The sequence below is a fragment of the Denticeps clupeoides genome, chromosome 4, assembly GCF_900700375.1.
Source record: "Denticeps clupeoides chromosome 4, fDenClu1.1, whole genome shotgun sequence".
Classification (NCBI taxonomy): Eukaryota; Metazoa; Chordata; class Actinopteri; order Clupeiformes; family Denticipitidae; genus Denticeps; species Denticeps clupeoides.
The window spans coordinates 13,213,873-13,475,769 of NC_041710.1; the positions used below are offsets into that span (position 1 = coordinate 13,213,873).

At 41.5% G+C, this 261,897-nt stretch overlaps 7 protein-coding genes and 1 pseudogene across 14 annotated transcripts in view; 5 read left to right on the forward strand and 3 right to left on the reverse strand.

The window, feature by feature from the left end:
* Positions 1-8,627, forward strand: part of rnf126 (ring finger protein 126) — a 10,377-nt gene extending 1,750 nt beyond the window's left edge. The window contains exons 4-9 of one of the 2 annotated variants that reach the window (XM_028978392.1): positions 1-237; positions 389-457; positions 539-608; positions 2,681-2,774; positions 7,567-7,682; positions 7,830-8,627. The exon at positions 1-237 is cut by the window's left edge and continues 2 nt beyond it. In XM_028978392.1, the coding sequence (XP_028834225.1) occupies positions 1-237; positions 389-457; positions 539-608; positions 2,681-2,774; positions 7,567-7,682; positions 7,830-7,982 (739 nt within the window). In that variant the 3' untranslated portion in view covers positions 7,983-8,627. The remainder of the gene's footprint in view (positions 238-388; positions 458-538; positions 609-2,680; positions 2,775-7,566; positions 7,683-7,829) is intronic. The other variant, XM_028978393.1, reaches the window with a different exon arrangement.
* Positions 8,628-17,108: 8,481 nt separating this feature from the next.
* Positions 17,109-53,111, forward strand: LOC114789206 (potassium/sodium hyperpolarization-activated cyclic nucleotide-gated channel 2). 2 transcript variants are annotated; one of them, XM_028978369.1, is made up of 9 exons: positions 17,109-17,294; positions 18,350-19,435; positions 21,271-21,694; positions 27,949-28,110; positions 38,147-38,365; positions 46,884-47,030; positions 47,749-47,989; positions 49,862-50,026; positions 50,512-53,111. In XM_028978369.1, exons 2-9 carry the CDS (start codon positions 18,384-18,386, stop codon positions 51,450-51,452), a joined length of 3,351 nt encoding a protein of 1,116 aa, XP_028834202.1. In that variant the 5' UTR covers positions 17,109-17,294; positions 18,350-18,383; the 3' UTR covers positions 51,453-53,111. The 2 variants fall into 2 exon arrangements, with proteins under 2 accessions (XP_028834202.1, XP_028834203.1); XM_028978370.1 differs by lacking the exon at positions 38,147-38,365.
* A 23,953-nt stretch (positions 53,112-77,064) lies between these two features.
* On the forward strand, positions 77,065-84,319 carry LOC114789267 (spindlin-W). The gene is made up of 5 exons (XM_028978491.1): positions 77,065-77,181; positions 78,002-78,040; positions 78,215-78,462; positions 79,713-79,946; positions 82,625-84,319. Exons 2-5 carry the CDS (start codon positions 78,021-78,023, stop codon positions 82,828-82,830), a joined length of 708 nt encoding a protein of 235 aa, XP_028834324.1. The 5' UTR covers positions 77,065-77,181; positions 78,002-78,020; the 3' UTR covers positions 82,831-84,319.
* Positions 84,320-87,565: 3,246 nt separating this feature from the next.
* On the forward strand, positions 87,566-92,191 carry LOC114788813 (hydroxysteroid 11-beta-dehydrogenase 1-like protein). Its single transcript, XM_028977723.1, has 7 exons — positions 87,566-87,641; positions 88,378-88,508; positions 90,463-90,574; positions 90,651-90,742; positions 90,833-90,926; positions 91,573-91,738; positions 91,901-92,191. The coding sequence occupies exons 1-7, from the start codon at positions 87,566-87,568 to the stop codon at positions 92,076-92,078; spliced, it is 849 nt and encodes a 282-aa protein (XP_028833556.1). The 3' UTR covers positions 92,079-92,191.
* Positions 92,192-100,011: 7,820 nt separating this feature from the next.
* LOC114789111 (CUGBP Elav-like family member 5) lies at positions 100,012-206,844 on the reverse strand. Of its 6 annotated transcripts, none has more exons than XR_003749619.1 (14): positions 203,444-203,950; positions 195,954-196,036; positions 148,245-148,293; positions 126,088-126,216; positions 122,563-122,642; positions 121,154-121,300; positions 117,007-117,151; positions 108,313-108,333; positions 107,808-108,017; positions 107,306-107,392; positions 106,917-107,060; positions 104,748-104,912; positions 103,785-104,250; positions 100,012-103,603 (listed from the first exon to the last, which is right to left on the reverse strand). XR_003749619.1 is itself a non-coding variant. In XM_028978201.1 (13 exons), the coding sequence occupies exons 1-12, from the start codon at positions 206,842-206,844 to the stop codon at positions 104,785-104,787; spliced, it is 1,233 nt and encodes a 410-aa protein (XP_028834034.1). In that variant the 3' UTR covers positions 100,012-104,250; positions 104,748-104,784. The 6 variants fall into 6 exon arrangements, 4 of the variants coding, with proteins under 4 accessions (XP_028834034.1, XP_028834032.1, XP_028834033.1 ...); XR_003749618.1 differs by having other exon boundaries at positions 100,012-103,666; XM_028978201.1 differs by lacking the exon at positions 203,444-203,950 and adding an exon at positions 206,835-206,844 and having other exon boundaries at positions 100,012-104,250.
* Positions 117,909-118,016, reverse strand: LOC114789448 (uncharacterized; annotated as a pseudogene).
* On the forward strand, positions 205,595-225,696 carry sirt6 (sirtuin 6). The gene is made up of 8 exons (XM_028978203.1): positions 205,595-205,794; positions 206,043-206,170; positions 215,692-215,874; positions 218,571-218,630; positions 219,068-219,163; positions 222,153-222,233; positions 223,455-223,578; positions 224,576-225,696. The coding sequence occupies exons 1-8, from the start codon at positions 205,729-205,731 to the stop codon at positions 225,020-225,022; spliced, it is 1,185 nt and encodes a 394-aa protein (XP_028834036.1). The 5' UTR covers positions 205,595-205,728; the 3' UTR covers positions 225,023-225,696.
* A 26,202-nt stretch (positions 225,697-251,898) lies between these two features.
* Positions 251,899-254,703, reverse strand: rxfp3.2a (relaxin family peptide receptor 3.2a). Its single transcript, XM_028977487.1, has 3 exons — positions 254,655-254,703; positions 253,721-254,391; positions 251,899-253,400 (listed from the first exon to the last, which is right to left on the reverse strand). Exons 2-3 carry the CDS (start codon positions 254,348-254,350, stop codon positions 252,780-252,782), a joined length of 1,251 nt encoding a protein of 416 aa, XP_028833320.1. The 5' UTR covers positions 254,351-254,391; positions 254,655-254,703; the 3' UTR covers positions 251,899-252,779.
* Between the last annotated feature and the right edge of the window lie 7,194 nt (positions 254,704-261,897).

Genomic DNA, 261,897 nt, shown 5'->3' on the forward strand with positions numbered 1-261,897 from the left:
TGTGGAGCAGCACTTATTTACGTTCCCACATGGCTATGGACAGTTTGCCTTAGGCATTTTTGATGAGGGCTTCAACCTCCACACGGGAATGGCAGGAGAGGACAACCGTGATGCAGAGAACCGACGAGAAAGGGAGATGGCTTCCCGACAACGGTATGGTGCCAGGCAACCACGCGGGCGGCATGTCCCCCGCAGACAGGGATCACGTGGGCATGAGGGTGTTCCCACTTTAGAGGGGTGAGTGTTGCTCTATTCCGGGCATCCTCAAAAGTTTTTCATGTTGAAGTTCATATTCAGGTATTTTGTTCCAAATTAGCAACCATGTTGAAATGAACACTAGTTGCCATATTAAACTCTTGTTTTAATGTTTTGTGAAATCCCTCCACAGAATTATTCAACAGCTTGTCAATGGAATTATTGCACCAACAGCAATGCCAAACATTGGCATGGGACCATGGTATATACATATAAAGGCTCCTAACAGATTTTGATATGTCATTTATCATGCCCTGATGTGGATATTTTGTGGTAATTGTAGGGGCATGCTTCACTCTAATCCAATGGACTATGCATGGGGTGCTAATGGACTCGATGCAATTATCACACAAGTGAGTTCAATCATTTGATAAAACAGTGCTAATTTTTATTAAGTACTTCTAGAAATGGTGTCTGCCTGCGTTTCTAGAAGCATATGTATTATAGTTGGATCTCTGTATAGTGAGTGTGTATGATTTTTTTTTTTTTTTTTTTTTAAATACGAAATTGAAAGTTTTTCAGAGTTGTGATTTATATGATGATCTAAAGTGACCCACAAAGATTGCTCAAAGGAAACCAAAATTGCATGGCCAGACGTAGTTGTCAACTAATATTCCATAACACTAGATGGTATTTCAGTTGTAATTTGTAGTCTTTTGTTTCAGTTTGTGAGCAAACGTAACAGTATTGTTTGTATTTTCATCTTTTATATTAGCTCAGTTGCATTCTCACTTGTAGTTGTTCAGGGTTGCATTTGTTTGTCTGAAAGATTGTATTGACAACCATTTTTATTGCTGATATACCACAATACAGTGGGTATGGAAAGTATTCAGACCCCTTTAATTTTTTTGCTAAAATCATTTAAGTTTACACACTCATTCATTAATGTACACACAGCACCCCATGTTGAAAGAAAAACACAGAATTTCAGAAAAACTGAAATCACATGGTCCTAAGTATTCAAACCTTTTGCTCAGTATTTAGTAGAAGCTCCCCTTTGATCACCTTTTTAGAGTTTTGATACCGCTATGAGTTGTTCACACCTGAATTTGGGGATCCTCTGCCATTCTCTGCTGGTTGGATGGTAAACGTTGGTGGACAGACATTTTTTGGTTTCTCCAGAGATTCTCAGTTGGGTTTAAGTCAGGGCTCTGGCTGAGCCATTCAAGAACATTCACTGAGTTGTTGTGAAGTCACTCCTTTGTTATTTTAGCTGTGTGCTTAGAGTCATTGTCTCTTTGGAAAGTAAATCTTCAGCACAGTCTAAGGTCTTGAGCATTCTGGAGAAGGTTTTTGTCCTGGATATCCCTGTACTTGGCCGCATTAATCTGTCCCTTGATTGCAACCAGTTGTCCTGTCCCTGTCCCTGCAGCTGCAAAACACCCTCACAGCATGATGCTGACACCTCATGCTTCAGTGTTGGGACTGTATTGGACATGTGATGAGCAGTGCCTGGTTTTCTCCTCACATACCGCTTAAGGTCTCATCAGGTCTCATAAAACCAGAGAAAACATATCTCACCATTTTTTTATAATGCAAACTCCATGTGGGCTTTCGTGTCTTGCACTAAGGAGAGGCCTCTGCCTTAAAGCTGGTAGAAAGTGATTGTTGACTTTCTACAACTTTCTCCCTTCTCCCGACTGCATCTCTGGAGCTCAGCCACAGTGATCTTTGGGTTCTTCTTTACCTCTCATGCCAAGGCTCTTCTCCCCCGATAGCTCTAGGAAGGGTCCTGGTCGTCCCAAACGTTTTCACTTTAAGGATTATGGAGTCCACTGTGCTCTTATGAACCTTAAGTGCAGCAGCAATTTTTTTGTAATCATTGTCAGATCTGTGCCTTGCCACAATTCTTACTCTGAGCTCTTCAGGCAGTTCCTTTGACCTCATGGTTCTCATTTGCTCTGACCTGCATTGTGGGCTGTAAGGTTTTATATAGACGGGGTGTGGCTTTCCTAATCTAGTCCAATCAGTATAATCAAACACATCTGGATTAAAATGAAGGTGTAGAACCATCTGAAGGATGATCAGAAGAAATGGACAGCACTTGAGTTAAATTTAAAAATATAAGTGTCCCAGCAAAGTGTCTGAAATTAAGGCCATTTAATATTTAAGTTTTTATTTGTTAATAAATCTGCAAAAATGTCAATATGGGGTGCTGTGTGTACATTGAGGAAAATTAACTTAAATGATTTTAGCAATTGGTTGCAATGTAACAAAGAGTGAAAAATGTTAAGGGGGTCTGAATACTTTCCGGACCTACTGTGCATGTGTCTATCATGAAGACCAACCTGGAGAAATGCTACTTAGCCTAGTTGGTGCAGGAATGTAGGAAATGTCAGACTGGGGCAGTAGTTTGAAAATTGTACTTGTCGTGATTTGGCTTTAAATTGTCTTAACTGTATGTTAATGTTTATGTTCCCTGCAGTTATTAAATCAGTTTGAGAATACAGGCCCTCCACCTGCTGACAGGGATAAGATTAAGAGTCTCCCTACTGTCCAGATCACACAGGAACACATGGGTGAGTAAGTCAGTGCTACTGACTGATCTAAAAAAAATATCCACTGAAGAGCTAAACCACATCCAGAACTTCTTTTCTGTTCACTCAAATCTCACTATTGAAAGGAAACTGTTTCAGTTATTTAGTAACTTTTTTTTTGTGTGTGTGAAGAGAAAAGTTAGTCGTTCAACTAGGGCTGAACGACATATCGAAATCGAACCGAAATACCGACAATGTAATAAACACAATTTTATAAATCGCAAAGGCAGACTCTGGTCCATTGGTTAATGTCAGCGTTGCTGTGGGACGCGCAAACATGCTGGGTTGGTTGGAGACTGTCCGTGAGCGAGAAACTGGAGCGTTGTTGATCCCCCCTGGGTGTTGGGGTTGCAGGCAGAAGAGAGGGACAGGGACGCTGCCATGGTGCAAATACAGCCAAATGGGCAGAGCATGGGCAGATAATGCACTGTCAGTCTGAGGAGGCGAGCAGCACAGTAAGAACCACAAGCTGCCTGCTCCAACGCTTTGATTCCGTTGGTCGCGCGAAAATGCGGCACACCATGCAGCATTCAAAGTTCAAAGTGCAAGGCCGCCGAGTGGAAATACAGGATTTCAGAGCAAAGTGCTGCGCTTCCCGTGTCGCTACCCAATTTGGACCGGAAACCCGATTTACACTGCAAACCCTTCACAAATTTCACAGATTACAAGAGGTTCTGGTTGATGATGAACTGACTTTCAATGACTTTTCAGAATGCAGTAACACTTCAAATTGTAAAAACAAGAAGCTTTGAAGGCATTGAAGTTATTTCAACATGTTATGTTATTTCTTTATTGTTATTTGTATATTTTGGTAAATCTTTAATATTTGCAATTACTATGTAATTAAATAAAATCAGGAGCACTCGTGCATGGTCTAAATCAGGTATCCTGGTTGAATGTGGTGGAAAATTTGCAGCAGCCGTAGAGCAGCGTGGTGACCCAATTCAACACGGAAACAACGTATTTTTGCGCATGCGCAGTCCAAATCGTGTTTCCGGTCTAAATCGGGTAGCGACACCGTGTTCGGTCTAAAAACGGCTGTTGCCCCAAGGGCGCACATGTCACCCCCCATGTCCAGTCATGTTGCACTGATGTCCCTGTATGATAGACACTGATGCTCACCAATCAGATTTGTCACATGTTAAAGCCACAGCCACTTAAACACAAGCAAGGATGCTTGCTCTCAACTCGTGGTATGCTAGTTACAGCGCAGTTCATATTTCATAGTACGTTAATCATAGATAAAATACAGTCAACTGTTAGTGGTGTTATCACAAAGTGGAATCCGTGAATGCTAGTAGCACTGTCACTAACTTTCTGCAGAGGCTATAGCTTCAGAGCTATTATATTGGGCAAAGAACCGTCCCCACACACTGCTCCCCGGGCAACTTTCATGGCTGCCCACTACTCACCAAGGGTGATGGGTTAAATGCAGATGACACATTTCACTGTGTGCACCGTGTGCTGTGCTGCTGTGTATCACAATGACAGTCACTTCACTTTATTTCTTCACGTGGTCTTCTGATTAGCAGTACATAGATTAGCAGGGCAGTGCATAGAGAATGGGTGGAATGGGTTTCCATGGATATGGTCTTACAACATCCAAGCCTTACAACATCAAGTTTAATGCAAAGCATCAGATGAGGTGATTTAATTCATGTCGGAACATAACAGCAGAGTGAACATGTCGGAACATAACAGCAACTGGTAAACATCGGCCAGGTAATAATTAAGATACTTGGATTCAAACTGTTTAGTTGCCGGCAGGGATTTTGCTAAGCACTGATTCATTGCCCTCTGTTCACAATAGGGCTGCACGATATATCGGAAAATTATTGTTATTGCGATATTAGTATAGGCGATATCTGTATCGCAAAGAGTTGCGATAAATTAAATTTACGCTGTGTCCGAAATCTCATACTATATACTATTGTGACGAGCCGTCGCCGCGAGGTCAGGAAAGGAGAAATCGGCTCCATCATGAGAGTTTCAGAAAAACTCTTTTTTTAATGGAAGCCAGTAGGTGGCGCCAACAGCCAATACCTACACTGGATTCTACAAAAAGGGAGGCAGCTTTTCTTCTTCTACAGGCCTACACCTCGACTTCACGGTGTAAAGGACCGATACCACGGTCTAAGAAATGTCTCTGCAGCGTGTAAGGGGTTAATCACATCGAGTGCCCGGTGCAGCAAACTCTTGCAAGACGAGAGAAAATAAATGCTGTAAAATGATACATGCTGTAAATGTAAAATGTCCCGAGACAATCCACATGCTTCGAAAATAACACTGGCAATTATCGAGTATATTGCATGGAGTGACCAGCCACTCTCAGAGGTAGAAAATGTGGGATTCCTTCGTCTCCTCCATGTAGTATGCGATTTCGGATGCAGCATTACTTTGGTCAAATTTGAACACACAAATGCTTGGCACACAATCTGATGGGCCCTTACTATCTTTATACCCGACTCCCAAGTAGGTGATATAATGCAATTGGCTATACCGGGCCATGGAATGTTAATATACATTTTTCTTTATGTGGATGTTGGCAATATGTTAGTGTTTCCACTACATACCAATTTTTTTTAGGGCTGCAACTAACGAATATTTTAATAATCGATTAATCAGTCGACATTTTTAATTAATTGTAGAATCGGATAAAAAAAAACAAAAAAAAACAAGAAAAGCATTCTATTCCAACCCTTTATTCAAAAACAGAACCAAAATCTTTAGAAAGTGCACAAACATGTTGCTCCTTGAGCTGTTATAATAATAATAAAATAAAAATGGACTAACACAAAAAACATACACATGTATGCTTTACTTTTTTTTTAAAATAAAGTGCCACCTGAGCTGCCAGAACGATAAATAATTTATAAAAAAAATAAAGAACAATACAAATCAGAAAATTTAACAGGATTTGTTTGAATGTCAGAACTTGTTCTCTACACTACACTGCAGATGCACACACTCACAAACTCTCACACTGACACACACACACACTGCAAAAAATGCTTTTTCAACTTAGTTTTGTCGTGATTTCAGTCCACATCTCTAAAAAATCTTAAATGAAGATACATTACTAGACACATGAAATAGCATAAGAAATGATGTCTTGTTTTCTGATAAAACATCTCAGAATTAAGTGATTGTTTAAAACATGCAAAATTATCTGCCAATGGGGTAAGAAAACTAATCTTAATATAATCTCAAACAGAAGTTTTAAGCATCACTTAATTTTCTCATGCCATTTTTCTTGTCTAGTAATCTTGATTTAAGATTTTTTTTTTAGATATTTGGACTGAAAACGAGACAAAAGTACTAGGTAAGAAAAGCTTTTTTTGCAGTGTAGCTATACATGACAACAGATTGAAAAATGAATGGTCCAAAAAAAAGGCTAGTGAATAAAAACATGTCTTTAATCTTTTAATGCAAAGTAACTATAGCACCCCTGCTTTACTACTGTTATTAACGAGCTAACGCTAACTTGTCATGCCTGTCAAGCTGGACGACGGGTAAACATTTACATTTACAGCATTTATCAGACGCCCTTATCCAGAGCGACAATCAGTAGTTACAGGGACAGTTCCCCTGGAGCAACTTAGGGTTAAGTGTCTTGCTCAGGGACACAATAGGTGAGTCATCCACGCGGAGACGCAGAGAACAGTCCGAACGCTGTTTCATCCCCCCTCCACACCTGTAGGTGGCGCTGTAAGTCCCCGTCTAGTTCTCATTCCCGCGGCGAGTTAAATACCAGCACCAGGGACATTACGTTCCTCACTTCAAAATGGAACAAAAGTAGGATTCTGTAGCGACTTACCCTGCTGCTGAAATCCCTTCTTCCTCCTCAAACACTCCAACATGTTTGCGTTTCAGGTGCAGGATCATTGCCGCGGTGCTCCCGTGCCGTGCCATGTCGCTTTTGCATATTTTCGCCCAGATTTCTCTGCCTCCGCCATGTATCTTTCCTCTAACTTTTTTTTTTTTTTGTTGCTCCGTGTTGTCTATGAGGCGCCAAACTCTGCTAGTATCTGTGCGCGAGAGAGACCGAGTGTGTTCACTCCGCTCTGCGCTCAAATAAATTATTATTTTTTTTAATAATCAAACGTCTCCGCATCGCGCGACATAACGAATCGATTAGGAAATTCGTTGCCAACTCTTTTAGTAATCGATTTTTAGCGATTCAATCGATTCAACCTTGCATACGTGTGTGTGTGTGTGTGTGTGTGTGTGTGTGTGTGTATATATATATATATATCAACAGGCAAGGCAAGGAAATATTTGGTTTAAAAGATGCTCTTGTTTTAGGACACTCTTGATGAGTGTATGGTTACATGTAAATATAAAATAATCTTTGAAAGCAATTCATATTGTGTTGGCAGGTCTATGGTAACAGCAAAAAAAAATCATAATGTCATTCATAATGTTTTGAAGTCTAAATATTTGCAACTTCCTTGACATATTGTTTCTTTTTAGCCTGAATTAGATTTAATAAGATCAGACGAATATATATTACCTGTTTAATTTTAGTATGATCATTACATATATAAATGTTTTTTAAATAGATAATAATACTAATTTAAAAAGCATTTCTCTGGGGAAATGTTATATCGCAAGAAATATTGTTATCGCAATATTCAACAACAATATCGCATATTTTCCCAATATCGTGCAGCCCTAGTTCACAATACCAAGCATTTTAAAAAGTCTTATTGTAATTTTTTTTCACACCTGCATCAATAAGTAAAATTTAAGTACATTTTTCTGCTTTTATTAGGTGCTGGCTTGGAGTGTCCTGTGTGCAAAGAAGATTACAGTGAAGGGGAGAGTGTTCGGCAACTTCCATGCAATCATCTTTTTCACAATGATTGCATAGTGCCCTGGCTGGAACAGGTGAGTTAAATCAGTCTGTATCTCTTATTTTTAACTTTTTTCAATCATCCATATTCAAAAATTTATCAGGTTGTGATTTTATTGTTATGTGTATTTGAAATGTCTCCTGTTTACTTGATCTTAATCTTTACATTATCTCATTCTTAGCATGACACATGTCCAGTGTGCAGGAAAAGCCTGAGTGGTCAGAACACAGCCACAGATCCCCCAGGGTTATCAGGCACGAACTTCACTCCTTCCTCCTCCTCCTCCTCCTCCTCCAGCTCCCCCAGCAATGAGAACACTGCTAACAACTCATAAAACCTCCCTCCAGCCTCCACACAGACACACACTCAGAAACACATAAGCAAACACCCGTAAGTGGAGGCCTGGGCCCGTAGACATATTTTACCAGTCATGTGCCAACTGGAAATCCCACTGGCATGACCACGGACAAAGCAGGAGCCAATAAACAGTGAACACAGCCATGGACGACATTCGTTCATTTAAGTTTTCCACCATTTTTTTCCCTTTCTGTCACTTTGTCTCCTTCCATCCCATATTGATTTTATCATTGAACTCTGAGAGTCCTCATTCCTCAACTCCAAGTGGACCGGAGCATGCTACGCTCAGTTTAAAGCGAGGACAAATGTGAAGTGAAATGCAGCGTGTGAGCTGCAGAAGAGCCTCCACCCCCCCACAAGGGGGAGCTGTTGTGCTGGGGTTTGCGCCAGGAGACAGAAACGAACTGTGTTTTTCTTCTCTTACAAAAAGTGCGTGCACACGATTTAATAAAGAGGACAAAAAGTGTTTTTTAGGTTTTCATTCTTTCATTTGGGAAGAGATGTATGGGAACATGCACAAATCCATCTTTATTTATAAAAGAATATGGCTTCTGAGATTGATTCATTAAGTGTCTGTGTGAAAGGAGCTGAGATTGCATGTCATTAAATATTTATTTGACCAATTTTTTTATTCCTATTACTTAGAATTGAGTGATTGAAAAGTGGATGTTATTGATCGCATTGGTCAAGAGAAATCGCCTTGTAGATCAGGCTCACCAAATTTTTACTAGAAAACCAATAGAGTGCTTTCTTGTCATTTTGTTGGTGTGTTTCTAATAGCATTTTAAATATTCATTACTCTGAACAAAAATGTGTGCAAAATAAAACTATTCCATAAAATGTGGAATATAAGGCCAGTGGTTAAAACACTCGCATTTTGTCTTGAGGGTTAAAAGAGACCTCACCCAGAGTCTTAGAAATTAGAATCTTGCTTTCATGTTGCTTATTGGAGTGAAAGATGGACCTCTCTAGCACCTGCTATTTAGCATCAATGAATGAACAGCATTTCTCTAATGCAGAGATACCACACATTAGAAAAAACACTAACAAAATGTGAATGCTGGTTTAAAATGTGTATTTTTTAATGATCACTTTTTTTCTGGAGGCCAGCAGGTGTAAAAACATGCAAACAAGCTGCCTGCAAAGTTACATCAGAGGCTCTCTGTGTGAAATTTGGTCACTTTTACCTTCTTGCTCCCAGACTGATTTTTTTCCAGTTCTGTTTTTTTTTTTTTTTTTTTTTTTAACTTATTCAAAGTTGACATTCTGTTATGTAAATCAGAATAAAATGATTTTAAAAGTGTCCTGAGTGAGTAGGGCTGAATAGGATTGTCCAATTTCATACAGAAAATAAAACATTGGTTAAGATGGTTTTCCCAATGTTTTTTTCTTTTTAGCTAGTCTGTGGCCGAGAGAGATGCACATTCATGGGTATTCTCTTCCACATACTGGGTCAAATGGGGTGAAAATGTGCCCTGGAGTATATGTAGTCCTCATGGAGGGAATCCTTGCCAATGTGAAAGCACAATGTGTGCTTAGCCTGACACAGCATATAAATAGTCGCTGGCTCAAGCAAAAAGCCTGAGAATGACTCATTTAGGCCTGCAATCCACAAACAATGCAAACATGTGGCACCACTTATTAATTGCCCCACTGATTAAATAGATAATAAGTTCAGTTCACGGGGTATATTTCACATTAGGCTTAAATGAACCCTTAAAGTGCAAGAGTGCAAAACGATTAAAATGTGGTTGAACGGGGAGATCCCGGAGGTAAGAGCGGTTTTCTAATTGAAGTACAATGCAACACACTAAGCATGGGTCATATTCATTACTGATACTGGCATCTATGACATACTGTAAATCATCTGGGTCCTTTCATTCAAAGCTCGGTTTATAAAAACAAAACCAAGAGCATTTGTTTTTTTGGCCCAAAATAGTATGTTTTGACTGGCTTTGACAGGACCTTGCAGTTGACAACCCCAAAACTCAACTAAAGTAAAAACCTCCGTGAAGATAAAAAGTAAAGAAACTTGGGGAAGGAGTAAGTCAGAAAGGGATCTCCTTCCAGGTTTCAGTGAGCATGCAATAGGTAAGAGTAGGGATGGCGTTAAGTAGACCAACGTGGTGCACTGTGTTTGTCCACGAGGATATTGGACAGTGCAGATTAGGTTTTAACTAGTCCAGTGGAAACTAGGTCCACAGTGAATGTCCATTATGGTGATGCTGGTCCATCTCGGTGGCAGCTTGGTGTCAGGACCCGGAGTAGCAGTGGTGCAGTGGTGTCCTAGCGGTTAAGGAAGTGGCCCAATAATCAGAAGGTTGCAGGTTCAAATCCCGATCCGCCAAGGTGCCACTGAGGTGCCACTGAGCAAAGCACTGTCCCCACACACTGCTCCCCGGCCGGCTGTCATGGCTGCCCACTGTTCACTCAAGATGATGGGTTAAATGTAGAGGACAAATTTCACTGTGTGCACCGTGTGCTGTGCTGTTGTGTATCACATGTGACAATCACTTCACTTTCTTCTTTCTTCATAGCTCACAGAGATTCAATAAGGGCTGCTAAAACTGAGTGGTTGTGGTAGGACGTCTGAACATATGTCCCTGGCAGTCTACTTAGGACAGCCTAGCTGACGTACATCATGATATCTGTGCATTTTGTAGTCAATGCCAGATTTTACGGGTAACCAGTGCATTGAACACAGTACAGTAGGGTCAGTAGTGGTCAGATGTTCTTCTAACAGAAGCATTTTGGACATGCTGGAGTTTATTCAGTAGTTTCAGTAGGCGATTTATATCTAGTCCGTGTTTATATTGGCTTAGCAATATTGCATATGTGAAAGATAGCAGTCTCACAAACTTAATTAAGTGTCAAAGGATAGATCACTGTCGATTCCTTCAGCCAGCTTTAAGACCAAGCAACAGTATTTTTAATTTCTTTTTATTTAACATGAGGATGTTGCTGTTCATCCAAGTTTTATGTTTTTTTCATATCATCTGGTTTAGATGTACAGTTGTGTGTCATCTGCATGTCAGTGAAAATGCTTGCAATATATTTACTTTACTTTAATTTATTTTGCAGACGCTTTTATCCAAAGCGACTTACAGGAGGAAGACACCAGCAATTCTTATTTACATTTACATTTACATATACAGCATTTATCAGACGCCCTTATCCAGAGCGACAATCAGTAGTTACAGGGACAGTCCCCCCTGGGGCAACTTAGGGTTTAGTGTCTTGCTCAGGGACACAATGGTAGTTTGAACCTGGGTCTTCTGGTTCATAGGCGATTGTGTTACCCACTAGGCTACTACCACCCCAACAATTCTCGTTCCATTTCTATAGATTTTGAGTTTACAAAAACTAAGAGCCCTGATAAGGCCTAACTTGTCAGCAAAGAGCATGCTTGGAGATTGTTAAGTGCTAGATGAAGAAAAATATGTGTGTGTGTGTGTGTGTGTGTGTGTGTGTGTGTGTGTGTGTGTGTGTGTATATATATATATATATATATATTTTGTATTATTTTTGAATAAGTGGGTTTTCAACTGCTTCTTAAAGGTGGTGGTAGTCTCGGCAAGTCAAATGGAGTTGTTCCACCAGCCAGGGACTACAACGGAGATGATTGGAATCGGAGACCCCGTGAAGAGGGAATTTTCAGTCTCATTTCATTTGCCAATCTGAGAGGGCATGCAGGAGTGTAGCTAGGTAGTATTGTGTTGATATAGAAGGGTGCAGTTCCATTTACAGCCCTGTAGGCAAGCATCAAGGATTTGAACTCAATGCGAGCAGCTACCGGGAGCCAGTGGAGAAAGGTAAGAAGAGGTGTAACATGGGTGTATTTTGGCTGATTGAAGATGAGACGGGCTGCCATGTTTTGGATCATCTGGAGGGGTTTTATGGTGATTGCAGAGGCTCCAGCCAGTCCAAGCTAGACCAGTGTGAATTTTACCAGAGTGTCCCCAAAGCCACCCATGCAATCAGTGCCTAATGAAGGTCAAAATGGACCAATGAGCAGTGGGCAGCCATGACAGGCACCCAGGGAGCAGTGTGTGGGGACGGTACTTTGCTCAGTGGCACCTTGCCAGATCGGGATTCAAACTGGCAACCTTCTGATTGCGGGGCCAATTCCACAACCGCTAGGCCACCACTTCATAGTGGACAGTCAATGCAGATCATTACACTGGACCAGTTGGGGTTTGTAGTTCGTGATTTACCAATGGTTTTGCAGAACATGGCCAATTAATATTTTAAAAAAATTAAATAAATACAAATAAAAAAATAAAATACAAAAAATAAAATAAAAAGACGCGTGTGTGCTGCCAAAAAATCTTCCAATTATGTATGACTCGGGAATGACAGTCTGGTTTTGACAAGAGTTTCTAACCTCATTAAGGACTGTGTTCTAGGTGAGAGAAATAATTACAAACACACAAAAAGAGTAGTTTCTCTCCTTGAAGAAACTTTTTGAATAAGCAAGAGAGATTTGACCTTTTCATTGGAAGATCTGATCGATGAACTTCTGTTACTTTGAGGGCCACTCAATTAATACCAAATTTAGCCTGGTTTTCAGAATCAGAAGGATCTGAAATTCTGAAACGAGGCAACTGAGCTGAGTGGCTGAGCCACGCTCACATGAAATTGGCAAACGTGCTCTGGCTGTGCAGGAAGTATGAATGTAGGTGAGAGTGGGAATGCCACCAATGTCCTGATTGTGACCCTGAGCTACCAATCACAGAAAAGCAAATCAGGGCTGCATTTCCCAAAAGCATTTAAAGACAATGTAGTTTTGTCAAATCTTCTCTTACCAATCTTCTAAGACTTTTTGAGAACATCGTAGCTATTACATGATAATGTACATGTGAGAAGTCGTAAATTGCATTCACCTGCTGGAAGTAAAGTGAAGTGTAGCGATTGTCACATGTGATACACAGCAGCACAGCACACAGTGCACACAGTGAAATTTGTCCTCTGTATTTAACCCATCACCCTGAGTGAGCAGTGGGCAGCCATGACAGGCGCCCAGGGAGCAGTGTGTGGGGACGGTACTTTGCTCAGTGCCACCTCAGTGGCACCTTGGCAGATTGGGATTTGAACCGGCAACCTTCTGATTACGGGGGCACAAGTCACATGCCACAGAATGTTTTTTGCCATTGTCATTTTCAAGAGAACAGGTGCACACAGTATTAGAATCACATAGGCACTGTGTTTTTATTCTGGAGGGGTTTACTAATAATAATTTACAATATAATACTCGTATGTTAAAGAATCTGTTAAATCTGCTTTAGAAAAATATACATATACATAATCAACACTGTCTATTATTTATGGAGGCATTTAATGTTTTGAAAAGACTGGTTTATTTGGTGGTCATGTGCTCCTGCATCTTAATTAAGGTTGATGTCAATGAAAATCTGTGCGTCATTAAGTGTTTGAAAAAGAGCACAATGTTTTTCTCAAAAATTAAATAATGTCAATCTCATGTCATAAATGAAAAAGAGTTTAATAAAAATAGTTCTGAGAAAGAATAATACATTGATGCCAGTGGCTTGGATGCAAGTCATTCCCGTCCAATACTGAAAAGGATGCCATGAGTCTGTGCTGCCATGAAAATGGATGGTTACTTTGGGTAAGCTTAAGCATACACCAACAATGTACATTAAGGCGAGACGTTTTAAAGAAACAGCTACATGAATGCCGCAGAGCATTGTCCAAAAGTCAAGCTTCTTTTACTGGCATGCCTTCTCAGTTCATAGTTCTCCCTGGCAAGTGATACATGTGCCCGGCCAGCCACATGATGTAGTGTAAGAATGGACATCACGGGAGCCTGCTTTTGCCTTGCATAACAGATGTCTGCAGGGGGAGGTGTGACATTCCTGTGTCGATGGTCGTGCGTGAAGATTCGGCACCTCTGTTTTACATGCCTTTTGTCTGACGGCAACGTGTGAAGTATCAGCCGTCAGGACCGCCCACCCTCTTTGTCTTCCCCAAATGGGAGGCACCGGGGGCATGACATCAGAAACAACAGGTTCTGATTGGTCAGTGACAACTTCCTGTAGGCCAGTGACAACTTCCTGTAGGCCAGGGGTATAAAGGTCTGCTCACATGTGGAAAAAAGGACCTCTGAGCTTTCTTGCTCAGGGGGTTTTCCATCGGATTTTTAGATTACCGGTATTGCATTGAACATCATAAACCATGTCCCACAGTGAACAATTTGATAATAACTGATCAGGGATTGGAAATTGCACTGTTAAAATTCATTGTTTACATTTTAAATTCTTGTTCAGTATGATCAACATGTTTAGGATCAGAATTTATATTTATGTGAAACTGTTTTTCTCTCTGAACACCTCAACAACGGCATAATCTCAAATAATAGCTTTTAGTGATAAAGGTGTAATTCTCTAATCACATGGCAACAAGCGGGATTTTTAATTTGTATTCATTTTTCCGGCCACTGTTGTTGATTGAGCTTCGTCAGTCGGTGCAAATTCGCAGAGTTATGAATTCCCTAATAAAGGTGTAATTCTCCAATCACATAGCAACAAGCGGGACTTTTTATTTGTATTTATTTTTCCGGCCACTGTTGTTGATTAGACTTAATAAGCTGATGCAAATTCGCAGAGTTATGAATTCCCTGATATCATTTTAAGCCTCCCACTATATTTACATGTTTTTTGCATTACAGTATCTGATCATTGTTGTCGTTTGTTTTTCTGGTTTGGTTTTAATGTACAATGAACACTGTTTTTCTACATGCACAATCTGTATGCAAACCTACAACCTTTTAAATTCATCACACTCCAGACAAAGAACCCAACCAAGTGTGAAAAGCCCTGGATCAAGTTGAATATTCTATGTATGCTGCTGTGTTTGATCTATGTCAAGAAGGCAGGTTTCCCTACAAGGGTGATCTCAGATGCCTGAAGATCGCAAAGGACACAGAACCACAACTATTGGCTACATTTGAATTCCCGACTGACCAGGAAGCAAGCAGATACACAACCATGACCCAATTGTGATCCCCATGGACCCTGAATACTCGAGTGCCCCAGGGGATCAACCGGCCATCTGTAAGAATGGACATCACGGGAGCCTGCTTTTGCCTTGCATAACAGATGTCTGCAGGGGGAGGTGTGACATTCCTGTGTCGATGGTCGTGCGTGAAGATTCGGCACCTCTGTTTTACATGCCTTTTGTCTGACGGCAACGTGTGAAGTGTCAGCCGTCAGGACCGCCCACCCTCTTTGTCTTCCCCAAATGGGAGGCACCGGGGGCATGACATCAGAAACAACAGGTTCTGATTGGTCAGTGACAACTTCCTGTAGGCCAGTGACAACTTCTTGTAGGCCAGTGACAACTTCTTGTAGGCCAGGGGTATAAAGGTCTGCTCACATGTGGAAAAAGGGACCTCTGAGCTTTCTTGCTCAGGGGGTTTTCCATCGGAAGCCCCTCTCTTTCTCTTCTCCCCCTTTACTCTTTCTTCTCATTTTTATTTTCTCTGTAACCTTGGTACCTTTTTACATTCAATATTCACATGTAACTACAATAATTATTTACCGGTGTTAATAAATTAGAAACTGTTCATTTTTAACCTCTACTGTGCCATGCCTCTTTCTGCCAGGTAACATCAAATTGGAGTGGTTGAATACAGTGCTTTGTGTGGAGGGAGAAAGAGTTTTTCTACACACTCTATTCTCTTCTCCCACACCACATGGTCTTCATTGTTTTTACAGTAGAAAACATAAAAACTTGACTCATCAAACCCAGCACCCTTCTTCTGCTACGCGTGTAGCGTAATATTGTATGTAATGTAATGTTACATTTACAGCATTTATCAGACGCCCTTATCCAGAGCGACTTACAATCAGTAGTTACAGGGACAGTCTCCCTGGAGACACTCAGGGTTAAGTGTCTTGCTCAGGGACACAATGGTAGTAAGTGGGATTCGAACCCGGGTCTTCTGGTTCATAGGCGAGTGTGTTACCCACTAGTCTACTACCACCCTGTAATGTTCTTTGTCAATATTTTTTTCTTTAACAATTTTTATTGAACTCTTTTTCATTTATGACATGAGATTGGTCCTTTTTGTCGGGGTAGTGGGTCAACATGGACATCCTGCCTGGTTGGCTGTGGCTACACAACCTTTGCTACTAATGAGCTTTGGCCACCCATGACCCAAGGAGCTATGTACCCAGTCATCCAGTGTGTTTGCGTTCTGGAAATGATTGTCCCCTGACTGTCTCTTGCAGTCCTGAGTTTAAAGTGAGTACCTGTGGCAGCGATGTGTAGGTGCAGCGGTGAGTTTCAGTGATCGGTTGCGGGCTGAGAGAGCCTTGCAGCTTCTCTCTGGGTTCCATTTCCTTGCAAGGCTGCTTTTCATGCCCAAGGAACTTCACTGTGCTGCCACGGCAACAGAGGCGGGTCACACCAGATCAGACAGGAAGTGTGACTCGAATACCCATGATGCCACTAAATTTTAAAATAGGCTTTGCAGTCAAACTTGGAATAGCTATCATACACAGACACTAATGTTCCTGAGTTTGATATAAATACACTACATGTACATGTTTGTGTACATCTCAGCTTCAGCATTATCACAAGGTTAACACTCTGTCATCATTATTTCCAACTCTTTCGTCTGAAGATGTGTATACATATGGTTGTGGTACATGGGCTCTTGTGACTGCTGAGGACCAGATTGCTTCTGTTTTTAATATGACATCGGCCGCAGTATTGTGGTGCAGTGGACACTTCATGCTCAGACCTTACAAATCAAATGCAAAACCTGCTCAAGGTTACAGCCAAACCCATGAAGACAGGCTATACGGTGGTCACCGAGGTGCAATCAGAATGAAAGAACACTGTGCTACCTGCTTTTTTCCTTGGTTTTTTTTTGTGTGTGAGAGCTGGCATTTTGCCAAATTCAATTAGACCTGCCGTCTATTTCCTGGAACTCTGCCTTTTATGCAAACGAGGTCGAGTGCATCATCATACTCCAGCAGCGTGTCATACCAGGAAGTGATAGCCGGCAAACCAGCCACTGCAGAGAGGGTGAGGGAGAGAGAGAGAGAGAGAGAGAGTGACTCCATCTGGCACAGTGTGCCCTCCCCAGCTCTCCCAGTCAAAGGTGAGGAGCTGAGAGGCGCAGGGACACTCCAAATCGGGGGGATGTTGAGCCCCTCCATCCACTTAGGACGGAGCGAGGGGCTACTGCATGGCGGCACAAGACGAGTTCCCTGAAATCAGACAACCTTTCAATGTCATTAATGCGGGCTGCCTCTATCTCAAGGTATGTTTGGCCGCCTGGATGGACACTAGATGCCACCAAGATTCATCACAGGGTGGAAATGCTAAAGGAAATGTGTGAAGGGCGAAGTGCCAGACTTTGACCTTTCAGTAACCCATCAGTTCATTCATTTGTTCACCCCTACATTACTTCATGCAGCCTTTTGAAAAGATGTGAAAAGATGTGTAGTTTATTTGAAATGTGCAGTAGACCGTTAAACCATTGAATGAGAATTCATTGAATTGCTTTATGCATGATTTTATCTCTAATCCATTTTTTGTAGCTATAGGTAGGTTCATGAAAAAGGAACTACATTGGTGATGGCCTTTTTTAAGTAAGCCACGGCCTGTGACAATCATTTTGTGTCTTTGTCTTGCTGGAAAAAAGTAACATTCAAGCAGCATCCATTGCTCCAGCACTTCTGAACATTTTTGGTGGGGAAACCAGACAATTTCACGAACCTGGAGATCAGCCGCACAAAAGTTTATCAGGACGCACACAGGAGTGAATGAGTGAATGAGTTTAGGTCCTCCGCCACGGGTGTGCGCTGCCCGCGCGTATTCAGAGCAACAGGTTCTGGGTGACGGGTCACTCCGCGCCGGTTAGCGCGGTAGACGGGCCGGCCGCTAGATGGCGCCGTTTCGTCGCCGCCGCCGCCCGTGACGGGCGCAGAGGAGAAATTGTCATTGAAAACACCCTCTGTGAAATGACATCATTGTGGCGCTACACTAACTGCGCATATGCTTATTGTTCTGCGGCGCGTTAAAAAAGAAAAGAAAAGAAAAGAAAAGAAAAAGACGCGTGTGTGCTGCCAAATAAACTAGTTTAAATCGAGGAAAGGTCAGGGTGGGTAAGTGGGTGGGGGACCGTGTCGGCTATTTTTGCCCACCGGTGAGTGAATATTACGGCGAACGGCCAGGCTGTTGTCGTGCGGAGCATCCTTTGCAAGGAAGTCACGTCGCCTCTCTCCTTTCTCTCTCTCCCTCTTCATCCCCTGCTCCCCTGCCCTCCTCTCCCATCCTCTCCGGCTCGCCCTCCCCGGCCGGCGCTCCGCGCAGCTAATTGGAGGCGAAATTCGATCCGCTCAATGTCATGGACGGGAGTGAGCCCACGTCCGCGTCCGGGGCTCCCGTGAAGCAGGGGGCGGCTGGCGGCGGACGCTCCGTCCTCGGTAGCGGCGCGGGGAAGAAGCGCGCCGCCATGGACGAGGCGGACGACGTCGAGGAGGAGCCCAAGTTCCAGAACCCGCGACTGCGCCGCGCCGGTGGCAGCAGCGGTGGAGGAGGAGGAGGAGGAGGAGGAGGAGGAGGAAGCATACGGATGAAAAACTTTTCGCCAGCGGGGGGCGCTGCGTCTACGGCGTGCAAGACGCCCAGCAACAGCGAGCTGCTCTCGGCGCCGGGGGAGCAGCAGCCACACCAGCCCACCTCCGGCGACGCCGCCGCCGCCGCCCGAACTTGCCTCGGAAATGCTGGCGCCCGGGATGAAGAAGCCTTCCGCGGCGGGGGAGGGAAATCTCCCACGACCGTAGTGGCGGTGACGGTAGAGGCGACAAACGCTCCAGGCGACGGCGGTTCGGCTCCGGTCTCCAGCATGAAGTGCAACAAAAACGGGGAGTGCAGGAGGGACTCCGGGACCACCGGGAGCCTCCGCTCCATCATCTCCAAGCCGGAGAAGACCGGCGGCGCGACGCGGGCCGAGGACGCCAGCAAACGGGCCGCCTGCAACTCGACCACCGCCAGCATGGACGGCTCCATCACCCCCATCGGCTCCCTGGCGCTGGGACAGGGCGGCGACACCCCCGTCTCCGGCGGGGTCCCCGAGAAAAAGGACTCCCGGGTGTCCTTCTCCAACGCGCCCAGCAGAAAAGCGTCTTCCTCCGTCCACGGCTCCCAGCAGCCCAGGAATTCCGGGAACTCCGTCACCTTCCAGAAGTCGGAAGATGGAGCCCAGATCGTGTCCGAGGACGCGGAGCAGCGCGGCAGCCAGGCGAGCTTCATGCAGCGCCAGTTCAGCAGCATGCTCCAGCCGGGAGTGAACAAATTCTCCCTACGCATGTACGGCAGCCAGAAGGCGGTGGAGAAGGAGCAGGAGCGCGTCAAGTCCGCGGGGAACTGGATTATTCACCCCTACAGCGACTTCAGGTGAGAGGCGGAGTACCACGATTTAGAACGGTTCATGCGAAGAGTCCCCAATGAGTCCCCTTTTTGCCAGAATATGTATTCGGAATTCCGATATAAAACCTCGGCTGTATGGCCAGTGTCAACAAGTCCCGGGTCCAACTCTGTGTTGTGTTCGTAGGTATAATAAAGAAAAAAAATGCATACAACAAACGGACTTTCATACCAATTCATACGTTCATGGCCCATATTTAATCTAAAAAAATAATTATACATCCACATACAATTAATGGATGAAAAAGCTTTATTTCCAATAAAGAGTCATCTTCTCGCTCTCTCTGCGTATGCGATGGTGAGATTAGCACACACACACACACACACACACACACACACATCTATATACATACATGTATATTCTGTCTGTAGCGTGATTAGTGTTCTCATCCGACTTTTTAAGATGCAGACATAACAGCATCCATCTACAGGACAGTCCCGGCCTCGGTACAGTCAGATCAATATAGAAATTCCCAGCCCGCACATCAGCTCATTATATGGCCTGTGCCTTTAAGTAAACTGGGAGGCAAAAAAAAAAAGCCCCTTAAAAAGCGATTTGCTAGTGTTTTACGGTCGATTCTCTTTTGCAGCCTGAAAACCGTAATCCCTTAAGCATCCACGCGCTAATGCACACCACATCATCCCATCAATACAGTTTCATTGTGCAGTAGACGTCCAGCCCCCTGTCAAATGGGGGGTACGGGTCCTCACTGTGTCTGAAGTCACCTTGAAACCACCCGAAAAAGATCCAGGCCTGTCCTAGAAATGTTGGATCCCGAAAGGCGCTTGCCTGCTTTTCATCTCCAGGCGTTTAAGTGGGTGAGCTGGTCTGACCATGGCAATGTTTAATAACCGCAGGGAGCCGTTGTTTGTGATAAATATAATTATTTCAGTTTGTGCTGTTTCTTAGGTTCGGCTCAGTAAACGCCCACGAAACGATCCAAGTACAGTTCAGATAATCATTGAGTAATAAAAAAAAAACTCAGATGAGCTGTCCGTGGTGCTGAAACTTATTACTTATTACCAGTGACCCACAGGTATTTTTTTTGCATTGCCAGGGTAGAACAAACGCTCGGTCGGCGTTGCCAGATGATGGCACAGAAACAAGCAAGTAGGAATATAGCCATTACAAAGCCGCCAGACCCAGTCGGAACGAACACTCGAACAAACGAAATACTGACGTAAGGTCGCAACTTTCGTTGCGTTTATTAAAGAGTTTCTTGAGGAAAGGCAAGCCCCGAAAGCCGCGTGTTAAAGGCGGACGTGGCAACACGGTCCATACCGGGCGGCACGCGCGCGCCGCTCGTCACCGTGACGTCTCCGAAACGGCTCGGCCGCGTGGTCCGAGTCACACGCACCCGAAATTAAACCAGACATTTCCCCCCCCCGGAGCCGTGCGTCGTGTCCGCCGGGCGCACAATCCGTCCGCGGGCGAGTTGCATCAGTCACAGTTATGACTCAGCAATGCACCCAGGGGACGGAGACGTGACCTTGAGTCCTACCTGCGTACTCTGCGAAAAAAAGCCCATCGGGTTGGATCATAGCGGCCGGGGTCAGTCGGGGTTTATATCCGTTTCAGACGTTTAAATGGGAGCAGATTTCCCTGGAAAATGACACAATTAAATAAAAAATGCATTCAGCATCCTGTCAGTTGCGGCCTCAGATCCGCAGTACAGCAGAGCCTGACGTGGACGTGCCATTTATTATGGTCGTGCCTTGAATGTGACTGAGGAATATTTATAACCTCAGGTGAAGACATTTTAAGAAATGTAAGAAATTCAAATCGCTGTTGATCTCCTTCTCAGGTTCTACTGGGACTTCACAATGCTGCTCTTCATGGTTGGCAACCTGATCATTATCCCTGTGGGCATCACCTTCTTCAAGGACGAGACCACAACACCATGGATTATCTTCAATGTGGTGTCAGACACCTTCTTCCTCATGGACTTGGTGCTCAACTTTCGAACTGGAATCATCATTGAGGACAACTCCGATATCATCCTCGATCCCAAGACCATCAAGAAGAAGTACCTGAAGACCTGGTTTGTGGTGGACTTTGTTTCCTCCATCCCGGTGGATTATATATTTCTCATAGTGGAGAAGGGCATTGACTCTGAGGTGTATAAAACGGCCCGCGCCCTACGGATTGTGCGCTTCACCAAGATTCTTAGCTTGCTTCGGCTCCTCCGCCTTTCCAGGCTCATAAGATACATACATCAGTGGGAAGAGGTAAGAACCCAACCAGTTCACAAGTAAAAAAAAAAACTAAATTAAATGTGAGCAGTGAGAGCATGTGGGGTAGTGGTGGCCTAGCGGTTAAGGAAGCGCCCCCTAATCAGAAGGTTGTCGGTTCGAATCCCGATCAGCCAAGGTGCCACTGAGGTGCCACTGAGCAAAGCACCGTCCCCACACACTGCTCCCCGGGCGCCTGTCATGGCTGCCCACAGCTCACTCAGGCCGATGGGTTAAATGCAAAGGACAAATTTCACTGTATGCACTGTGTGCTGTGCTGCTGTCAATCACAATGACAGTCACTTCACTTTAATGTGTACCAGAAGCGCTGTCCCCCGTGAAACAAAGTACGTTTTTCTGTTAAAGCCAAGCATGTCCTGTCACTCTGTGCTTTATTATTGGTTGGGGTCAATAGCACATCATCCACCCTCCACAGCTGCTTGCTTGTTGATGCTTTATTTCTCCAAATCCCCCCCACTGGCATCATATTTTAGTCTGGCGTGATTCATTGGCTTTGAAATGGATCGGCACAGGTCCTGTGTGGAATGTCACCCCCTCCAGCAGCAGGGTCCTGTCCAATAAACGTAAAAGATGGGAGCAGCAATGTCTGCCTGCTGATTAGATGGGGAGGAATGGCATGTGCGTTTGACATGCGGTCAACTGATGCTAAAAGAAAGGTTGGACAAGGGCAGACAGAGGTGGGACTTGAAATGCACCTAATTGGCAGCTGGATCACTCAAGTCAACAAGGTTTTTGATTGGTTCAAAATGGATGATTCATGGCATCGCCATTGACAGTGCTTTGGTTTACGATTCAGAGATTAGCTTTAGTGCAAAGCAAATCCCAGCGAGACACATGCAACGCTGACAACATGCAGATTCGTTTAGCATGCTTGAATATTTTAAGAGAGGATGAAATTTCATCAGTGTCTATTTATGTGATTCTACAGCATTTGAAGTGACTAATGTCCCACCTCAAATTAGAGAGAGTCTTAAGAGATCTTATCAGAAAGAATTTGCTAGAATGCACATATTACACATATTTACACATATCTCATGCTTACAACCCTCTTGAAGATAACAATATTAGTTTTTAATAGTGGTTGTTAAAGACATAAATTGTCAGTGCTGAATGGTCCATGGTTACTGACTCTTGACCATCTTTTCAAATGTGTTCCATTGTGAACTCTCTAATAGGAATATCAGTTGCACATTATTAGATGAAAGACAATATCAGTCAAGTTGGAGAGATGGGCCTTAAAGAATTGTTCACAATGTAATTTTGCCAACATTCAAATGCTCTCTCTTTTTCATGGTGGTCATTATTGTAAAAGCACCATAACCCCTTTTCATAATTAAGAACTTTCCTACAGTCTTCAGGGTGTCAGTGGTGTTGTGTTGACCTCTTTTTCAGAGCACTTAAATCTGAGGCGATTAGATAAAAAAAAAAAAGATATGTCTTGTCATTAATGCATACACATCCATATACTCAATACAACGTCCCATCCCACTAAAGCAATGAGGTCAGGATGGGTTTCTGTGAATTAAGATGACTTTCTGTCCGGGATGAAATGCAGTCATAGCTACAGAATTTGACAATTCTGCCTGAAGACTGGGTTTCACACAGCCATTTACCATATTTTTAATTTATCATATTTTTAGCTCATTAGCTCTCTGTTGGATTTTAAGCAGTCAGTCTGCATAGCTGTCTCTGTATAGCTGACAGCAGAAACTCTTTCAGAATATTTTTTTTTTTTTTCAAAAATTTGTAACAAAAATATACAAATTTGCCTGGTTCCAAAGTTGTGAAAGGCTGAAACATGATACCAAGTCTCAAGAGCTCTGTGGTTGGAAAGTCACTGTGTCCCTTTGCTCCTATGTTGTAAATCGCTAAAATGTCATCAATATGTAATTTTTCCTTTCATTATCAGAGCAGCAAAAGATTTACCCAGCATGCCTCTGTGCTTCCTGCTGCTGTAATTGCCTGAGCCTGGTTAATCTGCTGTTCTTATATTTCCATGCTCTGCTCAACCCTCCACGTCAATCTGAGCTTCATTTAGAGAGGTGTAGATTAGTGCGCGACACTATTGTCCTCTTGGCAGCCAGCCATACCATATCACTCCCAACCAGAGTTCGGCTTCTTAATCTGCTGAGCCCACCCTCAGAGCAAAATTAATAAAGACAAAGTTGAGTGAAGGAAACCACATTAAAAGAAAGAACACATTTTCAGACTTTGGAGTACAAAGAAAGGTATGAATGGGCTATGATATCTTCGAATGCATTAATTATGAATTATTACTTTCAAAATCACTTTTATTACTTACCATCTCAGGATTTCCCATGAAAAAATTGATATTGCAATGTGGTTTAACATTAACCATTCCAAAAGCAGCTTTTTGTATTGCATCTGACCATCCATTTCCTTAAAGCGAAGGGTCTTGTAGGCAAATGACTATAGCTCCAAATGACCTGTACCTGTGAGTGTGTTGTTGAATGGATAATCATAGAATTTGAATTTGTTTAGAAAGATTTTATTAATTTGGATAGTTCAAAACTGCCAAACAAACCCTTTCAATGGCAATAAAGTAAAGCCTTCAGCAAGAACTTGAAAGTGAAGTGATTCTCACACGTGATACACAGCAGCACAGCAACTTTACATTACATTACATTAGGTTAAAAACATGCCTTGTGTCACGACTTGGGGTCTTAGGGAGAGGGAAGCGCAGAAGCAGGAATTTATCATAAAGGCAACTTGAAAAGGTTCGAGGGCCGACAAAGGAAACAGGAAAGAACTAAATCTGACTCAAAAGCATGTGAAAGCTGTCAGGTACAGAAGAAAACACAAGTAACATTCAAAGTTCCACATAATTTTGCAGCACCCACTGGGTGCCACCTAACTGCCCTTATGGAGTCCTGAACAGTCGAGCCAAATTGGTTTCAGCTTGGATTGATTAGGACTTTGTGATTGGCACATTCATTCAGAATGATGATTAAACATGGTTTAAATGCATTCCTACCATCCAACGAGAAATATGTATTAATCTAGACTGCACTATGATATAAAATTCATTCGTCATTGCTTACATATTTATGAGGTTTTGTGAATGTCATGGGGCCACGTTTTTTTCTTTTTTTCAGCCGGTGTTTTGCATTATGTAGCTTAAAGGTGACTCACGGGGCCCTGCTGGGTGCTGCTGAGGAGGCCGTCACTTGTGCTTGTTTCTCCCGCAGACTGACTGATTTAACCACACTCACATTTAACTCAATTACCATCCTCTGGAATGCCTGCACATTCGGCTGCATGGGTCCTGACACCTAATTACTTTACTGTCTCCCAGCAGCAACCTGAGGCTTAGCATGGGGCCCATGCAAGGTCCAACAATCATAGCAAAAAAGATCATGATTTAATGTCAGCGTCCAGGCTGAAGTAATCACATGAAAGAGGTTCCAGTGATATATTGTTTGTATGACAGATCTTTAATTTGTTGGAGGACACGTGCGGTAAGCATGCCGATAATCAGAAATTGTCATGAAGAGAGAGTAAAAATTTAGACCACTGCTCAACTGGTTGATGGCAATCAAATCCTGGTTTCATTCTGACCCCTGATTTACCTCTGCTTCTTCTAATGAATTTGGTTACAGGAAAATAGGCACCTTTTTGATTAGTGGACAGGTCTGTTTCAGGCCTCTGAAAGAAAAAGAAGAGGTCGTTTGTGGGGGAAACTCTGATTGATGAGACCTGTCTCTCTGTTACAAATGTCCCACGTCAGACAGGATCAGTGTTGTCTGACCTGCATCATTAATCAGGACCTGTTCCTGCTGTGGTTGGTTATTGGCAGCTTGATATTATAAAACAGTAAATAGGTCACAAAACAACACATGCTGATAATGCCCATAATGGCACAAGTGTAATACAACCTCGGAGCTAATACAACCCCCCCATCGAAAATAAATGAATTAAAATTTAACATCGTCTGCTGGTATTGCATAATTTCTGTTATTTGCTATTGGTATATGTTCTTAAGCAGCTATTTGTATATTAAGCCTAGACTTAGACTAAGAGAAAATGTCAGGGAAGTTCTCCATTCTCCAATCCATGAACAGAAAACTGACCCTAACAATACAAATATAATGAACAGAATAAATGTAAACCTAAAACCTCTGATTTGTTCACTCTGAGCTTGTCTGTCTGTAACCAAATAAATTAGTCACAACCAGCAAATTAACTAAGCAGTTTGAATCATGTACTGTTTATGTACTAATTCTACATGCTTATATTTTCACATAGTGGCTAAGACAATATGGCTGCCAGGGATGCAGCTGAACTTTTCACCACTCTGAGTAAACACTATGCTGACCAGTGACTATAAGTTCAAATACTTTCAATGCCAGCAGAGCTCTCATGAATCAATGCAAAGGTCAGCCTGTGACTCAAGAGTTTTCCCTTTGGAGTCATCCAGGCTCTTCTCCACCCCTTTATATCAGTATCCAGATGCCCTCAGCAGACAGCTGACAGACCTCACCACTGCAGACCGACTTTGTTCAGTGCGTTTACTGGACCTGCAAGAGGAGCTGTCTGTGGTGTGATCCCGGGAGACACACAGGCAGACGCCCATCCCGCCTAGTCACTGGTATATTGCAATAAAATAGCTCAATACCATTGTGACATATTTAGTGTGGTAACAATGTCAAAGACATCCAGTAACAAGACTGGCTTAGCTGACTTTATATTTATGTTTTGAATAACTTAAGTCATCCAGTGACAATGAAATATATTTTGGCTGTAGAATAGTTAGCATTCATCTGTTAGGTTCATCTGTTGCTTCTGGTCTTGAAAGAAAACCAAGCGGTAATAGGGTGTTCCTTGTGCTCGTTTGAATGCACTTTAAGTGGTTGCATAACTTTTATATCAATAATGGTCCTGCAGTAAAAGTTAAATTTGATGGGCAATTGAAATTATGAAATTATGATTTAAAAGTATTGTAAGATATTTTTGGCCAATTTGGTGCTTTTGATAATCTGGACATTATACTCAGAGTACATGGTGGTCAGCTGGCCGGTTTTGTAGGAATCAGCCTCAAGCTACACCAATTAGCCATAACATTATAACCTAATATTCAGTAGGTTGTGCCTCCAATAAGCGGATCCAGCACGAATGCTTGCTTGGAAATAGTTTTGGATAATTTTGATGACAACACCTTGGATCCATTGTTGAGTTCCTTAAATTTTTCCTTGTGCTGTGTCGGGGGTTAGATGTTAGATTTGTCCAATTAACATAATGCACAACACAAGATTTGCCAGCAAACCATTGCCCAACGAATCACACTGCCTCAATTGGTTTGCCTCCTGGCCATACTGTGTCCTGATGTGAGCTACAGTACCTGGATCAGCAGTTGGATCAGACAACACGGTCCAGCCTTCACTCCCCAAAGCATCAGTGGCCACCCATGACCCTGTTGCCTATTCACCAGTTTTCCTTCCATTGACACTTTTGTAAAGTTTTCTGTTTCCATCACATCAACCTCAAGGACAAAAGGCTCACATGCTGCCTTATATAACTCACCCTCTGCCAAGAGCCACTGTAAGAAGATAATCGATAATGTTCACTTAATAATGTTATGGCTGATTAGTGGTAAATTAACATGATCAATTTATGAAATGTATACCGTGTTGTCATATAGGCCACTATATGTAGTGGAAGGGCTGTTTATTATGTTTAGTGTTCTAAACAGAAGAAGCCACAAAAACTGTTGCCATATGGGTGCTTCGCTCACATTGTCTGTTTGCTGTGGGTTTTAACAGCTTTTCATGATTTTGTCTAGTGCAGAAATACATTTTATGTGTTTTTTTTTTCAATCACTAGGGCACCACCACTGTAAAATGCCAACTGTGGGTATAATCTGCTATATCCCAGCCTCCTTCTCCCCAGTGAAGCGTTTGCCCACCTGTGCACACAGTGGCTCTGAACCCCTCTCACATGCATTAATAATATATAAATCAGGCAGTGCTGTCTGGGAGAAAATTGTATGCATTGCATTGCATTATGTCAGAGGATGCTATTCTTCCATTTTAGCCCACATGTTTCTAAAATCAGCAGCCTCTGCCCTAACTTCCACATGTGTTCTATAAAACTTTTGACGTAGAAGACTGAAGGCTCCCATTGTGAAGCCTGGATTCATACCCACTTGCCTTCTCTCATTTTGATTTTAGCTCCACTGCTGACCTCTCGCCCTCTTCTCAATTCCATGGCAGATATTCCACATGACCTATGACCTGGCCAGTGCTGTGATGCGGATCTTTAACCTCATTGCCATGATGCTGTTGCTATGCCACTGGGATGGCTGTCTGCAGTTCCTGGTTCCTATGCTGCAGGACTTCCCCTCTGACTGCTGGGTGTCCCTGAACAAGATGGTGGTAGGTCATACTGTACTACATTTCATACCCTACTGTCATGTAAATGTGTGTAAGAGATACTGCCAAACAGAAAATGGAGGGCATGTTTCATAGAATGCAGTGATATATACATCAGATGCACATCATTTTTTGATGGACTGCTATCGACTAGGGATGCACTGTTATCCATTACACAAAAAGTCCAGTCATTTAGATTAATGTTGGTTTCTTATTTTGTTATTCTAGAATCAAAATGAAATAACTTTAGAATGAGAGAAGCTTAAAACTTGGAAACATCACCAACCATGTGCCCTTAGTATGTCCATAAAATGAGCTTTAGATGATGTTATGTGCTCTGCCACTTAATCAGTTTTTGCACTGTTTAGTTTATGTCCATACAAAGTCTCAAAAATGGTCTTAATAACCAAACGATCTTTGCTTTGTAGTTTGAAAAAATCTCAAAGGCACATTCCTGGACTGATACAAGTCTGTATTGAACTGAATTCACTGGGTGAAAGTGACAGTCATAGACAAACTCTCTCCCGCTCGTCTTTATTTATAATGTCTCAGCGAATAGGGAAGATCATTGCTGAGATTTGGAATTAGTCTCATTGATGATTACGCCTGGACTGAGTATAAGCAATGCTATAAACAGACGTGTGAGAGGAGGTTCGTAAGTGGCCGGAATGAATAGGACCAGATCTGTTGAATCCACTTGACTCGACGCTGCTGAGTGGATATGCAAACGAACGTCTCCAGGAGCGCACTCAGAAGCTAATTGCCTGCGCCGCACATGCTGCCGTGTCTCATATTGGTGGCGAGGTGCAGCTCGCCATGGTGACTGGCTGTGCTGTTAACTTAATTGAAAATTGCTGTATAATTCCCTTATCAAGCTAAAAGGCCAGCAAGACAACAGCGGATGCTGTCATTATCCCAGCGGTAGGTGGCTGAGACCAAAGTTAATACAAAGGCTTTAAATGAGGGGATGACTGAGGTAGCCTATTGGATTATTGAGCTGGCACTTTGAATTTCCTGGTACTTATTCATTCCGCCTCTCTTCTTTTCCGTTCCAGTTTGACTTTATCGTCCCAACCCACACCCTTTCTGCCTTTCTCATGCCATCGTTCTTCCATTCTCCCAATCCTTGCCTCACCCTTTCTCTGTTGCTCCTCCCTTTCCCTTTCTCGGCTTCTGTGATGACGACGAACAAGGGTAGATTTATGCACACCTACAGGATGTCTCACACAGGAGAAAGACATGATAGGGGAGATAAAAGTGCAGACAGAGAAAAGAGGGGCAGGGGGATTGGGGAACACCATGGCACAGCTGTCCTCTTTGTTCCTACTTCAACTGCAGATAAAAGCAGATGCAGCACTGTTTATAGGCTCGACCCGGCTGTCTCCCACTCATTTCTGAAACGAATGAAGCCCCAGTCATCCGTAGCCTCTCCCTTTTCATGATTCACGCACCACACCCTGTGTTTGGTCTTGGAGCGCCTAGCAGCCCACCCACATAAAGACACAACAAATGGACTCAATAAAAGACCCTAAATAAATATGTTACCTTTAACCTAGACCCTTTTCATAGATCCCTGCATGAAAATAATGAACTGAGTATATCTCAGCAACCATAATGCCTATTAGTATATTCTTGTATCATTATAAAGATAACACTTCTAGAATTACTAGGAATCATATACATAATTGGGTCAGAGAAAATAAAGACAATAAATTCTTCATCTGAATTCAATCAATCTATCCAGTGGTCATAGTTGCAAAACCTGAAGCAATCTAAAGTACAATAGCTTTACCAAGACATTGCCAGAAATGGAAACAGAGAGATATTAGTAGAGAAATATATAGGTGGACTTTACAAATGATACATCAGGCACAATTTGACACCATGTGTGACATCTGAGATTTTTCCGGACCGAAACTATAAAACTCATTTGCTTCAAAAAACAATACCCTCTGCAGTGCTCTCTGCTTCTTGTGTTTGTTCCACAGTTAATAACTCTCCATTACGCATGCAGATTACTGGCCACTGTATTGGTCAGTTTGGATGATTGATACTTTGTTCGAGTCGTCAGAGCCAGTACTACTGAGAAGCCAGTCAGCATGATGATTCAGTGTCTAGTGCTGCTGCCTCCCAGTGAGCAGAGTCCAAAGATGCAGTTATGTAAATTTGGCATGATCAAGTGGCTGTGTGTGTGTATGTGTGTGTGTCAGAGTGTATTTAAACCCTGAGAAAAGCTTCTGCCCTGTCAAAATGATGTAATGAAAAAATTATCTGGGCTATAAATGTGGGTTTCATATAAACATTCAGACAACCAGCAGTAATTTTCAACTATCATCAAAATGTGAAGTAATTACCTGATTATTGACATTCAGAATTAAGTAGAACACCATGATTATTCATGATTTTAGTCACTTCCACCATGCATGCAGCCCTTTCCAATTTAGAGGAGAAATGAAATCCCTCAACTGTCCCTTGAGGCTACAGTTAATGAAGAAATGTTATCAGAGACATCTTTTGGAGAAATCCCTCATGGAAGCAGGAAACCTGGACAGTCATTACAGAAGAGATTCCCCATTCTAGAAACATTGGTGAAAACCCATGTGGGTTATTTAACCTTTTGAACTCTATGGGATATGCACCACAGAAAGCTCTCCCAGAGTAACTTCAGTCAATTCAGGCAATGTGACACAGCTACGCAGAACTTTGAGTACTTTTTCTGACTGTTTTATTGTATAAAAAGTAGGTAGATTATATGCTAGGTAGATTGTCTGTAGGAATGGGCGAGCCAGCAAATGGTTTGTAAGTGTGTGTGCCCTATGGTGGACTGGTCCCCACCCTGCAACCAGTGTCCAGCGATGGGTTCTGGCAACAGTGACCCTGAGTAAAGAAGCAGTAATGGAAAGGAAGAGTGAGTGGTTGAACACCGAATATTTTACTCAAAAAATGAAATAACACAAATCATGTAGGAAACAAACAAAATACTCACACACTCATTTTTGCTAAATAAACCAAAATATTGATATTTTGAGGTATTTTTTACTTATTGCAACCACCCTGTCAGTCAATGGGGGACTGTTCACTAGTTGCTGCTTTTGATTTGATGTAAATGATCAAATTATTATCAAATGATCAGATGAGATAAAATACAGACGAAGTTACAGAAGAAGTGGACCATCAGAAGAATTAAGAACATCAGAAACAATAGGGCAGTGATGGCCTAGCAGGTAAGGAAGCGGATCCGTAATCAGAAGGTGGTAGACGCCTAGACCTAGGTTCAAATCCCACTTACTGTCCTTGTGCTAGACACTTAACCCTAAATTGCTCCAGGGGGACTGTCCATGTAACTCTGGATAAGGGCGTCTGATAAATGCTGTAAAAAAAAAAGAAAAAAGAAGGTTGTCGGTTTAAGTCCCAAACCGCTAAGCAAAGTACCATTCCTACACAATGACAATAACTTGACTTTCACTTTCAGAATAGGACCCTCCTCCCCCCGAAGTTTCATGTATTAGAATGTTCAGAACAGCATCCATCACAAGCTCCATTGCCTCAATAGAGTAGGTGTGTCAGTGTAGAGTATGAATGGAGTGTTTAACATCAAACGATCATGAGAAGGTAATTTAGGAAGGTGTTCTTCCATTTGTCTCATGTGGCAGGTTGTCTATAGGTTCATTTATTGCACATAATCCATTCAGTTTAAAGGCCCAGCGAAGACATGTGTAATGTTCTACCTTACTAGTAAATACAGGAAGGCAGCAGAAAGAAGGGGACAAGAGAACGAGACTGGTCAATAAAGTACACTTTTGATGAAAAACAGAAAAAGGACAGCGATGTAAGTGATTCATCCTTTCGCACCCTGGAGAAGCACCTTCATTAAGTAGATCCTTACCCTGGTAGGATAAGCTGTCAGTCAGTATGAACAAGAGCTCAGAGTAGTTGTGAGGCATTGCTTCCTGTTACATAGAGACCTTTACAGCATTTAGCAGACAGTATTAACCAGAGCAACTTACAACCAGTAGTTAGAGGGACAGTTACCCTGGAGACACTCAAGTGTCTTGCTCAGGGACACAATGGCAATAAGTGGGGTTCTGGTTCACAGGCGAGTGTGTTACCCACTAGGCTACTACCACCCTACACAGTAAATTGGTGCAGCTCAGCGTTTATGTATGAGTAGGAACAATGTCCTCCCAGGTATTAATATACAGATGAACTGCCCAAGTGGCACAGTAAATCAGTATGGCAATATATCACCATCTTTCTTCTTGTGATGCCTTATGGGTATGCTGGTGTCTATTATTGATGTATTGAGGACTCTTGTTGAATGCTTAAAATTCAGCTTCAGCTATAGATCAGAATTATGGATTTGTCTGTTGGGGAGTTATTCATAATAAAAAAAACCCTGCAGAGAGACTTTAGAGTTTATATAGAGCCCCACATACATCCATTAAAATGTAGCGGGCTCTTGGGGAATCTGTGGAAAAAAATAAATAGGTTTTACTCAGGCCATCGTGCTAAATGGAGTTAATTGCCACAGTAAATAGGGCTTCATTTACAGTCACCAATCGTAGGTGAATTGTAGGTTTATGGTGTGTAAAGGCAGCAAGCCTGACATTTCCCCTTAATCATTGCATTTCACTGTTAATTAGAGTAATTGTGTGGTACACACAGGCAAGCATGACCAATTACTGACAGGCACCTCTTACCTCAAATTACACATATAATAAAGACTCACCTCGCTGATTAAATCCATCAGCTCCACACAGTCAGACATGAATCAAGTTGGATGTAACACATGTGCGCCCTGCTTCAATACTCGTTCAGGACTGCGGAATGCCTGATTAAATGGAAAAACTACACAATATTTTGTGTCAGTTGGATGAGTGTCATTTTATGATTTAAGTTCAATTAAAATAGTTAATCCCTTCCCTTCCTTCTGCGTCTTTAGCTGTCACACACCTGCATATGTTGTGTTATCTGTTTTCACTTGTATCTTGTCCTTTATGTAGATGAGGAAGCGTTAAACCTGTTGGTTTTAGACATTTTACTAATTGGTATGTTTTTTTTTTAATGAACCGTATGTGTTTGTACTGCTCAGTTTGCGTACCTTTAAAAGCGCTCTATAAATGAAATGTCTCATTATTGTTATTATAAATCCAGGTGAATATGGTTGTCAGCTGTTGTCCTTGGTGGAGGCCTACACTCTCACAGCACTTTTCTAGTTAATTTAGTAAATGGAGAGAGAGACCCCGGGTGAGTGAAACCGATAACAGCAAAATGGCAAAGGGTGTGTCTTCAGACTGTAAATCAAGCTTCTCGTTATTAACACAATTCATTCAGAGACAGATACTTTCAAAGCCTCACACAGTGATACTGTATATAGTGATGCTGTGAATATAAAAGGTAGCTAAGATTTCTTGGTATTTCAGACTATTAATGTTGCCTTCCACCCTGCAGATCTCTCGCACCCCCCCATACTGGATGTAACCCCAGACCATGATATTTCCGCCACCAAACTTCACGGTTTTCTCCAGTAGGTCTCCTGCAATATTTGCGGCGACTGTGGTGTAATTCAACAGAAGATTCATCTGAAAAATCCACCTTCTGCCACTTTTCCAGCATCCATCCTTTTAGCAGGCTGTGGGCCTTGGCAAATGCCACACGGTTTTTAAATTGTCTTTTGTTCGGTGCTGGATTCTGGGCACTGATTCCACCATGGAGGCCATTTCAAGACAGAATCCGACAAACTGTTCTGGTTGACACAGGGACATCAGGTGACCAGGTCTCGTGGCGCTCTGCTGCAGTGGAAAATGTACTGGCTTTGATTTTCAAGCCAACAAACGGTCCTCTCAAGCAGTTGTCTGGCGCGGTCTGCCTGACTTGGGCTTGTCAAAAACGTCTCCAGTCTCTTCAAATCTTTTTTTTATCCTCTGTACTTGACGCTGAGACACATTGAAGGTGTCTGCCACATCAGCAGTGGATCTGGTCTTCAGCCTCTTGATAATCAACACTTTAGTCTCAGGGTGAATCTTAGGCACCTCTTAGGCAGAGGTCTAGTTACTTTTGTCAGGGACTGTACTGTGAATTACAAATAAAATTCAATAAGTACATGCTGATGGGTCATCATTTGAGGGAGAGATTTGCAGGGGCAACCCACAGATAAAGGTATTGCCCAGACCTCCTTAAAGGCAAAAAGGATTAAGTGGGCTTCAGAGCTCCCACAAATTCCTAACACCGGGGGACCATCTTGCCTTCAGCCAATGGTGGTCCAGATCCACTGCTACATTCACACTGCCTTTATTCAAACTTGTGGCCAGTTGCTTGTGCTTACTGAATCTATTCAGTCTTGCCCAAAAACATTTTAAACCTGTTCTAAGCATGTAATAAATTTGTCATATGGGAAATTCTACAGAACATATGGAGATGATTTACTTTAATACGTAATACTTTTAATAATTCAATGTCATTTACTTTTGTATTTCTACCCATTGCTTTAGTTTTGGTATAAAATATATGGGTGTCATGACATCAAGGAACGGGAACACCCAGGAATAGGTGCTTTGTACAAAAACCAGTTTATTGAGTTATGGGACAAACAAACATGTAGGACTCTACTTTGGGGAAGCGGACCGCATGGGGTCTGCCCTGCGGTCAGGCCGCCTCCCGACTCAGACATACTACACGCACTCTCTCTCACACTCCCTTCACACTCATACCACACACACACACACAGTGACAGTGACAGACAAATAAGCCCGGAGCTGGAACACTGGTGCAGGTACTCCTTTAAAGAAGGGAAAACAGGTGTAGGGAATCAGGAAGGGGCGGGGCCTGCACTCAGTCCCCCGGGATCGGCAATCGTGTCCAGGTGACGCTGGACGCCGGGGAGAATCGTTACACTGGGACTGTTTTTTTTTCCCTGGTGATGTTAAAATCGCAGAACACAGTTATTTCAAAGGTCAAATGTAAAACGTGATTGTGTCCATGTGATTCTGCATAAATGCTCGTAGTGATGTCATATATGTGCTAAATATATTCCTGCATCTGTTCCAGGGTTTAAACAGGCATACATTACAGTGCAGCTCTGTGTGTGTGTGTGTGTGTGTGTGTGTGTGAGAGTATGTGTGTCCTACAGCCAGTGTGTTGGAGCATAAAAGCTGGACAGGCACTGCAGGCCTAGATAAGCATTTCCAAAGTGGTGTTGATGGGGGCAGAAACAATCTTCATTACAGCAAGCATGGCGGCAGAGTATATTTCAGCCTATCGCCCCCCCTCCACAGAGATGCTCCTGAGCGCTATCACTCAGAGGCAGAGCTGTGCTCTTTCTTTTCTCAACAGAGAGGGGAGGATGCACGGAGGAATTGGACGGGACGGAAGCTGCCCGAAGCCTGATAGCGTTTCACTCTCGCCTCTCCTGTCATATTCATCAATTCCTCTCATGCTTTCAGCCACACACACTCTGCCTGTCTTCTTCTTCGTCTTACTTTCTATTCCCCTGCGCCACTTCAGAGTCATCCTTTACTGTCACATGCATACAGGAGAAAGACTGCGGGACACGGGACAAGGCTGCTTAGGTGTGTGTGTGTGTGTGTGTGTGTGTGTGTGTGTGTGTTTTAGTCATGCTTTACTGAGCGGAAGTGACGGATAATTGGGTGTCGCTCATCATACAGACAGAGGAGGACCGATAATTGTCAGAATGTTATAATGTATGCTGTCTTTTCACTCTTCTCGTGTACTGTGTCTGTATGATTAGAATTGATGAAATGATGAAAATGCACTTTATGAATCATGTCATTTAAACACACAGATATCTTATTTTATTACCTTGGGTAAAACATCTGTCGAAACACTATTACTAAACCTTTATTTATTTCATGAATGTATTTTTTTCATTTTTTATTTAATTGCCTATGTGTGGCCATTTTGTCACAATAAATACAAACAAGCAGGATAAACAACTGAGCGCTGAGACTCACAGACACACACAGACACCATGCTGACAAACACGGTATCACATACACACACATACACACGCTTTTGCCTCTCAGCTGCTATTTCTGAGATAAAGTGCTTGTGTTTCATCCATAATTCATTCACTTCACTAACTGTGGCTCACAGAGGAGCCCTATTCCTTCCTCACCCATCACTCCATCTCTCCTCTTCTCTCTCATTTTGATGGGGTAGCTACTATCATGTGACCAGGTTCTGATTGGACGAGACATGCTGTGTGACTAGAATGAACAGAAACTATTAAAGGACCCATTTTGGAAAATGCAGAACACAGCCTGCCAAACTGGCCCTGATGCCAGTGTGTGTATTCACCATGACCCTAATGTGCTTCAGATGATTATGCCAGGTTTGTCACATGATGTTGATGATATAACTACAGCATTAATACATGATAAATAGAAATATTTCCCATTAATTACATTATTTTTCACTGTTTCCACAATGCATCCATACATTTAAATTGGTTTTATTCAACTCAAAGATGCATTTCATCATTTGACCTTCCTCTGTGTCTTCTGTGTCATTGGAGGAACGTTATTGTGTGGTTTTCTAATCCTGGTTGGTCACACAAAGAAACTCTGAGTGAATGTGTGCTTAACGCGCACATACACATCAGTTTGTGCTGACAGATAAACAGAGAAGGGGTGAATGAGAAAAGATGTATAGGAAGAGAGAGACAGCAGAGTGAAGACACGGTTTATCCTCACCGTGCAGACTTCCTTTTTAGGGCGACAGCCCTTGTAATTGATCTGCCTGGGGAATTAGTCAACTGTCACTGCATATCCAATCCATGCGCATTTTAAAAAGGGCAGACTTAATAGCCCCTTGCTTGAGCTCCTCGCTGGCAATGACTCCTCAGCACTGCAGGATGGCCACATGCTGGTCGGCTCGCGCTGGGGGAACGGCCGCACCGGCTTGTCTCGGTGCGGAGAAGCATTCTGTCACGAAACTTCGAGGGGCCGGACAGAGCCGCAGCCTGCTGGCAGGAACGTTTTTTTTTTCTTTTCTCTTCGTCCCTATCCAACTTAAAACGATTCTCAAAGACATTAAAAACTGAGCCGAGGGGGAGGGGTGTATCTTTATAGAAAACCCGGCATTGTGTCTGTGCACTCTACGCTGTTCCAAGCATCAGGAGTGATATTTGCCGTGGCTGGTGACAGGGCTGCTTATGTGTGGTAATGGCTGTGAAGGATATTGCTCTTGAAATGTTGCCTTCCAGGCAGAATTTCGCTGATTACCAGCCAATCGTTCTCCAGACGTACACTTCATGTAACCTCTGGGTAACCTTAAGCCCCGTGGAACTTATTCACACATTTGACGGGTTTTAGCATTTCTGATTTTTGTCACTTTTTGTCACTGTTTGCAAAAATTCCTCACATCTGTATATTGCCATAATGATCTTCACAATGATCTTTTTAAACCTATAAGGCTGATGGAACAAAGACCTGATCTTTGTTCTGATCTTAACGAGTTCAATCTGTTTTAGATATTATAATATTCTCAAAGTTGCATCAAAGCTTTTGTGTGCACTGATACTTGGTCTCCTTAAGCTGGAAGTAAAGATAGAAGTGAGTCGTTACAATTACATGAGAATTAATTCTGAACTGGCACCATGATTGGTTGAGAAGAATCTTGGGATCCTGCTGATGTTGTGAAACGGCACATCTATGAAAAAGTTTACTCTCTTACTTACTTTTCAAACATCTACTGCCTATCTCATAGAACCATTGCTGTGGAAGTTAAACCTCAAAATCCTCAGCAAGGTTTTTTTCAACTGGTAACTGGTATCTGTGACTGCAGAACACCAACAATAATATCAAACTGATGTCCCTCCAGGGCACCATTGCTGATTTCATATTATATTCAGTTCTGTTCACACACTCGCCAACACAAACACACAAACATGGCTGCAGAAAAAAAAACGATGGTATCAAAACCGGCGTTCACGCTGCAGAGTTGACAGGGCGTAACTAAAGGTCCGTGAATTGACGTGCAGCAGAATTCAAATGCTCTCCTTCTCTCCTCCTCTGTTTAGAATGACACGTGGAGTGAGCTCTACTCCTTTGCGGTGTTTAAAGCGATGAGCCACATGCTGTGTATTGGCTACGGTCGGCAAGCACCAGAGAGCCTGTCGGATATCTGGCTGACCATGTTGAGCATGATTGTGGGGGCCACCTGCTACGCCGTTTTCATTGGGCATGCCACCGCTCTCATCCAGTCGCTCGACTCGTCCCGCCGACAGTACCAGGAGAAGGTAAGTGGCTGAGTCACAGACTGCCTCTTTGTGCTTTGCTGTGTAATTGCTTCCATTGCTTTCATGATTCCGTTTAGAGGCCCATCAGAATTTTTTGATAAGTATGTGGATGGAGAGGCGGGCCCCATGTGATAAGTTATCCCCCTTCCCATGGGTAGAAGAGAGCTGAATTGAGTAAATCGTGATGATAGGCTGTATAATAGGCATCATTGATTTTAGGTACCAACAATTGCTTTGACTACAGGGCTCTGCAAACCTCAGCAAACGCAGAGCTATACCACGGGCCCCCTGAGGACTGGGCTGGGAACCAATGCACTCAAACCAAACTCAATTAGATTTGATGTAGGGAGCAGATGACCACTGTATGGAACCGGTAACCCCTGCAAGTCACACTGGAACACAACTGAAAAGCATGCATTTTCAGGCCTGCTATGACTATTGAACACTTTTTAAGATTAAGCATTATTATAAGCTTGTTATAAGTTTATAAGCTTGTTTTAATAGGCTGAAATTGTATTTTGCATTGTGACTTTGTGGGTTTACTTATCCATGGGTAATGACTTTCCAATATTGGAATTCACTAATATATCTAATCCAATCTACAACAATGGAATTCATTGTGTGTGTGTGTCTGTTGAATTATGTGAATGTCTTTAATTAATTCATGTTACCTGAACTGACGAATTGCAACAATGAGCTACTACTGCTTTGGTTGCTGTTTTACTCCTGCAACTGCTACTACTGCTGCTACTACTCCTGTTACTACTGTACTGCTGCCACAACTGCTGTTATTACTCCTACTACTGCTACTTCCACAGGGCTGTTTGTACTGTGCACGCTGCCCATGAGCCCATTAGGGGTAATAATAGCTGTCTGTCCCTCAGCGCTTGGGCTGTGTGGAGATGATGTATTACAGTAGTGGTGTTACCATGCAGACAGGGCAGGCACATTTTCGCCCTCTTATTTGCTGTAGCCATATTAGAGGCGTGGTCATCCTGTCAGCAGCCAATGAGGTTTTGAAGGGCGTGTTTTCACCCAGGTGAAGGATAGAGGATAGATGCCAAGGGCCTTTGTGTGCTTGTGTGTGTACTCATCAGTGAACACTTTCATATGGTTGTGTGTATTTGGATGTGTGTGTGTCTGAGTGTGTAAGCGTGGGATATGATGTCCCTCTGTAGCTGGGAAAATTGATGAGGCAGCAGCAGCAGCGTGTCCTGGTAGGGCTGGAGCAGCAGCAGCAAAGTCTGGGTGTCCTTGAGCCCAGCTCAGCCAAGCCAGCCGAGTGGACAGGAGAGCCTTGGAGTGGGGGAGGAGACCGGAGTGAATAATCCGGTTCTCCGTCCGCTTTCAGCGTTTTGGAACATAGAAACACCTGGGTGTCCAGCTGTGTTCAGTCTGTAAGTGGTTCTGGTTCTGTTTCTGGAACGATGTGACAAAATGTGCTTGGTGGTGATGGAGTGTGAATTGTCCAGTTGTTTGCAAACCCGGCCTTAATAGTACATAAAAGCAGTCTACACATCAGCTAGAAATGAACAGTCAGCACCTGATGACCTACAGTGTTAAAGCATCTGATATTGTGCATTTTAGCAGAACCCTGAATGTCACAAGATCTTCTGTATAAACCTGATATTGAATCAATGGCAACCTGAGTAAATACATGACATCCTCTGATACCGAACGGAATATGGATATCTTCCAGGCAGGATCTGGCAGATGGGTTAAGTCCCAATGCAGCAAAGAATAACCAGATACATGACATCTCTGTGACATTAAATGATGAGATTGTGAGGTGGCCTCACTATTCAATAAGATCACCACTTAAAAGATCTGGAGCAGTGCTCACAATGTTAAAGGAGGATTAATTCAAACATTTTTTCTGATGCAAGAAAAGATATTGGGGATAGTGATTTCCCGAAATAAGGCAACAAGATTTAAAGAATATAACAGGAAAGGACTGCTAGTTAATTATCATTATATTGAAAAGGCGCAAGCAAGCAACCATCCAGCCCATTCTGTTGGTTTGTAATAATTTAGAAGATGCCCATGGTTATGAGGTGCCCCCTAGTAGAGTGCATCATCGCTTTGTATGAGGTGCCCTATAGGCCATATATCAAGCTTGCACATACACTATTGCACAAACTCGCACATACACTATCTTTCCTCACGCATCTATATACAAACCTTGTGCATACACAATATATTCTTCATATGGCGTATGTGTGAGGTTTGTATGTAGATGCGTGATGAATATATAGTGTACATGTGAGGTTTATATGTAGATGCGTGAGGAATATATGGCATAGGTGCAAGCTTTGTATGTTGATGCGTGAGAACAGATAGTGTATGTGCGAGCTTTTTTTGATATATGGCCTAGGGGGCGCCTCATACATAGCGATGATTAGCAAATTTCATGCACTCTACTTCCTGATTCTAGATGCTGTAAATCCTTTACAGGCAATGTATCAAATGCACTGGTGTAGTGCAAGGTCCCGTCTCCTCCCTTCTTCCTCTGTTACCCTCCATCCTCTTTGCTTGTAATACCTCATACACATGTCAGGACCACACACACTACCAAACGAAACATACAGATACATTATATGTGTTCTAATTCAAGAATTCTGATGAATGAACTAGTAAATGTGAACATACACCATTTACCAGGCCAAAAATGAGGATGCTTTTCTCCTGTTTTTTACAGTTTTAGTTCTGTGTCAGGCCCAGGGTGAGTTCTCCTCAAGGCTCCTTCAAGGGCACTGTGTTTTTAGGGCAGCGCTGGTCAGTGTGTGTCCAGTTCACTAAGATTAATGGTTAGTTGAAATAAGGGTCAATAATTTTTATTAAATGTAATATGAACAATAATGTGAGTTGGTTTCTGGACAGGAACCAGGGGCTTTTTAAATTTACACTATAATCATAAAACATCAGCATAAACAGCATCATAATTCGTTGTTTTTTCTCATCTGATATTAAACATTTTAATTCAGACTTGACTGATTGTTGGCTGAGGATTTAATAAGCTTGTTGTACAGAGATGAATTAAGAAAGCAAAATAGCAGCCCTTTGAAGTCTACACATAATAAATTAAATGTAATTTATTCTATATTTACCTTTCCATCACACTTGTCTAGGTGGCCTAGCGGTTAAGGAAGCGGCCCCGTAATCAGAAGGTTGCCGGTTCGAATCCCGATCCGCCAAGGTGCCACTGAGGTGCCACTGAGCAAAGCACCGTCCCCACACACTGCTCCCCGGGCGCCTGTCATGGCTGCCCACTGCTCACTCAGGGTGATGGGTTAAATGCAGAGGACAAATTTCACTGTGTGCACCGTGTGCTGTGTTGCTGTGTATCACATGTGACAATCACTTCACTTTACTTTAGGTATATTTCCAGAGCTCTCATCTACTTCCCTTCTTCCTCTGTAGCCTTCCATTCTCTTTGTGTCAGTGGACTCAGTCCAAACCAAACACTTGAGAGTTTGAAGCTTGAATCCTTTAAAATACACGTTTCACATGCATTATATACTGCCACCTTTTTTTCTCGAGTGGTTTGCAGTCTCCTTAATCTTAATTTTGGCACTAAATGGAACTGTTCTTTGTAATGTAACATATCATAAACAAATCATGCATTAACTAAAGTATTTAAGTTTATTTTCCTGGGGTTTTAGCATTTTGCCACAGGTAATGCCACAGAATCTCAATAGTATGCAGGTCAGGACTAGGCCACTACGAAGTCTTCATTCTGTTTATCTTCAGCCAATCAGAGGTGGACTTGCTGATGCATTTTGTCCATATAGGTCACTGCAAAACTAAAACGCGACACATGCCATTTCAAGGCTGTGATGGTGCTTTGTGTCTCTGTGTGTAAGTGAGAGAGTGTGTGTATGCTTTACTACTGTAATAAACCTCTCATGATGACAGACAGACTTGAAGAACAGTGAAGGACGGGGAAACCTGCCTTGCCAATGAGGTGGAGAAGGATACATACATCCTTTTAATAGCCTGTTTCATGGGCCCCTGTACAGATGTGGACCCCTGGAAATATTACAATCTTTCACCTCACCAACGATGGCCCTGGATCTGAAGGCAGCCAGAGAGTAGGACTATAATTGATTATTTATGGCAGTGTATTGTGGAATGTAATGGAGTACAAATGAGCCATAAGCTGCTGAGTTATTAGTGGTGAATTCTGTCAATTGGCTGAATATTTGGCTGCCATGTGTCTCACAGCCTTCAGCTCCTTCTTTGCCTCCATCTTCCGCTTGTGCACACTGTAGAGTGCAAATCACCCCAAGATGCCTTAAGCAAAGAATTGGAGAGAGTTTCTACCTCTCTCCTACCCAGAGCACCCAGAGGGGTAATTTGTCTTCTCGGTGCAGCCAGGCTCCTTATCGCTTATCGTCTCCATTTCTCTGTCTTAAGCTGTTTATTCATCACACCTCCTGGCCATTATTGTTCAAGTTACCAAAAAAATAAGCAATATCTGAAATCTAAAAATTTAAATACAGCTTAATTCTCCCTTCAGCAGAACAATAACGTGAACTGAAAGAGTCCCATAGAAGCAAAACGTTTGTCTTTCAATTTAACTCTCGGGACTTGAATGACTTGCAAATAATCTTTTCACATAGATTACAGTATAATAGCAGACTGTTTCAAATATACAGTATAATAGCAGACTATTCTCTCTCTCTCCCTCTTTTTTTCTCTCTCTCGCTCACTCACTCGCTATATATATGGTTTTACACATGCTGCTGGCATTATTTAGTCTATAAGGCACCATATAACCACACTCACTTATGTCACTCATACTATGAATAATCACTTGTATTTGAATGTGGTTTTGCTTCTCCAGCAGAGAGATAGAAAGGGCTGCTCTCACCCTCACTGCATCTGGAGTTCATTACTGTGTCACATTCAGCAGTCTGAGCGGATGCCTGCCAAAATTCAGAGATTCTCCACTTTTTCCTCAAATCCCTCCACTTTGCTGCCAGCTCCACAAACCTCCATGCAGGAGAGCCCCTGTCTCCTGAATGTTTGAAGAAACCTGGACTGCCCGTCTGGATAATACTTTGCTCTGCTTGTATCTGTCTGCTCAGTAGATGCCTGCATAATAAATTGGGCAATGTTTTGTGAAGGTGAATGTGATGCAAACATTCTGAATATAATTTAATCCTCAAAGATCAAATGTATGTTTGTGTTAAAAGTGAATTTCGTTGTCTTTATTTTTGACCTCTTTGTGCTTTTCAAATAAATTAGAGCATGTTCACAAATGTCACATTGCATCAGAAAATGAGGGCTGGAGGGGTGGTCAGTTGTGGCTTACTTTTCATTTTCTTCCAGCTATGTCCCATAATTAGTGTAAATTCACAGAAACCTACATGACATGAATTTGGTCACTTTCCCTCAAAAAAACTAAGATGTTCATGGAACCCAAAAATAATCCCTTGAACTGCTGCACATGTGTCATATAGTTGCCGTACCTCACTTGCAGTTCCTTTTAATGGGGTGAATAGGTCCATCTGTGTGGTGCTCCGATGTGTAAAGCAGGATTAGAGCTCATTGTTCCGTTAAATGGTGCAAAGGCCCCAGCAGTGGACTGAAACAAAGTGACACATGGAAAGCTGAGTCATGGCCGCGGGGCCTGGGCGTACTTTGTCTCTTTCTGAAATGTGCCATGACTTTTCTTAACAAAACAAAATGAGAGTTTTAAATATAAAAATCGATTTGAACGCCTGAGGAAGGAGGAGTAGAGAAGAGTGGATTCTTGAGGGATTTAGGCCAGGTATAATGGTTGTTTGCTATGAGGTTCTTTGTCTTGCAAGTTGACAGCCAAACCCCTGGAGGAAACTCGGGAGACAGCGCCCCTTCCTGCCTAATTTGCTCTTCTTTCCCCATGGTGGCTCACAGAACACCGAGCTATGTTAAGATCAATTAGAATTCCTTTCAGAAATACACACAGAAAATAGAGTGTTAGTACATTGTTGTGATAAAAGTGGTGTTTTAATTTAGTGATCCAAGGTAGAAATGTGTTTTGGACCTGAAAAACCAGTCATGGTCTAGCAGTGGGGGCTGGAGTATGGTGTGACAACACACCTCAAAAAGTTAAAGCAGGATGCCCCCTCCAGGTCTATGGCATGGTGATCTGAAAGCATGCTGGCATTAGCACCCTCATCAAAAGCAGTAAGGCAGACCAACAAAAAAGGCAGGACCTGGGGAGAATGACAGAGACAAAGGGGGGAGCCAGATGGGGAGAAATAAATAGGTTTAGATACCTGGAGAGTAAGAGCAAGGAGTTGGACCAGGAGAAAATGAGAAGTGACTTTTCATCTCAGAACTTTGTGAAAAGGAACTAGCTCGTATGTTGTTTGTTGCTGCAGGCGCTTTCGTATCTGCTTTGCCAGGATGTATCCAAATTTTTCACAATGGATATGTTACAATAAGAGTGATGTATGCAGCAGAACTGCTTGTAGAAATGAACAAATTATTATATAATTCAAATTACGGTCTAGAGGGAAAATACAGAAGGTGCCAACTAATATGAAGTGTTTTAACGTGCATAAAAAGAGGCTCTTATATTATGGCTCTTATATTAGATATACACACACAACAAATCATTCTATTTAATGTGTGTTATTGGTCTACATTATATTATGAGTCACCAATCTGTTATGATTCATGTATTATCATTTCCCAGTTACATCATCTGCCTTCTGAATGATGATGTACTTCTTTCTATATTTACAGTTACGTTTACAGCATCAGACACCTTTATCAGAGTGACATGCAATGAGTAGTTACAGGGACAGTCCCCCTAGAGCATCTTAAAGATAAGTGTCTTGCTCATTGACACGTTGGTACTATGTTGGGTTTGAACCTATGACTTTGTGTGTTACCCACTAGGCTACTAGAAGGACAGGGCCACACATTACATTTACATTTATGGCATTTGACAGACGTCCTTATCCAGAGCAACTTACAACGTGCTTCCATCTAAGGGTGTAAGAAATAAATGAGTGTCAATATATTTTATATTTTGCAATTCATGAAAGTAGGATCACAAAAGAATGTCAACTTTGTAAGGACTTATTATAGTATGTATCTCCGTAAAGTATCTCTTTTGCTCTAATCTGTATGAACATGGTATTTTTCATATTCTTCATATCCCTACTCGCATCATATGTGGTTCCAAGAACAGGACTCACCTCCTGAGCTGCTGTCCGACTCCAAGCATTTTGAGCTTCCGCTGTTCGCTTGACAGCAATCTCTTACTTTTGAAAGCAAGAGGTCCTTCATCAACAAGCTATTTGTTATACTGTGGCCCTCTCCTTGGGCAACAAGCTCCTCTGCTTCGAGTCATGGGCCCATTTAGCAGCAGGCGGCTTGTACGTGACTGAGATGTCTATTTATGTAACATCACTCCTGGAGATGAGAGGTCTGATTCAGGGCCCCCAGGGACTCTGTTTTGTTCTGAATTATTCAGCTAAACATGTTTGGTGCTGACACCTGCCCGTTTCTCCCTTTCTTTTATGGCGGAGGGGTTGGTGAGGGGTGGGGGTGTTTTATGAAGGTCAGCCAGGGCGATCTCTCTGAAGCTGGCTAGCCCTCTTTTCATCCTGGAGGTCAGCTTCTCATGCTATTTTGCCTCTCGCTTCAGTCTCTTCCCCTGTGGGTGCTTTATCTGACGATTTATCTGAAGGCCATTTTGTTTATCTTATATCAGAATCATCACAGTCGTTCCTCTGTGATCTTTGTTCTTTAATTTTTTTTTTTTTTAAAGTGCTTAAGTGCTGTTATAATTCAATGATAACGTCAAGCAAAAGGTTGTAGGGGTTAGTGTTGCTGTTAATGTTTAGGGCAGTGAGTGTCCAGTTCAGCCCAGTTCAAATGTGAAGGACAGAATTTCTCTTACACCCATAGTATTGTTCTTGGCAAATGTATTTCCTGTTTCATTATTATTTGCTGTAACGGATCGGTTACATGATGACTAAATATACGTGTGTGTGTGTGTGTGTGTGTGTGAGAGTGAGGGAATGAAACTATGTGCCAGCAGGTTTCTTTTTTGGGAATGGGCAATTTAATCTCATCGGATGAATTGTATTACATTGCACAGTGAGTGGACTGCAGTATTTTGCAACAGCATCATTTTGCTCATCAGCAGAATAGCGCTGATAAGCACAGAAAAAAAGCTTGCAATCTTGTAACATATGACAAAGGAAAAATCACCACAGCTCCTTCTTGTACTGATTTGTAAAAGGATTTAGTTCATCTGATCAACCTGCAGCCATGGGCTGGTTCATGAAAACTAAGATGGAACCCAGCTTGTACCAATGATCCCTTGAACCGCTGCACATGTGTCACATGGTTGTCGGACCTCACTTGCAGTTCCTGTGCCTTTTAATGGGGTGAATAGATCCTGTTACTTTTCTTCGCAATCTGTCAATTTGTAGTGCCAGAGTCTCTGCACAGAGTTCTAGTCCTTTTATCACATTGCATGTCCTTCTCTTTCTCCATCTCTTTTCCCCAGTACAAGCAAGTCGAGCAGTACATGTCCTTCCACAAGTTGCCAGCAGACTTCCGACAGAAAATCCATGACTATTACGAGCACCGGTACCAGGGAAAGATGTTCGACGAAGAGAGCATTCTGGAAGAGCTGAATGAGCCTCTGAGAGAGGTGAGGCACTCACTGGGACTTAATGTCTAGGGGACTACACGGGAACAAACATGACAAAACAACTGCCATACAAACCCCTTTCTTTTTTTAATTCATTAAGCGACACAAAAATAGTTTGAGCTTAAAGGGAAAGAAGACAACACAAATGGATGTGCTCATGGATGTACTAAGTGTCTTTCAGTTTATTTGGTGTGATGTGGTAATAAATAGGTGTATACATATCCAGACTAAGATTTTTTTTGTCAGCCAGCCAATTGAATGGTTCAACTGCCCAACTGCATGGTTAAACCATTCTGCTCTGGATTTGCAGTTCCTGAGATGTCTATAAAGTATTTTAACAAGATGTAATTAACCCTTAAAAGCAATCAATATTTCGTGACTGTCTTGTGGTGACAGCTGAATGACTCTGAAGTGAAATGTGTGATGCCCTTTAGAGAGCCTAACTGCAATTCAACCATTACTGATCCACAGAATGCCAGACTGGGCTAATCTCCATTTAATCAAACTGAATATCGTAGGTGAATAAAAATCCTTAATTAATAATTAATCCAATACATTTTAAACAATTCCTGCAAGTCTAAGCAGCTGAGCAAGGACCAGATGAGTAAAAGTTGTACCACCAGGAGTCATTCCGATCCCAAAACAGAAAATATTAGAGAACAGAAGAGAGAAAGCAATACATGTATCATCTGTAATTTCCCACTTTGGCCTCTTGCAGGAAATCGTTAACTTTAATTGCCGTAAGCTGGTGGCCTCCATGCCCCTGTTTGCCAATGCCGAGCCCAATTTTGTGACTGCTATGCTGACCAAGCTACGCTTCGAGGTTTTCCAGCCAGGAGACTACATAATCCGTGAGGGTACCATTGGCAAGAAGATGTACTTCATCCAGCATGGGGTTGTGAATGTGATAACCAAGGGAACTGTGGGAATGAAGCTGACGGATGGGTCCTACTTTGGCGGTATGAATCCCTTTTAATACTCTTAATTTGTTGAATAAAAGTGGGTATTTAATGCTTTAAATGGATGCTGCAATTGACAATGACTAAAACAACCCTTTTATCTTTTAAAATACCATCCAGCTGACAGAGAGCTGCTAAAGCATCACTGATTGTGAATCATTAAGCTCAGCATGACTATCTTATCTTTTCCCAAATGAAATGGTCGATTTGGTTTTATTCACAAGTGTATGCACAGTCCAGCATGTATTTGTAAATAACAACTCAGCATTCACGAAAGATAGATTTTTTATGTGATTTATATAAAGAGCTGCATACATCACAAAAAGGATTTTTGACCAAAAAAAACAAAAAATTCACCTTAATCTGCAAAGTAGCCCAGGTTCAAAGAAGGTGAACAAGCTGCCATTTGAGGAGTGAGCCATAATGACCTTTGTGACATCAGCAGTCTCCTTTAGCTAAGCCACTTCAGTTACAGAGGATGAGATTGCAGGGCCTGTATTCATGAAACATTTCACATTATGAGTTCTGACCTAGAGCCAGAATTCTCCTTGTCCATCTTGAATGGAAATGGCAAAGAAATTCCTGTCCCAGACCTTATTTAGTGTCATATGCTTCATGAATATGGACCCAGCCTTGCTTCCTTCCCGAGGATCTTCAGTGCTTCTGAGCCATGTGCAAATTAGGGATGCCGTTCAGATCAAGTGTCACTTGTGCTGCCTCTTTCCGGCACATACCAGATTGCATTGTCCTCCCTGCTGCAGTCTGTGCTCTACCCTGTAGCTGTGATTAGAGAAGCAGCATTGCACCTCTGCATCAACAAGAAACCTTTAACCTGTGAAAACAGCTTGTTTTTAAAGGTTTATATGCAGATGGGTCATTTCAGGACTGCTGGTTAGTGCTTTTGGTAAAGTCTGTGTTATAATAATATAATAATTAAGTCTGTGTTTCAATACTGTGTGCACTCTCTAGTAAAAATAACCTTGTGAAGGTCACTGAAAATTGAATTATCACATGATTCCTTTAAACCAAGAATAACAATTTGTGGGGCCCCCATTTGGCAAAAAGATTTTCTGAGTCATTATAATAGAATTTCCTTTTTATTAGGAAGTGTGCATGGACTCCAGGGTATTACAGAGAGCATAATAGAGGGGTCTGCTGGGTCTCTGAAATAAGCTCAGGCAAAACCTATTTGCACTGGCCATTTACTTGATACATCCTTATTTGTTAATTGTTGGTTCATTGTTCATCATTCTTTATTCATTACAATTAGTTATTCATTGTTCATTAATGGAACTTGTGAAATATTGTTGAGAATTGCTGTTGTATATTCAATGGACAAGGTAATGTAAACCTTGGAATGTAAAACAGAGAAATTGTCTATTTTTAGTTTTATTTCGCTCTTCCGTCCCACTTTACTTTAGGGGATTGGAATGCATGAAAAGAATCTATTCAAATAATGAAAGGTTTTTGCCTTAATTGGGAGACTTTTGATGAATGAATCATGCTCAGATTCTCCCAAATTATGGCATTGTCTAAAATTAGATACCGGCTTTCCCACTGTGACAATACTTGGCAACACTTCAACCTTTTGAACAGGACTTGAAAAATGGACCAAACATGGTAGCGTAAAAAGAAAAAGACAATGCAGGCCATCATTTCTGAGCAGACACTGTCCCCAGAGAACAGTGTGGAAAATGGACTGAACACAAAGCTATAATTCTGTTTGTGTAATGATTTAGTGGGCCATTTCTCCTCTGAAACTATAAACAGGGAGGCTCATCCATTCTGTAATGGCAGCAGGTTTGGACAGTACTGTCATAAAATGTTTTAGTAACATACATATACCATTCCTTATCTTCCTCTTCCCCTCAGAGATCTGCTTGCTGACGAGAGGCCGACGGACAGCGAGTGTTCGGGCAGAGACGTACTGTCGTCTGTACTCGCTCTCAGTTGATCACTTTAATGAGGTCTTGGAGGAATATCCCATGATGAGGAGGGCCTTTGAGACTGTGGCCATAGACAGACTTGACCGACTAGGTACAGCACAACACCACAACATTCATAAACATATTTTTCAAACTGGCAAGAAACACAGTGCTATTTAGTAAGTACAAAGCATCGGTCTAGTAGTATCTGCTAGTATAAGGTAAGGCATCCAAAGGGTGCCGGTTGGTGGTTATCATCTGTATCCTGAAGAAGAGAAATATTTTTTTTTGTTGGTGTGTTATTATTTTGTTGCTCAAATTCTGATCTTTAGTTATGTTTTATGTGAACAGAGTTTAAAAGGAGAAGAGGCTGACTGATTATCTCATTCTTGATGTTTTAAAGCCTCTCCCATTAATACGCCACATTTGTCATAATTAAAGATCATGCCTCTGTTGTTTTATTTAAGTAAATTTAGGAATTCTTACATTAGCAAACAATTCATGCGTAGCCCGTAGTGCCCATACTGTTCAGTACAGTCATCCATTGTTGTAGCATCTTATGGATTCTATAATCTCTCAATGGGATTTGTCCTGCAGGCAAGAAGAACTCCATTCTGATGAATAAAGTTCAGCATGATCTTAACGCTGGCACCTTCAACAACCAGGAGAATGAGATGATCCAGGAGATTGTCAAGTACGATCGTGAGATGGTCAAGCTGGTTGACCTGCAGAGGCCCCGTGCTATGTCCATGACCCCTACAACTGGGGGCTTTTTCGCCCCGCCAGGTCACTCCCAGGGGGGCGCTTCAGCCATTGCAACCCTACAGCAGGCTGTGGCCATGAGCTTCTGCCCCCAGATGGCAAGTCCTATGGTGGGTCCCAGTGCACTTCAATCACCCCGCATGGTACGGCGCTTCCAAGTTATCCAGAACCTCTCCAGCCCGGTCTCAGTATCCCCCCTACAAGCGCATCCTTCTGCCCAGATCCCTGGAGGAAGTGGCAGTGGTGGGGCTTTCGCTTCGGCCATCTCCTCTCCCCCAGTTCAGAGCCCTTTGGCAGCTCGGACCTTCCAGTACAGCGGCAGCCCCATGGGTTTGCCCTCGGGCTCCCAACTCTCCTTGGTCCAGCAACACACAGCAGGAAGTCCTACCCAGCGCAGCCCGGCACACAAGAGCACCCACTCTCTACACATGGGCGGCCTGAGCCAGGAAGCACGTGGTTTGTCGGCCTCCCAGCCGTCCTTGCCCCAGGATGCCAGTGTCCCCGTGGTCCCCAGTCCTCCTCCGTCCACTCGGGTCTCGTCCACCTCCATAGGGCCTCCCCCTCAGACACTCCCAGCTGTGCCTGGGCCATCAGGGGTGCGGGGTGTCGTTCCTCAGCGGGTCCAGACCTCGTCAGGTGCATTCACACCCCCAACACCTACGAGTGGACCCCCACACGCCAGCGGACACCTGGACTCAGGGGTACATAAGAAGGATTCCATAGCAAGCCTCCCTGACACGGACATGCCCAGATCCCGTCTCTCTTCCAACCTCTGACCCCAACCTTCAAGCTCCTCAACAACAGCAGAGATTCCTCACCGTGTCTCCAACCTTTGTGAGTCCCAGTTGTGGATGGATTCAACTCATTCTGCCTCCACCGGTTTAAAGACGATCTTAGTCTCAGTGAGGACTAAGACGGCGTCGGAAACAAAGGAGGAGGAAAATGATTAAATGATTTGTGCTATTGAGTGAACACAAACACCTATAATATAGTATTAATACAGAACGAGTGGGCAGAGTCCACTCGTTTCTCTCATGTAGTTGTAGTGTTATCCACAACCAGACTCCATCTTATATTGCTGTTAAATTGCTGTTTCGGAAAAGAGAACCGTATCTAATGTTACCGTTGCATACTCTGTAGAATTCACTCAGTGCAATCTAGCCTGAAATAAGGGTAAATCAGGGACTTGCATCAGATGACAATGATGACATTTTATGCTTCTAGATGTGTCTTTTGTGTGTTCTTCTTTCTGTATAAGCTATTGTAGCAAACTAATGAATCATTAATCATATTGTTGTAAAATAACAATTAAAATAGCATTATAGACCGCTGGTCGATCTTAAATCGATATATGTACATATGTTTAAGAAAAAGATGAGGAAACAGTAGCGAGAAAAATAAATATCTTCATTGTATCTACTCAAAACCAAAGTTGAGCTCGAACACAAAGTTTGGTTGTGTCTATGTCAACTGATGAAATCTGAAAAAAAAAATGCCATTTACATATGTGACTGCCTTGATTCAAAGTTTAGAAGCCATATCTATGGTTTGTCTGTATGTGGGTGTGTGCGTTTTTGTGTATGGCTGTCTATGCGTGAGCCCATTATTGTTTTGTTGAGAGTTGACTGCATTGTGCACATTTGGACACTGCTTTGGTTGGCCTTTTAGTTTTGACTTGTCGACAAATGCAAAGGCAATATTCCACTGCTTCTTGGTTGCACTGAATGTGTCTTTGGAAATAGACCAATGGTACCAGCGGCCACTGGTAAAGGACAACCTGGGGACTTATCTATACCTTATCAAAAGCTTTCAACTGTAAAGATGTGTTTTTTAATGTTTGACTGATCCACAACTGCTGCATAGCTCTTTCGTTTACTATTTTAGAGGTTTTTTGGCAGCCAGCAGCAAATCCTTTTGTAGATTTTGTTGAATGGATTACTTTGTCGCACTTTCGACAGCTGAAAACAAGAGGATGGAGGCAGGGACCCTGAGCTGATTGTTTTTGAAAGATTGCAGATAAAATTGTTCCCCCAGACTCCAAAACCTGATATTTGCTCTGCTGCACACATTTGCCAGTTTATGGCAGGAAATTATAGCAAACTCAGCGAGGCCTTGCTGAGTTTGCCTGGATATAGAGCTTTAACGTTTGCCGGGACTCAGGCAACGGGCACAGCTGGTGGTCATATCATATCACTGGGTGAAATCAACAGACAACCATTTGGCTAATTCTAAGACGCGTCAGCGTTACAGAATGTAGTTGTTTATTTAATGTCAACTGCTGCAATTTTTCACTTGAAGTGATATTGTAAATATGAAACTGTAGATCACTTATTCTTATTATAGCATCACAAGGAGAGGTGAAATTGAAAAAAAAAAATACGAACAACAATACAGACTGAAAGGATTATGTGTGTAATTGTGTTGAATGTATGCTTCACACATTGGAAGAGAATAAAGTTAACTGACAAACTGCCATGTATATAGGAGAAGAGTAAGAAATGCAAACTTGGAGGTGAAAATCTTGCTTTGGATCTGTTTGAATGTTTTTTTTCTCCAGTGTCCTGTAATGTTGAACTAGACCGTTCATGTTCTCTGTGCTTTGTTTTACTTGTCTGTGTGTATGTGTGCATGCGTGGGGACAGATGGAGCCAGTCAACTCGCCAGAAAGCACAGCGTCACGTCACAACTCTCTCTGACCTACAGTACAACATCACAGGCCCCGTCACTAACTCCACCTGACCACAACTGGGCTAAATCGAAACGTCCAGATGTTTTGGGGTACAGATAGGCAGCTTAATTAAATGTGTGAGTTATAAATCATTGGTTCACGTCCAAGGAGAATTATTGATTAATCTGTGTTAATTCTGTAACCTATTGTGTGTTTACCCCTAATGTCCCGTCTTTTTCTTCAGGTTATTTTGTACACCATATTTCATCTATATTTTCTCCATGGCATAAAAGTCTGTTGGGAAGTGAAGGAAAATAAAAAAACAATGCATAATTTCGGTTTAATACCACATTTTATACTTCATCTTGGTGTAATTATATATATTTTGTATTTTGCTGATTGCCTGTATTTCAAGTGGAGCGGACATGAGACTTTTCTTCAATTTATGCTTTATGTGAAACATTACTGAGCTAATCATATTGCTCCCTTGCTTTACTGTAAACACTTCAAAAAACAATTGAATGAAGGGTGAACCTTTGTTTTATGTGCATTAGTGCTGTGCAAACGCGACCTGCTGCTCCTTTCGTTCCGTAGTATTGCAGACGCATATTGTGTATCAGAGTTCGCCCTGCGTAAGCTGCTATGTGCTGTATGCTGTTTTGGATGAGGGGTCTGGTGGGTGTGGATGGGTGTGGGTGTGGGCAGGGATGACGTCTGCTGTCCATGTTCTGAGTACCCAGAAGAATTCTCTCTGCGTTTAAGGCAATACCCCTGACTGCTCTGTCTCTTTATACAATGCATTTTTTTATTGTTCAGTTTGCTGCGGTGACTCCAGATTTCCCTGCAGTGATGCTCACAGTGAAAGGCAACATTTGCAATCCCTGCACATGCTTTACCAGACTGGCAGTTTCTGAGAGCATCTGCTGTTTGGAGTTGGTTTATAATGGTTGCCGGGTGTTACCGGTGCTACATGCCTTGATGATTTCTTTGTTAGTATAAATCAGGGTATTTTGTGTTCTTATTGTTTGTTCAGTCAGATGGTTTTTCTGAGATGTTTTTGTTCATTATTTTCAATTTTTTGTTTGTTCTACAGTGTGCCCCAAATGCACAATGTACTGTATATACCTAGTGCCTAGTATATCTAGTTTCCACATAGTCTATTTTAGTGTTATGTGGCTATAAGATGCAAATATGTGTTCTTTTATACCTTGCAATATATGTATCATAGCTGATAATTAGTGTAGTCAAACTTGGGGAAAAAATAAACTTGCAATGTAACTCCTCCCAGTTGGGAAAACACAAAATTGCACATTTTTGTTTGGGCCTTGGAGCAGTATGGGCTGTGCCTGTTTGTTTATGGTTGACACACCAATTTTGTGGGGGCACTTTGATGAATTTCAACCAAAACCTGACTTCACCCAAACATTATCTGCAATGAATGGCTGAAGTCAGCAAACCTGGACTCTGATGGAACCATGCACATATATCAGTTTGGATGCAGCAAAAGACCAGTGATTCATAAATGACCCTAATTATGGTGGTGGAATGCACAGATGAAGTGCAACGTTGAGAAGATTCAGAATCAGTTTGAAAATGCTTCCATTAAAATGTAACAGGCTCAATGGTTATGGTAACGCTGCTTTAGTTAGCTATTTGCGTGGGACCTACCTATACCCAATATACTGTATGCACCAAAATACTTGTGGAAAAATGCAAATATATGCCTTGTTGTGTGAGTAATGTAGTTGTCAGGTCATTGTAGTCTCCTGTAGTTTACGTGTGTGCTCCTTGTGTTTTGCTGTTTAGTGTAAGCAATCACCCCAACCTTCTCGATGGTCCCACTGGAAAAACCTAACTAGGTCTTCTGTTCCAAATCTGGGAGACTTTTTCTTTTATGGAGAAATTCATATACTAATTGGTGCCAGGAAGATCCATTGATCTTTCAGACTGTCCGCTAGAACCAGTAAAGGTAGACCCATTTTTAGGATGACACAGTTTTGTCCCAAAAAACTTTTTTTTTTTTCAAAGACCCAAGTACATCACAGTTAGGATTTCTCACTGTTACTGCAGGCACTGATACATAGACCTCTATGACTGCACTGCTACAGATCTTCGAGCTAAAACCAAGTAAGGCAGCTCTAATTTCAAAGCTTTTATTCCAGTTTCTGTCACACTATGACCAAGCAACTTGGATCGGTGTGCCACCCCGTGATGAATCATTCGTCCCCTGAGGAGGTTGGATCGGATGAACTGTGCTAAGATGGCCTGTGCCCAGGTTGTAGTCTTCATAGTGCAGAGGGACTGAGCTGAGCAGGGATCGGACTCATTAGGTTTCCTTCAAAGTGAACACTGTGCCAGGCACAGTGTGCTAAAAAAATTTATGCAAGTTTTGAATTTCAGATAAATCTGCTTTCGTTTTTGTTTGAAAAGTGACAATACTCCTCGGTATTCTTGAGTGCATCCTTGATTTAGAAAATTTACACCACATAAATAGTTTATGTGAAGCCAGATTTGTAGTGTGTGTGGTGAACACAGGGCCGAGTGTCTTCATGGTGAAAAACGAGAGGGATCATGGAGCCAGAAAGGATCCGGTGGACACCTTTATACGTCTTTTGACAGTTTAACTTTTAATGGTGAATGGATTGGTCTGCATATCTATGACTTGATCCTGTGATTACAAAGATGTTTAAATCTCCTGAAAGACAGATGATGTGGAGAGTGAATGTGAATAGTAAATATACTTCATGCACCATAAATCATGAAGAAAAGCTTGAAGTGGATGTTTCCACAGTTGCAAGTGTATTAAGGTGTGGCCTTGCCCTGAGAAAGGAATTCTGTGTCCGTGTAGCACTTGCATGGATAAACTGACAGATTCCCACAGGCTGGCGCACATAAAACTCTTCCGGATTGAGTTGATCATGGAAAGATTTCTTAGTTTTGGTTGGTTGGCGTTCGGGTAACAGCTATTATTAACACACCAAGGCTGTCTAAACTGATGTCTGTGTCAGAGCTCCTCAGAGTCTAACAGAGCATAAAATAATGTCAGTGGCAATGTTGTTCAAATGTTCCTAACAAATGAATACTTGTTGTGCAATAAACCCATGAGCGCATTGGCTAAGTTGTTTACTGTGTCTCTTTATTTGTTCTTCCTCTTTGTACAGATGAGTATGATTTCTGAGGCAGAATTGAACATAAACAACAAGGTGGGTATAAAAAAATCACTATTTCACTGAGGCTGGTACTGTATCTGCATGTTTGGTTACTGTGGTCCAGAAATTAATTTAACAGAGATTTTGCATTTGTGATGAGCAATGACAACCCATGAAGAAGGGTTATTGCTAACAAAGATGACACAAGGGATCAAGGAGAGTGAAAGGAGCCTAGACCTTGTATTCAGTGTTGCCAGGTTGGGCGGATATGTAGAGCAAAACTAGGTAGAGCAAAACCTAGATTAGGTTTTCAGGAGCCAAATTTCTATTCATGTATAAAAAGTAGTTTTGAGAGTGGAAGTGTTCAGAATGAGGAAATGTACAAGAGGTGTCCATTACAGAAATACTGACACTCAAACAAAAAGAGCTGAGTTCATCCTCTCCAAGATACAGATAGCCAGTAAAGCAGTCATGTCTTGTTATGTCTAGTTATTGAAGACATACTTGATGGGACATTAGTAAACACTCCCCACAGGCTACATCTATTGAAGTGTTCTCACCCACAATACTGTTCAACTTCTAATAATAGCCTGTCTCTTCCAATAATAGCCTGTCTCTTATAATAGCCATTTTGCAGTGTTGATAATAATGGCTTAGAATAATGGTTTATTGGCTTATAATAAAGGATGTGCTGATTATGCAGAGCTGGGACTGACTGGAACAAGAACAAACATTCCTAAGATTAATGATCATATCATTGGGCAGCCTGCTATTGACAAAAACATTCAAAAATAATTCTTTGTCTCCTTTGATTCTCTATGACTGCTGTGAGGTATGAATGCACACAATGTCTAATCTGTACTAAAGTTAATTTGGCGGTCATGAGTACTGAATATCTGCAATGGCCTGAAAAATGCTTTTCATGGATTCATCACAAGGGCACTACAAGGACACACATTAAAAAATGCACTCTTACAGACACACACTACTGCACAATATCCTGAAATAATTTCTGTCTCTTTGCAGCTTTCTCTCACTCACAAAACAGCTACCTCATCTCTCTGTTTCTCTCTCAAATGCACACACACACACCCTAGCTGCTTGATGGCGTGCACCAATGAAAAAGGAATACTAGCATAGCCGTTGGGGAGTAAACCAATCTCAGCAGTCCTCACATTTATCTGTACCTATCCCCTCTCTCTTGTAGCACACAAACTCACATACTCACTCAGACTCTCCTGTCAAATACACCTACACAATTTACATGCACTTATTACTAAAACACAAACATCCCCTCTCTCCAGTCACACACACACACACACACACCTTTTACTCTGAGAATACACACACAATCAGCACTATCTGCTTGCGTCTTCACTGCAGACAGTAGCTGTGCTGCATTAGTGATGAGGTGTCTGTGTCTGGGAGCCTCCCAACAGTGTATGCGTCACTGTGAGACAAGGTCAGTCCAAGGACACACTCCTCTGGCGCAGCCTAGGGACAAACTCACACACACACACACACACACACACACACACACACACACACAGAATGGTTCCTTTGGTGATACCCTGGTGCACTGCTGCAAGGTCCTAGGAACAGGAGAGACAAATACAAACCGCATGTACAAACACTCAGGAACACAGACACACACATAAACACACACCCACATAACATACACACACATATACACTTTTATATCTTTGTAAGGACCTCATACAATAATGCAATCACATGCATGTAACAAGACTGAATCTAGTCCAGCAACTAAAATTGAAATTGTGAAGTGATTGTCACATGTGATACACAGCAGCACAGCACACGGTGCACACAGTGAAATTTGTCCTCTGCATTTAACCCATCACCCTTAGTGAGCAGTGGGCAGCCATGACCAGCGCCCGGGGAGCAGTGTATGGGGACGGTGCTTTGCTCAGTGGCACCTCAGTGGCACCTTGGCGGCTCGGGATTCGAACCGGCAACCTTCTGATTACGGGGTCGCTTCCTTAACCGCTAGGCCACCACTGCCCCTGAACTAAGGCAAATTTACATGAATATCATCTTTCTATACACACAGACCAACCATAAGATTGAAGATAATATTATTATATTACCATGAGAGGTGGCCTAGTGGTTAAGAAAGCGGTCCCGTAATCAGAAGGTGCCTCTAAGGTGCCATTGAGCAAAGCACCGTCCCCACACACTGCTCCCCAGGCGCCCGTCATGGCTACCCACTGCTCACCAAGGGTGATGGTTACATGCAGAGGGCATTTCGTTGTGTGCAATGACAATCACTTTACTTCATTAACATAACAGTTGAAGAGAATATTATTGACTTGTCTTGTGACAGCGGTGAGTGGAATATATTAGGCAGCAAATGAACTTTTGCTTCTTAGAAGTTTATATGTTGAAAGAAAAAAGCAGGGAAGGAAAAGAGTAGGAAAAGAGTAAGGATTTGAGCATCTCTGACAAGGGCAGCATTGTGACCACCAAAAATCTGGGTCATAGCATCGCCAAAACTGCGGCTCTTGTATGCCGCAGTATGTACCAAAGTGGTTTAAGGAAGGAAAACAAGAAAACCACTGACAGTGTAGTCGGTGGCCAAGAATCACTGATGCATAAGGGGAGTGAGGCAGTTTAGGTGACAAAAGGGGGAAAGATTCAACATTAGTTTTATATGGATTTTATGATATGGATGTATAGACATAAATGGTGCATTCATAGTCTGAACCCTCCCTATGTCTGCATCAGTTTTTCTGTTTATTGTTCTTTTGATTTTTGCCTGGATGTTTCCCACAACAACTATCAGATTGGAAAGATATTTTCTCCTGTGGCCTAGATCCATATGTTCACACATTCTCTCTGGCCTCCAACTTCCTCCACCTTTGAAAATGGAGTGACTCCATTTTTTAAAACAATGGAAAATTTATTGAAGCTTTGATGGTGGTAATTTATATTACAGCATCCTTGCCCTTATTACATCTATACCCCATAGCTGTGGTAGCATAGCTGGTAAGGAATTAGACCCATGATCAAAAGGTTGCCTATTCAAATCAAGGTGCCACTGAGCAAAGCACCGTCCCCACACACTGCTTGGCGGGCACTGGTCATGGCTGCCCACTGCTGATGGGTAAAATGCAGAGGACACATTATGTTGTGTGCACAGTGTGCTGTGCAATCACTTCACTTCTTTTAATTTATTGTGTACCATGCACAACTTCATGTATATATGTACGCATAACAAGTTCATGGTATTACTTTTCCACATAAGAACACTAGTCCTCCCTAATGCATTTACCCAAGTTATCTCTGTTTTTCAAAAAATGAAAGCAATATTTTACCATCTCACCAGCAGGAGGAATATCTGATGAAAAGGCCAAGTTTCAAATGTCAGAATTTGCATTTGGTCAGTACTGGTGCAAATCAGTGAGAACTGTGATCAAATGGTCACACAACCTGAGGCTCTGTGTGTGTGTGTTTGTGTGTGTGTGTGAGAGAGAGAGAGAGAGAGAGAGAGAGAGAGCAAGAGCAAGAGGTGAATCCTCAAAATCTGCTGGAAAGGTGTTGACACGTGGTATGCACAATTGGAAAAAAACACTAATAACTATAGAAAAACATCCTGAGTGAAACAGAAGCTTTTCAAGTGTTACGCTGAAACATTGCTAAAAAAAATGGTGATAATCTTATGGCTGATCTGTGTGTGTAAGACAATATGAAATGAAAGTTGGATAACCTGTTATCCTGTTGGATAACCTGTTAACCTGTATATCAATAAATATAAATGAATACTAATCAAGCAGTGCTATCTATGCACTATTAATGGCAAGTGAAAAATTCTGCTAGTTAACTAATAATAAAAAAGTCATAATATTTGCTTTATTATGCTAGTTTTTTTGCTATGTTCATTTAGTAATTTTATTCAAGTTTTATCTACATTTTCATCATTGTTTCTCTTTTGATATCATATGCTTTGTAACTCTTGGAATGACCTCTGTCAAAATGTGCTTTACAACAAATTTGGTTTGAGACTGGTTTGATGTACACAACATGAACAAAACTGATCACCCAGGGGATCTGGGAAATCCCCACACTCTAGACCACCATGCCTGACCTTGGCCTTTGATCTAATCCAAGTGCATGTTGACATAAAAGTACATTCAGTTTGCACAGAGGCAGAAAATTATGTGGCTAAACATGCATATTTCATTGCTTTCATTTTATTGCTATGACCATGATGATTCACAACCCCTGTTGTGAGAAGTACCTTTTTAGTGGAGCGGGAAAAAGGGTTATGACCTCATTGCACCCAGCTGTGTCACACCCTATGTCATGGACATCTGGAAAATGAACATGTGACATGTATGATTTATTCCATGTAATCCACCCTTTGAGTATAAATAATGTTTTTTTGTCCGTCCCATAAAAATGTGAACCATGTCCAGTCTGCAGTAATGGAATAAACTAATTATAGGAGATTTCTCCCGTTCACCATCTCTCTGTACTATCTACATGAGTCTAAATAAGCATCCCTCAATTCAGAGATGGCTGAGGGCAGGGGACAGGAAGAAGCATTTCATATCATGCACACACACACACACACACACACACAGCAGCTAACACCTGCCTCACACTCACCTGCCAACCTCTTCCCATTACTAACACACAGCTGTTAGCCTAGTGTCCTCCTGTTTCAGATCTCCCCCGTCTCTCTCTGTCTCACTTGCTCGCTCACTCAGTCACACTTTTCTCTTGTTGTTTTTCTTTACAGCATGCCCATGTTTGAGTGTTAATGTCCCTCTTTGTTTTAATCTGTGTGCATTGTGTTGACTGTGTGAATGTAAAGCTGCATGAAAGTAAAGCTGTGTATGTATGTGTGTATGCGTGTGTGTGTGTGTGTGTTGTGTGTGTGTGTGTGTGTGTGTGTGTGTGTGTGAGTGTGTTGGGTTTAATTTGTCCGTTGCTGGCTATTGTTCATTTTATGCTTCTTGTCCTGGAGTACTGGTGGTTTCCAGGTTTTGTTGTCAACTACATTAAACTGATGATGAATCATTATAGGCCTGGTTTCAAGTCAGGGACAAGTCAGAGATCCTGACACTGAAAAAAACTAAGTAATCTGTCACACCTAATATTTAAGCATTTATGTAATGTGAATAAACCAAACAAACCTGCTGTCAGTAGAATTATAGCAAATCCAAAAAAAATAAGTAATCGATCAAACCTGCTGTAAGCTTTTTGTTTATGTCAATGCTAAAATATTAGGTGGGACAGATTACTATCAATTTTTATGATGAGCCTTTTAATCAATCTTATCTTCTTTCTAGACCCCCCACTTCTTTCTCTGTCAGTCCTTTTATGTCCACGTGTATATCAGAACTCTTGCTGTCATTAGAATAGCAAACTTCTGGTCTATTAAAGAACTGTTGTTGTCTCTGATGGCCCATTTGTGTGTGTGTGTGTGTGTGTGTGTGTGTGTGTGTGTGTGTGTGTGTGTGTGTGTGTGTGTGTGTGTGTGTGTGTACTTTGTGTGTACTTCCCGGTGCAGAGGTAGAGGACAGGTGGATGGGTGAGTGGGATGTAGTACTGAAAAAAAAGCTGTGAGTGTCTGATGCCTTCTATAAGTTTTTTGTATATAAGTATTTAAGTGTGTGAGTTGTTTTTTTTTTTGTTTGATCTTGTGACATCTGTCTACAATGTCAGGGTCCACCAGTCTGAGCCTGTCTCTGTTCACGGTTAGAGTTGTCCTGTACGTTTCTGTCTTGATGTAAAGACACAGTTAAAAGGAGAGGAGCTCAAGGAATGATAAGACACAGAAGAAACTCCATCATAATGTTGAACTATGTTAATATACAATATATTAATAAGACAGGACGCTTTCAATGACTATTTTAACACGTTAATTTGCAGATGCTTTTATCTAAATCGTCTCTTCCAAGAGCCAGTGTGAGCTGCAGAAGGTTGGTTTCCTGGAAATGACATAGCCAAGGGCTTTCAATGCCTTTTCAAATGAAAACACACTGTTCTGGTTTTCACATTAGGCAGGTGCTTCATTGCAGAATGTGAGCTGCTGGCCCAAGTCCACAAACAGACAGGCTTTAAACAACAAAGTATTCTTTTGTTTCCTGGAGGGAGGATGTGAGGAAGCAATCATCTAGGCGTTGTGTGCAAAAATCATCTGTAATGAACTCACAGGCTTTTCTAAGTGGCACATTGGTTGCAATTATGAAATTATGGCGATTTAAATATAAAACATTATGATGTTTTTAATTTGGGTATTTATAGTATACTGTAGTGTACTGTACAGTATTTTGAATACAGATGTAAGAACGATTTCAGGGTTGAGCATCCCAGCGTGGAGCCATGTTAAGAAAGATGGCTTTCTAGAAGACAGGCACACAAAAAATTTAAAGTTTCATTTAATCATGTGATTTAGTCTTATGTGGAAAATGTACATACATTTTTATCCATTCAATTTGTATAGCTGTGATACACAAATGAGACTATGTGTGGATCTACCATCAAGGAGAATAGAGCACTGTCCTGGAAACCCTATAATGGAAACAGTAGCCACGCTATCTGCTAATGTCATTTGATATTATCGACAATCTAAATTTAATGTGGAAATAATCACTACTGAAGTACTCATCGGCCCAACCTGACTGCAGTAACTGTAGTTTTTGTAATCATAAACACATTTATCTTCACTCTTACTCAACCGTCTTAGAAATAACTCAGATGCAATTTTATTTCCTTTGGGACAGCGAAGGAGGAGGACTGCAGAAACACCCGACTCATCAGGGCTACCCACCCTCGACGATGGCATTTTAAACAGCGACACCTGGACTGCTGCATTAAACAAATTTGCAATCCAGAACATTCCGTCCTGTTTCGAAATGAGCAATGTGAGACTGAGCAGAAACGTGACGCTGGTGGTTCATGGAAACACTTACATTCGAAAGGTTCGTTTTGCGGATCAAGGCTCCGTGTCATTTCAAACAAATTCTAAAAAAAACTTTTTCCCAAAGAGGTCATGTGCTCTGCATTTTCCCTTTCTAATAATTTTTAATCTGTCCCTGAGTGCTGTGTCACTTTAATTGGACTCAAGAAACGGAAAATAAATCACATTTGGTTTAAAAGATCTGCATGTTCATATTCTCAGCAAATTATGAGTGAACCTGACTGCAGAAGCAAAATCGTAACACAGAGCAACGGCATCAGAGTCTTGCCCTCCCCTTGCCCTCCCCTAATTTCACTTTGATTTCCACTCTCAAGATATTCACTACAGGCTTCACTTTGTTAATCTTTTTTATAATAATGTACTGAATGATAGAGTTTAATGAAAAACCCCTATAGGTGAGGTCAGAAAATGTAACGTAAATGCCTCCAGGCTTGATACAATAAAGTAGTCTTTATAAATCCCATTCAGAGACCCCAGTCTCCAGGTCAAGGTGCCCTGAACCTGTGACGTGTGGTGTTCAGCACCTTGGAGTCCAGATCTTGTGTAAAACACAGAAAACACCTTGTCGTCCCTGCAGTGGAGATATGTTGTGTATACTCTGCCACTGCACAAGTGTAATATCTGTGAGCTCCTCAACCTCTGGGACTTCCTAGCATTCCTTCCCTCCTGACAATGTTCACTTATTTTTCAGTCACAGAAAGTCTTGACACTCTCAGTGTATATCTTGCTAAGGTAACCAAGACCAGACCACAGTGCAAATGAAGGTTGAGAGAGTTATAGCTGTACATTTCAATGGCCACAAGGTCATGAACATGGCCTGTGCAACATGCATCACCATTCATCAGGACACATGCAGCATATAGTGAAGATTTAAACGCCCACAGGTTATATTTCCTCTATGCATGTACAAGGTTTCACTACACCGGCTTTATTTACAGCTCACGTCAGAGCCGCATCACATGGCGTCATCAGCTTTGTGGGGGAACATTCAGTGTCATTGCATTCTGATAGTCTTGTCACTACACCCCGTCTACTTTTCTGGCCACCTTCCTTCTCAGGCAAGGCCAGACAGGCAATCAGTAACAACCCACTGCTCAATTTATTGCTCCCACTGCTCTTTTTTTTTTTTTTTTTTTTGGAAATGGACCACTCTGATTCCCATTTTTATCCACTGAGTCATAACACAGCCGTGAAACTGTTCATCTATGTGGATTGGCTCTGTTCTTCTCAGTGTCCTGTGAAAGACTGAAGAGAAAAGCAAAAGTGTCTAATCCTGTCCCATCAGTTATAAATGTGCCGCTCATCTCAGACGTCCACGCTGAGCCACAGTAAGTTATAAACATCTGCTCTGGGGAATTAAAGGAGTCTTTTTTTTTTTGTTGCCTATTTCAACACTTACCTGATTATGCTGCTGTGCTCAGTCGATTTAGGCACAATGAAGCCGAAGGCTGCAGTTCTGAGAAATGTTGACATCTTTTAATAAAAGAAGAAAATTAGCAGTTTGCTCAAGAAATGAACGCCAAGATCCAGTTTTTCCAAGAACACACTTTTACCCATCAACACCTCTACACTCCTCATGATAGCATGTGCTTGCTGAGTAATACGGAGAGCATCTAATAGTTCAAATGGGCTTTAAATGGGCTAAATGATTGACTTAAATTAGTTGCTGTCAGCGATGAAGTGCGCCGATGCTGACGCAAAGACGTACGCGATACGAGTGAACCCAATTGCAGAATGGCGCTAAGGAGCAGGGGTGTATCGCAGTATTGATCTGAACACAAATCAACGTAAACTGCAGTACCCACCAGCACTGGTGTTCACTCGGAGAAACAGGGAAGAAACAGACAACGGACACGTTTGAAGGGGGAGAGTAGGATCGGGCTTACTCGAATCGAACTTCTGATAAGTTGAACTGGATGACTGAGCAAGGACTGTCAGGTCAGGGCTGATTATATGAAATGGGAGTCACCAGGAGTCCCTGGCTTCCCAGGTGCGGTGTGGTAAAAACTGTTGCCCTTTTTCCCTTTCCATTGGCTCTAACTGCTGCATCTAGATATTTCCTTTCCCAGACCCTTGGAAAATTCAGGAGGAAAGTGCCAGAGGATACAGCTGGAAAAAAAATGAAATTACTACTTTGCTATGGATTTACATGCTTGTCCATTGAGTTACTTTAAAATATTGCATCCAGTGATGGGACTTCGGAAGAGTTGACATGTGGACAGTACTCATGCATCTTATTTAGGGCACTTGTTTAGTCCCGAGTTACAGTATTGAAGTCCCATCTCAGTAGTCTCATCTTATCAGTCTGGGAAAGGAAATGTTGTACTTTAAACAATATGTCTGTTTTGATAAAAATGCATTTTTTTTGCTCGTTTGATAAAAAGAGCAAAAAGGTCATTGAGACAAGGTAATTAATCTCATTAATTTTACACACAAATTATTTCATTCTTTCTTGCAGGCAGCTCTAACATGTTCTCCAGGTATTACAGGGCTCTAGTAGTCCAGGCCGCAGGAGAACCATGGCATAACTCGGCTCCCATAACACGATGAGATGAATGACCAGGGGTTTGTTCAGATTAAAAACACAAACAATTATGAGGAGAGGCGTTGATGAGTGATGAGATTTCAGAGATACCATTAACAAATGACTGCAAAGGGAGAAGTGATGGCATTACCGCAGCAGGATGCTTTACATCCCTTCCACCTCTCTCTCTCTCTCTCTCTCTCTCTCTCTCTCCTTCTCGCCTCACTCGCTCTCTGCTTTTAGAGAGAGTAGAACGCCTTTTAAAGTCCCACCTGTCCTCTGTGGTTTTACTTCAAACAGAAAAGCAAACTGTTGAAACATTTTGTACTGAACTCACCAGGAGCCCAAAAGTCACGCAGATGAATCAGAGCAGGGAGAGGGGTACTATTCTAAAGGCCTTTTTTTTTCAAACTCCAAGAATTTATTCTAGACCCTCCACTTTATTCATTGTAGAAGTTACAAAACTATTGTAGAAAGAGTGGTGAAGATGGCCACACCTTTGTCATCATATCCACTGGTTTTAGAGCAGTTTAGAGCAGTGTTTCCCAAACCTGGTCCTGGAGGAACATCTTCACAGTCTACCCCAACTCATTATTAGGCCATTAAACAACACCCGAGCCTAATTAAGGTAGGGCTGGAGTGAAGACTGTTTGGCAGACCGGGGATCAGGGGCCAGGGATGGGAAACGCTGCTGAAGAGATGCCAATAACAGAGGTTTCCCCCCAGCACAGGGGGATTTTACTGAGATCAGGGAAGGCTTTGTGCCATCGTCTGTCAGCGGCTTGTTCCTGTTCTACTGCTCACAGGCGCTCTGCACTTACGACTGATACATCTGTCCCGAACCGGGTCAGCACCCTGAGAATCAATCAGCACCTCATATATCATGTCACAGACATCTGTGGTGCAAGAGTGCCTAAAGTAAAAAAAAAAACTTTTATAAAAAAAAACTATTATTAAATGTATTTTGTATCAACGTCAGCCTGTGTGGCCTTCGAACATTGAGCTATTTTTCTGCCTTGGAGATCATCTGCACAAAGCAATTAAGATTTTCTGCTTCTGCACACTGAGGAAAATTCATTCCCTCTGGGGCTAGAGCTCAGTCCATCTTGTGGAGACTGATCTATTCATGGTTGATTAAGAACTTTTCCATCAAACAGCACTGATCTGGCAAGTTGTGCAACAACTCAGAATCCATCTATTACTGTAAGCTGTTTCTGACCCAGAGAAGGGCAAAGTTCTACTTAGAAGTTGTAATTATGTTTTAACTTCTTGATACTGCTTGTGGATGGTTATTATTACACCATTTAAAATGTTCTGCTACATGAACAAGAAACTGAGGCCCACGTGTCTAACACCAGTTTTGGGAAGCTGGTACGTCCTCTTTTTGTGGAAATGAACACGTGGTCAAGGCTATGGAGTTGCTGACCTGTCCAGCCCTGGGTAGAGGAAGGGCTATAAAGTTAATGAAGACAATAACATCTATCATTTCTTTTTTGATTCTTTGTAGTTGTGTTCTAAACACCCCCCTGCCAGCCTCAGTCTTCGTCAGACCATTAATGAGCCTCATTAAGGTGGAGCGGAGACACTCTGACTGCGGGTGCTGCAGATGCATTGATTAGACGCCCAGAGCTTGAGACGTATCCAATCTGGTAGTTTTTATTTATTTACCCCCCTCCTACTGTTCAGGCAACTACTCCAGCCTAGTTCTCGACTCCCCACTGAACCGGGCCTTCAGACCTGTTTCTGTTGACGGGTCGACCTGCCGGTTAACGTAACACCTTTCCTGCCAGAGAGCGTAATAATGCATTGTATTATTACAACGTCTGGGTGAGCAGAGTTAATGCAAAAGCTCTATTTAGTGCTTGCGGGGAACATGTTAAATCATAGGATGAATGCTTTCATGATACCTGGACCTGAGCGTCACAGAGAGGAATAGTGCCGGGGGGGTGAAGCTAGCTGGTCACTCTTCAGTGATCAAAGCTAGGCAATCTGTCAAAATGTAATATCCTCTGGCCTGGTGTGTGTGGAGAGGATGGGGCTTTCATATGTCATGTTTGTGATATATTTGTGTAATGGACAGTCTTGGGTGACGTCCTTGCCTTCGTCACACGCGTCATTCCGGGACGTGACGCACACGTGAAGGATGTGGGAGGAAGATTTGCTGCTGTCGTGTGTGTTTGGGTGTGTGGAATAAGAGTCCCCAACTAACAAAAAAAAAAAAAAAAAAAAAACATAACACAGTCCCAGTTCAGCTGAGCACTGCCCTCTAGTGGATGAGCACATGGATGCTTTTAGTCCCTGAAGCTCTTGAGTTAGGCAGTATCAGGTATCATATGTTCAAAATTACCAAATAATGAGTGGTCCGGCACAGACAGAGCAGCTGACTGGACTAAGCCGGAAATCACCACTAAACCCAAAAGCATATAACTGCACACTGTACAACTGTATAAACGTTTATACAGTTTAAAAAGAGACGTAGATTTTTTACATAAAGCATAAGTTCTCTGTGTTTTGCAAAAATTACCCTTGTATTACGAAATGTCTATTTGAACCCAAACTATTCTAAAAAAACAAATCAGATATTACTGTCCAATCTGCCCGTAAAAAACATTCTTCCTTTGAAAACGTCCTAAGTTACTAGGCAACCTGAGCAAATAAAAGAGACAAAAGACAGAAACAGTGAGGACAAAAGTCATTCTTATCTCGTTAGGATGTGAAATACTTGTGTCTTTTCAAGGCGGTTTATTCAAGAGTGCATTTTAAGACAAGGTGACGTGACTTTGTTGTACATTTACACACATAATCAGATAGACAAATAGACAGATAGATACAAATATATACTGTAGATAGTTTGTTTTTTCACCTTGCTCATTCTCAAGAGGCCATAAATACCTTTCAGCTTTAAACACACACACACACACACATAAAAAATAATCCTGCTCTCAGTTTAATTAGTTTTTGCACATGGATGGGAGTGGCTGGAGTCAGTAAGGGCAAATAACAAATGTAATCAGTCCCTCTAAATAAAGAACCGAATTGTGTCTGATTCTGTGTAGTGCTGGTAATTACTGAGAAAGAGTAGTCATTTAAAGAACAATGGCTGTGTGGCCAGGATCCAAATGTAGGCCACCTTGTTTGCATAATGAAGGCCTACAAATCAGCTGATCTAAAAGCCCATCGACTGCTGGATCAAATAAATATAGTCAGCATCTCAATTTTTCTTTCCCTCCTTGTTTTAAGACAGAACAGATTTTGCCGGGCAGGATTTCTGTAGTCGTCGTACTCTGTTTTGTTGGAACACCACATGGTCGATATTTCAGTTTATTTAGTGTGTATCAAAACACACTGTGTTTTTAAGGAAGAATGTTAATGCAGAACATCAAACTGCTCATAAAGTATATTCTGTTCCATGTCTGTTGCAATTCACGTGTGTGACAAGAGAAACATTCACTCAAAAACCTTTGACAAATTGTGGTTGTACTGGCATCACAAATAAACAGGCATCACAAATAAAAATGTCACTTGTTCCACCACCAGTTTCAGAATCGTCTGAACAAAAAAACCTGAGATATGTACAAAAATACCTTCAGTTTGCTATTTCATCAGACATGACACAAAAGTGCAACACTGAGCTAAAAGGAGCTGCTCCTAATTAAAGAAGGTGAAAATATCAATCCACACATCCCACTTTAGCAGGAGTGCGACAGACAGGAAGACTTGTCCTTCACAGTGCACACACATTCTGACTCTTACTGTATTGCATTTAATATCCAAAATTCTGGAGCTACCAATCTAAGCAACACAGCATGAGCCTATTTAAAATGGATTCTTAACGTAATAGAAACATTATTTGGCCTCTCTATTTGACCTCTCCTTGTAATCCAGAACGTTCTCCCACACCACCCCATTGATATACTTTGCAACCTCAGAGCACTGTTCACAATCCCACTGAACTGTGCTCTCTCAGGTCCTCCATCTACATATCATTGGGACCACCGTCTCTCAAAATTAAAGAAGACTCCACTCCATTTTGGACTTCTCTGTGGCATATCCCCTACATGTCAGAACAGTTGAGTCACTGATTGTCTTTAAAGTCCTCACGTCTACTAGAAATATTTGGATTGGATTTTCAGTTTTTTTCTAAAACATGAGTGCATTAATAAATGTGTTAATGCTGTCTTACCTGCCAAAACAATATATATGATTATGTCTGTGCTGGCTCCACTACCCATAACATGCTCCCACTTCCCTGAGTATTAGGGTTTTTGTCCGTGTATGCGTGTTGTCTGTAGCCGCTGGTTCCTGGGAAAGTCCCAATCCTGCAGTGTGCACTTGCCATTACCTCACTCACACTTCTGGGTTGTGGGTTTCTGGTCACGTTCCCTTCCTAGGGCCCTCTGGCATGGATAGGTAATGCTTGTTTTGTCTCATCCGCTCACCTACAAAAGCCCAATGTGATCTGGAGTCTACAGAGCTTTCCTACAACACAAACCCTGAGGTGTCCCTGTGTCCTGCGCGTCCCCACACTGGTATGTGCTGAAGTATGTCTTGTGTCAGTCAATGTGCCATTCAGGATTGTGCGTAGTCACCAGGACCTCCTGTGACTATCTCCGAAGCTGTTCCAAGGTGAAACGTTGAACAGGCAACATCACAGACCAATAAGAACCCCCCTTTAGTGCAAGGCGTGGTGGATTGTTTATTCCCTTTTGCTTTTTTCCCATTTGTGTTTTCCCTCAATAAACCCTTGAAGTTCCCCCTCGGGTGTGACATTATATATGTAGCCATTACCTGGGTTCTAGCGATCCCATAATCCAATGCGCAAGTGGCTACACAATAACGTCTTGCTCGATACAACTTGGTTAACGTTTTACTACACCTAAACTGTCACCGTGAGATGGAAAGAAACTGATTAATGAGGATTTGTGTTTCTTTTATGTGCCAGGTTTTTTTATTCGTTTATTAAAAATCACTTCTTTTCAAAATGTCATGCTCCTGTGCCTTGTGCCTCACCCCACTTATTGTATATAATTTAAATATAATATTTAAACTATAACAAAGTTATAGTTTTGGGCAAGGACTGATCACAATGGTCAAGTCATCTTCTTTCATTTTCGGCTTTCATTCCAGTGTTGCCTATTTTGCGTATGTTCTTTCCACTTCCATTCCAGTTAGTCTTTGTGATCTAATTAATCATTTGTATCTGCATTTTTCCCTAGTTGTAGAGTGACAGGGTGGTACAATACTGTGGTATATTACACAATATTATTTTATATAATATAATAATATAGAAGAATATTATATTTTAATCTTAATTTTAATCTTAATATAAAGTACCAGACTCTTCCTTTAATCTCTCTTCAACTCCTTCAAGTATTCATTTATCTGTGTTAAATTTGCAGGGCCTCAAAGATGACATAGATGAAAAATCTGTACAATTAGCAAGCAGCATCACCAGTGTGACCTTGCCATAAGTGACCAGGCCAGAGACTTCCCAGAACAATCCTCCTGTGTGTTATCTGTTGGGGGAGCAGGGTTTGGGGGAAGGGGGAGGTTACTTCATTTCAGTTCCTGATCAATACTCCCTTGCCAGACTTCCATGCATTAAAGGAACCACACTGCGTGCGGTAGGTGGATGATAAACTTTTTTTGAGGGGGGTCTCTAGTGCACAGGGAGCATTCTCAAGAATACAAACAAGGAAGCACTGCATGCTGGATATCTATATCTGGAATGGGAAACGAAGAGTGTTGCACAAATAGCTGAAACCATCATGAATCCAGGCTGGCCAGCACCATGGTAGTGATAAGGCTTTTCTGGATTAATGGGAATGGATTTGTCTCAAGATATTGTCGCCTGGTCTTGTGGTGTCACTAAAATGAACTTGAATCCACCAGTGACCACATGAATCATGGAAAAAGAGCATGGAGACATGTCTTTTCACTGTGTCTGCTGTTAACTGTTGTACCAGTTCACTGAGGACTAGGGGAACAGACAGCCTGAGAAAAACTAGGGCAGAGGCATCACACTGTATTAGGCTGGAGGCTATTTATTTATTTATTTGTCTATATCTTGCGAAAATACATTCCTCTGATAGAGAAAGGCAAATGATTGGCCATCTGGTATGTTGGAGAGTAAATACAGATGATAAATACAGATTACTTGACAGATGATAGAATGACACAAAAAACATTTTGACACAAAAAGATGGATCTTTTCATTATCTAATTTGACATCATAGTTCCAGAGAAGAGTATCTGCAATATATCTCACAGTCCACAACTAACCAAGGCTACAGTTTCTGTATGGAGCAGCCGAGGAAGGCTTAAATCATTGAGGTTATATTCAAGGTGTATACACTATCCTTCTAAAGAAACTGAAAAGCATCGCCCTCCATACTCACTTCAGATAAAAATGGTCATTGATGTTCATATATGGCTGTTCATTAAAATATAAATAATTATAGTGACGCGATCACTCACTTTCCATAATGCTTAGGCTTACTTAGGGTTGTGGCTGCCAGAGCCCATCCTGGGACACTGGGCTCAGGGAACTCACCCAGGGTGGGGCGCACACACATACACACACACACACACACACACCTTTCACTCACACACCCACACATATGGACAATTCAGAGTCGCCAACTGCATCTCATTTGGGTGGTAGTTGTGTAGTAGGTAACACACTCGCCTATTAACCAGAACATCCTGGTTCAAACCCCACCTACTTCCATTGTGTCCCTGAGCAGGACACATAAACCCTGAGAGTCTCCAGGGGGACTGTCTGATACATGTACATTTATTTCCTCCCCAACTCCATCTCTACCCCATCTTTTTTTTTTTATGTCTTCAAATGACACACGGCGGGTGTGGCAGGGCATCCAGACCATCACAGGCTACAAGTCAACACATCAGGCCCGCAGCAGCAACCCCTCCCTGCCAGATGAGCTGAACGACTTCTTTGCACGGTTTGAGGAAGAGATCAGGGAGCCACCGAGGTAAACGTCTCTCTCTCGCAATGACCAGGTCCTCTGTCTTTCCACAGGAGACGTCAGAATGGACCTCTGCAGAGTCAACCCGTGGAAAGCAGCAGGACCAGACAACATTCCTGATGCTACGGGAGTGTGCTGACCAGCTTGCAGAAATCTTCACAGATATCTTCAACACATCGCTGAGTTCAGCCGTAATACATACCTGCCTCAAAACCATCATCCCAGTGCCAAAGTAGTCAACTGTGTCCTCCCTCAATGACTACCAGCCCATAGCACTCACACCCATCATTATGAAATGCTTTGAGAGGCTGGTTGTGAGGCACAGACAGGCCTCAGTCTGTGTCTATAGGAAATAACATCTCCAAGGTCCACAGACTGAGCACAGGTTCCCCACAGAGAGGAGTTAAAACATCTGGTGGATTCGTGCCAGACCAGGCAACCTGTCTCTCAGTGTCACCAAGACCAAAGAGATGGTTGTCAACATCAGGGAGAAACCGACTGTCCCCACTCCACTGCACATCGATGGATCTGCTGTTGAGATTGTCAGCAGCGTGAAGTTCCTGGGTGTGCACATGACAGACGACCTCTACTGGAACCTCAACACTGTTCCACCACCACCAAGAAAGCCCAGCAACGTCTGCACTTCCTCAGGAAGCTGAAGAAGGCCAACCTCCCTCCTCGCATCCTCACATCATTCTACCGAGGGACCGCTGAGAGTGTAGCTCTCCTCAACGCAGACACAGGTTGGCTCTCGAAACGGGCTTTTTTGCGTGGACGTTCTTGTAAAACTTGCACCATGCACCTTGTGCCTGTGTCGAGAGCTGACATGTGTCTGTGTTGTCTTGAAGAGATCTACAGTGAGAACTTGTTGGCCACTTGTCCTGAAAAGAGATAGATCCTTGCAGCTTTGCTCTAACTTATTCCGTTGTTTTAGCTTAGCGGAGCCTCGTGGAAGACATCTGCTCACCTGCAGTCCATGTGAGGGATCTCGTGTCATTTCTCGCGAGACTTAAATCTTTACATTCAAAATGTATATAAATCACATATATTGTACTGTATATATCGAATTTCAAACAAAAATATATTTAATCAATAATCATAAACCATGCAACCCATAATAATTAAATCTTTCATATCATAACTTGGTAACATTGTCCATAGCATTTACAGAGAGTGTTCTCTGCTGCTACATCACTGTCTGTTCTGTGTGTTTTTTGCGTTCACTGCATCCTTGATGGGTCACATTCCCTTTTGTTTTTGTTGTTATGTTTGTTACCATTCTGTGCATATTAATAATTTGTACCATTACGTTTGGCCATCCTCAGTTACATTACATATCACATATCTATGCCGTACTGCCACAATCAGCATGGCATTAGAAACCATGGTGTTTTTAACTCTTGAGTTTGAATAACACCGTGAGAATGAAGCAGTAAGGCAGGCCTCCTCTGAAGCTGGTGGCCTTCCTGAGTGAGAAGAGCACAGAATACCTGCACTCAGCAGGAATGGAGCAGTCTATTTCTGTAGCTTGGCACCCTACTGGGAGTGTGGCCCTCACCGTGTTCCCCCCTCAGATGACACTAACGCTGTGCAACGCATACCAACCTCTCACAGAGAGAACACAACACAGCAGGAATGGCTTAATGCCCGCCTACTGTATGCTCTCCAAACGAATGCCACTGATATAACCATAGACAGACAGCCTAAATGATCTCTACCCTAGCATTCCGAATGTGGAATTTGGTGTGTGTACAGAGTTGCTGGGATGTCCTACACATTGGGCTATATTGGTTTGTCCCATTCAGAACTTCCTGTATACTATGTGTTATCAACTTCTGCATGTTTTGTCAGACCTTTAGGGAGGATTTCAACAGTATTTATTTGGCATTTCAACATTCTATCTTCATTTTTTTTACTTTCTTGATTTCTTTGTAATTGACTCTATGTGCTTGTATGTTTGACAATATGAAAATTATATGAATGTGGGTCATGGCAGAAGATGACATATTACAAAAATAAGAATTTTAGATTATTTTATTCAAATGTATTAAGATCCATATTAATTATGACACCACAGCCACATGCAGTCATAAAATAGATAAACCAAAGTAGTAAACAAAGGTACTTCTTCCCTTTTATGTGTCTCCAGGTTCATGTCAAGATACTATTCTAATGGTATATGATAAAGTGAAAATCACTTTTTAAAAAAATGCCACTTAGAAAATTATTCACTTAACAAAAAAATTACAGTACTATATATGCATTGCCGGTGTATGTGCTCGATCAAAAAACATTGTTTCAAATACCCTTCACAGATGGCAGTGGACTGCAGTCTCAGTCTCTCTAAAGGACACAATGAACTCAGTAAAAGGTCACAGTGTCACTTTTAGAGCACTTAAAGACCGGACTACGGTTACTGCACCTAAGCAAAGATATGCAGAAGCCGTTGTTCCGAGAACTGACTTAAGACAGAGTCATCTGAATGGCTTATGACTTACAGGGATATGCACAATGTTTATACAAGAACACATCGATTGATCATTGAGTGCGCTAATTCGGGACTACATGAAGAGAGAAAGTCTGCCATCTAGGGGTCTGTAAAAACAGTACAAGAGTCACAGCTTTTGTCCTCTGTGCAGTGCTAGCTCACAGATGGCTACATTTGCTAATGCTGTACCATAGCTACGTACACCAGATGTCGCGTGGAATGGGCCGTCTAAGGGAGCGAATGCGTCAACAGAGCAGCCATGTTGGGACGGGGTAGCGCTCCTTTTAAATGAATGAACGTCTATCGGGGCCAAGGTGGAATACGGAATTAAAGAATCATAAACTAAATTGGTTCTAAAACAAGAACCAATTCTGAGAAGCGATTTTTATTGCCTATCAAAAATTGATTGAAAACATAGCATCATGTTCAAAATGTATTCTGCATATAGGCATTTTTCATTCGATATAAACTTATACAACTACATGCAGGATGATGCAAAAAAAAAAAATAAAAAAGCCCAGCAATTTTAGATGAAAGATTCTTGATAAGCGTTACTGCTCATACATTTCTATTTCCGCATTTGTATGGATTTGTACAGAACTCCTGAACTACTACAGAACTATAAACAATACATTCAGACAAGGAATTTTTTTAATATACTTTTATACATTTTATACTTAATATGAAAGAAACAACATCCATTTCCTGCTTACCTCGAAAAAATAACGAAAGACATGGAATGTCCATACACAGAGACATTTTTTATATTTTTTGTCAGGAACTGTAAAATATACAGGAGTCTGAACAAAAGATGTGCTTTTCCTATGGGGTGGTGGTTTGAAGACAGATAAATAACGTTATCTGTTGTGCCTTGATCCTTCGTTGTTACATGCGTACAAATAAAAAATTATCTTCTTCGCTCGTCCCTTCAGATAAGCGTGGTTGAATGAGCTTTGAACCCCGTCCGAATATGGCGGCGGCATTGACGCATGCTGAGAGGCAGAATGCGACATCTGGTGTGTGTGTATATATATACATATATATATGTGTGATATTGTACGGCTTTTACAAGGACAACAAATACGCCTGTAGATACGAGCTGTCAATAAAGCCATGCCGAGAACTGAAACTCAATAGCCAGACCAAAATAATGAGTCCTCTCCAGGGTTGGTGCATTCTTAGTAGGTATATTTGTATAACTTATAATATGTGTTCTTGTAGCAACAATCCTTCTTGAATCCTTCTTGAGACATCAAGGAGCAATGTGAAGTGAAATACCCAGGCCCTTCGGGTCACGTCTTTTCACAAAGGATTGTGGGAAATGTTGTCTGAATTTATGCGGTGATTCTATAGACTTAAAACATAATGCCGTTTATATTGGTGGTGAAAATGGAACAGAAAAAGTGACTTGCACATTTAGAATCCATAAAAATAAAACAGAATCGTAACAAAACGTCCCCACAAAATGCTGCATCACCTTTTTAAAGATCACCCACCGTTTTAACGCTCTACAGCTTTAAATAGTCGGAGGGCTGTATCTGGAACTACTTTTCCCAGACTGAGTTGCGAAATATTTGCCTTGTCCCTTAATACTACTACGTGAGGGTGGCCGCTGGTACTTGTAGTTTATGTGCCAACCTTCTATTTCCTTTATTACGTCTCACAGCGTACAGTGCATGAGCTAGACTATTCTCTGCAGGGGGAAGTACATCATAGACATGAAAATATTATTCAGGTAAATGCCCTTCTTTCAGAGCTGTGGATTGTGTAAACTGTATTGAATTAGAATAATTCGACTGTTTAACGCGACCATTTTTGCCTGTTGCGCTGCTATCGTAGGGCAAGGGCAGCGTTTTTTTTTTTGTTTGTCCGTCTGAAATTGTCCAGAGTGTGGGGGCTGACGACGTATTTCTTTTTTTAAAAAATCCGTTCGATTTCGCATAGAATTCGTCCGAACATTGTCGGCGGACGTTTACGAAGTCGCTGTAGACGGGCGCAAATGCGACAAGAGGCGGCCAGCGACACCCTTTTCGCCCCCGAAACACCTTGATAGCGCAGGAACAGGCCGACGGCGGCGGCAGGACCGCAGCGCCACGCGTGTGTGCGCCACGGGGGGGGACGGGACGGGACGGGACGCGTAATTGACACGCGGGGAAGAGGTCGGGAGACGAGACGGCGTTACACAATGCGTTGTTGTTGACATCCGGCGTTCAGACGCGGGGCTGGATCCTGCGCTACCAATCAGAGACAATAGTGGAGCTCTGGAGGGGCCATTAATCCGGCCCAGCCTCCTGGTCGAAGCACATCCGTCTGCCCGGAGTCGGACTGGCGTGTGGGACACGTGGCTCGTCGGCTCATTCGTGAACGGATGTTTTTGTTGCGTTTTTGTCCGGCATTTTTGTGAGCGGGTCCGTCGTCTCAGTCAAGGACAGCGTTGCCATGACAACGGGCCGTGATTCTTACGTCAGTCGGAAACGTCCAAAGTTGGTTCGGGTCTGCAAAAACATTTCCTTCACCTAACGCATCCATTTCTGTGCTTCTTTTGTCAACAACAGGGACTAAATTGGTGGGAAAATGTCCAAGAAAAGGGGCAGGTTGGTATTTGAAAGTGAAATCAGTTTTATTAACACTAATCAAATGATTTTCATGGGGATGATTGACAGTGCATTATTAATATGGATGACATATGTTCAGTGTCTTAACTGCTGTATAAAATGATTGTTGTAATCCAGCCACATCTTTTATTTTTTTTGCATCTGCTGGAGCAGGAAGCGTAGCAGCGGTGAGCTGAGTGACAGCCTCACCCCGGATCCCAACAACTTGCTGGGCAAGAGGATACAGCATAGCTGGCGGGAGAAGGGGGCGCTGACCAAGTGGAAGGGCACTGTGCTCGACCGCCTCAGCGTCAACTCCTCTCTTTTCATGGTCAAGTATGATGGCTTCGACTGTGTCTACGGCATTGAGCTCTTCAAGGATGAAAGGGTTTCGAACTTGCAGGTTCTTACAGAAAAAGTGGGTGAGTGAGGGGGTGAAGCGGGTTTCCTGTTTCCTGCATGTCCCGGCTGTTTTAAAAGTTTTCAAGTGAAAGTGAAGTGATTGTGAAACACTGCAGCACAGCACACGGTGACACAAGGAAATGTGTCCTCTGCTTTTAACCATCACCGTTGGTGAGCAGTGGGCAGCCATGACAGGCGCCCGGGGAGCAGCGTGTGGGGACGGCGCTTTGCTCAGTGGCATCTCAATGGCACCTTTGAACCTTCTGATTACGGTGCCGCTTCCTTAAACACTAGGCCACCACTGCCCCGTCGGTGGTTTTAGGTGGTAGTCAGGGCACATTATATAAAACCCTGTCTGAAAGGCCATATGAAAAATGGCTTTAACACGTGGCAGTAATCCTGTGCATTGTCCCTTTATTTCGTGAGACGGTAACGCCACAGAATAGTGACACACCACCTGTCAGGAAATAAGGCTGAGACGTGACATGAAGATGATTTTCCACCTGCATAAATATTCAGTGGCACTGAGGGGAAGGTGGTAGCTATTCTAAGAAAGAGAGGGAACAGGTGCCTCCAAGTGGCAGCAAAAAAACAAAAAAAACATTAATTAATGGTATGGAATTATTGAATTCATCACCATGTCCTGTCATGGTTGGTCTCAACGTAATTTCTCCAAGTGTACGCTCGATTTGAGAGCATGTTTGAGAACACCTTACATGTTGTTTCAGCATAGACATTTCACTGTGGCGTCCCGCCTCTGCTGCTGCTCATATGGGAATTTGAATTTTGTGTTGGAAATATGCAAAAGAACCACTGAAACTGAAACCTACTCAAACCTGCTACAGACGCAGATTAGCAATGGCGTCGGTCTGGACAAGTAGAACTTGTGTTAGAAATATTCCTGCTGATTATTCAACAGTATCTTCACAAGCTGTTGTATTATTTTATTTCTGCACCTTAATATCATGTAATTATGTATAATTATATGAGCTTTACCCTAGCTGCATGTATGCAAAGCAGTATTTCTATTAACTAAATGAAATTATTGGACTGGGTGAGTAATCCTTACCCTTTATCATGATAACAAATGTATTACATTGTACTAACTGTACAATGTATATCCTTGTTATGCATTGACAGCATTTATTACAGAAAGAGCTGCCTGTTATTGGCATTCCTGTTTAGAATGAACGTCTTGTAATATTCATGCTTTTTCAGATGCAGCCCTACAGGGATTAACATGACTTTTTTTACTCTTCTTTCGGTTTAGTGAATAACAAGATCAAGGTGCCTCATGATGTGGAGGAGCTGGTGGGGAAGGCAGTAGAGCATCTTTTTGAGAAGGAGGACGGAGAGAAGAATGAGTGGCGGGGCATGGTTCTCTCCCGGGCGCCCATCATGACTAACTGGTATTATATCACCTACGAGAAAGACCCAGTTCTCTACATGTACCAACTGTGGGACGACTACAAAGAAGGAGATCTGCGCATTTTACCTGAAGCTGGTAAGTGGCTCACAAAACATACATATGATAAAATAACTGTCTATGTTTTAACTGGCTTCCCCTTTCTATAACGTTAGTATGAAGATTTTTAAGGTTGAAGTGCGTTTTCATTGTGGCAAATCTTACTTACTATTTAGCTTATCAATTAGCGTATTTTAAAGTCTTTGGCAATTAAAGGTAATTCTTTATAGTTTCTTGAACATATTCATCAGTGTAAATTTTAGGAGTGTATGGAATGCCAGTTAAACTGCTATAAAATATTGTTAAGCAAAGCTTGCTGAGATGTTCAACAATGTTAATGTTCTGTAGCGCAACTGAATCGTTTTGTCTTTAGTTATTTTTTAATCAAGATTATCATTAGAAAGGCTCTTCCAGAGTACTCCAACGGATTAAGTATTGTGCTACTGATTTTTTTTTTAAAAAACCTCAGTGAAGAAGTAGACAACATGAATGTATTCCAGTTGAAGTTTTTACAATGTTTAACTAATCTAAGGGTGAAGGAAACCATGAGTCCACATGTTTACCAAGAACATCCATTTTCAATTTAGCATTTTTTTGCATGCATGAGTATGGCCAGCAGTGTTTGCTCTTAGTGAAAGCAGCTTTAGCTTTAGGGCTCACATGTACTCAGGGTTAGGATTTATTTATTTCACGGTGTCCTGAGATCTTACACACAGCACACTGATATGGTGGTACATTTGATTTCAGTGTTTGATGGCATATAGTCACTCACAATGCCATGTAAAACCTTGCTTATTGCTGTGTGAGATTGTAGAATCAGATGCCAACCTGTCATTCGATTCAAGATTTTTATTTGTCACGTACAGCACAGCATTTGTAGTAGTACAACATGCAGGAAAAATTCTGCACCGCTCTGTTTTTGGTTGTGCATGGTTAAAGATTAAGTTTTAAAGTTATAAAAGTTATAAAATAAGAAAAAAAGTAGAATAAAAGAAGAACAGGGCTAGTAATAAAGTAATGGCTCAGTGGATCAGAATAGTTTTTCTTGTTTGAACTGAGATGTGGAGAATTTGGAGGCCAACTCAACATTGAAAACTGAATTGATCACATTTAGGACCATGGCCATTTCTGATGTATGGGTGCAGGGGGGGGGGGGCTGTTTGGGGTGTTATGTAGAACACTGCTCCAGCATTGCTGTTGGTGACCTTGGTTGATTTGAAGTTACTGGTTATGAAACAGCCCACCAACTCAACATCTAAATCCTCAAACTGTCTTTGCAGCAAATGTGGCAGGGCACAGCGGCATATGCAGCCCGTTTACCAGTTATCCTTTCCAACCACTGCAGACTGGGAACATACCACATGCAGTTTTGGAGACCATATGATCTAATCATGTAGTGCTCACAGTTTGATCTGTCAAAGTCGCTCACATTCTTACGGTTGTCCATTTTTCACTGCTCTACCCCCCCCCCCCCCCCCCCCCCCCCCCATGCTGGTGCCATTGTCTTTTATGTTAAAACTTTTATATTAAAATATGCTGTAATACATGTAAGAGTGCAGTCCTTGCTGCCCTCAGTGGTAATACATTGGGTACGGAAAGTATTCAGACACTCTTAAATTTTTCACTCTTTGTTATATTGCAGCCATTTGCTAAAATCATTTAAGTGTACACACAAAAGTTTTTTAAGTGTACACACAGCACCCAATATTTACAGAAAATCACAGAATTGTTTTTTTGCAGATTTATTAACAAAGAAAACTGAAATATCACCTGGTCCTAAGTATTCAGATCCTTTGCTCAGTATTTAGTAGAAACACCCTTTTGATCAAATACAGTCTTTTTGGGGGAAAAAAAGGTTTTTACACCTGGACTTAGGGATCCTCTGCCATTCCTCCTTGCAGATCCTCTCCAGTTCTGGCAGGTTGGATGGTAAATGTTGGTGGACAGACATTTTTAGGTTTCTCCAGAGATGCTCATTTGGGTTTAAGTCAGGGCTCTGGCTGGGCCATTCAAGAACTGTCACTCCTTTGTTATTTTAGCTGCGTGTTTAGGGTCATTGTCAAGTTGGAAGGTAAACCTTCGACCCAGTCTGAGCACTCTTGAGAAGGTTTTTGTCCACGACATCCCTGTACTTGGCCACATTCATCTTTCCCTTGATTGCATTCTTGATTGCATTCTCCCCCAATAGCTCAGTTTGGTTGGATGGTCAGCTCTAGGAAGGGCCCTGGTTGTCCCAACCGTCTTCACTTTAAGGATTAGGGAGCCCACTGTGTTCTTAGCAACCTTAAATGCAGCAGCAATTTTTTGTAATCATGGTCAGATCTGTGCCTTGCCATAATTTTGTCTCTGAGCTCTTCAGGCAGTTCCTTTGACCTCATGGTTCTCATTTGGCCTGACCTGCATTGTGAGCTGTAAGGTCTTACATATAGACAGGGTGTGGCTTTCCTAATCAAGTCCTATCAGTATAATCAAACACAACTGGACTCAAATGAAGGTGTAGAACGTGAATACTTTCATATCCACTGTACATTGCGATATTTATGACCACATTGCAGTTCCTCCTCCTCTCCGGGTAACCTATGGGCCTATCACCACAGTAGCATTTTAATGCCAGGGCTGTATATAATTTACTTCTGTCATTCCAGCATTGAAATTGTGGTGCAAAAACATTACATTACATTGCAAGCTCGAATACAATAGACCTTTTATTTCCTCAGAGAATAAACACTTGCTCCCAGCGGACAGGAAGCCGGGTGAGGAGACTGAGAGCCTTGTGGGTAAGCAGGTGGAATACGTCACTGACAAAGGAGTGAAGAGAACCGGTTTGGTCATCTACCAGGTCCCCGCCAAGCCATCTGTCTATTACATCAAATACGACGATGACTTCCACATCCATGTTTATGATCTTGTGAAGACCACCTAAACATACAACAAATATATTGGGATTATACAAACTATAACTTTACAACTGCTACCCATCTCATGGCAGGCTTTGTATTTCATAGCACTCAGCTTTAAGATGTTTTTCGGAGGTCATTTTGTTCTTAAGCTCACTCACATGCACACCGTATTTATAAAAAATTGTGAATCCTGACAATTTATAAAACAAAATAACTGGGTTGTGGACAAGCTTTGGAAATAATCAATAATTTGTATCATTACACTGCTAATAACAACACCACAACGTTTGTTCATGGTTTTGTCTAAAAATGTCTAAAGTAACATCAGTTGGGTTTGTTGCTATACACAATGGCTGTACTACATGTATTTGAGGCTTTGCACTTATTGAGACTTGTCATATATATTTTTATTTAAATTATAGGTGTGTATAATGATTGATTAAAGAAGTGTTAATATTGCCTGGGAAGGCCGCATTCAGAATTGCAGTTTTTATGCAGGAGATTTGTTGATGTTTTTGAAAATCTGGTTGCAACAGCTAAAAAGTGAATTGAATTTCTTATGTGTTATAAAAAAAAGTCTGTAATTTAAAGAACAGTAGCTTATGCTATGTGACGATATGTAATAGTACTATGTAACTGTCACAAGAACTTATCCTGTGGAGCTGAAATGAACAGTGATTCTTGTGTAATAGCAACATGCTACTAATTTGAGAATCAGAATGCAGGCAAATTCCACTGTAATTATCCCCACACAACAAAATGTGAAAGCAACCAGACGTTTAAATATGACTAACAAACCACATGCAAAGAAAATGACCCTCCCCTCCCTCATCACATTTAGCCAGTCACTATGTTTGGATCTGATCAAATTTCTCCACTATTCTCTTTGCAATTCTATTTTTTTACTACTTGCTGTATATGTTATGCTTATAAAATGCTATAAAATTCATTGTTGGCTGTAAGGGTCTAATGTGTTGCATTATGGGGACAGTTTATTCTTCGGTAGTTAAGTGTCATATCTATGGCGGCATATGTTGGTTTCTAATGTAAGGAAAAGTGGGTGCGTGGGGGTGGTGTTATTTGTTGCTTGAATGTTTATGAAATTAACAAGGTTAATTTGTACTGCAGGATAAAATCCTTTGACCCCTGATTAATTATATTCTTAATATGCATCGGAAGAATAATGTAGCACAGCATATGCCTGTCTTCTGAAAAAAGTGCACTTTTTAAAAGGATTCTGCTGACTTTAAATTGGTAATAAAATGTACAGTACCCTTTGAGAAGCTTGGTTTGAAAGCAAATGAATGCTACAAGCAGTGCTGGAAAGGAACCCCTCTTTTTTTTTAGCATTACTGTCCAAAGTGAATATATCCCAGCAGGCTGGTTCTGCTTATGGGGCCTGGGTTCAGCCTCTGAAATTGTACATTTCTATATTATGCAGTCTTTCCTTTTAAGTGGCAGGGTGTATTTATGTGTAATCTGAAAACAAATAAAAATGTAATATTAAGCCAAGTTGTCTGATTTAATTTAAAATGTATGTTTTGAAAAGAGCGTGTTGAGGACCATGGCTATTTCTGTTTCACGGGTACAAGTGGGGGGTTGGCTTTTTTTGGGGGGTCATGTAGAACAGCGTTCCAGTATTGCTGTTGTTGAGCTTGCTTCGTTTTGTCTTAGTGCTTGTGCTTTAACGACAGATTACTTCCACTGCCGCTGTTACCGAATGTCCTCCTTGTCAACATGTTGACGTATGTGTTCTTACTAGAAATCAGTTTTTGGCTTCTGGAAATACTGCAGCTCAGCTTCAAATGATTGGTTGTTCCTGTGTTCCTGCTACATCACGTCACGATAATGTGTAACTTGTATTTATTTTATTTTTTTTCACGTGCACAGATAATGTCTGAGCTGCAGTCTTTTTACGGGCTGTAAATATTCTCATGCTGTAATGCTGGTGTTTGTCTCTTGCAGTTCACCTTTACACCATTAGATGCTGTCAGAACCCTTCATCTAACATCTTTAAACAGAACAAAATGCAACATGTTTTAACGTGTTCTGTGTAGTTTCATGTTCCTAGAAAAATATCACTTCTGTAAATGTGTGTGAAATTGCTGCATTTTGAATTGTAAGAATTTGTTTTGGTGGGAAATATGCCACGTTTTTACACCATCTAGACCTCTCCTGACACGATTTAGTATAGGCTGCATGCATATGGGTTGTGTAACTGCACTAGTGCCAATGTGTTGACTTGAAGGCAAGAGATCTGTACACATCTCTGCAGGTACACAACTGAAAGTGGTCCTGAGGAAATCATAAAAATAGAATCTCTTTCCACGAACTGACCACATCCTCTGCGTCTCTCGCCACTTCAGTATGGGTCAGCGCAATAGGGATCCTGTTTGGTAGACTTGTTTTTAGGCCGACCCTTTTCCTGGCTATATGCAGATTCTTTCATGCACTTTTATCATTAAGAGGGAAAAATTACTTATTAAAATTTAATTGACAAATCTGAATTGTTGAATATTTTATGAGGATCTTGAGTTGGTGGAAAACTCACTTTAGATGATTTCTTTTAGATGATTTGCTGGGCTTGTGATTAAGTGATGCTCTCTTCAGCTTCCCTGTGTCGTTGTTTTATTGTGCTGTCTGCAAGTTTCTACAAATGTAAAGCTTTCCACCATCTACTGAATTGTTTTTCCTGTCATTCTGCTGCTTTTTTACCAAAGTTAATGTTTCTGTAGGCAACATTGAAGTAAAAAAATTCCATCTTGTTTTTGTGTAAGAATGCTATCATAAAAAATAAAAGAAGAGATATTTTTTTCACTGGTGATAGTGGCTTGTCCATTTGTGTAAAAGTATGTGGTTTCCAATTAAAAGGTATAACAGGAGCACACATAGCATAAAACCATTGCTTCTCCGTTAACCAATCAATTCAAATTCAAACATAATTGCATCACTTTATTTAAAACAAACTGCAACAGGACATGAGTTTTATCACAGCTTTATGTAAACCTCTCAGCCTCTGGTGCCTCATCAAATTCAGGCAGAACACATGCAGAGATAAGCAATAAATGAATACATTATATACTGTTAAACAATAAAATGCAAGCAATACTCACGTCATCTCAGATTATGCAAGGTTGAATAATTGATCAATTCAAAAGGACATCCCATTTATTCGGTTGCAAGAACAACGGCAGGAGGAGGATAAAACACCTGACAGTAGAGTGGATCAAAACCAGCAAGGTTAATGTTGTGCAGTCCAGACATCAGTCCACTGAGCAACTGTGGAATGGCTGGAGCTCTGTACCCATTTGCAGTGCCAGATTTACAACCTTGGGTGATTGTATTTCTTTTTATTAAATTAAGAACTCCACTTTATGTTGTCCCATAGCAGAAGCACCACTGATCTACAAATGTGTTATAAACTAATTCTAAAAAAAACATTTCAAATAATAAAGCTACTTATTCAGCAGTGTAATTATTTAGCTATATAATTAAAGCTTGACTGCGAGCGTGAGCGTCTGGACTGCTGGTGAAGTCCTGACACTGCCTCCATTACAGGAGACGAACAACCCTCTCCTGTGGAGCATCAGGTGTGGGGGGCCAGAGGTGGAAAAAGTGTCAAACAGAAACAGGGTGAGATGGGAGCAGGTAAGGGCCTGCTCCCATTCCACCACCTAGGGGCCAAGAAAGAGAAGAGTCTTCAGAGAGCAGTACTGGAGGGACCCGGCGAGTGCGGGGTAAAAGTGAAGTGATTGTCACTTGTGAAACACTGCAGCACAGTACACAGTGATACAACGAAATGTGTCCTCTGCTTTTAACCATCACTCTTGGTGAGCAGTGGGCAGCCATGAAAGGCACCCCGGGAACAGTGTGTGGGGACGGTGCTTTGGTGACTTGGGATTCGACCTGGGAACCTTCTGATTACGGGGCCACTTCCTTAACCACTAGGCCACCGCTGCCCCAGTGGTGGGGTGCGGTGCGATGTATAATACAAGCTGAGAGGTAGGGTGGTGCTACCCCATGTTTGGCTTTGTAGGCCAGTATCAGTATTTTGAATCTGATGCGGGCAACTACTGGGAGCCAGTGGAGGGAGCGTAGCAGTCGAGTGGTGTGGGAGAAGGTTGAAAACCAGTCATGCTACTGCATTCTGTATTAGTTTTTGCAGAGGTTTTGCTTATCTGTAGAATGACCTGCTCTGATGCCAGACTGGTTGGGATCTAGGAGGTTGTTCTGAGACAGATTGTAGACACAGCACTCAAGGACTTTAGAAAGAAATGAGAGAATAGACACTGGTCTGATATATCTCCTTGTCCATCATCTTTATGGCCCAAAATATGTTGTGTAATGTATGCTGTCCCCCTTATCCATCCCTCATCACTACTATGGGAAGCCTAACTGGGCTACTTGGCTCAGCTGTTTCCCCAACCAGACCTTACTCCATAGGTAGGTCCTGGTTACTCCATAATGTCTGAACATATTATTTCCTTGCTCAATGCTACTGTAGTATTGTGTGAATAAAAGGATAGTGCTCAGTTCATGATGATCATTATACCACCTGATTGTGCAATACACTTACATAGAACAGAAGATAAGGAAGGAGATTATCACAAACCTGCACTGCTGCGCCACAGGAGATGCATTCAAGAGGCAGCAGAGCGTTGGAGATCCATGTGGCCTACTAACAAATTTGTTCTAGAAAGGTGACGTCGAACAGTGTTATATAATCAAGATTAAGGATTTGTGTCACAAGACAAAATCATGAAAACCTTGCTGAAGTTTTTTGTGATTTGTACTGCCCTGGCAGCATTTTTATGGCACGATACCTTTTATCCAGGTGGGTAAGACTTCTTTTTTATTATTGTGATTAAATATGTTTTTCTCTAGAAGAACAGCTTCAGTCTTCCCAGTCTCATAAACCTATTTCCTGAACTATTAAATCACGATTCCTCTACAAAATTCTAGAATAATGTAGTACTTCTGAAGGAGACCATGTGACAACTATTATCTGATATCTTTATTAACAGAATGTAAAATAATTAGTGTTCCTGATAACCAACAGATAACATAAACTTTGACCTTTGGACTTTTGACTTAGTTAAAATAATAATAGATAAAAAAATAACACGTTTGTTTTGGCTGATATTGTAAGGTATGTACGGGGAATCTGATCAATTAAACTAAAACACGCAATGAATGCATCATGTAAGGGGTCATGCTTTGAATGTGTGAACGTAGGATCAAGAAGAATTTTAAAGACTGAAAGGAGAGTATATAATATATAATATATCCTTTAATTCATCAGTTTTGATGAATTCATAATGTTATGTTCCACTGCCATGCAATTAATAAAAATCCTAATCTGGCACTAGATGTGTACCTGGCACAAAACCTCTCAGCATGAAAACCCTGTAGCACTATGGTATTTACAATATTTTCACAATGCATTTGACTTCCTACTCAAGTAAGGTTTCTTTATTTTATGTAGTTAAACATTATAAAAGATTCTTCTCTACCTTTTAATGAGTAATAAAATACTCATTGCGAATGAAATAATGTTTTTTTATTGATAGAATCCTTGCGTGGTGCCAGGGTGCTGGTTACAGGTGCGAGTACTGGCATTGGTGAGCAGTTGGCGTACCACTATGCACGCCTAGGAGCCCAGCTTATCATCACTGCAAGGAGAGAGAGCATTTTACAGAAAGTGAGTGGAGTATTACATCAATACATGTAGTTGATATAAAAGGGATATGTGAACAGTGAAGAGAGTCATTAAAAAATGAAAAAGATGAAAATTGGTCATGGAGGGTACCAAGAAATCTACAGCAACACTGACTGTAGTACTGTTGTGTACCAAAATCTCCCATATTCCCATAAATCTGAACTATGGGGTTGCAAGACAGAAGCCTTTTCTTACAAAGAAAAAAAATCCAGGTCCGATTAAGATTTGATATTTCTGATGAGACCAAGGCAGATTAAATTGGTCTCAATTTCTATAGGTATGTTTGAAATCACCAAGACCCTCATTTCTCAATACGAGCATACAGGGAGTGCAGAATTATTAGGCAAATGAGTATTTTGTCCACATCATCCTCTTCATGCATGTTGTCTTACTCCAAGCTGTATAGGCTCGAAAGCCTACTACCAATTAAGCATATTAGGTGATGTGCATCTCTGTAATGAGAAGGGGTGTGGTCTAATGACATCAACACCCTATATCAGGTGTGCATAATTATTAGGCAACTTCCTTTCCTTTGACAAAATGGGTCAAAAGAAGGACTTGACAGGCTCAGAAAAGTAAAAAATAGTGAGATATCTTGCAGAGGGATGTAGCACTCTTAAAATTGCAAAGCTTCTGAAGCGTGATCATCTAACAATCAAGCGTTTCATTCAAAATAGTCAACAGGGTCGCAAGAAGCATGTGGAAAAACCAAGGCGCAAAATAACTGCCCATGAATTGAGAAAAGTCAAGCGTGCAGCTGCCAAGATGCCACTTGCCACCAGTTTGGCCATATTTCAGAGCTGCAAAAGCACAAGGTGTGCAATACTCAGAGACATGGCCAAGGTAAGAAAGGCTGAAAGACGACCACCACTGAACAAGACACACAAGCTGAAATATCTCAAGACTGAATTTTCTAAGGTTTTATGGACTGATGAAATGAGAGTGAGTCTTGATGGGCCAGATAGATGGGCCCATGGCTGGATTGGTAAAGGGCAGAGAGCTCCAGTCCGACTCAGACGCCAGCAAGGTGGAGGTGGAGTACTGGTTTGGGCTGGTATCATCAAAGATGAGCTTGTGGGGCCTTTTCGGGTTGAGGATGGAGTCAAGCTCAACTCCCAGTCCTACTGCCAGTTTCTGGAAGACACCTTCTTCAAGCAGTGGTACAGGAAGAAGTCTGCATCCTTCAAGAAAAACGTGATTTTCATGCAGGACAATGCTCCATCACACGCGTCCAAGTACTCCACAGCGTGGCTGGCAAGGTATGGCAAGGTGGCTGGTATAAAAGAAGAAAAACTAATGACATGGCCTCCTTGTTCACCTGATCTGAACCCCATTGAGAACCTGTGGTCCATCATCAAATGTGAGATTTACAAGGAGGGAAAACAGTACACCTCTCTGAACAGTGTCTGGGAGGCTGTGGTTGCTGCTGCACGCAATGTTGATGGTGAACAGATCAAAACACTGACAGAATTCATGGATGGCAGGCTTTTGAGTGTCCTTGCAAAGAAAGGTGGCTATATTGGTCGCTGATTTGTTTTTGAATGTCAGAAATGTATATTTGTGAATGTGGAGATGTTATATATTTTTTTTTGTTAAGTTGCCTAATAATTATGCACAGTAATAGTCACCTGCACACACAGATACCCCCCCTAAAATAGCTAAAAATAAAAACAAACTAAAAACTACTTGCAAAAACATTCAGCTTTAATATTAATGAGTTTTTTGGGTTCATTGAGAACATGGTTGTTGTTCAATAATAAAATTATTCCTCAAAAATACAACTTGCCTAATAATTCTGCACTCCCTGTAGATTTGAGTGTAAAAATCCCTGTAGGACAAGTACCACCATGCACCTGTGCCAATCCATGTGTACATATAAATGTACTGTCTGTATAGGTGGCATATTTTAAAATAAAGCAACATGTTAAACTTACAGGTTGTTGACAAGTGTTTGGAGCTGGGAGCACAGCAAGCCTGGTACATTTCAGCAGATATGTCCCAGTCTGCTGACCCTGAGAGGGTGGTCAAATATGCAGTTGAGAAAATGGGTAAGGTTTCCTTTTCACTTTTCCCCCCTGCAAGACATTTTACCCCTCATTTTGCTTACTTCTTTGTGCTGTACAGAAGGTCTTGACTACCTGGTGCTGAACCACATTGGTAGTAGTCCATTCCAGATGTGGAACCAAGATGCGGAGCATGTCAGGACTCTTATGCAGGTATCAGACATGCAGACAGACAGACATTTCCATCACTCTATTGTGTTTTTGTGAATCACACCTGTATGCTCTCCTTATTGTGCTTTATAGGTCAACTTTCTCAGCTATGTTCAAATGACCTCAGCAGCTTTACCTACTCTGGAAAAGAGTGGTGGCACCATAATCGTGGTGTCATCTATGCTGGGTGAGTGACATTTGGCACTTGCTTAAACAGAGCATGCATAATGTGTCAGAATGTCATCAAGAAGGTGGCTACCATGTGACTACTGCATGTACAAATGAGAAAGGACAGGGCCTTTTTGGTGGCAGCCCCAAAGTTCTGGAACAGCCAAGTGAGGTCTGGTCAGGACCAGATTTTTAATGAACATTTTTAATGTTCATATTCTTAAAACACATCTCTTTAAATTGCCTTTCAGCTATGGTTGAGTAATATACACTGATTTTTTAAATTATTTTCTGTATGACTTCCATATAGTTTCTTTTTGTTCCATGTTTTATGACATCTGGCTTATGTATTTATGTATTTTCATTATTGTCACATTTTTATAAATGAATGAATTAAATTAAATGAGCTAATCTGTCACCATGTGGTAGACTAGTGGGTGAAATCAGAAAGCTGTAATCAGAATTTTGCCATCTTGAATCCTGAACCGCCAAGGTGCCACTGAGGTGCCACTGCCCACACACTGCTCCCCGGGCGCCTTCCACGGCTGCCCACTGATGGGTTAAAAGCAGAGGACACATTTTGTTGTATGCACCGTCTGCTGTGTTTGCTGTGCATCATAATGACAATCACTTCACATTCTTTCTTTCTTTCTTTCTAAATGCAGGGAAACTGGCCACTCCATTTGTGGCACCCTACACAGCTACTAAGTTTGCTGTGAATGGATTCTTTGAGACATTGCAGCATGAGTTCAGTATGAGGAAGAGTAATGTGTCAATCAGCATCCACATTTTGGGTCTCATTGATACTGACAGCGCCATGGAAAAAATAAAGTGAGTTGTGAAAACCGTAATTGTCTTTGCAGTTAATGTCCTGCAGCCAATAGGTGGCCATGTTCTTCACACTTTGCTAGCCAAACAACACAATTGTAGCAGTTTAGTAATCTGGAAATTCTGAAAATGCTGCAGTTGTAATGCCTTTTTATGGCTTTTCAGGGGCTACATCAATGCAACTGCCTACCCTGCCAGTGAAGCTGCCATGCATATCATCAGAGCAGGAACTACGCGCCAGAACTTTTCCTTCTACCCTTGGTATATCTACTTTGTCTGCCTCTTCAGGGACTGGTTCATCTACTTCAGAGATATCTGCATTCAGAATTCTTTTACCTATTGAGATCATTCATTCCCACTTGAGATGATCTTACATATTAAATTAATTTAATAGCACAATTTTTGAATTGCTTTTAAAAGGACAAAAAGCAAAAGGCCCAGTTTTGAGCAAGAAATGGTGGCATGAAATAAACAAATTAACATTGTGAATAGGTATGAGATCCACATGACCCAGTTTTGAATGAAAACCAATGGCCAATGTTTCACCAAACAAGATACAGATTCTTCATATGTTATTAATTTGGTAAACCCTTCAAAAACCTGTCAATTTGAACATTTTAACCTATGCATATTATTGTGACTATATGTTTATATGAGGAACTATAAGAATATAAAATATGAGAATATATAACAATGATAATATGCAATATTTACTTCTGAGCTTTGCTTTCTTTAAGTCCCAGGGTAATTTCATTGTTGCTTTGAACTAACCATGGCAACAATGGTTTTATTGCTGGACAGTCTGCAGATTTGGTGGAAACGTGCATAAGCCTGCCAAACAGCATCTGCAAAACTGGCAGACATCACCCCAAAACAGTGCCAACATCACCCAAGCGTCACTCTGCCAGGATCACTGCCAACAAAATCCAGCTGGCAAAGCCATGGCCATCCCTGGGTGATGAGGGTAGCTGATCCAGGCTCTGATGCCAGGCTGCTTACTGGTGGACCCACACTGCGGCGGGAGAGCTAGCAGGAGCCCTGGAAATATAGACGTATTAAAGGGTTCATTTCAAGGGGTGTTTCTCCTCCAAAACACTTTGTTCACAAACACTCAGTGGTCTGACTGAGTACTTCTCTAACTGCAGAAAGTTGCACCCGTTGCACACAAAGACATTATTGAAAGTGAAGTGATTGTCATTGTGAAGCATAGCACAGCACACAGTGACACGACGAAATGTGTCCTCTGCTTTTAACCATCACCCTTGGTGAGCAGTGGGCAGCCATGACAGGCGCCCGGGGAGCAGCGTGTGGGGACGGTGCTTTGCTATGAACCTGAAGACCCAGGTTCAAATCCCACTTACTACCATTGTGTCCCTGAGCAAGACACTTAACCCTAAATTGCTCCAGGGGGACTGTCCCTGTAACTACTGATTGTAAGTCACTCTGGATAAGGGTGTCTGATAAATGCTGTAAATGTAAATGTTAAAGATGTTAACCGGACCAGGGCAAGTTCATTAAGTTACATTAAGGATGTAAAAGGGTACAAACTAATTAAGTAATTTGACTTCTTTGATTCTTCTTTCATTTGATTCTTTTCCTTTTCATCCCAGCATTCCTTCTGAAATGAGAAATCAGTCTTCTCCAGCCAGGGTCTTCATTTCTCGGGGACATCCAGCTCTTAATGCAGTGCAGACATACTGAATTGTGATTAGGCAGTAGCTACTTTCAGCTCAGAGCAAAAATAACCCCCAGGGTCTAATGTGCAGGAGTGTACCCCACCCCCCCCAGCAAGACCTACAGCACTGAGACATCCAGGGCTAAATGCTCAAGGGTGCTGCTACAGAAAAGGGTTTGTAGATTCTTCTCTGTGACTGTATGAATTTCTCACTGTGGGGGGTGGCTACCATTCTTCTTTTCCAGTGTTAACTTCAGAGGAAGGTATATTTTAAAGGAATATTCCACTCATCTAGCTATTTTCAGCATTTACCTGCTAACAATCATGTAATGCATGTCAGATGGCCAAAAATTGTTAGTCGGGTTTAGCCTAGAAAATCAGCCTTTAATGTCTGACATAAAATACTGACCTACACAGCCCTTTAATCCCCACAATTAATCACTCATTACAAGGGTACAATAAAAATCAAGTCTAGCACTGGGGTCACTTCCATTTGAATAGCAGCCAGCAGATCACTTTAATTGTTTCAGTTAATTGGAAAATCTGTGTAGAAGTGGACAGTTGATTTTTCAATTAACCAAAGGGCCTTTTCAGGTCAGGTCCTGCACTGACTCAACTGGAAGAAAATTGACTCCAACCCTGTGCCTGACCTTTCGTCTGATTAAAAAACACCTTTTGCAGATGATGACCATGTCTCCTTTCATTCATATGGGTTCATGCATGTTTAACAAATGAACCTTTTTTAAATCAGGTTTAGCATATTCAGCATTTCTTTCATTTAAAATATATGCTGCATCCAGTGCTGCATCTGAAATAGACTGCAAGTGCTTTCCTTCATTGTTGTCCCCTTGAGGAAATCCTTACCCACCTTTCTGATTTGTAAAAGTTACCACCAACAGAGAAGTCCTCCTATTCAGAATCGACTACAATTGATTGGCAATGAAGTGAAGTGAAACATGATTCTGGCAGAAATGTGACTTTATTCTTATAAAGACACCAGGTGGAGCCAGAGTCAATACAGCCAGATATGTTCAGAGCTGCTGTAAATCCTGCTCTACCCCCCAAATGTCACTATATACCGTCTGATCATCAGGTGAAACACACACATGGCACCATCATGGCTCCACAAGTAGATATTTGATGTTTCTGTCTGCATCCTCAGCATCTCTTTTTCACGTATGTACCACACACCACCTCATCACACTGTGCATAATTACTTCACTAATTGATAGAAAAACCTCCCTACTTGATTGATTTCCCTCAACGTGGGCTTTAATTCAGAATTGATTGAGTAGTTAGCTAGATGAATCGATAGCAGTTTGCGGGTGTTCTCTGTGACTGATTAGAAGGGCCGGCTGAACGGCTCAGAGACTTAATACGATATTAAATACGAGCTCCCACAGGAGTTCAAGTTAGCAAAACTCCTTTGGGGGCAGGGATCAATGGGAACTATGAATAGAAAACTCAAACAGTTGCCGATTTCCAAGTTTATTTTGCGGTTCGGTGTATTATGTTTCTTCCTTTCCCCTCTGCCAGGCTAATAAAGAATTGAGGAGAATAAGGATCTCACTCACTAGCAGACATGTGACGACGAGGCATTTTACCATGCAAATCCCGTTTTTAACATGAGATTTTTCCCTTTGAAAATCATCTGGCTGACATCCACTGTAACGCAGAACTCCCACATGTTCACTTAAAATAACCTCACCTCATCCTAAAATAACTTCCCCAGTGTGTGTGTGTGTGTGTGTGTGTGTTAATCTCCAGCTCTCCTCCATAAGATCAGACCCATTTAAGCTTTCACTTTATGACTTTGTGGCATGTTTACACCTGGAAACTGTCTTGGGTTGGATTTTGCAGCTATTCTTCTTATAATCGGAGTTTCTGTTCAGAAAGAAATATGCGTTTAAAACACACTGAGATCGTCCACACCCTTTCTCCTGACCTTTTTAAGTAAATCTGCCTTTGATGAAAAGGAACCTGCCCCTGGTAAAACGCTCCTAAGAGTCTAACCTAACAAAATGTCCACTTGGTTTATGATAAGGCATGGAGAGGGGACTGTTTGCCGTGTTTTGCTGCGTAACCCAGATGGAACTTTTAAAAAACTGCACAGCTATCATAACTCCTCTACCCTTGCAGCAATGCGTTTTAAAGGGCAGAGTCATCAGAACATACAGTTGCAGTTTCACCCTGTGCTACTCTTCCACTCCCAATCTTAAAAACTGCCCTGGATGTGAAGCGTGGACGTCATTAGTTTCAGCACAATTTGCTTTATCAACAGTATTTTATGTAATGCAATTTTCTGAGAAATGTAAATTTTGATGTAGAAATTTTCCCTGGAAAGAGACAAATGTTGCCTGCTTCTACAGTCTGACCTTGCAGCTGTGTCAGCCTGTCATACTGACATATAGATGATTGCTTGGAACATTTTTGGAAAAAAGAATGAGAGAAGATAGCAAAGGAAAAGTAACTTTTTTGACAAAAGTCACTTTGAGCTGGGACAGGATTTATAAAATAAAATTTCAATGAGAAGGATTTCAATACAGAGCTTCAACTTATGGCAATGTTCTGAAAGGTCACACTTTTCTGGCCCTGTACATGCCACTGATGTCAATGTAAATAAGCTGCATGAGTCTTTCAATTTAAGAAACAAACAAGAAGCTTTTGTCCCAATTCAGGCATTAAAACCTTAAGTGGAGGCATTTGAAGACCAATTTGAGACCAATGAGTCTTCGAACACAAGGTTGCCAGAAGGTCAGAAGGTTGCCGATTTGAATCTTGATCTGTCAAGGTGCCACTGAGGTGGCACTGAGCAAAGTACCGTCCCCACACACTGCTCCCCGGGCGCCTGTCATGGCTGCCCACTGCTCACTCAGGGTGATGGGACAAATGCAGAGGACAAATTTCACTGTGTGCACCGTGTGCTGTACTGCTGTGTATCATTCACATCACTTCACTTTACAATTAATTCTTCACGATCCATCCTATCCAATAATTACATTTCCATTTTTGAGTACTTCATAATACCTGATGCAGTGTCCTTCCAGATATGCAATATGTAGTCACCCTATTCAAAGTTCTGTTAAAATACCTATATTTGGTCTCTTGTCCTCCATTTTTGTTTACTTTCTTTCTTTTACTGTTTTTGACTTTCGCACTTCAGTCGACACTTTATGTAAATCAGCCTGAAGATTCTGCTAAACCAACAAATCCACAGACGTAGGAGGACCTAGGCGTCGGGCTTTTATCCTTGCCTGTTATGATAAACTGGCTTGTGATGTTTTTCCCTGTCTCCCCACATTTTCATTTCGCCACAAAAAGACGCCCTTTCATGTGGACTAGTGAGATGTTCGCACATTAGCCTTATATGAGAGTCAGCTGTCAGCCTGAGTTTCCAGTGCTGTCCTGACAGGTTATGTAGTGAAGTTCTTCAAACTTCAAAATGTTGTGATATTCTGCCTGTCATGAACTTTTACCACAGCATTGGAGAAAACAAACATGCCCAAGGGTCAGCGTGAGGAGATGAAGCTCACAGTGCATCTGGAAAGTATTCGCAGCGCTTCACTTTTTCATTTTAGTCTTGTTCCACAATACATGCCACATAGTGAAAAAACTTTTGAAACTTTTGCAAATGTATAATAAATAAAGAAAATATGTACATTACTATTCACAGCTCAATACTTTGTTGAAGCACCTTTGGCATCAATTACAGCCTTGAGTCTTTTTGAGGATAATACTACAAGCTCGGCACACCTATTTTTGGCTAGTTTCTCACTTTTACCTTTGCAGAACCTGCCAAAGCTGCTGTAAAACTGCATGATTCTGCCACCACTATGCATCACACTGTTTCATCAGAGCAGGGAATTTTGTTTCTCATGGTCTGAAAGTTTTTCAGGTGCCTTTTGGCAAACTCCAGGCAGGTTGTCATGTGCCTTTTGCTGAGGAGTGGCTTTTGTCTGGCCACTCTTCCAAACATGCCTGATCGGTGGAGTGCTACAGAAATTGTTGACCTTCTGGAACATTCTCCTCTCTTCACAGAGCAATGCTGGAGCTCTGTCAAAGTGGCCACCTCCCTGAGCCCGATCATTCAGATTGGCCAGATGGCCAGCTCTCGGGTTGAGCCCTGGTGGTTCAAATCTTGGAGGCCACCTTCAATGCTGCAGCAATTTTTCTGTACACTTCACCTGTCTCAGATGTCTGTGCCTTGACATACACGATGTGCCTTTCCAAATCATGTAGGGTGGTAGTAGCCTAGTGGGTAGCACACTCAACTATGAACCAGAAGACTCAGGTTCAAATCCCGCTTACTACCATTGTGTCACTGGGCAAGACACTTAACCCTAAGTTGCTCCAGGGGGGGACTGTCCCTGTAACTACTGATTGTAAGTCGCTCTGGATAAGGGAGTCTGATAAATGCTGTAAATGTAAATCATGTATAATCATCTGAATTTACCACAGGTGGACTCCACACAAGTTCTGAAGGATTATCAGTAGAAACAGGATTTGAGTTTTATTTAATATAAATTCACTAAAGCTTTAGGAAATGTTTGTCATTATGGGGTGCGTAGACAAATGAATTTAGAGAAAAAATGTATTTAGTCAACTTTGGAATAATAATATAACAACATGGGGAAAAGGCGAAAAACTGTGAATACTTTCCAGATTCATTGTATATGAAAAGAGCCTGAACATAGCTCAGAGGTTTTGGATATGCCTGTCAAAACATTCAACCACGTTCAAAACATTGAACAACCTTCAACAATCCTTCTCAAAAAACTCCCAGAGAAACTCTACACCAAATGAGATGTGGTGTATATGTTTTCATTTAAATTACGTTTAGGGCATTTATCAGATGCCCTTACCCAGAGCACCTTACAATCAGTAGTTAAGGGACAGTCTCCCTGGAGACCTTTAACCCCCTGGGTTAAAAGTCTTGCTCAGGGACATAGTGATAGTAAGTGGGGTTTGAACTTGGGTCTTCAGGTTCATAGGCAAGTGTGTTACCCACTAGACTACTACCACCCTCCCTATATTGAATAATCATTCTACACTTATGCACAATGCTTCATTCACTCACCGCTGAATCCAAAAGTGGCACATGTAATTCACTCACACACTTTTGTAACACCAATTTAGAGTCACCAATCAACCTAGTGTGCATGCTCTCGGTCAGGTCGATAACCACTGCTTCACTGCTAATGTTCAATAACAAGCCTTTTTGATGGTTTAATCATTATAAAATAGTCAGAAAGTCTTCAAAGCATTTTAATATTTATTGTAAAATTGAAAAAAGGAGAAAGAGAGAAAAAGCCCCAATAAGCATTTTTTGTTCGTTTTACATACATCTTCATGTCGTAAAGAGAAAATCATATACAAACCCATAAATAAATAAATAAATAAATAAATAAAATTAAGTCTGTTTAAATAATGCAATGGATGAAATAAATAACAGATTAATAAATTAAACCTTTAGAAATATTAAATTGTCAAAGCAGCAAGTTCTAGAGGGAGTTGAATGGAGGGACATCTTTTATTTTGCACGTCCTTGAAACTTCGAGTTAAAAGACGGGAACATTTGATGTACGTTTTTTTTCTCCTCCAAAACCCTTCACTTCTGCCACCAATGTGTCAACTCCATCACACAGAGGTGTCCCATCGGCTGAGAAGAGAGGTTTCCCTGACAACCATCACATGATGAAAGTTCCACAGTCAACCCATTGTCCCTTTCGTCCCTCGGCAACAGCTTTACCTAAGTTTCATCATTTAGCTTACTTCTGTTATTTGTGCTAAGAAACCAGAGGTGAAACACAATCTTAAAAAGTAAAACCCTCCATCCCTGCAGTGTGTGTGTCATCACTCAGTCCCCTTTAATAGCTGAACCAGGATCAGTCGCATGGCTCCATGGTTGACAGTCAGGACAGAGAAGGCGTAGGTCAGCTCTTAAAGGCGGACAGTGACTAACAGACACTTCACCCCCACCCCCCACCCCCCATATCCCCCTCTACCTGAACAAGTTTCTGTGCTGACAGTAATTTATCTCCTAAATACAGTATACAGATTTCATTTTTATAATCAACTTCAATCTCTTGCTAGCCCCCACTCCCCACCAACCCCCCCCCCCCACCCCCTCCTGCCCTTCCAGCAGCCCAACATGCTTCCAGAACATTCTATACGCTCTATGAGTGGAACAGTAAGAAAGTGTGGATTTGATGCTTTTATAATGTCAATTCTGTCAAAAGGAAAAAAAGAGCATGAGGTTATGTTTTTTTATGCAGCAATTGTAACAGAGATGAGATACGATTAGAGAACTGAAACAAAAATGTCTTCATTTAGGTAGCAACAGCAGTGATTAAATCTATTCATCAATAAAAATAAATTATCATAAATAAATACAATAAAGTGAATAAAAATGTAAAATGTACCTCCCCCAAACTCTCTATAAGAAACCTGAATATCACTTTCAGCAAGAATGTGTTTCGTTTAATCGTTCATCCTTCAGATTTTTATTATTATTCATTCTGATTAAATACTGTACTTCTAATAGTTGTTTAGTGGAGTGAAGAAGAAGGGCCTTAACCTTTTTGCGAGCAGGCAGCTTTAGTGCACATTTTTGTCCTTTTAGTGTTTTTTTTTTTTTTTAGTGCAACTAGAACTATTGCTGTAATCGAAGGATCAGACAACGTGGTTTACCTGCTTGTGCAGCCTGTCGCCCGAGGTCTGCCACCCGCAACCTCACCCCCTTCCCCTACACGCCTTCAGCTAGAAGGAGGTACCAGATAAAACACAAAAGACTGGCGCACCGTCATGTCTCCACGCACCTTGTTTTTTTTTTTTTTTTTTTTTTTTTTTTAAGCATTTTGTTTCTAGTATCATTTTAATGCACTTCTACGACTCTACGGGCAAATAGCATGCACAAAGAGTGAAACTACTAGGCAGGGCAAGCTATGAGAAAGAATCGTTTGGCAATAAATAGAATTATAAATAGTGTTCATGTATGCATGTGTGTGCTGTATGTGTATGGATTTCTTACAAATAAAATAAAACAACTGTGTTTGTACAGTGTAGTATACATGCTCACAGGACCAGAAGGTCATGAGATTTTTGCATGTGCTGCGGTCTTAGACCAGCCATCCCATGAGCAGGAATGTTAGTGTCCGATTCCACTGGCCTGGGAAATGCTGGCTACTGGCTTTCAAAGGGTCAATCCTCCATCCCCTCTTTTTCCTCTATTTGGTCAGATTCTCGATGCCGAAACATCATCATTGTCTAATCTATCCTCCGCCCATGATAGGGAACTTTGTCACAGGAGTTTTTGTTGTTGTTGTTGCTGCTATTTGATGGAAATGTTTGGCTTGGTTGGGCATGTAAGTGTGCGTATGTTTTATCTTCACTGGTGCTTTAAAATTTTTTTAGAAAAATAAAGAAATGTTGGAAATGGCTGTAGTAGTTGGTCAGTGATGGTGTACAAATGGAGTATTCCATACTCTCTAGCCCACAGAGAATGTCTGGTTGGTCCTTTAGCTGTTTCCCTGTAAGAGGGGCCACAGCAAACAGTATATACGGGGCAGTGTGAAGGAGCAAAGTTCAAAGAGTGTGCATGTGTGTGCGCGCGTGCATGGCCGTGTGTCTGTGTGTGTTTGGCCCAGTTAGTCGAGACTATACCAACAACGTCATGGGTGAACATGGTGATATGATGAAGTGTCCATTCTGCATCTAAAAAATGAAGGCCGATGAGCTGAAACAAGAGGTAAGAGCTGAAATCAGCTGCAGCCAGACCTTATCCAGGACAAAAACCCAACAGTCTTGCAGCATGTGTGTAACCTTCAGAATACCTGCATGAGACTAACAAACGAATCATTATGGCACATAACGTTTTCAAATGTATACTTAATGGCTGCACAGATTAACTGGTGATAAGGGTGGGGCTTGTTTGCTAGTGTAAGATCAGGTGACTTCAGAATTTGCGTAAAAACCTTTTGTTGGCGAGTAATTATCTCTGTCCCCCAGTAAACGATCTTCAATGATGTAAAATGGCAGGGGCCTGATATAAGATGACTTGCAAGCTACTTCCTCATTCTGGATGAATTTTGTGTTTTATGTATTTATTTATATCAATTCCAAGGACCTCACACTAGCGAACTAACCCAACACTTTGCAGGCAGAGCAGCGCTAAGCAGCTGGTTTAGTCATGTAGAGCCTATAACAGCATGATCAAATATTATGATGAATTTATGTCATTAGTCACAAATCCATAAATAGACAGTTTGAGGTTCATATTTGTTTGGATTGCTTCAGGGTTGTCTGAGCCAAAGTCTGTTCTGAAGGTAGATATCATTTTTACCCCTCGAGAGACAAACATTTTTACAGCAAACACATCCAACAGCGAGAGCCCCTGTGTCTTTTTGACCCCAGGTTAACCTCCAGAGCTCTTTTTAAAAACATGGCTTGTCGTGACAAAGCCCCATCTCCCGCTCCCATTTCATCTGAATAAAATATCTGCCATGGGAAGGGAGACGGGAGGCCACTTTAAAAGTCAGTGGGATCAAACCGCTGCCAAAGGACATCAGACTCAAGAGCTTGAGTTTTTCCATCTACCGCACAACAAAGTTTCTCTCTTCCTGACAAAATATTGATAGTGTTGAAAAGGCCCAGAAACGTACACGACTGCCCCGTCCCCCACCGGACCACCCCACCGTGTCTCCTGAACAAAAGTGGTTTAGCGTTTTTTTCCACTCTGGATTACACATTAAAACGCACATTTTTATAGCCTTGCCTCCCACTGCTTTGTGTTGTGCTGTCCCACCATAAATCCCCCGTCCCCACTCCGGCAGGCCGCGAGTCCCTCCCGCCCTGATTAATCGCTGGCTTTACAGTGTGTGCTTTAGATTACATTAGTGTTTATCAACAGCGATTCGACCGACGCCGGGCGTCCGCGCGCACACACACCCTCCGGTACCGCTCAGCACAGCCAATTAAGATAAAATAAAATAAACCGAGAAATGCAGATTTTATCTACTAACAGAATAATGGTCCTCCTGGATGGGTGTTGATAAAAGGGAGTCTCAGAAGCCAGTCCCTGGACTGCTCTCAGCCGGTCACAAATGGGTTTCACTTCGCTGCTGTATGAGCACCATGTGACTCACTTAACTCCTAGAGGCTTTCAGGGTGGTGAGCACAGAAAACCCATGTTGTGGGGGGAAAGGGGTTTGTAAATGTATTTGAGTGAAAGGGATGTGGGTTTCACTAAAGCACTTAGATCTTGCTGTGTGCTCATTGGTCAGATCCCTGAAATGGCACATTCCAGTGTCACTCATACTAAAAGGACCTTGCAAGGCAACAAATGACACATCACGACAACCTTTTCTCTAATCACAAGGCCCCTTTTAAGTCCCCCTGCCATGGATTCTGGGTTCTCCTTATGATTTGTGCTGCACCTGGACTCTGTAGACCCTCAGGATCCTGTCATGCTCAGTTTCAGTGTTGCTTTTGGTTGTGTGTTTGTGTGCTATGTCCTACAGTCAGGTTTCTGGGTGGCCAGGGCACCGAAGTGACTCAGCATTTGTGTGATCCGCTTCTCAATTTATTCCCGCCGCCAGAGCCAGATGGCGCTGCGCTCAACTCGCAGACGCAGAGAGCTGCCGTTCCATCCCATCTGACATCTGACTATACAAATACTATAGTATTCAAATACTAAAGAAATCTGCTGCCTGGCTGCCATTATAACAAAAGAAAGGATTCATTAAGAGTACAACCCTGATTTTCTTTGCTCTAGATGTCTAATGTCTCATATACACAGCAGTCTCCCGGGGGTGAGGATAGCATCATGCTGCAAGCTTGTGTTTAACCTTAAAACAGACCTTTCACCTGGATGAGGTTTCGCCACAGATGACAGATTTAGCTGCAGCCAAACACCTTTATCTTTATCTGTCTTTATATATCCTCATCCATTTCGTTCCATTCAAGCAATCAGTGATAACGTAAATAAATTAAGGGAAAAATCCCCCCTCCCCGTTCATTTTGTATTTACAGTATACACCCTGAAGTATGTTCCTCTAAATCCTATATGTAGCATGGTAAGCAGAAGCCAGTTCAGTAAGATATTGATGAGAGTATAGTACATTAGCTGTAGATGTCGATAAAAACGTTTGGTCCTCTGTTTCCTACTGGGTGAGGGAACTGCAATTACACTGTTGCTATGGAAACGAGAGAGAGAGAGAGAGAGAGAGAAAGAGAGTAAAGTCAGTCATACCGAAGCTCTGTGCTCATCAAAGAAGCACATGATAGAAAGGAGGGGAAAGAGGAAGAAGAGAAAGAAAGAAAAGGTAAATGTTGTGTCCATCAAACGACAGAAGCACTTCCCAGTTTTTTTTTTACCTTGGTACTTCAAGTTTCACCCTCATAAAGTCCACAAAAAGGTAAAAGTCACAAGTGTGTCTGATCTTTTTTTTCTTCGTCTTTTTTGTTTTGTTGCTCTTTTTTCGTTTGGACGTGTACATAGATCTACTTGTTGCTGCTTTGGAGTCTGTCTGTGGCTTCATCAAAATCCTGACTGTCAACAGAAAACTGCATTTTTCAGTCTCACTCTCTTCCTTTTTTCGTTCTGAAGTTTTATGCTTATTTTCAAGTTTTTTTTTTCACTTTTTGTCTCCTTGTGGTTGGTGTCATTCGTAGCTGTCATCGCCCCTCCGTATTACAGTAGACTTTCACCGCCATGGCGCGTTTTACTTAAAGTCAGATCTGATATGTCTCCAGGAATCCCTTATGCGCTTGTTCATGTTTTTTTCATTTTTTTTTGTGTTGTTTCTCAAGAAAAGTTTCCATCCTTCCAAATGTCTATAGCCTATAAGAAAAAACAAAACATTTGGGTTAGACACTTCTGAACCTTTTTTGACGCTGATGAAATTGACTGAAAAATACCAATTTCCACGCCTGGTGGACACATACAAAGCCAACAATGTCGAAAACGGTGGTCTGTAACTGGTGGGCTGTAATGGTGCCTGTAACTGGTCTGGTAGCAATGCTTGCATTTCTTCATTTGTTCCTAATGTTTTTTTCTATAGAAATATTCCTTCACGGTACATTATTTTTGTTTTGTGTCTGGTGTGTAGAGATGACAACACTGTATTAAATTAACTCCACTTCTGTTATAAAAAAAGGATTTGTGTGTGAAATTGATCTCCCATAGTGTCACCGCACATGAAAGCTGTTTTTATTAGGATGTGCGAACCTTTAAAGTTGTTAATGGACCTCATCAACCTTAGGGAGAGATACAGATTCTCAATAGATGACAGTATCAGACTCTTTGCTGAAGATGTGGAAAATGGAGTCCGCTCTGACCTGTGCGGTCTGATGCTGTGCGGGAAGGCCGGATGAGTCAGTAGGGGCGGCTGGCATCCTTCGGTCTCTTCAGCTGGACTTTGAGGCGCTTCATGCCAATCTGGAAACCATTCATGGCCTGGATGGCGGCCTGGGCACTGCCAGGGTTATCAAAGCTCACAAAGCCTGCCAGGCAAAAATACACAAAACTGATGCAGATATATCCACAAACAGAGCATGCAGACAAACTACTTCCCTGCCTGACTGACAGTAAGCAGTGCATTTCACTGATTCTACTGCTTTCACATACTCACACACTTACAGACTGTGACGGAGGAAAAACCCTCCATTCGTGTCCACACTGTGAAAAGCCATCTGCTGTTTGAAAACACCCCATATCCTACATAAATTAATTAAAGAGACCGTATTCATTTTACAAGTCTCATTTTAAAAGATGAATGTAGTCAAGGTTTTTAATGGTCCCAGTGGAGAAGAGATGGGCAAATGGATCAGAGTCCCGAGGTCCTGGAAAGAAAGTGATTTAGACCTGGAAGGACCTAGTAATGGATATAATGTGAGTGCCCTGAGGGGACTTTATATCAGCACTATATTTCATAAGGAATGGGTTACTGTGAGAAACTGACTATAACTATAGTCCTCTTCTCTTCACTGGCTACTCTCAGACAAACCCTGATCTATGATCAGGCCCCATTAATTTTCTAGGCACTAGAATTTTCTAATAGATCCCCAAATAGGAATATAGACAATTTGTATAAAACTTTAATTTCCTGAGTATCTGCTGAATGCACAAAAGCTACTATGTAGGAAAACGCAATGTAGCAAATGCAAGACTGAGATAAAAAACCTTTCCAATAATGCTGTGAACCAACGAACAAACTTGTTCAATGATTAGTTAGAGCCAAGTGGCTAGAGTTTCTTGGGTAAAATATGAAACTTTCCCATTTTTTCCCATTTTATTTCAACTTGAAGAACATATGCATTCATATAAATTAAAAGTGATGAGTTAAAGTGATTTCATGTGGTGGTCTCTGAGAGACTGTTAGAGTTGCTCTGGCCTCATGGACACACATTCATCTTGATCATCTGATTAATTTAATATGCAATTACAAAATATGATTTTTTTCTCTTGCTTCAAGTCTCAAGTTAACTGATAAGTGCAGAGAAAATTTCTCCAGAGATGGACAAACTATACCAGGCCAACCCACAGACAATATACAGATCCATTACTTTCTATTTCTCGTCGGCTGAGCAGTGTGTTTGTGATTGGATATGAGATCGACCAATATGGAGAGAAGGAAAGACTATATGTGGAACGGTGTAAGCAAAGATGTAACACACAGAGAAGTTTGTGTCTATGTGTTTGTGAGTGGGTGTGTGAGAGAAAGAAAAGGAGCAATAAGAAGAGATATTTCTGAGAAATATACAAGAAAAAAGAGGGCTTGTGAACAATGTTGTCTTTAAGGTAGTGCTGAACTGATCTGTGTATTTCTGTGTAGGTGTGTGTGTGTGCAGCTATGAGTGTAGAAAGATATGGTGGACAGGAAGCGGAAAAAAGATAGAGAGTAAACAGGCAGTCACACTCTCAGCGAGAACGCATGCAATTCAGTACAGGAACTGTGCAAGATAGCATCATCACTGCGCGGCAGGAATAATATGCTTTGCAATTCGCTTCCATGGCAATGCAGATAAGGGTTCGGCTGGTCTAGTTAAAATGCAACACCACAATTATGGCCAGGGTTAAAGATTCACAAGTGTTGCACTGATTTAGAAGAATTCTGGGAAATTACACTACAGAGTTCTAGGAAGTTCTAATTAGAATCTAGATCTAAGAAACTTTATCTTAGATCTGCCAAAATTTATTCAGCTCCTATCCCATGTGACTTATCTTCAGTAATTACAGGTTTGGTCCTGTCAAAGCAATATAGTGTTAAGTGTGATGCAATGTCTGACATAAAGGTTATGTATCTGTTGCACCTTATTGCCAAAGGCATGTAAGCTGATTACAAGAGGAACAGTCTGTCTACCCATCACATATTATATGTGGTTCTTTTAATGAATATCCTGCAAAAGTGCAATATGCTTAACGTGAGCTTGTTCTGCTGGAAAGAACCAATTTCCAGATCAATTTCCTGTGAGTACGCTGGTGGTACAAAGATTTTAAAGTCTCACCAAAGCACTTGCTCTGGTTGGTTGCTCGGTCCATGAAGACTTTTGAGGAGATGACCGTTCCAAATGGTAGAAACATCTGCATGAGTTCGTTATCTCCAAACTCCTGAGGCAGATGATAGATGAAGAGATTACAGCCCTCTGGTCCTGCAAAACACCAGAGGCATCACTTAGACAATGCAACATGGATATTCACAGCTTTACTTTATTGCATTATTATTATATAAAATGCATAAAAAAGTGCTAATGCGGTAAAAAAAATATCGCACTTATCAGCAGACACCCATTATTAAATATTAAGGTTGCATATCAGATTACATGTTTGTAAAAACTGCTATATATGCTGACTTTTTAGTTGAAAATTCTAAATGTAAGTATATTTTGAGCCTCACCTTCCCTCTGCTGCTGCTGCTGCATGACCTGAGTCGGTGGTGGCAGTGTCTGACCAATAGGGGTCAGTGTGGTGGCTGGATAAATGGCTGGCGGTCAGCAGAGAGAGCAATGGAAAAAGGAAAGGAATTAGGACAAGAGCAATTAGCATGAACGAGGAAGAGAGGGAAAATGTTGACCTTTATAGTTCAATGCAAACTAAAAGAATCGCAATGAATTCAAAATATGAAATACCAGCTTCAGCAGAATCGACAGTGTGCCCTAATTGCTGATAGCTGTCATTTTGTTTTGAGCTTTCACACAAAAGAAATGATGCTTATGAATGGCCTGGTGAATGATAAAGAATGCATTTCTATTAAACACTCGAAAACACTCAGAAGTGCAATTCAGAAGAAAAAGCACAATTTTTATCATTTCATGCTGAAAACGTGATCTATATGTGCTTGTCTGTATATACTGGTAGACTTGTGTAATGTCGCATGCTGGAGTTCTGTGTGAGTGTACCTGTGTACTGCTGGACTCCGGTGAAGGCCTGCTGTAGGTTGTCGGCAGCAGTGGGACTCTGGGTGGAGTAAGCAGGCAGGCCATTGGTGTAGACGGCCTCCACTGGGTGTCCATTGGTTTGATGCGGGATGCCTGTGAAGCCGTTGACTATGGGTGTGACGATGCTGGGAACTGCTGAAGGGGGTAAGTTAGTGGGCGGTGAACTCAGGCCTAAAACAGCAAAAAAACAAGGAAGGCCAATGTCACTTGATTGTGACCTCATGACCTCCATTTGTGCCAATAAATAAAGTTTCCTCACTTCCACTGCATGAGTGCAAATAAATTTTTTATTTTAACGCACCATTGCACTTAATTCAACATAAACCAAAACCACACCAAGAATACAAGCAACAGCAATAATCTTGTAATATGTAAAGCACAGGCAGCATCACAGAGACCATTAAATAAATAATATAAATATACATATATATAAAAACCTGCACTCCCCAGAGTCATCTACACTTACCAACAGTTGTCCAGCTGCAGTCTGTAATATTTGACAGGCACAACAGAAAAAGTTTCAGAACCACTGGATTAAGCCAATAGTCATATGCAAAAGTGTACAGTCTGAAGTGGCTAAATGTGGCTTAAACAATTGTGCTGGGCAGTGATCATGTGCAATGATCATTTTATGTATTAATAATAATTACAGATGTAAACAATTGTTCTGACAAAATAACTAGGATGTGGTTGACTAGCAACTTCTAATCAAAAGCAACATCTTGTCCTCTTGGTACATTAGTAATAAACACTTGTCCTTTTGCTGCAAAATATACATTGACATGAATATCTGTACTGTTAAAGACGCTTTTATAATATGGTTTATTTTGGCTTCGCTGTTAACAACAACCTGTTGCACTACTGCTCTGTATTATCACCATGCATATGCCACTTTGATCCAAACAACATTTTTTTTCTTTATTATTACATTCAGGGTTAGATTTCAATGGATGTTAAACTGGTAATGACTGGGTTTAAGACTGACTTTTTGTGGTTACAGGTGTGCTAGAATAAAGTATTTTAGTACTTTACAATCATATTTTAGAACTTAATGTTGAGTAAATTCTAAATTCTACTGGGACATTGCGTATTTGCACTAGATATGGGACAGTTTCTCCCATGTCAACATGAGCCCAAAATGGAAAAAAGTTGTAAATACACGTCTTTCAGCGTGAGCGTGAATAGGGTATTCATCGTGGATCGATCTACAGCTGTGGTCCTGATGTAATAACTGTTCTGGCACAAATATTGCCCAATTTATCTTGGCTGCCAGTTGCATTGATCAAACAAATGTAATTTAGACCAGCTTTTTTTCATTATTTTCAATCACATCTCCCAATACTTCCATATTATTCTCCACAGTTACTTTAGCTCCACCCAGCTGAGTTGCCTTTTCTTCTAGGGATGCAGATTCAGCACTGTGATTGGCTGGCACCCAGTGGCAAGCTGTGTCCCACAGAGACGAGAGATATTTTCACCCCCCCCAGCCCCCGCCTACTTCAAACACAGCTGTCAGTCAGCATGAGGAGCAGCAGGTGCTCCAGCGGATAGATAGCCCAAGGCGAGAGCCGACCCACAGGAGACGGGTACCATGTCTCCTTCTCTCCCTCAGCCGCCTCTTTCTACTTTTTATCTTTCTGACCTCTTTTTCGTTCGCTATCATTCTTCATTCTCAACTTCGCCCACAACTCACTCACTTTCCCTGCCTCCGTCTGTGTGCACACGTCGTGATTTGTCTCAAAAACCTCTGCCCTCCTGACCCTCTCTCTGTCTCTCTCGCTCCCCCTTTCCCACTGTCCTTGAACTTTTCCTTTCTTATCACTTTCCTCAATCTTTCGCGCTCCCCCTTTCTTGCTCCTTCTCTCGGTGCCATGATGAAATCGGTGTGCAATCCCAGTGCAGTAGCGCACTGATGGTCTGCTGAAAGATACAGCAATCCTCCTGAGCCTCACGGAGGAGAGGGTTCATTGCATCCAGTTTTGTTCAGCTAAAAAAGGAAGAGCTGCACTAAATAAACGATCCCGATCATGGTTCCGAACCTCAGATGATTTCAGAGTTTTTTAATAAGGATCGCCAAATCGCCTGTCTGTTACGAAGCCCTGAAAACACATCATCTCCATTTCCTTGCTCATGTGCGCATTATTTGTTGCCATATGAATAATTTACAGCATGTCAACTGTCTCTGTTTTGAGGAATAAGAACTTATGCTTTGGAGTTGATTTTGGCTGAGAAAAATACCTGCTGTTATTCATTGCTACTTTGACAAGAGTCTCCCTCAACTTCTCAAGATTCTAGGAGTCTAACCTGCATCGTGGTCATCGACTACCTGCTTTAATCCTCCATTAAAACCACTGGCCTCCAATTTGTGTACCATCTGCAGCATGAAAAGTTATTTCTCTCTTCTTTTACTGGATAGGAGGGGGAAATTGTCGCTTCAGCTCTTTGAAAAGATAAGTGTTGATGGGAAGAGGGTGGAGGTGTGGAGGGATGGAGGAAGAGAGGAAAGAGGAGTGTGACAGCGTGCTGTGGGGTGTTAATGACAGGTTGTCTGTGGAGGATTCTTTTGTGCTGGAGCGCCGACACAGCAGAGGAAAAGATCCCAAAAGACCAGAACTCAGTGAGGGCGGGCGAGCGAGCGAGCAATCGAGAGAATGAGTGAAAATGAGACAATGGCAAAGACAAAAGAGAGAGAGAGAACACAGGAAGAGAATGAAGATAATGAAGAAATGAAGGAACGTGTGAATGAAAGGAGGAAACTAGTGACACCAAGAGTGAGAGAGAGGATGAGAGAGAGAGAGATCAGTTGTCACAGAAAGTCACATGCTTGTCATCTATGCAGTGTGCCGCTCCCAGACCCTATAGAAGAGGTTATGTATGAATATACATGCTCACTCAGGGTTATGCTAATCACAGACCCTGACAAGTGGGCTTAGAAGTGGAGCTCTCCAGGTACGGCAGTCACAAGAGGATCTTATCCTCGTCCAGCAGACGGCGAGGACGCGGGGGAGGGGGAGGGGGAGCCACCCTTCGCTCCGCACTCCCAGGCGCAGGGCTGGAGAATGGTGTCCAGCTGGTGCGTTTTGCTACGCCACGTTCTGCCCAGCAGGCAGCATGCCGCAAACATCGAATCATCTCGGCTTTCAGCAGCACTGTGACACCTATTAAATCACAGCTTTATTACTGAAATAATAGGAAGACGGTATGTTGCATATTTTACAAATCAGAACAGTGAAGGATCAGTGTAAATTTAATGACCTACTACTGTGAATATGATTATTTGATGTCTTAATGCTCATTTATGCACAAAAAAATAGGACGTCAGATTCAACCGACATACGTCTGCGCCTGGTTTACTTTGGTAAAAAAAATTTTACCAGAGGACAAAGTTTTCCACCTTCCAACACTGTCAAACAAGGCAAAGGTGGAGGAGGATGCAATCATTCATTTATGAAGATAAAGGCCTGGACTGCAGTGGTCTGTGTGACCATTAAAGTGACTCGCTTCAGAAAGTTCTGATATTTCTTTGTGAATTTCCAGAACTATTTTCCCCCTATTGCCTCCCCTAGAATTCCCATTCCCGATGAATCCCTATGAAGGATTCTGAAAATGTGATACAAATAAAGAAAAAAATGTATTAACATTAACAGCATCCGGCAGAAAGCGTGTTCAAATGGCTCCCAAGCCTTCATCTGGTTCACATTTTTCTTATGTTCCAGCACAATTTACCCAAGATATTAGAGCTGCACAACCCTGGATAACCAAGCCGAACAACAGCAACCCGCAAGCTGCCCCAAACCTGTACTGTGCTCATGCTGTGTGGCTCTGCCCTGTGCCTGTGCTGCCTCATGATTTGAGGTGTTTGCAGCCTGTGCAGTGTTTTGGTGGGGGGTTTCAGAGTTTCTCTATGACATGGGTCAGGGAAAGATTTGCAGTTTTGCAGTGCTGGTGCGCCCCCCCAGCAGAAGTGATAAATTAGGTTGTCATGCCTGCCTGCTGAAAGTTCCAGAGAGGCTGGTCATGCATGCAACACACAATTTCACCAGGTTCCCTCCACAATGCCTGAATTAGAGCCCTGTTTGGTGCCTGTTGAAAATGCTACCTGGCTGAGGTCCTGGGATGCGATGCCTGCTGACACACACACCGGTGGAAAAATGAGTGTAGAACCACCAGGAGCGTGGGGAAGGAACTGGTTTCATCTAGAGGTAGGATTTTGTACAGATATTGTAGAGGAACAATAATTGTTCATAATTCTTAATAGTTGCTTTGTATTACATGTTCATGTACCCGACATGAAGAAAGGCAACAGTCACTATTCTCAGGAGTCTCACAGGTCTACTTTATTGTGATTCTTGTCCTGTTGTATGCCATGTTGTTACTGTGTGTCCCTGGTTTGTAATGGGTTGCCTATACACAATTAACTAATAATGATTGCTCACGCTTTTATCATACTGTACGAATCGTGAAAAGTACATATTGTGCTAGGTATGAGCTGTGTTGTTTTATCTGTGCTGAGGTGTCTTCATTTTGTTACTGTGTCTGTGCTGAGTTCTATTCTGGTGACTGTATAGTGTATAGGCTGTACTGTGGTATAGTGAGCTGTGTTCAGCTTCTGCCAGGGGTCTCCAATCTCAGGCCAGTTCTGCCACTAGAAATGAGAAGGTTCTTCATCCAGTCAGTGCCCTTACTAAGTAATAATAACATCATTTAGCACCTTCCTCAGACTCAAAGTCACTGATAAACAGAGCATCACAAACAATACAGAAAATAACATTTGAGAAGAACACAGAAAGGAACAGGTTTATGGTTAATGGGAATGCTGTGCGAAGAATTCCTAGATTTCCTGAAGAGTTCAAGCTGCAAAATTCTGTATGTATTATAATTTAGCATGCATCTTAGCTAAAATGGCAGCATAGGTGAATTGGAATAGTCAAGATGGGGGGTGATTAATGTGAGTATTTCTGCACGGTATGGTGTATGGCAATCTTGCAAAGATGGAAAAAGGCCAACTTCTTTATTGTCCTAATGTGCTGAATCAAACCCACATACACACCGGCCTTTTCTGTCTAAGGGGAGCCGAGTTAAGTTGTGTTGTGTCTGTGTTCCATTGTGAGAGATTTATGCTTTGTTTGTGTGGTCTGTCATTTCTGTGTAGTTTATTGTGATGTGTTGCGCTGTGCTGTGCCTGTGAAGTCAACTCTCCTTGCTCAGCTGTGTCTGGACTGTGTTGAACTGTGCTGTGCTGCATCTGTGCCTTGCTGTGATGATGAGGCTATAACAGTTCTCTGTGACTGCGGGAATTAGTGCAGGTCCGAGGAGAGCTCTGCAGTGTTTTGCACTGTTTGGTGGCACTTCTGTCCCCCTGCAGTAATAAATTAGACTGTCGTGCCGGTCTCTGTCAACTGAAGGCTGCAGACAGACACTAACACACATCACACATCTAGAGACCTAGGCAGAGTGTCTCGAAAAAGGTACTGATTCACATGCATCTGTATTCCCAGTGCACACCATAGCAGCATTGTTCATTTTGTGTGTGTTTTGAATGTGTGTGATTGCGCTGGTAACTACTGTATATGCGTTTGTAAGCATGCCAATGGTCACTATGTTCACCCAGCCACTAGACAGACCAGAAAGACCAGACCATCTGGGTCTGAAGCTACAAGAATTTATATAAAATGTGATAGTAGGATTAAAAATGGGTATATATGTATGTAATGGGTTCTGACCCATTCGTCCATTGAACATGTATGGGTATAGTTGTAAACTTGAAGGGATTTCCTGAGGACTGTAACTGTACTGTGTTTTCTCTCAATCATCAGCTCTAAGGGCTTGAGAAATGTAGCATGAATTTGAAGTGAACCAACCATGATGAATTCAGCGGTTGTCTCTGCTTGGCAACATGCGCAAAATCTTTTCAAATATTCCAAATGCTGTGAGGCTGATGCAAAATGGCTTAATTCACACAGAAAAACATTAATGATGAGCTGTCTCCAGGAAAAGCTAGGCTGTTATTCATCTTCAACAGCAAAGAGCTGCCTATGCAACTATGTACACACACACACATACACCAAAACCAATACCTTAGAGTCTTTCATTACTGGAATGAGAGCTCGTATAAATTGCCTCTGCAATGCTTCTTCTCAGCTCTATCTTATTGATTACACAGGATCAATGAAAAATTTCTAATGCACTGGGGTCTATGGTATCGATTGGTTAGCAGTGTTGTGAAAGGTGATGCTCTTTTTCTGCGTTTTTACAGCTTCCACAGCCTGTTGCACTGGGGTTTGATGGTCTCAGCCTTGTACCATATAGATTGAACTACTCATCCAAAATGTGATGCATATAAAATCAAGGCATATGAGTAGGACATAAATACATTTCATAAAAAAAAAAAAAAAAATCACTCTACACCTACTCATCTGGACCACAAACATCCCAGAGCTTCAGTGTCACTGGATTTCCCTAATTGTGTGACCATTAAATATGCAATAGTCAATAAATTACTGTTTTAATTTGCTAAAGGTATTTATCTGATAATGATTGCTCACACTTTTATCATACTGTAGGAATCAAGAAACCTATAACAAGCATATTTTGCTTGTGGATTTTGTGCTAGATATGAGCTGTGTTGTGTTGCTCAGGTGTTTGTTTTATCTATGCTGAGGTGTCTACATTTTGTTACTGTGTCTGTGTTGCATTCTATTTTGGTGACTGTATAGTGTATAGGCTGTACTGTGTGTAGAGTGAGCTGTTTTTGTGCCAGGGGTCTCCAATCTCAGGGCCAGTTCAGACACTAATGAAAAGGTTCAAACACCAGTGAGAAGGTTCTTCACCCAGTCTTCACTTACTCATCAAGAGAGCTTACTCATCCCAGAGAGTCAATGTGACTATTTCCCTAAATGTATGAGCATTAAATATACAACAGTCATTCAATTTCAGTTTTAATTTGCTAAAGGTATTTAATAAAGATATTTGCTGACTTGTGAGATGTGAGGTATGATCACAGAATAAAGAGTAAAACAGCTGGTTACTAATGCTTGTTCATAATCTGCAACAGATGGTGAACTACCATTATTTTTTTTTACGGCTACAACATACGTATATTCCGTACGTATGACATACAATATGTATGCCATCAGGCTTTTCTTTTCCATCAAAAGAATCCAACAGTCTATGTGACTGTTTTTCTTCATGTCTTGAAGCATAAATGAATCAGATTATAGCGATTATATGAATTGCTCACTAAAGTCTGGCTAGAACAGTAATTAATGCACTATTATCAATCCAGACTAATTAGTTTCCTGCTAACCACTAAGATAAATAACAGACCATGATTAGAAAGTCCACCTGTGTGATTTGTAACATAACTTATTACATTTCAATCAGTAGTAGATTAGATTTTACATTTACAGCATTTATCAGACACCCTTATCCAGAGCGACTTACAATCAGTAGTTACAGGGACAGTCCCCCCTGGAGCAACTTAGGGTTAAGTGTCTTGCTCAGGGACACAATGGTAGTAAGCGGGATTTGAACCCGGGTCTTCTGGTTCATAGGCGAGTGTGTTACCCACTAGGAAACCGTGCACCCATTTACAATTCTGCCCATTCATCACAAGCCACACCCCCACAAACACACACTGGTTAATAGGCACAGTCTCCAAACTTACACACGCTGTCACGATGGGCCATTGTGTTTGTTGAGATTGAGATAATGCATTTTCAGGCCTTGTTCACGCTTTTCTTTTGTGTATTTCGAATAAATCAAAATTTCTATACTGCATCTGAGTCCACCCCTTGGTCTCACCTCCCCTGGCAGTACAGCTGCCAGCTCCATCAGTGTAGAATCGTCGGAACTCTCAGATGCCATGCCCCAAGACGGCCTCTGATTGGCTCTCCTGGCCACATCATAATCAAAGCCCATCATGAGTAACCACACCTTGATTGCCTACTTAAAGCACCTTGGGGTGGGGTTTACCCCACTTGATGGACGCAATCATTTTCAGCAAAAGCAGAGCTTGATTATGTTTATGAAATTCAGTATAGAAGTGTATTCTTATAGGTCGCACTTTACAATTACTATGTCTACACATTAATTCATGAAGCACGTTGAATGTTTATTTTCTTGCGTATACTACATGACCCCTAGAGCACACTATAGAACTGCTTTGCATCATTTGTAGAATAAATGGCATAAAGTCTATGTAATGATAATTAAAAAACAAGTATTAATAATAAAAAGCTTTTATGTACAGTGTAAAATTGGTTTATTCTGTCTACTGTGGCTCTTTGATTTGAAGGTTTGACTTAAGCTAAACCTGTCAGTGTATTATTAAAAGAAGGGTGTGCTCATTACATACCCCAGCACAGTGTCAGAGAAGCAGATGAACATGCCCTTGTTAAATCACAATACAGATATTGCAGATACAAATTTATTCTACCGTCAGTAGAAAAGCAGAAATGTGATCTCAGACTACAAAACCCACAGGATTTTTCCTGCTTAGGTAAGTAGCACTTTGGGGGAACAGGAGACAGGTGATGAAATTAATGATCACCCTGCTCAAGCAATTTGCAACCGAAAAAAGAAACCCAGATTGTACAGTTGATGGCTCTGACACTTTGCTTACATCTTCCACTTCATTTATATTCATAATGAAAACCCTACAGGAGATAGATTGGTTAGACTGACCAACAGAGGTCAAGTAATCCATTACCAATTACTAAGTACTAATTACATTTCTCAAACTGGATTGAATTAGACATTACCGCCTGGAAAACATAATCATACTTATTAATCTTACGTCTTCAATTTGGACAATACTGACTTGTCACTGTTTTGGTATTTTATTAAGGAAGGACATTCGCTGTCAATTTCCTAAGTAAGGTAGTACTCAACTAGTACTTCATTCTTTAAACAGAGCTAGTTCTTCATTCTGCCAAATGCTTTTGGTATATTTATACCAACTCATTTTTTCTTATTTTCTTTGACTTTGCATGTAAACATTATATCAACAACACATTAGATCAACAAAATAGGACACAACACATTTTAATAATGAATTCAAGAAGTCAACAAGAGCAGTTTCCTTGCAAAAACATATTTTGCAACCCTGTATCAAGGAAGAAGAACTTGAGTGCAGAAGTGTTGGTCAAAGGCAACTCACCTGACACAGGAGTCATTGGATTGGGAGGCAGACCATTCATGTTGAGCGCCCCCACCTGGTGGATCTGTGTGGCTGGGAAAGGCATGCTGGGAGCCAGATAACCCCCATGAGATGCAGCCATGATGGCAGCCTGCTGCTGCATCAGCTGTAGAGAAGAAGAGTGCACACATACACACACGTATATACTCTGATTAGTTTAGCCTCATAAACCTTGTGCAGCTAAGAAAAAAAACGATAAACTGACAATGACAATTCTGTTTTTATTTCTGGTCTAAAAAATCATTCTGATATTCCCCACAGGACATTAATCTTGAAACATGATTAATTATTTGCAGATGCTGTTGGAGTTTGCATTTGGAGCATTTGCTGGATTGGTACCGGAATGAGTTAAACTGCACTGTGTGCATGAGGGGTTACAACATCACCACTTCTGAGTTTTTTAATATGGTCTTCTGATAAGCATTTAAATCATCCTCTTTCGCATCTGTATGACAATGTTGATTTTACTCTTAATAGGCCCCCTTGAGAAAAAATCCTCTGCACAGATAGCTGCACAGAGATGATATTTATCCCCAACTATTTCCACATACACATAATCCATCCCCACTCCATCTTTGTGGTCAACAAAACATCACCAATAGACCATTAAATATTGTTTGTGTTAAGACAATGTCCGTACTTTATTTCCTGACTTGTTATTTACAGTTACGGCATTTGGCAGACGCCCTTATCCAGAGCGACTTACAACAAGAGTTATGGACTACACTGGCCCCTCTAACTATATGAAAGTGAAGTCACTGTCACTGTGAAACACAGCAAATGGTGCATTGTAGTGAACAGTGGGCGGCCATGACAGGGCCTGGGGGGCGCCTTACCCGCTAGGCTAACCACTGTCCCAAAAAAGCTTACAGCACCTGGTATTCCCAGGTGGTCTCCCATCCAAGTACTAACCAGGCCTGACCCAGCTTAGCTTCCGAGTTCAGACGTTCTCGGGGTGGTATGGCTGTAGCAATATATGTGTGTCATTTGTAAGACTGACATATTTGAGATATGAAAATAAGGCCATATGTGTTTATTACGGTTACTTATATTGGATTACTCCATTTTTAAATGTTGATATTTCTCCACTCATTGAAACATAACCGAAACCCAATCCCAGCAATTGCTGTCTGCATGACAAACGTGTAGGGAGCCCTTTTCATACAGCTTGCTTACTGTTTTATGGTGAGATGTGTTTTGATTATGGTTACTGACTTTGTTCCTCACATATTAAAAACCTGAGAAGAATTTCACTGATACCAGAAACTGAACTGCTTCATGACACTTTCAATTTCACGGTCATTCTTTAAAATAAGGAATGAGTGTCAAGTCATTTCACAACCGAAATGTTAACATGCGTTTTCTTACTGTCCTCATGGGTGTACTCTAAAGGTCATCCCCATTCCCAATGCCCATCCCCATAGCTGCAGACTTTGACTACGCATGCCGTATATCCATTCCAGAGGAGCTCCCGGCTCCCTCTTGATCATTGGGAGTTTCAAGGCTGCTTGATGTAAAAGTTGCAAATACAACTGAGATGAAAGGTCATTTGTCTCTCACAAATGAACACGACACACAAAAGTCATGCAAGTGATTCCAATTGTTTTCCTTACAGCTCTCATCGTGCCGTGGAAGTGCAGAGTGATGTGAGTTTGTATGTGAGTGAGTACTACAAATTGAATTCATTACCCCTTGTTCATATTCCCAACGCTCTCTTAGAAAGGATAAGGGAATATGAGAGCACCCATCACAAGCCACGGATAAATTCATTAAATGTATTTGTGTTCACTTTTTGCGTGGGTGTGGGTGCTTCACTGCTGTCTAATGATTCTGTATTCCCAGGATGCTAAAAGGCAATAACCACTTTATCATATGGCAATTAGCTCAGCACCGCCTTGCTGTCATCACCTCACTCTCTTTCACTCTCTCCCACTCGCTCAATATTTCTCTTATCCTCCAGGTGGAACCTCTCTAAACGCAAACCCACTCCAGACAGCCAGAGAAGGACCAGCAAGAAGATATACGAGATGCAGAAATGGTAGCCGTTCACCATGATCAAGTATTTCCTTATTAGAGGACATCATTGAAAAATATGCTAATCTGGATCACGTTTTCTGTTGGTCAGAGCCACAAGGAAAACCAAGTGTTTTTGTTCACCCACGAAAGGCATGACAGTCAGATTTAATTGTTGTGTCCTCCTCGGATGCAATCAGAACTTCAGCACGAAGTTCTGCACATAGCCATCAGAGGGCGTTGGTGGCCACAGTGGTGAGAGTCTCCCTACACGCCCACTCCGGCACCATCTTTACCGGCACATATTGCCGCACCATCTTTATCGCCACACTTTGCCAGACCCTTTACAGGATCCTTAGTGTTCAGGGAGGACTTCCAGTTGAATAATTGCTCTTAAGAAACCACACACAGCCACAAATGCAGCATGCCCTGCTCTGGGTTATACTTCCCAAGTGCATATCTCTTTCAGATGAGATGCAAAGAGGGGAGGACATGCTGGTTATATAATTAAAGCCAGAGAGGTAGCCTTCACAGTAATAGGAAGATGATCATCTGGTCATCTGAAACCCGGTTGCACTTTCCACATTCTATTTGTGGAATAATAACACAGCAGAATATCACAGAAGCAAGTGGGTCCAACCCCAATACATTTTTTTCATACTCTTTTTTTCTCACACACTCTCTCTGGCTTGTCCTTGTAGTTTACGGTGTCAGGGATGTCTCTTGTCACGCTGCAGAGTTGTTGGAGCTGCTGAGATGTGCAGTGGCTTGTTTACGTGTCAGTGATGCACACCCCCTCCTCCCTCTCTGTCGGCCCTGGTTTGACTAAAATCCAATTTACTGCCGGTCATCTGAAACCCATAAGCCCCCAACTTGGCCTGGTGCTGTGGCACTGGGATCTGGTCAAACCCCTGATTCTTTGGAGGAACTATTTAGTTATTTAACTTGGTACCGGAATGAGTTAAACTGAGTAAATGATCCATCTTCAATTCAAGAGAAGCAATTTATAGTCCAAAAGTCCCTCACCAATGCATGCATGGGAGAAATGGCATGATGGGAAACCCAGGCTGATTTAAGAACTGTGTCACACTGCACAGTCTGCTGTTGTCCCCTTTGTATCTCATGTCATAATCACATGTGAAGGTAAAGGCAAACACAATTATACAAACAACGTTGTGTCCCAACCCACACAGAGCCCAGTTAGCTTTTAACACATGACTGATTTTATTAATGCTGAAGAGGATTAAATCAATTCCACTGCCACAGCATTTGCAAAACAATCGTCATTTCTCTACATCCAAGCAGCCATGACTGTGTATGGCAATGCCATCTTCAATATCACGGTGTCCTCTGATTCACGTGTTTTTGTGCGTGTGCGCACACATGCACACTTGTGTGTGTGTGTGTGTGTGTGTGTGTGTGTACATGAGTAGGTCCCCTGGGGCAGGATTTTACTATTTAGGGCAATGTTTGAAGTATTACCCGATGCAATTTAAATAATCTACACAGAATTTGAATCATTTAGGCTCATTCAGAGCATGCAAACATCATAATGTGAGCACCGGTGTGTGTATGAGTGTGGTGGCAAGCAGTGTGTGTTGATTAGTGCCCTTTATATCATTTATATGGGTTTGTGATAATGAAGCAGTAGGGTTTTTGCATGTCGTTGTGCATGTGTGTGTACATGATTAAGCCAGAATATGTGCATCTGAGGGTTTCCGTCTGTTGCATCCAAGTGTAGAAATGACTCAGGGGGACAATTGTAAATGTATAAATGCAAGCACAGCACATGGTGCACACAATGAAATGTGTCCTCTGTGTTTAATCCATCGCCGTAAAAGGTGCCTGTGGAGCAGCGTTTGGGGATGGTACCTTGATCCAGGGGACATCAGTTGCATCTTTGCAGTTCAGGATTTGAATCCGTAACCTTTCATTATGCGTCCGCTTACCCGCTTGGCCATCAAATCACACAAACATCTCCTGTGTATGTGTTTCAGCACTCACTACGTGGATATGCTGTACGTCGGGTGTGAGTGCTCACTGTGTGTGTGTTTATACTGTAGCTAGTGTCGTGTGTGAGTGTGTGAGTACTCACCGCATGTGTGTATGTGCTGTAGGTGGTGAAGGGAAGGGCCACAGTGGGGTTGAAGATGCCAAACTGTCCCACCATCTGCTGCATGCGGCGGATTGTTCTCTCCTTATCTGTATCTGCAAACTTCACCACCAGACTAGAGGAGGCACCCTGAGAGAGAAAGAGAAGAGAGGAATGTTACAGGAACAGAATATTGTCAATGAGAAAGAGGAAAAAAAGAGAGTCCCCGGGATGAGGTGCAGGTGTGTGTCATCAGAAGAAGGGTGAGCATGAACGAAGAAGTGAGACCGAAGGTGTGACAGCCACCTGAATATACTGAATGACCATGCTTTTCCATCAATTCGTTTTTTCTTTCCTTATGACAGAGCAGCAAAAAGGAGCATGGCATAATATTTACACTCGGGTTGGCCACCATAGATCTTAACCAACCTAAATCTTTGGGATATACTAGTGAAGAATGCACCCTCGTGAGAAGTTAACAGTGAAATAAAGATTGTGGCATTGCATTAGTGTACCCTTGTAATCCAAGCTATGGCAATCCTTTTTTGCAAAGCAAGAACCACGGTCACGATAAAATTATGTATAATGTCAGTTGTTTACACCCAAAATATCAAAATGATTATTTCATTATTTTAAGTCTGACATGTCAGATTGGACGTGTAAGCATGTGAGATCTACTATAAGTCAAGGGGTATTAAAAAAACAGGACAGCAAGAGGCAGAAGAATTAATGCTTCAAGAGGCAGAAGTCTCCTGACACTCTAAAGAGGAAGACTCTTTTAATCATCAATTAATTGTCAATTAATCATTAATTAGGCACGGTTGAGTCAGTGCATTGCTCTAAAGAAGACTGAAGAGGAGCTACAGGCCTGAACGAAATAAAAGAGTGACAAAGAGCAACACAAACGGTCCCCTGGTGAAATTTGTTCTGACTGTTTCCCTTTTTATATTTTTTGTGAGGACCTGCACTGATAAGAAATGAACAAATAAACTATTAACGTGTAACCGTGTAACATTTCACCAAATGTTCTTAATGCTCTAAGGACATAAATACAAAGACAGGAATAACCCAGTGCAGTAATGATGCAGAAAAAAAAGTGGTGTTCACACACACATTGCATGTAATGGACCTGTAGTAATAGACAGCATTGCTTGAACACACACACACACACACACACACACACACACATTCATTAAGGGCCTTGCTGTGATTTAGTGAAACACTTGACCTTCCCTGCAGTCTGGCCTCTCTGGCCCTGAGATCGATCACAGTGGAAAGGCCAAAGAGAATGAGAGAGAGAGGTGGAAAGGAGGGTTTTAAAAGTTAAAGATAGATACAAAGAAAATACCAGGGTAATATGAGAGATGATCAGTGTACCCTGACTATGCAAGTGTGTGTGTGTGTTTACTCACTGGCATGGTCTGACTCCCATGAAGTGCGCCGATGGCTGCCTGGGCTTCTGTGTGTGTAGAGAATTTTACAAATGCACATCCTGCAACACACAAATAAACCAAAGGCAAAACACTTTATTAACCAAACCATAACATCCTCAAATCATTAAACATATTATTTTTATTAACAACAATACAACAGTTTAATGGGTAATATTTGTGTCCAAATATTGGTCCAAATATTAGACAATCCCTATTTTTTTATGACTAATTACAAAACTCATTTCAAAATATCTAATGGTAAGATCTGATGGGGGATGCATTTTTGTGTAAACTGCAAAATGGATGATGATGATGCCTCTATGTATTTTGCCAATCTGGAAATTATCTAGCTATACAAACCATTTAAAAACATTTGGGATAAGCATTTTGCATGCTGCAATCAAATGCACACTGATCTCCAATTAATCATATTAATATTAATCTTATCATATGAGGAAGATTTGATTATAAAAATAATGAAATTTTGATAACCTTGATCACAGTTCCATGGTGCATTAGAGCAGTGTTTAATTAAATAGCTTTTGACCACTGGGAGAAAGAATTTCAGTGGTCCCTGCAGGTGCATTGATCTGAGGGTCGCACTGTTTGAGTAGATTGACAGCGACTGACACGCCTTTGAACTCTCTTCCCCTCGCCGTACACAGGAACTGCTATGCGGCCTGGAAACGGAGGTGTCGGTGCTGCCTGACAACGCGGTGCTGTCTGATTCTGCCTGTCTGGCTGCGCTGCCTCCTCCTGAGCATTTCTCACACACTTCTCCTCCACTTGACTTTCATTTGATCGCATATGACCTTCCAGACATGTGTGTCATCACTTCAAACTCATGCTGAGTTTGTACGCCTCAAACCGTGTTTGGATTCAGAGCTGCTTCGCTCTGCGCGATTTTGTCAGGTGATATTGGCATCCTCTGCTGCCGTGACAACAGGATGGTGAGGGCAAACTTCTGAGGCACACACATCTGTGTATGTGTCAGTGTACGCAGTAAGAGGATGTGTGTGTGTGAAAGCACACCTATCAGAGTAACCGTGCACTGGATTTTCTGCTTGTGGGGTGTCTAAGGACACATTAATGAAACGATTAGTAGGTGTGATTGTATAGCACATGTGTATGTGTGTGTGTGTGTGTGCGCGTGTGTGTGTGCATGCCCAGTAATGTGTGTGTCAAACTGCATATTAGCACCTCGTTGCACTGGATTGTGTGTATGTGAGTGCTGAGCCCTCTGTGTCAGCAGAACTGTGTGTGTGTTTGTGTGTGTGTGTGTGTGTGTGCAAAATTGAATGTGTAAATGACAGGCCTGCTGCAGCGTTTCCTGACAGGTTGCTTTTCTGCTCTGATAGGGGCGAGCGTGAGCTCTGTGTGTGTGTGGGTGAAGTCTGTCTCTCCGGATAGAGAGCTGTCAGGCTGGAGTGTGAGGTATCATGACGTCTGTGACGAGCAGATCAGCTAGATTTACTTTGTCAGAGGCCTCTGTATCCCTTATAATCAATGGACTAGTTCAAACCAAACTGTTTAGCCAACCGCAGTTCTGGGACGTGTCTCTGCTCTGTAAAAATGGACAGGAAATTACAATAAACGGCTGTAAGTAAATGTGCTAGGGTAAAAACAGGCAGAAAGGTCAAGGCTGACAAGGATGCTAACAGAGATGGTGCGAAATACACCATGTGCAATAGCTTGTTAAAGACTGAAGCTATAAAGACCGGCATATTACAGAAGGCTGCATGGTACACATGATGCATGGGTCCACAGGGCATGAGTATCATTGAGTGCTTGATGAGTATGAATTGTGTGTAAATCCTTCTGTCTGGCCTTCTGTCACCAGATCTCGACGCGACTGAGTATCTATGAGAGATTTTTGGACCACTGTCTAAGATATTTGGAAGAGTTCTACTAAAGACTGCAGAATCTGGAGCTGTTTGTGCCGAAATAATTTGTCTTAAATCTGTTGTTTAGCAGTGGAACTGCAAGTGGCGAAACAGCAACCAGCCGACAAATAAAGCAATTACAAGTAGGAGATAATAGACCAAGAGAGTGGATTATGCCACTTAAAGGTTAGTCTGTCCAAAAACAATAAAAATCTACGTTTAGAAATTTGATGGTTGACATAATGAAATACACAATTCTGGAGCCAGATTAGCACTTGCAGCATGTTAGTGAGGGTACATTTATACATTTGATATAATGGGACACACTGAATTCAATTTCAATCAGCTCCATTGCCACACGTGTATAAAATCATGTGCCCAGCCATGAGGCTCCACCTACAAACATTCAGAATGGGTGAAAGAGATCAGTGACTTCAAACATGATGTTGTGAGTGAATGTCATCTTTGCAACAAGAAGGTTTGCAGAATTTCATCCCTGCTGAAATATGACTGAAATATCCCTGGATATTTCAGTCACCTGTAAATTGTATCACAGGCAAGTGGAGGCGTTTAGGTAGCGCAGCAACTCAGCCAGAAAGCAGAATATCTTGTTAAGTCAGAAAAGGGTCCATAATAAAATGCTGATTCCGTAACTGAATATCCATTGAAGCAGGAGCTTCCTGGAATTAATTTCCACTAAAAAGGTAGCACACAAGCCTCATATCACAAAGTCAAATGCTATGCCTTGGATGCAGTTGTGTGGAGCTCTCTGCCATTGTACTGTGGAACAGTGGGAACTTTGTGGAACCCTGACCTCAATCACACTAAACACCTCTGGAATGAACTGGAATGGAGACCTTCAGTGCTTGGCTTCATAGATGCTCTTCAGAAGGACTGGGTACGAATTCCAAGATAGAATGTTATTAAAGTTCATGTTTGTTTTATTGGTCAAAAAGTCCCAATACCTTTGTACACTTAGTGTTAATACACATCAGAGACTGAATAAGACTTGCGCATAATTATATAATAATTTAATAATGATCAAATCAAAATTACATTATATAGGGATGGTAGTAGCCTAGTGGGTAACACACTTGCCTATGAACCAGAAGACTACAGAGTCACAGGTTCAAATCCCACTTACTACCATTGTGTCCCTGAGCAAGACACTTAACCCTAAGTTGCTCCAGGGGGACTGTCCCTGTAACTACTGATTGTAAGTCACTCTGGATAAGAGCGTCTGATAAATGACGTAAATGTAAATGTAAATGTATTGCAACCAGATTTTTTTTGCCTTTTTCAATGAAAGGCAGTAGACCTGACAAACCAATTAAAGTAAAAAAAAAAGTGATTGTAACAGGGATTTAAAATTAATTAAAGTGATTTTAAAAAAATACCATTTCAGAATGAAGACTGATAACAGGTGAAAGGAAGGTGCCATTTCATTTTGTAATAATTTTCACATTTAACATTAACTGCATCTTTGCTTCTATTTAGTTTGCTTCCTAAGGGATTTCCATTTATTTGTTGTTATTATGGCGGATTTTATTTGATGTCTGGGAGATTTCAGGAGAAAATTCATTTCTGTATATGTGTGTATGTCTGTTTTTGCAGTTCCTACCTTTACTGTTTCCATCTGGGCCTCTTAACACAGTACACTCTTCAATGACTCCGTAGGGTTCGAAAAGCCGGTAAACGTCCTCTTCTGTCTGCTGCTTGTTTAGCATCCCAACAAACAGCTTCCGGTCCTCTGAAGAACAATGAGAAAACATGCTGAAATTAGCATTTAGAATTCAGCCCTTAGCACAGAGAACCTTTATGATGTCAAACCGAATTATAACACATTTTATCTAAACTAAAATCCAAGAATAAACAAGTTTTGCAAATAAGCAAAAGTGGGGAACAGCAAAAGGGCCTAAACAAATTGATATACACACCCACACAAACTGAATAAATATCAACAATCAATAGAGCCCGGTACTGGCACTGCATGTACACAAACACATGTTGGTGCATACACACTGTCACGTTCACACCGGCTCCACCCCCTCGTCCCGCTCCTGTGTCTGTGCTGTGTCATGTATGACCACCAACTCTCACTAAGTCTCAATCTGAAAGTGTGAGCAATGGCGGCAACCGTTCTCTCACTTCCGAGTTGTGGGTTCTTGTTCCCTCCATAGGGCCATTCGGCAGGGATAGTGATCCTCGCGGTGTAACGAGTGTCAGGTGCGTGTAATCCAGAGATCTACAGAGCTGTTCTCCAACACGCATCCCGAGGTGTTCCGTGTGTGTCCCTGTTTCACCACAGACTGGCTAATCATCTACCAGGGAACTGGGATGTTTTCATCAACCTGTCCAAGGCTTAGGACTTGTGAAGGTTGGCCAGGGGGTAGCAGTGTCCTGCATCCCTGCCAGACACACACACGAAAGCATCAGATGGGGACATTATTCAGTGTGAGGCACACAGTTATAATAGTTTTGGATTTTTCATTAGTTTTAGTTTTTATTTCGTTTAGATTTTTTTTGTTCAAATTCAGTTAGTTTTAATTAGTTTTTAGAGGCAGATTTACTAGTTTTATTAGTTTTGATATTTTGAAATTGCTTAGTTTTAGTTTAGTTTTTATTAGTTACAGTGTTAGTTTTAGTTTTTTTTTTTTGTAAATTAGGATATGTCAGGTGCATGAATCAAAATCACCAGAATAGCCTTATCCATCTTAGCTCCGATAAGGTTATTGACTCTTGCAGCTCCGGGGTTTTGAATTTTGGTTCGAGTGAAGTGGTGAACTTTTTGAAGGTAATCGAGTCACACAGTCGTGTAGACATTCCAGTCTTAATAAACATATTTACCAATGCTTCTTCTCATTTGTGGTGTTCCTGCGTATTTACTAGCCAGCAGCTACTTGGTCGGCGGTGGAAGCGGTCCATTATGGATGCTGTAGTATCAAGTTCCTTTCCCATGTTACCTGGCCTGGCTACCGCTTCTCTTTCGGGGGAGGGCGGGCGAGAGGCTAGCTTGTTCAGGTTCTCTTGGTGCGCCTTTTTGTGTGAGCTTTTCAAATGGACTTTCAGATTCGTGGGGTTTTTCCCCTTGAGAAGTATTCCACATATTGTATCACCTGCTTCTACAACAAGGCACTTACTTTTATTTTTGCCACTGTCATAATCAAAGAAATCCCAAATAGGACTTTCTTCCGCTTTCTTCCGACTTTCGCTGCAGCCATCACGCTAGCCGACTATGGACACGTGACGTCACAGACCACGTGTTACCATAATGGTCAAAAACCTGGCTTAAAACTGGCAGCGTGAAGTAAATAGATTTTAATTCAACCCAAAAGGCTTATTACAAAGACGAAAACGAAGGACGTTTTTGCTATAATATTAGTTTGTTTAAGTTCGTTTTGTATACACACAAAACAGTTTCAGTTAGATTTCGTTTTTTTTTTTTAACTCTTTATTTCAGTTAACGAAAATGCTTTTTCAATTCTAGTTTTAGTTTTATCGTTCGTTTTCGTTAACTATAATAACCTTGGTGAGGCGGGCTGCCTTATTCCTCTTTTTAGCTGTTTTCACGTTGAATTCTGTTATATTTTTCCCTCGATACTCTTTTGGTACAGGTGGAACCAGTGCTCACTACCCTAATTATATGGGCTAGTAAAAGTAGGCCACAAAACTAACCCAATGTTTACTATGTGTGTAACAACACAAACACTGGATGTACTGCAACTTCCATGAAGTTGATCATAGACAGAAACAAAAGGTTAAAGGAACTTTTAAAATATAGTTTGCTCTGTTAACTTTTTTGTGACTGGATTAAACCCAGAAACTCTCTTATTGATGATTATGTGGGCATTAGTGCCAACACAGTCTGCTATCTGGGGTCTGTAGCACTCTCAAGGGAGACTTGAAGTGAATAATGCATCTGTTTTTGTGTGTGTACATATGTGTGTGTGCAAAAGAGAGAGAATGAGTGTGAGACACTGAGTGATGCAGTATACAGCTCTACTGAGAGTGGGGGTAACGGGTGGGGTGTTTGTGTCTATGTTTGTGAGCATGTCACACTGATGGAAGCTGTGCTACCTTTGGGGAACTGGGGGTGGGGATTTGTATGTGTGTGTGTGTGTGTGTGTGTGTGTGTGTGTGTGTGTATGTGTGTGTGTGTGAGTGTATGAGAGAGAGAGGGACTTGAAAGAAAAGTCATGCTGTGCTTTGTATTTTTCTGATGACTACAGGGATTCACACTATCTGCTCTAAAGACACTGATGTTGTGGCACACACAAGTTAGAGTCAGGGCAACTTACACACACACACACACACACACACACACACACACACATCCATCCCCAACAAATACATCATAATACACCCTGAAGCATGAAAGCAGTCAGCAGCTGTTTACAGCTGATTTTGATATAATGTGAAAGCATCCCAAACAAGATTATTCTGATCTTCAGCGACCGACAACCAGTCACACAAAACAGGGCCAAGTTCTTGCTGCATTCCTTTCAGGAGACTCAGTGGCGGACAAAGTAGAGATAAAGTAGAGATATTCTGTTTAAAATATAACTCCAGATAAGTAGAAATCCTATCAGTCAAACTACAACAAAAAGTATTTGCCTTCAAATGTACTTAAATGCTGTGATATATTATGGATCTAACTTTACAATATAATAAAAAATACTTGCATAATCAATTAATTGTATACTTTATACATTTTATACTTTAATAGAATATCATTTTTAAAGCAAACACTTTCCATTAGATAGTACCAAGTGGTTCAAACTAAGACGTTCAAAAACACTTGTATGTTACATGTTATTTGTCAAATATTTACAGGTTAAATAAATTCACTCCTTTTTATGTTTTATACAATCGTATTAAAAAAGATATAAAAAAGAACAATAGATTTTGCATAATGTAAAAAGAAAAAAAGTAAAGTATTTGAAGTGCAGTTAAAGGAAAAATGTCCCTGAACAGAAATACTTTAGTAGAGAAAAGACTCTGTAAGATGGGACGTTGCGGAGCCATGACATTCCTGCACTTTTGTTGTGCATGGAGATTCAACACCTCCGTTTTTACATGTCTTTGTCAAACGGCATTGCAACATTTGCCGGCCCTCCCCCGAGCCAAAGGTGTGAGGCGCTGGCTGTCGGGACCGCCTGCTCTTTTTGTCTTCCCCAGATGGGAGGCACCACGGGCGTGGCGTCAGAAACAACAGGTTCTGATTGGTCTGTGACAGCTTCCTGTCGGCCAGGTGTATAAAGGGACTTTTTCACTTTCTTTCTCAGCTGCTTTTCCATTGAAAGCCTTCCGCCTTCTCTCTCTCTCTCCCTTACTCTTTCTTTTCATCTTGGTTTTTCTCTGTAACATTGGGACCTTTTTACGTACAATATTCACATGTAACTGCAATAATAATTTACTGGTGTTAATAAATTAGAAACTTCTCATCCTTTTAACCTCTACTGTGCCATGCCTCTTTCTGCCAGGTAACATCAAGTTGGAGTGGTTTGAATACAGTGTTTTTGTGTGTAGAAAGAGAGTTTTTTACTCCATTCTCTCCCTTTTTTTACAACACCAAAAAACTACTTAAGCACAGTAGTGAAATGTTTTGCCTGTCGCTGACACACACGCACACACACAAATTCCACATTCTCTAAGAAGCACTGCAATACTCAGTAACGATGTATGACGAAAGAGGAATCTATAAGGAGCACTAGTGACGAGTGACGATTATCTGCCATTAACACTCCCTGTGTGTGCGTGTGTGTGTGTGTGTATGCGCGTGAGCGTACATGTATTTGTGTGAATTGGGTGTGATTGCATGGTTGGCTGTAATAGGTTGCCAGGCTATTGCAACCTGGAGTGCAACATATGAAATTCTTTTCGAGTGAGTTGGCATGGTAACAGTGGCAAAGGCGAAGATGATGGTCTAATCATTCGTCACCACGACAACAACTACACTCCCTACTAAGGGAACCAATTCTATTGCTGCTATGACAACCATTGTTGCTATTCAGACCCATATTATGATTACTATTACCTTGTGCTTAGTCATTTAGCCAGAGATATTACTCCACTCCAATCTGCCTACTGCTACCCATCTAAAACTCAACACTAGCACCAGTGGGGCCAATGAATTTATCCAAACCATGCAGAAATCTGGCATGAGGTTTTCAATGCTGGATCATTTGTGACAGTTTATGCCATTTCACATATTTATTTTGAACTTAACGTAACTACTTGCAAATTGATTTTTGGATGGCATGTCATGTCTGATCTTTCTGTCTGCCTCACAACATTAACACATGAACACACAAAAAGCAAGGTACTGATATTGCCAGATACTGATACTTTTCTCTACAACTTATCACAACCGCCAAAAAATGCATCAACATTTAATTCAGTAATAATTTTACTTAATAAAATATAATAATATTTAATTTAGATAGTGCCTCTCATAAACCTGAGATTTATTCATAATTAGAAAAATGAAAAATTATCAACAAATAAAAAAAAAATCAACCCAGAGCCTAAAAATTGCTTACAGCGATGCTTTTTCTTTGTCGTGTTTTTCATGACCACATCGTGAGCTGTTAATTTTTATATAAAAAATGATACAGTTAAATGTGGGATGATTCTGACTAATGTATCCATATATGTGCAGAGGAATAAAGTATAAATATAAATCTGTCCGCATTCCAACCCACTCCAGTGTTTCTTGTTTGCTCCTTGTTGTACAGATGAATGTGTGAAGGCACAATCTTATCTTTAACAAAGACAACACTCCTCTGCTCACGCTCTGTTCTGATACACTACCTTCATGCTGCCGTTACAGCGGAACAGAGGTTCAACACACATACACACACACTTCATAACGCAAAGCCACATCAGTTTTTTTGTCTCATCTGAAGATTGCACATTTAATCACCCTTCATCTGAGAAAGCACAGATTAATCAAAGCGATGTAAAAAGAGAGACATGCAGAGAGGGAGTGAATGATGCAAGCACACAGGGAGAGCCAGCGCAAATGGCTATAGGGCCCATTGGCAACAAATTAAAGCCCCTAGATGGTCATAAGAAGGTCATTTTGCATCTATGCTTACATCCAAACGAGCACACATAGTTTTTCAGTGTGTAGACAAGACTGTGTAGTAAACTACAATTCCCTTGCTGAGGAAAGGTGACCCTCCAGCAGGACAACACCAGGCAACAGAAAGCTGCTGTGGTCACAGTTGCTTGGTGTACAGGTGCTGCCTGTTCTCATGACCTTAATTGCACAGAGCACCTCTGAAATGCCTTGGACCACAATGTCCTTTGTTGTGACCATCTACCTATGGCATAAAATTCATGAACTGCAGGTGCACCCTACAGGACTTTCCAGTCACATGCTCTGGCTGTGTGACACACGCATTTCATTCAGTTCACAAGACACATCTTGTCCCCTAAGTCAGTGTCCAAAATTAGCATCCGTCATCACATAAAAACCAACACTGCAATAGGCAATGTGGCCCAGAAGGCTCAACACAAATACAAAAGACCGAGTTCATATATCAAATAGCGTAATATTTTATATATGAATGCAGTGTCCATTATCCATTACAATGAATAAAATTGCTCATCATGACAGGCATTAATAAATGTTTTGTTGCATAACTTTCAGTGTGAGTAACTTCCGTTGTGGATGCAAAAGCCACAATGGACGTTACACAAACTGGAAGTTAGTACAGAGATGACACACACTGGAAAATACAACCCATTACTGTATTATCTACCGCTAGGCTTATTACTGTATTATCTACTGCTAATGCTAGATATCACTTTTGGATAGATATTAAGAAACTGATGTGCACATGCATAATTACATGCATATGATCTGCATTGTTACTCAGTTAATTATTCCTATGGCTTGACTAATAATAAAGGAGTAAATATAATAACATGTGTGCACAGATTTATGAGGCATGATGAATAAGGAATATGGTGTAAAGTGACATAAATAAGTTGGAAAAAAAGAAGAGGAGTGCAAATGGCTGACATAATGATTGATTATACAACATTGTTCCGTTTTGTATTTTTATTTGTTTTATGAGGTTCAGGAGTTTTTTGTATGCATAAACTAGCATATTACACTGCATAACAGACAATGCATGAATCATGTATAGATCTATTATAAATGAGATTTCAGCCACATCACTGTTTTTACATTAGATACATGCACTATGCAGGCACACGCCATCTTATTTTGGTGGTGAGTAACCTCATTTAGATGCAGTGGACAAAAAAAGCCCCACTGTCTGCACCAGCTTCTATTTGCAATTGATAAATCCAATGGCCTCTTTAAGCAATGCTGAAAACACACACAAAGCAGCTCTTAGCCCTGAGAGCAGGGATAAGCTTGCCCGTCCACACTAAGTAGACAAGTGGCGAGGATGCTGCAGCTCACAAAATGCACAGCGAAAGAGAGAGAGAGAGAGAGAGAGAGAGAGCAAGAGGTGAGACACCAGCAGAAAAATGGGATTTCAGGTGCTAAAGCCCTTAATGCCAAACACCCACAGCCACACTCACAATTTAAACCTGCCCCCGAAAAATAAATCAATTCCTAATGGATCAGTAGGGGTAAGACATCGTAAGTGAGTGGGTGTGTCGTTGTCATTCAGGAAAGGGCATATAACTGTTTATCTGTTTACCCATATCCACTTGTGTTTGTGTGTGTGTGTGTGTGTGTGTGTGTGTGAGCAGCAAAAACATAATGTTGAGAAACTTCTAATCTTCCAACAGCTTTGTCAGCGATTTGTTAAGTACAGCATTGTAGATACACACCGAATTCAAATGACTGCCTACATCTACATCTCCCACAGACACACACACAGAGCAATGCACACACAAAAAGCAGAGTGAGCTGAAATAGGATGTTTGGTTGTTACCTAAATAATGGCTTCCTAAGTGGCCTGAACTGAAAAGCTGTTTCAGTCAGTGCATTGCCCAGGTTCAAATTAAAACCATAGTAAGAAAAATTTAATGTGAATTTTCCTAATTTTTTTTCAGTTTTTAAACATGCGAATTAGGCAAGGGGTAATATGTCTCCACATTTAGCATTGTGCAAAATGGATGCCAAAATCTTCACACAATCACCTTAAATCATTATGGCTCATCGACCTGGTTAATTATTGTGGGTCATTACATTTTGTCTGTATTGCCGATATTAAGTAATTAAGTAATGTGCTACTGCAACTCCCCTGCCATCTCGTCCTCTGTACCGCCCACAAAAATTGCCAATCAGCACTAAAGCCCTGCTGTCACTCACACTACAATCACACATGTGCGCATGTGAAGGCACAAACTGGAGAGGAGGAGAGAGAAGAGGTTCAGCCGAGTGAAGACAGTTGGTGAGAACAGAAACACCACGTATTTACGTATTACTCTAGATTCTTTCTAGGGCATCAACAACTTAGCTGTCAATAAAGTCGAAGTTGAGTCGACAAGTCATGTGATGAAGTCATCACACAGACACAGAGGCGGAATGGAGGTGCTAGCACCACCCATGTTAGCTAGGGGACTCGGTTCCAGGTGGCCGTGCATACTTTTAATTTACTTTAACACCGACTTGCAGATAGTTTGTGTTTTTGTGTCTAGCGTGAAATATTTCAATACATGTGATGTGTGTCTATCACCTGCTGCCATGTCAACTTGTTGTGTTTTTGAGTTTAGATTCTCCTATACACCCCAACGCTCCTGCCCTTTTTTATGAGATGACAATAATAATTGGAAGCCAATTGGTTGAGTCAGTATACAAGCACGCACACAGAGAGGGGAAAAATAATCAAAAAGTCCAATATTAGTCAATCTTTAAACCTTTCTTATCAGAATCATCCCACACACACACTTACAAAGTCCACTACAAAATATATTAAACATATCAAAATGAAACAAATAAAGTGAAATTAATATAGTAAAAATATCTCACTGTATTTTGGTTGAATCAGTAAATATAAAATAAGAGATCTTATCTCGAAGTTACATTAGTCATCAGATCCTGTGTATATTTCATCTTGATAATTCATTGCTTTCAACCATTTTCATGCACCACCCTGTAGTAGAGCCCTCCGTATTACAAGATCATCTTCCTGAGCAGGTTTTTTCACGGTTCTTTGAAGTGTTTTGGGGTGTTAAAGTTGATTTTCCTAATCAATATGATTTTTCTTCTTTCTTTTTTCAACCCAGCTCCATTACCTGATTCTGAATTCTGCAGGATAACACTTTCATAGGTGGGCTAAAGCTTCACATAAATGATTGAGTTGAACATGATTATAATATGAGAACTGAACAGCTCAATCTACTGCATTAACACACATGGGACAGACAGGGAGAGGGAGAGAAATGGGGATGAAAGACGGAATAAAAGAAGGAATGGAATTCTCCTGCTCATTATTGTTATTTACTGCTGCACTTCAATTAATTAATTAAATGCTTTACTAGTAAATCCGGCCCAAAGGGGCCTCATTGGGAGGTTTTTGTGTGTGTGTGTGTGTGTGTGTGTGTGTGTGTGTGTGTGTGTGTGTGTGTGTGTGTGTGTGTGCATGTGTGTGTATATGTGAAAGAGAGATAGTGTGAGTGGGTGGGCGGGGTGGAGTCTCTTTTGCCTTCTCTGTCCTAGAAACTAAAAACAGAATCACAAATGCTCCCACACCAAAGCAGCTAACACACACACACACACACACACACACACACACACACACACACACACACACCAAAGCAGCTCACATTAAACCGAGGCCCAGACTCTTCCCGTGAGGGAAGGGGGGGATTGGGATGAAATATTCATACGCCCAATTCAAGTGAGATCATCCCTTCTTCTCTTTCTCTTTCCTTTCCCCTTCCCCCGATCCTTCGCTCCTTCTTTCTCTATCGCTGTCTGCCTCCATCTTTCATTCCAAACCTCAGCCACCATATCTTTCACTCACACACACACACACACACACACACACACACACCGCCAACAGCTTCTTTTTTCATCCTCCCCCGCACCCCGTCACACTTCAGCCTGAGATCGCTCAGCCTCTCACACTCATCTGTTATCATTTCATTTCATCATTCCTTTTTCGCTCTCTTGCTCTCTCTTTCACACAAACTCTTTTTCTCCATGTGGAACAGAACAACTGAAGCGGGATGAGCCTGATTCATGCTGACATAGCTACCAGAGTTTCTGCAGAAGAGCTGCACTGGCAAACTTACAGCGGAGCACACACAACCCACACACACACCTTTAAATCTGAGTGTGCTGACACACACCACTTTTCAAACACATCAACAGTTCACTTTTAAGTGCGTGCGTATATGGGTGTGTGTGTCCATGTGCATTCATGTGTTCCCGTCCACTCACACACGGACCCATGTGCTTTCATCTGCAAACCAGCTTCCCAACCATCTGCTGTCAGAGCAGCGGTCAAAGTCAAAGCCCACTGACTCTCTGTACACACACAAACACACACACACACACACACACACACACACACACACACAGGTTCCATATTGTAAAAGAACGATGGCATGAACATCAAAGACACACTAACAGTTTCATTCCAGATCCTTTGAATTGTAAATGACTCTGCGGGAGTTTTTTCCTGTATGTGCAACAGTCCATCAGGGTCTGTGGGTGAGATGTGAGATGAACGTTGTACAGCTTCTTACCTAAAATATCAACAGAAACGAGCCTGTCTTTCAGCATGGATCATGGGCCTGTTTTTTACAGTGATGAAATAGGTGTTGTGCATGGACAGGACATGCTATGCAACATAGAAATAAACAGCTATAAACACGAAAGGACTGCTTGCTAGTTATCTACATCTAACTACCCACCGAGTCCTTTTTACTGGTGGCAGGTTTGGTAATGACACTTCCTACATCCTCATTCTGGACCGGTTAGTATGCTGGTTAGTACATTTTCGTAACTTTTAATAACCCATGCAGAGGGGCTGTCAGTGGACATGATAAAGACCACATCATCTGCCATTATCAGCACTTTAATTTTAACATTCTGGTTTTTGGACATTGTAGTATTCTGACTGAACACTCCCTAAGCACTTCTTTTAATATTGAACATCCCCTATATTGATCATATCACACGTTAATGTGAAAGGTTATTGTAGGATGATGCAGGTATTGTTAGATGCTGAGACTTTTCTTTATGCCACCATATTCATGGTCTCTATATTCACCATTTTTAGTGTCAACACTGCATCATTTGCAAAACACTCAGCCAGGCCCTGTTCCCCTTATTCACAGTGACCTATGACCTCAGACCCTGTATCGTGTGACTCCAACTGTAAATGTAGAACAATGCTCCTATAAACCAATCTGAAAGTCCCCCCAACAAACACACAGAGCTCGCTGGTACAGTGCTTCTTTAAGAAGCGAGAAACACAGTGTAAGATTTTCTGTGGCAGTGCCATGGTGCTCCACCAACAAAACACTCTGGAACAGAACAATCTTATAAAAATACATGACCGTGTAGACACGGTCCTTGTGCCTGCACCTCAGTAAGGAAAGACAGAAATACATGAAATTTAGGGGAAAGATTTATCAAAGATACAATTTCAAAAAGGTTCTAAAGCCACAGTGTATTGAGGACCTAGTAACATATATATATATATATATTATATATATTATAATGCTAGCTACATAATATATATATATGGTCCTAGGTCCTCAAAACTGAGTGAGTGAGAGTGTGTGTGAGTGCATGTCTGTGCACGTGTGCATGTGAGTTTGTGTGAGGGACATTGGCAGGTGCATTAAAGCAGTATTCCTAATTGGTTTCGATCTCAAAACATGCTTTTTCTTATCTAATTAGAAGCCTTGTATGGATCTTTCACACTGGAGACTTCAGGTTCGTTAACCAAATTCTTTTAATGACAGACTGGCAGAAACAAAGATGAAATCCAGCTGGCTTTTCAAAAAACAAGTGTAACTTCTAACAAAGTGTGTCTGCGGCTGTATGTATGTGTGTGCGTAACCAAGCAAAATAAAGTGCAGCAAATCCAAATTCATGGTAGTAGAATCTCTGAGATGCTTTGAAGTTCATCCTTAACTTGTTTTTATTTATTTACATGATCTCTGACTCTGTCTGTACTTCGAAACAGGCGTTTATGTTGCCTCTCGATGCTGTAGGATGGGATTTTTTTTTAATGTGTTTTTCTGGGCACTGGAGACATCAAAGCGTCTAAAGTGGTCTGGGTTCCTCAGATGTTTTCTCAGCCTCAGGCTGTCTTCTGACTGCGAGGTGAGTGTCCTGCAGTGAGCACTTTGGCTTTCGGCTCGGCCGCTGCTCTCTGCGCGAGAACCAGACATCTCCCAGCTGCCCTGCAGCCTCGAGCAGCCTGTTGCCATGGACAACCTGTTGCCATGGGCTGATGTCAGTGCCCCGTCCACATTTCAGTTTTATCTCAGCCCACAGCGCAGCATCAAAGCTATGAACCCTGCTGGAAGATAGACCCACCTAACACCTCACCTTTAATTACAGTTCTGTTGAACATTCTATATCTATATTACCAGAAACTTCAAACTGCAGAGTGACAATAAAGCAGTTTGCAATGTCCTGTACCATCTGCAAACGTTAAGCCGTCCTTTACTGCATTACTTACCGTAGGACACTAAACTTTAAAAACTATGGTGAATTATTTTATTGAATGATCACTAGCAACCTGATTTGATGAAAATAATTTCACTTTTTTTTTCATTTAGTTAAGTGTGTCAAGAACCAGGCAGTGAAAGTAATGAGAAAATCACTTTGTTCCGTTAGTCATCATGGATAACAATAAAAAGACCGGCTGCCATAACAGAAATGCTAATTTCTACTATTTTCCTCCATCTTGTGAAGAATAATGACTGTAGCCACCAACACCAAGACCAGCTAGATAGATCTGTCAGACATTTAACTTTAAAGTGAATGACAATAATGAAGTGAGGGTTTTGCACAACCAACGTCTGCATTTTATAACATTCTTGTTCAGGTTTTATTGTACAAATTCACTGAATATGGCACTGTGTTCGTGACCATACTTTAATTGCCAATGTCAAGCTTGTCTTTGACAAGCAGACTTAAAGAGACACATCTTATGGTTTGGTCCACCAAACCAAAGAGTAAGGTAATAATAAAATGATAAAAATGAGAATAAGCTGAAGAGATTTTTTTGCATTTCATTGTTTATGGCATCTGTGCAGTTACAGGCTGGCTGCTTTTTATTTTTTATTCTTATATGTGAATGGCTTATCTGTTACTGCTGCCGGCTGCGTAGATCTGGCTCCAAAGATCATTCTCTGGTGTATTTTGACACCTCATGACCCACCACGAGTCATGAGGTGATGAGCACTTCTGAAACGCAAAGCTGCCTGAAATATTCAGCAGTTCTGAGGAGTTTTTGGTCTTGGCCAGCAGAGAGACACTGAAGTGACAAAACAAGCAAGCTCTGACATGGACCAACCCCAGAGACTAAAGAGCACACATCACTAACAGCTCCTTCCGCGTCATCTCCTCCTCGCATAGAGTATAACAGTGTACAAGACAGGAACAGGAAGGAAAAATGGATTAGGAAAATGGTGTTAACACACATACATAGTGCAGTGCAGACTCAAGAACCTAATACTATAATAGGAATATGGGCTACTGGACAAAACCAGTAGTTCCATATTTTCCATATTATTCCATTTTATTCCATACAATGCTGTGGACCACATGGACTGTGTGCTTTAAATATTTTCATCCAGCTGTGCCTGACAATCAGACTTTTTCTAAAAAATATATATTAATGAAGCATCTCACACAATGCTTCTTATAAGCATTATCTGGATATGTTTCACAGAGCATGTACAAACACACACACACACACACACACACACACACACACACACATGCAGAGTCCCTTGATGGACACATATTTCACTGCCCAAACCTCTGTGTGCATCAGTGTGAAACAAATTCAGGCTAATTATAACAAAAATGGTCTGAATGTGCTCTGTGACCATAAAAATCCTCTCCCTGCTTCACTCAGCAGGACAGAGCAGGAGAGAGAGGGAGAGAAACTTTAATGAAGGATTTGGTTGTTGGAGTTGAAGTGGCTTGATGTGTTTAATTAGCGTAACTCTGACTGGGTATGCCATCTGCCTGTGAATAGTGGGGGGGGTGTGATGTCCTAAGCCACTTACTACCGCGATATGGCCCTCACTACTGCACCAAGCGCCTTATTACTCCACCGAAACCCCCTACGCCTCTGAACAGCCCACTGCTCTAGTAAACTAATTCCAAAAAACCACTCACTCCTGCACTACGCTACTAAAATACTCTCCACACCACTCCACTACTGCAGTGAAACCATCCACTGCTAACACAGAACAGTAACAATGAGCACTAGACCAGGGTATATTTATACAGTAATAAAGAATTACTTATATTAATAGCATTTTAAATAGCCTCTGTGTTGGCCTGACATCCCACCCTAACATTCCAGAATGGGCTCTGGCAGCCATGACCCAGACTAGGATTTAGTGGTTATGGATAATGAGTGCGAGTGAGTGAATTAAGTGATTAAATAACAAATATATTGCCAATGCAAGATCAAAACTGTTACAACAATAAAAAGATTTACAGACAGATGCAATGTTGCCTGATCTCCAAGAGAAAAACAAGCAGCAAGGTCTCTTATAACAAGACCCAAGGCTATCAAAAGCAGCACAAATAAGCTCATCTTTCTGTTTTATGGTGCCCAGTAACCTGCCAATATTTAGGCAACTTGGACTATTCAAAAATAACAAAAAAGGCACAAGTTAGAGCACTTGTAAACACTGAGCATGGGCCACATATAAATTACAAAGTCAGAGTGGACATCTTTGTGCACGTTTTGTCTTTTATTGAATCAACTGATTATGCTTTGTTGCTGCTTAAATGCAAGTTATTAAAACAAAAATCTACAAAGTTGACAGATGTGTCTGGAAATATCTAATAACACTAATCAATTACCAATACCCTAAGAACAAATTATACCTCAAGCAAGGCCAATTAGTGAAGGGTTGCGTCTCTATGACAACTGATCGCATATTCACTGTCTTTTTCTCACACATCCTGGTGTCATTTCAGAACACTGTTGCTCAGTCGGTACCACAGCGACCATTCAGAAATCTCCTTAATGAGCTCTCCAAATGAGGAGACTGTCTCGGAGATGCCTTGATGCCTGAAACTTTTGGAGAAGCGGGAATGTTAGGGCACAACCAGGAGAGATCCCACTGAAATGAGTCTCATGTGGCCTTAGCCAGGTCTCTAATGGGGGTGAAATAGAATGCTAGTGACCCCTCAGGGCGCCCAACAGTGCAGATGGATAAAGAGCTGACCTCTGTGCAACCTTGTGCTCCCAGGTGTAATCCCAGGTTTGAACCCACAAAATATTAGCTCAAGGAACACCTCCAGTGGCTCAATATCAGGGAGCAAATTTTCCTCCAATGCTGACATCGTTCTCACCAACCAATAATGTAATGGCACTGCTGTCTGCTCCCCTTCTTAATACACTGACCTTTTAGCCTTGATGGGTTTATTGTGCCAATAATGTTTTTGTTTATATGACAGATTTTAAAATCAGAGGAAAATGATGGGGGGTGTGATTGTGGGGAAGACTTTGGCCTGACAGAGATCTGCTGTGTTCCGGGACGTGTGTGTGTGTGTGTGTGTGTGGTGGTGTTGGGGTGCAAATGTCTGTTGTATTTTTTTTTTCTCCACATTTTGTACTGGTGGGGCAAAACCAGGGCCAAATACAGAAAAAAAAAAAAAAAAAAAAAAAACGAAACCCGTCTGTCAGCATTGTGGCCGCCAGTCCAGTTTCAGTGGCGTGCCAGGATGCTGCTTCAACAAGGTTAATAATGTAGAATGTACACAATCCCTGGCGGAAATGCTTTCTGCACAACTAGACATATGTACATGGCTGAGACAATGGGACAGATTTCGCAGCTGGACGGGCCACTTCCTCCGGGGACGATGGCCATAACGTCCCCAGTTAACCTCTGAAGCTCTCAAAGGTCCAGACCTTTATTCCATTGTTATCTGTACAATATAGACTCTCATTCTACTGTCAAATGATTTTTCAACCATACCTCCTTTCATGCAGTAGCAGATGACCAGAAACCTACTTACTACAACTGTATCCCTGATCAAGATGCTGTCCCCATAACTACTGAGTTTCCCTAAGGCTAGAGGCATCAGCCAAATGTCACCAACATCAATGTGTTCATTTCCCTATTGATTTAGGAAAGTGGCTTATCAGATCATTCTAATATAGAATTCAAACAAATTCTAATATAACTAAAGTCTATCTTTTCTCCCTAATCATATTCTTTTTTTCATTCGTATTAGCTGATTCGCATTTACGTGTATAGTCATGCAACCTAGAACCCAATTAACCTTAGGCCAACATTAAGAAATTACTCACTTCTGGATCCCTATATCCTGTCTTTATATAACGGCATTAATCACATGAGCCACCCTCTCACATTTGATTGAGAAAATTTCAGTAGTCTCCTGTACCGACTTTAATTTCATATAGTTAATGAATAGTAATGAGTTCCCCTCTGTGGTGCTGATCTGGAGGGGGGGTTGTAGTGTAAGGGTTAAACGGATGCTCATCTGCAGGGCCAGCATTCTGGCATTTCATCATTTTATTTGCAAGTGTTGCTGTTGCAGCTCTAGCTCGCGATTGGCTGTAATACAATAGCGGCATCACCTCTGAAACAGCAGGCTGGCGGAACACTGGCAGCCAGATCCGCGTAGCGTAAGTATGATTTATTTTGTTTTGGGGTCACTATTGAAAATCAGTAAGTGCTTCACCGCGGATGACAAAACTTGAGAGATTTTTGCCGCTGTTCAGACGCTGCCAAAGGGAGAAAAACTCATTTCTCTCTTTCTATTCTCTCTCATTTTTTTCGTGGGCTTCATTCTTTCTCCCCCCAACAAAATGAGGTGCCCACTTAGCATTCAGGAGCAATCCTGCTCTCCAGTGGGCTAATGCTACCATGCCGTGCACTGCAAAAGAGGCGGAAAGCATTTCAGAGCTTTTCTCCTGACCAAAAAGAAGTGTCTCCACACCCTGATCCCAGTGACAAATAAACTGTAAAAGCAGAGTAAAAAAACAGATGTTCCAAAGTGAATATTTGGAAGGACATTTTGGGGGTAAAATGGCAGTTTTGACTGTGACATTTAATTAGTCATAAAACTGACTTCTGTGTAGGGGAGGTGAAGGGTGCACATGTTAGGGACAGGGATGCTGGGGAAGGTCAATAATAAAAAGTCCTCACGTTGATGCGAATTCACGATAAGTAAATAAGTAAATAATGACACAGAAGAGCTGTTAATCTAAAAGCACATATCAAAAATGTGCTTTTAGATTAAGAATATTCTGAACATGCAACTTTTTTTTACTGTAATGGTATTCAGCCATCACAAACCTGACTGGCACTGCCCTCAACCTTACACAGCTGTCATCAGCTGATATCAGGGCTGAATGAATAAAATTGTTTAAATTAGGCTATGCTGAAATTTATTAAATTTATTTATCAATTTTCTTTTAAAAAGTGTGAATTTTTGCGACATTTTATGTAAAAATTACACCCATACACTCAGGTTGTGCAATTAATGTGCCACTTTCTTGCGTTTACTTCCAAGCATTCCTCTGGAGGTGGGGTGGAGACAGCTGTGATCTGTGGTGTCAATTTGCCAAAGAGTCCCCGGGGGGGCTGGGAAGGAGAACAGGCCTTGACCATGCCGGCTAAAGTATACTTCACCCCGAGGCAGGTCGTTTGGGGCCGTTTGTAAATCAATAGCAGCGAAAATGAAGGTTTGTTTTATTATGGGCTGTAGCGTGTCAGGTCATCTGTTCGGCCATACACTGGTGACCGCTTTGCTAGGGCCCTGTGCTGCTATTAGTGTCGCTTACAATTCATCACTGTCCAACAAGCAGATCCCAGTCCTGCAGCCCACAAACCATTATCACACCATTATAAAAGCACTAACAAAAATGAAAATCAGAGTACCGTGTCTTCAGTCTCCACACTTTCCTTCTTTATGCAAATGTGTAGTTTGTTGTGCGACCAGACGTGCTCTCCACAAACACACAGAGCTTTTATCAACCTCATTTGTATTCTGCAATTATGGGTATTTTGGTGCAAAAATGAAAACAAACCCAAACCCGAACAGATCTGAGAAGTGCTGGTGGCTTAGACATAAAAACACACTACTTCTCTCTCTCTCTCAGACACACACACACACACACAAGTGAGTGACAGCGCTCACAGGCAGGCCTGATTGAAATGTATTTTGGGCTGGTTGAACTTACCATGAATAATGTATACAGCTGGCCTCAAGGAGAGAGACAGAGTGGAAGTGTGAATGTGTGTGTGTGGATGAGTGTGTATGTGTGAGAGAGGGGGGGGCTGACAAAACTTCAAGGGCTTGGCAACAATGAAAAATCAAAACAGTACTGCCCTTTATAATGTGAACTGAAGGAAAATGATTTACCCCATAAATAAAGATATTTTTGCTGAGACACAGAGCATGTTGCAACAAGAAAGAAAGAAAGAAAGAAAGAAAGAAAAAAAGAAAGGATTTGATGCAAATAATGTTTGAGGTGACACTCAGCACTCTGAATCGACTCACTTCCACCAGTCTTTCTCTCTCGCAGCTGTCTCCTCATCTCCATCCACACAGAGAAAGCAGATCTGACAGAAGATCAGGCCAGCGAGCCCTCTCCAGAGACACAGTCCGGGTAGAAGCTCTACGTAGAGGGGCTCCTGTAATTATTCCTCTAACACTGAGACACGTCGGCTTCACTCAGGCTAAAAGCGTACAGTTCAGCTTAATGCTGTTCCAGCTGGGTAAGAAGATTCAGAATCAATACTGTTTCTATGTTTATTATTGGTGGCAATGATGTGGAACCAATATTGATTTTCAACAGTTTCAAATTACATCTTTAGGTAACATGAGGTGAATTCTTCTAACTTAATTTGGACCATTTCATTACACTACATATATGGCTTGAACACGACGTGTCATTTGTTATGTACTGAGACTTAAAAATGAGTCTAAATAATGAACGCAGTGCATGAACTGGTCATGGCAGTCTTGAACTCTCTGAGTCAGGATGACCTGCTCTCACATAATTACACTTTGGATTCCTGGTAGAACCGGAGTAGGCTTTGAAATACAGTGCTGTCCCAGGTCCTGAAATACAGAGCTGTCCTGGGTGCTCACTTGACGTACCACAATCAGCTATTATATTTCTACAACCAGTCAGTGAACATCCAAACACTTTTACATGTTTTATTATGTACATTTATTAAATATAAATGCTGTTGCAGTAAAATAAAACAGGGCTGATTTCTGGGGTTTAATGGGGTTAATGCACTGGACTTGTGACAGACCCAAATATGCACCACAAATTTCCTGCATTAATGCAACTGAGTAAAATAGTAAGTAATAAAGTGAGTAATAAATGTGTAGACTGTAATGCTTTAAATGTTTGTTTGTACTAACAGAAGATTTTATTACATTTATAGCCTAAACATCTTCAATAAGCCAATAAAATAATTATGTTCAATGCTATTCATGATTGGGCAAGAATGTTTCAGGGTAACCCATGTTGATCATAGATACTGAGGAACTTATTTCTCATTTAAAACAGTTTTGCAAACATTTTGCCAACTTTTTGAATGATTTGTATCAAATCAATCAGGTATCTGACAAGACCATGGCAGGGACAGTAGTTGCTGTAAGTTGTAATGTTTTCGAGTGCCACAAACAACATAGCTTTTTTGGACTCGGTGAATGTTCTCTAACCACAAATAGACTACTCCTAAGTCACAAATTACAGATCCCACATGAAGACAGCAAATAAGTAAAGTGAAATAACTCTTTTACCTGTGTGCTGAACTTAATTCTAAAAAAATAAGTGCATTTACTGTAGCTGCCTCCATCCCAAATTAATAAGCACATTCTTATTACATGGATCTTTACATAGCCTGCACACCCAATTCACCGTTCTTTATTGTATGAAACTATTCTTCTGAATGTGTGGTGTGTGAATGCGATTTTTTTTTCCTGTTGAATCTTTGGTTTGTGAGTCACAAGAGTATCTTTGCTTGTTTGTGTGTTTGCTGCTTTAAAGGTCTTTATTTATTTGGCCATCCAAATCTACAGCAGCTTCAAACCACTGCTTGCTTGAACTCCTTTCATCCCAAACTGTACCTGCTTCAGCATTTTCTGTAACGCTTTGAACCTGACTGTCATCCGTTAGCAGCCCTGCTATCACAGCCGCTTGGTTTTAGGGAGTCGTGCATGAATCCTCACCGGACAGAGCTGGGTACCATACAGGCCATGTCACAAAAGCACAGAAACCTCCCTCACTCTACCGATGTCACACACAACCCACCGGGTTTAAAACACAGTTAAAGGTGCTAAAAGTTAAAAGACCTCATTTAAAAACAGAATACTAAGAGTTCATGTGATCACACATACACATGCCACACACAGTAACTCTTGAAATATTTAAATAGGTGTTATATAAACCAGTACACACACAGAGCAGTTGCCATTCATACTCAAACTAAATGTTAAAAACCCTGATTCAAATATACATTTTCATTTAAACTACTCCACACTGCAGGGAGACAACCATGCAAACCAACACGCACTCTAAAAAAAGTGATGATTTATCACCAATAGGGTGGTAGTAGCTTAGTAGGTAAAACACTCGCCTATGAACCACAAGACCCAGGTTCAAACCCCACTTACTACCGTTGTGTCCCTGAGCAAGACACTTAACGCCAAGCTGCTGCAGGGGGACTGTCCCTGCAACTACTGTTTGTAAGTCACTCTGGATAAGGGCGACTGATAAATGCCATAAATGTCAATATATATACATCTATGAGAGTAAATGTACCCAGAAATATGCACACACACACACACACACACACACACACAGAAAAATGCTGAGAACAGTGCAGATTAACACCAGGTAGAGATCAGAGACCAGAGATGTGGGGCAAGGCAGACCGTAATGGGACTGAAAGGAACAAAATCATTGAGAACTTAAGTCTTCAGAAGGATTTTAAAGGCCATGACTTGGCTCCCAACCCGCACTGAGGAGGAGCTGAACTGGCAGACCTGTCATGACTGCCATACATTACCTTCTCTACTCTGAAATAAAAGGTACTGTGCAACTTTTCCTGACAAGTATTACGGAGTGATATCGGCAGGTACCAAGATAAGATACATAAATAAAATGGCAAAGGAAATGAAATTTTGGAATGAAAACAGGAAAATATTTTCAAATCTAATTAACTGGTCAATAATGGTATTTAATGTTCAACCTTTCAAATATTACTGCTGATAAAAAAAAAGAAGAAAAAGCCCTTGGAAACTGTTGAGGCAACATTAATGACATACCCACCCCATCACTAACACGACTCCTCTTCCATCAAAAGCCCTGCATGCTGAGCAATATTTACACTTAAGTTTCCTTGCGCACACTCCCTTTATTGCCATATTTTGACCTTAATCCCTTGGATGCTGAGAGGGGAGACAACGGGATTCAGAAAACAATATTAGAGACTTTGGACAATCACTTTGGAAGTTGCTGTCATACCGAGACACAAAAACATATCTGACAAGGGGATGGTTTGCCAAACAAGAGCAGATTAACTCAGTTCCACGTGGTGTCAATGGAAAGAGAACTTTTCTTGTTGCCGTGACTGGATTACGTGTGCTGCTCAATTTCCATTGTCATTGTCATGTTTAAATCCCACTAAATAAACTCCTGCTGTTTTGGACTGCAACTGCAGCTCTGAAGAGGAAATCTTTAGTTGATCAAAGATGAACAGCAGGATGGGTTTTGTTGAGTTTTGCTGTGACTCCTTTACCGGCTTCTGCTGACATCTTGACCCGGTTGGGTCTAATTTGATGATAAGATCTTTAGTGTAGCTTGCAGACCTGAGGGATTCGAGTCAGGTGGGCCTGTTCTCTGTTCGCTGTACAACAGAACGGTCTGATTGTATCTCCCCATCAGCTCCATCTAAGATCTTCTTCCCAGTCATACAAGTAAAACAGTATAAGGTTTCGTGTTTTTTTGTTTGTTTGAAGCGCAGCAGGGTATTTTCTCTTCAACAATGAAGTCATGCCTTTGTTTAAGATAAGCAAATTTAAAGCAGCAATGATTGCTTATGATGGGACTGTGCTCATACAGGGAGGTGACACTCAGTGTTATTCAGAGTCCCTGCACTCAGAGAGGCTGAAATCAGGGACAAATCTTCACAGCTGCTCATACAAACCAACACACACAGCTAGTGGAGGAGCTCTCGGGCTTCAGGCAGAAAACTGAATTCAGCCCTGAGGCCCATGAGTTTATTGACGTGTGCTCCCTCTTCCTCTCTCTCGCTCTCTCTCTCTCTCTCTCTCTCTCTCTCTCTCTCATGCTCGTATATTTAACAAAGGCTGTGAGAGCTGTTCGCTTTCGGCCCGTTGTCCAACGCTGGCATCTAATGACTTTTTAATTTACAGTGTAATGCTAATGCAAGCTCCAGGGGCAGGCAGCCAGACACTAAAATACACACATACATGCACACACACACACACACACAAACAGAGATACCTTCCATCTCTTCAGCCTACACACAAGATTCATCATATATGAGGTAAAGAAAACCAGAGGAAGAGATGTGGAGGCGATTACACAGGTAAAATAAATAGATCTCTACCTCCACGGCTCTCGCTGTCTGCCGGCTTCACCTGGATGGGTCGAGTCATCTGTAAAACAGAAGAAGGACACACAGGTTAACACGCCACTCTGTGCCAAAGTGTGTGTTGAGAAAGTAAAGATACGCATGTGTGTGTTTGGGCTCATGTGCTGTGTGTTCATTCAGTTGAAAAACTGTGTGTGTGTGTGTGTGTGTGTGTGTGTGTGTGTGTGTGTGTGTGTGTGTGTGTGTGTCTGTGTGCATATGTGATAGGAAGATAGAACGGCCTGACACTACTGTCCGGTCCCCACAGGTATATGCTTATTTATAAAGGCCTTTTTAAAAGGACTTTATTTTGCTGGGACAATAAAAAAAGAAAATCTTAATTTATATAGGGCCACAAAATCAAGGTCTTGTTAACTTATCGGTAGAAATAACACAGACATAAAATATATATAAAATGTGTGTGTGTGTGTGTGAGAGAGAGAGAGAGAGAGAGAGAGTGTGTGAAAGTCGGTGAGTGAATTTGTGCGTGTGTGTGTGTGTGTGCGTGCATGTGTGATAGTTAGGGAGGAAGCAGCCTAATGAAATGTGGCGTGAGCCGAGGCAAAATCGATGGCCTGCCATTGATCTCTCCAGCATGGATTGAGTGAGTGTGTGTGTGAGTGTGTGTGTGTGTGTGTCAGTCAGAGGGACAGAAAAGAAATATGCGAGATAGACAATTTGCCAGTAATGCCAAGTCACACTTTAAATAAGTAAAAAACATCCAGAAAAATGGCAGCGCTGCTGAGATAAGACTTGTGCTCAGGCTGAAAACACATCTGTGTGTGCCTGTGTGTGCCTGTGTGTGCGAGCTTTTTTCAAATTTAAACTTTCCCACTGCAGTGTGCCAACAAATCAATGGGTCCAGCATGTTTCACAGCCCTGCAACCTGAGCTAACACACACACAACCCATACTCACTCTTTTTCTTTTCTAATTTTATCTTGCTAAGAACTCAGTGGGGGGCAGAAAAACGAATCCCCTTCAGCCCTTACAAAGCGGTTTGAAATATAGTACACTCACATACCTAGTCAGCACTCAGCTTTTTGTTTGCAAAATCTACATAAATCCCATGTGACCTGAGCATCTCTGGACCACAACTGCTCAGCAGTAAATATTACTGTTTTACTTACATTTACTGTTTTTTGGTTGATATGTGGTGGCCTAGCGGTTAAGGAAGCGGCCCTGTAATCAGAAGGTTGCCGGTTCAAATCCCGATCCGCCAAGGTGCCACTGAGGTGCCACTGAGCAAAGCACCGTCCCCACACACTGCTCCCCGGGCGCCTGTCATGGCTGCCCACTGCTCACTCAGGGTGATCGGTTAAATGCAGAGGGCAAATGTCACTGTGTGCATCGTGTGCTGTGCTGCTGTGTATCACATGTGACAATCACTTCACTTTTTATATCAACATTTTATAATATGTGGGGTGGGGTATTGGATGTGGAGCTCATACTAGTAAACCATTCATTATCCCATTTAAACTATTTTGAATGCAAGGAACCAGACACTGAAAATGTGAAACTTGACATGGAACTGCAGCCAGAGCGGAGTCTGCCTGGATCTTGATCTTTACATGTATTACTTATGTACTGGTGTGCTGTTTTCCTCAAAAAGCATGGTCATTGTGTCACTTTGTGACTTTTTCCTTTCCAAATGAAGCATTGCTGTAACACATACATATATATTTAAGTCCTGGGCCTACATTTTATGTTTGTTTATTATTTTCAATCCAAACATATCTGATTATGTTATAATTGATCATTTTTAGAGGTAGGGTTGGGTTCAGGAATATCTTGTTGCATATCAGTAGTTACACATAATCAATATGTAATAATGTATAATATTGTAGACTCAATATCCTCCTATATCAAGCCAGCTGCCCTAACTTATTTCTAACAAATAGAAATAGCATCGTCGGGCTCAGTCATGTTTTATTTGCCAGTGATGCTTCGCTCTTATTGTTTTCTGGTTGAGGCAGAATTTTGTTTTGCTGTTCTGTCTTTCCAGGCCACTAAAGCATGAAGCTCTTTGCGCGCGCATGTTTCCCCCCATCTTCGTTTCATGAATAAAGAGCACAGACGCTGAAGCAGATCGGCAGGGCGCAGGAGCCCCCCGAAGATGCGGCTGAAGATGATTTGTTTACTCCAACGGACAGTGATGAGTCTTGCTCTTTAAGTACTGTTTCTGGCAGCGTCTAATAAATCCACGCAGGCCTGCTGTCTCGGAGGAACAACACTGCCCCCCCACCCTTCTTCCTGAAAATGTAATCTGATAAATGCATGAATGCAAAATGCTGATTGAATTTTGATAAGATTATCAGCCAGTGCAAATCTCATATCTTTCAAGGGCTTTCTCTTCTCCCTGGAGAAGTCTAGGAGTGATGGGAGGGGGGGCAAGCATTCTCTGTAAGTACTAATAAAATGACATTATATACTTAAACACAGCAAAACAAAGAGATACAGAGATGTTCTAGAGTTTTGCTCAAACTCCACCTGGATTACACCAGAACCCCACAACCCCGAAACGTTTTTCTTCCACAAGCTTCATTAAAATCTTAACAATTACCTGATCCTAATTAACACTGGGCTGGAAATAAAGTCATTGTGAAAGAAGTCAGAGCCCCAGTTGTTGACTCCTGCTTTCTTTCCGGTGTTAAATCCATATTTACCGCGCAGAGCGGGTGACTGAAAATAGAGATGGAAATAATGAAATAAAAATAAAAGGAAATAGGGAGAGCGGGATAGAAAGGGGGGTCAGAACAGCAGGTGAACTATGTGGTAGCCCCTGGCAACATCGCTACACCGCTGATAAAAGACTTTCCCAGGCGGTTGTCACGGTGACTGCACGTAGGGCTTTGACTCATGAGTGGAAGCTGGAGGTAGGAAGGGGCCTGAAGCCCTGAAGAGGAGCTCACACCGACTCTAATGAGAACACATCACTCAGGCCTCTGTAGAGCCGGAGAGAAAGCGAGAGGGAGGCAGAGGAAACATCCTCATCCCTCCATAAAAGAAAAGAGGGAGCCGCATTCATCTCTGTGAATTAAAGAGCCACACGCAGACCCAGACAATAAAAATCTGCTGCTGACATCACCAGGCCCTTGTCATCACGCATTACCATAAAAGAATAGTTCATAAAACACACACACAAAAAATAAAAGGAGCGTGTGTACCCAGGTGGGTTCGACAAATCTATGTATGTGATATTTCTTTAGTATAATTACCATTTGCCACAGTTTAAAATCTTTAAAAACAAACCATCATCTTAGCAGATGTGGCATCAGGTAGAAGCTGCCATGTCATGTTCTCATGTAGACGAAAGTACTATACATGAGAGTAAAATATGGTGCTTTGTAACTTCTAACAAAAAAATATGCGGGGGAAAAGGGTTCAAAAGTACAATATAATGTTTCACACTGAATGGTCATTTGGGGTCAAATCCTTTGTCTCACCTTTGTCAAGGTTTTAAAACCTTTTGAAATCCTTTGTCTCACCAAGGTGTAAGATATTTACAGCATATCCAGGAGTCATCAGATGACTCCTTCTTGCTCAGGGAAATAAAGAAGCAGGCCAACTGTGTCACATCCGATAATTAGATGCATCCTCCCTGTTGTCTCTGTACAGTAAACATAGCTAATTAGCAAAATACCAAATAGTTCAAAGGTATTGCTAAGAGAATTCTCTTTATTGTTGTCAGTGGTCGTTTGTACCTCATTTAATTATAGCAGAGGACATGGTGGGTTTTAATGCAAATGGGAAATTCTCCTGTTCCTTGACCATTTTCTGCAGATGGTTGAAGGATGTACCTGTTACGGCAGCAGTGACCCTGGTACTCTGTGGTCCTACAAAGGCTCAAACTGTTACCTAACCTAATGCATCCTGCAGCAGTGTGACCTTTACAGTAATCCGTTTCAGTGGCAGGGGGGCTGCATCTCATTATGGACTTTAAGCCTATTCAGTGAAAGTACGATGCATTGTAAACAATCATAGAAGAATATTGGAATTATTTTCATGTACTGCACTAAGTGCACAGTTTTTGTGATGATTGGTGAGGCTGTATTAATTTTCATATATGTGTGTGTGTGTGTGTGTGTGTATGTGTTTGTTATGTGTTATGTGTATGTGTTTAGGGCAGTGGTGGCCTAGCGGTTAAGGAAGCGGCCCCATAATCAGAAGGTTGCCGGTTCGAATCCCGATCCGCCAAGGTGCCACTGAGGTGCCACTGAGCAAAGCACTGTCCCCACACACTGCTCCCTGGGCACCTTTCATGGCTGCCCACTGCTCACTCAGGGTGATGGGTTAAAGAGGACAAATTTCACTGTGTGCACCGTGTGCTGTGCTGCTGTGTATCACATGTGACAATCACTTCGCTTTCACTTTCATATATGTTATGTATTTATTACCAGTGGTCTTTATTTCAGTGTAAAGAAGATTTTTGTATGTGTGTGCTGATTGTCCATTAGCAGTTCTTAAATTTAGCTCTTTAAACAATAACCAGCTGGGAACAGTTCCTGCTTTTTGACCCATCATACTTGACATTACCACAATCACACACACACACACACACACACACACACACACACGCATGCATCTGTCTAAGGCTTTGCAGATGTCCACAGAGAACAGCTCTCCAGAGCTCCATGATAACCTATTAGCAATACCCTGCAGCTTGCAATTTTCCAGAAGGCACACAAGCACACGAAGGGTGAACACTCCAGCATTTTGTATGGATGAAACTGTAACTACAAATCTTAGATATTTCAAGAATAAAGAAAGACAGAACGCCCCTCCATCTGCCTATGGAAGCTTTCCTGTGGATCTCCTCCACAGATTCACTGACATCCCCCTTAGCCAGTGCCGCACTCACAGCCAGACAGCAAAGTGTCACAGCAGAGACAGATGATGAAAGAGACCAGTCCATACCAAAAAGCAACATAGTCACTTCCTATTTTTGCTTTGGTTCTACAACAGTACTTCCTAGGCTTGATTTAAAAAAAAATATATTACAATCAGGATGTGTGTAAAAGAATTGTAAGTCTATCTAAGTGTATGTGGTCAAAGTTGTCTTTGTCCAAAAGACCCTAACTGATTCTATAACCAGTTTCATGCAATTCTGAATATAGTTTGTTAAAAAATATATATGGACATACAGATATTGTAGAACAACTGGACAACTAGAGGGTGTTTGGCTCCACATCTGTGTCAAGTGGACCAATGGATGCACAAGGCCAGTGACATTTGAAATGTTTTGTATAATAATGTGAATATATGATTCAAGCATAAAGGGGGAATAATTGTGCTTTAATTCTGAATAGGTGTTCTACATCATTCCTGAAAACATCAGTCACAGCAAAAGCAGATCCTATCATGATGAGCACACTGATGTGAGTTGTCCTGAGGTCAATTTTAATTTGTGCCATCTGTGATCCTGAGATCCCTAACCAACCATCTGTTACACCAGACGCCTAACTATCCATCTTCACTCTTAGTGGTTGGTCAGGGATCCGATTTTATGGTACATTCCGACAGTTTAATTGTAATCTGGCTATTTTCCGACTCGAGAATTGCACCCAGTCGTACTTAATGTGTCTCAAAGTGTTACTCTTGGTGAATTTGAGAGCAACACAACTTGCGCAGTATCATTACAAACCTTTCAGATTTTCCTGGTAAAAATAAAGAAAGACATAGTGTGTATTCATTCTTATTAACTATTAATTAACAGTAATAAAATTAAGCAATACAATAGTACATGCAAATCTGCAGTCAGGTTTGCAATTAAATCCACATTTGTCCAACATGGTTCAATCATATTTTATTACCAGAACTAACTTTATAATAATAATACAGTAATTAATGCATAATTGAAACACGTTAATTCCGCTACAGTTCCATCTTTAGAACAACTACCCCCTTGTGAGATATGTCTTCATCACTATTGCACAATTAAGCGTCTTAACACCATTCACTTCCATGGGCCATTTGGCAGTATATTTTTGAGTAAGTGACTTCCACTCCCAGTTGCTGACTGTCCTAACCGTCAGATCAGCTCTGAGCTACACAAAGAGCGCTGTTCTTGCTGGCAAAACCCTAGACCAAATAGTGATATATGTACGGTGAAAGTCCCCTTTTCAGGCAGTCCCACACTGACCTCCATTAACACCTTGGGGTAAATTAATCTGCTGTGTGACATCTCGCAGCAGTGACCTCCAACCTTTGGGAGTGTCTCTTTTGTGTGGTTAAGGGCATCCCGCGTGCTTCAATTCTTTGTCTTGCATGTAATGGCTGAGTTGTTAAGAGGAGTTACGGTCGCACAAAGAAGGGCCAGATTGCCCTGTGATCAATACAACAGCCTTCATTTGTCAAAGCCATAAAAAAGGACAGAAACGCTGCGGTGAACACCGTACAAAGCTGAACCTACAGCCCTCCGAGACCCTATGACATAAAATGGAGTCAATTCTTTGGGTCTCTGGTGAGTGACTTTCTGGAGTCACACACCCATATAATTTAATACAAGAGTGCTCAGTGCTCTTCAAATAAAAACAGAAATGACAGATTTACATAATTTTGCAGAGCAGTAATCATTTGCAGACCAGTAAAAGCACTCATACTCATTAAAAAATATTTGCTGAAGTTATACTTGTAAAGTGTATAAATGTAAAATCCAAGATATTAGTTGCTTGATTTGCTTGTTTATGTCTCTACATTGATTCTGTGGGGTGAAAATTGAAATGCTGGTTCACAGCATGAATAGGCCTGACCTTTCTGGACCATTCCCTCAACTTTTTCACTCAGTGGCCAAAAAGATGCATTTAAAATTACAAAATAAGTTCTTAGAAGGTTCCAAATGTCCTGAAATCCTTCTCATCCCCCTCCAGTCTTACAGTCCATTCTGAAAAGGGTCCTGCTGGAAATCAATGGCAAAGCGAGGCTTCCAAAGGTCAACGACTCGATAGCTGGGGCTGAACCCAGGGTCTGTAGTCTGAAACGACACTCAGTGGAATTAAAGAACATATTGATCGCATTCTCTCCTCACATGGCTCAAATTGAAGCAAACAGAGAATCGTTTTAAAGCAGTAGCTAAGTGTGAGCTGTCCTCAGCTTCAGACCAACGTATCAAGAAGAAGCTGAGAGTCAGTAACAATTTACTCTGTGCTGATCTGGTGTCAGTGTATTCATCCGTAAGTACAGTGCAATATGTCTAATAATAGTCACCACAGAAAAATGTTAATGATGAAAGATCCCTAAATATTCTTTCTATAACAATATGTTTGAATATGTCTTCAGTCATCATCCTAACCTTCCATACAAAATTGCAATTCAGATATTTACAATGCTATCCCTGTAAAAATTGACAGCTGACTACAACAATGTTCAGCAGGCATTGCACCATTAATTTTGTAGCACCAACCTTGCAAAAAAGAGCACTGTCTAGAAGTGATTTGTATTCAAACATATGAATGGGGAAACCCAAAAGATGTGGACAAGCCCATTTGCAAGAAGTGCTTCAAAGTTGTTACTATCAAAGCAAGCAGCACAACAAATTTAGCAAAGCATTTGAAGCACCATCACTCCGAAATATACACACAGTTGCCGTTGTCAAGGAATCGTTTTGAAGTAAGTTAACGATAAGAATGGCTGTGTCTTCGCATCTCTCTCCGTGCTTTACAATTATGTAATTTCACAATGCACATATATCTTTTATAGCATGAGAAGCGAGGAGGGCTTTTTTGTTGGCTCAAAATTTGGTTTAAAATTTTAGTAAGCCTAACTCTTACAAGTATAATTATGTATGCCAATGCAACCATATTCCTTTTTCATTTCAATAGTTACACTATAACATGTTGTTCTATTTAGTTAGTAAACAGGAATACAATACTAATCCTGGTTGCTGGTTTTATTTGGAAAGAAGCACCGATATTTCTATCTGCCTGATTGGGGGTGGGCGTGACACCAAGATGTCTACATAATACTGATACTGAGAGCAGGGTGCTCTGAAAATAAATTAATATTGAGATAAAGATTAGGGGAGGTGAAGCCCCTTTGCTCAGTAAATTCTAAACAAGGTTTATCGGCATTCAGTTTCATACAAGGAAGCACCAGCAGATGGAACTGGCTGACTGTGACTTGTTGTCCTACTTTTGTCCTGTTCTGCTGTTGTGCTGCACCATGGCACCGGAGGAACGTTACTATGTAATGTGTACGTGATATAAATGACTATAAAAACCTGCTACTACTACGTAAAATAAAATCAGCATAGACAAAACAAGCATGTCATGACTGAGAACAAGACAGACAACATTCTAACATTCTTCACAGTACAGATCTAGATTGAGTGTGTGCGTGTGAGAGGCGAAAATAGTGAGAGGTGAAGATTGCAAGAGTGAAAGTGTGAGAATGAATGTGAGAAGAAGAGGAAGTGAGACCCAGAAGGCAAAGGAAAGGACAAAAGTGTGAGGAAGTATGAGAGGAGGAGCAAAAGTACGAAGCCCAGGGGTGCAGCAGGGCGGCTGTTTCTCAATAGTTGGCCTTTTTATGCTGTACCATTTCATACTCATAAATATGAAATCCAGCGCACCAAAATGTCTACATAGCAAAATGTAGAATAGCTCTGGGGAAAACCTTATTCCGCTGTTCAGCGTGTATTGTTTGGACTTTCCCGCTGTTCATTTACACATTCCTGCAGCACAGCCTTCCCATCCTCGGATTCGGAAGTTAAATAAAATTAGCTGCTTTGCGTGGGCATGCATACATTCAAACCACAAAAGAAAATTCAAATGGAAATCAAATATTTGCTTAGCAATATGAGCAAAGTGCAATCCAGCGCAAATACAGCACAGGAGTAATTACTCTGGACTGACAGATTACTCTGAAGTAGATGTGGCCAGGCTTTAAAAGCAGACTGTTACGTATGTAATTCCATAGTCACATTATAAGGTTTATGTTTTCAATAAGTATAAAAGTATAAGACTCAAAAGAGTGTTGTCTTAAGAAAGGTGAATGTGTGTGTGTGAGTTTTTGCATGTGTCATTACTATTACATCACTGTACAATCATTTACATTTACGGCATTTATCAGACTCCCTTATCCAGAGCGACTTACAATCAGTAGTTACAGGGACAGTCCCCCCCTGGAGCAACTTAGGGTTAAGTGTCTTGTTCAGGGACACAATGGTAGTAAGTGGGATTGAACCTGGGTCTTCTGGTTCATAGGCGAGTGTGTTACCCACTAGGCTACTACCACCCTCTAGTACCACCCCTACCATCACATGCTGTGTGTGTTAAATAACCTACTAGAGCACAGTACATAAGATAGGTGAGTTAAGTCGAGTCTAAGAAATACAAATGAACATCATCAGCACATTAGAGCACATACTTCTGTGCTTGTTGTAGCACGTGTTATCTGACACTGAATGGCATGAACATTCATGACACCTTATGGCAGACATTATGAAACTCTTGTGACCTTGTCATGCTGGTAATGACAAAATGTTGGTGAGCTTTTAATTTGATGACAGGTTTTAATTTGAGCAGGAAGCTGTGGTTTTTAATGGAGGTCATCAGATTAGGCGTGATGGCGTGATGATATTTTAATGGAAGGCGACTGACGGAGCTGTCATTTTCAAAGATGAACATTTCTGGACTCCATCACCTCAGCTGCTGTATAACGATTAAAGAAATGAATGTTCAGCATCAGGGCCGTGACTTGTGACTCCAAAATCTAATTTATCATCACACCTGAAAAGAGCAAGCACTGATTATGACATTATTTGTGCACATATTTGCAGATTTGGATTAGAAATTGCATGAATTACTACCCCATCAACTTACGAGTCACACTTACTGACCAGTAAAATAATGAATGCACTACTCCTTACATAATTCTAGATTAGTCCATATTCACATTGCATATACTTATTTCATTCACAGTTACTGAATTAATAACTCAGATATAATAAAACATAAGATGTTTATGGTGCTGATTCCTGGACTGTGCTTGACCATAAGCAATTGCTACTACATGAAGTTAAATATGCCTTTTCATAACAATTCTAAAAAATCAGAAATACATTGAAAAGTAATAGATTTCTACAGAGGAAGCTCTCAAAAGAGTCCATCATCTCTATTGTGTACCTTCTGGCCCAAGGTGATTATAATAAACTGGTGTGTTTTGAAGCAAGCCTAGATGCAATAACACAATGAAAAGGTAGGGTTTAAAAGGTATGTCACATAGCAAATATATTGCTGTTCAGCCTAAATGGAAAAATACTTGATAATGCTGTTCTGTTGACGACTTGGCTCAAACAGCTAATTGAGGTCCAGTTGACTTCATAAAGATGACATCACATGCCATTACTCCATGATTAAGAGCTTAATCTAACAGTCAGGCTTGAGAGATGCTGTTCAGAGAGTGGGTGGGCTACGTTTCACTTGAAGGCAACAAATGCCAAAGTGTGGTCCTCTCTTAACATGCAGGCAGATGTTTAGATAGAAATAAAATGTAATGTCTCTGTAGCCGTGCATTGTTATTGGGAGAGTGGAGCAAATCTTTATTACCATAAACTGACACTTCAAGGGTAAACATAAGCTGACACTTGAAGCTGTTTGTATTGAGAGGGGAACTGAGCATAAACACTTTCACTGGCTCTGATACAGCATAATGGCCCATTTAAGTGCTTTGTTTAGGGCCATCGCGCCCTATCAATATACTGGCATATTTGTCTCTTGGCTCTTTATTTATTTCTTCCTTAAGGCCAGCTTACTACACGGTTTTCAATATAATGTAAAGCCTTCTGATTCGGCAGCCACTGTAAGTTTTCTAAACCCCTCCCACACACACGCGCACACACAGACACACACACACACTGGTTTCTGAACGTTCTTCAGAGTTTTCACCATGTGCTTCTGTATTTCAGGAAAAATTGATCAGTATCTCTTCTCACTGACATGTTTACCAAGATTCCAACTTTTTCTTTTTCCTTGATTGCCAGATATGAGACTCCCCGCTAGGGCCTGTCAGTCCAGCTATCAGATTGGGGTGATAGAGGCGAGAAGTCGGTGGATAACTTTTCAATCACACACACAGATACTTCCACGCTTTCATCAGGAGCGGCTGTTTCCTATCAGTGCCGACATCAACTGCACGCAGCGGAGCTGGAGGAGGATAAAACACATTCGCCTTGATGGGTCTCCTTCAGATGAATTTACCTCCATAGGAGCAGAACATCTGCAGCAGCATGTGCTGACACACACACACACACACACACCCTTAATCTAGATCACACACACACAGCAAACCAAGGCCATACACGTCTATGGCCATGCCCTAAGGGTGGGTATGTGTGTGTGTGTGTGTGTGTTTGTGTGTGTGTGTGTATGTGTGTATGTGTGTGTGTGCGCGCGCGTGTGTCTGAATTTTTGCCAGAGGCTTATGCATATATGTTTGCATTAAAAAGACACAGCTGTCACACCGGATTATAACTTGAAGAAAAAGAGACCCAGAGCTCTCTGCTATGCAAAACAGGACTGACTTTTTTGGGCCCACATACACATCCTTCACATTATGACCACAAAAAATCCCAAAATTCAACATCCATGTTGTTATATAATCCACTAACAGCAGCATCTTTTAAAACCCAAGGGTTTCACTCACATCTTTCTGTAATGTCAAAAAGTCCTCCCTATGGCGACCGCTGTACGCTCATGCAAACACATTACACATTGTCGATTCTCTCCTACACACGGGACATTAATTAAGCAGAAACACACAAGAGTGCTGGAGCGGTACAGAGCAGCTCAGACAACAGAAACAACAAATGCTTATTATGTTCTTTATCTCAGAAACCGCATGCAATACAGATTCCTAAGAAACTCAAGATTAACGGCATCTGAATGCAAAAATTTGGTAGATGTCATCTCCTGACAATTCGGACTGAAATGACTGAAGTTCATTTTTTATCGGATGAATTCATTTTTTTATGTCAACATTGCGTGTGACCTGTAATTACTCTGCCACCAAAACATGTTTAATGTGAATGAAAGATGGTCTGAGGGACACCTTCCACTATTCATTTGTGTTCGTTTATTGCTGGAATATGACTGTTAATGGAGGAAAGTGCTTCATCTGTGTTTAACAGTGGAGAGATTGTACTTCCTGATCTCTAATCATAATCATTTAGCTGGGCAAGTACATTTTAGGCAAATATTTTAAGTCCTATTTTGAATAAGAGCATGGGTGGCTTTTACACCTCGTTTCTGTCTGGAGCACGTCATCTGTTCTTGTGGGATTATAAGCCCATCTTGGTGGTGTGAGGGTGCTGAGAAAAGATATGCAAGAGGGAACAATGTATTGGCACTAAATCAAGTGCTTGTGTGCGTGTGTGTGTGTGTGTGTGTGTGTGTGTATGAATGAGGGAGGTGAATTACACTTGTGTTCCCTGACATGAACACACTCAGATGTTCATGTCAGGGATGTGATACAATATGGAAAGAAAAGTTTCTCCTGTATTTGACTTTGGCTCTGTCCTTCTGTCTCTCTTGCTCTCAAACACACACAAACACATCCACACACCATCTCCTTCACTGGCTGAACTTTATATTTGACAGACTGTAATAATTTCTGGGTAATGTGTTGACAGAAAGGGAGTGAAATGGAGAGAGTGACACACACACACACACACACACACATACACACCCCATTTCACTAGTGTTAATTCGATGTCAGGACAGTGACAAATTCAAAGTGCCAAACCTGTGTCCTTCATTTCCTGTGTGTGAGAGAATACAGGAAACGCATCATCAGAGGGAGCAGCGCCAGCTGCTATTGGCCAAGCGGCGGATGGAAAATAAGCTCATTTGTTATCATCCCAGCCTTCATGCCTGCTGTCTCTCCAATCAGCTCTGACCACTGCTGTAGACCAGGGTCTTGGTCATGTGACCGCCGGCTTTTCATTTAAATGTAAATCAGCCAGCCGACATGCCAAGCGTCTTCCCAGCCCTCCTCCTGCTCATCTGTACTTCGCTCTTCTGAATCTAAAGGAAGATGGATCACGTCCCTGTGTTTGTCACAACTGAATACACACTTTCGGGAAGGAAAATGCATGATGGGACTGTACTGAAGTCCTCTGACTCGGCTGCCGTGTAGTCAGGCTGTGCCTCTCTCACCCGTCAATGTTTAAATACGACCAGCTCAAGGCTTAAAAGTGAAGAGATGCCAGCTTTAGGATCTCAAGTGAAGCTCTGGGAAGCGGTAGAAGGGAGGCGGGCGCCTTGCCATCTCAGCCTATTTCAAAAATGTGCGCAAAAAAGACAAAGAGATTTTACCATCTAATGTGCATACCATTCTAATTTAACTATAAGAAATGCTGAACGTTTTAAAACTGCTTACCATACAGATATTAGCAATGTATTCCAATTCAGCTCACAATCTTATCTAAAGCTATATTCGCTAACCAAACGCCCCCCAAGGAGATTTTCGCAGGGTGTCTTGATTGAACCAGTGACCTTAAGGGTCAGTTGGTTAATGTTTGTTACTGACAAGGCTGCTAGACCCTCAACTCATCCCAAGAGATATTTCCCAATTGCTCAGAGATGTCACCCCAAATTATATATTTATTTTAGCAAAATCGCCACTGACTTCCTGAACTGATTACAGAAAACAAGCAATACAATATTAAAACTGGTTTATAGACTCGTCAGTCAGCCAGATATAAATGCTCAAAATAACAATATTTCATTGAGCAATGCATCACCCAACCCAAAAAAAAACTAATGGCCCGCTGGCAGACAGGCAGGGCCACCAGAGGTAATTCAGTCGGACATTAACAGTGTTGACCTTCTGACAGACAGTTTAGCTCCGTCCGCCGTGTCGGTTTGAGGTCACTTAGTTTCAGGCTTTGGACGCTGCCATACATAAACCCACATCCTTGTCGAGTCTCTGAACTTCTTCTCCTCTTGTGCTGCAGTCAGCATGGCCATCTAAATGTTTATCTGCGCTCGGCCCTGTGAAGGCATCTTCCAGCTTCTAATTCGGTCCCCCGGGCCTCTAAATATTTTTATTTAAGTGGAATAAATAATGAATGCTGGATGATATGCCCATCTGCAGTTCAGCTGGACTTGGCTAAACCACTGGGAGCTCTATTTTTAAAGGATCGTATTAAAGGAGAGCAGAAAAAATCTTGAGACTGAAAACCATTTATATTTTTGACTAAGGCGGAGTATGTACCATTGCAGAGACTTTTATAAATAAATAAAACGGTAAAACCACTGTATTTCCAGCACCTAGATTATGATTAAATATGAAAAAAGGAGGAGGAAATCCCTTCCCCCATAGTTTTTGAATCTGTGTTGTGTTTGAAGGCCCTGTCTCCTGAAGCCAGGGCTGTCGAGGCACACTCCGCAGCAACTGGAGCAGAGAATCGCTCAGCACTTTTCAGATTGAGAGAGAGATGTGAACTTTGACCTCGGCACAAAGTCCCACCAATTATAAAAATGACCCGCCCCATATATTATGACTTTTCAGAACACTTTGTTTGGTCACAGTGGTTGCATTTGGGGATGAAGGTTTTTACGCATTTCCGTATACTACTACTTTTTTTTTTTCTTTAAAGGAAGCACCAAAGTGCAGCTGAAAAAACAAGACGTTCCTAATGCTACTGCTTTAAACTATTAAGCACAGTCTCTGAATGCCTTCATTCGTCATTAACAGCTTTCACAGGAAGAGCTGAGTGCATAAATCAGTGTCTCTTCTATCTCGCACAATACAAACACCTCTGAAAACACTCTGCATGAGCACTCCTATTGTGTATGATGTGTCATATTTCAGTTCCTGTCAGGACACGCTCCATCCAGAAGGTAATACCCACAGGTACGGACGATTAACTCCGTCCCGACATTAAACAAAACCGCAGAGTGTATATATTTATCTCAGAATGGATTATATAATGGGAGCAGCTATAGAATGCAGTCTATGTGAAGCTTCCATTAACGCTAACGTATCAGGGTTTTTATTGTTTGCTGTATTTATTCACTGTATTGAGAGAAATAACAAAGGTCAAACAATTACGTTATTTAAATGCACAAAATAACTGCTGATTTCTCTCAGAACAGCAGCCCCTGTTGTGTAGTACTGCTTAACCATGGTAGTGATTGTAGAACAAGAGTTTTTAACATGGCGTTGATAAGATGCGTTGCTATGTTATGGTCTATGTTGCCTTATAAATCATTCTGTCCACTCAGCATGAATTATGGACACTGTGTTGATTTATTGCACTGTTTTATGCACTGTTTATGAAAAGTGGCGCATATCCGCAGTCACAATGTAGCTGTCATGTCCCCATCATGATGGCACTCTGGGGTTTTTTCCATGCCGCTGTCTCATGTCCCCTCATTATCCTGACTGTGTTGGCTGATCCCAGTGTATATAAATACCCCCCTTTCGTACCCAGTCTTTATCTGTCCACTGTCGCTGTGAACCCACCTAAGCCTGAGTTACCTTTTTTGGTAATTGCTTTTTAGCCGCCGTGTCTGTTTTTGCCTTCTATTTTGCACAAAAATAGATATGACGTTGTGCGCTAGTTCACTATACGCTAATCATCAAAAAGCCACTGAGAACACCGAGGCAGGCCACAGCACACCCAGCTCCCGATCCCAGATAAATCACGGTCTAAATGACCGCAGCACCGCTCAGGCACAAACCAGGACACCTAAGCACAAATTATCCCCAGTGTGGCTGTTTTAGACAAAGCGCCGGGCAGCTCATAAGCACAAAATCATTCACACACAGCGTCTTAAATAAGTCTCAAGCGCCAAGCGGGACACCTAAACACTCAGCTTTCATAATGAGGGTCTTGTGAGGCACAGCGCTGGACAGAACCGCCACAGCGAGAGCCTTAATTACAGCAGCGCTGCAGCAGAGCACCAGTGGTGGCCAAACACAAGTGTGTGTGTGTGTGCCTGTAAGTGTATGTCTCTGTGTTCTTGTATTTAACAGATTAATGAGGAACAAATTAATTGTCACTGAAAGCAGGGTTCCTCACTAAGATTAGGAATTCCAAAAATAAAAAAGCATAAATGAGACAAAATATTTGCCTCTGGGTGTTAAGGTTAAGTTTACTGTAATGTTCAGTCATAGAAAATTATTGCCGAGGAACAGATTTTATTTGTGTCATGGCGAGACCTTTTTGATTGACAGGTCTCAGGCACCCTACTTCTTCATCTAAACTACCTCATGCATGGCATCACATCTCCTCCCTGCTCTTTGCTCTATTCTCCTGCATTGGCAGACATCACAGACACAGTATCTCAGGACAAAGGTCTCTGCCAAGAACTGTCGAAGGTGACATCCATGAACACTCCCCATGCTCTTCAACTTTTAAAGTGCCACAATAATATCCGCAAACGAAATAGCTGCACGATCGTTGTACATTTATTTAACACTTATAATACATATAATTGTAGCATGTACTATTATACAAATGGTTATTAGCATTTGTGACAGAGTGGTGAGGTCTAATGAGATCCAACGCTATACAAATGAGCCTCAGTCTTTAGTATTGCAGTGCAAACCGTAACAAACCCGTAACATAATTTGAATGTGGCTACTATGCTACCAGTCTTCTCAGCGTCTACAGTTTCTCTCTATCGTGAGACCCACCACATTAATGTTAAGATAGGTTGCAAGGCAAACACAAACATCGTGACAACAAACGTTTGGAAGACATTAGACGATAATAATGGAACACTAGAAGATGTGAGCAGTGTGAAACTGTATTAAAGTAGAACAGTAGAACTCGACATGGGAAAAGGTGACGGGGAGGCTAGTGGCACAGCTGGCACAAGGACAAGGCAGGACAAAGAAAGCTACCAACAACAGCTACCAAAGAAAATAGCCGAGCCTTTTTGACCCTTTTGAAATGATGCCATTATAAAAGTGTATCTGGGTACATGTCCGACCCTCTTATTTTTGAGAGACCATTAGTGTGTGCATATTTCTGGATAAATCTGTATTTGTGTATGGATACGTGGGTGGGTGTACATGTGATTAGCAGAGTTGTTGATCTCCAGCACCATTCTCACTCTTAATGTAGCTCAGTAAATGAAGGCTGAAGCGGCAAGCTGTATCGACTTGAACCTGCTGCATTTCTCCACTTCTACGTACAAAAAGAGAGTGAAGGGAATATGAGGAAATGAAGGGGTATTGCGCTGTTCGTCCTGTTCCTGACCTCTGTGAGACATCATCTGCAGATGTCCAGAACATATAAACCAAAACAAACAGACATCAGACCCACCCTTAGGCTGGAAAATGTCATCCCCTTCTCCTCTCCTCTCTTCTCTTCTCCTCTCCTCTCATTTTCTATTCATTCATCTGTCTTCAGTGTCTCTATACCACAAAAATACACCCACACATCTGTGCAATGAAATGCACAGATCAATGGAAAGAAATGCACTTACACATGCAGGTTCATATAAGCACACCCATTTACTCATAAACACACACACAAACACACACAGTGACGAGTCTAGCTCTGAGTGGAGTCTGCAGTCTGGTTGCTCCTGCAGTGTATATGTAAGGCCTTGAATGAGGTAGGAGAAAGGTGGGGAAAACTCAGAGGGGGATATTTGTGAGCCGCTATATGAGATGCGAGTTAGGAGTGTCAGATCCACTAGTTCACAAAAGAGACTACTTGAATTAGTGGCAGTGGTGGCCTAGCGGTTAAGGAAGCGGCCCCGCAATCAGAAGGTTGCCACTCCCCGGGTGCCTGTCATGGCTGCCCACTGCTCACTAAGGGAAGCAAAAGAGGACACATTTCGTTGTGTGCACCATGTGCTGTGCTGTGTATCACAATACAATCCCTTCACTCTCACTAATACACAAGTGATCTGCATGCATGGTATAGTAGCAGACGTGGGTGGTAGTAGCCAAGTGGGTAACACACTCGCCTATGAACCAGGAGATCCAGGTTCAAATCCAACTTACTACCATTGTGTCCCTGAGCAAGACACTTAACCCTAAGTGTCTCCAGGGGGACTGTCCCTGTAACTACTGATTGTAAGTCGCTCTGGATAAGGGCGTCTGATAAATGCTTTAAATGTGGTCCTGAGATGCTGAAAGTGATTGGGTGACCTGTGAGAAATGGGCATCACAAAGTCATACATCACTTAATGAACTTTGTTCATTACATGATGAATCATGTTCATATTCTGGGTAAATAATTTATTGGCTTGGGTGGGTTCTCTCCAACATACGGACAACTAGCAAGCAGACGTTTCATGACTTTTTTTCTGCTTATTTCTGTAATTTCGGAAGAAATCCTTGACATTAGCAAACACTTCCCATGCACTACAAACACTACATCTATATAACTCTGACTGTTATTGCGTGTTACGTTCTTCACAGTATGAATCTTCAGTTTTCATACAATCTTACAAGAACTAAGTCTAAAGAGCCTTAATGAGGTGTGCTTTCCAAGTGGGTGTTTAAACTTTACAGAGACACACACACACACACACACACACCATGTGAAATATCTCCTCCATATTGACCCTGTTGTCAGAGAAAAGCCCCAGACCTCTGTCTCTGTAAAATAAGTGTCTTTGATAAAGTAGGTTAACATTGATTAATCCATGAAAACTTGAGGCTTGGAAGAGGAAATTAATGGGAGCATTCCCTTTTTCCCTGTGCAATCTCGGCACAGCACCCTCTCATTAGATTACAGACAACGGGCAGCCGCACCACAATCAGCGGCAGGTTATTTTTGGGGGGGGAAGTTGTCCAATCGATGGAGCTACAATTTGTCACTGTGAAGAGTATGCAATCTAATTGCCGCTTAATGGTCCTTAGACATGCACGCGCACACACACACCAATGCATACACTACAATTACGGCACTTTTAACAGCCACCACCGAGGACTGATGATCACTGTGTGTGTGTGTTTAAAGAGAAGAAGAATATATAGTGGCTTGCAGCAGTGATGGAGGAATGTCACTCAGAGTAAAAATTTGCTCTTCCCTTCTTCTACCCTCTGTGTTTGTCTATATCGTTCATTCTGTATCCCTCACTCTCTTATCCTCCTACTCCCCTCTAACCTCCTTATGCCCCCCTGCTGTATAATTAAACCCAGCAGGTTTGTAATGGAGGGCAGGAAGAAACTGATGAACAATGATGAAGGGGGACACCAACACAACATTACAGGACAGAGCTACACAGAAATCTCTTCATCAGAACACACATTCATCAGGGTGTTTACATTTACATCATTTGACAGACACTCTTATTCAGGGAAACTGACATGAGGACTTTAAAATATCCATCATTGAAATTCCTCATTTGGTTCTATACTCTATTCTATTCTATACTTTTAAATGTCAAGTACCTCTAACTTTTGGCCCTGACTAAATTATAAGAACAAGAACTCAATCCCACATGGAACTGAAGACTTTTTTTCATGCAGAGACTGAATAAAGTGTTTAAACTCTGCTGTCACTATTACAGTTTCACTCTTGGAGTCTTTCATATTCCCACACGGTAGCAGCAGGTATTAAATCCAATTTTCCTTTTGCTTTCCAGGCTTTAGAGCGCATTTGCCTAATCCCAGTCCTTCCCTGAAGATGGCAGAATATCCTAAGACACACTTAGCATGATAGCAACTAATCAAAGTAAATCCTGCAGGATGTACAGTATAAAGTAATGTTGTAGGGTTCACACTACCAAGAGGGTTTCTAACTTTATTCAACATTCTGGCAACGTTGCTCTTAGTCACACGATAAAGGCCAAGCACATCCTTTCACATTTTAATTATGTTGAATTAAAAATTGTATGTTGTATGCTTAGATAAAGGTAAAATACATGATGCAGTCTTCCGATATCTCTGTAGTGTGCAATATTCTTCTGCAGTGCCAAGAAAAAAACAATTAAACAAGATAATTGAAATAAAATACAAAGAATTTCAGCACCATGCAACATTTTGCAATGAACAATTACATTTTGTAATTTTTGAAAAGCGTAACCTACAATACAGACAGTGTATAAGAATACACTGTATATGCATTGTAATGTATTAGGTGTTAACAAGCATTTCAACCAGATCGGACTTTTAAAACCTACTTTGGTTTATTTTATTGTTTATAATGTAATTGGTTTCCTGAAGACCAGTGATTGAAGTTTAAGTTGGGAGTGAAAACCTAGGTGTGTACACACTCTGTTGGCAATGAGGAGGGATGGGGTGGAGTCTGCGTAAAGATGCTCGGCCCAGCTGATGGTAAGATGGAGCACTGAGTGGTGATGCACGGGGTGAGTGATCTGTTATGCCTACGTCTGAATCTGTGTGTCCAGTGCAGCGACGAGGGGCGTAAATCAATGTGACACTGGCGCTCCTTGTGTCACCTTGGGCTGATAGCAGCGCATCTGTCACCGACTGGTCCAGAAATGTCCACATCCATTCCTCAGTGTATGTGTGTATATGTGTGTGTGTGTGTGTGTGTGTGTGTGTGTGTGTGTGTGTGTGTGTGTATTCACTGTTTACCTCGTTCAATCCCAGATGCTTTAATAGGCCAGATGACCTTGATTGGCTGAGCACATGCAACAGCAGTCATAAGTGCCCAATCAGTAAGCCTCTGGCGTCACCATATGTGTTTGATGTGCTTGATTGGATAAACGTAGTTTAGCGTTCACCTTAATGGCCAATCAGGGGTGTCTTTTGTCAATAAACGAATAAACGAATCATCAAACGTGCTTGATGACCTTGATTGTTTAATTGGATTTGGCAGCAGTTTTAATACCCAATCAGTGAGTCCTTTACTTCAGGGGTGTCTTTCAAATCAACTATTATAGATAAAGAGCAAGCAGAAGTACTGAAAAATGGAAGAGCGAATGAGAGGGGCGGGGGTGTGAGTGAGTGAGTGAGTGAGTGAGTGAGTGAGTGAGTGAGTGAGTGAGTGAGTGAGTGAGTGAGTGAGTGAGTGTGTGAGTGAGGCAGGGGGGAGATTTTAGCTCTTTTTTTGTGCTGGAGAGCAGCTTTACTTTATCAATAGAGAGTATGATGTAACATTCGTGCAACTGCTGCACCACCAGTGTGTGAGCGGGAAAACATTAGAACCTACAGTGGAGTTCAGCTAAGATCTGGAATACAACAAAACCTGGAAATTTATTGCAATGTCTATGTCACTATTATTCATACATTTAAGCATATAATTAAACAGTTTATGCAAGCAATTATATCAAAAAGTCTAACTTCAAAGTGTTTTAATTTCAAACACTGCAACATATTTAGAGAATTCAGAGGTAATGCATCAGAGGTAATGCATCATCACACTCTGCAGAAACAATGTGTCAACGGTGCTTGAGTTTGATATTAAAGGGAACATTTAATAAATGGAATTTATAGGGAATTAGGAACATTTAATAAAGGGAATTAATAAAGATAAATGTCTAGATTTTCTACCTGTCTATACATCCCCATTATCTATATCAGGTGTGTGTATGTGTTCTGTGCACATGTATAATACTGCATGTGTGCACTCAGCATGGTGAGTGGAGAGCGAGTATGGAGAGTCCATTGTGCTGGTCTTAAGGGCAGCTCATCTCTGCAGCTCCCAGCAGGACTGACGCTTAATGGCATTTATTAATAGAGCGGTCTGGCCAGGGCTCAGCTCAGAAGTCCTGAGAGCCTTTCATCTGCTGGCCAGACATATACCTGTGAGTATGTGAGTGTGTGTGTGTGTGTGTGTGTGTGTGTGTGTGTGTGTGTGTGTGTGTGTGTGTGTGTGTGTGTGTGTGAACATCTGTTAAAATTACTAGAATTGCTGGGTATGGCCTGTAACTGGAAAGTTTCAGTTTTCCCCTAAGGCCGACTGGGCTTATTTCTTATGGACTTTCAAGTACAGTGCATTTTTCCCTCTGCTGTACATTTTGCTTAATAAAGTAAACTAAAATAGAATCAAGAATACAAGAGAAGAAAATTCAGCATTGTGGGACTAGGATTAATTGGACAAGTAACACAGATTATATAAGAAATATTTAATATTTAAATAAAAAATTTAAAAAAGAGATGAAAGATTGTTCAGAAGCAACTAAGGAATGTTTGCAGGTAAAAGTTGATGTACAAGGTCAATGTGTGTAAATGTCAAATATGTATACGTACACACATATAAAAATGTATTTCCAACAAACAACCAGAGCTTCTTGATTTATGCAACTATAAACTCTCTTCCTTTTTCTCCTTCTCTCTCCCAGCATTATCAACAAGATGGCAAGCTGAAGCATTTTGCCCGTTATTATTTTGTTGCTTGCAAACACCAGCTGGTGCTGTTGAATCAAGTCACCATCAGAAGCACATATTTTATTTGAATTCGAACCATGCTCCCTGGTGAGCGCTCACAAGAGAAATAAAAGTACTGAAAATCCTGGGTCTTCTGTAGCCCATGTTGCATGTGTAAAAGGGGGCCAGAAGAGTCTATGCTTTCAAGATGTATATTTTAACCTGACTATTTTATACTATTTATTACTCTACCAAATTAACAGGACAAGACCGTTCAGTAAGTGTGCAATATCAGCACTGGTATGCATCAGTTAAAGCAGGTTCATAAAATAAAACTGAACACATCAGCTTTTAAAATCTTAGGAAAATCGATACCTCTCAGGTCCTGTTGCTGATGTTGTTGCTAAGCAGCATGATTCAAGATCACAATCAGAAAGAGAGCAGAGGTCATATAGTGATCGTTAAAACAGGGTAATATTGAAAAAGAGATAAGGTTCAATTATATCAAACCTCGTCAAGAGAAACTTGCTGATTTCATGACAAAATAAATAGTTCAACTTATTTTTTTACTTATGCTGAACAAATATTAAGAAGCACACTATAAAGAGAGCTTGAAGGGGGTTTAGAATACTGCCAGCCAAATGTTAGTCAAAGGTCTGACTACAAATGAAACAGTGGAGCTGTGTACGACACTGTGACTTTAGAAGTTACCCTCTAGAAGAAACTGCATTGTGAGTGGTCTGCTATCTCCTTTTTATGGACTGGGAATTTTATCAGTTCGAGACCTACCTCGTTATCTTCCTCACTCTCAATATCAGCCTTCTCCCTCGTTACCCCTTACCCTCCTTGGCAGTGCCCTTCTCCTTCTGTCTTTTTTTCCTCCTTCCGTTGGCACTTTAATCAGAGCTGAATGCCACGCTCCTGCTTCAGACAAAGGACAATCATGCCTGTGATAATTTGACCTCTCCTTCAATCAGTCATGCTGTAATTGCATCAGTCACAATGCTCCCGCATCTCTGCCATCTTTCCCGGGCATTGACAGCAGCGGAGATGAGGGAGGCCGTCAGCTCTGACCCCGAGACAAACCGATTTGGCTTCATAGTTTAAAAAACCAAAGTGAAGAAAATCTTGTCTTGTTTGGCAGTTAACCCCTTTCTTCTCTGATGGCCCGTTGTCCACCATGAGCTTGAAGAGCCATGGCAGATGGCAGAAGCAATTCTATTCCTGTACATCCAGAGGAGAGCCGTGGGCACCTTGGTGGGTTCAAACTATTTATGTCAATGAATTATTATTCTGTTTTCATCCACTACTGTTTTTCTTTCTTAAAGTTAGCCTTCCAATGAAAATACAAGGGAACACGCTGTGGTACCATGAGCATTATTTGGACCCTCAGATGACTCCTCACCTACCATGCAGAATAGAGTACCTCTTGGTCTTAGGTAGACTCAAAATATTTCTTCCTCAAGCAGGAAAAAACTATGAATGAAAAATAAAGTTTAAGTAAACGTGATTTATTGGAAATAAGAGGGACCTGCAGTCCAACTTTATTGTGTTAAAACTGCTCACTACATTACAGCAGAGTGAAGTACCAACTTTCTGTGCCATAAAACTGATGGGTTTTTTTTTCCAGAAAATCGCTTCCGCGCTCTCTTCATTGTCCTCTCTGTCTGAGTTAGCGGTGGGTGATGATGATACGAGATGCGAGTGATACGAGAAACAAGGCAGGTCAGACGAGTTTGATTGACAGCGCAGTGTGAGCGCGTGAGGTGGAAAACAGGCATTTATTATAAATCAGAGTCGAGGAGGGGGCAGAGGGTAGACACGCAGGAGGAATCGGCACAGGCATCCGGAACGGGGGAATAAATCAATTAATGAAAAAGGAGGAGAAGAGGAAAGGGGAACAAAAGACACAAACTGGAGAGAGAATTCTTAACCATGCCTTTCACGGAAACTGATGAGGGCAACAGGGAGACTCACTAAGGTCTTCGAATGAATGTGCATGCGTGTGTGTGTGTGTGTGTGTGTGTAAAAAAAAAAAAATGGAAAATGAACATGAGTATGGTTATGGATGTTTGTGTTAAGGATGTGTCTGTGCGTGTCTGTGGGTGCAAGAGTATGAAGGGAGAGGACTGAGATTCTGGTGTGTGAGTGTGTGTGTGTGTGTCAGACAGGTGAACACAAACTTTCCTCCTGTTCTGCATGAACTGCTGTTGCCGTCCTTCAGAGCACATGCAGTCTCACACACACAGATCAATTTAAATGATCTATGAAAGATATTAGTGGTGACATTTATGAATATTTGATGGAATGTGTGAAATGTCATCATAAATTTTGATCTGAGGAAATGAGGCCTGGCCCCAGAGCAAACAACATTAAAGTCTGAGCGATTGACACTGAAATAAAGGAGGGAGGAAAAGGAGAGGAGAAGGAGAGGATCCTGGGTTCAGGACAACTGGCCATAACATAGCACTGAGATTAATAAGTATATTTCCCCGACTTAATTAATCTATTTAATCTACAATTTGATAACAATTACAAGAAAATCTACATTATCAAATATTTATATCCATCCAACTGCTCCAGAAGTTGCTCCATCCATATTGCCATCAGAGTAAAGTAGACAACCCAACGTTATACAAGTTTCAACTGTGTGGCAATGAAATGAATGGACAGGACAAATGCAGAATATCTGAGGTTGAAGAAAATTTTAATCCATGGCTGCCCTTTACAATATCCAGTGGAAGCTAAGTGTGCATGACCACACGTTTACTCATGTTCTACTTATCAAAGAATACATTGAAACCATCATATACGCAATAATATGGGATATCTTAATCACAACCCTTTTGATAGTGATTGTCTTCAGATTAATTGCAGTTTTCAATTTTATTGTCTTTTTTTCTCTATTCATTTTTACCATTGTTCTAGAATTAGTATAATAATTGACTATACATGTATAAACAAAGGTCAATTCACATGCATTCTACTCTGTGACATTAAATAAATAAAAGTAATCTTTTCTTTGTGCTTTTTAACAAAAATGTGCAAGGTCACTATCTTGTTCCAGAAGTGTCACTACATTAGTCACCCACACTCTTTCATTGTAAAAATTAAATTTGCATATTTCTGCAAAACCAGTCATTCATGCTTCTTCATCAGCTGTCAAGATGAAAAAGTCTTGTCTTTCAGGCTCAGCATATTGTGTACAGAATGGATCCGCAGGTGGTTTAGTAAATTTATTTTATAATCACCTATGACCTACAAATTGACCTCATAAATTGTGGTGGTTTGGCTTCACTACAAAACTATCCATGATCCACAACACATGCAGTAAGATATAATAAGCAGTGCAAAGATGTACCAGTCATTGTACAGTAAAAACTATGAAACAGTGATACTGTGATAGTATTTCTTCATTTTTTGTACATAATGGCCAGCCAACTTGGATGTGACGTTAGGAGGGAAAAATTAGAGGGCTTTAGGATATATTAAAAGAGTAAAATTTTACAAAATAATCATGGTCAGCAGAAATGATAAAAATCGGGTGATTGTGAAATATTTGCATGTGTCCGGTGACCCATTTCCAGTTCAGTTTGTTTTTAGTTCAGGGAGCTGGAGCCTATCCATGCATTATGCAATATGTGCAAAATGTCTGTTTTTAATACTACAGTAAACCAACTGTTTTTGTGATTTTTTTTCATATAGATTACACTTGGAACAAATGACTTGGAGAAAAAAAAGGAAATCAAATCACCAGGATTGAATGGGTTGTATACCATATGTTATGTTTAAGTATAATGAACCCCATGGTATACATTAATAAATGAAAATAAAAACAGAATATGCAGAAGTGACTATTTTTCCCTGAATGAAAATTCAGGGTCTTAAAAACACGTATGTCTTTGTGCACAGAACCACCTACGGTTTCTCACTGCACTGCTGGTGCTTTTATGTCCGTGTATGACCATTTAAAACTTTTTTTTTTTAACCAGGGCCATGTGCACAGCTACACAAGGGTTCAACTGTTGTTGACCTCTGCAGATGAAATTCATTAATACTACAGGTTTAACAAAAAAAGGATCTAAGCCTGCTTATTTCAGCAATCCTTGTGTGCTAAAACAGGGATATCTGAATGAATATACACACACACTGACTAGCTCCAGTTCAGGGAACCAGACACACAGATAAATAGAGAGAATGTATATGCGAATGGACAAAAAAACACTATAAACAGAACACAGTGAGTATGACTCGACCCTATGTTGCTGCATTAATCATGGCACCAGCACAGACTGCTTAGAAGCCTTTTAGATCATCCACTTCCCTTATAAGGGGAATAAGTGAAGGGAAACACATTTAATTAAACCTTTTAAACGTTTTGTCACATGTGATTACATGGTTCTGGTCATTTGCTGGAAATCTGACATTTTGCTTATCAGAAATTAGCATGCCACACATTACTGAGTTTCCTAACACAAACACAAACTTTCATTTACAACAGATCGCCACGGCAACAGGCAGCCTCCTTCATCAGTCATCCTCCTGTTTTGAAATCACTTTTTTGAACGTGAGAAAGAATATAGAATGGACATTAACTCTGATCTGTGTGTGTAGGTATGTGTGTGTGTGTGTGTGTGTGTGTGTGTGTGTGTGTGGCCAGCCTCACCGTAGTATTGATTTGTGGTAAGCAGAGATGACAAGCACCTGCTACTGTTCTTGAGCCCACAGCTTCAATCTTCATCCCATCTAGCAAGTCTCTTCTATGTGCGTAAATGTGTGTGTGTCTACAAACGATGCTATTTAGCACTCATTAGAGAAGTCCTCTGGGGACCCTGATTGTTTGAGTGTGTGTGTGTGTGTGAGATATTCTGTGTGGCATGTTTGGATGGGGGGAGCAAAGATGATTGGTATTTAAGTTTGCATTGTGCAAAATGAATAATCACCTGTCATTTCAGCCTCAAAGGTATCAAACACACACACACACACACACACACACACACACACACAGCGGTGAATTCAGCAGTTTTTTGGAAAAAATATGTAGAGAAAAGAACAAGGTGAGCTTGGACTAAAACATAAAACATTTTTCTTTGTTTGCTTTGATGTCACCCATAAATAATTAAATGTGTCCAAACTTTGACTTTTGACTGGTAGTCTAGAGATTCTGTATGAATTCCAAAAAAGGGATTCATGTATATATGCATACGTATATGTATATGTATATGTATATGTGTATGTGTGTGTGTGTGTGTGTGTGTGTGTGTGTGTGCGTGTGTGTACGTGTGTGTATGTGTGGCTGTGTGTGTGTGTGTGTGTGTGTGTGTGTGTGTGAGACACAGTGACATGGGCCCCAGAAGGTGAGCAGGAGCAAGGAGAGGTCGATCAATAGTTTAACAGAATTAGCTGAGGAGTCGAGAATCCGCTTGTCAATCACAATTACTGACAGCCCCATTCCCAGCATGCCCAAACCCACAGAGGAAATGGGAATGCCACACACAGGAAATGGAAAAAGATTACACAGATTAACCCTCCCTGTGAGGTAAACCAAGAGAATACCTCAGCTCCATTCTCTCCGTTTACACATCGGCCAAACCAGCAGCAGCATTCAATCAAGCTGTTTAGCTGCCAACTGTCACAGAAATTCAATCAATGAGAAATTTGCCGTTTTATCTGAATTCATTCCCTTCACCTGAAATGAAGAATCTGCCATGGTGTATGTGGTTAATCTTTTCCCTGGATTAATACATTTCAATAGGCCGGCTTTAGCATATATCAGCCAATCAATAAGCTCCTCAGCTACTCATTAATGACACATTGACAAATGGATCCTGCGGCCAGCGCTTCCTATACGCCGTGCAGGGAACAAACAGCCATTTCTCACCCTGATACACAGGCTGTGCTCACAATAACCACACATTTGGCCTCTGGGAAGACCTCTCCCTCTCTCTCTCTCTTTCACTATGCCACAGCTACAATCAAATGCTCCTGCAGGAAAAAAAAAACGCAATAATAAACCCATATGGTTCCTCAGTTTGAAAATAAAGTGCTATTTGGCACCAGGCAGGAACTTTATCATTCCTGTGCCAGGTACAGCTCTTTAGCGCCACGTGGAACCATATGGATAACTACACGAAACCATCTGAGAAACACAAGTTCTAAGGACTGAAAAAGGACAAGTGGCCTTTTGACTAAAGACCTTTTTAAGTGTTGTCATCACAGGGAGTCTGGTCCGAGTTAAATAAAAACCTTAAAGCACTTTCCCAGGGCCTAATTGCATCTACATACTCAATATTAACATCTGAGTACACTTTGAGTGGAACAACACTAACACTGGCACAGTTGCCTTTAACGGGGAATTTGACTGCAAAATTTACATTTCCGGAGCGTTTCCATTATATTTGAATAAAGCGGAAATTTACAAAAATGGATTTTAATTCAAAATTAAACACACACCTGCCTCCATGCCCCTCTGTGTCCCATCTGTCAATATAGGGAGCAAGGAGAATGCACACACACACACACACACTCACACACAAATGATACTTCACACACAGAGCACGGGCGGGCTTTTAATCATGCATTATTGGAAAAGGGGAAAGTCAGCACTTTGATTGACACCTCTGATTATTTTCCCATTCTGTCATAAATTATTCTCATTATCAGACCACTTTCATGCAGAGGCCTGGTAAATAAACTAGCCTGTCATCACTTTTCAAGCCAATTACACAGCACATAATGACAGTGGCTTAATTATTACTCACACCACATTAAAAAAAGAGAAGGGGATGAGCCGAAAAAGAATGGGAAATAAATGAACAGAGGGAGAGAATGGATCGGAAGGAGCCAGGATGGGGGCAGGGGGCAGGAGATGGGGTGAGTGTTACACCCTTCTCTATCAGTCTGCGTGCAGTAATGAGAGAGTGGAGTGGGTGCCTGCTGTTGCCTGTTTCTCTCCTGTCAGCAGTCATGCTTTCCAGCAGGACATCCACGACAGGCTATAGCACAGATGACGCCCCCCGACTATTTTACTGTAACTTGTCTTCCCATTCTGTGTATTCTACTTCTTCAAAGCTCCCACATGGCACTGGTCAAAGGTTGATGCTGTTGCTGTTGGGCAAGTTGGGAGAGATGAGAAAATGAATATATTTTTTCTATTCTATCCTAAATAAGAAGTGTGAAACATATCGTTTGGTTTCATAAATGTAGACTTTTTTTTTTTTACTAAAATCAACCTGTCAAGCTCAAGTATAGGCTAATAGGCTAATGGCAGGGGGTTGAGAACATCCAGAATGACAAAGTACGGTGGGTGAGAGATGTCAACCATCACTGCGGGGTTTTCTATTTTAAAATTAGCTCATAAATGTTCCTATAATGGGTGACAGGAATTAAGACATACTTCTGTATCTGTTTGTTTCTCTATATACTGATGACATGTTTGGTGTGATATTAGTGAGCATGCCCCAAGCACTATGAAAACATATACATTTAATTGAAAAAGGTATATGAAAGGTTTAACTTTCTTAATTAAATGTTTCAGATGCACTAGCATTTATTTTAAACGGAATGGTTGAAGCAAATGTATTGCAAAAATGGTAATATTCTGATATTTGATTGGAAGGAAAGGCACGGGGAGGTGGAAATATGGGCTCTTAAAATTTCAGTGGATTTATGCCCCCCTGCTCAATTACGTTAATGGCAGGCACATACACACTGACTGTGAAAAGAGGCCGGTAACCTTGAAAAGCATAAATTACTGTGAGCTATTAAGATTTGTGATTCATTTATAGAACCTGATCTTTAGAGTCTTTTTGGTTTATTTTTAAAACGCACAGAAAAATAAATCACCATAGAGAGTGCTTCACTTCAATATGAATGATGCATACTGCATTTTAAATGAACTTCTTTAAGCATTACAGGCTTTAAGTAAAGTGTTACTTATAAAAATGCGATGTCTGTGCACAGTACAGACTCTGTCCTGGGAGGCAGCAGGAGCCTTGACTATTTACCTCGTCGTGGCCATCGGGGATGAAAACTCCCTCATCTGCACGCACGCCTGAGTTTTAGTTTCAGCAACACAACCTGTGTTCTCCTCGCTCATGGTAAAAGCAGCCACTTGTTTGGGTAATTTATTATCCTGGCAGGGGCCATCGGTTAGAGCACTGGGCCCATGCGTTCCAGCGCAGAAGAGCATGCAGTGATGGAGGAGTGTGGATCAGCATGTTAGGGGCCAGAGACCAAACAGCCACTAAATCACTGCCAACACCCAGCCTTAGTTAAGAGCGAAAAAGCAGAGCTCCACCATATGTAAATGCCCACTTATGTGCTTTGAAAGATGGAAAGGTTACACTTTCCTTTGTTCTACAAATCTATCAATACATGAATGTCAGGGTCTGAGGTCGGGTGGATGAAAGAGAGTAACAATGAAGGCCTGCAGTAATCATCATACTGTCATAATGGAGGTAAATGCATTAGTGTTCTTAAAGGCAGAGTTTGACAGTATAGAAAATAATAAGTCCTTATTAATGCAAAAGATTAATAAAATGTACTCATGCACCCTTTGTCAATAGGAATATGACTCATCAACACCCAAAACGAATGGACTGAACAACAAAAAAACGTAATGGGTACAATTCCTTTAAACACATATAATGATTCCAAATGATTAAAACCTCTAAACTAAAACAACAAATGCAGTAAAGTATAAAGTATTTTCACAAACTTTACTTGTATCTTAAATTAAGGTGTTTCTCTTGCTGTGGTAAGCAAAAAAAAAAAAAGCTTTTAAGCTACTTGTTGCAAAACAGCAGTGAAATATTAAGTGAAGAGCCTCTGCTACCATTAATTTTCATGAAGAGAAGGCACTAATTGTTGTTTTTAATTATTTATTTCTGCTTCAGTTTTCCAGTGTAAGTGTAAATCCTGGTGAAAATGGGTGCTTTAGTGTGCCGGTTTGTTCTGTAATTCCATCAGAGCCACTCCTGCTCTGCGCCCCGCTGTGAGGAGTTTAGCGTGAAGACAGAGTCATGTGAACGTTAACAGGCACAAAACTGCACGATTAAACTGCAGCTCCTGATGGGGATGCTAATGCGTCTGCCCTCATGCTCTGCAGTGTACTGCTTCTTTCAAACCAATTCACTCTACAGGGTGTGGGGGTTCATTGAAGCAAACTGGCAAACTGAATGTAACAACTACAGCTATGCAGATTCACTGATATCTACACCAAGCGCTCCACTGAGCGTCGCTCATATTCACATATGTTCTATCTATACTCATATCGATCTGTGAAGGCAGTCAATGAATTGGCAACTACATTATTCCCACCAGTTCTTGATTTCATTTCAGATAAATGTGACTAACATCATAGGTATGCTAATCATTGATTGCAACATTATCAACATAACGAAAGTGAGAGTGAAGTGATTGTCATTGTGAAACACTGCAACACACGGTGCACACAACAAAATGTGTCCTCTGCTTTTAACCAGTGTGTGGCGACGGTACTTTGCTCAGTGGCACCTCAGTTTCGGGATTTGAACCCACAGCCTTCCGATTACGGGTCCGCTTCCTCGCCCGCTAGGCCACCACTGCCCCATAATCATAATTATAATACTAATCTTTCATCCAACCAGCACTTCAGCTGATGGGTCCAGCACAGGCAGGCAAATAACCTGTACACATTCTGTATACATTACAGTAATAACCTTCAGCAGGTTTGTATTGTGTTTATCCTCGATGCAGTATCATTTTCTAATGCTGTCGCCTGTCTACTCGCTCTGGTTTCAAGACAGACCTCATCACTTACTGTCACTGGTTCACAGTGCTATTTTAATATGTTATAGCACGTCTTCCTTCTCTCAATTAAACTAGACCAAGGAAGAAACAAAATCTTAAAAAAAAAATTAATTTTTAGGGATGACCTCCGACCTCATCCAAATAAGCACATATCTTGATGGGCGGCACTGAAGTGGGGCTATCAATCACTTTTCCGTCATTTGAGTTTATGCCCACACATACAGCCTCCGTACAGAATAAATGATCCCCATACCGACAAGTTCATAATGAGCCACTGTCTAACTTGCTTGAGTTTCCTCCGGCCTTTTCTTTTAAAGCTCCATTCATCCATAGTGCTTTGCAGTCGCCCGACATTCTCTGGTCCACTCAGTCAATCATTCACTGTAAAATAACATTTCCATGCACATGCATAGACATGGCAACCATGAATGATGATATCTGTTTGGTTTAGAATTCCCTATCGGGTTGAGCTGAGCGACTATTCACTTGACCACTGAAGAGTCTGAAAAAAAGAGTCTGAAGAGTCAACATTGTTGTGCCCACATCAAGTTTCATTTAATTTATTCAAAAATAATTGTCTGTACATTAATGCTGTTGATTGTACATTTGTGACCTTAGTATATGAAAAATATGGACGTGGTAGCGTATCAACAAAATAAAACTATTGCTTATATAAAAAGTATACTTAAAAGAGCAATATGTGATTATGATGATGATGATGACTATTATTATTATTATTATTATGCATAAGACCATTTTGCCTGGTGTGTTGGCAGAGACATCAATAAGGTTACCATGGCAACTGTACTTTGGCATTATGCTGGTGCTGGTGCTCAGACTTGTTGCTTGCTGTTATTTTTGTGCTGGGCTGAAACCGGAGAGCAGGAGGCTGACTGGCTCTTAATGTCCAGATTCATGTGAGATGCCCCAACATGCAGAAAAGCCTCTCACATCAATTAGACTTTGCTTCATCAGCTAATGAACAGTATGCATATACTTATACATGATATGATCCGCATCCATTTAATCTGTCATCTTTCAACTATCTTGCATTTATTACATGAAAATGTTATGTATAAGCATCAGTGATCATAACCTATGTAACCAATGTCATTAATATATAATTCATACTGAAAATGAAGTGATTGGTTTGCTGTACAGCACCACCAAATATGTTACATTTAAGAGTGACATGCCTCCCTCACACCGGCCTTGCGGTGCTCCTGCCCTAATAAAACAGGTTGTGTGTGTGTGTGTGTTCTGTTCAGTGCAGTCCATGCACTGAGCCGTGTGATATCAGCATTGCCAAAACCACAAAGTCTTTTCTTAACTCCGATATGAAACTAGACCAGAAATCAATATGGCTGCCAGCTACATGAGCAACCTGCTCCACACTGGCTTACACACTGTCTTACATCTTCATCCAGCACAACACACACTCATACACACACAATTCCACCTCCTTTACTCTTTCATCCTCACTTTCTCCCACCTCCTCTAACGCGTTCACATGAACGTTGTTTCTTCCGGCTCCTACACAGAACATTGAACATACGGAGAAAAAAAACCCTGATCCGCACACAGAACGGTGCCGCAGCTGCTCTCTGTAGGTGCACCGTGCTGGACTCAGCTTATTGGTACAAAGCTGGCTGAGTATTAGGCCATTAAAGCTGAACATTGTTGGCCGAAATATTCTCTTTTAAATGAAGCTATGAATATATTTGAATATTTCTCAGGCACACGGATGTCTAACAACGTACCTCTTTCCCCCGACAAACAAATGAAGGTAAGTGTGCACACACAGAAACACTCCCCCCACACACACACAGTCATTATCCACCCATCCATGCTGTCTGTGTTCTTTTATTTAAGTGTAAAACATCCTCCCCAGCACCCCCTCTGCTTCACCACCCTATTTCTGTCTTCCATTTCGCTTATATCCCTTGTTCCTTATCATCTTTTGCGCACAGTTTTAGTGTTGTTTTTCACACCTACACTTCACCCACTGAAATGTGCCCCTCTGTGAGCATGCACAGACACACACACATACACACACATACACATCTCAGGAGTGTTGTGCTTATATAACTTCTTTGCATTGGGATATAAATGCCCTGTAACTGCCAGCTCTCCCTATCAGTTATTCCTTCCATCACCAATCTCTCACTCATTCTCTGTCTCTGTCTAACTCTCCCTCTCTCTCTCTCTCTCTCTCTCTCTCTCTCTATCCATCTGTCTCTGTGTCTAAGTTGAGAGTGGATGGGGGATGGGGACAAGCTAAGAAAAGTGAAAATTTCATTTTGGGGAAGCTGAGGAAGAGAAGAGTTGAATCTGAGTGTTTATGGGTGTGTGTGTGTGGGAGTGTGTAAGTGTGTGTGTTTGAGTCCTTCCTGATATCCTGATGTAAAGAAAGTCCAGCTTCAGCCAGGCATGGAGAGATAGAGAGAAAGATGGTGAATAAGACAAAGACAGGCAGTGCAACAGTGAATGTGTCAACAGTGATAGAACCGACACAGACCTGTCAAACCAACGCAGGGGGAAAGGGAAAATCCCCATGTGTCACATTTCATCAGAGACTCAGAATCTTCTTCAAAGAGTGCACACATATCTGTGTGTGGATCTATAGCAAAGAATACATATGTTTGCATGAATATGTATCAGGCTCACTATAACTAACATTGTTCTTTTAAATCTAAGTTTTTTTCCTTATGGGGACCAGCAAAACATCCATATATGTTTCTGCACAGTTGTGCATTTCCCTACATGTGTAAACATAGACAAACAAACACACACACACACACACACACACAGAGTCGCGTCAAGTGCATTGTCACACCTACTTGAGAATATCCTGAGATATCCTAACACTCACCCTGTCTCTCATTTACGTTCCCTCTCCCCCTCCCTCCATGTTCCCTGTCCCTATAGCATGTCTGATTGAGGCAACTGTGCTCCACCATGGTGCATTGGGGCCAATAATGGGAAGTGTCTCCACACACACTGTCTCTCAGCATGGTGAGACGCTCTAACAGACAATTTTCAAGCAAAAGTGTACATCTTTAATATAAATACACATTTTGCACATGTGACATTTATATGTGCCTGCATGTGTTTGTGTGTGTGTGAGAGAGAGAGAGAAAGAGAGAGAGAGCTGAGAGAGGCTGAGCCCCTCATCCCGCTGAGCATTGGCACAAACCTCACACCACCCGCTGGCATGTGTGAGATAAGACTGTGTGTGTGCGCGTGTAGGCATTCATTTATCTTAGTGGTGACCAAATGGTCTCGCAGACAGAAAACCTGTTACTAACATCAGAACGAAAAAGTCCAGCTCACCAGGGCTCTCTATGGGGTACATTATGAACTAGACATCAGTCATGCCCATCTAAAATACACCCTCATCACTTTTGAAGCTGGAGCCCAAACATACTTCAGATCAGCACTCCTGTCCAGCACAGCTTTGTGATTAAGGGCCCAGGAGGAGGAAGTCTGTTAACTGGTAACTATTATCGATGAATGAGCATGCTGCGAGGGACAGAAAAAAATACACGCACTTATTTATTTATTCAAGCGACTTTCCACTGCAGTTTCAGCCAAAGGAGGTGGCCCGGGGCGCGCCCCGTGTTTCCCGCACTGCATGCAAAGACACAGCAACTAAACTCCATCATAAATATGATAATCACCTTCACACATCACGGTGCTCTGGTCCTCCTGAATTATGTAGCACCGCCGAGTGATGGGAACACATTATTAAATGTATGCAGCCTGCTATGCATCTCACAACTTCCTGCGTCCAGGTGGAGCCTCCAGCAGCAACTAAAAACCACCGAGCCTGTTGTATGGGATGTGTGTGATAACTTGGCTTTATAGTGATATAGCAATTGTATCCATTATTGTGGTACACTGTTTAAAGTGATGTTTGTGAATTTAGGTAGAAACAGTTTAACACTCTGCAAAAAAATGCAGACTATACCATTTAAAGCATATTAAAACTTTGGCTAGTCCACACTCCCATTCCACTGCATTAACACCATATTATTGCTGAATAAGAGATGAAAAGAATTTCACTGGAGGTATTTAGAAAATGCTTTTTGATTGTGATCTGATTGTGTCAAAATTGTGTAGCTTTATTACACAATGCATTAAAACAGAAATATTATGAAGCCCATCACCCTTGTAAATTGTGATTTAAACTTTTAAAAATCATGTGTCTCATAATTCCTCATTATTTAAAAAAAAAAAAAAACTATTTCAACTCTTGAAAAAGCCTTTCCCCTACTGGCCCGTCTGTTTCAAACAGAGATCTATTGAATGTAAGCATGCTGTAGATTTAGCTTCCCTGGATTACAAATCCCTGGATTTAAAAAAGTTTCACAACCAGCAGTAAAAGTTTACTCCTCCTGTGGTGACAGACTGGGCTGGACCAGCACTGGAGCTTTTCTGAAGGAAACTGGAGCCCATCTGAGGCCTGTGGAGCTCATACTGCTCCTACCGCCCAGGATCTATCAGATCTGAAAAAAAAGACTAAATAAAATATGACTGGTGGGGGGGCTGGGATACTTGATGAATAAGTGATTCTTGGATGGGGCAGACCACCGCCTCTGAACAAAGCCTGGCCTGCCTGCCTCTCTCTCTGTCCTCTCTTTCTCACTCTCCTGCTGCCCTCAACTTCAGAGGGTATCCAGCCATCCTCCAGTATCTCCACCCTCAGCACAGTGTCAAGGCGGCATGGTGCATTTGCACAGCTTCCCAAACGGTGGGGTTTACTGCAATGAACAAGACTCACAGCTTAAGGACCCAACAGGGAAGCGATACAAGAGGTTGACATTTAAACACTTATAACAGCTGCACACAACCAGGTTAACAAGGTACACAATGAAATTCCGTCCCGAATAACGGAGCCGGACTGCGCCCCCGGAGTCAGTACCTGTCAACACAGGTGGTCAACACTTATACTAGGTCAGCATCAGCTTACACTAAAACTACACATGACGATACGCTTTATTTAATGAATAATTGCCACTGAGTTTCTCTCTTTCACCCTTCTTTTTTCTCGTTCACCCTCTATCTGACATTCACTTCTCCATAAATTAACATCACTGGAGCTCTCACGTCCGCTTGCGAAAAATGTCCAACCTATACAAGGTCCAATGTATTATTAAATGCAATTAATTTTGCATTATAAAATTACAAATGAATAAAACATAACAGAGGAGGAACAGAGACGCGGGCTGGTGCAACTGGCCAATTAATTCAGATTAAGCCGTCAGTCGTCTGGCATGGACTGAACCAGATGAAAAAGAAGAAAAACCACAATTATAAATGATAAAAAAGGGGGTAAGGCACAGGAGGGGGAGGAAGAAGAGGGAGCATAAAGGAGGAGCAGCAGCCTGGTGGAGGCGTCAAACGGGACGCCGGGGCATGTGACATCAGAGGCGTGACGGCCGCCCACGTTTTAACCCAAATCGCGGTGATGACTGCTAACAGCCGTGTTGGCATGTACTGCTGCACAGATGACTCACCCATCTTCAGGGTGGTATTTCGGAAGGACCCCAGCTCCCTATTTCCTCTGATCGCTTCTCACAGTGGGCTTGGCTCAGATGCTACTGTCACATACTCATCAAAACTTGACTACAGGCCAGAGAAAGGAGAAAAGCCACCATCAATGGCCACATGCTCAGCCCTTCATCAGGGCGTTTTATTTTCCAAGGCGGAGACAGACCCATAAGTCTGCAAAGTTGCTGGATGTTATATGAATTGAACGATGCAGTATATAGATAGACTCAACAGGGCTAGTCAGAAAACTGGATTTAAATGCTTTTCAGCTCATACATGATCGTAACCCCTGCTCCCAGTCTCTTTCAGTTTTATTATTCTCTCAGCCTGCTGTCTCGCGCTCTTTCATCTCTCTCGATGTGCCTGTCTTTGCTTTCCATCCGCTTGACCTCCTACAATCCATACATCCATTCAGGGCTGTGCAGCACTGGGGCATAAAGACTTAGAGCTCACATCTATAAGTCATGGATGATTTGTAAAGATCCTGAGACTGTGAGCTGCTTCAGGCGGTCAGTCAAGACCCAGTCTCTCCTCCCACACAGTGTTTTACATGGCATTTGGCAAATACAAGACTGGAGGTGTAATGGCCAAAAAACACATTCTCAGTGAGAGATAATCCATTTTAAATGTCTTTTTTTTGTTGCAGTTTTCTTTTAAAGCAATGTATAGAAGAGAAATATAGCACTGCTTCTGAAAGCTGGCAAAGTCATGAGGCATGTGTGACCTATGACCTTCAGCATGTCCCGTCAATCTGGATTTAGTGCTACAAATCAACATGGTTAAAATGGCTTTAGTAATGAAAAATAAATGGCCTGTTTAATGCCTTTGTGTGTGCCTGTGCATTAGTGTGTGTGTGTGTGTGTGTGTGTGTGTGTGTGTGTGTGTGTGTGTGCATGAGTGTGTGCAGTGACTCGAGTGGAAATGATCCCTCTCCTTGTCCCAACCCAACCAACCAGAGAGATGACATCCAGGACTGGCCTGTTATAACTCATAATCCTAATTGGAAAGGCAAACAGTTCATTTATAGCATTATTCTTCTAATCCTCATTTTATTTATTTATTAATTCTCAACAAACCACTGTGCATCACAGCCCAGGGACCAAATACAGCCATGCAATGCCCGAAACAAAGATGTGCAACCCAAAGCCAATGGGCTGAATTTGTTTTTGCTCTAAAGAAAAACTGTAATAATCAAAAAGCAGTAATAGAACCAACCAAATTCACTTACAGCAGCAATGACTTATGAATTGTAAAAGCCAATGATAAAACAATGATTTCCTTAAGTGATGTTTAAACGGTAAGCAACCCAGAATCAGAATCACATTAATTGAAATGTGAGCGAACACATACAAGGAATTTGATTCCGGTCAACGGTGTCTCTCTCAGTGTTCAATATTTGCCTTGTTACTGACAGACAGATTTACATGTTTGCCTCTTTTGCACAACGCTATACGAATTACGAACAGAATAAATGTCAATAAAGCTATGAGTTATTACCACATAATAATTCCACTGACATGGAGGATCAGACTATGAAGAGATCAGTATGTGACAGCAAAACCTGGTTTAGAGTGTCACATTAGAAACCCAGGTTTTCAGCTCCACAGTGGAATTCACAGCTGAAACAGGCAATTCTGTGTGTGTTTGTATGTGTGTGTGTGTGTGTGTGTGTGTGGGCAGCTGATTTACAGATCTCAGACGTTGTTTGTAGAAATCTGGGACATGGCGCTGCTTTGTTTGTGCTCTGTGCAGTTAGTTCTGACTCTCCTGGCCCCGCACTGTAACACAATAATGGCTCTTTGGTTCGGCCTGTTCAGAATCAGCCTCCCACAGACAAGAGGCTCTAAGAACAGAACTGGGCTGAAGCACCAAGGAGACAGATGGAGGGGGAGAGGCAGGCAAGTAGATAGAAAAAAAGGAATTAAGAAGGAAAGGTGTGATCAGTTCTGAAATGACCCTGAGGTGACTCACTCTAATTTAGGGACAAAGCGGTGGCTGACTTACAGGCAGAAATGTCACAGGGACACAAGCACTATTAGAGGCTATGTTGATCCTTTTTTAATTTCAGTGTGGATAAAAATAAGCTGGAAAAGGCCCAACAGGGAAGGTCTTGTGTATCTGATGCCAGGCAGAAGCTCCTGGCACAGGATTTGGGAAAAAGTCAGGAAAGAGTAGGCCTACACAGTTAAGCGCATGTTACACAATTTTGTGATTTTGCCTATTATATGTTTTACATTACCTATTATAGGGAAAGGCTGCAATTACCACACCATGCTTTTTTTTTTAAATTATACTTGCCATGCACTGATTGGATGCCTTTTTACCACAAGTCTAACAAAAATATCTAAATAATGTAAGACACCACATTAAGAATTGAAATAAATATGTGTCCTCAGAAAACAGTGGAATGGAGGCTGACAAAAGTGAACAGTTGCTAAACTTAATATTTCACACCTAATATTTTAGCACTGATGTATGTAAAGAACAATGTTACAGCAGGTTTGATTGATTTATAATATGCTAAAATGCTTTTTTTCAGTGCAGGTTAGTGGTATTACAGGTGACCTACGACTGTTAAATGGGCTGGGATTAGAGGGAATGACTGACCGGTGAATTTTGAAGCTCGGGGTGGAGATAATGAGGTCTTCACATCATTGTTCAGTCAAAATGCTACATCAGCAGCGGTAATCATCCGTCCGATGCACTCAAAGACACACAGACACGCCAGACCACATACACACACAAACACACAATGCATCAGCTTCACGGAACATGCAAAAATATGTACTGTTCCTATAGTTATTATTGATTTTTGCATCTGGTTACTGTTGACCTACATTTTAGACAACATAACACACATTGCTGGGAAAGGCATGCAAGCTTCAGGGTTCTTCATATTTGTGTGTATGGTCAAATGAAATATTTACCCTTTTAAAGCCTTTTATTAATATCAGCTTCCTTAATCCCAAAGACAACTGTTTATATAAAGACTGCACAAAAAGTACATATTGAAAAATTCTAAGTTCAGAGTTAAAGTTAAAATATGCATTAAGGGGCAGTGGTGGCCTAGCAGTTAAGGAAGCAGCCCCATAATCAGAAGGTTGTGGGTTCGAATCCCAATCCACCAAGGTGCTACTGAGGTGCCAGTATGTCTGTGGCATCTGAGGGGATTTTCAGTCCAGCCACCACACTGAGGAGTGGGTGGCTAGTATTGTCCATGATGAACTGAAGCTTGGACTGGCCATTAACGCATATGTATATTATATAAGAATAAAAAAGAAAAAGAATTAAGCATATTTCATAATGATGGTGATTATGGACTACATTATATATGTCCTAATGCCTTCATCTCTGGAATAAATGTGAAAACTCTTTCAAAAGGCCTACTACTACTGTATTAATGTTACTGTGTTAATGAGGTGGTACTCTTTTCATGTGGCTTCACTGTGGTCATAATCAAATTTTAAATCATAACTGAAACATATATTACAAATGTAAAGGACATACTTCATTATAAATGTGTTTATGGTTACCAATGCAACTGTCAAAGAGGTAGAAATGTCTGTCCCTGGATCCTGCACAGCAGCCCAGCTTCCAAAAAGGATTTTGCCAAAGGGGTAAAGCAATTGGCCCAATAAAACACTGTGACTTGGTGCTTCTGAACGGCAGGGTTTGGTAAAAACAGTTCTAGCTAAGAGTGGCGAGTCACGCAGCGTTTGTTCTCCACAAGCGCCAACATCACTCTCTCTTTTTGATCTTCAGTCACACGGTACCTTTTAAATCTTGTGCTCGTGGACCCGATAAGCTCAATCTTGTCTGCTGTGTTTGGGAGCCGACACTTCCGAAGGCAACTCGTCTTCTAAACACTATTACACAATATCCCACTGAGGGCTACGTTGCCATGACGACTCCGGCAAGCCTGTTATCAGCAGGGTGTGATGTGAAACAGCTCGATTCCACACTTGTACGCACACAAAGGCGTATGCACACAAGCACGGCGCACACACACACACACACAGATACGCTTCACATTTCTCACACACACACAATTCTACACAGCATGGGCAGAGAAATGCAGGATAATATCTGGATGTTTCTGGTGCATAAGCAGCATGTTGATTGTTTTGGAAGACACACAGCTTCATATTTTCATTAAGAGCTGCGGTAGGTGGCTCCGCTCCCCCCGTCCAGAGTCTCCATGAATTATTCATCTGAAATTCCTTGTTGCTGTAAAGGTTAAAACCATTAAGACCCACAACTCCGCAATCACCAGGTGCTGCTTCCCCATTTTTATTTTTATCATTTAGTGCGAGACAGCACCGCACCGGCTGCAATCAGTAAGGTGTTATCCCACCAGCAAAAAGTTTCATATTTCATACACACCATGTATGAAAGTGGTCTGTTTAGCATATTTTCATGTTCCAAAATTCTGGCATAGACAAAGGACATGATCAGATATGATTTCCCACTGCGCAGAACAATTTCCATAATGGCCATTCAGTAATCTGTCTAATTATTTAACGTTCATAATAACCTTTAAGCGTTGTGAAATAACACTAATTGTGTGCAGCGCTATTGCCTTCAAAGAAAGAAGCTAAATCAGGAAGTAGCCTGAATAAGGGATGAAGACAGTGGGACAAGAACTTTGCCACCAGTGACATCAGAAGACCATGAATTCCATTCACATCACAAAATGTACTACTGGCATTATAGGACTGCAACTTTTGTAAGTCATTTTGTCTGCACATGTTGTTCAAAGCAGGCATTCATTTTAGAGCCATACCGAAATCTGACATGTAAGACTTAATTGTTCATCAGCATCTACAAATCAAATCTGAAAATAATTGCTATAATCATCATCAGTGTTGAAGGCTCATGGTGAGCCATTAGAATCGATTACCCTCCGGGTACATATGGCTTAAAAGGTAAAACTGAAATGACTATGGTGTAAGAACTGCTGTCGATTTACTGTAATATTATGCTGATTAGTTCCGGCACCTTCAAAGTTTATCAAAAAACATTAAAGCATTGAACAAACAATAAGTATCCTGGTTCAGATCTTTTAGAGTGAAACATTTTACAATTTTACCAGACTTAAGAGTGAATTACATTTTATTCTGCATCAAGAAATTACCAATTGACATTTGTACAGTAAATGCTGAAGTGAACAGGCAGGGTTGGATCAGAAGACTCAGATCCTTTTAAGCCTGTCAGAAAGTCTGTTGGAGCGGGTCTGCTCTCTCGCAGCACGATGCAACACATCACTGAATCTGCCCCTTTGCCTGCTTTTTTTTATCGGCATCTCTGGGATGGAAGCATCATCGCTTTCTCTTGCGGGATATGAATCCACTCTTTTTGTGCTTTTTGCATGTGCAGTGGGCTGGAAAGCTGCACTTCAGAACGAGGTCTCTTACATAACCACCAAGCAGGGGGAAGCTAATCGACAGACAGAGACATGAAGGAGGAGGAGAGAGGCCGAGAGGGAGGGATGTCATGAGGACGAAAGCAGTAGGGAGATGTTTGGTCTTCCATTATCTCCTCTGCATTGGTTGTAATCTTGTAAACTGCAGATTATCTAGTTTGCACTGATTTTTGTTTTGAGCGATCCGATAAAGCGAAGCCGATGCATGGCTGCTCTTATTTTCATCGCTCTTGGCAGCGGATGAATTATCATGTGGAATAATACTGAATTTGTAAGAGGAAACGCTGTATGTTGCCGTCACTTGGCAATGACCTACAACACAGAGCCAGTCTCACACATCAAAAGGAATAACGATCCAATCTTGTATTCTAGGTCACCACAAACCACCCCCATAGACCCCCCCTCCCTCTCAGATGCACAGTGATGTAGTGTTGACCAAACTAGGCTGGAGGAGGTGGGCCATTTTTGCCCCAGTCAGAGTCCACATCCATCAGGCCACCATCAGAACCCTGGACCCACAGCCCCTCCCCAACATCAGCAGGCAGCTGGAGGGCTGATTTCTGCTGACAAATCCACCATCCTGTCCCCGTCCTGCCAGAGCAAGAGATCTGACTCACACAACAACAGACAAAAAAGGAATCCTGTTCATTCCAGCTACTCTTTATATCAAGAATCCATACCGGCCCTTTTATTTAAATTCAGGTTTTTTTTTTTATAAAAGGATAAGAATTTTTTCAGCACAGTCCTGGGAGTGAACGTCTCTGTTGATCTGTTCTAAAAACCTTAACAGATCATCTGAATATAAGATCCCGGCAGCCCAGCGTGCTTGAACACTTTAATTTCAAGCCAAGGAATGAGAATAATATACGATGTTGTTTCTGTAATATCTCTTAACCTATTAGCCTGTTAGCCCTTTAGGAAAAGCGTTAGCCTCAACACACTTACAAACGAGATCACGGCGTCACGTGACCACTATTCCACCGATACAGAGAGTGCCTCCGGCAAGAACCCAAAATAAACCTCAGACACTAAAAATATGATTAATGACTATTTTTTAGGGTGACCCCGAACCCAGCCCAGCCCGAATGCGCACACACGCGCCCACACATTACTTGAGCAAAGTAGCACACGCCACGTTCCAGAGCTCGCAGCTCGCAGCAATCACCCAGTTTCGGTAATTACACCCTCGGAGAAGGAAAAAAGGCTGCGTCTGAAACAAAAAAAAAAAAAAAAAAAAAGGTGGGAGCTGACACCCTTACACTGATTTAGCTCAGGGAGAAGCAGACCCGGTGAAAGGGATGCACATTAAAAATGGTGCAGCATGCAAACATCTTACCAGTGGGAGAAGGAAGGAATTAAAATGCTGGTAAGATTCCAGTCCATGATGATTTATAGCATTTCAAAGAGGGGAGTCAGCAACAAAAACAAAGACAGAATATATCCAAAACTAGCGCCCTGGGGATCGTATAAAAACCGGCAAGTAATATAAAGTATTTAACTGCCACAACTACTTAACTACTTAACATGAGATTTGGGTTCCTGGTTTCCTATTCATGACGTGCAATATTTCCTAAAATATCAAATACAAAACTGAGCACAAGATCCTGTCTCCTCCCTCCTCCTCTATTTACCTCCAGTTTCTCCCCTAATAATAAAGCACAACATTATCCTGGTCACAATCGTCTCTGGACCACGTCCACTAACAAGCACGCCGTTACATTATCAGTGATTTTATTGAAGGATTCTGTTCGGGGAACTACGGAATTATTCGACATAATATACCCCCTTGTCTGCAAGACACCACCCATCTTGTAACCATATATGGTTGATGACAAGGTTGATGTGGGCATGCCTATAAAATATTGCTTTTGTCACGTTTTTTTTTCTCTCGGAGCCTATCGACGAGTCCCAGGAGGATCCTGCAGTTTCAGCTCCGTCAGCCCCAAGCTGGCCGAGAGTCTGTGTGTGTCTCTGTGTGTGTCTGTTCACTATGGCCCAAACATGCCTTCACATGTAAACACAGGGGACACGCCGTCTCTTTGTCTTTGTTTTTTTGCTCTCCCATGTTTCCCCGCAGGACTACATCTTATCTTCTTCTCACTTTTTTCCCCACCGTCACCAACCATCTCTCACCACACATGATTACTGGCATCATCACATGCTAATTTCAGTCTATTTTTAGCTGGATACCATGCTTATTTACACCCAAAGTGATGTGTCTTTGCAAGGGACAAATCTATGGGCACAAATATCAGGAGAACAACATCAAACAAGACAAGCAAGAAATTAAACACTTCTACGCCATTTTCCTGATCCTTTTGGTCACATGTTTCCATGGTGGTTAAAAAAAGAACATGTCCCTGGTACAATATATAAAATTGGTATTACAAGAATGATTATGAAAAATATCAAATATAGCTTTTATCTTAAAAATCAAAACAGCAATTATCTGCATTAAATGTTGAAGTGTTGTACTAAAATCAAGACTAATTTCATTTTCAGAGACTGACTGATCAGAACAGGATGCTGGTATTGGCATTTACTTTTAATAAACCACAGGCCACAATACAATAGGTATGCACTTCGTACCTTCACTAACAGTACCTTCAGGTTGAGGTCATTCCTACAGTGAAGCACGATGGTGGTGTCATCATGTTGGTGGTCTGACTCTCATCAGTGCACTTTGTTTTCTAGCACAAAGAGTACTCTTCAATATTTAGGTTTCATGTGCACTTCATAAATAATAGATCGTAATGATGCCACAGTAACATGTAGTATGTAGACATTTGAGCTCTGTACTGCACAAAGGCCGCCATAACTCATGACCAAATTTATGTCTGTCTCCTATTTGCACCCTCTTACAATGACACAAACACGATGAGCCGAATGACAAAAGCAGCTCATCACTGGTGTATGCACACACACACACACACACACACCCAAGAAGGCAGAGCAGGACATCGTCAGCTAGCGCACTGAGTCAAAAGCCGCAGACAGACATTGACATAACACGCCTCCCGGGACGAACATGCTCACATCAATTACATCAAACGCTCTGCAGAGAACTGCATATAAGGCATTATTTTACAAACAACTGGCTTTATATTTGCTGTCATTGCCGTCCATTAGGACCAGATTTAGAGGAAGGCAGCCCCAGACAATGTATTGCGCAATCGCAGACATGGCCGTGGCACTAGACTATAATCCCAAGGAGCCTTAATCCAATCCAGCCACTTGTGACAGATTACAAAAGCAGTGGCTGCAACCAGCATGTGATACAGCACTAATTCTCTAATACGTGCATAAGGGCTGCACAATTAAATTAAAACTGAACTAAGATCATTCATGTCTTCACGATTCTTCAAAGCACCAAATTTATAAAGGCATACACATGCAGTATAAACCCCTTAATCACAACTTTTCTGTAATTAGTTATTATAAATACATTGTAAAGGCACAGTCTGATGTGTTTAAAAGAAGAGGGGAATGCTATACTGTTATATATCCTGATATCATGACATTGTGATATAAGGGTTATAGCACATTTTACCCTTAATATTTATGTCTGTTGTGACAAAAAACTTTATATTTCACTTCAGATCCTGCTCGGCTGCTGTTGCTAAGCAACATGCAGCACGCAGCATTTTGCACCATGTTATCTGTGCCTAGACAAGGCTGACAAGCCTTTATTTCAACACCATATAATCAGTATGGCTAATGAATAAAATTGGGTTCAAAGCAAATTTAGCATGTCCAGGAGCCCTGTCCAAAAGAGCTTGGGTTGCTTCTACTTCCTAACAAGATTAAATAGAGTCTGGAGGTCTCTCCGAAAAGCCTTCAAAGTAGTGGTGTGTTAAGGACAACAATGCCACAACAAGGGCCTCAATAAACTCATGTATATATCAGGCTCTTGAAATCTATCTAGAGGCTTTTAAGACAATTGTCCAAAAGGAACTATGTCACTAAGGAAGGATGTCATTTTGCACACATTGCTTCATAATCCAACAGATAAGTACATTCAGAAACACACTCATGCAGCCATGTTGGTCATATGAGTATTGTGAGATGTTATTAGTCCCAGGAATCCTTTCATCAGACTTGAGCACCCATCCACCAGATGCCAACCTCTGGACTGAACATTCCATATTTTATTTGTATAATATTTGCACAGTATTGCATTGCGATATCTATCTATCTAAACAATCAAGATTCAGACTGGCTGTTAAACCGCCTGTCAGGTTTATAGCCATTCTTAAGTGAAATAATTGGTGTACTGAAAGTGCAGAAAATCAAGGTCTAGAGCAGCACAATATGCATTTAAAGCATTTTCAAACATTTCATGTTATTTGTATTTTGTTCAGCTTTTTATGGTAAACCTATTGAATGATGGCAAAGGAACTACAGACTTGTGACTATCCACACTAAAGGGTGTATGTGAAACAACACAATTCATGCAGCACTATTGTGCATGAAATAGTTTTACAATGAAACATTTCATTTACAGCATTTATCAGACTTTCATCAGACTTGAGCACTTGAGCAAATGTGCAATTTCACTGGAGTTTCCCTGAGCTAACAATACAGAATCTAAAATAGGTGTTAAAAATCCACACCATACTACCTTGTTTTGTTTTATCTAAATACTGAGGCATGGAGGGGTAGTGTACGTACCCCTGGCAGCGTCTTCTGTTCATGCAGTGCATTCTGGGCTTTGATGGCTGAGTCACGGGCGCAGTAGGTGAGGAATGCACAGCCTGGAAAAAGAAAGAATGAGATCAATACTGCCGCCACACAAGTAGCATGCACACAATGGCACATATGTTAGTAAACTGCACAACACACGCAGCATAAACACACACACTAACATTCAACACACTTAACACAAAGAAAGAAAAGTATAAAGTCCAGGACAATATATCTGAATGCCAGCAAGGGTCCCTTATGACATTCAGGCACACACACACAGATACAAATAAAGCTCCAACCAGGAGCCATGCCGCCAGCCAAAACAATCTTCCCCATTGTGGACCAGTAGGATTACTGCAAAAAAACAGAGAGTAAAATATGGAGCTGAGCCCTGAGCACCAACCTCTGATGTCCGAACCAATGCCAGTGAACAGTTGTGCAGTTGTCCTTTTAGTATTCAGGAGAAATAGGAAAAACTCAGCCACAAAACTTCCATCCCAGGGATCCCATTTCATTAATCCCATTGCCCTGATGGTAACTGGTGACATCGATAATTGAAGTGGTTGTGTGTGTGAATAGCCAATGAACAGGGCAACACATCAGACTTTAAATGCCTCCCGCCTCCACTAATTAGATCCACGTCTCATTCAGATCTCTGTCTCCAAACCCCCTGGTGCAGATCAGACTAACCCAGAAATGACAGCAAATCTTCCGCTATCGATCCGGCATGTCAATCACTCGCCAGTCATCTTGGGGGTTGCTTCTATGACAAAGGAGGGGATCAGCAGGGACAGAGGAGGGAAAGTGAAAGTGGTGGGAGTATGGGTCTTTTGTGCAAGAGATGTCCCCGGCCTCAGGTTTGTGACCTTTAGGACAACTGGAGGTGTTTTTGCCGTTGGTTTGACCGTAGAATGGTCCCTTCCAAAAGCCGGGCTGCCCGCAGAGCAGTCGCAATGATTTCCAATGGCAACCACACCCATCAGTCAAGCGTGACATTTTTATTCCTTTAGTTCTCAGTGTGAAGGCCGGTCAACCACTGTGCCATATCAGAGCGGGAGCAGAACCAGCAACTCCCTTTACTAATAGAATGAAAAACACATACAAACTAGTTTACGACTTATTTATAGAGGTCATTTTGTCAGCTCCAGCATGGGTATTTCCTTTAATTGCCCACCTTCAACTTTATATCCTAATAACAAACAAGAAGGAATAAACAAGGAATTAATGAAGCTTGTATGGTTTTAGTCAACCAGTATAGAACACAGACTTTATTAAGGTCATAAGTGCACTCGTAAAAAACAGGTTTAAGGGTCCTGTTTAAAGACAATATATAAAACCAACATAACAGCATCATAGAGTGTAAGCCATTATACAGACCTTTATTCATAACCACAAATGTCCGACAGCTAACTACTCTAAGACCAGTTTCAATTGCTGACAGGTTAATTGTGTTAATAGGAGGACCCTATTAACAACCCAAATTATTGTAGTACATTATCCAGTCATAGAGCACTGATAATCTCAATATTTCTAGTTAAGACCATGTGGACAATATACATTCTCTGAAAATAATGAAGGCCAATCTACGGGCATTTTAATGCATCAGCACCGTGCAAAAGATCTAATTGCAAAAAAATAAAAAGATGACAAAATATCACTAAGACAATTGCTCCAAAGCTACGAAAGCAAAGAAGGAACAGTAAAGAAATTGTACATTAGAGAGGCCTGCCAAAATGACTGAAATGCTGCTTTCATCGGAGCTCACTCCTCTCTGCTAAACCCCACCTTGACTGCATTTGATTATCGATTATGGCAGCACCCTTAAACAGAGCCTGTTTATGTATTAAATGCTGACACATTCGCTGAAACACAGACCTTTAGTTTTTTTTCCTTCCCGGGCTGCTAGAAGATAAATTAGACAGGTCCCAGATTTACTGCTGCTTTGTACATGCCATGTACATGCTGTTGTAGCGAGTGCGTGCAGAGATATGAATTTCAGCTGGCTAAGCACACACTGTGAAATTCATCAACGTCACCATGGTAATAATGACGCTAACCTCCGCAGCTAGTGAGCCAGCAGAGCCAGCCGGGGCCGCATTAGTGTTTGTCAGTCAGCTTCAGGGCAGAAGCCCTGACAGAAAGGGGCAGGAAGACTGTCCACGACGGGGGGGTTGGGGCGCGGTGGAGTGTCGCCACATTGCTTCCTTGACAACCCCCATTTGCCGGGGGTACTCGTTCCAGAGAAGTCTTTTTGTTCCTCTTCAGCCACCCGCAGGAGACAAATGTGTATCTCAGCACTTTAGGGTCTAATCTGCAGAGAGTATGTCTGTGTGTGAGTGAGTATGTCTGAATAAATGTATGTGTGTGTGTGTGTGTGTGTGTGTGTGTGTGGTGGGGGGGGGATTCTTGCTGAGTTCAGAAACCCTGAACCCTCGGCATTGTCGGACAGCCTGTTCTTGCCTCTCCTCTGCACTAAAGAAGTGTTTTTGTCCATCAAACTTTCTCCTGTTTAACTCTTTGCTTCTGGGGCTTGTTTCAGGCATCAAGTTCTCCAGCACATGAATGAACAGAAATTTGCAATTCCATCTAAGAGCATACTAGTGTTCGATTTTTTTTTCCTTAATTGACTCCAGGCTTATCCAACATGTCACATGGAACTGTGTCTGTTGTGGTCAACTGGTCACAGCAAATGAGGTGAATGGGTCACTCGGGTATATGTACTCACTTTATGAGTGCAAATGCTGCAGAATCAAGTTAGTGATGTGAATATGCTGTTAATCATGCAGTGCTACATAAAGACAGAATTGGAATCAGGTGAAATGTCTTAGAGCTAAACTACATTTACATTTTACATTTATGGTATTTATCAGATGTCCTTATCCAGAGCGACTTACAACCAGGGTGTTAGTAGCCTAGTGGGTAACACACTCGCCTCAGGTTCAAATCCCACTTACTACCATTATGTCCCTGAGCAAGACACTTAACCCTAAATTGCTTCAGGGGGACTGTCCCTGTAACTACTGATTGTGAGTCGCTCTGGATAAGGGCGTCTGATAAATGCTGTAAATGTAAATGTAAATGTCCAACCAGTAGTTACAGGGACAGTCCCCCTGGAGACACTCTGGCTTAAGTGTCTTGCTCGGGGAGGTAGTACTTCATCTGGTTCGAACCCAAACCAGCAAGCACTACCTACACACGCAGCTCCCCAGGTGCCTGTCATGATTGCCCACTGCTCACTAAGGGTGATGGTTAAAAGCAGAGGACATATTCTGTTGTTTCACCGTGGCTGTGTTGCAGTGTTTCACAATGACAATCACTTCACTTCAAATATGACTTGCTGTATTTGTAGGTGTCTTTGCCAGTGCTTTTCCACTAGTCAGCTACTGGTGCACAACGCAGCATGGCTTTCCAGTCCCTTGATATATAAAAAGCTACATATAAGGCAATAGTAAATGCCTACAAATCCAACTTACTAAGTGGAATATCACCGATAATTCACACATTAACATGCATGCCGCACAAAGGATACTAACTTCTCTCTAAAGGAATAAACACAAATTGTATTCAAATAAGCTACTGTCCTCAGGTGGGCTTCAGTAAGCAGAAGACTCCCATCCTGTTTGATTGCTGCAGCTTCAGTCTGTTTCAGAGCTGCTGTATAATTGGTCCATATTGTGCAGCTACTATGTAAGCTGTACTCCAGCAGCCCAGTCCGCTCGGCCTTCACCTGAAGCTCCCCTCCTGAGCCAAAACGACTCGTGTCAGAGCAGGGATACCGCCAAATCACGACACGGCACAATGCCCGCGTGTCGTGGGGCTGAGCAATTATATGTGTGATCGCAATGAAATTCCAGTCGATTATGATGATTAGCTTTGTCATATTTACGCAACCCACAATTCAGTTCTGTGGTGCATGATCTCACCATGATGACATCTACATATGTAACGCATACATATGAGCACAGCCTGAGTTTCCAGGGAAGGAAAAGCTGAAAAAGCACAGACATCCTATTTTATCACCATAATTTAACATGTTACTGTTCACATGCTTTCAGACACACACAAATAATGTCCAAAACACATAAAACCCGCTCAAACTCACACACCCTGACATATGCAACTAATTCACATGCTCACTTCCATTTTTATTCACACTCATTTTTTCATTCACATACATACACACACATAACATACAAAAAGCACATACTGACCACATGGGCCTGGAAGGAAGGGGGCAGAGACAACCTGACTTTCTAAAGCATGTCACAACATATACAAGACAAAGAGTTAGTTTGCAGTTTTGTTATTCTAACGTTATTAGCCATTTGTAATTGAGTGACCTGGTCCTAATACACTATAGAATTGCAGAAATGTCTGCATTTGTTGGCCTGTTTGCAGTTTTCCAGTCCATTTATTATTCATAGCCCCTTCGAAAACCTCAAGAGGTTGGTGTGTAGATATATATATTTTTTCAAATGTTTCCATTATTGCCACTCATACCTCCCTAGATTTTCTTAGTCCATAACTAGAGTGTTACCGGAAGGAAGTGATTTAAGCGGAGAAAAGGAAATTGAATTCACAGAGAGTATTCTTCATCACACAGCCTCACAGTGTGTGGTATAAGGTCTGTATCAAACCCCGATCAATACGGTATTGTAGGGACAGGAACGATCGTCGGTTTTATCAGCTCCCCTTATCATTTTCCATTAAAAATCCCTTTCTGATAACAGCTTTAATCAGAGATTGCTTGGGCCCAAACTCAAAAACGGCAAGCCCCTCGAAGGCAATGTGCAGAGAAAGGACCCATAGCTGTCTTTTAATACTGCCCAGCCACAAAAGAGGCTTTATCAGAGCCCCCCCCCCCCCGAAACACTTCATAAAACAGGGGGCGAGGATTAAAACCATAAAATGATATTAAAAACTCATCATTGTAGTAATTCCATTTTCACTCCTAAAATAAATCTGCTTGGCGGCATACCAGCAACACAAAGAGGACTTTCCGTAACACGCCTCCCATGTACCCTCTACAAACTATCAGAGGAGATGAAATTAAATTATTCTGATGGAAGTTACTTTTCACACCATTGCTGCCTGTTTGCCCTTCATTTTTATTTTTATATTTTTACCTGCACTTTGGTGTCTGCTGTCAAACGAAGGCCTAGAGGCATGTAAAAGCATGGGGGGGGGGGGGGTTATACACACTTATTTCAATATTATACGTGGCAGGCTGCTTCAGAAAAAAATTCTTATATGCATAATCTATTCAACATATCACGAAATGAAATTATCAATGACTGAGAATAACACGATTTACTAAATGTGAGCATGGGTCGAGTTCGCTAATGTTACATCCACGTTCAGAAAAGACCTCCCTGCTCTCCGCTTGTCTTGATAGCGACTGTGGTGCAGAGTTGTCTACAGCAAAGATCACGCTGGCCATGTCTGCTGAAACAGAGGAGGAAGGGAGGAGACAGAACCTTGCCTGCACTTGAGTGACGAGGAGTGTGTTTAATAGTCCAGAAAGCAGCCAATGCTGCTGCCACCATTCTGCCAAAAAATGTGACTTTCACTACTACCCATGCGCAAGCATACATACGAGCCAAAAGGAAGGGAGTTGGTTTTCACTACCACACCCACAGAGCAATTGGTTAGAGATACAGTTAAACATCCAATTTTCACACAGTGGTGTGGTGATAAGTGCATAAAAAAAGTCCAGGCAATTGCCTACATATGACGTAATAAGGAATTTATGAGCATATAACTCATATTACAGACGTTTATTGGCCTAGACGTCAGTTAAAGTACATCGACCTTAATATCCATGAAGGTGCATCATGGGAAAACACATATGTGTACAAATATGTACACAGGCCTCCTCAGCTTCTTTTATGCTGTAGGCTTCGGCTGGTCACACGCCAGTTTTGAAGCAGCGTGGGAAGATACGTTTCGTGCCAATGTGAAGAGCCTATGGCTCACACAACCAAATCTGTGAGCTTGTGAGCAAACAGGCGCGCACACACTCTCCTCCATGCAGAGATCATGGGATTATTGCTGTCAGCTCTTGCCCAGGTGGTGCATGTTTCATGAGGAAACCCTTTTGCAACATTTACATACAGTCATGTGTTGGGCGGATGGCGGTGCTGTCACGTCATTAATGGAGACTCTCCATCTCTAAACCGCAGGGTGGAGAACCGGGCATATCTCACGATACATGAAAAATACACAGCACACAGCACAGGCCAAACATTCCCATGGGATGTAATTATAGGCAATAAAAATGATTAACTAACCTACGCTGTTTCATGTCTGGAACAGAGAGCTTGAAGGAGAGGGAAGAGAGAGAGAGAGAGAGAGAGAGAGAGAGAGAGAGAGTCCAGGTTCATGAGTTACTATTCAACTGACTGAATGCTCCACCATGTCCACCATGTGTGAAGTCAGGACGCTGACTGAATCATATTTTTAAAAGTGCTTCATCCACTGACCTCCAGAACGGGAAAAAAGTTCACTAAATAGTAACATCCTTCCTTGGGCCCCTGGTGTGAGTGAAACGCTGAAAGTCAGTTCTCGGCTGGAGTAAAAGTGGCCTGAAAGAGTGCCTCTGTTTTAATCCGGGATCTGAAAATCTATGATTTATGCAAAGCTAGATTCAGCATGGGACTCTCTCCCAGTGCCTGCAGAGCCACATGCACAATAACACACATGGAAACCCCTTCTGTTGCTATAAGAAATCTCACATAGTTTCTGTGCATGAAATGCACTCAGCGGATGCTGACTCTTCTAACAAATGATTACGTAACAGCCATATTTATGATATAATAACTGTCACCGGCCTGCAAAGCGCCATGTGAATGAAATGGATTCCATAAAGCCAGGACTAGCCATATAAACCATAAAAAAAAAAAACAGCAACTGTTAAGTCAGTGGATCTTCCGACTCTCTTGTACACGCACACACGCAGATGGCTGTTTCAATGCAAGACATTTCTTTTTATAGTCACCGTCCCCTCTGTGCACCATCCTTCGGGCTCAGGATGGAGGGAACACTCACAGTTAGCAAAATCTGAAAGTGAAGAATGGAGGAGGGGGGATCCTGAACATGCACCCATGTCCTCCTACTTGTGCGGAAAATGAAAAACGTTCCTTATTTTCCCACATTAAGCACTATTATATTTAGGGGGGGAAACCCCGCGCCAAATTTGCAAAGTGAGCGAATTGCTGCAACAACGGAGCGGCGCGACAGGAGCTTTACTATTGTACCCTCGCGAGGGGGGACACTTTTTTTTTTGTTAGTTCGGGGGGGGCAAATGACGATGCCCTAATGGTGCGTCAAAGTGACGGGCACCGTGCGCCCTACGCGTTCCCCAAACATCACGACCGGATCGCCGCCCGCCTCATCGCCGCGCACACACGGTACACACATCGACACGGCTTTCCTTCCTCCTCCACAATCACGACACAAACGATGAAACACAATACCTTTGTGCATGCCGGTGTATCGGTCTTTCAAAACGGTCAATTCGTGGATTTTCCCAAACTGTTCGAAAAGAGGCTTAAGGTCTTTTTCCTCGAGGTTCCGCGGTATTTGTCCGATAAAGAGCTTTATGGCATCTTGGTCTTTCATGGTGCTGCTGTCGGGGTGTATGGAAATGGGTTCGGAGCCGCTCATGGGTTTGGGTAATGGGGTCTGCGGGTACTGGTGCTGGTGCTGGTATGGGATGAGGAGGAGAGGAGGCTGGGTCAGTGCTGCCCCCGGTCCGCAGAGAAGCAGGCTAGTCTGGGGTGGATGGGGCGGCTGCTGTGGAGGCTGCTGCCTTCTCGCTTCAGTCTGGGTGAATCTGGCCATTCTGAGCGGAGCGAGGAGCAGCCAGGATAATAATAACAACATACACACGCGCGCGCCCGGGCGCGCGCACACACACACACACACACACACACACACACACGCTGAGAGAGCAAGCACTCAGCTGGAAACCCGGCCGAGCTCACTTTCTATTCGACACATGTCACGATCGTATACCGTACCTGATGGGAGTGGGCGGGGTGTGTGGCGGGCTCGGTCACGACTCCCATGTGCGGCTATAGGGCGCCCCCTACTGGTTGTGCAGTACAGTCTCCAGAGTTCACATTATTTACCAACATTATTGGAGTTGTTGATATAAATCTGAGGAAATATTTTCACATTTCGACAATATATATTTATATATTTTAAAATGCAATCAAGAATATAGTTTAGCTGCAGGGTGCGATGTGCTATAGTCGTCGGGGACAGAGATGAAGCTAAGCGATAGGGCATTGCTGGCAGTATCTTTATTATCAGTGTAATCCAGTGTAACATGGACCTGCAGCTCAGGCCCAGGAAAAGTGGAGTGTTTCAGTATATTAATGATCTAAATTGAAAATGAGAGTTTGCATGCTCTCCCTGTGGTGGTGCAGGTTGTCTCTGGGTTCTCCGGTTCCCACCTGCCTTCCAAAGACATGCACACTGGGTCAATTGATGACCATAAATTGTCCGTATGTGGGAATGGCGTGTGTGAATGTGCCCTGCGGTGGGGTTGCACCTGCCCTTGGCACCTGCCCTGCCCTTTGATTCCATTTGATGATGTCTATCCAGCACAACAGTGTAACAACAACAATATACAGGTCTAGTGGTTTATACCAAAAAAATACAAAGATTTCAGAAATAATAGAAGTGTGCATTAGGTGCAGTTCAAGATTCAAGATTGGTTTATTGTCAGTACAACAGTACACACAGTATACCGTGTATTGAAATAAAATTTCACACAGACCCCCCATAGTGCAATCATAAAAGATTTAGGATGGTGTGAATAAGCAATTTGAATTGGGATAGCACATGTGGCATCAGAATCAGGTCTATTCACCAAGATTATTAACACACAAGGAATTTGATGCTGACTGCTGGTGTCTCTCAAACAACATAGTACTTTACATAATCTAAAAAACAATATCAAAACAAACAGCACATTTTTAACTATACAAAATACAGTTAAGACCTTATTTATAGACATAGACAATGTACAAAAGTGCAGTAAACAATATCATGTTAAATAACATTAGACTAAATTATATTATGATATGAAATAGGATGTAATATCACAGTAAAAAATTCTATAGTATAATTTCTACACTAATTAATGTTTTCACATTTGCATTTAACGGGTAGTTTTCTTGTGCATTCTGTGTGTAGTTTTATTATTATTATTAGTAGTAGTAGTATTAGTATTATTTTGTTGATTATGTGCATTAGTAGAATTAAAAAGACATTTGTACTCAAAATAGTATCTATTGACACAGAACGCACATAGTCAGCGATTGAAAACAAAACCTCTTACGACAGAGGTGCCCATTCTATCTGTAAATGCTGCGATGAATAGAGAATCCGCCTACACACCCTGATAAATGCTGAAAATGTAAATGCAGACACACCCGTTACACTCCATTTCCCATAAGCACTTTCGCGAAACTAAAGCTAGACGTGTTTGGGACTCGGTCAGTGTTTTTTATATACATCACTGAATTGGTCCTATAAATATATATATAAAATTTGTAATGCAATTATAATAGTATTGACGTATTTGCGAGGGTGTGCTGACTTCTGCGACGACTACATCGAGCGACACGTCGCGGGACACTGACGTCATCAACAAGGGCCATCACCGGCTAGTGTTTCGGCATAGCAGAAATCCCTGTTTTGCGTCTTCTTCTTGTTAGCGGGGTAAAAAGATTGGACGGGAGGAACTGCCATGTCTGTGAACTACGCCGCAGGACTCACTCCTTACGCCAACAAGGGCGTGTGTGGCCTTCCAGAGGTACCGCCGCCGCTCAGCCTTTAAACTCGGCCTCCAGCAGCGTCTGTCGTCCGCAGTCCGTACAAATCTATACGCTTATCTCAGCCTGTTTGGAGGCTAGTCGTAAAATCTCGTCCGTTTTTACTTTGATCATAATTGCATAAGTACATACATAGTAATCTCGGAACAACGTATCGTTATTAAAGAATAAATGCACTGTATTTATTATTTTTTTTATACATGTGTTAAAACTCCTGCTTCTCCTGCAGGCGTTCGACTCTCCGGAGGAGCTGAGGAGTAAAGTGGAGACTCTGGCTCAGCTTGTCGGGGACTCCAAGTATGTGGTGTTTAACACAGGAGCTGGAATCAGCACGTCTGCAGGAATACCTGATTTCAGGTACCCCTACTCATCTTTGGGATCACTTACTCGGCCCAGAACTTTAAATATGTTGCAACTTTGAACTTTTCTTACATTAAATAAAATGACACAGGTCTGGTCAGGTTTTGTCAGAACAATTATGTTGGACAGAGATTTCGCTTTGAAATCTAACCTGTATTTCTCTAGAGAGACAGAGAAAGTCTGGGTTCCGTGACATATTATTCAAGGCAATGCAGACTGCATCACTTTTACAGATGCAGGATGTTGACATCTGACAAATACGCTAAATCAATAGTTTTTTACACAATACAGAAATCTGTTCCTTATTTTCCAATATTAAGCACTATTATATTTAGGGGGGGAAACCCCCACCAGATTTGCAAAGCGAACGAATTGCTGCAACAACGGAGCCGCGCGAACAGAGACAGCCGTCAAAAAGAAAGCAGCTTTACTATTGTACACTCGCGAGGGGGACATTATTTATTTATTTTTTTAAGTTTGGTGGGGCAAATGACGATGCCCTAATGGTGCGTCAAAGTGACGGGCACCGTGCGCCCTACGTGTTCCCAAAACATCACGACCAGATCGCCGACCGCCTCATCACTGTGCACACACGGTACACACATCTACACGGTTTTCCTTCCTCCTCCACAATAACGACACAAATGATGAAACACAATACCTTTGTGCATGCCGGTGTATCAGTCTTTCCAAACGGTCATTTCTTTTTTAAAAACGGGTTTTCCCCAGAGAAGGTCAGTCACCTAACCTAGTGAGTTCTATCAGATATTCTCAGTGAAAACTTTATGGGCCCTCTGCACCATGGTCTCCTTTCTTCTATTATGGACTAATTCTGGGGTTCAAGAATTAGTGCATGCTTCCTCTGCTACATGAGATCAGCAGGCCTCCTATAAACAGTCTAGGGCTGCTCCCTGAACTCCTATGTACAGATTACAGTTAGGTGTCTACTGTAGATTTAAGTCTACAGTCTGGCGTTGCAGTAAAGCGACAACAGGTAGAAACTGCCCCACATAACTTATTGTGCATCACTTTGTATGATTAATAAAAAACTGCAGCACAGCACACGATGACACAACAAAATGTGTCCTCTACTTTTAACCATCACCCTGAGTGAGCAGTGGGCAGCCATGAAAGGTGCCCGGGGAGCAGCGTGTGGGGACCGTAATTGCTCAGTTGCACTGTGGCAGTTTGGGATTTGAACCCGCTTCCTTTCCTGCTAGGCCACCACAGCCCCACTTTTCCCATAACTTTTTGTTTTTCTGTACATTTAATTTGGTAAAATTTAAAATGAAATGGCCATGGACAAAATCACCAAACAGCCAATTGATCGCTGGCTTAACCAAACTGCACACTAATAATACTGTCAAACAAAGAACACTGATAAACTGTACGCTGTAAGTAGGACTGGGCTATTAAATGTTAAAGGTAATTATTGCAAAACAGACCACTTTTTTTTTAGTTTCCACATTTGGCATCACCATTCGATAAAAAAGAAGACACACAGAGAATATCTTATTTAATTGCAGTTGAAAACTAAGCAACTGATTGAAGTTATTGACTCTTGTTTTAAGTTGTCTGGCCAAAAACATTTTTGTCAGGTTGCTGGTTCCCCAGATGTACACTGGAATTTTTTTGCATTTACTTTTATTTTTTACATAGTGTTAAATATCTGTGAAGGTTCTCAGTCATCCAGGTCATTTCAATGGTGACTTGTTTTGGTTCCTTTGCTTAAAGCCCTCTGGAATGGAAGGGTGGAACGTTGTCAAGGAACCAAAACAAGTCCAGTTGCCATTGAAATAACCTTTTATAACGGATTGGGATTCGAATTGCGCATCACAATTTAATGCTTTTTCCTCAGTTCACACAGAAACTGATAGCAGATTTGTCATATCATATCTGCTGTCGTGACATTTTTCCCATAACATACTGAATTCCATTACTTGAATTAGCAGCAATTGATTGCATGAATTTTATTTATTTATTGCTGGTCTTTCACTGTAAGTTGTTTCAATCTCAAGGGCATTTAAAAATAACTTAATTCGGTGCAGTGGGATTTTTTTTTCTTTTCTTCAAGATCCCTCAATTTTACTTTTTATTTTAAATCAAAGGCCTCTTAATATGTAAAAAGGTATTGATGAAGAGAGGATTCTTTTAGTTTGCTTAACTAAGCTTGGTCAATCACCTGTTTTGCATACAGGTACACTTAATTGGCTTTAACTACCATATTGATCCTGTTCTCAGCTTGTCCTACACATGTTTGTCCAGCTAAGTGCCTCTGACCAATCTGATCTGTTTGTTGCGGCCCAGTTGTTTCCTTTCTCGAGGTGTGTGGTTGTATTGAAGGTGCATTGGACCTAGAATGATTGGAAAGTGATTGATCGAGTCAGAGACAGTCAGTCGCAGACGGAGTAACTTTCATACTGGAAGTAATATCAGTTTTCTGCGGCGGTCCGAAACAGGACTGAAGAGAATAAATCAATTCTTCAGCAGTCTGCTCTCACCGTCCAGTCAGCTGTATGTCCCAGTACTGACACAAGGGGGCAGTAGACCAGCATTTACATTTTACAGGCTTTTCTTGGCACATAGGTGACTTTCATTAGTTGTGAAAACTGTTTTCTATGAGTTTTTTTCCTTTCATTTTGAGGAGGATGGTCATAGAAAGGAAAACACCCTTAAAGTTGTTCATTTGGATTAATCAGATTTTTCCGTAATCAACCCCAATGAAACATTTTTCTTAATGCCAGTGCATTCTCATAAACTTTGTTACTTTAGAAAAGCTGCATTTACATTTAATGTATGAAACAAATAGTCACTTGGTGATCTCATTTCTATGCTGCGTACAGTGCCGCATAGAACAGGAGAAACTGTGTTAGTTTGGTGAGCAAGAACACTTTTCCTGTTTTCTCTATCGAATCTCTGTTTCGCATGTTTTAGGCATGATGTCTGTGATCCTGTTGCAGATATGTGGTAGCAGGATTGTAGTTTGTGATGGTGACTGAAGGAACGATAATTGAAAGCATGCTGAGGAGAGACCGATGGGTTAGATGCAAGGCCACTTTGATGCTGGAAATTATTGTCTGTTAATACCTGAGCTACATTTCTTAATCCATGTCTTCCTTTTATCTCTCTCATTTGCTTATTCATCTTTCTGTTTATTCCAAATTCCACCCTTCTTCTTTCTCATTTTCAGCCTCTCCACCACATCCAGTGTGCAGCAATTGAGATCACATGATTTCAAACTCAAACAGTGCCTATCACAGTATTCTGGATATTTCAGCACATTATTATAATTCAGGCTTTATGCACCTCACTCTGATAGCTGAACAAGTAAAAATTTAAATGTGTGTCTTGCTTCATTAGTAATACATCACACAGTTAATAAAGGGTGGTAGTAGCCTAGTGGGTAACACACTCGCCTATGAACCAGAAGACCCAGGTTCAAATCCCACTTACTACCATTGTGTCCCTGAGCAAGACACTTAACCCTAAATTGCTCCAGGGAGACTCTGGATAAGGGCGTAAATGTAAAGCCAATAATATGCCTCATGCAAAACTCCATTTAGCTGTATTTGTTCTATTCATCATGTGTTGAATGAAGATGACTCATTTTTTGTGTGGAGTATGATGGTTGAAGTATATGAAAAGATTATTTTATTAGGGTTGCTTGGTTTGGGGAAATCAACATTAATGTTATTTAAAATAACTCACAGAACACATCCAGTTTTAATTGAACTTTTTACTCAATTTATTATTTTATATTTTTTCAGTTTATATGTTATTTTTCTAAATGTAACTTCATTTAAGAGTTATTCAGAACTTATACAATAATTTGTCACGTGGTACAAGTAGGACATAGTTTCAAATAAAAAAAAATAATAATAAGTTATATGTTTATTTTATTTTTTTTTCGTCAAAAACCTGCTTTGCCTTTACAAACATTTGATTGATAAGCTCTGTAGTGCTGTGTTGTATATATACGTAAAATGTGCAGTTGTGACCTATTTTTTTCCCTCACGTGTCAGCCTGTGCACAGAACAATAGCAAGTATAGGATTTCTGTTTGTATTTCTGGGTATAATCATTTCTTTTTTGTCATCCTTAACTACCCATTATTACTAGAAGACCTCCTTCCTATTCAACCTGCCATTTTGCCTTTATTGATTGATAGTTAAGTGATTTAAAGTCTGCACAGCCTCTGCAAAATTATGCCATACACTTATACATAGAGGGAGCTCAAATGTCCCAGTTTTCTCTCATCTGTATTGAACGATGTAGAGAAACAGCAGATGCGACTACAGTAGATGGCGCTGTACAGCTGAGTACTCTGAATACTTGACATTTCTGGAAGAGTGAAATTAAAAAACATGACCGATGTCATTATTGCGGCCACATAAAATTAAACCAGGCAGTATGGACTAGGATAGAGGAAATGCAATTTGCAAGCAGAATCACCCTTCTGTGAAATGTTCAGGCAACACAACCAATTTAAGAGTTCATTTCAACAGGAACAACCGAGGCCAATGGACAGAAAATGGCAAACTATGCTGAATACCGCAAACAAACTCCTATCCACCTCACTTTGTTCTAAAAAAAACGATGGAATTACTAGTGCATTTTATTTGTCAGGATTTGTTCCTTTATAGCTCCGTTGAAAACAGTGTTCTGGTATCCCCACATCAGAAACACATTAAGGAGCATAAAAAGGGCTAGGGTTAGGGTTAACCCTAACCCTTTACAGGCCTTAGGGATATTGCAGCTACTAAAATTGCTAACTAAAATCAACCATCAAAAACCAACCATAATCGAAAAATTCACAGGGAAGTTCAAGTGTTGTGAAGAAGGGTTCAGGGTGCCCAAGAAAGTCCAGGAAATGCCAGGCCCGTCCGTCTCCTGAAGATAATTCGGCTGCAGGATCAGGGTGCCACCAGTGCAGAGCTTGCTCAGGAATGGCAGCAGGCTGGTGTCAGTGCACAGTGATGCGAAGATTATTGAAGGATGGCCTGATGTCAAGAAGATGCCAAAGAAGCCACTTCTCTCCAAGAAAAACATCAAGGACAGACTGATATTCTGCAAAAAGTACAGTGGACTGCTGAGGACTTGGGAGCAGTGGTTCGAATCCAGAACCGCCAAGGTGCCACTGAGCAAAGTACCGTCCCCGCACACTGCTCCCCTTTCATCACTGCGCACTTCTCATCAAGGGTGATAGTTTAAAAGCAGAGTTGTGTTGTGTGCTGTGCTGTTGCTTCATTTTCACTTTCGTTTTCTCTGATGAAGCCCCTTTCTGATTGTTTGGGGCACCTGAAAAAATGGGGGGAAAAAGCACTGATTATGAATGAATGGGTTGCCATTAGTCAGGATTTGGCCCAGAAGTTGATTGACAGCATGTCAGGGTGAATTGCAGAGGTCTTAAAAATAAAGGGCCAAAACTGCAAATATTGGCATTTTGCATAAACTTTATGTAATTGTCAATAAAAGTATTTGAAAGTTTTAAAATGCTTGTAATTATACTTCCAATACACCACAGAAACAACTGACAAAAAGCTATAAAAACAATGAAGCAGCAAATTTCTGTTATGAGATCCTTGCCAATACGCCTACTTCTTAAAGTATTACCCTTGATACTTTACTGGTTTCTGTCTAGTATAGGAGGAAGTCTTAACTTTCACAAAATTGGGGCTGGTGAGCCGTAGCTACATCTTTTGCATGTGTGTCATGGATCGTTGTGGTGGTGTTGGTTTCATTTGCATTGTTGTTGCAGTGCATTTGTGGAGTGGAAAAAAAATTTAGCTGTGGGTTGCAGCACCCATGATCCACTGTGACCTCCTCAGGAGAGACACATTCTCAAAGATCAAAAGAGGAGGAATGCATTTTGCATCATGAACAGTTTCTCTGGAACAGCATTCATTTGAATATAATAGAATTTGAGTCCAAACACTCATCTTGGAGACCTGAAGAAGCAACTAAAATAGTCTTCATCTTCAGAAGTCATTTCCACATCTATGCATTTGAAAGTATTCTTGAAGCCTTCTGAACACACTTTTTGAACCCTTGGTGGCTTTGCTCTTTGAGATGCAGCTCCTTGGTAGAGCAGCTCCACGGAAAACACCAACATCTGTCGCAGGAAAGTGATAATTAGCTCATGATATGTATACTGATGTGTATTCACTTGAGTGTGTTGTGGCTACTAATTCTTTCGTTTCAATTCAATTCTTTTGGCAGGTTGGTCACAGTGCAAAAGGGGCGATATTAACCACTATATTATATGGATTAGCCTTTATTCATGTCCCTTCATTCTCAGAGGGTCTATAGCCTGATGTGTGTCTACCTTTTATTTATCTGTGATTCTTTTCTATTTATAATACATTATAACTAATTATAAAAATGATTACTTGTGCTTCAAAATATCAAATATATAATATTTTGAGTGATCAGAAACCTTAATATTTTCTTAATTTGTCCACCTACCCCTGGTGAAAACACCATTCTGAGCCTGGTCTTTTCTGGTGACTTTGGATGGAGGGGAGTGTTCAGTGCCTTGTATTACTTGATCTTAATTCAGAGGCTAGTCCAATCCATGGGGATCTCTGGTTCCACGCTGGATTGGTTCTTCTCATAACTGAGTTTTTCAGTAGGTGTTGCAGAGTTCACATCTGAGTCTGCTCTCATTATGCGTGGAATGCCACAGTGTTCAGTGCTTGGACCATTACTGTTCTCTCTGTATATTGTGTAGTTGTCACAGATCATTCAGTCCTTGAAGTGTATCTCATGCTGTCTTAAGAATTGTTTCAGTAACAATTATCTGCAGCTAAACTCTGGTAAGATGGAGGTCCTTATTGTTGCCCCACCTGGTCTCCACTCAGAGATCAGCCTTATCAGAGCTCTGTAATTATATTGCATTTGTCAAAATGAATACAGTTTAGTTTAGTAGAAGAGTTGAACTGTATGTGTATTTGCCTCTCGAGTGCTTTTTTTATTTTTGCCCCACATTGTCAATTGTGTGTAATCTGAATTCATGCCCCGGTGCAGTTTAAAATTCATGAAGGCAAGCGGGTGGGTGTTTTACTTGCAGCAGGTTGCTCTGAGTATTCAGATCTTCAGAGGTGCAGAGAGCGTGCCGTTATATTTTTATTTCTCTTCCTGAAATGAGGGTTGGGATGTGGGGAAAGGGGCACATGGGTGGTTTGAGAGATGGGAGAGCATATAGAACAGAATCTTTACTACAGATCAGCCACAACATTAAAAACAACCTGATGAGTTTTGTGCCACTGTAACGGCTCACATCTGTCAAGCCATGAACTTGACACGATCTGAAATATTTTGCAGCAGATCCTTTATGTGGATAACAGAATCCAAGGTAGAATGCTCCTTCATATACTATTGTGCAGCCTTAGGGAAGGGCTTGAAAAAAAAATCTATTGAGTAAAATACAGTGAGCGAGAGACCAAGCACGAATAATACGTGTGCCAACTATTTAAAATAAGAAACAATTTCTCCATAAGCAGCATAGCGGGTGACTGCAGTGTCAGACACTGCACATTTTTAAAGGTGTCTCCATTTAAAAATCAGCATTTTGTTGCAATAAAGTAGCGTTAAAAACCCCATTCAATCCTCAACAATGGCATTTTGGCGCTTACTATGCGTAACCATAGCGTACACGCTGGTTAGTTGAGTGAAAATTCTAAACCTGACTGCATTGGCAGTAAATCTGATTATCTCACACATAACATCCACACCATGCATTTTTAAGGATAATAGAATATTAATTATATATTATATATTTGCTTAAATAACAACTCTCAGCACGTACACAAAACATGTCTGATAAATTCACCATCCCACCTGATTTGTACTTCTGCCTGCCTTTTAATGTTGTGGCTGTTTAATGTTCGGTGGATATGTTCTCTGTGTGTCGCTCATAGACTTTATGTAAATCCAGCCATTTCCCACTGTGCTAAGCTTTGTCAGATGAAGCTATTCTCTCAATCATTGAAAGTCTTTGCCTCAATATTTCTGACAACTATTTTCTTTTCTTCTCTTCAGCTCCATCTTAAAATAGCAGCCCCAAGTCCCATCCTCTCCTTTCTGTGAGTGAGAGTATCTGTACCTGCATAGTCTGCATAATGAAGCAAAACACGCAGGAACTAAAAGGATAGGAGTTTTTTTTTTTTTTTGGGGTGAGGGGACTTTTGTAATTGAGCATCAGGGAATCTTAGGTGGTTTCATGTTTGGATGTTTCAGTTGATGGGTTTATGAGTGAGTAGTACTCTTAATATTGACCTGAGATTTCAATTTTTTTTTTTTTTAGGTCTGTGTTTTGTTACAAAAAGCAGAGTCGGCTTTGAGGTTTGCTTCAGCTCTTTCTAATGCTGTTCAGTAAACCCTGAAGGAAAAGGCACATTGTCACTCGATGTGTGTTTTTTCCATGGCTTTGCTGTAATGAAAAGGTGTAATTGTTTTACATGGAAATGTTTAAATGGTTAGTGTATATTTAGTAGAGGCATGAACCTTCACTGGCCTCACCATTTGATGCAGTTATGATTATCATTGCATGATAACCTCAGCAGCGGTGTGAGATTCTCTTTCTTCCCGGTAGACCTCCTTTCTCTGCATGCTTCACCAGAGTTTCCTCCACTACACAGAACACACAGTTTTTCTGCTCATTGGAGTAAATCTAAAGCTCGCTCAGCATAGAAAAGTATGCATGGTTTTCTAAACTCCCGGTAACACGATAATGTTGTGTTGTAGATCTCTGGATACTCTGGAGATTGTTAGGACCAGCTTTTCCTCCATTCCCACTTCGTGTCTGTGTTTCAAAGTGGCAGAAAGGACTCTCACCCACTTTGGTGCAGCTGTCAAAGTTGAACAAATTTCAACTTTGACCTGGGTGCGAAAACAAGGCTGCAGGGTGCCGCACTGTGCCACATGAAACTCCTACTCAGAGCGGCACTGTACTCCGATCACGCCACCACGGTCACTACCAGACCTACTTTTTAACAAGAATTTTTATGCCACCGCCAGAAAATCACCAACGTCATTATGTTATAATCAATTATGTTCTGCACTGCATTGATGCAATATTGTCCATGTCTGCATCGCGATGCATCGATTATACTATTAATTTCAACCCTCCTAATATTTAGTATGAATTTTTCAAGGTTCATCTTCTTCATTTGTAGAAAGGGTTGGTCTTCCATAAAGATATGACAAAGGCAATTTTAATAAACTAATCATTAAACCAACTCCTTAATCAATAAAAGTGTCTAATACATTTAGTAAATAAATGTCCAAGCCTTCCAGCTCAGTTCAGCCTCTGCTCTTGTGAGCCTGTTTTCTTAATAACATTCAACAACTGGTTTCTTGGCAGCACTGTTGAAAGTGTCTGACTGCAGATTTGTGGCCCGGCTTTGCGCTATAAACCAGTTGAGGTGAATGAAAATTAGTGTGTTCTGTTTTTACTGTTTTAGTAATAATGTCATGTGATGTCACAAGATGTCCTTACTCATGTCTGTGTGTGTCTAGGGGCCCTAAAGGTGTGTGGACAATGGAGGAGCGTGGAGAGTCACCCCATTTTGACACGACGTTTGAAGATGCTCGGCCCAGCCTCACTCACATGGCCCTGCTGGGTCTCCAGCGTGCTGGATACCTCAAATACCTCATCAGCCAGAATGTCGATGGACTTCATGTTCGATCCGGTTTCCCACGGTAACCATAGCGTTGCACCTTGGCAACCAATAAAGTGTTAAGGTGTACACAAAGAAAATCCTCAGTTTGCATGTGTTATTTATTTATTTGTTCATTTTGCAAAAGGAGAGCATTTAACCTTCAAATTAAAATTATGACAGTACTGCAGTACAGTATGCAGCCATTTAGGCAATAATGTGCCTTTTAATGAAGAAGAAATGTCCAGTGCTCTATATTCCATGAATATAGTCTATATTCAACAACAACTAATGCATCAATATATTTATTGAAAGCCTTTATTGACGTGTGTGTTCCATCTGAATGTGGTCTAGGGGTTTTGCATATGTATCTAATTTTCTTTTCGGCAAGACCCTTCAGATGTCTTGAGTGCCTGTCAAGTGTAGACTGCAACCTCAGATTAGATTAAGAGCATTTCCATCATTATAAGAGCTGCAACCAGGGCAGCAAATGTCTTCTTGTGACATTACAAGGACATTCAAATATAGTTACAAATTGTATGTGATTGAAATCTAGGTGACAGAGATGTTAACAGACTGTTATGGTAAGTGGCTGTTACTGTGGATTCCAACACTGGGTGCAGTCAGAAGAGAGTATGGAGGTCTGTCGCGTTGGCAGGCTTTCTGAATAACCTCTTAAATTCATGAAGCAGTTAGTCGTGGCCCAAACTTTTGAGAGTGACACAAAGACTGTTTTTCACCAAGTTTGCTGTTTCTGTTTTTATGCTGGCAATTTGCATTTACTCCAGAGTGTTATGAAGAGTGATCAGATGAATTGCAAAGTCCCTCTTTGCCATGAAAATGAACTTAATCCCAAAACACATTTCCACTGCATCTGAGCCCTGCCACAAACCCGCTGAGATCATTTCAGTGATCCTCCCTTTAATGAAAGTGAGAGTGTTGTGGAGCACAATGCTGGAGTTCATTCGGTCATGCTGATTGAGTTAGCATAGCAGACTGGAGGCTTTAATAGGACTGTGATGCTTGAAATTCTTCTTCTTCCTCTGTTAACCATGGTTACCTGCAAGGAAACACATGTAGTCATCATTGCATTAAAAAAAGGTGAAAGCTACCATCAGTATGTCTTGTGCCAACAGTAAAACATCCTGAGACCATTCATGTGTGGGGCTGCTTCTCATCCAAGGGAGTTGACTCACTCACAATTTTGCCTAAAAACACAGCCATAAATAAAGAATGGTACCTAAACATCCTCCGACAGCAACTTTCCCCAACCATCCAAGAACAGTCTGGTGAAGAACAATGCCTTTTCCAGCATGATTGAGCACCGTGCATTAAGGCCAAAGTGATAACTAAGTTGCTCGGGGAACAAAACGTTGACATTTTGGGTCCGTGGTCAGGAAACTCCCCAGACCTTAATCCATATGAGAACTTGTGGTCAATCCTCAAGTGGCGGGTGGACAAACAAAAACCCTCAAATTCTGACCATCTCCAAGCACTGATTATGAAGCAATGGGTCACCATGAGTCTGGATTTGGCCCAGAAGTTAATTGACAGCATGTCAGGGCAAATTGCAGAGGTCTTGAAAATAAAGGACCAAGACTCTTTGACTCTTTGCATGAACTTGATTTAATTCTCAATAAAAGCCTTTGAATCTTGCTTGTAAGTTTGTAAAATGCTTGTAATTTCACAAACTTTGTGAAAACCAGTATTTGCATCATTCTCAAAACTTTTGGCCACGACTGTACAGTTGCACTGACCTGGTTCTGGAGGGCATTTGTCCTGCACATTTTTGGGTTCATTTAGCACCCTCTATTCAACCTTTGAACTTGTTATCACTTTGTTCTTGAGTTGACTTGAGGTGTGGTGGAACATGGAAAGACCTAAACTGTGCATGACTAGTGCCCTCTAGGACCAGGATTTGTGACCCCTTACCTAGAGGACATAGGCTGGCTGTGGTAACCAGTTTTTGCCTTTGCTGACATTTTATAATTTTGTGGCTGACTTTAGCAGCAGGGCACCAGTCAATTTAAATTAAACTTTTGTTCTTTTTATTGAACAATTACATAAATGAACACATCTAGAATAATATATGACCAAGAATATGCATTAGTAGAAGTTGCAGAGACTGTATTCCATATTTTTCAGTGACCAAATTGAAAACCATATCTCCAGCGACCAGTCACATCCCATCGCCACCAGTGATAGAACACTCAATCATTAATGGCCTGGGGGCTTGATAGGATGGTCCTGCATTTCACACATTCCACCAAAACCTAATTCCTGCTGTGGGAGTACAAGTTTTTATCTGAGAATTTGGGCAAAATTAAAAGTATCTAGGCCAGAGACATTTTTATATGTTGTGAGTGCTCAAGAATACCATTCCACACAAAACACACGCATACAGTGTGATACTTCAGCCTCCGTTATGTGCTTCGGTTTAATGGGATGCTTTGTGTACAGTTCAGTAGGACCTGGGTGTAGGACCGTGTGTCTATTCTATTTCTGCAGAGTGATGATTCATTCAGCGAATGACCTTCCTTCATGTTTTCACTCTCATCTTTACACCACTTCCCTTTATTTTTTTTTCTTTCATCTATTTATCCCTTTGTTGTCCTTTTAAACTCTGGCATTTGTTCCCTCTCTCCTTGCACTCCTTTTCCCCTTTTTCTTCTGTCTTTAACAATCACACTGTTGTGTTTTTTTTATATATACTGTCTTTCTCCATATCTCTCTTCTCAGAGATCGCCTGTCAGAGCTGCATGGGAACATGTTTGTGGAGGAGTGTGACAAATGTGGCAAGTATGTGTTTTCATGATTTTAGTTCAAGATTTACATGAATGCTATGTCAGTTTCTTTAAAAAAAAAACCCTCTTCAAAGCTGTTCTGCATCTTTTTAGATCATTTTTCTAGCATATTTCACAACTCATGATTACTTTGCATATCACAGAAATGTAAACATATTGGCCTGCAATTTAAAACTCTAGAAATAGATTACATGTGTAATTCAGTGTTGCTGCATGTCTTCGTTGACCTAAATTTTAAATAAAATACTAATTTAGTCGTCTTTAGACCTTTTATCCATTTTTTAAATTTCTGGATCAGTTCTCCTGGAGAAACATATTAATTGTGTTGATCACAACCACATTGGAATTGACTTTGGAATAAGAATGAGTGCTCGTGTTGTATGTGTTTTGGAGCATGTTAACTATAACGGTGTTGGTTTTGTGGCCTTTCAGGCAGTACGTACGTGACAAAGTGATTGGCGTCATGGGATTGAAGCCCACAGGACGCTACTGCGAGGTCATTCGCTCCAGAGGACTACGTGCTTGCAGGTAACACACGCACATAAAAACTGATCACATCCACATAATGCTGTGTGTTTGGAACCCAGGGGCATAAAATCATGAAAAAATCATACAAGAACCACACATGAGCTACGGAATGAAAATGAACTTTGAAAGGCATGGGAGAAAAAAAAGTCAACAGTCTACATGTTGGAAATGCTTTAAACTATCCTGACAGTGAGTAGCTCCACACACAGTCAGGTCCTTTTTTTTTTTTTTTTTTTTTTTTTTTTAAAAGGATTTCCTACACTTTAAGCTTTTAAGCCTAATTGTCAGCAAAGAAAAGATGACTATATTTAGAAATCTATCTGGAAATTAAATCAGGCAAGCAAGCAAAGCAACGTCATCTGAATAAAGCAGTCATGCAAAACATTTGCTTCATACACTATGAACATGACTACCGATAGAGATTATTACCTTTATTACCTTTATTCATATTTGATTGCAGCAATTCATCTAAAAATGTCCTAGACACTTCTACTGTGAAGCCAGGAGCACAGTATGTGTCTTAGCTTTGAGTTAGTTAATCATACAAGGCCTTTCCTGCTGCAGGCCTTTCCTGCATATACATTTCCCCTGTAGCTCCACACCATCAAAGTTGCAGGCATCTAGGCATCTAATTGAGGTTCAAACTGAGTATCAGTAGGGGTGGCTTTGAAGGTGACATGGTTGTATGTCAGAAACTGCTGATATACTTGATTTTCACAGATGGTCATCTATAGAGTTTACAGAGAATAGTCTGGACAAGAGAAATGATTAAGTCAGCAAACGAAAAAGCCGCATCTGGGGTTGAAGGAGAATATCCAGACTGGTTCGAGATTATAGAGAGGCAGCAATAATTCAAATAACCAAATAAGGTATGCAGAATATGCACGCATCAGATCAGCTAAGATACTGAAACTGCACAGGCTCACCAAAATTGGACAATGAAATCCCCAAAAAATGTTGTCTGGTTGCTCTGATGGTTCTTAATCTTGGCCCATTTTTACAGACTGAGCATCATTTAAATGACATGTCTTACTTGAGTGTTGTTTCTGTGCATGTTCATCAATTTATGATAAATTTGTGATTCCTTACTCACTAGGCCACCACTGCCCCTTGTGATGTGGTGGAATTGGAAATTCACTTCTTGAATGTGAAGCCAACAAATCTGTCATTTTTGAGTAATTGAGTGAATTCCTGTGAAAATAATCAAATTGATAAAACCATTACAATCATTACATTATTATTCCTGTTAAGACCGTAAACCTTGATGTGTTTGTTTATTTATTTTTTACCACACTTAACTGGACATTTAACGGACATTTGCTAATAATAATTTTGACTGACCCAAACCACGTTTCTGTGGATTTGCTTCATAATGCTGCAATATAATTGTCATTATAAATTACAGTTCAAGTCCAAGCTATTTACAATTAATTAATTATTGGGTATCAGTTAGTCTGTCATTTCTATTGACATGATTTCCATCCATTGGATTCCTGAGGGGTCAGGCTGGAAAAGCCTGTTGTCACCTTTTTGGCCTTAATCGGTTCAAACCTATTAGAACTTGAACTGTTTTCTCCTTACCTTTCAGTTTAAGAACTAATGAAGTGTACAGGTTAAAAACATGTTCAATAACTTTTGTGAAATACTTTAGTGTGAGTGCTGAACCCTGTCATGATTCTACCATTTAAGATCCAGACTACCTGAAAATCCATCCGTTACAGCCCAACCAGGTGCTCAGTGAGTGGAAATCTTATCTCAAAATCGATAGACCCAAGGTCTCAGATGCTTCTTCATCCAAGACGATCCAAGGCGCGCTTACCGGGCGTTTCATTTGGGATAAAAGCGGTTACAGGACGAAAGCGGCTTCAAAAGAGACGGAGCCTGTCAACACTTCTGCCCATGCAAAACAGTTTCATTTAACCTTCAGCCAGGTGGTTAAGGGTGCATTACTATGGGACGTTATTACAGCCTGTCACTCTTGAGCAATGCTACAATTTCTGTCTATAGGAAGGGGAGACTTGATTTGTTGGAGGTGAGAAGTATAGGGATCAAAATTGCCTTGTCTATATTCATGCACAGTGAGCAGTACCTTTTTGTTTTCTGGAACCTCTGGAGTTCAAATTTGCATTTTTGGCCTTTTCAACTCTAAAGAACAGGAACCACTGAAATTTCACTGGTTCATATTCTTTTCTTGCCATGAAATTACTTTTATTGTTGTCATCTTACATTTTTTGGTTATTGAATTTCAGTCCTTAATCCATACACATTATTTGTTTTACTGGTACAAAACCACAGCATTGTATCCCGCTTTATGTCATGATTACCTCACCCTACACCCCACCTTGCAGGGTTTTTATGTTGAAAATGATGGCAAAAACACAGACTTTATCAAGCAGCACAAAATATTGATTTACAAGACTTAATTTCATTTTTGTAGCCTTTGCTACTGCTCCTTCTTTCATATTAACATTTGAAATCTAAGATAACGTTAACTAGACAGTCGATTTTTACTAGTTTAAATGAATTTGAAATTCATGTGGAGTGCAGACAGGCCCATTCAGCACCTGGACTCTTCTACTATGAAGCCAGGATCAGTAATTGTACAAGGCCTTTCCTGCATGGAAATTTCCCCATCACCATCAGAATTGCAGGCTTTTGAAGTGAGTGCTGATAAGACAGATGGTCCCTCTGCCCTTTTTTTTGTCCAGAGGACGAGTCGTCCACATTCTCCAAAATTAACAATAATAATTTAATTTGTCTGTACACAGAACATTTTTCCATTTCAAATAGCTTTTCAATCGGTGCCTTGTGGGTTTTAATAAGTGAATGTTATTCACTTCACCTCTCTGTGGTTTTATTTTGGGCCTGATTGCTGGTGTGTATTGTCCTCTGCTATAATCACAGTAATTTCAGTTGGAAGCACAATTAGGGAGGAGATGGTCATGACCTGTTTCTTGCGTTGGTGTTTGTGCGTGTGTGTGTGTGGCAGGGGGAAATTAATCAGCACAATCCTGGACTGGGAGGACGCCCTCCCTGACCGAGACCTGAACAGAGCAGATGAGGCCAGCAGGTAAGCAGAACCACACAGAGCTGGGGTTCCGTCTCAGATTCGGTCCTGGAGCTGCCTACACGTCAAAAAAAAAACATTTCCTGCAATGGAGTCCAACATTTGGCTTTGGTTTGAAATAACAAGAGGCAACATAGCACTTTTTATTATTATTATTATAATCACTAATAAGGGCAGTGTCAATGTTAACTAATTTTTCCTGGGTCCATTTTTCTCAAGACCTATATATATATATATAAGCAGTCAACTCACCTTATACTGAGATCTTTGTCCCTGACCTAATTTTTATGTTGCATGCACAGATGGTTATTATGTGGCTGTTGGGACTTTGTGGTATACATACATTTTTCATTAAGCTGGAGGTTAAAAAAAGGCCCATATTATGGTCATTGCTCATGACTTGATTAGGACCCCTTTTCCATTGATTAGTTTTTGTGCACTCTCCAGAGTAACTGAGGGAAACCGTGTCCACTTGCAGTGTTTAAATTAAAGGTGTGTGAGCTTTGTTCGTATTTACAATCTGTGCTCAAAAAGTAAGTGGGGCAGTTTCTCCAAATGTATGCTTTTTATGCCTTTTTACAGTACCAAAAGTTTGCCTTTTTACAGGCCAAAAGTTTGGACATTCACAACTATGAATGAACACACGTGGAGTTATGTACTTAACAAAAAAAGGTTAAATAACTGAAAACATGTTTTGTATTCTAGTTTCTTCAAAATAGCCACCCTATGTTCTGATTACTGCTTTGCACATGCTTGGCATTCTCTCGATGAGCTTCAAGAAGTCGTCACCTGAAATGGTTTTCCAACAGTCTTGAAGGAGTTCCCAGACCATCTCAATTGGGTTCAGGTCCGGTGACTGTGGAGGCCAGTTCTCCACTTTTTGTTAAGTACATAACTCCACATGTGTTCATTCATAGTTTTGATGCCTTCAGTGAGAATCTACCAATGTAAATGGTCATGAAAATAAAGAAAACACATTGAATGAGAAGGTGTGTACAAACTTTTTGCCTGTACTGTATGTCCTGAGTGCTCACAATTAGTTCAAACTGTGGCCTTCTGCCAGCATGGATCACCTGTGGATATGGGAACTCAGTGAAGTACACATGTGGAAATAATACTGAGGATCATATATTCTTACTTATAGAACCAGTCATTTGTATTCTATGCCAAGAGCTTGAAATATCTACCAGCTGAAATGTGGCTGATAAATGTGTGTGTGTACAGGCGCGCTGATGTTGTCATTACACTCGGAACGTCTCTCCAGATCAAGCCCAGTGGGGATCTGCCTCTCCTCACCAAACGTAAAGGGGGCAAAGTGGTCATTGTCAATCTCCAGCCCACCAAACACGTAAGCAGCACGTCTTCCCTCTTTGTCTGCCTTTGCCTGCTTTTCACTTTCTCTCTCTCTCTCTCTGGCATGCATGTTGCCTCCCCATTTTCTTATCAGCTTCTTTCTGTCTCCTATTATCTCCAATGTTTCATTTCTCTGTTTATCTCCATCCCGTCTCACTCTCTGATTTTCCACATCCTGTCTCTGCCCGTGCCTCTGTCTGCTCACTTACAACACCGATTAAATGTTTGACATTTAGAGCAGAATCAGGTGGGTGTTACGAGTTATATTTTCCCCTCTCCATGTCCATATTATCACATTCTGAGAAGTCTGCATTCACCTGCATGGTTGAATTTATTTTATTTATTTATTTCTCTCCTGTCAGATTTACTTCCTTTCACAGCTCGCATTCACAGTCACTTTCACTCATGCTCATCTCTTTAATGTGGTTAAGTTTTGTGTCTCTTCTGTCATTTACTATTTACAGTCTGTTAGTGTTGCAGTAAAAACAGTCTGTTGACAGAAACTCCTTATGGTTTAAATAATTAAAGTGAAGTGATTGTCATTGTGAAACACTGCAGCACAGCACACAGTGACACAATGAAATGTGTCCCCTGCTTTTAACCATCGCCCTTGGTGAGCAGTGGGCAGCTATGAAAGGTGGTACTTTGCTCAGTGGCACCTTGGTTACAGGGCCACTTCCTTAACCGCTAGTCCGTCACTGCCCGTGTTTTTTTGTTTGTTTGTTTTCTCTTGGGGCAAGAGCCACTTAATTACATTTATACACAGAAAATGTCAGTAGAAGGTAAATTAGATTGTTTATACTTTCATGTTTATTTCATCCAATTAATTTTTTATCTCTTCAGAAAAATAGCCCATTGACTGTAGGGGATGAACACTCTACTATATATTAGAATGTTAATAATAAACACGATAAATAAAATATAATAAATGTTATGCTTTCCATGCCAGTCAACAGCTATATTCATATATTTTACACTTTGTTTTTTGTCAGGACAAACATGCCTATCTGCGTATTCATGGCTATGTGGATGAAGTTATGGGCCAACTAATGAAGCTTCTGGGACTAGAAATCCCTGAGTGGGAGGGACCAACAGTGTGTGAGACCTCCCCCGGTGACCCTTTTGACAAACCTCTCTGCAGTCCTAAAGCAGAGGTAAAAATTGAGCTGAAGATAGAGGAGAACAGGAGGTCTGGACTGAAGACAGAGGGAAAAGGGGAGAACAAGGGGAAAGCTGTGAAACGCGAAGTGAGTGTCTCACACTCTGAAAGCCCTCCAAAGGATGAGCCCACTGACACAAGCACTGACGTGACCAACACTCAACGTCACCCCTCCACTGACACACAACTGTCCACCAGCGGCGCTTCCCACAATCCTCCCTGCTCCTCAGATGACACAGACTCCCCGTCCAAGCCCAAACAAACCCGAACTGAGACCTGATCCAGTCAATGTCCGCCCAACTCGCAAACACGGGGACAGACAGTGGCAGGAGATGGCATCAATATAAACGGCACACAACCGATGCCTGCTGCGTTGCTCTGGGTTACTCACAGTTCAGCCCTCGGGCGAGCGCTTTTCCTGCATCAGGAAGCCGCCTGCTGGCAACCACACTGCTCTGGAGACCTGAATCCCCGGCATCTGCCACCACCCCTTTCGCTCAGCCTTTCAGTCTCCTCCTCCCCAAGGGTGCTTTACCCAGCAGGGCACCAAGGCAGGTGTCCTTGTTTAAAAAAAGAAAAAGAAATTACATGTTAGGTAGGAGAGAACTCTAGAACATTTTCTAGTCTTTTGTAAACTATAGTATATTTATATTTGTTCATAATGTCTGATTGCACGTGCAAGTTTGTAGTATGCATTACCTGTAAGTGGGGTTATAAACTGATCCATGTAGTCTTAGTATGATGAATATGTTTGGATTCAATTAGAAAACCTAGTTCGCCTTTTTTTCTCTATATGTTTTTGGATTGAGAAGAGTTATTGTGACTTTGGTAAATGTTCTCTTTCATGTTTTTCTTTTTTATTTTATATTTTAGTTTTTCATTCGTATATGACTTTGTATAATAAATGGCTTTATTCCATTGTTTAAATTTAAATTAAATTCTTGTTAAAATGTATTCTTTTGCATTTGAATACTTGCATGATTTTTTTTTTCCCCTTTTCTTTCCCACAAGAAATACAGAACAGAAGGGGGCTAGATAGAGATTGATTACAGCATGCATTCACTTTGGCATTTAGTTATAAAATGTTACAGCATTTGTTTTTAGTCCAGCATTTATTCATATTTGAACCATTTTTTCTTTAATCTTCTCCAGTGTGTCTCAGAGCCCATTGAATTCTGGCATTGAAAGATACACATATTCCCCAGGTGGTCAGCAGACTTCTTTTTTTTAGCAGCCCCAGATCAGAACACTGCCTTTAGAGGTTTGTACAGTAGTGACTATGCATGATGGGTGTCCAACACTCATGGTAAATCTGGACACATCACATGACCCATTCCCATTACTCTAATCTTTGTGCTTCCAACAATACTAATGCCCTGATTAGCCATTTTCTACCTTTTGACCAAATGTGTAAGTGATCTCCAGCCATTTGGGTGTCATGCACAAGAGCAGGCTCTCTCTGAAAAGAGGCTAATTTCCCATAACTAATCTCCAGCTATGGTTATTCAGAATCTTTTTCCACTCTCCTTCAGGGTTTTGATGAGTTTGGACAGTTTACTCCAATTGTAGTAACTGCAGTGATCAACTTCTCCTTGTATTATTTGTATAATACAGGTCAGTGATTTGACAGATTCCACCACCATGGAAAAGTTTTAAAAAAGGAGACTGTAGTTAAGATTAAATAACATTTTGCCAGCAGAACATTTATTCACTATTTAAAATTAACCAATCAAAGGTTCTTGTCTCATTTAAAGACTTTTTTTGGCAGACAGTGTACATTCATTCATCATGGTGTGTACTTAGTTCAGCGTTTCCTTTTTCTCTCACCTACAGAAAAATTGTAGCTTAGTCTTGAAGAAAATGACCTGATGTTTCCCATTCTGCTCCAGCAAATCGCTTCTCACACACTTGTCGACATCTGATTTGCAAATAGATTAAAGTCTAGAAGTAAACAATTGCATGTGCCACACTCCACTTCCCCCTGAAAGCAAAACGAGGCGAAATGTGAAAGTTTGTAGCAGGGGAGCACCTAGTCCAGCACTTGGATCACTGGACTGCTGGTGAGGCAGACGAGTAGCTCTGACGCTGCTTAGCTACAGGGGCAAAGGTCATGGTTTCCAGTTGTGTGCTAGAAATGTCATTACATCATGCTGCATGGAGGTTGGGGGCTTGCTGCTTCCAATCTAAGCAAGTGCAAATGCATTTATTGGTCCAACTTCCTTTCTAAGCATACACTTGGGTGTTCAAAGCTTCTTTTTGTTTTGGCGAGTTGAATGATTACTTAAGTGACAAACATAGATCAATCTATTTCAATGGAATATTATTTCACATTTTTTTATACAATTAGGGGGAAATATTTGTTTGTTTTGTTTTGTTAAATAATTTCCTAGATAAGTGAAATTAATTTGAATTTCTTTCCTGTCAGGTTAGATGATTTTCATATCCTTTTATAGACAAACAATTAAATTCTGCTTATCAGACATTCTCCATAACAACACTTAACATGGTGGAACTGTAAGAGTGGGACAAACATTTAAAATGTCTTATATCTGATTTAAAATAAGAGCTAAATGATACTGTTGAAACCTAAAGGCTGTAAACTGTGATTACAGATAACTGCCTTTTACTCTAAAATGGTTAGTAGTCCAAATGATGCTCCACCAAATAGGTCAGCTGAAGTTCTAAAACTTCTAACTTGAGTGCAGTGTACATAAATGTAAAATGTGCCCCACTTTTAACCAGTGGAAACCAGAGAATGCTATGCCAAATGAAAATCCTGAAATTCATTCCCTTTTGACATCCTGTGACTAATCCGTTGCTTAAAAAATATCCACTTATAAGGCATTTGAGTGTGAGATTGATATGGGAAGAATAAATTAAAATTCAGCAAGCATATTTGCTCACTGTTTTTGTGGAGATTTGGAAATCATCTGAGAAAAATCTCCTTTTTTATTGAACTTTGGAAATCCCACTATGCAGACATTAAGCTCTATTACTCACTCTCTATAACTGCGTATTCCTTCTCAGGGTTGCAGCTGCCAGACACTGCACTGAAAAAAGTTAACCGTAGCTGCTGTTTGTTTAATGTGTTTTTTTTCTTATTCCAGTCATTTTAAAGTACGCCGTCTAATTTATAGCTATGGGTCATTTTATATATTTTTTTTACTTTACTACAATGCTACTGAAGGTTTGTTACATTACAACAATACTAAAATATTAGTGTGCCAATTTTTTTAAGTTGTTTTTTTATTTCCCTCAATGTGGGTGCAGGGTGGGGACTCACAGAGGGTTGGGGGGCCTACATTCACTCATACTTACAGACAATTTAGAGTCATCAATCCACCTAATGGGGCAGTGGTGGCCCAATAGGGGCTGAGGTGGCCTAGCTGTTAAGGAAGCGGCCCCGTAATCCCGATCCGCCATGGTGCCCCTGAGGTGCCACTGAGCAAAGCACCGTCCCCACACACTGCTCCCCGGGCGCCTGTCATGGCTGCCCACTGCACACTCAGGGTAATGGGTTAAATGCAGAGGACAAATTTCACTGTGTGTGCTGTGCTACTGTGTATCACAAGTGACAATCACTTCACTTTAATGTGTGCAACGGCAGAAGGAAACTGGAGAATCTGGAGGAAACATGGGGGAGAGAATGAAAACTCCAAACACACCCAAGTTCTGTCAGGATTCAAAGATCAAAGTTTACCCTATTTGGCCCGTGTTCCTTCTTGTTTCCTTTTCCATTTTTCTAAAAGCAGTCTTCAATCTTGAGTTAAAGAAGGGATTCATTTATGTACAGTTGAGGCCTAACTTATTAGCACCCTTCTAAAATTAGAGAACTCTCTTTGCATGCAAATGATTCTTATGGAAACAAATACTCTTTTAATAACAATGTTCACTAAGTTTAATGTATTTTGACACACCAAGTTGAAACAAGAAATGAGACATCCAAAGTTATTAGCCCCCTGGTCATTAATAGTAATAGTGTACCCTTTCTGAGCCACAACTGACATCAATATCTTAGTGTAGTTCTTTACTAGGTTGGCACAGGTCTCCTGGGTGGTTTTGTCCTATTCCTCCATTGCAAATTGGCTGGTCTAGCTGGTCCAAATTGCATGGTTTCTGAGCATGGACATTCACTTTGAGCACTCACCATGAATTCTGTTAAAAAAAAAAAAAAAGAATGAGGTCTGGGCTCTTTACGGGCCACTCCAGGATCTTAGTTTTGGTATCCTTCAGGAACTGTCGGTCTGACTTCTATGTATGCTTTGGGTCATTGTCTTGTTGGCAGACCTAGCGATGACCTAAGCCTAGACTATGAGCAGATTTTTGCATATTCTCCCTCAAAATGTCAACATCATTTTCTTTTTTATGATCCCAGGCACCCAGACAATGCTCCCTGTGCCTAAAAGCATAGGACACATTTGTTGTGTGCACCATGTGCTGTGCTGTGTATGTATATGACAATCACTTCACTTGCACAACTCAAAATTGACCTCAGTTGGCTCCTGTTTCCCCCGGACTTCCCTGATTGTGCTTGATATGTATCTGCAGCTTAGTTGGAGTTCACCTGTGGAGAAAACACTTGATTTACATGATTTGGAAAGACATACACCTTTCTATATGGTACCACAGTTGAGTCAGAGCTCAAACCAAGCAAGACATTGAAAGTAATTGTCTGTAGACCTCCTCAATCATCCATAAATAGAAGAAGTTCAAAACCACCAGGACTATCTAGAGAGACCGTGGGGGAAGGGCCTTAATCAGGGAGGTGACCAAAAACCCGATAATCACTCTGTCAGAGCTCCAGAGTGGACAGAGAAGAAACTTCTAGAAGTACAACTATGTCTGCAGAAATCCACCAATCAGGCCTATATGGTAGAGTGACAGAAGCCACTTCTTAGTAAAAGGTACCTGAAGGACTCTCAGACCTTGAGAAATGAAACTCTCTTGTCTTTGGTATGAATGCCACGTTCGGAGGAAACCAGGCATCACTCATCACCTGGACTGTACCATACAATGAAGCATGGTGGTGGCAACATCATGCTGTGGGAATGTTTTTCAGCTGAAGGAACTGGGAGACTAGTCAGAATAGAGGGAAAGATGACTGCAGCACTGTACAGAGACATCCTGGATGAAAACCTGCTCCAGAGCATACCTTCATCTTTCAGCAGGATTATGACCCTAAACACACAGCCAAGATATCAAAGGAGTGGCCTCAAGACAACTCTGTGAATGTCCTTGAGTGGCCCAGCCAGGGCTCGAATCTGATTGAACATCTCTAGAGAGATTTTAAAATGACTGCACTGACACTTCCCATCAGTCTGAGATGCTGCAATAGAGAAAACTAGGTGTGCCAAGCTTGTGGCATCATATTCAGGTGTAATTGTTGCCAAAGGTGCATCAACAAAGTATTGCACAGAGGCTGTGAATACATGTGATTTTTTTTTTTTAATACATTTGCCAAAACCTCAAGTAGATTTTTTCACATTGTCATTATGGGATGTTTTGTGTAGGAACAAATGCATTTAATAAATTTTGGAATAAGGCTGTAACATAACAAAATGTGGAAAAACTGATGCTGTGACTTATATAGTGCTGCTGCACTTTGTCTTCTATGTCTTCTATGTATCATGTTCTATGTTCTGTCTACGTGGGAGGGGTTTTCAAGTAAGAATTTCATTGTGCTCTGTACGCTGTACTTTGTACATATGACAATAAACTTCAACCTCAACCTCAGGTGTACTGTATATGCTATTCTACTTACTACCACATGCCCTCAGGCTGCAGGCTGTAAAGGTTTAGGCTACAGAAACTCAGCTTTGAAAACTGATGATTATTATCTGTATAACATTCTCTAACAGCAGTCAAGTTGTTGTTTGAATTCCCGGATACCTGTTCATTGGTTGTTGTGTTGCATTTTGTCCTGATACAGTACTGCCATTTTCTGATTGTCTGTTGTGTAGGCTTTTTCTTCTTTTGATTGGCTGATAATTGACCAGCACTAGGATGTAGAGGAGATGCTTTGTTTCATAGTGAGGCCCTACTGTCTGCGGTCTAAGAAGTATGCCGTGCAAACCTGCACAATTTCCTTTAGTTCATGCAGATGCATTTTTCCTGCATTTAATTTTTTACTCAGCAAAGTAAAATACTTGGGTAAAAATGTAATTGAAAAGTAAAATTATCTATTTAAATAAATAAATTTAAATCTCTACTGCAGAATCGTTTTTTATATGAATTGCACAATTCCCCAGCTACCTAGTGGACAGAGCACACTTAAAATGTGTGATGCTCGCAACAGGAGCAGTTTCTTTTCATTAGCAAGACAAATTTGCGAGTGTTAGTCAACGAGAGCTATTCAGTCAATATATTTCCACGATGGTGTCGAAATGGAATGTTCTGATGTTTAAAAACCACAGATGGTAAAAAGACACGTGGTTCAATATAATAAAAACTAGCAGATTCAGAATGTGGCCGTGAGAGCAGAGTGTGAGGACGGCACCTTGCTCAGTGTCTCCTTTTTGTTTTGGGATTTGAAGCCACAACTCTTCGATTATGAGTCTGCTTCCTTACCAGCTAGGCCACCACTGACCAATTATATTTATACTCAAAGTCAAATAGAATGGAATGTAGATTACAAAAAAAGAACAACAGTGGATCACAGCTTAAATCAGATAAAGGTTGACCTCAGGGCAAGGCTAGTAAAGATATTTCATGAGAAGAGGTAAGTGTGGAGGAAGCTACACAATTGAAGATGGAGAAGCAGTGCTGCTCAGATTGACAGGAGAAGATGCAGAATCATTACAAATATTTGGTGAGTGTCCTTTAAGACAGGGTTATTGTGATGGGGAAAATGAGTATTAAAATGAAGCAGAAGTCCTCATTTAGGAGCGAGTAACTCTTAGTTATCCAGATATCTATTATCTGGAGAGACACACTCTGCCCTGGAACTAAGAGTGTGCGACAAGCAATTATTTCTACAGTGCATTGAATTTAATACAGCTCCAGGATTCCGTTGAAAAGTACACATTCACTGTGCTGTAACTTAAATACAGTGGGTACAGAAAGTATTCAGACCCCTTTAAATTTTTCACTTGTTATATATGTAGAAATTGTAATTAATCAGGCAACAGCCTGGAAAAGTGGACTTCTGCCCATTTGTTTTGTATGATGCAGTGCTGTGCAGTATTTTATTGCAGACCACTACTGGTCTTGCAGACAGAAGACTGGCAGAAAGGCCAATAAAACCAAAGCCTCAATAACAGCACTGCAGGACTCATGCCGAGGAAATAGATCCTGCTAGTGTGTGTGTGTGTGTGTCATGGTTGGTTGCTGTGACTCAATCTTGATTGAATGCCAGTACAGGAAAATTTCTCTTTGATCCGTTAAATGGGGTGTTTTGGCCTTGGCTTGTCTGACTGTCCCAGCTGGTGGGCCAACTTGCCTTGGGCGACCAGCAGGAGGTGGTTGGGCGAGGGTCCACGTGCTCAGCTGGGGCTCAGTTAAATTTCCAATCTTACTTATGGCAGTGATTCTCTCACAATTTATCATCTAAACCAGTCAATAAACTGTTTTTTGCAAATTAATGATTCTCATTTATTTAAAACTGCAAAGTGGAAGAAAACAGTTCTTGATACACCCTCTCCACACCACACTCCTGTACTACTATCTAACTGGTAATCTACAGCAACTTACAATCAGAAGTTACAGGCACAGTCTCCCTGGAGACACTAAGGGTTAAGTGTCTTGCTCAGGGGACACAATGGTGGTAAGTGGGGTTTGAACCTGTGACTGTGATTTTCTTGGTCACAGGAGACTGTGTAACCCTGTATAGAGCATCTGAATACAGTGCTTGGGTGGTCTACTATTTTACTTAAAAATGTGAAGTATGTCAATGTACAGAAGCAATGCAATCCCATAAACCAGCTGGAGCCCTGGTTTTCTTATCCCAGGCCATCATCATCATGGCCTGTAACTACTGATTGTAAGTCGCTCTGGATAAGGGCGTCTGATAAATGCTGTAAATGTAAAATGTAATCATTGATATCTGGCTATATTACCTCTGCTGCACTTGCTCAACACCTGAAAATGTATTTTGGTTCCTTGTGTGTGAGGAAATATTTGGACAGTAAATGTGATTGTGATTAAGAGGACCCTGAATAAACTGTTGTTTTGGGGTAACTGAACGTGGTACTTTTACCATTGGTGGTTTGCTGTTTGAAGGGCTGACAGGTATGCAAGCATGCTACGTGCTAATTTTTGTGGAAAGTGCATTTGGCCTTGAAGTAGTTTCATCTTAGCTTCGTCTCCTGCAGTTTTCTATGAATAGCATTTTTCTGTTCTTCTTTGCTCAGTCATTCTTCTTTTCATTCCTCGTTCTTTTCTATTCATAAAAAAAGGAAAAAACTTCTGAACTGCAGCCTGTCTTTTTCACGCAATCTTCTGATTGTACGCCTTTCAACGTCAGCATCTTTCTGCTCTTTTCCTTTCATGTTTTATTTTCTGCATGGCCTCTGGTCTTCCATCTCTCACTCTACATTTTTACTCATCTGTCTGTTTTGATTCTGTACTGCCTCTATGCACCCTCATGGACACTTTCACTGCTGTCACACTTATCTTCTTCCATTTCTCCTTTTATCATGCTGGTTTTGACTATCCCCAATTGTCTTCCCTAATAATGAATGCATTCTCCTTTTCCTACTTATAATTTTTCCTCCAATTTGGAAGTGGCCATTTCCCATAGCACATGTGGGGCAAGGAAAGGACTCAACTCACGAACAGAGGGAGTTTAATAAAAACAGGGCACATGGACTACACAAAACATGGTAAAAAGACAGGACAAGGACCAGACATAATCAGGATGCCTTTATACTCGTGACTGAAGTCGATCCAGTCCCAGTCCATACTCAACCACCTCCAGGGCTAAAATTACTGCACCACCCTGCACCATCTTGTCATCGTCCTGAAACCTTGCCAGCCAGATCGCTCCTCCACCCTGCAGGCTCTGCCAAGAACATGAACACAGAAAGGCCTCTTTGACCTGGTGAGCATCAGGATTTACATTCACAGCATTTATCAGACGGCCTTATCCAGAGTGACTTACAATCAGTAGTTACAGGGACAGTCCCCCCCTGGAGACACTCAGGGTTAAGTGTCTTGCTCAGGGACACAATGGTAGTGAGTGGGATTTGAACCTGGGTCTTCTGGTTCATAGGCGAGTGTGTTACCCACTAGGCTGCTACCACCCATAGATATTGGAGTTTCAATATGAAATACATATTTTAACCTTTTGTATAATGTATAAAGTTATAAATGTCTTAAAACATTTATAACATGACTGCTGTCATGGTCGAGAAAAGTACAGTCATAAACATATTGTAGTGAACGGGCTTGGTGATGGGGAGGGGTTGCATTGGGTGGGTGGGATGAGCCATCTGAGTAGCTCTGAAAATCCTTTTATTACCCAGAACCTTTTACACAAGGACCGGGCACATCAAGAGGACAGCAGCAGGGCAACAGGGAAGGCATTCACCTAAGATCATAACACGCCCCCTGCCCCTGCATGGTCATGTCTCGATCCTCCAGAATGCATGATAGCTTCTTCCCACAAGCCATCAGGCTCTTGAACACACTGCCTGTGCTCATACTTCCCCCCACACACACTCGCACTGTGGACTAACTCTGTTGCACCTCTGCACTTTACACCTCATTGCTGCTGGGCAGGCGGCCGGGCCCTGAACTGGTGCCTGACTCCAGCAGTCGTATCCAGACAGGCCTGCTTTCGGCCCCTGGGCCTGCCAGCCCCGGTGTGAGGGGGGCAGTGGTGGCCTAGCGGTTAAGGAAGCGGCCCCGTTATCGGAAGGTTGCCGGTTCGAATCCCGATCCGCCAAGGTGCCACTGAGGTGCCACTGAGCAAAGCACCTTCCCCACACACTGCTCCCCGGGCGCCTGTCATGGCTGCCCACTGCTCACTCAGGGTGATGGGTTAAATGCAGAGGACAAATTTCACTGTGTGCATCGTGTGCTGTACTCCTGTGTATCACATGTGACAATCACTTCAATTATACCTCTTCATGTTGCACTGAAACCAATAACTGTACTATCATTACTGTTATTTATTTGCAGTCGGTAAACATGTATATATCACTGGTCACTTTTTAACACTTCATTTTTAGCTAAAATGTATATTTTGTATCTTATTTATTTATATATTGTATTTCATGTGCCGCATCTGTTTTTTTTTTTGTTTTTTGTTGTCTACTTTTATGTTGCACTGTGTAAACTGGAGCCACTTCTTCTCGTCTCTCTGTACATCTGTACCATATATAGAAGAGATGACAATAAAGTTTACTTGACCTGACTTAAATACAAAGGTATACAAATAAGCATAATATATAAAATTTAAAAACACAATATACAAATAAGGGCACATGGTGGAGAGTGCAAACCACGTAAACAATGTGAACAATTTAGTGCAACAGAGCTTGAAAAGTGTAAAAGTGTCAGAGCAGTCTTGTAACTGACTGTGAGTAGTGTGAGGTAGTTGGCAGACCAATGCTGCACAGAGTGACTGCTGCAGGTCAGTTTGTGTGTGTGTGTGTGTGTGTGTGTGTGTGTGTGTTAGAATTCAAAAGGTTTGTGGTGCAGAAGAGGAGAGTGAGGGGAGTCGGGGCAGAGCCGGGAGAGAGTTAAGTTTCCTGACAGCCTGATGGGTGAAGCTGTCCTTCAGTCTGCTGGTCCTGGCCTGGAGACTCCGAAGTCTCCTCCGTGATGGCAGAAGGCTGAAGATGGTTTGCATTGGGTGGGTGGGATCGGCTGCTATGCAGAGGGCTTTCTTGGTGAGACGTGTGCTGTAGATGTCTTGGAGGGAGGGGAGAGGGACACCGATGATTCTCTCAGCTGCTCTGACTATGCGTTGGAGAGTTTTATGGCAGGACGCATTGCAGGCTCCAAACCACACAGTGATGCAGCTAGACAGGATGCTCTCGATGGTCCCTCGGAAGAATGTGTACATGATGGGGGCTGGTGCTCTTGCTCTTCTTAGTTTGCGGAGGAAGTAGAGATGCTGCTGTGCTTTCTTGGCCAATGCAGTGGTGTTATTTGTCCAGGAGAGATCCTCCGTGATGTGCACACCCAGGAACTTGGTGCTGCTCACTCTCTCCACAGATGCATCTGTCACGATCCGGTCCGAAATGGGGTTACTCCGGTCCGGGATCCGGAGTTTCATTGTTGTCATGTGAAATGTTCCCTAAACGTTTTCACCTGTGTTAATTGTATAAAGCTGCCCTGTTCGTTTCTGTTCGCCGTCAGGTCTTTGACGTTAAGTTCCGTGTTCACCCATGTCAACATCTCGGATGTCTCCCCTGTCCTGTGATTCACTATTAAACCCCTGTTTCGTGATGTCAGGTGATAGCGTCCTTCATTTCTCGTCACTCTTCGTCCTGCTCTCCGTTCACCTGCCTCGTCATGCCCGCATGGACGTGACAGCATCGTTGATGGTCAGAGGAGCATGCTGAGTATTCAACAACAATCTCTTTCGTCTTCTCCACATTCAGAGAGAGATTGTTGTCTCCGCACCACGTGGCCAGGCGGCTCACCTCGCTTCTGTAGTTTGATTCATCCCTGTTTCTAATGAGACCCACCACAGTCGTGTAAAGATACAAACAGTGCGTCCTGGGGAAAACTCATTGTGGGACTGACTAAAAGTAGCTGTATTTCTGCACCACAGATGAATTTCATAAAGAGACTTCAGATACATTATTTGGGGACGACTAAGACTGATATAAAAACAAAAGCAAAATGTCAGGGGACCATAAAAATGTATTATATGACTATGTGTGTGACCTGTTAACAGGCGTCTGCCCGAGACCTCAAAATCCGGTCAAAAATCCGGTTTCTTACATACACCAAGAATTAATAGATTCTCGGCAGATAAAAACTTGCTATAAATGCATTCTACATGTCAACAACATGCAGGAATTCTACCACAACCCTTCAGTTCCAGCCATGCTCATGTGATTTGTCTCTCGCTGAGCTACCGTCAGACCATGACACTGGATTAGACACTGGACTGATCCCTGCTCACTACACAGTGTCTTGAAACACTGACAAATACTGTCCTCAGTGCACCATGTTGGATTATTTAACATCATCCCTGCTCTGTCACACATTGAACACTCTACCCTGAAAGGTGTCTCTGACCAACTCTTTCCCAAGGTTTCTTCCCCATGGGAGATTTTAGCAGTTTTTCTTTGAGTTCGGAAAGGGTGTCAACTGTATAATCAATTAATCTTTATGTAATAGCCTCCTTAGGAATACGCTTTAAAAGCATATTTAAACTAAACATTCATTCTTTCTGACATTGAGCCAGATTTGGAAATGGAAAAGCTTTTTGCAGCAACACAACTGTTATGAGGATGAATTAAAGCTCTGAAAGCATACAAATCAGACATCATGCTGATATTAGTTTGCAAAGATTTTCATTAATGCTGCTATGTTATTCCCTGGCAGAAGAGCACTCTTCAGAAAAATGCGACAGAGAAAGCATGCCGTTTCCTGACATAAATTAATGCATTATCCAGCCTTTTCATCACATTGATTTTGAATTTCTTTTCATAAAGGAAATTGACATGAGTCCTGGATATGTAAAACTATGAAAGTAATTTCGTGACTTTTTTTATACCACTTTACATTTTCAGCATTGATCGGAGCAAACTGGAAAGCTTATTAAAATTTCATATATTATTAAGGTGATTTTTTTTGTAAACAATACTGTGTAAACATTTTAGACAGGTGTAAAAAAAAATGCTAAAAACTAAGAATGTGTTGAAAAATGAAAGCATTAATAGTATAAATTCTGCAATTAACAAATATAATAAGAAGAGAAATCGAAATTAGTTGGAGGCATCTCCAAATTCTCCTGAATGCAGATCTGTGCCTATATGCTTTCTCAAATCCTTCTGTCTCTTCATATAATCCCAGACAGTGACAGGGGCAGGGTCTCCTTGTTCTTCTTTACACTGAAGATAATTTTATTGATATTGGCTGTATGTTTGGGTTTGTTGTCCTGCTGCAGAATAAATTGAGGCCAATCATACCTGATGGTATTGCATCATGGATAAGTCTCTGTCTGATAAGTATATTTCTCAGGCTTGAGGATGCATTAGTCCTGACCAAATCTCCAACTCTATTTGCAGAAATTCAGCCCCAAACCTGCCTGCGGACACTTTTTATTGTACCACTGTACTGTACAAACCATTTTCTGCAAATTCTCCTGTTAGTGCATTGCATGTGCTCATGTTATGAAGAGGTTATATGTATTTATATATGTATTAATGTACTGGAATACATTATTATGGCTGCAAAAACTAGAAACAGAAATGGTCTTACTTAATGAAAGTGAAAGTGAAGTGATTGTCACACGTGATACACAGCAGCACAGCACACAGTGAAATTTGTCCTCTGCATTTAACCCATCACCCTGAGTGAGCAGTGGGCAGCCATGATAGGCGCCCGGGGAGCAATGTGTGGGGACGGTGCTTTGCTCAGTGGCACCTCAGTGGTACCTTAGCAGATCAGGATTTGAACCAGCAACCTTCTGATTACGGGGCTGCTTCCTTAACCACTAGGCCACCACTGCCCCAATCCTGACCAAGGAAGAGAAAATGTTTAAGAGTTAAAGCTTTCTTGGCAGATCATGGATCATCTCACTGTCTCCAGGGGGAATGTAAATATAAATGATATAAATTTACATCAGGTGTACACACTTTGGGAAATCAGGAATGACAACATTGACAACACTAAACTCCAACCCAGATCACAGGACCGGAGCACCACAAAATGTCAGTCCATGGCATCAATAAATGGAGACATCTTGTGTTGAACACACTATGTAATTTTGTCATGCCGGCCAGACATGGTGAGGAAGGAGGACGCATACACACAACTCACAAGACAGGGATTTTATTACCCGAAGTACAAAACAGGGTAAACAGCACCAACAATAACCCAATGGAGAACAAACACAAAAAGGACAGCTTTTCCGGTTAAGTAGTTTTTGCACAAGTGACAGTGATGTGAAGAAATTGTCCATGGTAGCAAGACGACAATTGCGATAAATGCCATTAGTTCAGGGAGGGCCATGAACCAATGAGCATGCTCCGTTTGCTGTGCATGTTGGATAGTCCATTCTTGAATGCTACGAAGCACAGGAAGCTCTGAAGGCGACTCGAGATACTTCTTCTGGCCTTATCCGTTGGCTCTCCATCTGCGGCATATGCTTCTATTGGGGTGAAAGGGAGACGCGTCCCCAACTGTTCTTCACGCCACACTGTGCCATCTTTCGCTGTCTTTGTCAGATCAGTCCCCAAACGAGCTCTCTTTTTTGGTTGAGAAGCAGTCTCCTCATCTGCAGTATGAACAAATTCAAATTGTGAGCAATGGTGAAATCAAACGATATCACAAATGCATGCATAGATAGTAATAATAATTCTGAAATATCTTCCTAAACAAAAAGATACAACCAAAGCAGAAAAATGTCTTGCACTTCAGATGGCAGTGAATGTCTGCTAAGGTGCCCAAACAAAAAAAGTGGAAAATATAAAAAAGGCAGAGTAGATATTTCTGTCACTCTGCTCTACTTTTTTGTTGTATTTTCCACTTACTTGTTTGAAATGAAATAGGAAATAATATGAAATAAAAATTAACCTGAAGACTGATCAGACAGCTCTGAGTCTGAATCCGGCTGAAGTTCTATGTCTTCTCCATCCAAGTCACAAGGGTTTACTTCACTCAGGAGAATTTCCAAGGCCTGCTGAGTGGTGAGTCTTCTCTGTATGTTCTTTCTTTGGAGAGGAGGTTCGTACACCACAGAATTCTTCATGGCACTGAAGTAGTAGGCTATGTGGAGTGAGATTTTATCCAGTTCAGCACAAAAGCAAGTGATTTTTGGCCCAACCTACTGTGGAGAGACCATCAGCTCCATTGTCCTCCTGCTTCTGTTGTGCAAAAACACTAGTTACCTGTGAACCCTGGCATATTTGCATTTCTTTTCCCACACCACTGCTTCAAGACAGGCCAAAGCTACAGTATGTGTGTGACATTGAAACCTTCACAAAAGCTTACCATATCTATACAAAATATCCCACACACTGACTGACCTGCAAGTATGAAAGACACACATTCACAAAATATAGAAACACAAGTGTGTTTTATTGATTAAAAATAGGCTGAAAATAGAATGAAAAGTTGCTAATAGAATGAAATGAATAGAATGAAAATGAAAGCTCACACATCAGTCTCCAATGAATATTTGTACACAAATGTCATCACATGAGTGAAGTCATGGTCCATGGATGATAACATGCTCGTACCGGAGCAGAATCATCACTGAATTATAAAACAAAAAGTGAATTTTGTTTTCGTATGATCTCTACCATGGTCACTGGGTCTGCAAACACTGCAAACACAGACTTTGAAACAGACAGACTGCGTGGGATAGTAACCAGGCAGAGGAGAGAACAGGCAGAGGAGAGAGCACACAAAAACAAAATGCACTTTTTGTTTTATAATTCAGTGATTATTCTGTACATGTATGAGCATGTTTATCAACCATGGACCATGACTTCACTCAGGTTATGACATTTGTGAACATACATTGGAGACTGATGTATTAGCATGTGTCCTTCATTTTATTCTATTAGCAACTTTTCATTCTATTTTCAGTCTATTTTTAATAAATAAAACACACTTGTATTTCTATATTTGGTGAATTTGTGTCTTTCATATTTGCAGGTCAGTCAGCGTGTGGGATATTTTGTATAGATATGGTAAGCTTTTGTGAAGGTGAATGTGAAGGTATCACACACAGGCAGCTAGAGTACACGGCAGTGTTAGAATACACTTCTTGGGGGGAATGGGAGTGACACATTCCAATCGGTCATCCATTTACAAATGAATGGGAGCCATTTGTCGGTGATTGAGTTGTTAGTTTCAAACCAAGGGGCCATTTGGCCTACCTCTGGTAGGGCTGAGGGGGGTCAGAAAAACCTGGGACTTCTAGTGTTAATCATGTATACACAGGTCAAAGCAATCAAGAATCAAGGAAACACAGAACATGAAACTCCAGTCCAAAGCCCAGACCTGGAGTCAGGACCGGATCCTGACACCTTTACATAGCCCCACCTAAGAAGAGCAAGACAAACTAAGAAGAGCAAGAGCACCAGCCCCCATCATGTACACATTCTTCCGAGGGACCATCGAGAGCATCCTGTCTAGCTGCATCACTGTGTGGTTTGGAGCCTGCAATGCGTCCTGCCATAAAACTCTCCAACGCATAGTCAGAGCAGCTGAGAGAATCATCGGTGTCCCTCTCCCCTCCCTCCAAGACATCTACAGCACACGTCTCACCAAAAAAGCCCTCTGCATAGCAGCCGATCCCACCCACCCAATGCAAACCTTCTTCAGCCTTCTGCCATCAGGGAGGAGACTTCGGAGTCTCCAGGTCAGGACCAGCAGACTGAAGGACAGCTTCACCCATCAGGCTGTCAGGAAGCTCAACTCTCTCCCGGCTCTGCCCCCACTCCCCTCACCTGCTCCACAAACTTTTAACACACACACACACACAAACTGACCATGCACCAGTCACTCTGTGCAGCATTGGTCTGCCAACTACCTCACTATGTCACTTTTACACTTACAAGCTCTGTTGCACTACATTGTTCACATTGTTTACATGGTTTGCACTCTCACCATGTGCCCTTATTTGTATATTGTGTTAATATTTTATTTATGCCTTTGTATTTAATGTTACTGTTTGTATTTAATGTTACTTGTAAGCACCATGGGTCTGAGAGTAACGCACTTTCAATTCTCTGTATGTCCTGTACATGTGGCAGAATTGACAATAAAGCTGACTTTGACTTAGCTGACGCAGTCCATCTTCCACAACTTAACACATCTGAATATTATCTAATAGGTACACTTGCAAATCCTGGTTATTGATTCTGGTATGAAGGCAAAAGATAGTAGGGTGGTAGTAGCCTAGTGGGTAACACACTCGCCTATGAACCAGAAGACCCGGGTTCGAATCCCGCTTACTACCATTGTGTCCCTGAGCAAGACACTTAACCCTAAGTTGCTCCAGGGGGGGACTGTCCCTGTAACTACTGGTTGTAAGTCGCTCTGTATAAGGGCGTCTGATAAATGCTGTAAATGTAACACCAAATTATGATTTCATTTATATATTCCTTTTGTTTGCTCACGTTGTATTTTGTGAAACTATTGTTTCAATTTTTAAAAGCCTTCTTAGTTTACTGTATTTTTTCACGACTGCTTAAAATGTTTTGCGCAGTTCTATAGATTAATGACTTGTCTATGTCTATGATTCTTTAAATACTACCTATGTGTAGAGATCTGGGTTATAATTTGGGGAGTGACACCACATCTATCTCCATAGCCACCTTGATTCCAGATGTATGGTTGGAAATGAATTGTGTGGGTAAGGCTCAGTAATAATCGTCAAGATGAAAAAAGACACACACACACACATTCAGAATGGAAAGCATCCAGCAAGGTCGTCTAGGTTCTCAGACTCATTATGCTTGCCAAGATTAATAATGTCCTGAGGTGTGGGTGTCCTTACCATTCTCACTTTTCTCACTGTGGCTCATTGAATCACACATCACATACACATGTAGCTCACAAGACAAACATTTTCGCATGACGACCTAAAGACAGTGTTTATTGAAACCCTCCATTTTCACAGACCAATGCTATTCAGGAACGTCTGTTATTTGTCTCTGTCTGAGTCACTGGTAAAACTTTTGGAGCAGAAAAATCACTCAGGCACAGTGATGAATATAACCAGCTTTTACAGATGGCTGCACCTCTCCAGCTACATGTTTCTCCTCTCTCTCCCCATCTCTGTATATCTTTGATCAGCTGATTTCATATCCTGTTTTGGCCATTTCACTGTCTTCCAGAAATGAAGCACCATTGCACTCAATATTGTAAACTATTTTGAGACTTTTCTACAGCAAGCGCAAGTGCATTTACTGTGCAGAATCCAAAGCCTTGCTGTCCACAATGCTGAACAGTGTTTGAGCACTACTGCAAGATGATCTGGCAACACACACCCACCTGATACCAAAACATGTATGAATTAAAACGCACACACAATCGAAATAACTAGAGGTCCATGTGAAGAATATTTCCTTTTGGACATAACACTATACAGGTCTTTTAAAACGAGTATGTACAACATTGTTATTGAAATACATATGTATATATACAATTACTTCTGTTTTGTGGTGAGTTTTTCCTAAAACACTGCATGTGAGCAATATTAAGGCTGAAGTAGTGAGGTGGTCAACAAATTCTTCACCAAAATCTTAATTTTCTAAATCCTAAATAACCAATCCTGCTTCTACCACTGCTTTCAATGTTGTAACTGTCTTTAAATTTGTATATTTCAAAATCTATACTTTTATAAAGGGAAATTGTCAGTCATCAACCAATGCATTCTAAATGCCATTCCTGCACTTTTTACAATTCCAAATGAGGACATTGTGTGTGCCATATGGCTAATCTTACTAAATGATGTTGCCATGGAAACTAGTGTCACATAAATTATATGCAGTGCTTTGTGACTCTTTTTGTGACTCTACTGCCTCTTTAATTATTTGTGGTTAATTGACAGAAAAAGTAAGATTAAATTCCATCCTCCTGGTCCTTTTCTCCTGGGGACATGGCCATTATCATGTGCCATTTATGGAAGCCTGACTCCTCCAAAAGCCTCATAAAAATGTCAGGAACGGATTATTTAAATATTGTGCGAAATAATGATGCAGCAAATAAATTAGCACAGCCTATGGTACATACAATATATGTGCACATACTGTGTAAGTATTCCTGGACTGCAGGAATGCAGATGTGCTGCCTATGCTCTCCTGGTACAGACAGAGAGTAGGACACATCTTAATGTTAACCCAGTTTCAACCAAAATCCCCATGTGAGGTAAATACTACTGCAACCACATCTTTTTGAAGAGACTGAACTCACAATTTCAGGCCAAACTAAAAAAAATGTATGAATAATAACAACTTCAGAGCAAATTCAGTCCAGCCTCTTGCTTTGAACATGCCGTTTCCACCTTCCGGGGCGAGCTGGAATTTCCACACTTCTACCACCATGAACTGGGGAATTATTATACTTTACAGGAGCACAAGTGGCCAAATAAAAAAAGAAAACAGCCCCATTTAGTCTTTTCTAGCTGGTGCATCAACACAAGCTTATTCGCCCTTGGTTTTTTTCAGCTAAATAGAGCAAGAATTCCAATACACCTGCTGTACATGGCAAATACCATTCTGGATGGTATTACATTGGTAATAAGTGTGGCGAGACACCCCAGGATGCTCAGTAAATGTCCTGAACTGAATGAGTGCCTCGAGAAAATGAATCAGTCTGTAGCCTGAGCATAGACCATGATTGGTTGGGTTCCGCCTCTGCATCACTGCAACAAATTTCCGTTCTCCTAAACACAAAGAAATAGATAAAAAAAGATAGACACGGAAAATATTATGAGAATAGTGAGAATACATAATATACAATTACTGCACAAGTTTACCATTTTGCCAGTATAGACAATAATCCTGTTCTATAGAGTATTTTGTAAATACTCTACTCCTATAGAGGGTCCTACACTGTAAAAAGTAATAAGTTGACTTTACATGGAAACTGATTGCCTCAAAATTCTCAAGCAAATTAGGTCATACTTTTTGACTTGATACTACTTACCTCATCTTTGTAGAGTTAACTGGTTCTCAGTTCAAATGCTCCCGAACAGACCTCCTTCTCCTGGATTTCACTCTTCTTTGCAAAGCAGAACCGACATGGGTGCTCAACATTGAAACTCTCCTGTAGTCCTGCAAAAGAATGTGCACCAAGATTGTCAGATGAAACAAAAAGCACACTTCCTTTCACACAGTCTCCTAACTGTTCAATGTATACACCATGCTTTTCAAGAGTTTCAAGGTCCCGAACAAGTGGGCGCAAGATTTCTGTGTAACCATGCTGTTTAACTACACTAGCTCTGCATAAAATTGCTAGTTGAATTGAATGAAGTGATGAACGATCTTTTGAGGGAAGGTTGGCTAGAACCCAATAGAGAGCAAACATTTTGTGTTTTTTTCGAGAAGTGCCAAGGGGATTGGACAGCTCAAATTCATCAACATAAAAACCCAGGACAATTCTGAAGGTCTCAGTGTTGAAAAAGTTATTTTTTTGATAGCGAGTGCCATCTCTGTAAGTCTTAAATTCATTAACTGATCGATCATTGCAAAGAACCCTATTTAGAATGTCAGCCCGGTTTAGCATTTTCTGCAACATTTGTAGAACTGGCACATAAGAGACTGACTGTGAATCAAGCTTGTATTCAACTGGCATGACAATCAGAAACTCACTCTGAAAATATGATGCTCTTCTGTTTATTGTGGAAAGAGGCTCACCATCTCTGGTCATCGTCAAAATTGGGTTACTGTCTTTTACTGCATTCACTATTTTTCTCACTTATGAATCACAGTCATTCAGTCCATGTTCTAGGAGAATTTGCTGAACAGCATGGTAGACAAGGGGCTCTGAAAGAAGTAAAATTTGATTTATTTGTTGAATTATTTCCTGCGCAGCCAAATCTGAAACATGCAAAATCGCCTGCATTTTGAGAAAGAGTGAGGCTAAATTATGCTCCAACTGATGATACAGTTCATCAAAGTTTTCATTCTCTATATCATTTTCCTCCAAATGTTCATCTACAGGATCAGTGGTCAGAGGTTGTTCTTGTTGCACATTATCTACACTATGTGTTGCAACATACAAAAGAATGTCAGATTTCAACTGCCTCTGATCAAATGCTCCATGCTCTCTACATTTATGGGAATTAAATGTAGAGTAGACATTGTTCTCAAAATTGCAATTGTTGTATGGACACTTCACAGTTTCATGATTTTTGAGATGCTGCCGCAAATGAGAAAAAAAAATAGACTCTGTGCAGGGCTCCTCAAAACTGCAAAGTGGACAGTGAAATATCAAAGGCGTATTATCACATGGACTCGATTGGACACCATGTGCCTGATATGAATGATTTTTTGTTAAGTGCACCCTCAGTGCATTAAATGATTTGAATGAGCACAGACAATCTGTGTAGAGACATGGAATTGGAGTACTTCTAGTGTAGCTTCCATGTTTTAATCTGTAGTGTTTCAACAGCCCAGCCCTCTTTTCACACGAGAACAAACAGAACCGGGGCAGTGGTGGCCTAGCGGTTAAGGAAGCAGCCCAGTAATCAGAAGGTTGCCGGTTCGAATCCCGATCCGCCAAGGTGCCACTGAGCAAAGCACCGTCCCCACACACTGCTCCCCGGGCGCCGGTCATGGCTGCCCACTGTTCACTCAGGGTGATGGGTTAAATGCAGAGGACAAATTTCACTGTGTGCACTGTGTGCTGTGCTGCTGTGTATCACATGTGACAATCACTTCACTTTATTATTTATTATTATTAACTTACACTTCCACTGCATGAATTTAAGCCCCCAAAATAAGCATACACTAAATAAAAAATACAAAATATGTTACTAGCTTGTTAATTAAGATATCCTCATTCAGGCATCGTGTTGTTCATTTCCATGTAAACGACATGTGCAGATCGAACGTTCTAGAAAGAATGTTCGTGATGGCCGCACGGGTTTTTACACATCATTAATGATAAACCATTAAACTTACAACCGATTAAAATAGCTTACTAGCTGTGAATAAAACGAGTGTTCAGTAAAAATCGATTTTTGCAACGTAGCTAGTAAGCCATTGGTCGCATTCCACATAAAACTACTTCAATGTGCCTTTTTATGTATTTTCCTCTTTCCTCACAACTAGCAAATGAAAATTATATTTAGGTTTTTAATGATGAATACAATGACACTGGGGTCTATAAAGAGCTCATCACGAGCATACTTCTTGTGCCACCACATCCCGAAAACGCGCTGTTCAGCCTGTTCAAGTTCTTCTTCTCAGCGTCCTCTCCAAACACGTGTTCCGTCGCGTTGCGCATGCGCGAGACGAAAGTACGTTTAAGAAGTTAGAAGAGTTGTTTCGCGCTGTCCTGATATTTAACAATAGGCCAATAAATACTAATATGTTTGACTGAGAAGCAGCAGCAGCTGACTGTCTTGGCAATAAGCTTAAATTTTACTGCTTTCCCAGTTATTTTATTGCGCAAATGGGGAAAAGATCCAGAACCTATGAACAAATGAATAGATAAATAAATAAATAAATAAATAAATAAATACGCGCGCATGGTAAAAGGAACATTAATATTTGTGTCTCTACTCCTTTTACCATGTGTACACACACGCACAAAGAGCATAAAGATTTGTGTGTCTCTATGCAAATAGAGACTTAGCTGAAATAAATGTACATTTTAAAACATAAGCTGGAAAATATCCCATATGTACATAATAATCACACAGTGTGAACATGCCTTCAGTACAACACACTCAACACTCTTAAGTACTATGTGGTAGTAGCCTAGTGGGTAACACACTCGCCTATGAACCAGAAGACCCAGGTTCAAATCCTGCTTACTACCATTGTGTCCCTGAGCAAGACACTTAACCTTAAGTTGCTCCAGGGGGACTGTCCCCTGAAACTACTGATTGTAAGTCGCTCTGGATAAGGGCGTCTGATAAATGCCGTAAATGTAAATGTACTAAATTTGTTTAGTTTAACCACTGCATCAACCAAAACGTTCACACTACTATTCTAATCAAGTTAAATCAACAAATTTTCCACAGTTAGTTAAATTTACGAACTTTTCTTAAGTAGATTCAGCAATTACTTTTTACAGTGTATTTGTTACTTCTCTGGGTGTTTTGCACCAGAGGGCATATTAGTGGGGATCCCTCTGTTGGTGTGTACATGTGTGTTTTCCCCTTTTATGCCTGAAGGGGAGGACCTCTTGATTGCTGTCTCCATCTACTGTCTGGTGATTCATCTACTGCCATCATATGAGGAGACCTCAGACTGGAAGACTCACGGAGGAGTCTTGGATTGACATTGTGTGGTTTCAGAGAGAAAGAAAGTGTTTGAGATATTGTTAAGTGTGCTTTATTCTCATGTCTGGTGTTGATTCTCCCTCCTATGTTTATCCTACTCTGCCTTTCCCTGTAACTACTGATTGAAAGTTGCTCTGTATAAGGATGTCTTTGAAAGAAAAAGGCTTTATCCATGGTTGTTTGGGTCTTCCCCGCAGCCTCTGTAACAGCTTGCAGCTCCCAGCCAGTGGTCTCACTGAAGAATTTATAGTGGTGCAGGGACTCCAGGGACCAGAAAGTGCACTGAGGTGAGAATAGGTAGGAAGTGGAGGGTGGAGTCACGCCTGAGGCAGCAGGAGCTGGTGGGCACTTTGGCGACCGGAGATCAAACTTGGGATACTTCCCATAAACCCAAGTGGGCCAAGAGGTCCGAGTTGGTGTGGAGGACGAGAGAGTGAGACAGTTGGTCTCAGACAGCTAGGGGCATAAATAAAATGTGAGAGTATCCTACAGTGGAAAGTCACCTGGACAAATATCATACAGGCTGTCTTCAATCACATTTGGTTCCTTGTCCAGGCTGCATGTGACATCCTAAGTCCATCCAATCTTCATTTGTGGGGCAAGAGTGCAACACCAGCATGCTAGCTATGTTCTGGATGGGGATCCTTACAGCATCTGCCTGCTGTACATTTTACATAAAATTTACAGCATTTATCAGCCACCATTATCCAGAGTGACTTACAATCAGTATTTACAAAGACCCTGACATCTGGTTCATAAGCAAGTGTGTTACCTTACGGAAGGTTACCATTGCTGGTCAGGCCTCCTTTACACAGCCTCTGATTCACAGCTGTATGCTACCTGGGGAAGCAGCTGAAGTGCATGGTTAGGCAGTGGTAGCCTAGCTGGTAAGGAAGCAGACCTGTAGTCAGAAGGTTGCCGGTTCCAATCCCGAGCCGCCAAGGTGCCACTGAGCAAAGCCCCGTCCCCACACACTGCTCCCCGAGCACCTGTCATGCCTGCTGACTGCTCACTAAAGATGATGGGTTAAATGCAGAGGACTGTGCTGTGCTGCAGTGTTTCACAATCACTTCACTTTCACCACTTTGTCAAGACAAAGCCATTGCTGTAGGGATGCAAGTAGGGGTCTAATCAACCTCATCTGGGTCATCTGGCAAGGGTGTCTGATGTCGAAAGACCCACTGGCCCCAGGTTTCATCACTGATGAAGATAAGTGAAAGTGATTAGTTGTCACATGTGACACACCACAGCACCCAGTGCATACAGTGAGTGGGCAGAGGGAGCATTGAGGAAGCAGTGGGCAGCCATGACAGGCGCCCGGGGAGCAGTGTGTTGGAACGGTGCTTTTGTTAGTGGCACTTCAGTGGCACCTTGGTGGACCGGGATTTGAACCGGCAACCTTCTGATTATGAGTCAGCTGATTATACTAGGCTACTACTGCCCATGCTTCATTTTTTAAAAACACGATGATGTGTCCCAAAAGATGTGTCTTGAACACTGCAGGAATTTTGAGGAGAAGAAAAATCAAAACAGGCTATTTTGTTCATTTGTGTGTCTTGCTTGTGTTTGTATAGATTTACAATGTGTTTTAACAGTCATTGATTTGAACAGGTTTAAAGTAGGCTGCAATGTTCCTGTTTTCTTCTTTTTCTTTTTTTCCAAACACAAATGAAAATTGTATATTTTTAGTTGCTACAAACAGTTGGTGTATTAAAGTGAAGGGATTGTCACATGTGATACACAGCAGTACAGCACACAGTGCACACAGTGAAATTTGTCCTCTGCATTTAACCCATCACTCTGAGTGACCATGACAGGTGCCTGGGGAGCAGTGTGTGGGGACGGTGCTTTGCTCAGTGGCACCTCAGTGGCACCTTGGCGGATCAGGATTCGAACCAGCAACCTTCTGATTACGGGGCCACTTCCTTAACCGCTAGGTCTCCACTGCCCCAACTGGCAGTCACCTGTCAGCAGAAAGGCCTTCAACAAAGAAGAGATCTCTGATGTACGTGAGTGAATGCACCTTAAGCAGTGCTACACAGCAAAGCTGAGGAGATGATAAACCAAGATCTTACCAGAGATCATTTTCAAATAACTTTTGCAGGCAAATTGAGAGCAAAGCTTTTTTTTTTAAAAAACATGCATTTATTTATAATTTTCAGATGAGTGACAGAGTGAACAGACAACAAACCATACCATACACCCTACCACAACAAATTTCCATTAATAAGATATCTTAAGATGAGTAAAAAATAATAAATAAATAAAAGATAGATAGATAGATAGATAGATAGATAGATAGATAGATAGATAGATAGATAGATAGATAGATAGATAGATAGATAGATAGATAGATAGATAGATAGATAGATAGATAGATAGATAGATAGATAGATAGACACTTTTATAAATACATTTCTAGGGCGATTACCAAAGATTCTTAACTTCTAGTGGTCATTTTCAGGTTCTTAAAATGGAATGCTCAAAATCATACCAGCAGAATGCCATAAACAGGTATCATGTTTCACAGATGAATGCCTGAAAATGATATGAATTATTGTATTTTTATCTGCTTTTATCTATAGTCTGATGTGCCTTAATCTGTTATTGAATATATAATAAATAATTGACTGTGGTGATTTCTGTCAAGTATGTATGTCAGATATGATCTCAGAAATGTAAAATAGCTTGCATAATTTCTTGCTTTTGTAATTTGCTCAGCGTGTGAGCCGCACAAACCCAGCATGGACACGACATTATTGAAAACATTCATTACCTTGGCGTCACTGGCAGAGTCACACATCTAGTTGTAGATTGACCATATCTGCCTGCAGTCCTCGAATGGCAATGCGGTATTTAACTGCTGCGGCTACCCACGGTCTCGGCTGATATCAGACCAGCAGCCGACAGGAAAGGTCAAACCAAATCTCCACCGATAAAGCAGTAAAGCAATTATGATGAATGTTTATTTATTTATTTGTGCGATAGATGTGAGGCCAGAAGGCATTGCTGGGTTGAATGATTTGTTTGTCCGTATTGGTGGCACCAGACAATGATGTGAAATGCAGAGGCATAATGAAAATGAGGTGAAATGTCTGGACAAAGTGTCTGGGGTGTGTGTGTGTGTCAGTGTACTGTAGGGTACTTATATTGAACATGTAACCAAGACTTAAAGACATAAGGGACATTAAAGAAGGCACTGAAGACATTACAGAAGACAAGGCATTCAAATACATCAGAGATGTTACAAACATCACAGACATTAAAGACCTCAAGATATTAGAGGCTGCCTTACTTTAAAGATGTCAAAGATGTCACTCAGTGAGAACACTGATCCCCTAGTGGACCACAAGTTATGTAGAAATTGCAGCGAGACTGCTCTGATTCTTTACTTGAAACAAAGCATTGCAAAAATGCATATTTTGTGGCTTTTGTCATCTCATCCCTGCATATTAAAGCCTGATGTCACTCTCATGAACCCTCTTTCAAAGTCACTTAGATCTTTTCATCTTGACCTCTCAATTCAAACCCAAGTTCAACTGGGCCTGCTTAGCATTTTAATATGTGCTGTACAGCAGGGTAGGATATTTAGTGCTTAATTGCATCCCTGCCTCTTTGGTATTGCCAATCTAATGAACTTTTATAATGCAATTAAATAGGCAAGCAATCTATTAACCAGTTTTCATGTATCTAATAATTCACATAATTAGACAATCAGTAGCACACTCCTACATCATTCTTGACACCAAATTTGAAATGTATTTATGTTTTTCCCAATTTGCCTTTAATGACTAGACTGGGTTTCTAGTAATTTTGCTGAAAGCCACTGGGAGACCAGAAAGGACTTGCTGCATTATTTCAGATAATTAAATATGAAAGGGGCTAATCAGAAATAATGTGAAATATCCCTAATGTGTTTCTGATTAATAATAGATTCATGTTAATTCATGTAAATATTGTTGCTACTGATGAGACGATTAACAGCAATTTACTGATATTGTGCTGATTAAATCACATGAATTTAAACAGCAATCCAAATACAACACCACCCATAGCCCGTACTATGTAAAATGTTGTTCTTTTTATTTACAGTATTTACATTTACATGATATTCTTCAAAGATTCCCTCCAGATGTAATGTGGTGACGTACATTAGCGCACAGCATATACAGACATAAATCCACATATACATATGTGTAACAAATATTTGACATCCTCTGACTTTTAATTCATATTTCTGTTAATACTTGCTTGCCACGTGGGCTTTGTTTTTGTATATAATGCTAAAGCTGCATTGAATTCAACAGTTTAACCATTTGACATCTGTACTGCAAAGTGCTAATATGACATGGCATTCAATGCAACAGCAACCTATTACATTCATGGCTCAGTTTCAGACTAAACTGAAGGCTGCTTCAGCGTGTGACCTAAACACAGACATGATTATATACGGCTGGAAAACTAAAAGTAAGACCATGAAAGCGGTTAATGGGATGGAAATGATACAGCCAGTGACTGAAAAAAAATGAATTCATAAAGACCTTTCCATCATCGGGGGGTGAATTATTCTGTTTGATGGCAGGCATATTTAATGCAGGATAGGTCAACAAAGACTATTATTCATTTTATAGGTTGAGGTGAGGATGTGTTTCCAGCCTTTAATAAAATAAATAAATGAATAAACAAATAAATACATTTTTCTAGTTGCATCAAACATCAAATTAGTAACATAATCTTGTTACTAATTTTGCACATTTCCAGATTTCCTGAATAATGTATAAAAACGAGCTCATATAGCATTGACAGTTTGAGAGTAAAGGGAAAGAAAAATATTGTATTTATTAAAGTATAAGTCCTGCACCATGTTGTAAGGGAACTTCAAGACACAGCTCACCATCACCTCAGTTTTAAAGATTTACCCCAAATGGGCTTCATCCACCAATCACACACTAGAATTCACCTTCACCACTGCCATGACGGGGGAATCTGCCCTAGCCAGTCCCATCTTTGGGGGCGGAGCCTCAGACACTTTCTTGCCCCTGCGAAAGGCCTGGCTGGCCAGCCTCCTGAGAGAGGGGGTCAGTCGCAGCAGCGCCTGCTTGAGTCCGGCACGGTACTCCTGTCGGATGAGGCAGTAGAGCACCGGGTTCAGGCAGCTGTTGGTGTGGGCCAGACACACGGTGAGGGGGAACGCGTAGGCCTGGGCGTTGTAGAAGGCCTTGCTGAAGGGCACCATGTCGAACTTGATGAGCACACCCCACAACGTCAGCGCCTGGTTGGGCAGCCAGCAGAGAAAGAAGGAGAGCACCACGATGGTGACAGAGCGCGTGACCTTGGACCGCCGCCGGTGGCGCCCTCGCTCGCTCTCCGAGCCGCCCGGCAGGCCAGAAACCCTGCGGCGGAGCAGGAAGCGCAGTAGCATCAAGTAGCAAACACTGATCACCACCAGCGGGAACACGAAGCCCAGCAGCACCTTCTGGGTCTGGTAGAGGCCAAGCAGGAGCTGAGGATCCCAGCGCCCCGACTCGGGGAAGCGTACCAAGCACAACTCGTCATCTGACACCTGAACAAAGTTGAAAATGGTTGTTATTTTAGTATCATTTACTTTTTTTTAATCATTTATTTTTTTTGCAAAAATACAGGATTTCAGAATGACTATTTCTTCCATTTCAATTCCTCAACAATAATATCAGGTCTCCCTCTCCTGACTCCTCGCTCATCTCATTTCCTGTTCGTTTAGGTGATAATTTGGCAGCAGAATCATGTAAAATAGGCCAATATAATTTTGTATGAATAAATAAAAAAAAACGAACGTTTGTAACTAGCTTTAAGTGCAATACGCAGTTGAAATCTTCTTGTGAACAGTGCTTTCTCAGGCCTGACCTGTGCAGTGGTCGAGTAGACAGCGTGTGGCAGGGTGGCCAGCAGTGACACGCCCCAGATCCCCGCGCTGGCCCAACGCACCTCGGCCACAGCCGTCTTGGGGCTGTGCATCTTCAGCGAGGACGAGAGAGAACAGTACCGCGCCACGCTCATGGCAGTCAGGAAGAAGACGCTGGCATACATGTTCATGATGGTGACCGAGCTCACGATCTTGCACATGACTTTCCCGAATGGCCACCGGAAATCCAGGGCGGTGTCAACAGCCCAGAATGGCAGCGTGAGCACGAACTGGAGGTCGGTGACAGCCAGCCCCATGACAAAGTAATTGATGGAAGAGTGCTTGAGGCGATGGCGCGAGTGGAGCAGGTACAGCGCCAGAAGGTTACCCACAAGTCCCAGAGCGCACACCAGCAGGTAGACCATGGCGATGATGACGCGGACCGCCAGGCTGGAGCTGTCGCCGTAGAAGTCGGGCGTGGACTCCTGGGACAGCAGGTGCAGCCAGCAGCGGAGGGACAGGTTGTGCAGGGGCTCGTCGTCACCACCGGCCAGACCAGCCTTCCCCTCCAAGGCCAGTCCGCACGTGCCCAGCCCCGCGGCGGCGGCCGCCGAGCTGTTGTTCCTTTGCATTGTGTGGTTACGCAGCCATCAGTCACCGGAGTCCACTTAGTCTCCAAGGTCAATGTGAGAAAAGCAAAGTCGGAAATTCCTCAGTATTCTCACATGCACAGTTTAGCATAGAATTGGATGTAATAAAAATGTTGCAACTGACAAAAAGCAACCAAAACTTGTTAAAATGTTGTCTTGAGTTTGCAACATGAGAAAGCTGAACCCCCCCCTATGACCAACATTTCGTTTTAAACTGCCATTCACACATACCATGTAAAAAGTACTCATTTTTACACGTATCGATAGACATCGGCTCGGTTCTTACCGGAGCTAGAAAAAAAAGTCCACGCGCGCCCGGTTCTGCTCGCGCTCCCGCACCCGAGTCCTCCCGCGCGCTCCCGCCTATTTATCAGCTCCGCGCAGGCAGCGTGAGCGCGCGCGCGCGCGCCCGGCCGCCCGTCGGGGCGCGCGCGCGCGCGCGAGCGGCGCGGAGGCCACGTAGTCGCGCTGTCGACGGAGATGTGACTCGCTTGACTCGGTTTTTCTTTCTTGCAAAGACGGCAGCATAATCGCCCCCACTCGTAAAAACGCGGGAAGTAATAAAATCATCGATCTTTGGCCGGTAATAATGCGACTTGTAGCTGTTCGGACGATTTAAACGCACGTTTGTGCGGATTGTCACACGGAATTGTTCTTAGAAATAATGTGCATTAATTTATTAGGTTTTTTCCAATAATGTGATACAAAATATGTAGGCATTTTTCCTGATAAAATCCACTTCTGCAGTTCCAGAAAATTTAGCTTTTTAATAAATCTTTTTTTTTGGTCCAAAAAACGATCACGATTGACTATGACGATTGATATTTCCTCTCCTCCAAATCCGTTTGACTGCAGGGATATGGTGTGTGTGTGTGTGTGTGTGTGTGTGTGTGTGTGTGTGTGTGTGTGTGTGTGTGTGTGTGTGTGTGTGAATGTATTGATGTATGGTATTTGGTTGTTTCTGATGATTGCTCTTGAAAATGGGTCAGCGTTTAGACATCATGTTGAGACGAGCTGGAGACATTTATAACAGAGCAGCATGGAGGAGAGGAAGAGACAACCGAAATTTCAAGGCTGTCTCTTATTATCCCCTTGTTAGGCTTCCTGTTGTGAGACCTGTCTGATTTTTATTTTCTTGATGGTCTGGTGCCTGTTGCTTTTACTCTATGGGGTTTTACAGAAATCTCACAACCCGCTGACCCATTTCACTAAACAGTATATTCTGATTTTCATACACCTTAATACACAAGTATGATTGTATGATATCGATTACCGGTCTTATTTAGTCAATTTAACTTAACATTGATATCTTTACAAACATGAAATCAAATTTGTGTAATGTACCACACGAGAATGATACAAGTTTTGACAGTGTCTATATTCATTTTGAAGTTGAAAACCCTGCTACATTTGTATATAAAAACGTGATGATCTCTTCAGAATTCGTGTCCACGTCTGTTGCAGGATGAAACGGAAAAACAGGAAGAAAAAGATAAAAATTCATTCATGACATTTGCCCCTCAGCATTACATCTCTCCCTGTCACGCTCTGTGTTTTCTGCCGTTCCCAAACCTTGGCCTTTCCACAAATAATATTCTCATGACCTAAACTGTGCCCTCTTTATGTTAGAACTTTCTCTCTGATCCACACAGAGCTCCAGCGTGTCCCACTGCCTCTCAGTCATCATGTCTCTGTGTCTTTTTGCAGCACGGCCTGGTCCTAAACTCCATCCAGCTTTGAATATTCTTTCTGATCTACTAACACTAACCCCTTCTTCTACCCCTCTCTCTCTCCATCCCTCTATCTCTCTGTCCCTCTCTCCTTCTCTCTCCCTCTCTCGCTCTGTAGCGGTGTTTGAAGCTTACATATCTTTGAACATTTTCTGATGGATAACTGTCTTCTTTGCTCCCTCATTCTCTGAGATGTCACTCCTGATGCAGACGAACATTGACTTCATCAGGACCTCTCTGCCTGGACCCTCCTCATTTGTTTTAGCCATCAGCTGCCACAGGGATCACTCATCTGCATTCCCACGAATGAAAGATTCAGGAACCACGAAGACTGTGTTTGTCACAGACTTTTCTAGATTCATGGCCGCACAAAATGTTCTTGGGCAATTTCAACTTTGAGAAAACTGTAGAGGCCACTGGGACTAGATCATTGCACCATGACTTGAAATGTCTGTCCCAGAAAACCCTACCCAGTGATCACCTAGGTCAGGACCACAAGAAGCATGAGAGTAACTACAACTGTGTTCGAGGAAGATCGAAATGTTGCTGGGATCCATTGCAGCTGGATCTCCATTAACTGGGCCACCAAAAATGTTGTCAGTGACCTTATAACAGAAATGAAAGTCAAACAAACAAAAGGAAAATGAGGAGGTATAACCTTTACTGACAGTTTCCGAAGGGCTGTCTGGGAAAATGTCTCAAGCAAAAGGTCGAGAAACAGCCGGATGAAAAAGCGCAATAAGCAACGATCAGAACTCTTGTCACATTTGGAAAACTGGGGAACTGGGAACTTAAAATCTTAGATAAATATGTAATTGACTTTAAATAAAGTACAGGGATACATTTAACTGCTGGATATAAAGTGCAGGTGTTTTCTAACAAAAATGTATAGTGTTTACGTTCTGAAAACTGCATTTTGACTACAGACCTGAGGTGGAAAGTTCAGATTTTTTCTTGTATTTCTGATCTAAAGTGTTTTTTATTTGGAGTGATGGGGCATACATTGAGCATACACCTACATTTATATTTACGGCATTTAGCAGATGCCCTTATCCAGAGCGACTTGAGTAGTTACAGGGACAGCCCCCCTCGAGCAACACAGGGTTAAGTGTCTTGCTCAGGGACACAAAGGTAGTACGTGCCTATTGGACCTATCTTTGTTCTCCTGGTCCACTAGCTGCTACCACCCAATATGCATTTGCCCAAATGTAAAACATTAAGGCTGATGTAAAGGCCAGGGTTGGGCAACGAACCTTCTAGCTGGTCTACCTCTATGTACCATCCGACCTCTACAACTCATACAAAATGCAGCAGCACGACTGATCTTCAACCTTCCCAAATTCTCCCATACCACCCCTCTGCTACGTTCCCTTCACTGGCTCCCAGTAGCTGCACGCATCAGGTTCAAAATACTGATGCTGGCCTACAAAGCCAAACATGGAGCAGCACCATCCTACCTCACAGCCCTCATTACACCTCGCACTGCACCTCGTATACTCCGAGCCTCCAGTACTGCTCGCCTGGTCCCTCCATCTCTGAAGGTAAAAGGAAAACATTCATCCAGACTCTTCTCCGTCTTGGCCCCTCGGTGGTGGAATGAACTTCCCCTCGAGGTCAGAACAGCTCAGTCACTGAGCACCTTCAAACGGCAGCTCAAGACCTTCCTCTTTAAAGAATATTTAGATTAAATTGTAATTTTCTTGTCAAACTTTGTGTACAGAATCTACAACAGAGTGAATTAAATAGATGTATTCATAGTTGGGGTCCTAGTGAACCGGAATTGATCTCTTCATCGATGGTAACTTGAAAGCACGTTGTAAGTCGCTCTGGATAAGGGCGTCTGCCAAATGCCGTAAATGTAAATGTAAATGTAAATGAATATGTTGCCATAAATTTACATTCAGTTATGTTTTCCATTACGGTAAATAAAAGTAATAGATTTAGAATATTTTTAGAATACATTTTGAAACATTCTTTTTCATTACTGACTGGTGAATTTGTCATGGACTAGCACATGACTGGAAGGAAAGGCCTTGTCAGAATTAGGTGCACCCGGAGACGCGCCTGGGACCAATCTGTAGGGCGCAGTTATAAGGCGCTGTGTTTCCGCCCATCGGCAGCTGCAACATTTTTTTTGGACCGTACAACGTATTTGTAGTGTTGTTTTTAAGTTCTGGCAGTCGCCACACGCTGCGGGTTGGTTTAAGTTCTCCCCTTTTTTTTCCCCTGGTTTTCGGCCCTCGAGCAGTTTTGATTTGTGTTATTAATAAATCTTGTTTCCAGTATGTCCCACCTCTGCCCTTCCTTCCCCCGCCAGCTCGTGGACGTGACACGCCTCCAGTGTTCGGGAGTATCATCTAACAGCATTACATAATTTTATTACAATAAATTTTCATTGTAATTCATCACAGTTACTGGAGGAAAATCTGTAATTAAATTTCAGATACTTATTGAAAAATGTATGGTTACAGTTTACATTACATTTGAATTACATTTTAATATTGTATGCAAAACATACAATGCTGACATGTTTAATTAATAGTGATGTAACAGGGATCGTGGGAGTGGTATTTGTGTCAATAAACGCTCCACGTCTATAAAAATCCCTGAGAGTGGATGTTGGTAGTGTAAGGAATATAACAAGCATCTTATTAGTCGCATGTCCTGACATTGAAAGTGTCTGTTCAGATGGTTCGCGTACTGTATCTTGCCACTGAAAGACATCACTGAAGGGTTAACGCCAGTGTCTGGTTACAAAATAAAACGCCCGTCAGCGTCTGCCATTCTAAAGCAGATGGAAAACAGATGGAAAATTCCCACAAAACCCATGTTGTCAGTCAGGAATCATTATGTTAGTAGATAGAAGAATAAGTGTTGTTCCAATCAAGTTTTTTATTTCACATTTATTAAGCTGAGGTCCCAAAAAGCCCTTGGAATTCAGGGTTCCATTTTAATAAATAGGAGTGAAACCACCACAGATCTCAATGCAAAATGTTGACTGGTATAATTTTAGCTTATATTTGGTGTTTGATGTGAAAGTGTTTTACAAATGTGCTGCATCGATCACCTCACTCTCATAAAAGCATGATAAAAAAAAATAATTTTCTCTTTCTCAGTATTGTATGTTCCTGAAAGCTGAGAATAGCAGCAGCCAATAAGCTGCAGTATCAATGTGAGCAAAAGCATGTTTAATAAAATAGATAAAATGAAATGAGCTTGATGAATAGCTTGAGATTCAATGAAATCCATGTCAGTCATGTGAAAGCTATTGAGAGCTTTTTCATAGAGAAACTGTAGTTGGTGTGATACAATATAGTGTAAAAATAAAAACAAATGTCTACTTTGTGTTTCAATACAGAGCTTGCATTGGACAGGGAAATTTATGTTCACTGATATAATGCATACATATTTGCACATTTACACATTCAAACTTTTCATATAATCAGCTTTGTTTCAGTAAGCGCGTGTGATATGAGCAGGCAGTGCAAAGTAATTAGATTAGAGGCAGAAGTGACCAATTTCACTACAAATTGGATGTGATTTTTAGATATCCCTGTATCCTTTGGATAGTGCAGATTATATGAACATATTGAAAACCCCCCAAAAAAATACACCACAGTAAGCAAAAATATTGATCAATGGTGCACACACACTTATACAAAAAAAGTATGAGTCTTACAGTGCACCCACACCCATTAATGATCCAGATAATGAACAACATCAGCATGAAATATGCCAGACCCCTTTGTTCCTTAAAGTTCTATATGTGCATGTGTAGGAAGTCAGATGTATTATGGTGGGAGCTTGGTGTACAGCTGGTTCCCGGTAGCCATTTCCCAGTAGTAATTGAAAGCGCTGCTCATACTTTGCACATAAACTCACTCTATCCTATTCTAACTTTTACTTTATTTATATTATGACACAACTCTCATCTGTCTGTCATTGTAACTTTTGTAACATCAAACATCACTATACTATACCATCACATTACTATTTGTTCGATTTTTAAGATGCTATCCCCCCTGCCTTATGGGCTTCTTCATTTTTGATAAAAGGTTATTGCACTTGGGCTGGTCACTAAACTCACTGACCTAGGGTTCCCAGGGCTTTATTACATCCCGACCATTGCAATTCTCCAGGGATAGCCACCTATACTGAGCTCTTCTGCAATTGCCTTACGGTGGAACAAGCTTCCAATTCCAAGCTTCACTCTCAGTCATCAAGAAGTTCTGGAAGCATATGCCTCCTGTATTATGTGAAAATGTATATAATCTGCAAATCTTTCAAACACCAAATAAATACAGATTATTTGAAGATTATACAACTGTGGTTATACACAGGAAGAGGAAGTGAATGGATGAGGCAATGCACAGGGTTGAAAAACAGACAGCGTGGTGTTCAGAGAGCAATCCAGCTGTGAACTCTTCAAAGTCAAAGGAGCTTGTAATAGACTTCCGGAAGAAGAGTGCAGACCCCAATCCGTTGTACATCAATAGAGACTGGCTCTCTCCTGGACAACCGACACCACCACAGCGGCAATGCGGCATCCTCTGGAAAAACAAGCTACTGGTGTGCCTCCACTAATGCTCAGTAGCGAGTGTGTTGGCGTGCTGCATCTCTGCATGGTATGTTAGCTGCTCAGCAGCAGACCAGAGAAGTCTTCATAGGGTTATCAACACTTTTCTGCTCAGCAGGAAGCCCCTTCTTACCCTGGGCATTACTTTTTTTTGAGCTGTTGCCCTCTGGCAGTTATTTCAGATCCACCACATCACATACAAACAGATTAAATTTTTTTTTGCCCAAGGCCATTTGAGAACTGACTGTTGCTAGACACTGCAGCATCACTGAGCAACTGGACCTGACACAGTTACAGAATTTGTGCTAATAAGCACGTTCATTATCATCATTAAGTGTTTGCAATGTAGGTCACATCAATATTAATCCATACCATACCTGTACATTAATTCATTTATTTACTTATCGGTACCTGTTCAGTACTTCTGGTGCAAAACACATTTCATCTGTGCAGTACAGTTAAGACTGTACACTTATGCAATGACAAAATAAACTACATCTATTTTTCAGTACTAATGTTGTTTATCAAAAATATTTTTAGAAAAATGTAGTGTTCCTTTTTAAGGATTAACATATTTTTAACCACAACCAGGATTTTTAAAATGCAGAGGACATGAATAAATGATTAAATTAAACCAAACTTGATGAAAATATAGAGGACATGACCTTAGTGTCCTCAATGGTGGCTATGGGCATGTTTAATAATGACTTTGTCATGACCAAAAATACAACCCCCCACCTGGACAATCTTATCCGCTTGAAAAGGGATCATTTCTATTCTACTAAAATCTTTCTTTTTAGTGACAGCTCTCAATGGGAAAGTTATCAACAATAATCATTTGCTTTTGATCCTACTGCATGAGACATGCTGACACTGCTTTAAAAAACTACCGGCGCTGTCAGATTCCTAAACAGGCCACTTCTCTCATCCTTCTCTTCTGTCTGTCCCTGATGTGCTACAGCACTCATGTTTTGATGCGACTGAAAGGCTTAGAAGACCTGATGTAATTCCTTGGGACACACTGTACAAGTTGTGGATGGGTAAACTGCCCTGCCATAGTACAGCTTCAGAAGCGTTCAGAAGGGTGTTGGGCCTGCTTAATCTTTATACGACTGCCTCTTGTGTATGTAACAAAGGAAGAATCCAGGTCTCTTTGATACCAAACCTGCAACTTGACTAAAGCATCAAAAAGCCAGACTCATTGGTACTCATTGGGTGCATAC

What these genes read in the sequence shown, in the direction of transcription:
- LOC114789206 (XM_028978369.1), top strand. Translation starts at nt 18,384, where the DNA reads ATGGACGGGAGTGAGCCCACGTCCGCGTCCGGGGCTCCCGTGAAGCAG. An exon ending in TGTCCCTGAACAAGATGGTG is followed by an intron (nt 28,111 to 38,146) that starts GTAGGTCATACT and finishes TCCTCTGTTTAG; the next exon opens with AATGACACGTGGAGTGAGCT. An exon ending in GGATGGGTCCTACTTTGGCG is followed by an intron (nt 47,990 to 49,861) that starts GTATGAATCCCT and finishes TCTTCCCCTCAG; the next exon opens with AGATCTGCTTGCTGACGAGA.
- LOC114789267 (XM_028978491.1), top strand. Translation starts at nt 78,021, where the DNA reads ATGTCCAAGAAAAGGGGCAG. An exon ending in GGTTCTTACAGAAAAAGTGG is followed by an intron (nt 78,463 to 79,712) that starts GTGAGTGAGGGG and finishes CTTTCGGTTTAG; the next exon opens with TGAATAACAAGATCAAGGTG. An exon ending in GCGCATTTTACCTGAAGCTG is followed by an intron (nt 79,947 to 82,624) that starts GTAAGTGGCTCA and finishes TTATTTCCTCAG; the next exon opens with AGAATAAACACTTGCTCCCA.
- LOC114788813 (XM_028977723.1), top strand. Translation starts at nt 87,566, where the DNA reads ATGAAAACCTTGCTGAAGTTTTTTGTGATTTGTACTGCCCTGGCAGCA. An exon ending in GCACGATACCTTTTATCCAG is followed by an intron (nt 87,642 to 88,377) that starts GTGGGTAAGACT and finishes TTTTATTGATAG; the next exon opens with AATCCTTGCGTGGTGCCAGG. An exon ending in CGTGGTGTCATCTATGCTGG is followed by an intron (nt 90,927 to 91,572) that starts GTGAGTGACATT and finishes TTCTAAATGCAG; the next exon opens with GGAAACTGGCCACTCCATTT.
- LOC114789111 (XM_028978199.1), bottom strand. Translation starts at nt 203,852, where the DNA reads ATGTTGTTATTATTATCCTGGCTGCTCCTCGCTCCGCTCAGAATGGCC. An exon ending in ATACACCGGCATGCACAAAG is followed by an intron (nt 196,037 to 203,443) that starts GTATTGTGTTTC and finishes TTCTTTTTCCAG; the next exon opens with GCTGTGCATTCCTCACCTAC. An exon ending in TCCAATGACTCCTGTGTCAG is followed by an intron (nt 108,334 to 117,006) that starts GTGAGTTGCCTT and finishes CAAATATTACAG; the next exon opens with ACTGCAGCTGGACAACTGTT.
- sirt6 (XM_028978203.1), top strand. Translation starts at nt 205,729, where the DNA reads ATGTCTGTGAACTACGCCGCAGGACTCACTCCTTACGCCAACAAGGGC. An exon ending in AGAGGACTACGTGCTTGCAG is followed by an intron (nt 219,164 to 222,152) that starts GTAACACACGCA and finishes TGTGTGTGGCAG; the next exon opens with GGGGAAATTAATCAGCACAA. An exon ending in ATCTCCAGCCCACCAAACAC is followed by an intron (nt 223,579 to 224,575) that starts GTAAGCAGCACG and finishes GTTTTTTGTCAG; the next exon opens with GACAAACATGCCTATCTGCG.
- rxfp3.2a (XM_028977487.1), bottom strand. Translation starts at nt 254,350, where the DNA reads ATGCAAAGGAACAACAGCTCGGCGGCCGCCGCCGCGGGGCTGGGCACG. An exon ending in TCTACTCGACCACTGCACAG is followed by an intron (nt 253,401 to 253,720) that starts GTCAGGCCTGAG and finishes AACTTTGTTCAG; the next exon opens with GTGTCAGATGACGAGTTGTG.